The sequence below is a fragment of the Trichosurus vulpecula genome, chromosome 8 (genome assembly GCF_011100635.1).
Source record: "Trichosurus vulpecula isolate mTriVul1 chromosome 8, mTriVul1.pri, whole genome shotgun sequence".
NCBI classification, from domain to species: domain Eukaryota; kingdom Metazoa; phylum Chordata; class Mammalia; order Diprotodontia; family Phalangeridae; genus Trichosurus; species Trichosurus vulpecula.
Genome location: NC_050580.1, coordinates 104,840,338 through 105,092,386, shown reverse-complemented (window position 1 = coordinate 105,092,386; position 252,049 = coordinate 104,840,338). Strand labels below are relative to the sequence as shown.

Sequence of the window (252,049 nt, the reverse complement as noted above, 5' to 3'; positions counted from 1 at the left end):
TGACTCCTACAATATAAGAGCTGAAAGGACCTCTGGTCCAAACTGTATAGTCCAAGCTGTACCTGAGCAAGAATCTCTTCTTTAATATCTCCAACTGGTGATTGCAGTATGGTAAAGATAAAGGAGAGCTAGCTGATTTCAGTTCAAATCCCATCTGCTCTTTCCTAGTTGGTGAGACCTTGGGCAAGTCACTTAACTTCTGAGGGTCTCAGTTTCCTCATCTGTAAAAGGAAAGCATTGGACTAGATGGTCCCTGAAGTCCATTCCCACTCTAAGTCTATGTATATATGATCATTGAATCTCTATTTGAAAACCTCCAGGAAAAAGAAACACAATACCTTCCAAAAGCATTCCATTTCACTTTTGAAAAACTCTGTTAGGAGGTTTTGCTTTACATTAAGCATAAAACTGTTTCTCTGCACCTTCCATTCAGTGCTCCATTCTTCCCTCTGGGCCAAACAGACAGCCCTCCAGATATTCACAGACAACTATCATGCCCTTATCCCTGAAATCTCTTTTTTAAGCTAAACATTTCCGGTCTCTTCAACTGATAATTCTTATGGAATGTTCTCTAGTCCTCGCACCAGCCTGGCTGTCTTCTTCTGGACACACTCCAATTTTCTTTCCCAAATGTGCTGCCCAGAATTGAACATAGTATTCCAAATATTTCCCGACAGGCCAAAATAAAGCAGAGTTATTAACTCCTTCATTCTAGACATTATGTCGGTTATATAGCCTAGGATAACACCAGGTTCTTTTAGGCCACCATGTCATGCTATTGGCTCAAATAGAATTTGTAGTATATTAAAATCCTGAGGGCTTTTTTCCACAGTAACTATTGTTTATACATATCTCACCAACCCTTTATTTGTGAAGTTGATTTTTTGAACCTATGTAGAACTTTATACTTTTCCTTTTTACTTTTATCTCAGTCTATATCTTTTGGGTTCTAAATTCTGTCATCCAATTTATTCATTGGCTACCCCTCCCAGCTTTGTATCATCTGCAACTCTAATCAGTATGCCTATGTGTAATTGGTATTGTATTTCTTGTCTTCTCAATAGGTGGGAGAGGGAGATAATTTAGAACTGTAAACAAAATAAAACTGAATTTCTTTTTTAAAAAGGTTAAATATGCTATGGCTTCATACAAGTGACTGGTAAAAAAAATGTTGAACAGCACAGAGCCAAGTACAAATCCCTGGTATACTCCATTAAAGAAGTCACTTCAAGTTGATATTTGGGTCTGCTCATTCAACTAGGTCCAAATCCACCTGTACTGTCCTCTAACTCATATGGCTCCAGCTTGCCCAGAAAGATAACAAGAAACCTTGTCAATATTTTGCCGAAAAGTACAAGGCCCTTTCTTCAAACACTTAAAAAATATACAGAATAAAGTAGAAGCAAGTTCAGAAGACACATGGATGCTCGATAATTTTGTTATATAACATGGGAAGACCATTAAATATATACTTTTAAAAAACTGTACTAAACCAAAGTTCACAGTTTCATATGCATTCTGTTCTGTATACTAAAATGTTTATGTTTGTTGATCTTTGAGTTCATAATCAAAAAGAAAAAACAGTATGGAGCTTTTTCCACTGCACAATTCTGCCTCTCTGGGCATAGCAGGTATTTAGTAAGTGAATGAATGAATGGATACACGAATAAATATATAAATACTGTGTTGTGGTTATTAATTAAGCTTGCAAACACCACTGCTCCAAGCTATCTTTTCCACTGATCAGTACAATTTGCCAGAGGTGGACTGCATAGTAAAGGTGCCATATCCTTCACCCTAACTACAGTAACAGGGCTGGCTAGCCATAAACAGAATTGTGAAGAAAACATCAGTCATTAATACCCAACATCACTTCCCTGAAAGAAGTACCCTCCCAAATCATGCCATTTGCCTCAGGCCTCTTTCAGATCTCAAGACCTGGACTTCTGTGACAGCTATCTAGTCTGATCAGTTAATCCATGTGTGTCTCTGGAGGATGGCTAAGAACAGTCTGTGACCTTTCCAAGTGAACTTGGTGCACTTTCACAAGAGACAAGGTCCCTTTTATTGCTGTCTGACTTACTCATGATTCAAATAGTGAGACTTTCTGGCAAGGTAATCAGAAAGGGTAACACTGTAGCATATTTAAGTGAGTCAGACTGGGTAGTCCTTCTCAAATAACTGTGTGTGTGGCTGTCCACTCTGCTGGTTGCCAGGTTTGGTCCTGTGCTGAAAGTTCCTGTCCTGGTAGACTCTACAACCTATAATCTTATTGGCATCAGATAAAAACTAAGTTGAACACAAATGTAGTTATCAGGCTACTTCAATAGCCCAGGGAAGAGGTGATGAAGACCAGAGCGAAGTGGTATAAGTGGAGAGAAACCTAAGATGATCATATAATACCTTTAGAGATGTAAAAGAACTTGGAGATCGTCTAGTCTGCCTCATTTTACATCTGAGGAAGCTGAGGCACATAGAAAGATTAAGTGACTTGCCCAGTCACAAAGGACATAAGTTTTAGAGCTCAGATTTAAACTGTGGTCCTCCAGCTCTAAATCCACGTTCTTTCTCCTGGTAAAGATATTGAGGAGATAGACTTGGCATGATTTTATAATTTATTGGATATTGGAGTTAAAAGAAAGTGAAGACCCAAGAATGACTCCAAGGAGGGATTGCACTATATGATCTTGAAGTTCCTTTCCACCACAAATATTCTAAGAAATGTTAAGGCCAACAAAGGGTTGTGCATAGCAGGCACTCAGTAGTGGTTTGTTGAATTAGAAATGGAAAAAGAGTTAAGAATTTGGGTGAGAATGGGAAACAATCACTGCTCACCAGAAAGAATAGAATTATAAAGAAATACAAGGACATAGGCATATAGGAATTAAATTTGTTACACTGCAGTATATTCTGTAGCAGCTTCCTTACATGTTTAAAGATTTCAGACAACCCAGAAGTCGGTGAATATGTGATTATATTGCATAAAGCTCTGGGATTTCCATATCTTGGAGATAGTACAGGATAGCCCTTATGGTATCCTAAGAATGGCATTTTACTTTGTCATGATTCAGGCCAGAAATTAAAGAGATAAATTTTTCCACAGATGTTAGAGAGGACTTAGATGAGAAACTTAGGAGAATTTTTTCGTTTTTTTTTTAGTAGGGTAGAAGGACTATATCTTCCTGACAAACTTCATCCCCTAAAAACCTGTGAGGAGCGTAGCAAGCAACGATGCTGTGCCCACATGGAATCTGGTTGGATGGCTGTGTCTGCACGCAAAAGGCTGGACATTAACTGTGAGAGAAATACAGGAGAAGGGAAGAGATGAGCAGGGTATCGGAAGAGGAGGAGCCAGAAAGATACTCTGTAGCTGTATCTAACTTGCTGCTACTAACAGGACAATTTCCCTCTTCTGAGCTAAGAACCAATCACTCCAGACATTCTCCCAGATGGAGTTTCTTTCCTGTAAAGGTCTTTGTGCAAGATTTCAAGATTTCACAGATCCATTGCCAGGTTCTGATGCCTTTCAGATCCTAATGCTCTTGGGTTCAGTCACTGGGCAAACCACCAACACCCCTTTGTCCTCCCCTTGTTGTTCAGTCGTTTCAGTAGTGTCCAACTCTTTATAACTCCATTTGGGGTTTTCTTAGCAAAGATACCCAAGTGGTTTGCCGTTTCCTTCTCCAGCTCATTTTACAGATGAGGAAATGGAGGCAAATAAGGTTAAGTGACTTGGCCAGGGTTATAGCTAGTAAACATCTGAGGCCAGATTTGAACTCAGTGAGATGAGTCTTCCTGACTCCAGGCCTGGCACTCTATCTGCTGTGCCGCTTATCCTCTCCTAGGCTGATATTATTGCAGAAAGGAGAGTACAAAGAGAGAAGACTTAAAAAATTATTTCTTCTGTTCTGCTGCCTTACGATGTTAAAGAGACAAATCGGCAAGGAGAACAGAGATGTGAGTACTTACAACCTACACTTCTGGAAAGTTTTGGATATGGTAGTTAGGAAAATGGATGGTTAGTGTGTTCCCTGCTAGATGCATATTTCTTGCTATATACCTTGCATTCTATTTTAAGTAAATGTTGTTTGGCAATATTATGATATCATGTGATTTATCTAGAGTATTAGCTTTATCTAGGTTTAGAGGAAAATGGGGGCTTGTGAGCAGTGGCTGAATGAATTATGAACTTGAACAAGTTCCAGTAACCTAAACACATCAGTGGAATGCTACACTGTGGAGCCTCATCCAAGATCCCTATGAATTCCACATCCATGGGAAGGGTTTTTTTCCTTTCTTTTTAAAAATTAATTAATTTATTTTTAATTTTCAATATTCACTTCCACAAGATTTTGAATTCAAAATTTTCTTCCCATCTCTCCCCTCCTCCCACCCCCAAGACGGCATGCATTCTGATTACCCCTTCCCCTAATCTGTGGTCCCTTCTATCACCACCCCCCTTTCTTTTATCCCCTTCCCTTCTATTTTCCTGTAGGGCAAGATAGATTTCTACACCCCATTGCCTGTATATCTTATTTCCATGGGAAGGTTTTTCACTTGACTCCTTAGCAATGCCAATTGCTTCCCTCTTGAAAAAGGTGGTAATTTTGGTGTAAATTTTTTCCTTCATTTCTTATTTATATCTTTTGTTACTATTTTATTTTAGTTGTATTTTATTTTATATATTTTGTTATTCAGTCATGTCTGACTCTTTGTGACCCCATGGACCATAGCATGCCAGGCCCTTCTATCCTCCACTATCTCTTTAAGTCTGTCCAAGTTCATATTCTTTTTTTCTCATGATACAATTTATCCATCTCATCCTCTGCCATCCCCTTTTCCTTTTGCCTTCAGCCTTTCTTCTTTTTATTTTTTAAAAGTTTATTACAGACCCTTGCAAGCATCAAGGTAGCTATGAGACCAGTAGAACATTGTATTATGTTGTAATTATATATGTAACATGTGTTTTATATTGTATATGTAACATATATATTGTATATGTAATATATAACATTGTACTATTGTATATGCTGAAGATGAATGTAAGGCCAGGTTCTCCCAGTTAAGGCACATATGTATCCTCACAAAGGGTTCTTAATTTTGGAAGGATATAAGAATTATAACAAGAGCCTCATAGCTGTACATGCCTTGAGAGAAGGTAAGGCACCGATGATGTGTTCAGGAAAAAAGGGAAAGTTCTATATTTAGGGTGCTGCATGACCACAGGGCAAGGATTCCTTTTCATGTCATAGGCCCCCCCTTTTCTGTCTGGTGAAGCCTATGCACCACTCTTGGAATGATGTTTTTAAACAGATAAAATACATAGAATTACAAAGAAAACCAATATAGTTATCAAATATTCATTTAAAAACAAGTTGAGAGACCTCAGTTAAAAACCCCTGTCCTACCCTTCCCAGGTCTCCAGAGAGAAATTGAATTGGAGATGCAAGTAAATGTACCCAGGGATACCATTGTGTAATTTGCATGGATCGCAAAATGTTTAATTGGAGGGAAAAATATAGAGGATGTGACTAGGAGTAGTGTAAAGATATCTCTATAGGAGATGCAGATATCCTCATTGAAATGATGGATGGCATATTAATGTGTAGTCTTAGCTTAACAAGTTAAAGAATGAAATTTCTTTTTGTTGTGTCTTTTTGACAATATCTCATTATGGAAGATATAGATATCCTAAATAACATCCCTGCAACCTTGAACCCAGGCCAATAAAAGGGGGAGATAGATTCTCAAAACACCAGAGCACCAGGACAGAGATAGCTGAGAGAACTGACACACAAAAGCAGACTTGGTTCCCTTTGATGAACTTGTATGACCACATTGTCCCACTGGGAGCCATTAAAGCCCAGAATGGGCAGCTTTCTGGAGATAATGGTAGAACCTCTTGGTCCCAGAAATGACAAGCTTGGAGAGGTAGTAGCCTCAGAGGTCCTAGAAGAAGAAACAGATCAACCCAGGAGAAAAGGGAACCACGTGCCCCAAAAGATGAAGATCAAGAATGCCTAGGTTCAACTTTCTAGAAAGAAGAGCAAACACATGGCCTTGGAGCCTATGGAGCAGCGAAAGGACTGAGCAGACCTGTACCTACCTTCTCTTTAGGAAGGGGTCTTAACTCTCTAGCAACATGAAGAACAGAATTCCCTTGGGATAGGAGCTTGTAACCTTAGGATAACACTAGAAGTCTCATGGCTAGTGAGTCTTCAACTGTCAGATACAGGTGGTCATTCCTATTATATAAAATTGTTCCTACTTAAGCCAACAAGGCTGACATCAGTGTGTAACATAAAGGGCTTGCTTGGATCTTCAAAAGCCAGGATGGTGCATACATGAGGCAATTAACCAAATTCTTGTAGGCATACATGCTCATATTCCTCATTCCCTAAAATTCCAAATTTCCAGATGGACAGGGAATCTCTCTGGCCTGGCCATCAACCTTTCGCCCTCTCATGCATGTGGGTACTAAGGAGGTAGCAGGATCATACATAGGTCCATATCAGACCTCTTAGAGGAGTGGAGGAGGGGATTCAGAGAAGCTCAAAATGAGGCCAGAAGAGCTACCTAAATTGAATGATATTACTAAATGGGGTGATATCATTGAACCTCAGAAAGTTCACCGTTCTAATCTTGGTTCTACCACTGACTAGCCACAAGACCTTGGATAAATCACTTCCCCTCTCTCCTCTTCTGTCAAATGAGGGGATTGAATTAGATTAAATCTAAGGTCTCTTCAGCTCTGACTTTCTGTAGGTCTATGAATCATAAGCTTGATTCCACCTAAAGGATGATGCAATGCTATCAAAAGTCTGGGGCAGTTTTCTTGCTACTATTTATTGTCATGTTCCTGCCTGTCTAGGACTAGTGGTTTCAGTCTGTAGTTATATGGAAATAGCCTCTGATTACACTTTTGGCTATTCCAGGTAGGTTATAATTTCATGCAATTGTTTTAATATGAGTGTTTGGCAGGGTGCACTTATAAAAAAGATATCCTTACTTGCCTCTGTGAATTAGTATCCCATAAGAAATAAAAATATTTTTAAACTACTCTGGCACAATTTCAAGTATGCTCTCCTGATGTTGAAACAGGCCAAGGATTTATTCCATTCAAACAGCAACACATTTCTAACATCAGCAATAAGGGAAAGAGGTGAACACTTGGAGAACCTACTTTATCCCCTTTTTCTTTCTGTCATTACTGACATTTCTGAACTCCTAATGCACAGACCACAGTAGAGAACACTGTACAGTTTCTGCCTTTCAGGCCGTGACCTCCTAAGGCTGAGATGTCATGAAAAAGAGAGGTCAACAGGCCTAAAGTGGTCTAAGAGTGTTCCCCAGTACTATGTGCCATAGATAGCAACTGGTACAAGGATCAGTGATCTCTCTAGCCCTAACAACTAAGCAAGTGGAAGAGGGGAGGGAGAGGTAAAAGAAGAAAGGAAAGAAGGGAAAAACAGAGAAGGATAAAAGAAGGAAGGAGAAAATGAATAGAAGTTCAGGGTTAGGAGGGCCCTTACAGGTCCAACTCCTTCTTTTTAAAGATAAAGACTTTGTGCCCAAATGATTTTCCCAACACAGCTCATTGGTGACTGATCTGGGACTAGTCTAGCCAGTAAGAAGTGGGAGAAAAAAAAAAGAGAGAAAGGGAGAGAGAAAGAGTTGTGTGTGATGGGAAGTGGTGGGAAACCACCTGGGTAATGACTTTCTGGACTGCTACAAGGTTGTATTTCGAACAGTCCTCAACGCTGGCTTCATGTGGACTCTCGGTTAGATCGATAACAAAGCCAGGATAACAGAACTATGTGACACCCAGGTCACTGCATGACTACTAAAGCCCAGAGTTAGGTAATGTGGGGAATACAGAGATAAACTGAAAGTATTATAGGGTGAAATGACATGCACATAAATAGCTATAATACAAAGTATGAATGGTCATGAAAGGCACAAAGTATTCTGAGAGAACATAGCAGAATGGGATCTCTTCTAGCTGCGGGGTGGGAGTGGATCAGAAAAAAAAGAAGAAATTGATTATTTTGTCTCTTTGTTTTACTGCCTTCTAGATTGGTTTTGTTGAGTATTTGTTTAAAGATAGATTAGCTAGAAGAGAGCTAGTGGCTCCAGATGTACCCAAGAGCCCACTGTAGATCCTCTAGGCCAAACGAACCTCCATGGCCAAGATGAGCTGAATATATAGCTTGATAGGCAACTGTCCAAAAGGTATCATTGATTTATACTATAGCAATATGGAAACGAGCAACTCTTAAAGACTTGAGAATTCTAATCAGTGCAAGCACCAACAAATGATTCCAGAGAACTGATAATGAAGAAGGCTACCTATCTTTTGATAGAGAGGTGATGAACTAAAGACACAGAATAAAACACATATTTTTAGGATATGGCTTATGTCAGAATCTATTCTTATTGGATGATGCATATTTATTAAAACAATCTTGTTTTTCTTTTTTTTCCAGCAAAGGAGTGGTGGGAAGAAAAGAAAATAAATATCCATGAGTTGAAAAAAAATGAAAAAGGTATTCTCTGAGTACAATTTGGAAGCCCTTCTGCTCCCAAAACACACTTACCACTTGGGACTAAAATCCCACCATACAGGCTTAATTCCTTCCTTCGGCTTGGGGCTGTAACTCCTGCTGAAGTGCAGGTGACAAGAGAAAAGATAGAGTTCATAGATTTAGAGCTGAAAGGAACCATAGCGGTCTTCTAGTTCAGTACCCCCATTTTACAGATGAGGAGGCTGAAGCCTGGTATGAATGAAAAGGCACATTTTAAGCTCCAACTCTAGGCCAGGCACTGGGAATACAAATCCAAGGTTGTAGGTCACACAAATAACGGCTAAGCTGATACCTGAACTAAAGTCTTCAGACTATAAATTCAGCCATCTTTTCTACCACACCACAGGAAGCACAATACTTTAAGCTGTTATCAGTCTTTGACATCTGAGTAGGCATGAGCTTCTGGATCCTTTTCCAATAGTAGATTTTTGTGGGAAGAGGATGAGGGAAGGAGAGAATATGTGGGCAAAATGTATCTGAGAGAGTGGGAAGGGGATAGATATCATAGAAGAAGGTCAAATATGTCCGAATTTAGAGTCAAAAGGCCTGGATATAAATCCTGGCTCTAATTCTTACTATCTGTAAGACTTTGAACAAACCTTCTCTGAGTCTGCTTCCCTGGGCCTGTTTCCTTCCCTATAAAAGAAGGAGATGAGACTAGATGGGACTAGCAATTTAAAAAAATCACTCTTTGTAAAGCTATGTATAACTAAATTCCACGTATGGGACCCATATTTTTCCACATCTACAGAGCAATGAGTAAAGGCAGAAAGGCTAAAAGAGAGTACAGAGATCTAGAATGTTATATTGGGGGTGGAGGAGGAGGCCACTTTTCTCTCAACTATAGAGTGTGTTGATATGAACCTATCAATAATATTTAGTATTAAGGTTTTAGCACTGATGATTCAGGATTGCCTTTGCAACAAGTAGCAAGCATCCACTCAAGATACACTAGAGAATGAGATCCTTAGAATAGTCTAAGACTAAAACAAATTTGGATCAGTTTGAATGAGATATAGACAGGGGCAAAAGAAACCAGTGGAAGTTGCAAGAAATGCCCCTTGCCACTTAGGTATGGCTGTTTGTCTTGAATGCAATGTTAGCAGCAGTGAGTAGTACCCCAATAAGAAGGAGCAAGGAGGTGGAGCCAGTCTCATGGGCCCAGGCATATGAACATGCATACATGTCCACAAGTTGCCAAATGAGACAAATTGCTTTGGACTCTGCACTAACCTCTGAACTCTTCTCATTCTTCTGGTATTTCAGCCTTCTTCCTGATCCCAGCCTACAGCTGTATGTCTACACTTTAAACTATGTTGATCTTGGTGCTGAATTCTGATCAGCACCCTTCATCTAGCCTCTAGACCCTTTGCTCAGCACCCTGTGTTTCTAGTAATCAAATCTTGGCTCAGAACCATTGACCTCATTGACCATGTGCTTTAGGCCCCTCCCTGAGTGGTAGCCATCTGAGTATGGCTTTTTCCTGCTCTCTTCCTCAAGAAGATTTAGTTTGGATCATGGAGGACCCTCAGGCAGTCTCATCCCAACCCTATCCCTGGTGGGACCAGGGGACTTAGGGACATTTAGCCTGGAGAAGGAGACTCAGAGAAGGACATAATTGCTGGGAAAATGGTACTAAGTATACATATAAGTAAAGACAAAATATGTGCAAATATAATACAAAGCAGTTTTAGAAAGGGGGAATCAGTAAAAGGTCTCTTGAAAGAGCTGGCACTTGTGCTGAGCCCTATGGGGAGCTGCTTCCCTATAACTGCCACCCTTTGTCTTTGGTTCCTCTCTTCTAGAATTACATAGAAAAAGCTTAATGTCTGAAGGGGAATAAAGCCCTTAAGAACTAGAAATCAAGGGGAAGGGTATTGTAGGCATGGACAACAGCCTATGTAAAGGGAGAGAGATGGGAAATGGACTATTATGTACAAGAAACAGTAAGTAAACCAATTGGGCCAGAATGTAGAATACATGAGGGGGAACAAGGCATATTCAATCTGGAAAAATAAATTAGAGTCAGAATTTAAAGGGCTTTATCCAAACATAGTCTACATTCTAACCCAGAGACAAGAGAGCGCCAATGGAGTTTCTTGAAGAGAGAAGTTGCATGGTCAGATTCATGATTTTGGAATATCTATGTGGAAGACAGAATGAGGAAGAAAGAGGCTGATGCAGGGAAACCAATACAAAGGATATTGTAATAGTCCAATCAAGGAGAAGGGGATCTGAACTGGGATGTTAGTCAAGTTATCAAAGAGAAGGATATGTATGTAAGTCTTGTGAACAATCACAAATAACATCAGAGAGAAGGCAGCAATAGTCATTTATTATTCAGTTGCCAAAGAGAATGACCTTTGCACTAGAAGTGAAAGAACAAAAAATAACTGACAAGGAGTTGATATCCAAGATAAGTAAGGAGATAGAAAGAGAACATCTAATTGCCCTTGCTGAATTTAAGTCACCTGACCCAGGTGAACTACAACCTGTGGTACCAAAAGAAGGGGCAGATATGCTTGTTAAGCCACTCTAAGTAATATTTGAAAATCACTGAAGATGGGAGAAGTATCACAAGATTAAGGAAGGGGGTCTGCAAACTATAGGCCAGTTCAAATCCAGCCTCAGACACTATGTAACTCTGGGCACGTCACTTAACCTTTGTTTTCCTCTGTGTCCTCAACTGTAAATGGGAATAAGAATAGCATCTATCTTGAAAGGTTATCAACTGAGAAAATATTTGTAGAAGCATTTAGCACAGTGCCTGGCACATAGTAGACACTATATGAATGCTTATTCTCTTTCTCCATCCCCCTAAGCTAGTGAGCATCCAAAGGACAGCTCAGATAGTAAAATTCCTTAAGTCCATGAAATTTAGGGATCAGTTGATGTACCTAGGGATCTTTAGCCTGAAAAAGAGAAGACAAGAGAGGGCGGGGGACATTATAGCTGTCAATGTATTTGATAAGCTGTCCTGTGATATGGAAGGGGGATTAGATTTGTTCTCTTTGACTCCAGAGGGCAGAATTGGGGAAAAGTGGAAATGTCAAATTTAGGTCTCATATCAGGAAAAACTTGCCAATAATTAGAGTTCTCCCAAAAATGATGGAATGATGGGTCCTCTCTCCTTAGAGGTCACCATGTAGAGAAAATGACCATTCTTGTTAGGTATATTATAGTAAAGATTTCTCTCATGTATGGACTCAACTAGATAGTTGGTGAAATGTCTTCCAACTCTAAAATTTTGTGACATAGAGAAATAGAATCACCAAGACTTAGTAAATGGTTGCATATGGGGAGGGAGATAAGAGTGAAAAGTCTATCTAGGATGACCCCTAGATTATGAACCTGAGTGACTGAAAGGATGATGATACTCTCAACATAAATAGGGAAATTAGCAGGGCCAAGATTAGTGGGAAAGATAACTAACCCCACTTTAGAGAATTTGAGATGCCTTTGGAATATCAGGTAGGGAAGGTGAGAAGGCAGTTGATGATGTGAACCTAGGGAGATAAGAGCTGAATATGTAGATCTGAGAGTCAGCTGTGTTGATTTAATAGTTGATCCATTGGGAGCTCTCCCCAAATGAGAAAGTATAAAGAGAGAAGTCCCAAGATATAACCCTGAGATACATTGGGACAGGAGATGGGCAATATTCTTACAAAGTCAGCCAGGTAGTAGGAGAACCAGAAGTAGGCGGTGTCATAAAAACCCAGGGCAGAGAGGATATCCAGGAAGAGGGGTTGGTCAACGATGTCAAAGACTGCAGAGAGGTAAAGAAACTTGAAGACTTAGAAGAGAGAATATTATGTGTGTTTTGACTGACTGATTTATGCAATTAAAGAATAACCAAAGAACTAACCAAATTTTCATGTCAATTGACACACTTGGTCCTTCTTGTGTTTAACACAGCCTTCTCTATCCCCTCAAACATTCGATTCCTAATGGATGCCACAATCACTCCTTCCTTTAACAATACCTTTAATACTGTCATTTCCACTGAGATGGTCTTCATCATAGAGATTTCTTTGACTTGCAAAAATGGAACACGAGTGAATGTAGGCCATCTTTAGAAAAATGAGTAAGGAACTACTAACAGACTGGATTTGTCACTGAGTTTAACAATAACAAGGCCTTACATACAATCCTTTAACTTTACAAATTATTTCTGCATCCTTCATATCTTTTGATTCTCAAGAACAACCCTGTAATATTATTTCTTGCCCCCACACCCATGCCCCACTCACGCCAAGTTGGACATATTTTAATTCAATGAAATATTTGACTTGGCAGTTCTCTGATGGACACTTTCAATAACCAAGTAAAACAAGGGCCCCAGGTCACCTGACAAACAAGATGGTAAACTAGGCACTTTTCCTGATACCTACTCTCAACAACTCTCCCCACCCCCACCACAGAATTTATGTACCAGGTGTAGTGCAAATTACAGCTGAATTTCAGAGGAGGGGTGAAGGGGTGAGGAGACAACTCCAACAAAGTAAAATGCATATAAATTAACAGGAGAGAGATATATCTTTTTAAAAACCCTTTGCAATTCACTTAGTGTCCTTCCCCTACCAACTTCCATGATGCAGGCAGGGATGAAGAAACTGGCACAAACTAACCTTGTTCCTGGAGCCTATATTTGAATTCCTTCTACAGACTTTGCAAGCACACTTTGCCCCCTGCACATTTCCACCCCACAACAAACAGAAATTACTGACTTTTCCTAGTAATGTGAAGGGGACAGGAAAGGGAATTTGCTATATGGTGCCAGGAGTAGTCCCAAGATTAGGGACATTTTCAAAGTTTTAGCGTTTGTTTTAAAAATCCTCCCTTCCCTCCCCCTAACCCTACTAAAACAACAGCAGCAGCAACAACAACCAACAAATGTTAATTCAGCCTAACCAGAAAAGAAAAGAATGAGAGCCAAGGTAGGAAATGGAGAAGGGAGCCAGCATGAGTGACTACACCAGGCCTGATGAAAGGGAAACTGAAACCCACCTGAAGCCAATCTTAATCCCTCTGAAAGCTACTAAGGCCAAGGACCAAGGCCAGTAAAATAGAAATCCCTCAATGGAGAAAAGAGACTGAGGTAGTTTTACAGTTTAGGCACAGGAGTATGCCTACCAGCAAAAGTGGAGGAGTTAAATAGATGTAGTGCCACATGCCTCTAATACTAGCTACCAGGGAAGTTGGGGCTGGCAGATCTCTTGAGTCTGGGAGTTCTAAGCCGCAGTGGGCTATGGAAACCAAGTGTCTGCATTAAGTTCAGCAACAACATGGAGAACCCTTATGAACAGAAGTGGGGGGCACCAGGGTAACTAATGAAGGATGAACCAGTCCAAGGAAGAAAGGGAGCAGATCAAGGCACCTGTGTCAATCAGTAGTGGGATTGGGCCTATGATTAGCCCTTACACTTCTAGCCTAGATTCTATAGGGAGACCCAATCTTTAAAAAAAAATAAAACTGAAGTGGATGAATCTAAAAGTGAGTGACAGGAAAATATTAGATAAAAAGACCGAAGATTTCAAAAAGAATAAAGTTCAATAGAAACCCAGAGCAGAAGTAAATAAATTAACAGGAAAAAGTCCTAAAACTATAAGGATGTATGGGTACTAAACTCTCAAAAAGATTATAAAACTCTCTTAGCTATTACAAAGTGAATGGTTCAAAAGAGAAATGAAATATATGAGAGAAGAAATAAGAATGAATATGTGTGTGTCTCAAAAGTTATAGTTCTCAATGCAGTAATAAAAAACTGAAAATTATCAGAATAAAAAGATTGGCTCCATAGTAGAAAGTGTTTCCAAAGGAGTGAAAAAGAGATTAACAGATCTAGAATAGAATACTGAAGCAAAGGAAAATCTGACAAAAGATAACAACATTAAAAAAAAAAAGGAAGATGTCTATATAAGAGGAAGCCATTGACTTTGAAGACAGGATTCCCAGAGACAATTTAAGTACCATATGTATCCCAAAATAACATGATAAATCAAAAAACTTGAATAGTATAATGCAAGAAATAAAGAAAACTCAGAATTGCTGAATACAGAAAATAAAATACCAATCAATAGAATCAACACATTGCTCTTGGGGGCTATGGGGAACCAATTTTATATTTTAAACTCTAAAACACATAGTGGTTAAATTCAATAATTTCAATGACAAATTCTGCAAGCGGTCAAGAGAAATACCTTCAAATATAAAAGTAAGGAAATTCAATTAATACAAGATTATTCCATGGCCACTAGAAACCACAGAAAGAATTGGAATAGTATATTCTGAAAAGGAGCTCAAGCTGTAAGCCATAATGATATATGCTGCTAATGTAAGTCTTATCATCAACAAAAAAGATTGACATTCAACAAAAGAGATGTATTTGAAGCATTCCTGCAACCAAAAATTCAAGACAGGAGCAAAACACCCCTAAACAAAAGAAATACAAAAAAGGTAAATAAATACAATTACCAAGGAAGGATAAGTAATTCACAAAATTACCCTATATTTAAAGGTTATTTTCAAAAAAAAAGAAAAAGACAGCTATTGGCTAAAAAAGCAGGGAGGTTAACAATAGATTTTTCCCCCAGGAATGCATAAGATGATAAAGATGTAAGTAGAATTTAAAGAAATAGGAAAAGTGAAGGTAGAGGAACAACAAGTACTATGGCCTAAATATCACAACTCTTGAGGTGACCCAAGTTATTTTGTGGGAAAAGATTGCAGTATCAAAGGGTGTATAACTGGGGAAAGGGAAAACAGAGAACCGAGGGAAAGGGGTAATATAACTTTGTTAAGGCCATGAGTAAACAACGAAGGGGTAATGGCATAGTTTCTTAGAAGGAAGAGGAGCTAAAGGATAACGCAGTGATAACAGGAAAAGTAGCAGAAGGGAGGAACTGGAAGAAAGGAATGATGAGCCAAAATCCATAAAAGTAATAATAGAGAGATTAGTTCGAAAAAAGAACTTGTACCCAGTATTTCAGAACCTTTAACTCCATTTACAACACAAAGAAATAAAAGTATTATAGATTATAGATTATGAATCAGAGAATAAAATTGTGAAATACACAGAAAAGGAAGACAATGAAGAAAACAAAGCAAAGTTTTTTTTTTCTTTAAGAAAAAGGTATAGGGGGAGAGACCCAGCAAACAAAAGAAGTTAGCGGGGATGAAAGGAAAGAGGATTTTGAACTAACCGTGTAAATGATAGGAGAAAAAGAAGGGAATAAGTGAGATAAATAGATTATAAAAGAAAAAGAAACCATCAATTTAAGTAAAACCCCAAAACTAGAGAAAGAATCGATAAATGTGAGTAAGGAGTAGTGATGGAGACAAGAGAGCATGTAGAAATAAGGTTGTATTAAAATAGTTTAAGCAAAATTAACTGTAGCAACAAAGTATTGACTTAAAAATTAAAAGGATTTTTAAAAATATTTTTAAAAGCAATGGTAGAAACACAAATGGAGAAAATATAAAGCCAATGCTGATAACTTTAAATGTGAATGAAATAGGTAATCCATTAAAATGAAAAAGTGTGGTGGAATGGCTAAGAAAACAAAACCCCACAATCTGTTACTTTAAACAAATACATATCTAAAAAGCAAAGATATATAAGAACAAAATGAGAGACCAGAACAAAATTTACTATGCATTAGGTGAATCCAAAAATTCAGAATTTACAATCATGCTATCAGAAAAGATAAGACCAAAATTTCAAATATCAATGGAGATAAATAAGGAAATTGCCTATTATGGTTAAATGAATCACAGATAACAAACTATTATTGATATTAAACATACATGCACCAAATGGCATGGTATCTAAAATCATAAAGGAAAAAAATTATTTAACTGCCATAAAGACTCAGATAGTAACACTAGTAGGAGAATTTAATGTTCCTTTCTCAGAGATGGACAAATATAATGGAAAGATAAATAAAGGAAAATATAGACCTGAACAAATATTTGGTAAAGTAGATATTTATGGTACCTTCTGAATGAAACCCCTAAGCAATATACAAAGCATACACACACACACACACACTCATATATATATATATATATATATATATATATATATATATGTATGTATATATATATATATATATATATATATACACACACATACAGATAGGTAGAGAGATAGAGATGGATAGATAGATATTTCTCAGCTCTATATGGCATATAGTAGCACTTACGAAAATTTCCAAAAGCAGAAATACCAAACACATCCTTTATAGATCTTTACACAAATAAAAGAATAACCAGTTAAGAAAACTCAAGCAAAAAACATCTTACCTAAGTGGGGATTTAATAATTAAATCCTAAATAATGAATAAGTCAACAAACAGGTCATAAAACCAACATTACAACTGGTGTTAGTTTACAAATTCTATGCTATTCCAATCAAAGAAAGCTAGACATATAGTAAAATAACAAAATAACCTACTTCATTGGGGGAAACAAAATATCTAGAACATCAAGAAAAATAACCCAACAATAAGCATGTATTAAGTACTTACTATGTGCCAGCACTGTACCAAGATTGTTAATGCACTATTAGTAGGGTTATAAAATTGGTCCAATCATTCTAGAAAGCAATTTCGAACTATTCCTAAAAAGTTACTAAACCATGCTTACCCTTTGCTTCAGATACCTGGAAGAGCTCAAAGGAAAAGGAAAATGACCCATAGGTACAAAAGTATTTATAGCACCTCTTTTTGTAGTTACAAAGGACTGGAAAGTAAAGGGGTGCTAGAATAGCTGAACAAATTATGGTATGTGAACAAAGTAGAATATTACTGAGCAATTTTATTAAATGACAAAAGAAATAGTTTCAGGAAAACCTGGGATGTCTTGTATGAACAGATGAAGAGTTAAGTGAGCTGAGTGAAAGGAACATTTTATACACTAACAACAAAAATGTTAAAAACAACAACTTTGAAAAATTTTAGAATTCTGTTCAGTGTGATTCCAGAGTACTGGTGATGAAGCAAATACCCACCTCCTGGTAGAGAGGTGATGTACTAAAGATGCAAAATGACACATACGTTTTTGGATGTACCCACTGTGAATTTGTTTTGTTTGACTGTACATATTTGTTACAGAGGTTTTGCTTTTCCTTTCTTTTCTTTTTTTAATGGGAGAGGCAGAAGTATAGGGGAGAGGAAAGCCAGCAGTAGGAAGCCTCCCTTCCCCCCAAATGAAAAGAAAGAAGACCATACAGAATGACAGACAAGCCTGACAACTTTCAAAGTTACATTTTTTAATTTAGTATATGCTTAAAAAAATAAAAGAAAGCTCTGTATAACAAAGATTCACAGATTTGCGCACAATCCTCTCCTATCGCCCAAATGTTAACAGATAGAAATGTTTGCTTTATTTGTTGTTTGCTAAGTGTATAATTTAAAAAAAGAGAAAGAAAAAACAAAAAACTAGAAAGTAGATAGATGCCTATCAATTAAGGAATGACTAAGAAAAAATTGGTATAAGAATGTAAGAAAAAATGAATATGATGAATACAAAGAAGCATGGAAAGACTTAAATGAACTGATGAAAAGTGAAGTGAGTAGACCCAGGAAAACAACATAAACAATGAGTACAATAATTTAAATGGAAAGAACAATAAAGACAAAACAATTGAAACTAATTACTGTGAAATTATAATAATGAAGCTTGGCCCCAAACAACAGATATGAGAAGACATCTTCTTTGTAGAGGTGGAGGACCATAGGTATGGAACACTACGTCATAAAGTCATACTTTTCCAACATGTTAGCTAGTTATGTTGAACTTTTTTCTTTCTTTTTTTTCTTCTTTAATAGAGGGACTGGCAATTTAGGGCCCAGGGTTTTCCCAATGACAGCCTGCATGGAGCCTTGAAGGACCTGCTTTTGGAAAACCGTGATGACATTTAAAAGAGGGGCCTGACTCCTCCATTCAGAGCATGTCCTGAGTAGCTGTTTCCTATCTGCTCACTGAATGGTGAAAAAAAGCCTTTTAATCAGCCGCTGTGCCAGAACTAAGTATTCATACAAAAATCACTAATTTCCCAAATAAAGATCTTTTTTTTTTCTTCCTACTGGCCAAAAGGAAAATGCCTCTCTGACCTCTGGAGGACTAATAGAAGGGAGCCCTTCTTTCCTCCACCCCATTCCTGGGCCTGCATTTAAGCACATGGCCCCCTAGGTAAGCCTGCATCTAGGACAGGGCTATCTCCTATTTGTGTCTTCTTTCCGTTGGTACAGGGTCTTCTGCAATCCTAAGAGGTCAGAACAGACACCAAACATCTAGATGTAGAACTCGATACTAGAATTTCCTGGCAGCTGAGCCTAATCAGGAGCATAGCACCAAGGATCCAGTCCAGCCATGAATCAAAAGGTATGACTTTCAGCAAAGGAGTGACTTATCCATTGGCTCACCCAGAAGTGAACTTGATAATGGAAATGTTTGTAGCAACCACTTTAAGTTTGAGCTCACTCTCCCCAGAGATTGAGGTACAAGGAGGAATACATAATGTGGTTTAGGGGAATGATTTTATACTTTGGTTCTTGCTGTATTTTTTTTAGTAAATACCTTTTGTAAAAGTTAACTGATGTTAATTGACTAACTAATATTGTAGCAATAATCAATAATAATAGATATTGAGGGGAAATACCAGAATGGTAGCTTAAGTTGACGGTATTAGAAGAACCCCACTGCTTCTCAAGGGTATTCCTAAAATCCTGGAGGGAGGGAAGTAAACAACCATGCTCTGGGGATCTGACTTATCTATGTCAGTGGGATTTGGGACAAGGACCCCCAGAGTCTATAAATAGCCATAGAGTTTTAGGGAGCCTGCTTCCAGGACCAGGCCTTCATTGTCCAGTTCTCTAGTTATGATTGTAGAGGACGGCTCTCTGGAATGGGTTGAGGAGAGAGATACCATAGGAAATATAAGTAATGTAAAAATAAAAGGTTTGAAAAAATTTTATTTTTTAAAAAGCAAACACAAAAATACATATAAAGCTAATTGTACTGTTTTTAGGAGTTATATTTTTAAAATCTTTTAAAAAGGAAGACAGGTAAAATCATTGAAGGAATTGAGGATGTTTTTAGCCTAAGGAAGGAAAGACTTTGCGTGGGGTGGGGGGGGGGGGGAAGGTGATGGGTATCTTGTATGATTTGAAGGGCTCTATTATATGGAAGATGATTAGACTTATTTTGCACAGCCTCAGAGAGCAGAACTAGGAAGAATGGGTGGTACTTATAGAAAGGCATATTTCAACTAAGAATAAGGAAGGACTTCCTGACAATCAGAGAGGTCCAAAAGTAATGGGCTGCCTCAGTAGATAGTGAATTTTCCATCACTAAGCGAATTTAAGCAAAGATTGGATGATGACTCTGGGAAGGACCGGATTCCTGCTCAGATACAGATTGAAAGGAGTCACTGCTGAGCTCCCTTCCAAGTCTAGGATTAAACAGTTCACTGTCACTTGAAATGTTTAGGTTGAGGCTGGGCTACCACTTGTTTGCATATTGTAGAAGGTTCAAGTTAAGTCTCAGACTAGATGATCTCTGAGATCTCTTCTGACTCTGGAATTCTGGGATTCCAGGAATCAGGGTACTAGTAAACAGGAAACAAAAACGGAGTTCTTATGCTAATGCAGAGACTCTTTGTTCTCTGCTCTTTTAAATTCCCTAATGCTTTGGCCAGGGAAGGAATCTGAGCTGGAAAATGTATGGTTATAGCTATAGGAAGAACTGAAGCCCTATCGCTGTATCTTGTTCCTGAGTCAGACAGGGGCATTAGAAATCCTAGGAGGTTCTTTTAGTTCTTAAAGCTCCAACGTAGGACATACTTAGATATATTTTTCCCTTAAAGACAATGAAACCTGGAAGGAGAACCACAGGGAGATTCACAAATGCTCCCGATCCTAGAGCTCTGAGGCAATTTCTTGGCTCACTGAAAGGTTTCCTTCCAAAGCAAAAAGTGTCCAGAAGTTTGGTTTAGCAATGCTTTAATGAGACAGGGGAAACAACATTTTTTTTTCCTAACATTTGCCAAGCAACAGTGAAGAGTGCAGGGCAGAGTCCAGACTGCCCTGGATGGAAAGACACTGAGAGAGAGAGAGAGAGAGAGAGAGAGAGAGAAACTCTTGTGTGCAAGAATGGAAGAAAGGAGGGAAGAACTGAGCTTTGTTAGGGAGCCCAGGAAAGTTAAAAAGTATCCTGTCAGAGCTAAACAGGTGACTGTATCCCATCTGAATGCAAGAACGAGAGGTCTCAGTGAAAACTCTCCTATCTCCTTTTCAGTAATTAACCTGCCTCTGTGTACATAAAGGCATAATTACAGGCAAAACAACTCCTTTGATGTGTGAGTATAGAATTACTAGGGGGAAAAGAGGGGAGAAATAAAACAGCGAACAATCTTGCTTTAATATGCAAACAAGGTCGATGAAAAAATATTACCAAGAAAGCAAAGAAGGCAAACAAAGGGAAAAAAGGCTGGGGAAACAAACCAGGCTGAGCAAGCATCAGAAGCCGGCTCTGCTCCCTTGGGGAACATCTGCAACTAGGCACACGGTGCTTTTCCATCACGACTTTCCTTTCAAATAGTTCAAGTGTTTTCAAGTAGCTCTTCTTATCAGGTCACTTTCTCATCTTCTCCTTACTTTGTCCTATGCCCCTTCCTCCTTTTACAGAAATCCCTCCACCATTCCCCAAATGCTCCATTTAGTCTTAAATTCAGAGTCTATGAAACCAAGGTTCAGTGTGGTTCAAAGATCACATCCAAAAAAACAGAGCAAAAAGGGAACGGGATCAAAGACCCCAACCCAGCATCCTGTTATCTAACCAGTGAGTCATCCACTTAGCAACCTTCCCAATGTCCAAGCTGACTTCATTACTGAAAGCTTTTCGTTGAGGAAGGGGAGGAGACCTATGCAATTCTAATATCATTTAACATTTGATGGGCTTTGAGAAGAAAAAAGAAAGACAAAGAACAAGGCTGCAAGAGACCTTGGCATGTTAGTCACCCTGCATATGAATTTCAGAAGTGAATATATTCAATAGAACTATACTATACTAAACATATGGAAAATTTCAGGGCAGGACAGAGCTGGGCTTTGAAACACAAACAGATATTACTCTTGCCCCTATGGTGCCTCTTCTGCAGCCATGGTTCCAGGCTATGGACTTGCAGAATAACACAAAACAATACTCAGATGATGGGGTGAGACAGGAGACTTGATTTGGCACCAATAGTATCAGTTTTCCATGAGAATAATCTTGGGGACTAAGCTTTGGCTGACTGTGAGAGAGTGCAAATCAGCACTTTTTGTAGATTTTCTACAAGTCCTTGTTTCTCTTGGCCTTGGTCAGATCTGTGGCCTGGCTCACAGATTCCTACTAGGCCAGCTCTAACCCACAAACCTTTGAGAGATGGAAAGGGATAGTTTGAACACGACAAAGAAACTCGAGGATTCATTGTGGGAGTACACACTGACATGACTAGATTTTGCACATGTACAATCTGTATTTCCATGGATTGTGCATCCATAAGATCACTGAAGCAAAAGCAAATTTTTCCTCCAACCTCACCATTCTACCTTGTACTTGGGGCTGGAAAAAAAATAGTTTCATTTTTAACAAATCCCATTGACTCAGTATGATTTAGGAAGAGCTCTGTTTTAAACGGGCTATTCTACATGTTGACACAGCTTTGTCTATTTTTAAACTTTCAAACTGTAGTAGTCTGAGTGCAATGTTAGTAGAGTCCATAAACTCCAGAAATGAGTGGAGAACTTTTTTTTCCTCAATGCTGATAGAGCAGTCATTCTATTCACCGGGTTTTCATTTATCTTCTTATCTAGTAATTGACATTTTTTTAGAGGGGTAGAAGTAGTTGTCGTAGTAGTAACAACAGTAGCAGAACTAGTGGTAGTAGCAGTAGCAGTCGTAGCAGTAGCAGTAAAAGTAGTAATACCAGTAATAGTACTAGTAGTAGTAACAGTACTAGCAGTAGTAGTAATAGCAGCAGTGGTGATGGTGGTGGCAGCAATGATAATATAACTAGCATTTATATAGTACTTAAAAGTTTACTAAGTGAAAAATATGTTAAGTACAATTGCATCACAGAGTTGTTCTAATCATAAATAAGTTTTCTTTCAGATAGCTTTTAAATTTCTATTCAACCTACAACTTAAGTTTTTTCCAGTCTGAAACTGCATGAAGATTTCATGAGAACTTGATAAGTGTTTCCATATTCAATATATATAGTATAACTAGGTATATAACAAACTCATTTTCCTCTCATCTTTTTTCATAAAGTTTCCATTTCCAGTAAGAGCTTTCAGGGCAAATACTTATGAAAATGTCACTTGGGTGACAATTCTTAAATGAATTTATATGATGATTTTCCTAGCAGAAATACAGAGTTATTTTCTGTGCCTGTTTGGATTATTCTTCCTAGGGACATTGGTCACATGCTAAGAAGTACATAAGGGCCAGACCTCTAGTTTGGGCAAAGAAAATCAGCCCTCATTTGAGTTCAGTGGCAAAAATGACAGTGTAGTATTCACTGATGGGATACGTTCAGGCCTGCTGTGGAGCAAGTGTAGGAGAATACCTTGGCCAATGGTCCTGGACCCTTATTCATTTTTGCAGAAGAAGCAGTAAGGACTAGGGGAGGCAAGAGAAGTCCTCAGAAACAATATAATTCAATATACATTTATTATGTACCTACTATGTGCTAGGTGAGAAGAGAGATGATACAAAGACAAAATGAAAAAATAGTCTGTGCCCTCAGGATATTGTACTGGGGTTACAACATTTACGCGGATTAGTAAAAGCATGATAATTTGAGGACAGAAGAAGCACTAACAGGTAGGAGGATAGGGATAGGGGTAGAAGAGTAAGTTAAGTGCTTGTGATGGCTCCCAAATTTCTCTTTGAGTAGTATAATCTTTATGTTCTTATCCAACCCAAAGACCTTCAATTTTAAAGGAAAGACATATATTAAGAGAGATATTGAAAAGCAGTATGCCATAATGGTTAAAGACCTGACTTGGATTCAGAAAGACCTGGGTTCAAATCCTACCCCTGACTCATATTGATTGTATGACCCTAAGAAAGTTACCTTAATCTCCCACTCTCCCTTAATCTTGCCACCACCACCCTCACACACACAACTGTCATAAATTATATACATTTAGAGTGATTGATGATTTGCATCGGCAGAAAGTATTTTCCTTACCGGAAGTTTCCTATACTAAAGAAATCACAGATTCACACCAAAAAAAAAAAAAAAAAAAAGACAAGCTAGAAGAAGAAGCTAGACGGCCTACCTACCCTGGAGTGGAGAAGACCTGGCTTCAAGTCCCTACCAGACACGTCCTAGTTAAGAGATTAAGAGATAGGCACTAGTGCCCTTAAGCAATTTTCTTGGCTTCCAAGTTACATGCTAGCTTCCTCACACTGGATAAGACCTTGGCTTCAGATCCCCTCCCCACCTCTCACCCCCAAAATAACAAGCCAGATGAAGAGCATGTACTCCTACTAGGTCTATTAAGTCTTCTAGGAAGAGGAGGGCACCAAAAACTACACCATGAGGATTGGTTGGCAGAACTGTGTTTAACTTGGAAAAAAGGAAGACTTACCAAGGATAGAAGAGCTGTTTTCAAATATTTGACTGGCTGTCCAATGGAAAAAGAAGCAGATTTATTTGTCATTCCGGAGGACAGCACTAGGAACTTACCTGGAGATCAACACAAGGAAGAACTTTCTAACAATTAGAGCTACTGACAACTTTCACTGGGTACAAGTAGCAGTAAGGATTGGGAGAGTACTCCTCAGAAACAATAGGTCAATTCGATAAACTTAAGCACTTAAAATTAAGCGCTCGCTGTGTGCGAGGAACTGTATTAGGTGGGGGTGGGGGTGGGGGTGGGGGTGGGGGTGAGATGGGGTGAGGAGAGGGATACAAAGTCAAAATGAAAAACTTGGCCTCAGTATATTATACTGGGGGATACGACATTTACGAAGATTAGTTAAAAGTATGAAAATTTGAGAAAGTAGAAAGCACTAAGAGAATGGGAAAGGGAGGCATGGTTTGCTATTCCCATCAACGAGGGCAAAAACTGCCTCCCTAATTCATTCAAAAATCATTTTTAAGCGCCTGCTACGTTCCGGGCATTGTATTAGGTGCTGAGATGAAAAAGGAGAAAAAAAAACTCCCGGTCCTCAAAACTCTTATATGGGGGTGAGGGGATGGGGGTGGGGCGGGGAAGACTAGTTACGGTCGGAGGTGGAGAAACTTGTATAAAGTTAAGTAAAAACAAAATAACTACAATTTAGTTGGAAGGGGGCATGTATCCATAGAGTTTTCAGGCAGAGTCTAAATGATCACCAGGCATAGATGCGGGATAACAGGTTGAACTTGATGACCTCTAAAGTGTCTTTCAACTCGGAGATTCTATGATTATGTGATGGTAGGGAATCCCAGAGATGATCTTTGCACAACCTGGGCTAGAGATGACAGGTGTATGAGGAACAAGATAAATACCCTCCCCCACCCCTACCTCCCAAGATCAGAAGACAGCTCTGCATTTAAAGGAAAAAGAAAGCAAATCCAACTCCGAAACTAACCTTTGCTATTTCTCCTGGACCGAAATGGGGGAGGGGTGGGGATGAGACGAGGTGGAGATGTCTACTGAAGGGATTGTGACCTAGACTTAGCACTGGGATAGCATTCGGCGGTGAGAAAGGAAGGGGGTGGGTGGGGGTGGCGAGTAGTTCTCCATTACCTAGGTTGGTTTTAATTCTGCCCAGTTCCAGACTGCGGTGTGTTGTTTGTGCAGGTGTACACAAACAGTCGCCGTATGGATTTTTCCAGCTCATGTCAAATGCGGTGAATTTCCGTGAAGGACTGAGGAGGGGCAGGTAGGAAACTCGACTGTGGAAGGGATTCAGAAAAGGGGAATGGGGGGGCGATCCAGAGACTCTTTCCCCACCTTTTATCCTTACTGGTCAGATGGATGTACATGGCTCGCGCTAGGACCCAGGGGCCAGAGAGCCTCAGTCGTCCTGTAGGTTCATTCAATCTCTCATACACACACATACACTCACACACACGCACACCCGCGCGCGCACACACACGCACACATACACACACGCACGCAGACATACACAACTGCAACCAGGAGAGGTTCGGAAAGTCTGCGAGAGACTCTTTGCGGCCGCATTTTCTTCTCCTCAGATCCTGTCCTGCACTTGGCAGCAACAAGCCTCCTCCCAGAGCGTCCGAAGCAGGAGCCCGGAGATTCCCCCCCCACCCCCCCCCACCATGGGCAAACGCGGCAGGCCGAGGAAAGAGGCGAGATGCGGGGAGGAGGATGGGCCGGCCGCCTCCCCAGAGCCCCAGCCTCAGCCTCAACCCCAGCCCCAACCTGGGGCACCCGTGGCAGCCCAACTCAGGTGCCCCTTCAGTGACATCTTCAACACCAGCGAGAGCTCGGTGGAGAAACATATCAACACTTTCCTGCAGAATGTGCAGATCCTGCTCGAGGCCGCCAGCTACTTGGAGCAGATAGAGAAGGAGAACAAAAGTAAGTTTGCTGCTTTGGGGGGGGGGGTCGCTTCCAGTCCTCCTCAGTCTGCGCTTGGCCCCCCGAAGCAGCCGCTACCCGTTCCCAGCCCTCCCCCAGCTCCTAGCTGTGAGCGACTGACACCAGAGGAAGGGACAAGCACTCTGGGCTTAGAGAGATGTAACAAAGAGAAGGGGAGAGAGAGCGAGGGTGTGCGTCTCTGTGTGTCTGTCTGCTGGGGCTGTAGAGAAGGGCCGAGGAGAAAACTGCAAAGTGTTGTTTGGCTGACAACCCGGCACTAAGCAGGATGTCCTCGAGGTCGTTTTTAGTCTCTTTTTTTTCAGAGTCTCCTTGGCCGGACGGGTGTTTGTTTTTGCCATCGCTTGGATCTGGGTGGGGTGGGTATATTAGCAGGCTAAAGTTGGAAGCGGAGGGTAGAGAACGGGGATTCCAGAACAAAACCCTGTTCTTTCTTCCTTGCTTTCTTTCATTCTCGCGTTCTCTCGCTCGGTCTCTCTGGTTCTAGCACTCTGTCTCCACCGTCTCTTTTTTTTTTTCTTTCCTTGAGCGCTGTTCTCCAGAGACTCGCGTCCTGAGACACAATCGGGGGGCTGCTGCCGGCACAAGTGCACGGTGTTGTTACTCTCCCCTCTCCATACTCTCCTCTCCCCATCCCCGACCCCTAGCAAAAACAATAAACAAAAAGCCTTACGGTGTTTAGCCTCAAGAGTCTACCCCACACACACACACACACAAGAAAAAATAGGCCCTTGTGCAGTAAGGAAGTTGGCCAAGGGGACGATGCTAAAAAGGAAACTTTATGATCTTGCAGGGAACAATAGTGGACTAGGGTCTGGGCTGTTTTGATGGAGGTAGGTTTATTTATTTATTTTCCAGACGATGTCTCCAACTCAGCTGCCCGGGCAGGCAAGGAAGTAAATAGTCTTCCTGATAAATTCCGTGTACTGGCCTTGGTTTTGGGGGGTGCTAGCTTTTTCCCGTCTATAGCTCACGACTCCCCGCACCCCCCCCCCCCCGTCAGCAGAATAACCATTCCTAACGGGTGCATGCGTTTGCCACAGCTCGGCACCGAGCACAGTCATTGACAATAAAAGATGGGAGGGAGGGGGAAGGGGGAAAGGGAGACTGAGAGAAAACCCTGGCTATTTAATCTGTCCGAACAAGCAGGAAGATCAATGCAAAACGTACGTGTACACACACACACACACACACACACACACTCACACATACACACACAAAAGGTCAGATTGCAACGTGTCAGATCTTGCAACCCTCCCCTCACCATTCCTCCAACACACACTCTCGCTCCCACATGCCAAGAACATCACACACACACAACACACACATACATTCCCACCAGACAAACGCATAGACTTCCAGGGTTAAAGTAATCGTATGAAAGCACGAGAAATCTTGCTAATTCTTTATTTTATTTTAATCGCATTTCAGAGGTTAGCGGGGGGCTTTTTTTTTTTCCTACTCCAAAACGTTCTTAGTGTTTAGTTGCAAAAGAGAAAAGCTCTGATGTCCGAGTTACCATGTCTTTTTCGATTATTCATGGTGGGGAGGTAGGGAATGCATTGGCTTGGGTTGTAGTTTCTGAAAAGCTGGAGTGAGAGTATGCGGATGGGGGGTGACGAGAAGGAGGGGGTGAAGCGAAAATTTTTGTGTTCGTTTTACGAGTGCAGATTGAGGGATGGCATACGGGGTGGGGGGGGGGTCCTCTCCCTCCCTCCCAGCGTCTGCTTTCTCGAGAGTTGCGTCTTGCGTTGACGAAGCTAATTCTTTCAGTTCTTTGTAAGTGTTTATGGAAGAGACCTTGGAAATGGGTTGAAACCTGTATTTTTTCCTTGTGCCACCCCTAAACTTAACCTCCTTCTTTCTCTCTTTACCCCACCCCCCTTGCTTATCCCTGGGGACAAACGGAGGACCCGGGAGCTCAGAGTCTTCTCGTTTATCCGCTTTCCTCATCCTTGGCGTGGCCGCAAGTCACGTAGGCAAAAAGCCGAGCGAGCCGGGTTGCCCAGTGGGGAGTGCGGAGGAGGAGGGGAAAGGTCTCCTCCCTGCTGAGCTAGCCCGCGTGCTCTTGTTTGGGTGGGGAGGTCGTTGGAACAAAACTAAACAAAACCTGACTTGCTCCTTGGAGTAGGGCTTTAGCTCGGCAGTAGTCTCCTTTCCTCGGTCAAAGTCAACTTCATGTACGTATTCAGCCTTGTCTCTCAGCACCAGAAACCCACTCCGACCTCTCCTTCCCCCCCCCTACCCCCCACCGAAATATTTTTAGACCTCGCTCTCCCTTTTCGCTGCTGCTGTTTTGCTTTACAGGACGTGCTGCAAACAGCACCCTGATTTCCGCAGATGTGCTGAGCGCAGAGCGTGAAATAATGTGGCGAGGAGGAATAAAAGGGAGCGGGGCTGGATTGCTGAAAACGCTGAGGAGCTGGAGGCGCACATTCCCTCCCTCCCACTCTCTCAACCCCCCCCCCTCCCTCCGCCCCCAGCCTCCCACGCATTGTTGGTGCTGTGGGGGATGACATAATCCGAAGTCTCTCGGTCCTCCCTGCTCCCAGACCAGCGCCACCCGAGTGGCATGCCCTTCTTGTTACCCTGGGCTCCTTGCCATCATCCCTTGCAAATATCACCGAATTCTTTCCTACTTTCCCCCCACCCGTCCTCCACAGAAATGCAAGGCCCTTTGGAAGGGCCTTTCTTCTTCTTCTTCATCTTCTTCGCGGCCCTCGGCTGCTGTTTTTCTTCTTGCTCCACACAATGCCTAACGTCACGTCACCGGTGTGTGCCTAGAAGAAACACCGTGAGCGGCTGAAGAGGGTCGTCGTACCCCTCTCCAGCCTCCGTAGGCAGCGGTGCGACTTGTTTGTTTTGCTGATTGCATTAAAGAGAACATCTTAATTGGCAAAAAGTGAGAGGGGGGAAAGGAAATGAGTTTTAGAGTCTAGATAGGGTCCGACAGGGTCAGTGGGTTCAGGTCTGGGATATTTTTGGAAGGAAAACGCCGTAGTTTTTCTTTCTTTAAGCTTCCTCCCAGTTTCTTGCACGGTATTTTTTTTAGGTCACATTACTGCATAGAATGCTGCTGGCTCAGGTGCATAACCTCCCTGCCTGCATTACAGCCCGCTCCCCCGTAGTCACTTGATCTGAGTTTCTCCGCCTCTCTCCGCTTCTCCCCTCCCAGCTGGAGACACGTGGTTTCCACATGGAGACAAACTTCTCTCCTCTGACTGGACTTGACCTAGCTGCGTGTTTCGGCCAATTGGCAGCTTTGGCCTCTCCTGACGTCACGCGTTGCTAGGGCTTAGAGGTCGGTGGGTGGAATCAGGAGCCCAGACTGGGAGTCTCTGGGAACTGTAGTGCTTAATCTGCCAGTCCGCCCTCTTCTTAAAGGGTCTCTACACCTACTCCGAATTTTTTTTTTCAAGAGGACTGCCAGGCTCCGTTAAGAACGCCCAGTGAATAGGTGCCCTACAGTGCATGCCACTTCTGTATGGGCTGGGACTGGAGTGTCACAGGACGGGAATCTCCCAAACCTGTGGTGGTTCCGGGTTCATCTTTTACTCTTGTTTACAAACTGGGGAGGAGAGAGTTGTGTGTCTGCATAGTACCCTGAGCTGCCCTCGAAGTTCTTCCCGACTGTAACAGAAATAGAATCTAGCTCAAGAAATGTTGGTGCCTTAACCCAGATGCTATATTGTTTTCTGTAGATGGGGTGGGTTTTTGTTGTTGCTGTATGGTGAGCAAATCAAATAAACAAAGAGTTATCTAGCTCTTCTTATGCTCAAGGCCCTGTGTTTCTATGTAAAATAAGGGCTTTTTGAAGGGAAGCAGGTGTCAGGTTTGCCCTCCAGTGCCCACCAAAAAGAGAAGTATGCTTTTTGAAAATCAAAGTCTTCCTCAGTTTGTAATTGCCCTTACAGGCAAATTAATTACTAAGACTGAACTAAAATCAAGGCAGCTGTATAATGCACACTTGACTGAAAATTAAAGGAGTGTTATCTTCATAGCGTTTACATCAGCAGTGAAAGATGGGGGAGGGGTAGTGTAGGGCTTACACAAAATTCCAAGAGCGGGACTCATAGGGTGTTGAGGGTGGAAGGAGTCCCCTTGGGCAACCCCCTCATTTTGCACAGGATACTAACCTTAAGTTTAAAAGCCGGGGTGCACGAAAACAACAATAGGTAAATCAGTGTTGACAGAAGCAAAGAGGTTTTTTTCTAGTTTGGGGGGAGGGGTGGCCTGGGGGGTATTATAAGTACTGAGGAGGGAAAAATGATCCGAGGAGTACCAGAGAAAGATGATTTAGATGGAAACAGGAGAGACTGGAGACTGAGGAATGAGAGGAGATCCATCTGTGCCTTAGGTGAGGTTTAGGATCATAGATCCAGAGGAGGAAGGGTTCTTAAACTCACACAAGCAGTAAGTGGAAGAACCAAGATTTGAAACCCAATTTCAAGTCCCATATGGCTGGCTAATACTACATAGGAAGAGTGAAGGGACATAGACTTCCTTTAAAAAAAAAAACCCGAGAGATTTATATTATTCGATCTATCCTATCTTTCTAAATTTATCACCCCTATTCACCAGACTGGTCTATTTGCTGTCTCCCAATGTTGTACTTGCCTTTATTTCTGCTATCTACATCCCTAAAGACCCAACTCAAGACCAGCCCACCTCCTCCAAGAAGCCTTTTCTAACTACTTCAGCCCACACTAAACTCAGAACTCCAATCGCAGTTAAGAGTTTGTGTCATATCTTTTCTCTGTTTCCCTTCCCCTTGTGTTATTGTCTCTCCACCTATACTGGACCCCTTAAGGCAAAGATTATATACAGTATTATTCACATCTTAATCAATTTCTCCTAACATCTAGCACAGTGCTGGACCCACAGTAGGTGTTCAGGAAATATTCCTTCATCTGACTGGAAGTGAGGGTAAACTACAAGCAGGAATCGAATTTGGGCCCCAAGGTTCAGAACCAGGAGAGTACTTAGGTTAGATAGTAGGGTTGTCAAAAGCACTTGATCAAGTCTGGGGCTTGGGGCTGTACACTACATTTGACTTCAGCTGGCTCAGGGAAAATGAGGTAGAATTATCCCTTAAGCCGGAAGAGATATGAGCCTGGAGTGAGGTAGAAAGGTCAGGACTTGAGAGCTGTATCCACTACGTTTCTGAATACACCTGGCAGTTGGAACCATAAGAATGGATCAGGTACCTCAGAATGGGGTGGGGAGGGGAGGGTGTCAGGGTCCACTTATCCTAAAATTGAGGGTTTTCTTGGCAGCTGATATTCAGACAGATCACATTTCTGTCACCAAGCCCTCCGGACTAATTGCCTTTTTCTGAAAACCCCATGGATCATTTTTGTTTGTTTGTTTGGGGATAGGGATTCTTCAGCAGCAACCCTGCTTTCCCTGCTTCCTTGGTTAGGAAGCCCAACACTGCTGTAAGAGCCTTGTATTTAGGTATTTTTCTTAGTTCTAGATTTTGATCTCTGCAAGCCTGTCTGATAAATGCTGGTATCAAATAGAGTGGGTTGGCTCCTGGTCAAAGCTGGGTAGCTGTCTTTGAAGATGTAATCAGCAGTTAAGGCCTCAAAGTACCAGAGACAAGGTGCATTATGGAAGAGACACTGGTAAAGGTGCTTAGTCTCCAATGAACGTAAGAAGAGTCCCTTTTTCCTTAGTTTTGAAAGAAAAGGAGGTATTTATTAAGCTGCACCTGCAGACTTTTTCGTCAAAGGTCTCCCTGCATAACAGCTGCTAACCCTTAGAGAAACACACAGCTTGACAGTGACTAAATGTGAAACATGGGAGCCATTTAAAGTAATCTGGAGGAAAGTGTGGCATCGATGGATGACAACCAAACTACGGCCCAGTGTGCCTCAGGTCAGGGTGGAGTTACTCTAAAAGGAAACAAGTTTACTTTTTTAGCAGTGAATTCTGTTCTTGGTGATACATTTGGAAGCTGTGCCTCTGGTTGCTTGAGACCTCTAGGTCAGAATCTAAGGCCCCCAGGCAGGGAGGGCTCCTGAGTTGTGCCTGGGAGGAATGGGTCACTAGGTCAGAAGATTCTGTCGCCTTAGAGTTATAGAACTTAAGAGCTAGAAGTTGAATCCAATCCCTATGGTATTCCAAATGGAGAAATTGAGTGATTTATTAAGAATCAACAATGAATAAAATGTTTACTGAATTAATGAATCTGTCAAAAGTGGATGGTTGCCCTTTTTTTTTAAGCATCTGACCTTCAGAAATGAATTTGCCACAGTGATTTTCATGCCCATTGTGGTATCCTCTGCTGTAGATCCATTCCTCTCCTCTACTTCCCTCCTACCCCATCCCCTACCAACACTTTCTATAAATATAGTTAGATAAATATTGATTTAAACTGGGTTTCTAGAGCAGGATCACATGTTTGGCCTGGCCTGATCTTTACCAAGATACCACCTCTAAGTTGGAGCTGACACACCTAGGCCCCCTGACAACTTTGGCTTCCAAATGACCCTCTTTCTGAGAGGTGAACCATGGTTTTGTGGTTTTGGAGTTAAAAGAAATGAGAACTTTCTTTGAATAATGCAGAAAGCTATTTTCAGAAGGAAGAAGTGGAGTAAGGCTTGTCTTAGCCTGAACCTCTGAACCACTCCCCTCCTTTACCCATTTAAAAACAGAGGCACATAGGATCATAGAACTTCAGAACTGGAAAGGACTTTAATGATCACCTTTTCTAACCCCTTCATTTCATGGACCAGAAAACTGAGGCCCAGAGAAGTTAAGTGATTTGCCCACTGTCACAAAACTAGCCATTAGCAAAGTTGGTACTAAAACTCAGATGTCCTGACTCAGTTCAGAGTTCTTTCTACTGCTCTTTGGGGAATTTTTCCCTTGCAGTCAGAAGCTAAATTAAAGAGCAGTGACAGAGACAGAACTCTGGGAGCTGGATCCTGGAGGAAGGGCATGCATACTATATAGCACTTGGTACCTTGCTGTGAGAGCTGGCTAATACCCAAATCAGTGATTCTCGATCCTGAGTCAGTGACCTCAGCACACCTCTGCTTGTTTCAGAGGCCAGCATGAACTTCTCATTGAGTTTCCAAAACAAAATTAGTTTTAATTCTATGTAATTTTTAAAATGTGTTTTAAAATTTATGAGGGGCCCAGGATTGGGATAGAGTATAAATCACATGGCAGTATGGAAATCTGAATACTTTCATTTCCAAGAAGATGAATTAAAATCAGCATTAAGGAATGGGGTACCATGCTCATTGGTGCTATATTTCCTGGGAACTCATAGAGATATAGAATATTCGTACTTGGAGGGACATTAGAGATCTTATCCATCTCCCTCATTTTTGGGAGAAGGAAACTGAGTCTCAGAAAGAGGAAGTAACCCAACTCACAGAAAATAGTGTCCAAGGAAGAACTGGAATGTAGGTCTCCTAATTCTTGCTGCCATTATACCACCCGTTGACATTTTGGTGAAAGCACCTCACTAACATTTAGGTCAAGCTTCTAAGCAAGCTGAGATTTTACAGTCAGTCAGTCCCTGCGTACAGACAGACACCTGTTGCTTGGCTTCTTTGCTAAGACTTAATGGAAATGATTGTCTCTGAAATAATTGTCCCTGGTTCAGCCTAGGCTGGAGATGTTAAGGCCTAGGACAGCTGTCTTTATCCCTCTGGCTGAAAATACTGTCCACTTGCCACCAATTTGGACTTGAGATTACAACTTTGCTTCCTGCCCCTCTAGGCTGGTTGCTTAACTGAACTCATATTTCGTGAAAAGAAGGCTTTTAAATACTGGTAGACTTTGCCCTTCACAATACGTTTGTTCTTTGCTGGGGATAGGGGTAGGGAAGTGAGGGAGGTAATGTTTATATGAATCAGCTTAGACTTATAGCTTCATCAGAAGAGCTCTCAAAAGGAATGCTAAGGTAAATGTTTCATTCTTCTGTAAAATGGGAAATAATTTTGCAATGTTAGTGATTATGCCCTGATCTAAAGTAGTAGAAGAACATTAGACTAGAAGTTAGGAGACAAGTTTCTAGTTTGGGTCCTGCCCGCAGCTAGCTATATGTAACTTTGCACAAATTATTTCTTTCTCTGGACCTCCACATCGTCTTCTGTGAAAATAAAGGAATTGAGAGATAGTGAAAAGTGGCACACACCCCAACAGTTAAATCTTCTGGAGAAACTTTGGTGGAGGAAAGTGTCAGAGATTTTGCAATGGTCCTTCTCACCTCCGAAATGTGAGTTTGCTAGGGAGCTATTACTTTTCTCGCTTACATGTGAATCTGTGGGAGATTGTAAAGATTTGAGTATGGGTGGGCTAAGAATGATTCCATTGTGGGGTTTTTCCCCAATAGTATTGCTGTTTCAATTAAATACTTTGCCATTTGAAAAAAATGAAAACAAAAACAAAAACAAAAGTTAGTGGATTGAACGAGACAATCCCTAAAGGCCTTGTAAGCTCTAACATGTTATGATTTCTGAGGAGAGATCACTTCCAGACGGAACTATTTGGTTAGTTTTTAAAAGTAGCGCCCACTTTCGGGTGAGACACTACCTATAACTTCATCTTGACTTCTAACGATTACCAATTGCAAAAAAACCACACTTTCCTTTAACGAGGGTGTCACCCCTCTCCCTTTTTTAAATTATATAATTTGTGTACAATCCCTGGCCGTTTATCCAGCTCCACTTTTTATTCTTGCAAGGTGGGTAAAGTAGAAGCAAGCCATCTCCATTCTCTGTTACTCATTTTGTGGCTTCTTTATGGTACTCTTTTCATAGTGTGCCCACCTTACCGTGCCACTTTTAAACCCCTTGGTAGGCAAATCCTGATAGCTAACTCCAGCATGTGTTTAGGAAAAACAAGCATTTTTTAGTAGCATTCTGATGAGAATATAAATGGTAAGGCTAAAAAATGCTGTTATAAAAAAGATTATTATTTTCATGAAGTCATAATTTAATATTCATTTATTTATTCATTCAAAAGGTATTTCCTGAACACTTACTATGGGTAAGGGCCAACGCTAGGTGCTGTGGAGGTCACAAAGGACCGTAAGATTAGTTCTTGCCTACTGGGGATTTGAAATAAGAAGTACACCAATAACTGCTGTTCATAAAAGAGGTAGAAACAAAATGGAAGTGCAGAGGAGAGAGAGAGATCACTTCCTGCAGCAGGGATTAGGAAAGGATTTGTGCAGGAAATGACAGTTCATCTGGGCCAGTGAAGGTAGGTAGGAATTGGACAGGGAGAACTTGTATTATTTGACTCTCTGTTGTTTTGGCTCTTTTGCAATGACTTAAGACAGCATAAATACTTTACTGTCTTGATTTATGTCCTATGTAGGCAGATGTGTAAATAAGAGCTGACATTTAGCAGCTCTGTTTTCCTGGGTGTGAGGAGAGGGTATAGTCATAGTCCTGGGCTATATAAGGCCCCGTCATTACGCTGTGAGATCCCTAAGTCCTTTCCCTATCCCAGGCCAAGTCAACACTGCTTCCTTTATTTCCTTAGAACAATATTCTCTATGAGACAAAACCTCATGATACAGTAGAAAGAACCCTGCACTTAGATTCAGGAGACCTGGGCCCCAGGTCTGCTATTTGTTAGCTGTGTGAATGGGTAAGTTTTTCAACTTCTCTGGGCCCCATGGTTGGGCCCTGGATAGGGCACTTGACTTGGAGTCAGGAAGACTTAGGTTCCAATCCCACCTAAGGTACTTACTAGCTATATCACCTTGACATGTTTCTGAGCTTCATTTTCCCTATTTGTAAAATGGGAAGGTTGGGCCTCATAGCCTCTAAGGCCCCTTCCAGTTCTAAATCTATGGTCTTATAATCATCTGTAAGATGCTTGCATGACCCACTTCCAAGAGTTGTTGTGAGGATTTTCTCTAGACTAGAGGTGTAAAACTCATGCTCCTGGGCTGCAAGCCACTAGCAAAACCCCTGAGTGGGGCCTGAACCAGATTAAAATATAGTTGGGAAATTTTTAACAAAATAAATAAAAAATACCATAAAAGCTAGATAATGTTAATTTGTGTTTTTCTAAGCCAGTGTGCAGCATGCAGGGATCTGTTTCTATTTGAGTTTGACACTATTGCTTTAGACCATCTAATAATCAATATGTTAAATTTTGTTTTAAAACATTATACAAAGTATTAAAGTGCTCCTGTCCTGCTTAGCCTCTTTCTTTTCTCATTCCTCTTTTGTTCCTCCCACAAGATGAAATTGAGTTCTTGTATGCACAGTAGCCAGTCCCCAAAGAGGTCCCTAGCAAGTATTTCCTGCTCTCCATTTTCAGAGGGAGAAACCGGATCCCTGAGAGATAGCTGAGGAAGGAGAGAATCAGCAGGAAAGCCAGAAACTGAACCTGGAATTGTAAAGTCCCCATCGAGGCCCCAGTTAGGTAGGGTGTGTCCCCTCCTTGGCCAGGCTGTATTGGTCTTGGCATTTGTTCCAACCTGTTTTCTTACTAGTCATCCTCTGGCAGAGGACAGCCAAAACCTGTTGTGTGCTTCTTGAGGCATTGAAATTGAGGACAAAGTGGTCTCTTCCCTTTGAGGGAGAAGTCATCTCCATTCTACTTTGCATGGATGGTACCTCCCTGTCTAACATCCTCTGGTGAACTCATCCAACCAGTACAGCCTTTATGAGATACCCTATGGGATGGATTATGTCTGGCTTCCTGAAGGACAGCTTTGCCAGGCCTATGGCTTGAGCCAGTAGCTCATGCAGAAAAACCAGGGGTAGGGCATGTTAGCCAAGCATAGACAGCAAGGCAGCTACACTGTAGAGGTAGGGAGGAAGGGCACAAATGGGTTGGAAAGCTCCCTTGTGTTGCTTTTGCTTCTGCAGCCTGTCAGTGTATTTCCACTGCAGGGAGCAATCAACATTCCTGTTGTTCATTCTTTGTTCTTGACACCAGCTCCTGGAATTCTGTCACTGTGACAGGGCAAAGGAAGGGATGGCTTGGGAGCAACAGAAGGACCTGTGTGGGAGCCAGACTCAGTAAGCCCATGGCAGTCTTAGAATTCCTCAAGTGCTTTCCCTTGGTGGCCTCCTGTGACTTGCCCAGTCACTCCTCCTCTGGGGAAGGCTTTGGGAGGGCAGGTCTTACGTGTGCTCGCATCATCAAGTCTAGTGTGTCTGTATCCCAGTTGGTCAAACAGTTGGGGCCTTCAGAACATCTAAAAGATTAGGAAGAAGCAGCATCACAAGGGTCAACAAAAGCTTTGCTCCGGATACTGGGGGTCTGAAGCACTCCCTCCCTTTTCAGATGAGAGTAGGGGTTAGTTATCTTCTTGATAAGAGTCAGATCTGAGTTTAAGGGATCTAACTTTTGTGAGCCTTTTTACTGTGGCTTCTGGACATGTTGCTGTGGAGCTGTGACCATGTTACTGGGGGCCAGCTATACTCAGGAGGTCCAGGTAAACTGGACATGAATGATCTGGTTCTGTTGGGTCCTCCTACTGGGAGGAAAAGTGATGTCAAAAGAATGGGTGGAGGGGGAATAAAGAAGTAGAGATGGTCAGAGTTCCCAACCTTCTGCCTCTCTAAAGAGAAACCAGAATTTCACTTGTCCCTGTAATGATGATGATAGTAACTTACATTTATGTAGCATTTTAAGGCTTGCAAATTGCTTTATATACTTTATTTTTACATCTCATTTTAGGCTTGGCTTATAGTATAATCACATCAGCTATTAACTCTTGGAATTTTTTAATGTAATTTTATATACTCTGTCTATTCTTCTCTTTTACTTGATCAAATTCCTACAGATCTTTCCCTGTCAATTTATTACTTCTCACTTTCTTGCTTCTTGTCTCTCTCTCTCTCTCTCCTCGACTTCCTTCCACTCTCAGCTAAAGTCCCACCTTCTGAAAGAAACCTTGCTACCCCCAAGCCTCCACCCCACGAGGGGAGGGATTGTTTTTTTGCCTTCCTTTGTATTCCCTGAGCTTAGCATGGCACCTGACACTTAGGAAGTGCTTAATAAGTCTTTGTTGATTAATTGATCCTCGGCACAACTCTGAGAGATAAGTAAGCCAGTCAGTCAACGAGCATTTATTTAAAATTTGCTCTGTGTTAGAGCTGTGCTAAATCTTGGGGATGCACAGAAAGGGAAAAGGTCCCTTTGCTCCAGGAGCTTATGAAACAGCAGATAAATAACGAGGTACCTACAAGTTATATAGTATCCTTATATGGATTAGAAGGTCAGTGATTTCAGAAGGGAAGTAACTAACAGCTGGGTAGCCTGAGGAAGGCCTGTTGGAAGAGAGATTGGAGTTTAGACTTTTGGGAAGCCAGGTAAAGCAAGAGGTGGAGGTCAGGAGGAAGAGTCCAAGTACGTCACACAACCAGTGTAAAGGTAAGAGTTGGAGTGTCTGTGGGAAGAACTTAAAGTATGTCAGAGGAGTTGGGCCATAGAGTATAAGTGTGAGAAGACTTAAATGATAGGAAGGGGCCAGGTATGAGTGTTGTAAACGCCAAAGAAAGGGCTTTCTTTATATTTGATTCTAAATGTAACAGGGAGCCTCTGAAGTTTATTGAGTAGTAGGATATCATAATTAGACCTATACGTAAGGAAAATCACTTTGGTATCTAAATGGATGTTGGATTGGGAGGTGGAGAGACTTCAGGCAGGGAGACCACTTTGAAGGCTGTTGTAATAGTCCAGAGGGAAGGGGTGATGAGAGCCCTGAATTAGCTTGGTGGTTATGTGCTTAGAGGGAAAGGGACTAAGGTGGGATTATTCTCCCCATCATGCAGATGAGGAAACTGAGGCTCAGAGAGTTTATATGACTCATCTAAGGTAGCATTTGAACCCACATCTCTCTAGACTCCAAGGCTTGTGCATTTTGCAGAAACCATGCTGCTTATACAGAAAACAAAAACCCAAAAAACAACACAGGCTGATGAATAGTGTGTAGAAATCCAGGTAAATTATTTTGCATATCACAGTAGCCCCACCTAGACTCTCTAGAATTCAGCCATCATTTACTAAAAACCTACTACCTGCAAAGCATAATGCTAAGTGTTGAGTGAGATACGAAAGTTGTTGTGACCTGGCTCCTACCCTCCTGGATCTTAATAGAGGAGCTTAGAATCTAGTGAAATAGATAGAGCTTTCCAGCTGTGGAGATGATCTGGTCTAAAGGCAGCTGTTACATCATCTCTGCTTTACAGATAAGGCATACTAGAAAAAGAAGAGGGGATAGAATCATTCACTTTTAGAGCTGGAGTGGTGTTCAGGGGGCTATAGACTAAAGTCCTCATTTTACAGACAAGCAAAATAAGGCCCACGGTGATGGGGTGACTTTTCTCTCAGTGAGAGACATTCTCAGAGACACTCTCAGGGACACATTCTCTCAGTGGCGGAGTCTGGTCTCTTGACTCCTCAACCATCTTCTTTCCACTGTACCAGTCCATCAGTCAGTACTTGTTAAATGCCTACTGTGTATATACCAAGCACAAAAAGTGGCAAAAGATGGTCCCTGCCCTCAAGAAGTTTACAATCTAATGGAAGAGAAAACAGTGCAAATAAATATTTACCAGGTAAGCTATATACAGGATAAATAGGAAATAACTAAAAGTCGGAAAGTACTGGAATTAAGAGGGCTTAGGGCAGGCTCCCTGTAGAAGGTGGGATTTTAGTTGTTAAGACAGGATGTTCACATTCATTTGCTTGTCCAGTTGTGCAAAGGCCTGGTGCCTCTGAACAGCTTTGGTCAGTTTCTGTTGACCAGGAAGTTCATGGTAAGTAGGAGAAAAAACAACTTGGTTTTTGGCCCAAGCAGATGCATCAGAGTAAACAAGCACTCTTCCAGGAATGCAGGGGCTTCCTTCTCTGCACGGAAGGTTTCTGGTGGTCTTCTTCATTGGAAGAGGCATGGTTTGCTGGAGTGGCTTTACCAGCATCGACTGAATTGATTTAGAGATCCTTTTTCTAAGGAAGAATGAAATAACTACTTATTTGTGGGTTGATTCGACAATACAGCTTTCTCCACCTGAATATTTATAAACCAAGTTTTCCCCAACCCCAGTTGAAAAAGACTGTAAACAATTTTTTAAATTAAATGGCACAAGTGAATTCTGACAGCAGAATGATAAGAGGAAATCAGTCAGCAAACATTTATTTAAAACTTGCTCTGGGCTTAGTACTGTGCTAAACCTTGGGGATAAAAAGAAAGAAAAAACTCCCTGTGCTCAAGGAGCTTATATTCTGAGGGAAACAGCAGGTCAGTAACTAGGTATCTACAAAATATATACTGAGAAGGTGGAGGGCAGTGTAGGGGAAAGTGCCCTGGGTTCTAATCCCTGCTCTGCCATGACCTTGAACCAGTCCTTTCTCTGTGTAGGTCACCTATAAAATGAAGGGGCTAAGCTACATAACCTCTAACGCCTTATGAAATGCTATTAAACACTATTTGTGGAACATTGACCTTGGCGCAGAAGAGCAGAATTCTACCAGACACCTAAAACCAGATGAAAAATAATATCTCATGCGTATGTTATGAAGGCCTACCAAGTCTCTCAGATGTACATATTAATTGATTTCTGCAATGCAGATTCCTCTTGGATTCAACTTGTTCCGAATAAGAAGAGGACATCAGTGAGATTAACAAATCCATTATTATCACTGAAAATCGACTGCTGTGTAAGGGCCATTTAATAAAATGTGGGTTTTTTTTAAAGCCCTTTTCTAAAGAGGAAGAGAGAGACCAGAATAGGAGTCAAGTGCAGCTGTTCGAACCTCTGCCAAGCAGCCTGATCTCACCATCAGAAAGCTGAAGTAAAAAAACTCCCATTTCTGTGATCTCAGATGAACACCCTCCTTTCCTCTTCCTCTCCCCAGAATCCCATGGCGCTTCTTTCCCCTTTCCTCCCTCCCATGTTCTAGGCACCTGATCCGTTTAAGTGCATCCAGGTCCTGGATTGGAGCTGTCAGCCAGCATGGGTGAATGGGATCTGGCAGACTACTGCTCTGGCAGATCATTACGTCACTCTTTTTAGACCCAAATTTATCTCTATGCATACAGACCGGCTGCACTCTAACTGCAGGCTGGCTTTGAAAGAGCTCGAGCTTGCATGAGGAGTTAGGGATATCTGATTCATGGACTGGGTCCTGGTTTTTTTTTTCCCTGCTGCCCTGAGTGTTTCAGGCATGGGGAGGAGTGGAGGGTGGCAGGGGTGGTCTCTGTGTGTGTGTGTGTGTATTTGGATGAGAAGGTAGGGTTAGTACTAGGAGGTGAAATATAAGGCAGAAACGTTATTTTTGTTATGTTCCTTATTCCGGGACTTTGATCTTTCTTCCAAACCCCATACCATTTCTACCCTTGATTAAGTCTGTCATTGATTAATTCAATGCACCTGCAGAAAACTGTTTTATACACTAACCACTTTTTGGACAAGTCACTTGGGAAAGTCATCTGATCTTCCTGTAATGTCTCCACTCCTGGTTCCATCCATGAAATAGACATACTATTTATTGGCCCTGAATAGTTCATGACTATTATTGGCAATCTGCACTTTGGAAACTGAAAAAAACCCCAAATCCCTGAAACAGAGCTTTTCATATTTTAGTCCATATAAAACTGACATTTAGGGTCACTGGATCACTCACCTTGGTATAACATGGAACTTTCCATCTTCAAATGAGACACTTGTACAGAGACTCCTCCAAGAGACAATGTCACAACAGGATAGGACTGATAGCAAGGAAGCCTGGGAGCTTCCTATCTACAAGAGGACTCCCCTCTTGTCCTTAGTTTTCCCATCTGCTGTGTAGAGCTCAAAGTGTACCCTATTCCATCATAAGAATATGAGAAGTGCCACATGTGATCCTTCCCATGATCTCTTCCCACTGGGATTCTGTTCTGTCTGGGGCACATGGGATAGAGGACAGGTAATAGAGGTGGTTGCACCAGGCCCAGTACTCTAAGCGTGGGGTGGGGAGCACACTGCCCACAGCTGGGCAGTGACTCAAGTAGGGCAGCCACATGAGGAGAAGGTGGCTTCCCCAACTGGTGCTAATTACCAGAGGCTCAGTCAGGGACATATAATCAACCTACAAGCTTTCCGTGCCCCTGTCTTGCCATACAACTCCTTAGATTAAGAGCCTACTAAGTGTAGAGGCACACACTACTAAACAGCTGGGTATGAAATGATAGGTAAGCTGGGTCTCTGCCCAGGGGGAACTCAGGGTCTAGTGTGGGGAGATAAGACACACACACACACACACACACACACACACAGACACACAGACACACACACCACATAAATATGCTTGACACTTTGATACTCTATCATAAATGTAATACAAAGCTGCTCTTTAGAGACTTCTTTTCTCTTTCAAGGCTGTCCTCACTCATATAAAACTGCTTTCCTCAGTGAACGCACAGTGTAATTTGCCCCACCCATATTTCTGGAGGCTTGCTCCTAAATGGGATCAAGATTGTCTTTTTTGTCCACTCTCAAGGGCCAGGGACCTTGCCCCAACCATCCCAGCTTCTCCAATAACCCATCGAAACCCATCTTGAACTTATTTATATTTACAACCCAATACACTTTTCTGGGTATCATTACTCCCTACTGTGGAAAGTAGTATTTCCCTTCCTTTGTCCTCAAACTGCATATCATAAGTTCCTGGGGCTACTTCTTGGAGGAAGCAAAGCAATTTGGGATCTGTAGAGTAAAGGTGTTTTGTAAATAGATGAGATTAAATTGCATCCTAATAGTTTCTCACTCTTAAATAGCTGACCTCTGCAAACCAGCTTTTTTTTTCCCTTGGAAGTGAGCAGTAGAGCATTCCTTTTAGGTAATTCTGTCCCATACTGACCTCCCTCTGGCTTCCTTCTTGATGATGGTTGTTACTGACACATGATGGGAAAACCCAGATCAGAGAGTATGGAACGACCAGCTGAGAAAGCAAAACCGTTCAAGGTCTTTTTCTTTTTTAAAGAAAAAAAAATGTCTTCTGTGGTTTATGAACACATCTGTATTTTAGGGACCGTATTTTTAGTCTTAAATGTGGTGCCAAGTATAATATTTAAAAGCATTGGCAAAAGTTTGTAACCCTATGAACTCATTGGAGATCAGTTTCACTGTATACTCATGGTGGTATATAGTAGAAAAAGCATCAGTCCTGGAACTGAGAAGTATGGGTTCTGGACCCAGCTCTGCCCTGAGCTCATTGTTCTACTGAAGCCAAGTCACTACCCCTCTACTGAGCCTTAGTTTCCTTATTTATAAGGAGTTGATCTCTAAGGTTCCTTTTGGAGCTAATATTCAGGACATTTCAGAACACAGAGAAGGGGAAAAGTGACTCCCTCCAAAAGCAGATTGTCATTTCTGTTGTCTCCTAGAATCTGCAGCCACAACCCTTTCCCTCTTCCTCTCCCTTCCCCCCTCCCCACACATACACTTTAAACAGATGTTTATGCTATGACTAAAAGGTAGCTGGTGGTTGTGGAGGCTGGTGGATACGTTTTAATATCGACTCCATTGCTACCCAAGAGGTGATTGGTCTCAAATATGCTTGCATTTGAAAGGATGGGTGCCTTCTGGTCATAATCCTGGGCCTTTTGTTTACTGTTAGCCAATCTGGACAGTTTGGATCCTGGAAATCTTTAAAAATGGGATTAGAAACCACCAATCTGAGATAGATTGGGTGGAAGCCTACCCAAAGCTAAGAGTTCTTGAAGTCCCTCTCACTTTTGGATTCTTAGTTTTACAAGGTATTTTGGGCTTCCAGAGGCATTTTTATTTTTGTCTGTTTGCTCAGTTATACACAGCAATTTTGTGCAGATATCTCTCTTTTACGGATGAAGAAACTTGAGTCCTAGAGAAGTTAGGGAAATTGACCAATGTCACATCATTAGTTAGTGGCAAAGCAGAGAGACCTAGATCTTTTCTGATGTACCAAACCCCATTTTACCCCTTCTGTAGGGCAGGCTGCTCCCAGGAACCTTGAAGGGTAGGGAGAAATACCTTGGCCTCCTACCTTTGGGCACTGAACTCATTGCTTACTGAACCTACTCTTTCCTCTTAAATTTACCAAAGAAAAACAGGAAGTCTCCTCCGTAAACTGCAAAGTTGTTGTAGGATAAGTATTTTGTAAATAGTAATTTTGTTCTTTGGTGAATCAAGTCATCAGTGTGGGTACTCTTCCATTGATGTAGATTATGACTTATCCATGCACTCTTACCCTGTCCATGTAGCTTTGTAAATTTTCCATAATGGACACACACCTAATGAGTCAAGGGCATTCCATTAGTACTCCTAGCACTAAGTGGATAATTTAGAACATGAGTTCTTACCATATGGTCAGCCCATGTTCTTTTCTAGTTGTGTATCTGATGACTTCCTTCATGTGACTTCTCTTGTGTAGTTCTTCACTGGTAATATACTATATAAAATCTTCTATCTGCCGTTCAAAACTCTTCATAATCTGCCCTCTACCCACACCCACCCCCTACCTTTCTATTCATCTTACACTTTATACCCCCACCACATACATTACCATACTGGCTTCCTTGCTCTTCCTTGAACAAGACATTCTATCTCCAGAGCATTTTACCTGGCTGTTCCCCATGCCTGGAGTGTTCTTTCCTCATCTCTACCTCCTGGCTGCCTTTATGTCCCAGCTAAAATCCCAACTCCACAGAAAGCTTATCACAACCTCTCAATTCTAATGTCTTTCCTGTGTTGATTATTTCCAACTGAGCCTGTATATAGCTTGTTTGCCCATAGTTATTTGCATACTGTCTTCCCTATTAGATTGTGAGTTCTTGTAGAACAGGGACTGTCTTTTACCTTTTATTGTATCCTCAGTGCCTAGCACATAGTGGGTGCTCATTTACTGACTACTCACATCTATCACTATTCTTTGAGTGAGCCCTAATTTTAGTTCTTTCAGAAGCTGCAGTATTTCATGACTCCCAGGCATACAGCGTCATCAGAAGGATATTATTGTTAAAAAATATGAGCCTTTATTTTAGGAAAGATTTTCAAGTTACTAAAAATACTGAACAGTTTCTCAAGAGTAACGTAGCTCCTTCTGCCCAGTTTGGGCACAGCTCATTGGCCATGTAAAGTATGTTCAGTATACATGGGGCCAAATTTATTTTTTGTAATTCTGCCAGCCTTCAATTGTTTGTTTTTTCCCCATATACATTGTTGTAACCTTGTATATATTATTTTCTTGGCTTTGCTTACTTCGTTCTGCATTAGTTCATGGAAGTCTTCTTATGCTTCTCTGTATTCATCATACTTCTTGTTTCTTACAACATAGTATATTCAATTACATTTATGTACCACAGTTTCTACAGTTTATTTACCCATCCTCTAATCAATGGACATCTACTTTGTCATCCAATATATATGAACAGGTAGAATAGCTTCACTGGTTTTCTACTCAACTGTATATCATATTTTAGAAAATAAGCATTCTTTATCTGTTTGGTCATTCCAGTGTTACATTAGGTCAAAATCTTTTCGTTATAGATCTCATTTCAGAAGCTCTGCAGTGTTCTGGGGCCAGGTGGCAATTTCATCTAAAAACAATCTCTTTTTCTATTTGGACTCAACTTTGAGTATCCTCCTTAACATTGGCAAGTCCCCTTGGCAAGCATAAATCTCCATTTTGTTCCTGAATATAGTCATGCAATGAAACTTTCTCTGTTATTACATCTTTGAAAGAATCTTGTATGATTCTGGCAAATGTATGGTAAACATCTTGTTAAAAGAGTGACATTAAGGCATCATTTTACTCTACTAAATGACTTTTTGTACTCAATCGGTAGTGTCATGTATTCTCTATATTTTTCAATTTATGTGACTTGAAACTTGTAGTCCAAAATAGTGTTTGAAAAAGCCTGGTCTCTCCTCATTCTTACATCATGGATTCTGTTGATGCATGTGGAAATTATTTTCATAAAAATTTTGCAGAAATGGGATAGTACGTGATGCCACAAAAACTTTGAAAGCTTTAAAAATATGATCGTTATAATGTCCATTCATGATTCCAGAGGACCAACGATGAAACATGCTATCGCCTGACCAGAAGGAGATAGATTTGGGGCTCAGAATAACACATATTTTTGTAGACAGCCAATTAGGGAATTTTTCTTGACTATGCATTTGTTATAAGGACTTTGCTTTTTTCAATGGAATTGGAGAAAAGGGAGAAAAAATAGATTTCGATTAATTAAATTTTTTTTTTAAAATAGATGAGAGTGTTACAGATGTGAAATATTGCATGTTTCAGATGAGGATACTATCTTATTTTTGCTTAGTTGTCTTTGTTGCAAGACACCAGTCACAGAGTGGGGTAGTCTGAGAATGTTTGTAATATAAAAACAAAACACATCAATAAAACAAACAAAAAAAGGAAAACAGTATATAGTTCAGTAGTTAAGAAAAAAAGTTAGCTTTTTTCCTAACAGTAAGTGCCAAGATTTTTTCTCATTCTTTGGCATGTTTCCCTCTTTCATATTCTTTAATAATCAATCCTTCAACATCCTCAAAATTGTGTCTCATCTGGCACAGAATTCTTTTTTGTTTAATCTGCTTTTCCCATCTTGTTTTCTTTAAAGTCATTTGCATATTCCCGCCCCCACCCTCCTACTTTTTATGTCGTTTTCTGTAAATAGTAATGAAATCTATACTACCATTCTGGAAAGGGAATAACAATGGACTTTCTCGATGGTGCCACCATTCCTGTGATTCCCCAGACAAAAATAGCTAACATTTATATAGCATTTTAAAGTTTGCAAAGCACTTTACAAACTATCTCATTTGTCCTAACAACCCTGGGAGGTGGGTGCTGTTGTTATCCCCATTTTTTAATTGATGAAACTGAGGCAGAGGTTAAGTGATGTTTCCAAGGTCACATAGCTGGTGTCTGAAGTGGGATTTGAACTCAGATCTTCCAGGTTCTCAGTCCAGAGCTTTGTACTCCCATATATGTATTGTCTCCCCCATTAGAATGTAAGCTCCTTGACTTCAGGGACTGTCTTACTTTTGTCTTTGTATTCCCAGCTTTTGTTTTACAAATGCTATTTGATTCATTTATTCAGTTTCTTCTTTATGCAGTATATTGGGTCTCCACTGTTATTGATGGAAATATGTTTATAAAAATTGTTTCCACTTTTGTCACCTGAAACAGTTGAAACTTGCCTTCCTCATTTCAACCTTAAATTACCTTAGGATGATTGTTTAGTTGAGTCTTATACAAAGTTTTCTATAGACTTTTTTTTTCCAATTCTTACCTTTATAGGTGATACTTATCTTTCACTATCCTCATCTGTAAGATCTTATAATTTTGTACGCTAAATCAGCATTGCTTTTCGCTTCCATATCTCTCTGCTAAGCATGTGCTTGCTGGCTGACATGTTTTCTGGGTTCTTGTCTCTGCAACAATTTATCTACTTTGATTAAATTTCCTTAGGAAATGGTGAGACAATGTTGATATCTGTTCTTTTTATCCATTATCCATATTTTGCTAATAGCTAGTAAAGGTCAAGTTGTAGTTGTCTCAATTACACACTTATTCTCTTCTTTTAATTTTTTTAGTTTGGTATTGATTTTGTTCTCCAACAAGCTAATCGTCTAATTCAGCTGATTTAGAAGATGATTTCTACATCAGTTAGCAGTCCTTTCCCATTTGTTAAAATATAATCAGTTTCATATTTAGTGACTATATTTTGTGCTCACCATGTCCAACATCTCCTGCATCTTCTCAAAGTTTTCATATGTAGGCATGAGACTTCTGTATAGTCTTCAGACCTTTGATTTTTCTTATTCCTAAATCATTTTCCAAAAAAAAATATTTTTTTTCTGCCTTTCCATATGCCCCCTTTTCCTTTCTGAGCCAATCCATGTAGCATTCGTTAAATGCCTACTATTTGCAAAGCACTGTGCACAAAAATGATATGAAAAAAGGCCTTGCCCTTAATGATGTTATAGTCCACCTTTATAATGAGGTCACCAAATAATGTAGAGACTGATTCAATTTTAAGCATTTTATCAATTTTTATATAACCTCATCTTCTATAATTGATGTTGGTACATAAACTCCAATTATCTTCAGGGCTGTCTTCTTGAAAATGCTTATCATGAGCATTACAGTATGAAACAATTAAATGATATTTCTTGTTGCCCTGTGATGCACAATAAACCCAAATCTACTAACTCCTTTATTCTCCTCTTCAAGGAGAGCTTCAGTGCTTTCCTTCTATCTAAATGTACCTTCTTTTTGTCTTCTGGCTTTATCTATAGCAAGATTGTCAACATTGCCAAGACTCAGTTGTTAAAGTAGTACATCAACTTATTGGTCACTAGAGAAGGATTTCATATTTAGGTTACCAACAACTAAGTTAATTTTATAGATGTGATCTAAGAAGGGCATGGTTCTTAACCCCCTCTGCTCCCCTTTCTGCCTCTCTGCCACCATCACTCTAAAAGTAGAAGGGGGTCATTTTTTTACATGACTTAATGGACAGCCTACTGTTGCAAAGTTTCCCCTTACTTCCCTAGGCGAAAGGAGACATAGGTTGATGCTGTATCCATACTGGAAGCCTTTCCAGAATGGTAGAGTCAGCCAGGGTGTGCTGTGTGTTGGCATAATCTTTGAAAACCCAGAATCATCTCCTCCACAGGATGTGGCAAAGAGTAGGACTTTGTGGGAGGAAATATGCATTATTTAAACAACAAACACTATTATTATTACAAACCTTTCCCAAACGTGGGTAAAATATAAAAATAACCAGAAGAAAGCTTATAGGGTAGATACTCTGTGGAGGATTTATGGAAGAGTGGCTCAGAATTGCCTCAAGATGGGAACACCTGAAAGGGAGAGCGGTGTGCACAACATTGGTGAAATCACGGGTCCCAGGCTCGGGGTGGACTCCCAAGCAGAACTACGTTTCCAAGGGGCTGCTGCAGAACCTTTTCAGACACAGGCGCACCAAGGCAGAGTGGGCACTACGTTTCCCGGCGTGCACTTCGGGCGTGGGCGAGGGGGAAACTACATTACCCAGGGGGTAATGGAAGAGGCGGGGAGGGGGCGGGCCCGGGGGCCGATGCTCCCTCCCCCTTCCGCCCGTGCTCTCGCCCGGGAGGTAAACAAACTGTGCCGCGGACCTGACAGCCGCCGGGGTCGGCGCGGAGCGGAGCGGGGCTGGGGGGGCAGCCAGGCGGGGGAGGCGGCCTCGGCCGGAGCGGGGGGCTGTGCTGGGGCCGGGGGTGCTCGGGCTTCCCCGCCTCCCCTCGCATGCCCCGCGGCGGTGAGTAGCCACCCGTGGGCGCCGCCGCCGCTCCGGGAAGGGACGGGGGCGAGGAGAGAGGTCGCCCCCGGCTCTGGGTCCCCCCGGCCGAGCTCATGGAGCGGGTGCGGATGATCAACGTGCAGCGCTTGCTGGAGGCCGCCGAGTTCCTTGAGCGCAGGGAGAGAGGTAACGGTCACGGGGCGGGGGGGGGGGCAGGAGGAGGTCCTGGGGCTGGGGGAGGGGCCGGGGGGGTCACGGGGAGGGAGAGTGTGAAGAGGAAGGGGAGTCCGCGAGATGGGGAGGGGTGGGTGGAGGGGGAGAGGGGACCATGAGTTAAGAGATAATATTAAATGGGGGATATAGGATACCGGATGGGGAGGGAGAGGACCATGGACTGAAGGGTAGTGGAAGAATGGGGAAAGGGGACCATGAGATGGGGAGGGATGGATGGTTGGAGGGGGAGAGGGGACCACAAGCTGGAGAGGTAGAGGACCATGGGCTGAGGGATAGTGGAAGAAAGGGGATGTGGGACCATGGGAGAGGTCGATAGGGGGGTGCGAAGGGACCATGGTATGAGGGATAGTGGAAGAAGTAGAAGAGAGGACCATGGGATGGGGGGGGGGTGGAAGAAAGGGGATATTGAAGACCAAATGGATAGGGAGACAGGAGACCATGGGGAGGGTTGTAGGAAGGGGGAGAGGAGACTAGCATAGAGAGGGAGGGGACCACGGGATTGGGGGTGATGGAAGAAGGAACATATGGGGACCACAGCTGGGGAGGGATGGGACTTCTGGATGGGAGGGTGGAAGAAGGGGAAGACAAGACCTGGGGATGGAGAGGGAGGGGACAACCATGTGGGGAGAGTGGAAAAAAGGGAAAGAGAGAACCATAGAATTGGGGAGGGGGAGGAACCACTGAATGGAGAAGAGTAAGGGGAAAGAGAGCCTGTCTTGTTTTTCTGTTTCACTTAATACCTGATACAGTGCATTTCATGTAGTAACTGGTGGTTAATAGGTATTTGCTGGTGGATGAATGCATGTTCACAGCGCACAAAAGGAAAATGATCTGCTGGGGATGGGGTTTTTGAGGGGGAGGGAGAGGCAGAAAATGGAATTCCTAGGAGTTTGGGGACTTGAAGTTAAGGGTAGGGGAATTAAGGTTATGAGGGGACAAAAAGGGCCTTAGTGGTAAGGGATAAGGGGGTGGTAGGGGAAAGGTAAGGTAGGGTAGTACAGTGAATGTGTGTGGGTGAAGAGGGAGAACCTGTGCTAATGATAGGGAAAGAAATTATTCAATTGAACAGACGTGTTTTAAGTGCCCACTATTCTGGAGATCCATCTCATATAACAAGGGTGTGCAGTGTAATCACTTTATATACTGCTCTAGTGTTAAGTTGGAATGTCATTTTCATCTTTTTCTGTTTCAACAGCCTGTTGCCAGGAAGAAGGCTCTTGGCCCTTTGAATTCAGGTGCATTCCTCTTTACCCTTTTATCTTTTGTCTTGTGCAGAGTGTGAACATGGCTATGCCTCAGCCTTCCCTTCTGTGCCAAGTCCTCGAATGCAACATTCAAAGCCACCACGGAGACTGAGCCGGGCACAGAAACACAGCAGTGGGAGCAGCAACACCAGCACTGCCAACAGGTACCATTCTGAGGATCCCAGAAAAAGGAGCTGGAGAGGACAAGTTGAGGCAGCAATGCTACGTCCTCTGAATTCAGTTCTGTTCAAACACCAAACCTAGAGAAACATCAAGGGAAGCAAGAGTTGGGGGTTTGGTCCTCTAAGGAAAAAAACAGTTAAAAACGGAAAGCCCATAGTGTAGCTTGGTGAGGCTACAAGGTAACAGAAACACTGGAGGTGACCTTAGGAATTCTTGCTGGGATTATTAAAAGGAAGGTCACAGGCCTAAGAAAATAATGAGTCCAAGAGAGTTGGCATATTGTACATGCGTGTACACAACTGTAAGTAGTAATCTTATATATAACTCTCATTCATTCCAGTTTTCAGGAACAAGAGTCCAAAAAGCCAAAAATATCCCCAGCAAGACAGAAAACAGGAAAATGTTTTGTTGTCAACTATAAGGAAGAATTTAGGTAGAACAAGAAATAGGCCTATTGGGAACAGAGGCTTAAGGAATGGGAGAGGGGAGAGCATGTTGTGGAAGGGTAGTTTCTTATTTAATAATAATAAAGATTAGATTGTGTTGTAACCAAGACAGGAGACCCTTAAAGCAAAAAAAAAAAAAAACAACTTTGAAAGGAGCTGCTTGTCTTTCAAGCGGAACAAATCCCTCGAAAATGCCTGTCTGGGTATACTCAGACATACTTGGCTTCCATTTTTGAAAACTTTTTGGCAGAGTCTGGCTGCCTCTTCAGATTTTTGTTCTTGGGAACCAATGATTTTCAAGTATTCACCTTGGAGGTCTCTTTCTCTCTTTTTTATTTTTCCTTTTTCTAAGATTCTCTGTTCCCTTTCCCCTCTTATGTGCACACACACACACACACACACACACACACACATACACATACATGTACATATATATCTTGCTTTCCCAATTGATAAGAGAAAAACTGAGTAAGATTTCATCATTGGCTCCTAAAGTGTCACCTAGAGGATAATGTGAGGCATTCAGACTTGACAGTGCAGAACCATCCCTAAGTTCACACAGCTCAGCCCTATGTTTTGAAAGGTACTGTAATCCAGATGGTTGGTCGGTGACTGCAGTCAGCTTTTGAGGGAAAAAGAGGTGGTTCCTTTCTATTGATGCTTTAAAAATGAGACATACATGTATTTATACATATGTGTATATATGTCTTACTAAGGAAGAGAATGGATTGTAAGTTAACTATAGTTATTTAGGATAAGTATTATCAAAGCAAAATCTGTACTATTTTCTCCCACAGCACATTCTGCTCATGCTACATGTTTGCCTTTTTGTGATTCCTTTTCTCACTTATGGCTGCTGTATTTATTGTTCATTTTAACCTGCTTTTCCCTGAAAAGATGTTTGGGGTGGGAGAAACACAGTGTGTTTTGGCTCGGGTATTTAACCACCCTGGTGATGATCTTGGACCTTGCTTCTCTTTTGGATATATGGATTGGGGAAATTTTCCTTTGGTGCTTTTCATGTTCCCTTGAGCCTGAAGCTTTGAGTCACTGACTCCATGAGAGCCTTTGTGTAGTACTTCCATGAAAACTGAGGTCCTTCCTTTAATAATCTGATAGGATATACACATTTTAGTTGTGTAAAATTAATAATTGCTTTCAAGTAAAAAAGAAATAGGGGTAGGTAAGACCCGATGTCTTTGTGTTTTTAGTTGTCAGTGGCAAAAAGGTGTGCTTATCACATTATGTCAGGGCTGAAATGAGAATTTATTTGGAGTCTGGAAGACCTGAGTTCAGATGTGACCTCAGATACTTCTTGGCTGTATGACCTGGGCATGTCATCTCTGTCTCATTTTCCTCATCTGTGAAATAAGGATAATAAAAGTACCTGCCTCTCTGGGTTGTTGTGAAGTATCAAATGGGGTAATATTTGTAAAGTGCTTAGCAAGACTTAAAGTGCTACAAAATGGTAGCCATTATTATTATAGAGGCTACATTATTTTTATTATTTTCCTCTGGTCAAGATATTTAAATCCTCATACTAATTAGGAACTCATGTTGCTTTCAAAGATTTAACACCTTTTAAAAATTGTGTTATATGGTAGCTTAGGAGTTCTTTGTTTGTGTTATGGACTCCTTGGTGAAGTCTATAGACCTCTTTTAAAAAATAACATTTTATTTTTCCTCCAATTACATGTAAAAACATTTTTAACATTTGTTAGTTTTTTTTTAAGTTTTGAGTTCTAAATTACATCTCTCTTTTCTGTCCCCTTCCCCCTTCCTGAAACTATAAGAAATCTAATATAGGTCATACATGTGCAATCATGTAAAACATTTCTGTATTAGTCATTTTGTGCAAGAAGTCTGAAACAAAAAAAGTGAAAAATAGTATGCTTCAGTCTTTATTCAGACAACATCAGTATAGACCCCTTTTCAGGATCATGTTTTTGAAATGCACAAAATAAAATACAGGATTACAAGGGAAATCAGTTCCACTGAAATATAGTTATAAGAATATTTTAAAATAACAAAACAAATTCATTGACACAAGGTTAAGAACCCCTGGATGATGGAAAGAGTAATGGACTTGGAGTCAAAGACTTAGTTTCTTTTTAGTCCATTAATTATTTCTGTTAGTATATTTCATATTTATTAAGTGCCTACTGTGTGCCAGGCACTGGATGCAAAAACAAATGAAGCACAGTCCTTGTCTGCAAAGAGCTTACATTCTCTTAAAAGGGATACAACATTTATGCAGATGAGTAAGTAGAAGATAATTTGAAGAAAGGGAGAGAACTAACAACTAGGGGATCAAGGAAAGATTCTCATAGGAAGTGGTATATGAGTCCAGCGTAGTTGTTAAGTATCTGTCAGCATTGCCATTAATTGCATAGCCTTGGTGAATTTATTATTCACAATTTCATCTCTCTGAGCCTCAGTTTGCCCGTTTATAAGATAAGGGTTTTATAGTGATTTTTAGGGCCTTTCAGCTCTACAGATGTATGATTCAGAGGAGATACAAGTTAGAATGTCAGAGATCTAGAATTATAGCAGTAAGTTCATATTTGGCATTTCCACTAATATCTAAATGATATGTTCTACCCGATTGTAAGGGGATTGAATAAAATGTGCCATTATAATTTACTAATAGTACGGGAAGACTTGATCTGAAAAGTCCATTTTTGTTTACTTTGAACACTTTGCTCAGCCTGGATTTTTGACCGAGTAGTTTTTCTCTGTTCTGGGGATTCCTGATAATTATAATAATGATGATGATGATGATTCACATTTACGTAGCACTTTCAGATTTACAAAGCTGCTAGACCTCTTGATTTGTGTGTGGGATCAGTGTTTTTACTGTCTCTTTTGGCCCAAGCCTTTGGAATTTGATTGAAAACACAAGCATTATCCACATCCAGAGAAAGAACCGTGGAGTCTGAATGCAGATCGAAGCATACTATATACTCTCTCTCTTTTTTTTGTTTCTTCTTTCTCATGGTTTTTCCCTTTGGTTCTAATTCTTCTTTACAATGACTAATGTGGAAAATGTTTAATATCATTATACATCACAGCCTTTATCAGATTGCACGCCATCTTGGGGAGGGGCGGCAGAGGGAGAGAATTTAGAACTCAGAATCTTATAGAAGTGAATGTTGAAAACTAAACACGAATTAAATAATTTTTTTAAAAAAGAAGACACAAGCATTTTATTGTTGTTGTTGATATTATTAATACTTGAGGGAAATGGCTGCCCTTACCCAAACCAGACCACCCAAGCTAAGTATAATTTTTGTTTAGGAAGGAAGGAATAAAGAAAGATTTCATAATCTTGCCAATAGACTTTAAGGTTATTAAGGGCAAGGATGATTTCAATTTTAATCTTTGTATTCCAAGCATTTAACATAGTGCCTTGCACTTAACGAATGCTTGTTGAATTGAACAATCCATAATGCAGCAGAATCCTATAAAGTGAGTGGCCTCAAACTATTAAGAAAGTTGTACTGAGAAAACACATTGGTTAAAATGAAGTACTGAGAATAAGCTGTCTCTCTACCCATTCCTTCAAAATTGCTGGCTTTTGGAAGTAGAGTGTCTGTTACACAAATCTGGATGTTAAATTGCAGTGGTGAGAAACCCAAATTCAAATATGTAGATGACTCACAGAGTTATAAGAGACCTCAAAGGCCCTCTACTCCAATCTACTATCAAATAGAAAAATACCCTCTGCAAAATCTGTTCCAGCGACAGGGATCTCACTATTCTATTCCATTTTTGGATTGCTTTAATGATTAGAAAGCTTTTCTTATGCTGAACCAAAATCTGATGGTCACTTCTAATCTCCAGGAAGTTTAGTCTTTTTTTTCTACATATTAACCCTTCAGATATTTGAATGTAGCTTTTATGTACTCTATTAGTATTGTCTTCTCCAGATTAAATATTCCTGGTTCATTTAACAGTTGCTCATATGACACAGGTTTGAAAACCCCTTCACCATCCTGATTGTCTTTCTCTGGACAGACTCCATATTTTGCTAGTGTTCCTATTAAAAATGTAGTGCCTGGAACAGGGGTGGGGAGCCTTTGGCCTTGAGGCCACATGTGGCCTTCTAGGTCCTTAAGTGTGGCCTTTTGACTGAATCCAGATTTTATAGAACAAATCGTTTTGATAAAAAGATTCCCCACACTGGCCTAGAACATAATACAATAATCTAGGTATGAACTGACCAGCCAAGTATTGAGTGGAATTCTGATCTTTGTTATATATTTATATGTCTATTAATGTGACCTAAGATTGTATTAGCTTTCTTAGCAGTTGTTACACTGTTGATGCATATATTTGATAAAAACTTCCCAAGTGTTTTTTCTATGAACTAATATTAAACCCCACCTCCCCCATCAAATAGTTGTTCTTTTTTTTTTAATTAAGCAAGGATATTGCATTATCTCTAGTAAATTTAATCTTGTCAAACCTGACCCATAATATTTGTTAGGAAAAACTCCTATTTGTTAGGAGTTAATCAAGTCATGTTAGTTTGCTTTTAAGAGTTACTATAAGAATCCTCCTAGTTGTCAGCTAGTTGTTGGATTTAAAGGCAATTTTACTATTATTTTCATAGCAGATATGCTTTATTTTAATAGCCTCTGAGTTATGTTCATTTGCAACAGAATTAAGCTAGTGAAGAAAAGTGAGACCGAATAGAAATGTAACTGAGTAGTATAATACTGACTTTTTTGGAGTGAAATTTAAAGAAAACTTTTATGATTATAGGTTTGTGTTATATTTTACGTATGAAAACATAAATAAAGTCTTTCATTCCATAAAATAAATGCTTTGCAGACAACTCTTTTGATGATCATAACTACCCTGTGAGTTATACTGCTGTTATTATCACTAGTTTGTAGACAGGGAAGCTGAGTCTCAGAGAAGTGAAGAATGACTTGTTCAGGGCCTCCCAGCTACCAGGTGACTGAGGCAGGACTTGAACCCAGATCTTCCTGACTTCAAGTCTAGGCTTTATCCTGTATACCACAGTATTGCTCACTTAAAGCAGAAAGGAAGGAATATTTGTAAAGATTCCATTTTTAATCATTTAAAGTGAGATAAGCTGGGATATAGTAATATACACAAATATTCTTAATAATTCAAATTCGGTTGCTTCTTTCTATCCATTATTTTTCATAATCTCCATCATGGACATTGATATTCTATAGGTCATAAAGTATCAATTGATTCACCAAGGTTGGAGCAAACCTTTAGTGTTCTGTATAGATTGCTATGACCTGTACAGAGTTTTGGTACCTATATAATACCAAGAGGCATAAAGAAAATCCCCTACTGGGTTGGGTGAACCCCTTAGACAGTTTATTAGAGGACATGAACAAGAGTCACATTGGATGAGAAGGTGTGAATAGGTTGTGATCTACACTGTGAAGAGAGTGTCCACATCTAAGAGATTCAGTATAACAGGCACTTGTGTGCCTACCACTTAGGCTCTGAAATAGCTAGGTACCTCAGGGGATATATAATATTTGTAAAGTGCTTGCCTTCCACAGAGTGAGCACTACAGAAATTCTCTTCCCCCTTACCCCACCAAGTTCAAGGCACTCATTTAGGCACTTAGGGATACCAAACAAATGAAGCAAAACAAATGAACAAAGTAGTTCCTGCTCAAGGGGGACTTAGGTTATACCGGGGAGCTATACTACAGAAATAATTGTGTTTAGATAGCATTTTAAGGTTCACAGAGCCCTTTACGTATTTTATCTCCTTTTTTTCATCACAGCAACCCTGTGAAATAGGTATTGCTCTCATCCCCATTTTACATGTGAGGGATACATACATCTACCTCAGCAGACATCAGGTTAAGTGACTAGATGAGTATCACACACTTACGTCTAAGCGGGGATTGGAACCCAGGTCTTCCTGACTTCAAGTCTAACACACTATCCACTGGGCCAGCTAGCTGTACGTAAACAGAGAAGTAAATGTGCAAGATAATTTGACGGGAAGGAAAGCTCTAGCACCTAGGGAGCTCAGGAAGGGCTTTCTGTAGGACCTGGTGCATGAGCTGAGCCTTGAATGAACTTCAAGATTCCCCGATGTAAAGGTGAAGAAAGAACGCATTACAGGCATGAGGAGCAACCTCTGCAAAGGTTTGGCATGAAGATAGAACACAGAATTCAGGGAGCATCAAGTAGGTCTGTTTATCTGATGAAGCCTGAAAAGGTAGGCTGGAGCCAGATTGTAGAGGGCTTCGAATGCCAGACCAATGAGTTTATAGTTTATCTTGGGGGCAACAGAGAGATCGTGTCACTGTCTTGATTATGCTGACAATGGGCTTGTGCTCTTATTTGTTGTTGCTCCATCATTTTGGTTGTGTTCTTCATGACTCTTCATGGCCCCATTTGGGATTTTCTCGGTAAGGATACTGGAGTGGTTTTCCTTTTCCTTCTCTGGCTCATTTTACAGATGAGAAACTGAGACAAATAGGGCTAAGTGACTTGTCCAGGTTCCCACAGCTAGTAAGTGTCTGAGGCCAGATTTGATCTCATTTCTTCTTGACACCTAACCTAGCCACTGTGCCACCTAGCTGCCCTGTGCTGTTTTAATGGCAGGTTTTTTTTTCAACTTATTTTCAGAACACTTTTCAAAGATGTACAAAGGAGAGAAAACAAATGACATTAAAAGAATATTATAAACCAATAACATAACTATTTTGAGTCTTCGTAACAGCCAGGTGTGAGGTACAGCCTAATGCAGATTATTATTTCCTTAAAATATGTTCCACTTAGTTGTTCTAATCCTGGATAATGCAACGTGGAGTCTTCCCTAAATTAATACTCCACACTAAGATGTCACAGCTGTTAGGAAATCTGGCTGTAATGACCTTCTGGTAAGTACAGAGTCCTTCCCCAGACTTGTCTAATTGGGCATATCATTTCACCCTTTTTCTCTGATTTTACTAATAAAATCCTTAGGTCCTGGTAAATCGCACTTGCCACAAACCAGGTCGCATCATATGTCCCCTAGCCTGAGACTATGGATAATCTGTCCCAGACATTTCTTGACTGTTTCTTGTGTGCTGAATACCAAAGAAGCACTATGGGAAGATCCAGAGGAGTAAGACAGAACTTTTAGCCTAGAAGACATTTTCTACTAATTGTTTTCCTAAGGAATGTCAAAGGGGAGGAATTTGGGAAGGAATGAATATATACTAACTGAGTACCACTTAGTAGTTTGGTACAATGGAAATGAGCCAAATTGTATATTAGAGGACCTGGATTCAAAACCCTGGTTTTGGCCCCTGCTACCTATGTAAGGTTGGGCAGGTCACTTAACCTTTATAGTCCTCGGTTTCCCCATTTGTAAAATGAGGGGTTTAAACTAGATAACCTCCAAAGTCCCTTCCAGATCTAAATCTATGATGTCCAGGTGGTTCCTAGACAGGTTTGCTGGTAGTTAAAACAAAGGCCATCCTTCAAAGATTGTGGCCAAACCTGCCACAAGAATGAAGTAATACCCAAATTTATATTTGGCAAAGAAATAAAAGTCTATCTGGACTCAGGAGTAAAAATGAGCCTTTGTCACACATCAGTCAGGTTGTTATAAAGTGATCTGAAATGTTGAATTTATGCCTTAAAACCTTAAAGGAGTCAGTGTTTTGTGTGAATTTCAAGGTGGGGACAGTATTGAACCTAGCACATTATTTCTCCTTCTAAATATCCTTTGGATTCGATGTTTATTCTCAGGCCCAGGAACCTTAAAGACAATGGCACTGTTTCAATTCTAGCTGTTAAAATTGTGGCCTCCTTTTGGAAAATTTTCCCATTGCTTATAAAGCTGTAATTTAAGGTTTCTTGAGTTTGCAGTTGCTGAGTTGAGAGATGTTTCAATCCTTCATTTTGGGGAGGGTAATTATATTAATTGCTGTGTTGTTAGTTTTAGACCCTCATCTTCTCCCTTGTATATACTTTTGGGAAGGGTGAAGGTTAAGGTACCTTCCTTCCTGAGGACAGTTTGTTTGCTTTTTTGTTTTACTTAATGGGAAGTGATTGGAGATTTCCTTATTTTATACTTTATGCATATGATACTTTGCAAAAGCACATTATACTTTTTTATACTTCTTTGATGGCTTTATACTTCAAAAGGAGTTGCATTTTGAAACCTTATTTCTTTGTTGAAGAAATTTTGTTGCCATAGTCTTAAGTCAGTTCAGTAGAGAATTCTCTAATTTCTTGGAAAATATCAAAAATTAGTAACAGTTAAGCCCCTAATGATACCAGCATTGCTTTCGATTGCAATTTCTCACATTTTGGTGGTTCAGCCTTTCGGTGGAATACATTTATCTGGAGACCTCAGAATATTAAAGCACAAAGGAATGAGACACATATACAATGAAACTTGATCCAAGTGACAATCCCTTCAGAATTACATGGATTCCTTACAGTAAGCCTAGCTTGACTTTGTATCAAGTGTTTCAGATTGGAACTAAAAGTTCAGCAGCACTGTATTTAATGAGAAATTTCCCTGGTAGAAGCGTTGTCTGCAGGAAACATGTAAACGTGATGGCAAGGCAGTGGAACATGGTCACGAGAAATAGGTGGGGATAACTTACATAATGGATGTTATTACATAAACCACTGCAGAAAAAAAAGTGTCTTGGGTTTTTCTTTTCTTTCTTTTCCTTAAAGATTTTGTAAAAGAGAAAAAAAATTGTTATTATATCTTTCATCATGGGATTTGGGAAAACCTAGGTTCAAGTTCCATCTCTGATAAATGCTGCTATTTGACCCTAGACGGATCACCTAGTTTCTCAGGGCCCCATGCAACTATGGAAGACAAGACATTTGCAGAACTCTTGTTACTCTGCTCTGATAGAAAGTGTTTCTTCACCTGGAGTCCCTTACAGGAATGAAGTCACAGGTCAGGAAAAGCAATCATGAAAAATGATTGAATGGAGGGAGGGAGAGAGAGAGAGAGAGAGTGTGTGTGTGTGTGTGTAAAAGAACATGTCAAAAATAGTTCATTATTCTGAAGAGGAGGTAACAGCATGGCCAAAACTTTGAAAATGTTTAAATGAGTACTCTCTTGTTGAGAACTCAAATCTGAATATATTCCCAATAGCACTGTTGGTTGTTTTTTTTTGGGGGGGGTCGTTATGAAAGAGTTGGGGTTTTTTCATTTCCTCTTTCAATTAATACGAGGTTACTTCAGCATTCATTTTTGATTAGAAGAAACCTTAAAGAAGCTTGTCTTTTCACTGATAAGAGTATGCAGTAAAGTTATTGTAAGTGATACTTAGTATTGAAAGGAACATGTGATTGAAGAGGATTTCGGGTTTTTGTTTTTGATTTTTTTTTTGTTCAAAAACAGTGCTGCTTCATGGTGTACATCTAGGGAGTTTAGAAATAGTAGGGCCAAGTCAGAACATGTAAAATATATGCTTAAGAGAACAAAAGATGGAAGACATGAAATAAAATGGATGGATGATGCTGAATCTCAGTTGTTTCGTTTCCATGCAATGACTAGACAGATTTGTTTAATTGCTAACAAACATCTTTTAAACAAGGCAAGATGGTAATCAGTTATATAAATTGTTGCTCAGTGTGATACAGTATCATGTAATATAGTTCTTACCTCTGCTTAATGTAGTCTAGGGGTTCTTAACCTGGGGTCCATGAATGTTTGTTTGTTTGTTAATGTGATAACTGGATTTCAGTAGAATTAGTTTTCTTTGTAATTCTGTGATTTTATTTTATGCATTTAAAAAAGCACTATTCTAAGAAGTGGTCCATAGGCTTCACTAGACTGCCTAAGGGCTCATGACAATAGTAATGGTCAGTAATAGGAGGACTGAAGGTCGAAACAGAAGCTCTCCCGTGGTCCTAATGGGATATCGGCACATGATCCTGAGGAGTGGGTTTAAGTCTCTGTTCTGCCATTTTTTAGCTTTGAGCAAGTCACAACCTTTCAGAGGTTTGCTCAACTGTAAAATGGGAATGACACTTCTACTTCAAAGGGCTGTTGAAAGGAAAGCACTTTGTAAATATTAAAAGTGCTATATAAAAGTGAATTATTATGATGATGAATAATTCCTTGTTCCCCTATAAAAATTCAGAAAATGGAGAAATTCTTTTTTTAATTAGATTTTTTATTTTTAGTTTACAACACTCAGTTCTACATGTTCTTGAGTTTCAAATTTTCTTCCCTCCCCTCCCCTTCCCCCTGCCCCCCAAGATGGCATGCAGTCCTATATAGATTCTACATAGCCCTTTGCATTACACTTATTTACGCAGTAGTCAAATTGTAAAGAATTAACTCTAATCCCGCAACCCCTCAATTTCCTCCCAGCTCATCTCTCCTCCACTAGCCACTGTCTCCCCTTTTCCCCCCATCTTGACCCCTTGATGAACCAGTTCAATTCTATATTCTCCTCTTCTCTTGAGTCTCTAGCCCCTTAGCCCCCTTATCATATTGCTGATTGTGCCTTGCCAAGCCTCAGCCTTTGATCACTCCCACCATCCTTGTTCCTACCCATATGCTGCTGAACAAAGGAGGCAAAAATCACAAAACCATTTGGACTGGGTCCTCTATAAATTTATGTTCCATGGCCTCACCTGGGTCTTCACTGCTGCTACATAAGGTAATCCTTCTATATCTCCCTTATCCATTTACTGTTCTTCTCTTCACAGTAGCTCTTCTAAACCTTTTCATCCCTTTTCAAATCTTCCAAGGCTCCACCTCTCCCCATCCTCTCTTCTTCCTTACCTCATATCACTCATGCCTTCTGCCACTATCTCTTTCTTCGTTCCCATCTCACACAATGAGGTACCCTTACTCCTTACCAAGGCTAAGCCCTCTACCTGCATAAGCAATCCTATTCCATCCTGTCTCCTCTAACATACTGGCCCCTCTGTCATCCCCACTGTATTATTTATCCTCAATCTCTCAATGTCTACTGTCTCCTTCCCTACTGCCTACAGACATGCCCACATTTCCCTCATCCCCAAAAACCCCTCACATGATCCTTCTGTCCCCATTATTGTCCCATATTTCATTTACCTTTTGTGGCTCAGTTCCTTGAAAAGCCATCTATAATGAGGGCCTCTACTTTCCTCTCTCTTCTTAACTTCTTATAATCTGACTTCTGACATCACTCCACCAAAACTTCTCTTTCCAATGTTACCATTGACCTCTTAATTGACAAATCCAGCAGGCTTTTCTCAGTCTTCATTCTTGACCGCTCTGCAGCCTTTGACATTGTAAATCACCCTTTTCTCCTTAATACCCTCTTCCCTTTGGGCCTTCAGGACACCCCTCTCTCCTGCTTCTCCTGCCTATCAGACTGCTCCTTCTCAGTGCCCTTTGCTGGTTCCTCATCCAGATTGTGCCCTTTAACCAGAGATGTCCCCACAAGGGTCTGTCTTGGGTCCTCTTCTCTTCTCCATTTCTTCTACTTCACTCAGTGATCTCATCGGCTCCCATGGACTTAATTACCATCTCTGTGATAATGGTCCTCAAATCTGTCTATCTTACCCTAACCTTTCTGCTGACCTTTGATATCACATATCCAGTTGCCTTTCAGACATCTGCCAGAGGTCCAGTAGAGAGCTTAAACTCAACATGTCCAAAACTGAACTCATTATCTATCCTCCTTAATCTTCCCCCACCTCCTTACTTCCGTGTTGAGGACAGTGCCATCCTTCCAGTCCTGGATTTTATCTTCTTCTCCTCACTATCTCTCATCCCCCATATCTAGTCTGTTATCAAGGCCTGTCAGTTTCACCTCTGATACTGCCACCACCCTGGCCCTCACCACCTCATACGTTGCAGAAGTCTACTGATGGGTCTGCCTGCCTCAAGTCTCTTTTCACTCCAATTTGTCCTCCATTCAGCAGCCAAAGTGGTTTTCCTAATGTGCAGATCTGCCATGTCACCCCCTTATTCAGTAAACTATTGGCTCTCTATTGCTTCCACGATCAAATATAAAATCCTCTCTTTGGCTATCAAAGCCCTTCATAACCTAGCCCCCTCCTGCCTTTCTAGTCTTCTTACACCCTACTCCCTGCCATGTACTCTTCTATCCAGTGACACTGAGCTTTTTGCTATTCCACAAACAAGATACTCCATCTCTCAGCTCCAGGAATTTTCTCTTGTTGCCCCCCACCCTCACCCCATGCCCAGAATGCTCATCCTCCTTATCTTCACCTAATTGTCTTCCCTGGATTCTTTTAAGTCCCAACCAAAATCTTCTACAGGGAGCCTTTCCCAACCCCCTAAATTCTGGTGTCTTCCCTCTCTTGCTCATTTCCCATTTGTGCTTTGTATTACTTCTTTGTACGTGTTTGTTTGCTTGTTGCCTCCCCCTTTAGATTTAATCCCCTTGAGGGCAGGGACTGCCTTTTGTCTTTTTTTGCATCCCTAGCACTTAGCACAGTGGCACATAGTAGGCATGCAATAAATGTTTATTGACTTGTTGCCTTTCCTCATGAATGTAATCAGGATCATTTCAGGCAATAACATTAAGTTCATAAATTCTGTGCTGTTCCTGAATGAACACGTATGAATAAATTTTTTTTGGTAGTATTTTAAAGTGTACAATTGTCTCAAAAATGCTAACATTATTGGCCCTATTTTATGGGCGTGAAAACTGAGTTTTCAGGAGGTTAAATAACTTATTATTAGTCTGATAGATAATAAGTGTTGACCTCAGAATTTGAAGCCAGTCTCCTAAATTCAGATCCAGTTTTCTTTCTAACACATTGCATTATCTCCATACAATTTTACCATTTCACCTAGCTTGATTTATTATATTTTAAAGGTGATGGTTTCACCAAGAATGTTCTCTCCTTAGTTATTATAGGCCATTTCCTTCATTTCAGAGATTTTTAAGGAAAATGAGTTTAAATTTTTTTTTCAAACCACAATACTCTTAAGTAGTGCCTCTTAACCCCCTTAGTCATCCACAGTCTGACCTCTGATAGGTTGTTGTTTGATTTAAAAATTAAATTGACTCCTTGCTTTTGTTTCTTGCCCTCTTACAATTCTTTAGAGATGTGTAAGTATAATAGTGAGTGCTCTTGAACTTGTCAGTTATGCTTTTTTGATGGATGATTTGGGATTTTCTTTATCAAAGTGTTTTTTTGTGAAGTTCTACCCAGAGCTGGTCCTCCCCAAATCTTTAATCTTTAAATTACATATTTTGCTGTTGATAAGATTATCAGTGCAACATTTGAACTCTCAGGTGATTTTTAATTAAATTTTATTTCTTTTGTATAGTGTTTTAATAGATTACTGTATTCTTTGACTAACCTTGATTGATTTTAAAACATGATCTTAATGCCTTTTTTGCAATACTTTATTTATTTTGTCTGTTAATTCATTATTGGAGAGTGGTACCTCTTTCCTTTAGGTTAGGTTAGGTAAGATCACAGAGTGGCTACATTTCTTACTATCTTTGAAGATCTCAGTGGTGCTTTTTTAAAGACTCTAAACAAGTTGGAGGAAAATACTGATGAAAATATGATTTGGCCATGTGGAAATACAGCCATTTTATGTATAACCACGTCAATGTCAACTAAACAACCTGTTTGCTTCTTTTACAAAAATGTATAGCTTGCTTTAGGTAAACTCAATACATGAACATTTTTGTTTATGAAACATAAATTAAGAGCTCTTAGGATAATAGGATCTTAGAGCTTGTGAGGATATTAGAGACCATCTAATCCAACTACTTCATTTTACAGATGTGGAAACGAAGGCTCAAAAAGGTTAGTTGACTTATCCAAAATCAATTTACACTTAAATGACAGGGGAAGGATTTGAACTTAGATCCTTCAACTATCAAACTAGGAGTTTTAGTTAACCACAGTTTCTTCAACTAGGGCTTCTACTCCATATAAAATATGATTTAATTATAGTAGTTCAATTTATATATGGATTTTCAGTAGTATTTATTGCATAATGTAAATTTTGCCTATAGTCATAGTTAATATAAATTTGTTTGAATGCCTTCATTTTTGTCCTTTTTTTGGTATGGTTTGGCCTTTTCAGAAGAAGTAATGCAGTCTGTGTAAGAGAAGTACTTCTGATTTTCTTAGGACGTGCCACTTAGTGGGAATAACTATCTAGAGCTACCTTTTTAACAATTGCCTTTACTTAGCAGTAGGAATGGTTTCTAACTTGTTAATCTAGGTGATGTTTTTCTGTCTCTTGCCTTTGAAATATGTTTTGGAAGTACAGAATTTGGGATACCAGTTACATCTTTTGGTTGTGTGGAATGTGTAACTCAGTTCTACTAAAGTATAACTCAGGGGGGAACTTATGTGAGGAATCATGACTGATGAGAGACTAGGTGAAACAAACATTTTCACAAAATAAAGGAAGTGCTGATTAGTTTAACAAAGAAAGAGGTATTTTCTTATGCTTTGTAACAGTGTTCGTGTTGGAAGGGGATTCCCTTGGGCTTGTTTTTCCCGGTCTTGGCATGGCTCGTGAGTCAAAGTGGAGCATTTTATGCAATTTCAATTCTATGCTTCATTTCCTTGAATGCCACCAAACTGCACCCTGTAGAATTACAGGTTTATGTATTAGAACTGTGTTGTATTCAATGAAAAGTCACAGATCTGGTTGAGATAACAACTTTGATTCAAAGAGGAAGTACAGGAGGATGCCTCTCTCAAAGGAAGGTTATTTGTGAAAAAGGTTCCATGTGACTTAATAATAAAATAATAGAAATGTCTTTCCATGTCCTTGGAAGGTTTTAAACATTCAAAAGATTGGTGGCAAAAATGATAAGAGTTCATTAGTGTTTGTCTTCAGAGGTTTATTTCATTGCAATAATAAAATAGGACAAGCAGCTGTATTATTCTAAACATCTCAACCTTATGGGGAATTTAGTGTAATTGAATATTTTAGAGGCACGTTATTGGAAAGGGCCTGGTCTAATACTTAGGCTCTGAGAAGCAGAAGGACTATTTCTGAGCATGCTCAAGTATGATACTTAAATTAATGGTTTATTGTCATCACTGTTTTGATCTTCATTTTCTCTGTACACATAATGAGGTATCTTCTCTTCTCCCTCTCCTCTTCCCCCCCCCCCATACTGTTTTGAATAGCTAGATGATTAAACAAAGATGCTTAAATCACCTTTATGACTATTGAAGTTCTCTATTATTCACCCCAGTGGGTTTTAACTTCTTGCCTTTTTTTTCTTATGCTTAATTTTGTAAAGCTGATTCTAAGAGAATTCTTTGTCCATTCTTTAGGCAGGCCCTTATTCATATGCTTAGCAATGATTTTAGATAATGTATTGTTTAGCCCTGTATCAGAATGAAAATAAATATTATCTGGAACATGCCCTAGATTTTTACTGATGTACTTTCCTCCTTTTGGAATGCCGTCCCTGATCCCTGGCTGTCAAAATTTTACCTGTTCTTAAGACACAATGCATATGCAACTTCTTCCATGAAGCCTTCCTTATTCCCTATATTAAATCAACAAACTTTTATAAAGTGCCTACTATATGCTAGGCACTGTGCTAAACACTGGAGATACAAAGGAAGGCAAAACATAGTCCTTGCTCTTATGAAGTTTACAATCAAGTGGGGCAGACAACATATATAACTATACTAACAAGCTATCTATAGGATAAGTTGGATAGAATCACAGAGGGAAGGCACTCATATTAAAGAGGGATTCTTGCAGAAGGTGGAATTTTAGCTGGGATTAGAAAGAAGCCAGGGAAGTCAGGAGGCAGAGACAAGGACAGAAAGTATTCCGGGTAAAGGCAACAACCAGTGAAAAGGCAAGGTAAGGAAGGAGGCCAGTGAATCCCAGAGTATGTGGAGATCTTAAGGTGTAAGAAGACTGGAAAGGAAGGAAGGGGCCAGGTCATGAAGGGATATACAAGCTAAACAGAAGATTTTGTATTTGATCCGGGTGGCAACAGAAAGCCACTAGAATTTGTTGAATGGGAGAGGGGGGAAATGTAATATAGTCAGAATTGCACTTTAGGACTTGGATAGCTGAGTGGAAGACAGACTGGCTGAAGTCAGAGAGAGACTTAAGGCAAGGAGACCAACCAGAAAGCTATTGCAAAAGTAGTCAAAGCATAAGATGAGGAAGGCTTGCACCAGAGTGGTGGTAGTGTCAGGGGAGAAGGACAGTATAGGAGAGATGTTATGAAAGTAGAATTGACAGGACTTGGCAGTATTGGATATAGGGGGTGAGAGAGTGAGAAGTTGAGGGTGATTGGGTGACATGAAGATGGTTGTGCCCTTGATGGAGTTCGCTTCTGTACTCCTAGCGCTTTGTACTTCTCTTGTAGCACACATCCTGTGTTGCCCTTTCAAAATAGTTCATCTGTCTTACTAAAATGTAATATGCTAGAGAATAGGAGCCATGTGTTTTTCATCATTGTATCCCACACAGTGCATAGCGTTGCACATAGTAGGTATGTGAGAAATAGGTAACTAAATTTTGGGTGTAAAATTTCATTTAATGATATGTTCAATATGATTGTACATGTATAGCCTATATCAGACTGCATGCTGTCTTGGGGAGGGGGAAGGGAGAAGGGGGGGAAATTTTAGAACTCAAAATCTTATAAAAGTAAATGTTAAAAACTAAAAATAGATAAATAATTTTTAAAAAAATAACTTCACTTAAGGTAAGGTAGATAGTAGCTTTGCACCTATAATTTTCCCTCCACTTTTGATTTTTGCTTTTTAATTATAGAAAAGAACATTTTGGAAAGGAATTAGATTAGAGCATTTAGTGCCATTTTTGCCTGTTGGTATTTGGAAATGTTGTCAGTGATACAACTAAAAATGGCATAAATTTCCTGACTTGATTAAAAGGTTTACACCCTTAGCAATCATTTTGTTCTTTAGAAAGGAGATAAATAATAAAGAGTTGCCTGTTTGAAAGCAGTGGGGAGAACCTGCTGTTTTAATTTTGTTCACAGCAGTAGGTCAGACTCTGTTCTTTTGGTGCTGGCCTTGATAATCGGTTCAATATAATATTTGAATTCATCTATTACATATCTTATGCATTTGTGGTTATCTTAGAATTACCAAAATGTTGAGAGGCTATGGGAAATAAGTCTGCTCTTCTATAAATATAGCATTCTGTTTACCAAAGGTCCAACTGCTTTATATATGGATTATATCTCACAATCCTCTTTGGTTTTTTTAAAAAATCAAATCAATGTAGAAGAGCACTTAAATCATAAGTATTTGTTCACAAGGGGGTTTAATTTCTCAATTGATCCTTCATACTTGGTGAAGCCCTTAAAAAAACTTTAAATTTATGTCCTGCACCCCTCTCTTAGCTCACTAATTTGCCCAGAAGTTTCTTTAAACTTGAATATTATTAGGGTTAGTGTAAGGAAGACCCGGGGAATATTGTGAAAGTGTTTTTTTTTAACTTTTCATATATGTGTATATATCCATATTTAGTATTTAATTCTGTGTTATCTGATAAACTGGAAACTGTCACCCTTTTTTGTAACGTTTTCAGAGTTGGTGGCTATGTTCTTCATAACATCATCTGAATGCTTATTTCTTTTGAAGGAGAACCATCATCAATTCAAGGTGGGGGCTGGGTAGGGAGGAATGTACACTAGCCTTCCTTCAGTCCTGTCCTCCCACTCCAATGAAGACCTCATAAAACTTTTCAAAGGACAAACTGAAAATGGAAGTATTAGACTTAAGGAAATCTTTTTATTTCTTGGACTGCAAAAGGCACATAGGCATAGTTTTTTTTTTTTTACTTTTGTTGCTTAAGTCTGGGGATCCAATGGTAAAATGGATCCTTCTATACTCTTTCCTCTCTTCCTCTGTCACCTAGTAGGTGCTTAATAAATGCTTGAAGAGATACATGATAATAGCTTAAAGAGACATAAAGGTTAAATAAAGGTTTTCTGAAGGATGGGGAGACCTATGAAAGGGCAGCTAGGTGGCACAGTGGATTGAGTGCTGGGCCTGGAGTCAGGAAACCTATGTTTTCTCCCAAACCTATTATTTAACTTCTCAGATCTCCAGGCCCTCCACCTCTCATTGTTCTCCTTCTTAGTCCGTGACATTTACCATCCACACTATCTTCATTTTCCATCTGTAGCAGTGGAGATCTCCTTATCTATTCCAAGGCTCTTAAAACTTGTCCTAATTCTTCATCTCTTCTGATGGGGAACCAAATCCTCATCTAGTCTCCATTTTCCCCTTTCTGAATCTCTCTTCCACAACCAACCAGTATTAATCATATGACATCATATTGTAGTGATGAAAATGGACAGCTTAAATTGAAATGTAGGGTAAATATCAGGAAAATAATATTTAGCACCAAACATTTCTAACCCCTAATATTCCCAAAGCAATCTCAACCTACAGGTAGTTTTACTGCCTTCCAGATAACCTGTCTTCCCAACATGGTGTCAGGTAGGATAGCTCAGTCATTCATGATGAATAGCAGGAAACCATATTGAAGCTCTTGTGGCGCATTCATTGTCTGCACTGGAACTGTGAAGCATTGAAGTCTGCAAACATCATTTCTCTGGATGGGAACTAGAACTGAAAGGAAAGCCTCTTGCTTCTGCTTCTGCCAGAATCACCCTTAACAAGCAGAGTCTAGATGCAAATATGAGGGAAGCCCAAGTGTCTACAAACCTCTATGTGATGAGCTGTGACATGGTCTGGAATCTCCTAGCTCTGGGGCCATTATCCTTCTCCAATCCACTTCTCACTTTCCCAAAGGTTCTTTCAAAACTTCTCACCCAAGCAATTGCCCCATGCTTCCTTGCCTACACATAGAGGCAATTAAAGCCCTTCATACAATGAGTGGTCTCTTTGATCCCAAAGCATTATGGGAGAGTGGCAGTCCTCAGGGGAAAAGGCCCTTTTCACCTCTGTAGGTGACCAGTTCAGCTATGAACTATTCTGCACCATTGCATCCCCAGTCACCTCTTTCCAAACTCCAGCCCCACCTTTTGTCTTTATACCTGCTTGCATGCTACTCGAGAAAGTTATGAAGTTGTTTTAACTGATCCCTCTAGACATTTGTTTTTTATCTCATCTGGGCTCTCACTGCTACTCAAAAATTCTTTTATTCTTCCCTGATTGAGTCCAAACTCAATTCTAAACATTTTTTACTTTAAGCCCTGTGAACCACCTAGACCGGTAGGGGACTCAGAGGATAGAGTTCTGGGCTTGGAGTCAAGAACTGACTTCAAATACTGCTTCCACCACTTGTTAATTGTGTGACCCTGGAGACAGCCTCAGCCTCAGTTTCTTCATCAGTGAAATAAGTGGAGTTAGACTTAAGGTCTTCTAAGGTCCCTTCTGGTTCTAAATCTCTGTTCATAGGACCTTAGATAGTTGTGCAGTAGAAACAGTTCAGTGGTAAAGTGGGTATAGCATTGGACTTGGAATCAGAAAAGCCCAACATCAAATCTTGCACCAGGTACTTACTAGCAGTGTGACCTTGGGCAAGTCATTTATCCCTGGGCAAAGTTACTCTCTCGGCCTCAACTTTCCTCACGTGTAAAAGGAGAGGAGTAGAAATTGTTATGCTCTGAGATTCTAAATCTGTGATCTCTGAGCTTATAACCTCTCCCTGAGCCCTGTTAGGCCAGGACCTATTTTTACTGGGAAAACAGAAGTTATGCAATATAAGCTCCCTTTTATCTTTTAATCCAGGGTTTCATAACTTGGGGTCTGTGAACTTGTTTTTTTAAAAAATAAATATCTTGATGACTGTATTATAATAGAATTGGTCTTCTTTGTATATTCTTTTTATATACTCTTCTTTATATATTTTATTTTGTTCATTTAAAAACATTATTCTGAGAAGGGATCCATAGGCTTCACCATCCTGTCAAAGGGGTCCATGATACAACCTTTGCTCAGCTCTGTACCTCTCAAATCATCTATAGTAATCTCCATTCTTTTCTCCTTTGCTCCAGTCTCTGAGGAAGATGGGCCTACTCTTTGCCTTCTGCTCATACTTTTACTCTCCTGTCTCCTCTGAGAACTTGTCCCCTCAATCTCTCTCTTTCTCACTTCAGTTTTTCCTTAATTGGTTCATTCTCTGCTACCTATAAACATTCACAGATCTTTTTGTATTTATTCAGTTGTTTTTCATTTATATCCGACTATTTGTGACCCCACTTGGAGATTTTTGGCAAAGGTACTGGAATGATTTGCCATGTCCTTCTCCAGCTCGTTTTATAGATGAAGAAACTGAGGCAAACAAGGTTAAGTGACTTGCCCAGGGTCACACAGCTAGTGTCTGAGGCCAGATTTGAATTCATGAAGATGAGTTTTACTGACTCCAGGCCCAGTACTCTATCCACTGTGTGACCTAGCTGCCCTTTCATAGGCCTCCCCACCCTTCAGAAAACCTTTATTTAACCTTTATGCCCCTTAAGCTATTACCGTGTATCCCTTTCAAGCATTTATTAAGCATCTACTAGGTGTTAGGCACTGTGTTTAAAAAAAAAAGACAAAAAGTACCTGCTCTCAAGGAGTTCAGTCTAATGGGAGAGACACATGAAAACATATACACACATACACACAGTAAATTAGAGATAAATAATCAAAAGATAGAAGGCACTAGCATTAAGGGGGATCAGAAAAGACTTCTCATAGCGGGTAGAATTTTTATCTGGAACTTGAATGAAATCAGACAAGTCAAAAAGGTAGAGATGAGGAGGGAGAGCATTTCAGGCATGGGGGACAGCCCCTGAAATGCCTGGAGATGAAGATGAAGTGTCTGGTTTGAGGATCAGCAAGGAAGCCAGTGTCACTGCAATCTAGAGTACTTGGAAGAGAGGAAGGTTTAAGAGGAATGGAAAATTAGGATTTTATCATTGACTGTGGACGTGGTAGGGAATTACTGGAGTTTTTGAAATGAGGGAGGAGGTGACATGGTCAGACCTGCCTTTTAGGAGAATTTGTAAGCTCGGTGGAAAATGGACTGGAGTGGGGAGGGAGGCAGAGAGAACAAACAGCAAGGGGATTGCAGTAGTCCAAGTACTCTTAGAAAGGGTCATTTCAATCCATTGCCTCCACTTCCTTCGCTTTTTATTCACTCCTCAATCCATTGCAATTTAGTTTCCTACCCTGCCACTCTACAGAAATTTTTCTCTCCGGTTTCTAAGGATCTCTTAACTGCTCCATCAGTGTTCTTTTCTCTGTCTTGATTTAATTTGATGTCTAGTTTTTTACCCTGTCAGCATAACTTCCTCTTGGATGCTTTTTCCTTCTTTGGCTTCTTTGATGTTGTTCTGTTTGTATTTTCTGCCTGTCTGAACTTTCTGGATCATCATCCATTTCTTGTAGATGACATCTGAAGTTTTGTCTTGGACCCTTTTCTCTTCCCTCTCAGTGCTTGGTGATCTTATCAGCTCCTTTGGGTTCAGTTATTATCTTGATATAGGAAAGGATTAGGGCTGGAATGGACCTTAGTGGTTGAGTCTGACTCCCTTATTTTACAGATTAGGAAACTGAGACTCAGAAAGGTTGAGTGACTTTCACAAGGTCATATAGCTGGTGAGTGAGGCAGGATTAAGCCCAGGTTGTCCTGACTTCCAGTCTAGGGTCATATTCACTACTGCACTCCAGCCTCTCCTCTTCATGAAAATGACTTCATAGTCTCCATTCCTAGTCCTCGTCTCTCTCCTAACCCCTAACCTTGCATTGTCATCCATCGGACATCTCTGTCTCCATCACGTCCCCTCATCACCATCTCAAACTCAAAATACTCATGAAAAAACTCATATTTCCCCTCAAACCTATCATTTTCTCAAATTTCCTAGTCCTTTGACGGCACGCTCTCCTAGTCACTCAGGTTCGTAACCTTCCAGTTATCCTTGACTCCCTCACCTATGAAGTCAATTCAGTTGTCAAGATCCTACCTCCACAACATCTCTTGCTGCTATCCCATTTTCTGCACTCATGTAACTTCTACATTAATTCATTTACAACATTATTTCTTGCCTAGACTATTCCAATAGCTTCCTAATTGGCCTAATCCTGGTCTTTCCCCTTTCCAACCCATCCTCTCCTGCCAAACTAGTATTCCTATATTACAGGTCTGACTATAGCCCTGCCCATGCTCAACCTTTAGTGGCTCCCCATTGCCTTCTAAAACCTCTCAGGTTGGCATTTAATTCTCTCATAATCTAGCTCTTACTATTCTAGACATCCCATATTAATCGCTTTCATGAACTCTATACTCCAGTCAAACTGAATTAATAATAGCTGTCCCCTGAATTTGGCTTTTCCTTTTACATAAGCCATCTGCCATGTCAAGAATGCACTCTTCCTTAGCTTCTACCTCAAGACTCCCTAGTTTCCTTCAAGGCTCCACTTAGGTGCCATATCCTATGGGAAGACTTTCCTGATCTCTTTCTTCTCCACCCCACCCCCAGGTATTTGTCCATTCTCCTTTCTGTAGTTACTTTGTATTTATTTATTGGTGTGTATGTTGTATCCCTCCAGTGGAGTATATATAAGGTCTTAGGGACTGTTATTTTTGTCTTTGTATCCTCATTGCTTAACTTAGTAGTACCCAGAACATAGCAGGCACTTATTAAATGTTTGTTAAATGGAACTGAAATTATTGAAACTATCAGCAGTGTGATGAAAATGTCATAATATTAAAGTTGTATGGGGTAGACCTAAGGAGTTAGAATTGAACTAAAATGTTTCATAGTAATTAATGATTGCAATAATTCCAATAATTGGTGTAGGGATCTTGAAATTTTTAGGTATTTAGTTTTACCCCTTTTTTCAGCTATAACCCTAACCATTTTAAGCAACCATATTGATACCTTAGAGTTTTCAATAAAATGTTCATTTTGTACTTATTATACGGTTTCTTTCTCCATAGCAAGAAAGAGCTTGAGACAATTCAGTACTGCTTTTATTAATAGAATCACGTAACTTTACTTTAGTATTTCACTGGCATTTTTCCCACTGAAAACAGAAAACATTGAATCTGAAAATTTAGATGAATAGACATCTTAGCAAGTAGAATTAGAGAGGTACTATATGTTTTACTCTTAGGGATATTCACTGGAATGTGCTATAGTGATTGACTTGCTCCCCCAGCAATAGAACTTGGCTAATCTTTTTTTTTCCCCTTTCTTTTTCTCTTTCCTTTTCTTTCTTTTCTCCCTCTCCCTCTCTTCTTTCTTTCTTCCTCTCTCTCTTCTCTTACTCATCTTTCAGGTCTACACACAATGAGCTGGAAAAGAATCGGTGAGTCTATGATAAAGTGAAAATAATAAGTAAAAATAAACTAACAACTTTTATGTGAAGGGATTGTAATATGGTATATTCAATAATAGTATTATAAAGAAAGATATATATTATAATCCTAACCAATTATCTCTAAAAGACAACCCCCTAAATAAACTTTGCTATCTAAACCAAAAGAAGTGACCCATACAATTTATGGCATCTCCTTTTTTGCACTTTCCTAGTAAAAGCTAATTGTTACAAAAAAATGGTCTATATGTGGTGTTACTAAGGTATCAGATTTCTGAGGCACTAGTTAATTCTTGTTACCACAAACTAAAGAGCCTGTGAGTTTCTTTCTCTTTGATAGGACTATCATAATCCCTATAGTAAAAAAAGAAATTAATATTAAAATAAAGAGTGTTCACTTCACTGGCCATTATTAAACCAGTAGAGATGTTCAGGGTTTTTAGCCAGCACCCTTTACTTTTTTCCCCTGTTCTTTTCCCTCTGAATACTTATTATACTTTGTATTCCTTTTATGGTACTTATCACATTCTGCTTTATGTGTATATTTGTTTTATATACCCTGCTAGGTAATAAACTTATTGGGCAGTGGCCATATCTTACTTGTCATTTTATTCCCCAGAGTGCCTGACATGGTACCTGATAGACTCACTAAAGATTTATTGAATGAATATTTGAATGTAAAAGTGAAAGAGGCATAGTTTAGAATTTTCAGTTGGAAGGGATTTTCAAGATAATCTCAACCAAGCATTTTATTGTATTGATGAGGAAATTGAAGCCTAGAGAGGCCATAATCTAGAATTAGAGCACTGTGAGATCTTAGATGTGTTGTCATCTAACCTATGCCTGGGCAGGAAGCCCATCTAGGACATCCCTAACAAATGTTGTCTCACTTCCTACTTAAATTGAGGTGGACTGTGTAAATAGTATCACTCTATCTACTCTATTTTTAAAGGAAGCTAGGAAGTTAATCTTGTATGACTTTGTTCTTGATGAATTTAAACTGGCTTCTAGCGTGGTGAAGACTCTTAACTTCTCTAAGCCTCAGTATCCTTGTATATAAAATGGAGATAATCCTTGTCCTTTCTACCTCATGTGAGGAAAGCACTGAATGGCTCTATATATGTGAGAAGTGATTGTTGTAAAAGGAAGAAGCTTTCCTCTCTCAGCTGGGAGATCAGGAAAAGTTTCATGGAGTATGTAGTGGTATTTGGTCTGGGCTTCGAAGAATGGATATATTGTTGACAGGCAGATTGATGAAGGTCATTCTAGAAATAAGGAACAGCAGGAGGATATGGGGAAGAATAAAACGTAAGGTACATTTTGGAGTCAGTGAGTAGTCCAGTTTGGTTAAAGCATAATTCTTTCTTCTTTGTTAGGCCACCTTCTGTGCCGTAATCTGTGTGTGTGTGTGTGTGTGTGTCTGTCTGTCTGTCTGTCTGTCTGTCTGTCTGTGTCTGCCCTGGGCTCCCAATATGATCTGTATTCTCAGTGTTCTTATTAGTATCCATGGGTTCAGTGATCATGTCTTTGCATATAACTCCCAAATCTAAATATTCACCCCTTATCTCTTTCTTAGAATTCAGTCACACATCACCAGTTGCCTACTGGACATCTCCACTTTGATGTCCCAGATACATCTTAAACTTATGAAGTAACAACTCAACCTTAAATTATAAATTCCAAAATGGAACTTGTAATCTTTCCTCCTAAAGCCACCTGCTTTCCCAACTTGTTTCTGTCAAGAGTGCCACTAACCTTCTAGTCTTCCACGTTCATAACCTATGAGTCATCATCCTCAACTATCCCATTTTCTTTGCCCCTCATATCCAGTAGTTGTTAATTTTTGTCAATTCTACCTGTACATCTCTCACATCTTTCTTGTTCTCACCATTTACATGGTTACAAATCTAGCTCAGACCCTTATTACTTCTCTCATAGGTTATTGAAGTAACTTCTTAATTTGTCACTCTGCTTCCACTTTCTCCCTTTCCAATCCATCCTTCATAGCTGCAAAAATTTATGTTCCTAAAGTTTCCTTAATACCTCTAGGACAGGAATTCTTGAGCTGGGGTCCACAAGACCACTTAGGGGTCCCGTGGATAGGTTCTAGAGAATCTATGAACTTGGATGAGAAAAAATTTTCATTTCAATATAGTTAGAGCCCTTTGTAGTCCTGTGTATTTTACTTTATGCTTTTAAAAATAAATAGTCCATAGCCTTTACCAGAATATCAGAGAGGTCCATGGTACAAAAAAAAGGTTGACTACAGCTCTAGGATAAAATGTAAATCAGCTTGACATTTAAAACCTTTGACAACCCAGCAACAACCTGTATTTCCAAATTTATTTCATATCACCCTTTGTCATACACTGTGCATGCCAGACAAACCGGCCTACTTTTTCTTCCCTGTTCTAAAGATTCTGTCTTCTGACTTGATGCCTCCCATGCCTGGAATGTTCACACTCTTCACCTCTTTCTCTTGGAATCCCTAGTTTCCTTCAAGGCTCTGCAGGAGCCAGTCCCTCTCAGTTGTTAATGCTCCCCTCCCCAAATTACTTTGTATATATTTGCCTATCTTTGTACATAGTGCTTTTCCTCAGTAGATTCCTTAAGGACAAAGACTGTTTTGTTTTTGTCTTTGTACCCTCAGAGTCTAGTATGGTGTCTGCCATATAGTTATTACTTAATAAATGCTTGCTGAAGACTTGAATTGAGAAAACTATATAGGTTGGTGCCATGTTGGGGAGTAGTTCCCAGTTAGAGGTTTAAGAAGCCCTTGAGGGTTTGCAGTGATGGCACAAGGAGTTCTTTAATGGTGCCTTAAGCGGTAAAAAAAAATTCCACTTTACAAGTATATTTTTCTTCTGTAATAGTAAGCAAGCGCATGTTTGAAGAATTATAGATTTGCTTCAGCATGTCAAGATCATACACACAATGATTTTGTTGTTCATGTAGCAGTTATATGCAGCTGCTTCTAAGTACAACATGTTATTGCAGTTTCTCAACTTGTCATCAAATTGTTTCCAAAATGCCAGAAGCATCCAGCCTTTCAGTGCAAAGCGATTCCCAGTGGATGATCAGATGCATGCATGTACCCTCATTTATATTCTGTATTGTACCAGAATAGCTCCCTTATTCCCCTCTTACCCAGTAATTGTACCTCGTCAGCTATATAATCACATGATCAAAATGTTACCCTTTTTTTGCGTTCTTAGAGTACAAATACCAGTCTTTTTGAAAACTATAATCACTCAGTGTGCACATTACAAAAACCATCTTGAATCCATCATAGACCATCACAAGCGTTTTTTAGAAACAAACCTTATATTGCAATATTAAGACTGTTTTCTGATTTAAACTTATACTTCATTTATGTTACTATTCTCTCTGGCAGATTTTCAAATGAACTGGTTGACAACACTGGTCAGTCATTCAGTAAGGATTTTGTGGAAGTATAGCTGTATGCCACTGGTAGAAAAGAAGAAAGTCATGTCCGAAGAGTCTTTCATCTTAAAGATTAGTTTGTATATAAATGTTGTTTTTTAAAAAAAGGAAGCAATATATGCAATCAGACATTTATCATTTAATGCAGTACTTTTTTTTAGCCCATAGAGTACATATTTTATATCATAACTAGCTATTCATTTTTTAGTTGGTTAAAGCTAAAATTTTTTAAATGAATATACATTTTTCATGAAACAAACTTGTGAAATTCTCCAACTATTTTCTATTCCATATTTCTGTATTTTCACTTTATTCTTGGTTTTAAATAAAAATACAGACATAAACTCCATGCAGAACAACATTTGATGTTGATTTATTATTGCAAACCTTTATTCAAACAAAAAGCCCAATATCAAAATTAAGTTTATATGTTATTATATTATGTTAAACATCTTCCAAGTTATAACTTATTTCATTAAAAATATTATTCATGCTCAACAAAATAAATTTAATATGAAGTCTTGCCGATAATAATAAGTACATGAGGTCTTGCTGAATTATTTCATTTACCCAACAAAATATTTGTAATTATGGTATAACTAGTTTTATAATTTTATATATTTTTAATTTTTTTCATTTTAAAGATCACTCTATTTTTTATGACTTTTTTCAATTACCTGTAAAAAAAATTTTTAATTTAAAAAAAAATTTGAGTTCCAAATTGTCTCCCCCGCCCCCATTGAGAAGGCAAGCAGTTTTATATGGATTATACATTTGCAGCCATGCAAAACATATTTCCATATTAATCATCCTGTGAAAGAAAACACAGAACCCCCCAAAATCCAAGAAAAATAAAGTATAAAAAGTATGCTTTGATTTACATTCAGATGCCATAAGTTCTTTCTCTAGGGATAGATAGCATTTTGCATCATAAATCCTTTAGAATTGTCTTTTATCATTGTATTATTAAGAATAGCTAAGTCATTCACAGTTGATCATCATTACAATATTGTTGCTACAATATTGTTGCGTACAATGTTCTGCTCTCTTCATTTTGCATCACTTCGTGTAAATCTTACAAGGTTTTTCTGAAAGCATCTTGCTTGTCATTTCTTATAGCACAACAGTGTTCTATCACAATCATATACCACAAGTTGTTCAGCTGTTCCCTAATTGATGTATATCCCTTTGATTTTCAATTCTTTGCCACCGCAAAAAAGAGATGCTATAAATATTTTTGTACATGTAATTCCTTTTCCTTTTCTTTTGATTTCTTTGGGATACAGACCTAGTAGTGGTATTGTTGGGTCAAAGTGTACGTGCAGTGTTATAGCCCTTTGGGCATAGTTCTGAATTGCTCTCCTTAATGGTTGGATCTGTTCACAACTCTACCAACAATGCACTAGTATCCCAATTTTTCCACATCTCCCCCAGCGTTTATTATTTTTCTTTTCTGTCATATTAGCCAATCTGATAGGTGAGGTGGTACCTCAGAGTTGTAATTTGCATTTCTCTAATTGCTATTTAGATCATTTTTTCATATGACTATATATAGCTTTAGTTTCTTTATCTGAAAACTGCCTGTTCATATCGTTTGACCATTTATCAATTGGGGAATAACTTGTATTCTTACCAGTTTGACTCAGTCCTTTATATATTTGAGAAAGGAGGCCTTTCTCAGAGAAACTTGGAAGAAGTTTTTCCCAGTTTCCTGGTTTCTTTCTAATCTTTGTTGCATTGGTTTTGTTTGTGCAAAAACTTTTAAATTTTATATAATCAAAATTATCTATTTTATATATATTTTTAAATTTACTTATTTAACATATTTAGTTTTCAGCATTGATTTTCACAAGAGTTTGAATTACAAATTTTCTCCCCATTTCTACCCTCCCCCCCCCCCACTCCAAGATGACGTATATTTTGGTTGCCCTGTTCCCCATTCAGCCCTCCCTTCTGTTTCCCCACTCCCCTCCCATCCCCCTTTCCCTTCCTTTCTTGTAGGGCAAGATAAATTTCTATGCCCCATTGCCTGTGTATCTTATTTTCTAGTTGCATGCAAAAACTTTTTGTTTGTTTGTTTTTGAACATCTGTTTTTAAAACTTTGAGTTCCAAATTCTGTCCCCTCTTCCCTTCCCACCCACCCTCCCTAAGAAGCCAAGCAATTCAGCATAGGCCACATGTGTGTCATTATGTATAACCCTTCCACAATACTCATGTTGTGAAAGACTAACTATATTTTGCTCCTTCCCAACTCATCTCCCTTTATTGAATTTTCTCCCTTGACCCTGTCCCCTTTCCAAAGTGTTTGTTTTTGATTACCTCCACCCCCATCTGCCCTCCCCTCCATCATCCCCCCCTTTTTTTATCTTCTTCCCTCTTCTTTCCTGTGGGGTAAGATACCCAATTGAGTATGTATGGTATTCCCTCCTCAGGCCACATTTGATGAGAGCAAGATTCACTCATTCCCCCCTCACCTGCCCTCTCCCCTCCTCCCACAGAACTGCTTCCTCTTGCCACCTTTATGCAAGATAATCCACCCCATTCTATCTCTCCCTGTGTCCCTCTCTCAATATATTCCTGTCTCATCCCTTAATTTGATTTTATTTCTTTTAGATATCTTCCCTTCATCTTCAACTCACCCTGTGTCCGCTCTCTCTCTCTCTCTTTATATATATATATATATATATATATATATATATATATATATATATATATATATATATATATATATGTATATGTATATATTATATATATGTATATGTATATGTATATATTATATATATGTATATATGTATATGTATATATGTATATACACACACACATACATATATACATACATGCACATTCACTTATATATATATATACACACATAAACATATATATGCATATTTCTTTTAGCTACTATGATATTGAGGTCTCATGAATCATACACATCATCTTTCTATGTAGGAATGTAAACAAAACAATTCAACTTTAGTAAGTCCCTTATGATTTCTCTTTCTTGTTTACCTTTTCATGCTTCTCTTGATTCTTGTGTTTGAAAGTCAGATTTTCTGTTCAGCTCTGGTCTTTTCACTGAGAAAGCTTGAAAGTCCTCTATTTTATTGAAAGTCCATATTTTGCCTTGGAGCATGATACTCAGTTTTGCTGGGTAGGTGATTCTAGGTTTTAATCCTAGCTCCATTGACCTCTAGAATATTGTATTCCAAGCCCTTCGATCTCTTAACGTAGAAGCTGCCAGATCTTGGGTTATTCTGATTGGGTTTCCACAATACTCAAATTGTTTCTTTCTGGCTGCTTTCAGTATTTTCTCCTTGATCTGGGAGCTCTGGAATTTGGCGACAATATTCCTAGGAGATTTCTTTTTGGGATCTATTTGAGGAGGTGATCGGTGGATTCTTTCAATTTCTATTTTTCCCTGTGGCTCTAGAATATCAGGGCAGTTCTCCTTGATAACTTCTTGAAGGATGATATCTAGGCTCTTTTTTTGATCATGGCTTTCAGGTAGTCCAGTAATTTTTAAATTATTTCTCCTGGATCTATTTTCCAGGTCAGTGGTTTTTCCAATGAGATGTTTCACATTGTCTTCCATTTTTTCATTCCTTTGGTCCTGTTTTATAATATCTTGATTTCTCATCAAGTCACTAGCTTCCACTTGCTCCAATCTAATTTTTAAAGTAGTATTTTCTTCAGTGGTCTTTTGGACCTCCTTTTCCATTTGGCTAATTCTGCCTTTCAAGGCATTCTTCTCCTCATTGGCTTTTTGGAGCTCTTTTGCCATTTGAGTTAGTCTATTTTTTAAGGTGTTGTTTTCTTCAGTGTATTTTTCAGTATTTTTTTGGGTCTCCTTTAGCAAGTCATTGACTTGTTTTTCATGGTTTTCTCGCATCCTTCTCATTTCTCTTCCCATTTTTTCCTCTACTTCTCTAACTTGCTTTTCCAAATCCTTTTTGAGCTCCTCCATGGCCTGGGACCATTTAATGTTTTTCTTGGAGGCTTTTGGTGTAGGCTCTTGCACTTTGTTGACTTCTTTAGGCTGTATGTTTTGGTCTTCTTTGTCACCAAAGAATCCAAAGTCTAAGACTGAGTCTGGGTGTGTTTTCACTACCTGGCCATATTCCCAGCCAACTAACTTGACCCTTGAGTTTTTCAGTGGGGTATGACTGCTTGTAGACTAAAGAGTTCTATGTTCCACGTTTGGGGGGGATGTGCCAGCTCTGCCACACCAGCACTGCTCCTTCCCCAAGAACCCCCAACCCGGACTGGGCTTAGATCTTTAGCAGGCTGTGCACTCCTGCTCAGATCCGCCACTTAATTCCTCCCACCAGGTGGGCCTGGGGCCAGAAGCAACAGCAGCTGTAGCTGCCCAACCTCCGCTGCCCCGGGGGCGGTGGCCGAATGGGAACTCCTTCCACTCCCACAGCTTTTCCCACTAACCTTCTCTGCTGTCTTTGGTGTCTGTGGGTTGAGAAGTCTGGTAACTGCCGCAGCTCACTGATTCAGGGCTCTAGGGCCCGCTCCGCCTGGCTCCTGGTCTGGTTGGTCCGAGCAGCTCACACTGGGCTCTGCTCCGCTCCCAGCTCCCAGCTCCATATGGGATAGACCTCACCCAGAGACCATCCAGGCTGTCCTGGGCTGGAGCCCTGCTTCTCTCTGCTGTTTTGTGGGTTCTGCAGTTCTAGAATTGGTTCAGAGCCATTTTTTATAGGTTTTTGGAGGGACTCAGCGGGGAGCTCACTGCTTTCCAGCCGCCATCTTGGCTCCGCCCCCAGAAGTCTCTATTTTATATTTTTTTAATGCTCTCTATATCTTGTTTGTTCCTAAATTCTTCCCTTACCCCAGAGATCTGGCATGTAAATTATTCCGTGCCCTCCTGATTTGCTTATGGTATTACCCTTTATGTGTAAATCACTTACCCGTTTTGACCTTATTGTAGTATATGGTGTGAGATGTTGTTCTCTACCTAGTTTTTGCCAAACTGCTTTGCAGTTTTCCCAGCAATTTTTGTTAAATAGTGAGTTCTTGTCTCAAAAGTATAGATCTTTGGTTTTATCAAACACTACATTATTATGGCCATTTACTGCTGGGTATTTTGTACCTAATCTATCCCACTGATCTACCACTCTGTTTCTTAGCCAGTTTCAGATTATTCTGATTATTACTGCTTTGTAATGCAGTTTGAGATATGGTGCTGGTAGACTACCTTCCTTTGCATTTTTTCATTGATTGCCTTGATAGTCTTGACCTTTTGTTCTTCCAAATAAATGTTGTCCTTAGTTTGATTGGTATGGTAAATAAATTAATTTAGGTAGAATTGTCAGTTTCATTATATTGGCTTGGCCTGCCCATGAGCAATTAACATTGTCCAATTGTTTAAATTTGACTTTGTGTGAAAACTTGTTTTGTAATTATGTTCATATACTCCCTGGGTTTGTCTTGGCAGGAAGATTACCAGATATTTTATATCGTCTGCAGTTATTTTAAATGGAATTTCCTTCTTTCTCTTCTTGCTGGACTTTGTTGGTAATATATAGAAATACTGATTATATATGTAGGTTTATTTTATATCCTGCAACTTTGCTGAAGTTTGTTAATTATTTCAAGTAGTTTTTCAGTTGATTCTCTAGGACTCTCTAAGTATACCATCATATCATCTGCAAAGAGTAATAGTTTTATTTCCTCATTGCTGATTCTAATTCCTTCAATTTCCTTTTCTTCTCATTGCTATAGCTAGCATTTCTGGTACAGTAGTGAATAATAGTGGTGATAATGGGCATCCTTGCTTCATTCCTGATCTTATTGGAAAGGCTTCTAGCTTATCTTCCATGACAGATGATGCTTGCTGATGGTTTTAGATAGGTACCATTTGTCATTTTAAGGAAAGCTCCATATATACCTATACTTTCTAGTACTTTTTAAAATAGGAATGAGTATTGTATTTTGTCCAAAAGCTTTTTCTTCATTTATTGATGATTTTGGGATATGGTCAGTTATGCTGATGGTTTTCCTAATATTGAACCAACTGTGCATTCCTGATATAAATCCCACCTGGTCATATCGTATGATCTTTGTGATATATTGCTGTAATCTCCTTGCTAGTATTTTATTTTAAATTTTCACATCAATATTCATTAGGGATATTTGTCTGTAGCCTTCTTTCTCTGTTTTTGCTCTTCCTCATTTAGGTATCAGCACTATATTTGCGTCATAAAAGGAATTTGGTAGGACTACTTCTTTGCCTATTTTTCCAAATAGTTTATATGGTATTGGAACGAATTGTTCTTTAAATGCTTTGAAGAATTCATTTGTGAATCCATCTGGTCCTGGGGATTTTTTCTTAGGGAGTTCATTAATGGCTCGTTCAATTTCTTTTTCTAAGATGGAGCTATTTAAGTAGTCTATTTCCTCTTCCATTAATATGTGCAATTTATATTTTTGTAAATATTCATCCATTTCACTTAGATTGTTCGATTTATTGGCATACAATTGGGCAAAATAGCTCCCTAATAATTACTTTAATTTCCTCTTTGAAGCTGGTAATTTGGGGTTTTTTTAGATCAAATTAACAGACAGTATACCTATTTTGTTGTTTGTTTTTTCATAAAACCAGCTTCTAGTTTTGTTTATTAGTTCAATGATTTTTTTACTTTCAATGTTATTAATCTCTCCTTTGATTTTCAGGATTTCCAAATTGGTGTTTAATTGGGGATTTTTAATTTGTTCTTTTTCTAGTTTTTTTTAGTTGCATGCTTAGTTCATTGATCTGTTCTTTCTCTATTTTATTGATGTAAGCGTTTAGAGATATACATTTTCCCCTAAGTATTGCTTTGGCTTCATCCCATAAATTTTGGTATGTTGTCTCATTGTTGTCATTCTCTTTGATGAAATTATTTATTGTTTCTATGATTTGTTCTTTGACTCACTCATTCTTTGGGATTGGATTATTTAGTTTCTAATTAATTTTTAATCTGTGTTTCCATAGCCCTTTATTGAATGTAATTTTTATTGCATCATGGTCTAAAAAGGATGCATTTAATATTTCTGCTTTTCTGCATTTGGGTCTGAGGTTTTTATGCCTTACTACACAGTCAAGTTTTGTAAAGATGCCATTAAATGTTATATTTAGATTTTTCATAGTGATACATAGAATAAAATTTATATTTCATAATTATATAACATGTTTTAATTTGAAGCTTTTGGGGACAAAAGTTATCACTGTAGTTATTTTAAGTACTTAATGAATAAATCTAAAAGAACATTGTACAGTGGATGGAGCCCTGAGCCTGGAGTCATCTTCCTGAGTTCAAATCTGGTCTCAGACACTTACTAACTGTGTGATCCTGGGCAAGTCACTTAACCCTCTTTGCTTCAGTTTCCTTATCTGTAAAATGAGCTGGAGAAGGAAATGGTAAACCACTCCAGTATCTTTGCCAAGAAAACCTCAAATAGGGTCACAAAGAGTCAGACACAATTGAAAAACAGTTGAACGACAAAGAAGATTATGAGAAGTATATTAAATTATCCTAGGGGTTCACAGCACATTTTTTTTCTTTTTGTTGTTGAAAGGAGTTTGTGGAACAAAAATCCTTAAGAAACACTTACCTAGTCTAAATTACTCATTGGACAGATGAGGGAACAGAGAAGTTATTGTTTTAACTCTGTCAAGACCATAAGGTATTCGGTATTAGAAGCAGGATTCAAAACGAGACTGTCTGACTCCAAGTATAATTTTTTATACCATGTTGCCTCAATACTAGGGTAACATGTCCATAAAGTCAGTAAACAAGGATTTATTAAGCACTTGCTATTTGCCAGGTACTGTGCTGAGTGTTGGGAGATACAAAGAAAGGCCAAAAACTACCCTTAAGGAGTGAACATTCTATGGCTGGAGATAATATGTAAATAACCAGGTACATACAAGATATATAGTAATTAGATGGAAGGTAATCTAAGAGGGTAGACTATCATCTAGGGGGGTAAGGAGAGGCCTCCTAAAGAAGGAGGCTTTGAGCTGAGTCTTAAAAAAAGCCAGAGAAATCAAGGGGCAGAGGTGAGGGGACAGAGCCTTCCAGGCATCAGATACCTGGATTCCTTTGCCAGTGCACAGGTATGGAGAATTTTGTTCAAGGAACTGCAAGTAGGCCAGTGTACCTGGATCATAAAATGCAGTAGAGGCAAGGACATGCTGGAAACAGCTCTTTCCAGTGCATCCCGTTATTAAATTTTCAGTGTAAGTATTTATACATCAGAAATTGGCAAACACTACAAAACAGGGTTTGATTTATTGTTTTGCTAATTGCCCATACTTAAGGCAATGGAGGAAATGTTAATAATGTAGATTAAACTTAAAAATGTGTCCAGCATACTTTTTATTTTTCTAGAGAGCTGGTTTAGTGGGGAATTAAATGTCAGAAGACTGGAAAGATAGGAAGAGACTAGGTAATGAAGAGCTTTACATGCCAAACAAGGGCATTTATGTTTGATCTTGGAGATAATAGGGAGCCAGAGGAGCTCATTGAGTGGGTATACCATGTTTATACCTTCCAAAGAGAAACTAGAAAGTTTTGGAGCAGTGAAGTGATGGGATCATACTTTTGCACTTAGAAAATGTTGAGAGAGAGAGAGAGAGAGAGAGAGAGAGAGAGAGAGAGAGAGAGTGTGTGTGTGTGTGTGTGTGTGTGTGTGTGGAGTCTGTGTTTGAGTACACATGTGTGTACATAGGATGTATTGGAAGGAAGCAGGAAAACACTTTGGTGGCGTATCCTGTCAGGACATTGAAGTAATAACTGTAACAGGTAATAGTCATCTATGCTAGTTTCATAGATGTATTAATGATAAAGCGGGAATACTTCCTTGCTCTCCACAGGAATAATACCCTTTTAAAAAATTTTTGCCTCTTGTCATTTCTCACTTTTAGAATTTTCATGGATCTTTAGGTGTTTGGAGGAATCCAGCTTTGATTAGGCAATCAAAATAATTCATTCCAGGGTATGAGTGGCTGATAGGCTTAACCTTACCAAAAGGCAAATTTATTGAATCTTGAACTGGCAAAGTGTGGAAGGAGCATTTTTGAGGTGGAGTATCTTCTTGTCCACTTCCCCTCCCCCCCACCATTCTATCCTTTCAGCTGAGAAAATAATGGTGGTCAGTAGCCTATACCCAATTGCTGAGCCCTGATCTTAATGCAAAGAAATAACATGATAGACATAAATGGTAAAGGTATTTTGGCCAATGGCCAACAAGAAAGGGCAGAGTTTTTTTAAAAACCTAGCTTATTTTTACAATTACAACATTTTTGGGTTTAGTTGTTTTTTGTTTTTTGTTTTTTTTTTTTTTTTTTAAAGTTGAGTGTTTTGGTGCTTTCAACAATGGAGAAATTTGCTTAATGTGTTAGAAAGGAATATCCTTGTTTCTCTGACTTTCAAAAGAAGTACATTTTTAATATGACTAACTTCATCTGTCTTCAGTTTGACCAGTGTGAGAAAAGTAGCTCAATGTTAATGTAGCTAGCTTGATTTTTGTTTCTCTTTCAGAACAATCTTGATATAGATAGTTATTTTGAGGGGCATTAGCATTAGGAAAGCAATTCTAGTTCCAGAAGACTTGCTACTATGTTCGTCTCCGTGCCAGAAATTGGTTTGTTCCTTTTTATCTAAGTTTTAAAATCTTCCATATAAAGTTGTTAGTATTTTTCATCTGATTCAGAATTTAGTGAGCAGCAGAGTAGAGGTTTAAAGGCTTAAATTTAATAGTGAATAGCAGGGTTCACAAATTCCAGATGGTTATCTGAGACAGACCCTTAAGATTGTTAAAGCCCAAGGTCTGACCTTGAGGAAGTGGTATATAGGCTCACATCTGATAATGTATTTACAGGACTTTGCAATCATTAAAGTAAATGCCAGCTATTATTTTTAGAAAACATCTTCAGGGCCAGGTCTTGGGTGGAGCAGGGAAGCCCTGGCAGTCTACCCTGGTTCGCAAGCAGTGCCAAAAGATCCAGAGCACAATGTGAACAAAGCTTCAGGAGTTCGTTTAGAAGCTTAGGTAGACCTTGAGAGTTCTATTCCATATCCTTCTCAAAGACACCTGAGCTGTGCTTTAAAGTGGTTTCAAGCATCTGATCACCTGAGGAATTAGTCACCCAAGTTTTCTGAAGATCCTGCATGTTCTGACAAACCCTGAAATGGAAATCTAGAGAAAACAATCTCTGAATGCTGCTCTCCTTAGAATGTGTGCTGCTTAAGGGCCAGGATTGTTTTTTGCCTCTGTTCCTACAACCAGTGCTTAGCACATTGATTGGTAGATATTAAGTGCTTAATAATAAATACCTGTTGATGGACTGATTCATTGCTCTGAAACCTATGCAAAGCATAATGGTGAGCTCAGCTGGTCTTTCAGATTTTGAATTAAAAATTTGCCTTGGCTATTTGACTCAACTGTGCAGTTGATTCCTTTGCCAGAGAATAAACCATTCAGTGCAGATTTTAGATGCTTCATTGCTTTTTCATTTTCTTAATTCAAATTACTGATGATGTTTTGGAAGGAGTCAACAACTTTAGCAGGACTTTAATGGTCAGGAGTCTTAGTGCTGATTGCAGGAGGGGCCATTCAACCTTAATAGCTGTCATGCCAGTGAAACAAAAGGCTCACCCTGATTACAACTTTGGCAAGCTTGGGGAGGGGGGAGTAAAGGGCAAATAAGGACACGGGACAAGAAATGAATGCTTGGCTAGGCAGTACAAAAGTTCCTGAGGGCTTTTGTATATTATAAAGGAGGCGAGTGGCTAAGAGATGACAAGCATCATCATTCTGAGGACTTTTTCATGTCCTTTGAGGTTATGTCCAGTTTTAAAATTTTTTCTGTAGTAATCACTCATCAAGAAATTTTTTATTGAAATCTACCCATCTTTTAAAGCCTAAATTAAATACCACCTCCTCTAGAAAGCCTTCCTTTATCCTCTCCCCTTAGTTACTAATGATCTTCCCCTCTGACATAATATGCGCCTTTGCTTTTGCCTCTTAATGTGCTTATCGCATATTTATAGTTATTTTTGCATGTGTCATAGAACCTCAGAGTTGTAAGAAACTTCAGAGATACCTAGTTTACTTTATATAGAGAAAGAATTTCTTCTCAACAAATATTTTCACTTCCAATTTTGCATAGCTGTTACTGTGTTAGGAAGGTTTTCCTTACATCACATCAAAATCTGCCTCTGAAACTTCTGACCATTGCTTCTGGTTCTGCTATCAGAGGCCAGGCAGAACAGATCTAATCCTGGTGGCCTTCCTCTGGACACTCACCAGTTTATCACTGCCCTTAACCAATCATGGTACCTAGAATTGGACCTCATACTCCAAACACAGTCAGAGCAAGAAAGACTGTAACAGAACTCTGTTCCTTCATTCTGCTACTCAAAGCAGCTTGAGATCTCACTGGCTTTTTGGGCTGCCCAATCATACTGTTAACTCAGATTCAGCTTGCAAGCCCCTAAAATAGCCACATCTTTTTTTCAGATGAAATGCTTCTATCCTCATCTCTCTCATCCTGTATTTGGAAAGTTTACATTTTGTACACAAGTGTAACCCTCCTCATTTATTCTTACTAAATTTCATCTTATTAGAATCAGCCCACTGTTCTAGCCTGCCATGATGGTTTTGGATCCTGACTTGCTATCCCCTCCCAGCTTTATTGCAAAGTTGATAAATGTCATTTATGCTTTTACCCAAGATAGTAATAAAAAATGTGAAATAGCACAGGGCTAAGCACAGATTCCTGTGCCCTCTGTCAGAAACTTCTGTACAAGTTAACATCACACCATTAATGGCTACTATTTGGGTCAAACTATTCAACCAGCTCCATCACATATCCTTATTATGTATTATAAATTCCACAAGGGCAGGGACTGAGTTTTATTTAATCTTTGCATCTCCCCCAGCACCTAGCTCAGGGCTTCTTTTTTTTTTCTTTTTCTTTTTATTCAGACCCATAATTTTATCTGTGTAGGGAGCTACCAATGCAGAAATTTCTTCCACTGAAGTAGGAGGACAACTCATTGCAAATTATAGTCTTAAAGAGTTGCCTTAGGTTGGGAGGTTAACTGACCACACAGCTAGTATATAATCAGAGGAAAGATTTGAACCCAGGTCTTTTAACTCCAAGGTCAGGTCTCTACTACACTATGCTGTCTCTTATTTCTTGTATGGTGGGTACGTGTGTGTGTGTGTGTGTGTGTGTGTGTGTGTGTGAGAGAGAGAGAGAGAGAGAGAGAGAGAGAGAGAATGGATGAGTGGAGTGCCTGCTATATACAAAATGCAACAGCTGAAATGATAACTAATCATAAATGATGGCAGGCAATAAATGATAATCAAGCAGATGGACCACCCAGATAAATGCTATACGGTTTCAAAGAAAAGAAAATCCATTTCTTGATGGGGTCAGGAAAAGCTTCAGAGAGTTGTGGGATTAAAACTAAGCCTTGAAGGTTAGTTAAGATTTAGATGAGCAAAGAGCAGTAGATAGGGCATTCCTGACAAGGAGTATATAGTACTTTACATAGTAAAGTTGTGGAGACAGAGAAAGCACAGCAAGAGATAGTGAATAAACAGTTTTAGCTGGAGCAAAGAGAAGTGGGAGATAAGGATGGAAAGATTAGTTTGGGCTCAGTGAAGGGACTAGAATGCCAGGCCAGGATCAGATTGTATCCTGTAGGCAATGGGTGACCCACCAACCAAAGGTTTTTCAACATTGGAGTATATCACCAAGTGATATTTTAGGAATCTCAATCTGTCAGTAGTGTACAGCCAAGATGTCAAACACACAGTACTCCCACACATGGCAGCAGCATTCCTGAATGCAGTCTGAATCAGATAAAAATATAATTGGGAAATATTTAACAAAACAAAAATACAGGAGGACATAAATAATGTTAATACATGGTTTTCTAAGTAAATATGCAGCCTGTAGGTGTCCTTATATACCTTTTCTATTTGACATTACTGCATTACAGTCATATATTTCTTGTTGGACTTAGGATTATTTCACAGACTATGATCTGACATATAGCATATATGACAGATTGGAGAGGTAAGAGATTGGAAACAGGAAGATGAGTCAGGAAACTGTGGTCATAGTTTCACTATGAGATATAAAGTCTTGAACTAGGGTGGTGGCTCTGGAAATGGAAAGGGATGGGTTTGAGAAGCATTGCAAAGGATGGATCCTGTATATTGTTACTGATTCTGAAATCAGTGACATATACAGTTTTAGTATTTAGAGTGACTGACTTGATCACAAGAAATGAAAAAATATATAGTAAAAACTCTTGATATTTTTTCTTAAAAACCAACTAATTATTCTAAATGGGCAGTTCTCAGATGTGATCCAGGAATCCTTGGTGATCCGCAGATCCCTTTCAGGGCATCTATAAGGTCAAAGATATTTTAATAATAATGCTAAGATATTTTAATTTCTTCTAAAGTAAATATATCTAGATACAACCCACATAAATAAAAACTCTTTGAGTGTCCTCAATTTTTAAGAGTGTTAAGAGGTCCTGAGACCAAAAAGTTTGAGAACTACTGCTGCAAATATTAAAAGAATTTTCTCTAGAGGAGAGGGGGGTGGCAGGAGTAATGTGTCCATAAAATATGAATAAATTTTATAGGAAAATTTAATGAGTGGGCTTTGCTGTATTGGTTTGAATCTGTTGACAAAAAGAACCAATCATTTGCTTTTCTAGAGGTATATTGACTTTTTCAGACCATTAGAATTACATGCAACATATTGGGAAGGTGATTTTGCAAACTGCTTCTCTCTTGGAGTTTGTGCCCCTCGTATGAGCCATTTATTCCTTTACCATCTTCTCCCCATTTCCCTCACACAAACACTTGTGAAGAATGAGCATTGTTAGAAGGTGTAGGTTTGTAGAGAGAAATAAATATCCTTTTTAAAAAAATCACCCCACCATTTTGTATGTTTAAGATATGTGGTGATAAAGCAGTAGTTTGGCCATGAAGGTGAATATAGTGTGTTTTGAAGTGTGTCTTCTATAGCAGTGTGGTACAATGGAAAGAGCACTGAATTTAAAGTCAGAAGGTCAGGGTTCAAGTCCTAGCTTTGTTACTTGCCTGTGTGACATTGGGCAGGTCATTTAACCTCTCTGGGCCTCAGTATGTTCATCTGTAAAATGAGCTAACCTTTAAAGTCCTTTCCAGCTCTAAATCTATGACCCTATGACCTCAGAATTCCCTTCTAGCTCTATATCTCTTATTTTGTGATCCTTTGATGACACTTTGTTTTGAATAGATATTTTGATCGATTGTTTTGGTTTGCCCTACTGGTACTGGTTTGTATGTTACAAACATCACCAAGTCAATCAGAATGACTTGATAGGAGGGGCAGAATTTGTTTGGTTTGGCAGTACAATTTTTATATTAGTATGAGATGCATTAAAATAATATTCACTTATATATATAACAATGTGTTTTTTCTCAGCTGAGAATTTTATTCAGTTGTGCTAGCAGAACTTACTGGGTTTTTTTTTAAGTTTAACTACAGTTGAATCTAAAGACCGTCGAATGGGTATATTGTCAGAACTGTAGGACTGAGCCTCATGGTTTTAGGAAGTTTCAGTTCTCTACCACATTCCCATCTATCCTAGACTCAGAATGCACCATCTAGCTTTAAGAGTGAAAATACTGTATGGCATTCTGGATTTAGAAGAACTGATGTGTTTACCACTCTTTGTAGCTGAGTAGAAGCTAAGACGTTCTTATACTTTTGGTTGCAAAATTTAAAAACCTTTATTTCAAGATGTAGTTGTGAAATTTAGCTGATATAGGACATACAGAGCAAATGAGTAGGACTTTTATTAGGAGATTTTTTAAAACCCCACTGAACTATTTTAAGATATCACTGAAACCAATAAGTGATTACTATACTTGATTAGTTACTTTGTGTTGGAAGGACTGCAGAGATAGTTACAATAATTTCCCTAATCTTGGTCACTGTGGTGGTTAAGAAATATAAATGGCATTTAAATTACTTCCTTGTTTCTAATGAAAGCTTAGTTTTGGTATACCACCATGATATTGACTGTATCTATTAACACTGTTCTAGATGCATAAAGGAAAAAACAATTTTTTAAAATAAAAAGCAGAATTGCTACTTGAACTTACTATCCACAGTTGTAGATAACAACCTCCTTCCAGCTTGCTCCATTACCTGTTTCTATTGCTCAATATTTTAGTACAGAGGAAAATCTTATATAATTACACTTGTTAGTTTTTACGTCACTCACAAGCCTAAACTTATGCTCCTTACCAACTCAGGGGTGATCAGTGCTCTCTACTAGTCCCCGCTGGTGGTGAAGTGTCATACTCAGGAAAAGGAGAGAAAGAGCCTGGTAAAATCCACTGGCCTAGCATCATAGTACACTTGGAAGTGCTAATGCCCTTGTAAAGAGGGTACATTTCCTGTTTCACCTGAAGCAGTAGTCATCTGCAAGTTCTCAGTTTGTTGCTTAACTAATGTACAAGATAACCCTAGTTTAAACATTTGGAGTCACACCTTTCAGAACTATTAGAAATGAAGACTAATGAAACCTGGTCCCTTTCCTTTCTTGAAATGCTGCAATCTGCTTTTTGTTCCTGCCATTCCATAGAAATGTATCTTTAAGGTCACCACTTCCACCGTGCTTATATTCACATAACATCATATCATTTCCTAAGGGCTTTTCCAACATGTGAAGGAGGTAGCATATGCATTATTATTCCTACTTTATAAATAAGGACCATGGCACTCAATGAAGTTTGGTCTTCTCGTGGATACATGGGTAGTAAAAGTCATAAATGAGACCCAGAATGAAGCTTTAGCCCTCTTAACCTCCTTGTTTTTCCATCTATACTAGAGGTTCCTAACCTAAGGTCCTTTAACTTAATAAGAAAATTAATTTTGATAATTATTCCAATAAAATTGCTTTCCATATATGATCCTTTGTATCTAATGCTTATAAAAACATTATTCCAAGAAGAAGTCAGTAATATTCATCAGGCTACCAAAGGGGTCCATGACGCACAAAATATTAAGGACCCCTGCACTATTTCATGCTGCCTCTGTCCCCTCTGTCCTTTCAAATATGAGATTCTGTGATTGTCACACTTGCACTCTTTTCTGGTCAGACCATATCTACTGTATTTTGTACAGTTATATGTGCTCCATATTAGGAAGACATAGGCTAGCAGGAACATAACCAGAGCAGAACAACAAAGAAGATGAGAAACATGGAGGCCATGTTATGAGGACAATTTGAAGGAACTGGGATGTTTAGTCTGAAGAAGAGAAGACTTTACTGAGGACATGATGACAATCTTATGGTCAAGGGATTAGACCTATCTTGTTTGGTCCCATGAGGAAGAACTAGGGATAGTGAGTAAAAGTACTAGGCTTGATATAAAGAAAATCTTCCTAAAAGAGGTGACCAAAAGTAGATTAGGCTGGATTACCACTTGTGTTGGATGTTTTAGAAAAGATTGTTGGCCAGATAGAGTTTGGACTTATTTACCTCTTAGGTCCCTTTTAACTTTTACATTCTTTTTTTGTGATTCTCTGGTTTGGTTAGACAGGAGTTTATCTGTGATTTTTCTGCAACATTTTATTGTTAGCAGTTGAGTTCCAAATTAAAGAGGATGGAAAGGGATTGTCAAGACTAATTTTTGGACTCTCTAGTTGCAGATTTGAAGGATCCATAAAACAACAATCCATATTAACAAGCTTTTATACTGACAGGAGGTGAAATTGTTTTTATCAGTTTGAAGTAGGAGATAGTAAAATTTGTTATCTTGAATAGCAAAACAATATAGATCAGTTGTAGGGCAGGGAGAGGGCGAATTAGAATAGATTTTTAAAATATCTTTTAATGGCCAGTAAAATAACCAGTGAACCTAATTCTCTGACTTGGTCAATAAAGAATCCTAATTATATAACACTAAGAAACCTCTAGGACAAACTCTACCTAAGTGAGTCACCAGAACAGATAAGTACTTAGAGAGGTGCCTTTTTTTTTTAGGCCAATAATGTGGCAGTTAAATATGCTGAGTTACAGGGTCTTATGTCAAAAACACTGAATAGTGCCTTAGTGTGGTCCAGAACAATTCCTTAAAACACATTTTAAAGGAAGCAGTTAACTTGCTTGATAGAATCTAATTAGCTCACATTTAGAGAAGGAACCTTGAAATATATTGAGTCCAACCCTTTCATTTTATGCATGAGGAAACTGATGCCCAGAGAGTTAAAGTGATTAGCTAGAATCACACAGGTGATAAATAGGAGAACTAATGATGGAACCCTGGTTTTCTGGCTCCAAACATGGTGTCCTTTCACTGTACCACGTTATACTTCTAACAAACAATGTTGGATCATAATAATAGTAATAGCATCTTCCAAAGAATGTGAGCTCCTTTGAAGGCAGGTACTGTTTCCTTTTTGTCTTTGTAACACAGTGTCTGGCTTAATAAATCCTTAACAAAGTGACTGAAAATTAGGTCTTGTGACTCAGAAATCCATCATGTGGCCTCATATAAATTAATGGTGTATAATTTGTGACATTTCCTAATTTTAGGAAAGTGACTTAGCCTTTTGGAGCTTCCATTTCTCCATCTAGAAAAATGAGGGAGTTGAATTTCCTACTTTGAAATGCTACATATCTCTGAGAGGATAAATACCAGAAAATACTGCTTAGCATCCTCATTTTTTGTTAAAATCAGCCAACAAGCATTTATTGTGTACCAGCAGCATGTAACTGATTCATTTTGTTTATAAAAGGATTTAGCTGTGTTCCTAAAGGGACAGAAATGCTGCATACATGTAATCAACCTCAAAGTAGCCATTGGAGTGCAATTATAGGCACCTGATAATTAGAATTGAAGGTTACGCTAAAGATCACATAACAAGCAGGTTTTATACGTTAAAAATATTACGATTAATTGAGGCAGCATAATCAAGATAATGTAGTACTTCTAAAATGTAGTTTATTCCATCAAGTTGTCTGTAAGCATTTATGAAGCTTCAGCAACATTGACCTTTGTCAGAAATAGCACATCAGCACTAGCAGTCCCCAGCCCCAGCTCCGTGTGCTGCAAGATTATGGAGTCTGCCTCAAAGACAGTAGTGTCATATTCTGTAATCCAAAGCCCTCTCAGAATTGCCCTATTCTCACAGAAAAGGAAAATGACAAATGCTGGAGGGATGTGGAAAAAATAGGGACACTAATGCACAGTTGGTGGAGTTGTGAGCTAGTCTAACCATTCTGGAGAACAGTTTGGAACTATGTCCAAAGGGCTTTAAAACTGTGGATACCCTTTGATCCAGAAATACCACTGTTAGGTCTGTACACTAAAGAGATTTTTAAAAAGGAGAAGGACTTATTGTACGAAAATATTTATAGGAGCTCTTTTTGTGGTGGCAAAGAATTGGCAATTGAGGGGATGCCCATCAATTAAGGAAGTACTGAACAAGTTGTGGCATATGATTGTGATAGAATACTATTGTGCTATAAAAAAAAGCCAAGGGGCATGGTTTCAGAAAAACCTGGAGAGACTTGTATGAACTGATGCAGAGTGAAGTGAGCAGAACTAGGAGAACATTGTGTACAGTAACAGCAGAACTGTAATGATGATCAACTGTGAAAGACTTAGCTACTCTGGTCAATACAGTGATCCAAGGCAGTTCCAAAAGACTCATGATGAAAAATCCTGTTTGCCTCCAGAGAGAGAACCGATGAACTGAGTGTGTATTGAAGTATAATTTTTTAAATTTCTTTTTTTAAAAAAACCAACAACAAAGAATTCCTTTTACATGATTTTAATTTTAGAGAGTGCTTAAACTTATGCTTTGGAGGAGAGTCAGAGACCTGGATCTAAATGGACTATTAGGTACTAGGACAAAAAAGTTAGTTGCTAGAATTATCTCTGGAGCATATATAGTCACATCATACTTTAAATAACTGATGGAGGGGATTCTATACTGACGGTATATGCAAAGATCTATCAGCTTTATTGAAATGCCGCTCTATTGTCTGTAATTCTGCAAGTGTACTTTATTAAGAAAACATGATATGAAAATAGAGTTTACACCAAAGAAAAGCCAGGCAACATTATTTACTATTGTGAAAATTAGTAAGACAATTCTTTTTAATAGTAAATACTCCAGTACATTCAAAATATGAATCGATATTCAAAAGTTTAGTTTACATATATATTTTTAGGACTGTGTTTAACTCATAAAACTGTATATTCCTACTATTGCCCTGACGTTTTTAACTTTTATGTACGGAAATTTTGTAATTTCTTTAGAAACATGGTGGGTTGAGTTGATTTGTAAATAATAATCATAAACCTGATAAACAAATAATGGTCGATAACAATATGTATGTGGATTTTTTTGCCACAAATTTAGTAGCAGTTCTCAAACTTATATTCTCCATTTAAGGAAATCCCCACTTTTATCTAGGCCCTGGTTTCTAGCAGTCATAAGCTGCACTTAGAACATTGTGACAGGCAGAAAGGTGAGCGATGTAGAAGCAGTGGAAAGAGTCCTGATTTGGAGCCAGAGCCCCTTGGTTTGAATCCTGATTCTGCCATTTACTACCCTGTGTGACTTCAGGCAGAAACTCTCTGGGTCTCTGGTGACTTGCCTATAAAGTGAGGAGGTTGGACTGCATGACCTCAGAGATGCCTTCCAGCTCTAACTCTGTGTTCCTATGACTCCAACCCTTTTTTTAGCGAAGAAGGAACTTCCCAAGCATTTTTCAGTCATTTCTAGAGACATGCTTAGTAGAAGATAGGTGTCAATGCAAAAAGAAAAATACAGCTGGGCTGTGGGGAATGGGAAAGAAGCTGCTGCAGTCCGTAGGCTCACTCCCATTCTGAGGCTGCCTGCAGTTATCACACAAGAGGCAAAGAAGCAAGGCTTTCCTTACTGTTGTTTGTGAGTCTGTCCCCAATAATACATCCAGTGCAGAACATGATAATCATTAGGAGTACAGAGAGAGCTGCAGACAAGTGGGAACTTTGTTGTGACAGATCAGTATAGCTACAGAGGTCAGATGAGCTGCTTTTTCTTTCTTTTTAGGGCTCTGTGTATATTTCCCTGGGCTATTCAGTATTCCCCAAGGGGTCTTGTGGAGAGCTACTCTAAGTCTTGAACACAAAGGCACTTAGCTATGATGAATCTGTGTTACAAGGTCAGCAAAGGTTGGAACCTTAACCAAACCTTTCAAGAGACATTCTTTTTCCCTTGGGCATACAAAAATTAGAGATCAGGGAACCCTGACCATAAAACTACTTTGATATCTAGTAGCAAAAGATAGTTATCTCATGCTTATTTCAAATACGCCACTTACTCTGTTGAATAACAGCTACCCAAAAACCCATGGGTGTCACTAGTGAAAAACCACATGGGGAGGCTACTAGTGCTAAGAGAGGATGACTTAATGAGAACATAGTTTCTCAATCTGGGTACTTGCTAACCAATAATATATGAAAACAAACTTACTTAAAAATAATTAGCCCCAAACTGAACCACAAGTAGAGTTCATTGTTTTAATGCTGTGTAATTTTTTTTAAAAGTTGATATTCAGTGGACTTAAAACCTCTTAGTTGTAAGTTATATCATTTTTAAGGAAACTATGTTGAAGGACAATAGATTTTAATGATATGATGGCCCCTAGATCATATTGTCAAAAGGAATGTTTGGATTCCAATTCAGGGGCTATCAGAATTTCATGGGGATAAAATATTAGTCATTTCCTTGAAGAGAGGCAGAATGGTGAAACAGAACTGGATTTGGAATCGGGGGCCTGAGTTCTGTCTCTGAAAGCCACTTACTAGCTGTGTGACCAGAGCTAAGTCACTTTAACTCCCTGAGATAGTGCTTTTTCAGTGGGAGTGGGTGGGTAGGATTAGGTGATCCCCCAAAGTTCCTTTTAGTTCTAAATTTCTGTAGTTATGCAGTCCAGCTTCAATAATTGCAGGTATAACTTTTGGAAGAACCATTTTGGAAGCTTGAGCTATCATGAATTCTGCTTTTCCCCCCTCAGTTTTAAAAAGAAAACTCTATTTGGAAGTGGCCAAGTTGATAAGTAATTTGGGGGGGGAATTAACTTCAGAAGCAGAGACCCATTGATATTCAAGTTTCTATATTCTGGCTGATTGCTCTAGAAAAAATGTGCTATAAGATTGCTGTATTAACACATACTGCTAGCACTACAGTGCCTTGTGCCCATTTTATTAAAAAGTTGATTGACAATAAATATTTGAAAAACACCTAGAGTTTTATCTAAAATCCAAGTATTTGCTGTTAAACTAAAAATGCTTTGTTATATATTTGACGTGCACAAAATCATATATTTGACATGCACAAAAATTAATTCTGAGTGGCTTAATCATAAAATTGTTTTGAAATTCTTAACTCTTTCCTTTCTGGAACAAAACAAAACAAACCCTTCCCTGTAGTACACAGGGAAATATAATCTAAATTGATGTGTAAATTGTATTGTGCTCTAGCTACATGGTCATGTTTCCAAAGTATCTCTGTTTTCTGAGTAGTCTATGTTTGCTTGAGTCCCAGAAATCAACTTTCCTGACCATAACTCTGTCCTACTGCTGCATTGAATCATTCAGTTTAACAAGCCCCAGGGATTACTGGGTGATGTATTACTGTCCCAGGAGGGAACATCACACTGCTGTGACACACAACTTGGGGAAGGAAGGCCTGAGCTTATTTTAAATATTTGATCGTAAACAACTTGAAGAGGAAGTAACTGAAAGCAAGTTTGTTTTTTTCGCTCCCTATTCTTTTCTGCTCAGAGAACAAATGCCTTTCCTTCTAGAGGTCTTCACCTCCTTTGATCTTCTGCCAGTTCTCCACCTGGGCTAACCCCACCCTCCTCTCCCTCTGCTCCCAGGCTCCTGTGAACTTTTGGCTGAAGAAAGTCATGAAATTATTAGAGATTAATGTTAACTTCAGTTGGACTTTCATGGCTGCTTGGCATTCCTTTTTTTTTTTAAATGTTAACCTCTCTATTGCATTCCTCACAATGGCTGTGTGAAACCTTGTCTATGTTCCTCAGGCCTTCCCACCCCTACCTCTTCTCACTTCTAGCATTTGACCTCAAGATCTGCTTTACTGAAAAAAATCTCCTTTTCACTATTAAGATTTTTGCACTCCCACCCACCTTTCCTGCTTCCGAAGAGCTGCCTCTTCTCCTTCCCAAGATTAACCTTTCTACTGGTGACTTTGATTCCGTCTTCTCAAACTTCCCTCAGGATCTTATGCAAAGGATGAAAAATCCAACCCTGGGCCTTGGTAATGCTTCTATGACTAGCTGTCAGTTTCCAGGGACAGCTTCAGGTAGTTTATTTTTCCCTTCTGTCCTGAGGAGTTTCACCTTTCACTTTTTTCTAAACTTCCCTACTGTCTGAACCTCAATTAAAATCACTGAATCTTCTGGTTTTTAATGGCCACTGAGCTATCTTGGTTTGTATTCAGGGATCCGTTTCATCTAAGTCCTAATTCCCTATCCCCCTTCTCCTTAGTTGGCCACCACTGTCTAGATGCCTAATTCTTTCTAACCTCTGGTCCCTTTTACCTACGACAAGACCACAAGAGGGTTCACTTGCAAGGGGAAAAGAGATCAGACAACTTCAGAAACAATACAATAGATTAATATAATTAGAAGTGTATATTTAAAAAAAATCTATCCAGTCCCAGAATGACAGATGCAAGTAAGCTTTCTAATCTAAAGTTATCCAGGACTAGGCTTGCCCATCCTAACCTCCACCCCCCCACCCCCCCTGCATATCCTGAATGTGTCTTGTTATCTGGTGGCCCCAGATGAGAATGGCATCTTCTCTTCAGAACACACCCAAGTTGATGATGGGATTTCCCCACATTCTCTGGGCCAAGCTCATTGAGCTATTTTTCCAATCCCGGTCATGAAGTTTCATAGTGGCATGTTAGTATGTAATAGTCCATGCACAATTACTACATGATAATATGTTGCTAAGTAACTTCCTCCTTCCTCGACCCAAGGAAATACAAAACAGGTAGTGGTCCTATCATCTCAAAAAGATCAAAGTTCAGCTAATATAGCTCACCCCCAAAATTTATTAGCTGCCCCTTTACCCCCTGTTCCATCGATTGTCCCTTTTTTCCCTTCACATCTTATATCTCTCCTCCTCCACTGGCTCCTTTCTCTCTGCCTACATATATGTCTTAGTTACTCTTTAAAAACCAAACAAACAAAACTCCCTTACTCTGTAATCTGTTATCCCTTGTTCCTCTACCAACAAAATACCCTGAAGAATAATCTGTACCCATTTCCTCTATTTTTTCACCATTTACTCCACCCCCCCAACCCTAGTGAAATCACTTTCTCATCAACAAGAACTTTGAAATCACAAAAATGCAGTGGTCTTTTCTTAGAACCTCTCTTCATTGACCTCTGTAGCATTTAACGTTGTTAACCTCCTTTCATGAAACTCTTCATGAAGCAAAGAGAGCCATCTTTTCCTATCTAAGAAGGTGGTACATATCGATGGAGGAAAAGATACTTCATGATGTCCTTCAGTGATCTCATCCACTCTAATAGTTTTGGTTAACAGTTGTATATGGATAATTTCCAAATCTTTTACCTTCAGCTTTATCCCTTATCCTAAGTTATATAGGCCTGTATTTCCTTTTAACATTATTGCATTTTGCTTTTCCCAGATTGTCCACTGCTATATATTTGAATTCCTAATCAGTTCTCTCATTTGTCTCTTTGGTGAGATTTGCCACCATGGATTGGTGTGTGGGTCATAAAGTCTGCTTTTACAATTCCTATTTTTCTTTTAAATCATCCAGAAACATTTTGCTCTGGTTCCTTTATTTCTTGGAAATCCACATGGTCTTTTGTCTTGTCAGAGTTGATTCATTTTTTCATTTGAATAAATTTGAAAGAATATATGTTCTTTAATGTCTGGACTCATTTGGTACTGGATTAGCTCATTTAGATCTGGAGACCATATTTTCTCAGATTATTAATTTCCTCCCTATTGGTTCATCTGCTTATGCTTGAAGTCTTCAACGAAGTTTTTTTCTTCCTGGTTTCTTTGGTAATTTCAGTCATTTTCTCCTTATATTCCTCTATTGCTCACTTCCTGACTCCTTTTCTCTTTGATGGTGGTTACCCCAGGTCCTGGCCTTCAAAGTTGTCACAGTTTCATCCAATACTGGGGAACTGATGTTGCACCGGCCTTGGTCTCTGCCCCAAAGTGACTTCAGAAGGGTAAAGATAGCCCTAATTAGATGCCAATCCCCTTTCTCTCAGCCTAAGAGGAGTATCACACATTCTGATGTCCTGCTCCGGTGCCCTCTGTTCCCTTAGTTTTCTGGCTGAATACTGTTATAATAGAGTGCTGCTGTGTTGCAGTCCCACCCTGGGCATTTTGGTAATCCATGGTACAAGGAAAAAGGGGGCAGAGTTGAGTTCTGTTGCAAACCTCAGATCATGGTGGCTAGTGGGCAAGGGGTTGCTGAGAGAGTGTATTAGGGGTTATTAAAAACTGAACACATTTTGTTCCCCACCAAACCACCTCTTCTTCCTGACTTCCCTGTTTCTTTTAATAATGCTATCATTCTTATAGCCACCTAGTTCAAAATCTTAGAGTTGACTTTGACTTCTCATCCTTTCTTACTTCTCCTACCTCCAATTAGTCACCTACTCCTGCTGATTCTTCGTTTCGGGTAGTTATCACATTCATCTTACCCTTTCCATTTTTAAAGACGACATCATAGTTTATGGCCTTTTTTGTTAATTTCTGGACTATCAACCCAGCTCCATAGTTATTTTCATTGTTTTTATTGCTAGTTTCTCTCCCATTCAGTCTATTCCATACATACAACTACAATATTAATTTTCCTATAGCACCTCTGTGATTATTTCATTCTCCTGCTCAAAAACATCCAATGGATTTCCATTACCTAAATTCAGTAAAGTCTTCTAAACTTCTTAGTTTGACATTCATTCTCTAAGCAATTATTAGGCATGTGCTATATGCCAAACACTGTCCTAAGTGCTGGGGATACAAAGATAAATAAAACAGTCCTTGACCTCAAGGAACTTATATTCTATTGAGACAAATAACATAAACATAGATGAGTGACAACAAAGTAAATCTGTATTTACAAAGTAATTTTCTTTTTTTAAAATTACTGTTGAACTGACTTTATTTATGGAGGAGAAGATGCAGCAACAATGACTGACAAGTTGAAAAGGTGATCTTGTCTTGAGGATGGTTGAGGCAACCTAAATTTCAAAAGATCCAGGTTGAAGTCTAAGAAGGTGCAGGTGTTTTAGTTATGATATTGAAGGTTCTTGTAGGTAGAATTATCAAATGCCTCAGCATTTTCAGTCTTTTTTGGTGGCTGTTGCATTTTAGACTTCTTTTGTTTTTCCTTTTCATTGCCTTCTGATTTTGTAGAGGGAAAAGCTGTTGAAGCAAATTCTCGAAGCCCCCATGCTTTTAGTTGCATGGTCTTCAATACTGCACCTCGGCCCAGTCACAGGACAGAGGAAAAGGCCATGGCAGTAGAGTTGGGGAGACTCTGGGCGAGGTTGACGTGTCCAGAGGACATTGGCTGGCCTCCCCCTACAAAGTAATTTTCAAGGGGAAAGATTAGCAATAAAGGTGTCAGGGTAGAAGATGGCATTTGAGCTGAGCCTTAAGGAGTGCTAGAAACTCTTAAGAAATGGAGGTGAGAGAGGAGAGTGTTTTTCAGGCATGGGGAATAGTCTGTGCAAAAGCATGGAGTCAAGAGAGGTAATGTCATCAATGGGAAGCAGCAAGGACAGTTTGACTAGAATGTGGAGTTCATGAAAGAAAGGGTTCAGTAAGCCTGGATAGGGAGGCTGGCACTATATATGAAGGGCTTTAAATGTCAAACAGAAATTTTGTGTTTTATCCTGAAAGACAATGGGCAGCCACTGGAGCTTTTTGAGCAAGGGTTGCCGTCAGTCCTCCACCTTAGGAATATCAATGTGATATTCATATGAATGCCGTATTAGAAAAGGGGAAGACTAGAGGTACAATGAACAATTAAGAGGCTGTTGCAATAATCCAAACAAGATATGATTAGGGCTTTTGAATTGGGGTGATGGTCATGTGGGTGGAGAGAAGAGAACAAATTTGAGATATGTTGTGTGTGTATAATTAACAATACTCAATAACTAATTGGATATGGGCAGGGAAAAGTGAAGAAGAGGGAAGAGTTAAGGATAAACCTAAAGTTGTGACACTGTATATCTAGAAAGATGGCGGTACCCTCAATAGAAAAAGAGAAGTTGTGTGTGTGGGGAGGGGAGGTGTTTGAAAAAAGAGAAACTCTCCTTTTGACAATTTGTTGAATTGAAGATGTCTATGGGACATCCAGTTAGAAATGTTCGATAGGCTCTTGGTGATGAAGAACTGGAGCTTAGAAGATAAGGGCTGAACATGTATATTTGTGAGTTATCTGCATAGAGATGGTAGTTGAAGCCATGGGAGCTGAGATAAACAAGAGAGCAAGGTCCCAGGACAGAAGACTAGAGTATACTTATGTGTAGGAGATGGATCATGGTTGATGATCTAGCAAGGGAGTTTGAGAAGGAGCAGGCAGACAGGCAAGAAAAGAGCCAGAAGAGAACAGTGTCCTGAAAATCCAAGAAATGAAAGAATATCCAGGAAGATGAGGTGCAATCAATTCTGTCAGATGCTGCAGAGATGTCAAGAAGGATAGGTTCTGAGAAGAGCCCTCCTTCCCCTCATCCGTTGGTGGGTTCTTCCTGAAATCTCCATGGAGGGGCCAGGCCAACCTGCCTCTATTCCCCTCCTAGCCCAATTCTTGAGTTTTTGGGCTTCAAAGTCATGCCTCTACTGCTGTCTCATCTTGGACCTTCCCTCAGTGCCTACAGTCTCCTTGCCCTGGAACGTGTTGCCACACCCGTGTACTGCTCACTATGCAATATCTTTCTACAATAGCCCCACCACCACCTCTCTCTCTCTCTCTCTCTCTCTCTCTCTCTCTCTCTCTCGGTGAGTTTCTCCTGGAACCTCCATTTTATGAAGGGTCCCGGTCAACTTTCCTCCATCCTATCTATTTCTGACTTTCTGGACTTCAAAATCATGCCTCCATGCTGGGTACCACTTATCTCCCCACCCCACCCTCTTTTTAAATCCATCCTCTTTAGATCATTTTTATATATTGTTTTCCCTCATTAGGATCGAAACTTCTTGAAGGGAGACACTGTCTTTGTTTTTGTTTGTCCTCGTATCCCAGTGTTTATCACAGTGCCCGGCATATGTAGTAAGCACTTAATAAATATTTGTTTCCTTCCTTCAAGAGGCCATGGGATTTGGCAAGTAAGAGATCATTGTTAGTCTTGGAAAGAGAAGTTTTGGTTGAGTGATGAGATCAGAAGCTAGATTGCATGGGGTTGAAAAGTCAAAGGAGAGGAAATTGAACAGTGTATGGTCATCTTTTTCTAAGAATTTGGCTGTGAAAAAAGGAGAGCTGTAAGATAATAGCTTGAGGGATAGTAGAGTCAAGTGAAGGGTTTTTTTTAAATGATACAGGCATCTTTGTAAGGAGTGTGTGAGTCAGAAGAGAGAAGGTAGATGGTAGAAGTGATCCAAGGTTAAGATTTAGCAAAGTGTAAGCAGTAGTAAGTAGGACAGGGGAAAAGGGATTCAAGAGTAGAAGATATTATAAAACTTATTAACTGTAGAGTCAGGATTGAGAAAGGAAGAAAATGAAACTCAGATAGGGATGATGACCTGAAAGTTAGAAGAGGAGTGAGGCACAGGAAAAGATCAAATGATAAGTCATGGTCAGAAAAATTTAACTTCTTGATCATGAGATTTAAACACCTAGGGATGATGGTGAGATCAAGGGTAAGTCCATCTCTTGTGTGTGGAGATATGGTGTAGTAGGTCATGGAATCTAAGGAAGTTGATAAATTGGGAGGTCAGAGTGGTTGAAGGTGCACAAATATGTATATTGAGATTCCCAAGTATAAGGACAAGGGCTGGGGTAGAAAGAAAGACTGGGAGCCAGGTACCTTTGAAAAAGAGAGAATGATGGAGGGTAGAAGCAGGAGGTGGGGGAGGGAAAGCAGTAGGTAACTGCAGCCAGACTGTGGAGAGGATGATATATCTTAACAGTTCTGTGTGTGCTTTATGCTCCAGCCAAACTGAACTACCTTCTGTTCCTCGTACATTACTTGCATTTTTCTTCATTGTGACTGTTGTTTATGTTGCTCCCTCGATTTGGAATCTCTCTCTCAACCCTTTTCTTCTTCCCCGACCCAGTCTCCACTTTGAAATCTTGTGCATCCTTAGATGTCCAACTCAAATACTACCTTCTCCATGAATCCCTAAGACTGAAGTGATCTCTCATGCCTTTGAACTCTTATTTTGGGGGGCTTTTAAAATATTATTTTAAAATAATATTAGTATTAAAATATTATTTTGTATTGTAACCTTTGTGTATTTATTTTTCATAAATCATATGCTCATTAAAGGCAGAGACTGTCTAGCGCAACTTTGTAAACCCTTACTTCTGCCTATTACAGTGCTTAAATGCAGTAGTGCTTGATAAATGTTTGTCAATCTAATGGAATAATGTTTTCAAGATAGGCTATGTGCCACTTTTCTTAAGAGAAGATGACTGAATGCCAGGCCAAACAAATAGCAGTGATTTTGCTTTCTGTGAAGTTTGCCTCTTCAGAGTAGAAAATATTTCAAGGAGGCACACACTGAAGTGATGTGTTTTCCTGCAAATATCTTCCCCTTCCAAGGAAAAGAGTTCTGTTCTTTTGATTTGTTCTTTTGATCTCCACTCTTGCCTCAGAGAGCACGGTTTGTCCCAATAGGATATTCTAGGTAATATGACCCATTTAGGAAATATGTGGTGATTGTGCTTGCTTCCTGATATAACCTTTTCTGGTGTATGGTGGCATGGGAAAGGGCCTCTCAGCTTGGTGCTTTCATTTTCTCTATTTGAGTTGGTTAAGTAGACCCAGAATTGTGTCACTGAGAATTTGACCATAAATAGCATAAATATGGTGACAAATTTTTTTGTATAAAAATATTTTTCATAATATTTAGAATACATAAAATTTTCTTTCTCTTTAACCTCATTGGTGTGCTTTGTATATATGTGCCTGGAGAGTCCTATAAGTTGCATATTATCTAATGCCAAGTCTCTCTTGTTGAGGGTTCTAGGCTTTTCAATACTTTCCTCATCTGTAGTTGTATTCACAGTCCTACTTCAGATCTTTGAGCTTGGCTTATTGGAACAGACATATAATTTGAAATAATCCTACAGAATAAGCTAAACAAGTTAGATGTCCTTGTGGAAGTTTTCATGGTTGCTTAATTCAGCTGGGAGGAGCTTTGGGAAGATTTAAAACTGTTCTTTGGAAAGTTTTAAAATCTTTTAGATTAGGATGGGGAATTTTAGGAAAACATGGTATTAAGAGGAGTAAATTAGTGAATGTCCATAAATGTTTCTAGCTTAAGAATTTGCTATTAAAAGTGCACTACTAGGGGCAGCTAGGTGGCGCAGTAAATAGAGTACCAGCCCAGAAGTCAGGAGGACCTGAGTTCAAATTTGGCCTCAGACACTTGACACATGTACTAGCTGTGTGACCTTGGGCAAGTTACTTAACCTCAATAGCCCTGCCAAAAAGCAAAAAAAAAAAAAAAAAAAAAGAAAAGAAAAGAAAAAAGAAGAAGAAAAAGAAAAGTGTACTACTAGGTTCCTAATGTTGTATATATATATATTGGGTAATGCATATGTATTCATTTGGAGCCATTCTTCAGTTGCCAGAATAGAATTTCTGTTTCTTATTTATAAAAGCAGTTTTAAGTTTGGAACGCTTTTAAACTGTAAAATGGTTTTTTAAAAGATAATGAGAGGTTGTGAAATGTGAAGTGATCTGTAACTATTTTAGTGAATTTGGAATGTAAAGTGTTTAAGCTGGTTTGCTCTTGCTCTGTTGAATATTACTAGATATTTTTAAAATAATTATGTATTGTGCATTCTTATCTGCTATACTTGAAAGAAAAGATATTGGTTGGTAATTTTTCATTGTACCTGTGGTTTCATCGGAATTTTTCTTTTTCCACAGAATAAAGATTACTTATGTAGTTAAATTCCTAAATGACAAAATTAATGGGTATTACAAGTAATTCTATAAATGTAGGGTTTTTTAAAAGGAGGGATTAAAAATAACTGTAGCAAGATGCCTCTCACTTCCAAATCATGTGTAGCAGTAATTAATTTAACAATATTTTAATTTAATAAAATTATTTGGTGAATGTTAACTTGAGGACTGTTTGTTACCTGGCACATGGTTCACACATTTGAAATCATGTTCCATAATAACAGTGCTATGACAAAGCAGTGCTTCTGGAGGAATGATGTTACAGGCTGGATTCTGCTGCCACATAGATGTTGTCATTTGAGAGTGGGAAAAGTGCAGCTCAAATTAAGGGATAGTCAGGAAACTTGGGAGACACAACTTACAGAATGGCCCCATTCTCCCTCTTACTCAGTGGTTTCTCAGTCAGAGGTGCCTTTCCATTTTTGGACAAGTTGTCATTAGTTCTGTGCTGAAAGTATTGAATGTCTACAGCCTTCCTCAAAGCAGTAGTTAGAAAAAAAATCATCTTTTAATATTACTCTTTCCACCAAATTTTCACTTAGTCTTTAACTTTCCTCTTTATAGGGGGAGATAAGGGAGAGACTGCTGAAAGATAGAAATTTTTTTTATTTCATTGACCTCTTTCAATTCAAGCTGCCCTTCTCCAAGTAATAGACAGCAACCAGATGTCCATGGTAGTGTTTTTTAGGTTTTCTAAAAATTCAGTGCTATTGACAACCACAAATCATGTTTTCCCATTTGAGATCTTTGGTAGAAATGGCAGAGTTTGTTTGTAGCAACTCATGTCTGGCCTCTTGCAAAGGATTTCTAAAAATGATTATCAGTCAGTAAACACAGATTAAGGGCCTGCTGTGTGCTAAAAAGCATTATGGAGAATGCAGAAGTAGAAGACAGTCCATTGGGGGGGGGCAACCACGTGTATGTGAAACAACTTAGAGAACAGGACAAGGACAAGTGCTAAATTGTATGGTGTATGCTAAAAATACAATAGAAATTCAGGGGAGATGATCAATATCGGTTGGGACTAATCGGGAAAGACTTGGTTATGGGATAACTATTCATAGATGAGCGTGTTTCTCTTTTTAGGACTAATCCTAGCTCTATTTTACATTTCCCCATTATCACAGAATCACAGATTTTGAGAGTTGAAAGGGCCTTCAAGGCCGTCTAATTCAGTCCATACCTGAAAGCAATCCCTACTATATAACACCTAATGAGTGATCATCCACCTTCTTCTGGAAGACCTCCAAAGCAGGAGCTCCCACTCTCCAGGCAGCTGGTTCCACTTTCTGACAGTTCCAATTGTTAGGAAGTTTGTCCTTACATCAAATCTAAGCTACCTATTGCTTCTAGTTCTGCCTGCTGGGGAAAAACAAAAACAAAAATACAACAAATCTGCTATGCTGGTGTTCAGACAAATGGTAGGTAGTCATTTAAGGCAAAAGGAATATCTGTACATGGACCATTCCTCTACTTTTTCTATCTTCCAGCTGTTACAGTATTGTGTCGGAATGAAAGTGACCCGCCAAACCCACTCAGGTACAACTCTTTCCCATATAGGAAATGCTCCCTGAAGCTGGGAGCTGTCCACAGCTGAAGCTCATTAAGGAAAACAAGGAAGGTAGGCTTAGCAAGACACAGCTGGGTTCAAAAGGACCATGAGCCAGTGTTCCTATATTCAGATATTTTGTACAAACTTAAGCTATCATACTAGCCTATAAATAATCCTTTAGTGCCACTGACAGAAACTAAATCTTAGGCAAATTGATCAAGGGTCCCACCTCCTCTAGCATTTCGTGTTTGGGTCATTTTAAAATTCTTATGGCCTCCTTTCTTAGTTCATTTATTCCACCCGGATTCATAATGATCTCTCCTCTGAACAGCTTGTAGTTTACATAGCTGTAAAAATTCCAGTATTTACTAAATAAGGATCCTTCCATAGAGAATTTCATCTTTACAGTTAAAATATTTGTAAACACATCACAATTTAGATAAAGTTGAGCAGCATAGCAGGAATGCTATTTTGGTAATAGAGAAGGCATTTCCTAAAGAGCAGTCTGGTAATACTGGGTTTCTGGTAATACTGGGCTCCTGGCTCCCTTGAAAGCCAGTGGGAATTTTGTGCCCAGATAAAGGTGGAGAAATGGGCAGAATGGCTTGCTTTGTTGTGTAAATGTTGGGGCTCTTGGAAAGAAAATACTGAATTACCATTGGGCTTCATTTTTTTTTCATGTTTTCAAAGCACCACTTTGTTCTGTGAGATGAAAGAGGCTGGTGGTCCTGAAAGATGTTTTAGGACTTTCAGCCCTTAATATGTGAAAGGAAATTTAGCCAAGTTGGGCAAACTTCCCCCCTCTCCAGCTCTGCCACTTTCTATGGAAACAACGTCAATCTCCATCTGTTTGTGTTTGGACTATATTGGGGCAAGGGTAGCCACCATCTTCCCAGATTATTCTCTCTGGTGAATAGAGATAGAATTTTTACTCTTCCTTGCATTTGGTGAAGAATTGGGCACTCCATGGAGCATGAGACACAGAATTTGCAGATCCACCATGTTGAGCTGTTGGCAGAATTAAGAGGACAAAATATCCATTGAGTCTTTTCATTCTGGATCTCTTTTTGGCTTTACACCTTGAGGCTACATTTCCAGGGATCTTAAAATGTAAATAATAATATTGAGATCTGGCCTCATTTAAACTCTTCCTGTACTTATCCAGAGGACAAGATTTTAAAATTGGATTTAGAAGTATGAAATAAAAGATACCAATTACAGTGGTGGAACCTGGTCATAAATTTTAATCCAGCTTTTTATTAGTTGCAAGATTGCCTTGTGTGGTGACTAGTGTAATTATTGCTAGTCTATTGAAGGCTTTTCATTTTCAAGTGCGTTAAAAAAGATAAAGCTGGGGTTTTTTGTGTTTTTTTTTTTAATTTTTTGTTTTTACTCCTATCATCCTGCCTAAAAATGTAGGTCTGCCATTGTTTCACCATCCCAATCCATTGTTGAAAAAATGTCTGCCTTATCAAAGGAGAGCATGCCTTAGATGGGTGCCGGGTGTTTGTCCTAAGCCATCCCCAAATGTAACTCTCAAATAGGAACTGTTCAATTGAGTATTATTGCTAGGTCACCAAAAAAATATGATCTAGACGACTCAAAGTAAATCTTGGACTTGTGTGATTTAGAAGTAAGACTTAACACTTTAACTTTTCTGTCAGGATCAGCATTGTGGCAGATTTGAAATTCTGTTAATTACATTTTTTTAATAGTGCACAGTGAACAAAAGTGGGTTTGATTGGTAGATGACAATTCTTCATTACTTTTATATGGTTCAAATTTTGTAGGTACTAATACTACCATCTGGAAGAATACATGAAAAGCATTTGAATTTTGTAGCAGTTGTGCTAAAAAGGACTGCTTTAAAAAAAAGCCCAGTAGCATTAAGCTGTTTGCCTTCTGCCAGTGGTAAGCACAGTTGCCACTCACAATAACCTGTATTCAGTACAATTGTGAACGTTCAGTTTCTGGAGGGGTATGTGTGTAGTGTTTATGTGTATTTTTTCCCCAAACCAAGAAGCTCTGTTTAAACATTATATTTTCCTCAAAGAGTTAATGAATCTCTAAGTAAGTAATTAGACCACCCACATCTCACTAGTGGAGCTGACTTTGGGGGTTTATGCCTTTTTGATTTGATGCTTTTAAATGAACAATTGTATTACCAGACATTCCTTGAGTGTGTCATTTTTACTGAAACTTACCATTGTATCAGAGATCATTAACCGTATTCTCTCCTTTTTACCCAAAAAATCCACCTGAGATACAAGAAAGTCAACAGTGGAGGTCATTACAAAAGATTAAAATTGTGCTTGTTATGTTTTACACACACACACACACACACACACACACACACACACACAGAGGTGATATCTTGCAGCGGTTTATCATGGTGTCTTAAGCCTGACTTGCCAGCACGTAGGAAGTTTGTTTTGGTTTCAGAATGTACTTTACCCCATGGTAGCTGGCAGGGTGCAGTACTATTGACATCACTGTGTTTCAAACAGAAAATTAACAAGTAGCTACTGTTGTGATTACAGATTGCCTTCCCAGTCCCTGTGAGAGAATGCTTTCTCTTTTGGACTACAGCACTTCTCAGCCCCTTCATACCATTAAATCAGCAAAAGGCGGCTGCCAACATCAGGATGAACACCAACAAAAGGCCAAACAGTAGAAAAATGTTAATAAGGTGAAAATCTTTCATTGCTTTCCAAATTGATGGGAAAGATTTTTTTAAAATCCCAAAGTAACTTCTTTGCCCTACAGCCCCAGTAAAGTTTCATTAGGTTAGGTTCTGAAGATACCTGATCTGTCTAGGGCTGTTGTACATATAGGAAGAATAACCTTCCTTGCCCTCTTTGTAAAATCTCTGAAGAATTGCCAGAGGAAAATAAGGTTTTTTGTATTTAGAACAAATTAACCACTGTTTTCTCCCATGATTTGTCCCTATTTCCAGAATTTGAGGTATTGAGTGAATTTATAAGGGGATTTATACTGAGAAGCTCAACCTAATACAGAATAGCTGTCAAGTGAGCAATTTCTATTAAATCACTTTGGAGATTAAAAGGCAATCTGGGCTCCTTGTGGGAGTTCCAATGAAGAACAGATGCCTCTGGAATAAGATTTTATTTATTTATTTGTTTGTTTATTCATAAGGCTGTTGAATGTCAACTCCTCCTTAGAGATGAATGCAAGATAATACTAAAGAATATGTTTACGTGTTCCAAACTGCAGATTTTTTACTAACCTATAGCCTTTGAACCTTGTATGAAACTTCAAATAAAATGTTATGAAATCAGGTAGTGGCTTGTAGTGATTTCACTTAATTTTATGCATATGATTCCTAGATATATAGATCCAGCCCTAGTCTCTTTCCTGAGCTACAGACCCACATCACCAACTGCCTTTTAGACATCTCTTAACTAGATATGACATATATATCTCAAACTCAACATGTCTAAAACAGAACTCTTCCCCCAAATGCTCTGAAACGCTTCCTTTCCTGAACTTTCTTATGGTTGATGGTGCAAGTGTCCTCCAAGTCACCCAGGTGCAGAACCTCAGTGTCATCCTTGAGTCCTTGTTCTCACCCCATATTTTCAATCTGTTGATGAATCTTGTAATTTTTGCCTTCACAACATGTCTCATGTGTCTTCTCTCTACTCACACAACCATCATCAAGTTCAGGCCCTCCTCTCATCTGGACTATTGCAGTCATCTTCTCATTGCTAGTTCTGTCTCAAATCTCTCCCCACTCCAGTCTGGCTACCATTCAGTTTCCAAAGTCATTCTCTTAAAGCAAATTCTCAGTAAATTCCAGTAGCTCTATATTTACCTATAGGATCAAATTAAGTATTCCTTTGGGTATTTAAAGCCCTCTCAACTTCCTATCTTTATAGTCATATTATACTTTACAAGTGTACTATACTTCTTATGTTTTACCCCTCTTCAGACTCTGTGATCTAGCTGGCCTACTTGCAGTTCCTCACCCATATCAGTCCATCTCCTGTCTCTTTGACTTTGCCCACTGTCCCTAATGCCTGGAATGTTCTTCCTCCTCACCTCTGCCTCTTAGTTTGCCTGGGGTCCTTCAAAACTCAGCTTCAGTTTCATCTTCTACACCTTTCCACCTTCCATCCCAAGTCCCCTTGTGCTGCTAAGGTCTTCCTGCTGAGATTACCTTCCCTATTGTCTGATTATATTTCTTGTATGTACAAAGTTATCAACATTTGGTCACCTTGAGCTCCTTGAGGGCAAAGATAGTATTTTTGCTTTTCTTTATATCCCCAGAGCGGTCTCTGCCATATAATAAGCATTTAATAAATGCTTGTTGGCCAATTGATTAGTAAAATGTTTTCTGAAACATTGTGAGTTTATATAATATATATATGTACATATATATATATATATATATATATATATAACTGACTTCTATAAACTTTTCTGGATTAAGCAAGCTCCTTTCTTTCTCTATTCTCATATTCTTATCAAGGATATAGTAACAGATTAAACTTTGATCAAATTGCCACTTTTATAGGAACTCTATTGAGGATATAAAGTTGAAATTGATGATGAAAGAAGATTTATTTTTTTTAAGTTATCTTTGGATTTTACTTGTACATGTTATCCCTGTTCAGCATCACTTATAATTAAGTGGTTTATAGTTTGTTTGGCTTTAGTAGTTTAATTCTTAGATTTTTTTCATTAGACTTTTACCTGCCTCCTTGAAAGTTGGACAGCAGCACGTCTGATAACAAGATTCAAAGAACCTTGTTACCATCTTTAAGAAAGGAAATTGAGAAGTGAGTTGAGAACTCAGTCATTTGACCTCCCTTCTTATCTTGGGTCTGGAGTTGCATACATAACAAGATATTAGAAACCAAGCATTTCATTAGCAAAACATAAACTTTGCATGTTCCTGGAAGCTTTTGTATATGTTTGCATTTGGGTGACAGGTGGGCTGGTTTATCAGGTAACTTATTGAAGGGATAGTGAAAAAAAACATGGGGGCATATTAGTATTTATAGCTACCATTTAAACAGCATGTTCCATTTACAAAATGTCTTACTGCTCTTTCTCTCTGTCATCACTGAACTCCAACCTGATCATATGCTTTGTGTGTATAGTGACTGTCTGTGACCAGGTCTAGGAGGTAGAGAAAGGGTGATGGAGACTATTCTGTATAATTTCTTCATCTCCCCCATCACTACCACTACCATCTTCTCCTGGAAGGAGCCATACCTGGGATGGAAGTAAAATGCCAGATGTAGTAAATGCAGATTTCATAGCAGCAGAACTTCATTTTCCTTACCCTGATTGGATGGTTGTGGCCTCGTGGAGGATTTCTGCTGTCTTCACCTTCTCTGTCATTCATTGATTATTTTTAATCAGCAATGAAAATAATTGCTAGATTATAACTTCTTGAAGACAGGGAGACTGGCTGTCTTTTCCATATCCTTGGATCCTCTAGCATCTAATATAGTGGCACAGTAGGGGGGGTTCAATAAATGTTCGATGATGACAAACTGATTCTTATTGTCTCTTTAACCTGTTAATCCTTATTTCTGAGAAATAAAGACCCAATGAATATTTAGCCTGTTGTGAATTCTGGGTGTTCTGAGAAAGAATATGTCATTATTGTTGACATCATAAATGAAAAGTTATTCAGAACTGAATATTTACAAGATCTCATACATAAAATAGGAATGTCTCATTCCAGTCATCTTAGATGTTCTAGATACACACACCTGTATGTACACACACACACACACACACACACACACACACACACACACACGTTTTATGTCAAGTACAAACACACAAAGAGGTCATGCTTTTGTGTCTGATGCATCAATTATGATTATTAAATAGTTTGATTTAAAATGAATTAACCAACCAGATAATGTATCCTGAGCTTTATTGAGCCCCCCTGAGTATAGATTTAAGAAAAGTGGTAAGAGAAACCAAAAATTGCTAAGGGAATCCTAGTTGTCTTGCATGGAAAAACCTGCTTATTTCTGAACATTGGAAATTTAGGGAGGACATGGGCTTTGTGAAAGCCTCCAGTGCTCACAAGCCGTTTCTAGAGTTTCATTTCTAATTGTTCTGCTTGGTTTGCTTGTAGCACTGACAGTGTAACATGTCTGGTCACAACAGAATCACACATACACACACACACACACACACACCCCTCTGTGTGTATATATGTATGCACATACGAATGTACGTATATATATGTGAGCATGTGTATATATATACACATATGTGCATACATGCACATGTATGCGTGAACGCGCGCGCGCGCGCGCGCACACACACACTCACACACTGCAACTTTATCCCAGCTCCAGCAGGTGATCCTGTTTGGTTATTTTACCAAATCAGATTAAAGTGAAGAGTTCCAAAGAAAAATAACATCTTTTTGAGATGTGAACAGAAAAGGGCCTAGAGGAGTCTGTTAAGTTTGCCATTGAGCCCATGACAACTCAGCCAAATTGAGCACACCTCAATAAAGGCCAGTCCCCATTGCCAACAATTTATTAGCAAATTTGTACTTTGCATTTATCTTCTGTGCATTAGATCATACTTCACCCATAAGTAACAAATAAAGCTGCTATCTTGTGGTTAACTTTTTTCTTTTTCTATTCAGAAACAAAGTCAGCTGATCAGTAGGACAGTATCATGCTGCTCACTTGTGTGATGGGCAGGAATAATAGTGGTTCACATCAATGTTAGTTTCTTTACCATTTCCTTTATATAGCATGCCATTTTTCCAGAAGAGAATGGGAAGGGAAAATGTGTGTTCCATGTAATTTTGAAAAAGCAGAATATTTATAGGACAAGTGCAACAGCAGAGAAATTTCAGTGTTGAACGTATAGGATAAGAGCTGCACACTGATGTCATTTTCAAGTATGTGATCTCCGATGTAGAGAAAATTGACTCCAAGTCACAGCAGCTTTAAAGAGCATAGCTCAAGGACTTGTAGCCTATTACGTAACACTCTGCAGCGAGGAAAATACAGGCTCTGTCCCCAGCACTTGACTTGTTTTCAATTTCTGATTTAGTTACTTGGCAAATTCTTGGTATCCTGTAGTGGAGGAATGAAAGAAGAGGCTTCCAATAAAAGAGTGTGCCTCCAAGGGCACCAGCCAATGAGAGATTGTTAGGGCTGGACTGGGATTGGGTTTCTTATTGTTGTTGGGCAGGGGGATTAGAGTTCAGAAAGACAAGAGACTTGAAAAACATCATATGATGTTTATGGAGATTTCCTCAAAGGGAGTTCCTCTTTTGGTTGTTGATGCCGGTATCTTAAAAGGCTGATTTTATAGAGCAAACCTTTTCCCCTCCCTCCCAGCTCCATGTTAATCATTTCAGTTTGGCTAGCAGAGTTTGCAGGGTCTGAAATCAAAAGCTAGCATTGGTTTCTTCGGGGGGGAAAGTGATCCCAATCGGCCAAAGCAGAAGCCAAACAGACCATAATTGTTTCTTATCCCACAAGGGGATTTACCCTTTTTGAAGGTGTGGGTAATTTTGACAGGACTCTCCTCTGTAGCAGGATAAGTGGCTGGGAATCGCTTCTTCCCCTGGGTGAAAGCAAATACAAACCCATCTTTAGTCTCATTTTAGAACAGACCCCAGAGTGTCTTTGAAAATAAAAGCGCTTGGGTATTTCTTCATTCTCCAACCCCCTCCCTCCTAGTTAGGAGACTCCAGTTTTCCCACAGGGTACCCCCTGCTGTTTCTTCCATTCTTGAGTTTGGTTTATTGTCCCAGAAGCTAAATTAGGAGGATTTCAGCTTTTAGAGTTTCTACTGAAATAGGGGTGGAAATGGGGGGGTGGGGGTGGGAGAGAGTAGGGGGAGAGAGAGAGAGAGAGAGAGAGAGAGAGAGAGAGAGAGAGAGAGAGAGAGAGAGAGGGAGAGAGAGAAGGTAGGGGTCTAAGTGAAAAGTTAAGGGAATACCAGAGAACCACAAAGTTGCCTCTTTTAAACTCCATCTTTCTTTGTAAATGAAACCTCAGTTTCTAAACTTGAATGTTTTTCCTGCTGTTTAGTTCAAAGATGATCAGCCTATTCCGAGTAGCATCATCTTGCCTAATAAGAGGCATGCCCCCACTTTGAAAGAAAATGACAAGGCTCATGAATCTCTCTCTGTCCCCTAAATTTCTCCTGCCCATCTTGGCTGTTCCACTTACTTGTTTTGTGTATTCTTTCCCAACCACATCAGACCCCCAACCCACAGACCTCCTGCCCTCATATGCAGATGCCTTTCCTAGGCAATCAATCATTTCAGCATGAAGGTAAGAAAAAAGATGGCCAGATGGCATTGAAAAATATGCCTTTCTTGTCTAGTTACAAGCCATGAGATTGTAGGAAAGAGTGGAGAGCAGCACCACCTCAAGGGAAGGAAAAATGCTTTACTCAGTAATTCCAGTTTTAGAGATCTACCAGAGAGAGATTTTCTAAATTGAGAGAATGGATTTTCTGATTTGGCTTTTCCCAGCATATAGGCTCATGGACCACCATTACCTTGGAAGAACCTATTTACCAAAGTGTGGCATGCATATAAATAAGCACGTTTGGAGACCTGCAGGCAGGATTCAGATGGTAACTTTGGAAAATGTGGCTTCCCCCAATTGGCTGCTCTCTTGCATCTGCTACTAAGCCTTATGGTTGCTCAGCTTTCCAAATGCCTGACCCAATTAGGAACACAGAAGAGAGCAAAAATTACATTGGCACAAAGAGTATGACACCCCTCCAGACAAGGATAGAGAAACATCATCCTCAGCATGGTATAGTGGAAGGAATACTGGATTTAGAGCCAAATGACCTGGGTTAGAAATCTGGCTACTTCACAGTAACAGCAACACTGTGTGATGATCAACTATGATTGACTTAGCTGTTCTCAGCAATATAATGATCTAAGACAATTCCAAAAGGCTCATGATGGAAAATGCTATCCCCATCCAGAGAAAGAACTATGGAGTCTGAATGCAGATCGAAGCATACCGTTTTCACTTTTTCTGGTGGTATTTCCCTTTTGTTCTGTTTCTTCTTTCACAACATGACTATTGTGGAAATATATTTACATGATTGCGCATGTATAACTTATATCAGATTGCTTGTTGTCTTGGGGAGGGGGGATGAGAGAGAGGAAAGGAGAAATAATTTGAAAATCAAATTCATATAAAAATGCATGTTGAAAACTATCTTTACATGTAATTGGGAAACTATTTACCCAAAAAACCAAATAAATAAAAATTTTAAAAAATCTGGCTACTTACTGCCTCTGTGGCCATGGGCAAATCAGTTATATAGGGTCTAAGTTTCTTCATCTGTAAAATGAGGGATTTAGATATGAAGACCAGGTCTCTAAGCAGAGACTTGATGACACTGTTAGTGAAAATGTAGAGGGGATTGTTGGCCAGGTACATACTGTATTAGATGGGCTCTGAGGGAGGTCCCTGCAAGTTTTAGATTCCGGAATACTGACTAGATTATCTCTAAGTTTTCTTCCAGTTTAAATACTTATTATTTTTACACCCTAATACTCATTTTGAATTATGATAAAAGATACAGTGACACCACTGCCTTTTGACAGGATATGCACTTTTATGGTGTTTGTATGTTCTTAAGGCACAATCTACCTCCTGCAGAGAATATTCATTATACTCTCTATAGAAGAAACCAGATAGCTGCTCTGGCAACCCTTTTTGCCACTTTTAAGGCCCAAACATAAGTGTTGATGGTTTTTAAGATTATTCTCAGCATCCAGATCACTAACATTGGATGATTTTGATCATGCAAATGATATATAATAGAAATTAAGAGACTTTTCATTTCAGACTAATTTCCTCATAATCACAGGGCTGGAGACCCTGTCCTTCACTTCTGATCACCTGAATGCCATTCCTCTCTTTTTATACATCTTTAAGACCCAGTTAAAGCCTGTTCTAGGAAGCCTTCCCCAACTTGCCTCAGCCCTCAGTGTGCCTTCCACTTATGTGTATTTATTGATAATTTATTAGGTGGTCTCATTCTGTCCCCTCTCCTCCAGCAAATTGCCCTCTTTATCCTACTCTTTCTAATCTTCAGTCTCAACCTGGCTGTTTCCTTGTTGTCTAACAATAACACTCGTGTTTCCTTCATCCTCAAAAAACCCTTACTTGATCCATCTGTCAACTCTAGCAGTTATCCTATCTCTCTCCTCCTTTTTGTGACTGAGCTCCTTCAAAGGTCATCTACAGTCAGTGGCTCTACTTCCTTTTCCTGTCATTCCCTTCTTCAACTCTGCACTGGTACCAATTTCTTCATCCAATTGAAATTGCTCTCTCTAAAGTAACCAGTGACCTATCAATCACCAGATCTAATGGCCTTTTCTCAGTCCCATCTTTCATGACCTCTCTGTAGTCGTTGACACTGTTAAGCACCTCTTCTCCTTGATAATCTCTTCTTTCTTGGTTTTCCTAACACAGCTTTCTCCTAGTTCACCATTGCCTTTCTGATCATTGCCTTTCTCCTTTGCCAGGTCATGCCTCCCCCAAGACTCTGTGTTGGGCTGTCTTCTCTTCTTCCTCTAGACTATTTTACTTGGTGATCTCATCAGTTCCCAGTACTTCAACTATCATCTCCATGCTGATCTCCTGCTAATTCAGCTCTAACCTCTCCTGACTTCCAGTCTCTCTTCTCCCAACTCCTTATTGGTCATCTAGAACTGGATGTTTACATCTAAACTCAACATGTCCAAAGCTGAACTCCCCCCTTGTCTCAAAGCCTAACTTTCCTATTACTGGTGAGGGCGCCACATCTCAGCCCCTCAGTCTTGTAAACCTAGGTGTCATCCTAAACTCATCACTCTCATTTCCCCCATATTTAGTCTGTTGCCAGTCTTATCGATTCTACCTTTGTAACATCTGTACTACCACACTGGTGCAGGCCCTCATCACCTCACAGCTCAGCCATTGCAGTACATTTCTGGTTGGGTTCTAGGCCTCAAGTCTCTCCCTTCTTCTGTCTATCCTTCATGCAATTGTCAAGTTGATATTTCTCTCTGTCGCTGTCTCTCTCTGTCTCTGTCTCTTTCACACACACACACACCCTCACCACCCTCTCCACTCATATTGAAGTAAATGCCATTGGCTCCTTATTGCTTCCAGAACCAAATACAAAATCCTCTGCTTGGTATTCAAAGCATTTTCTAAACTGACCCTTGTCTTTCCAGTCTTCTTATACCTTATTCATCCTCCAGTACTCTGTGATCCAGTGACAGTGGCCTTTTTGTTGTTCCTCCCACAAGATATTCCATCTCTGTATTTTCACTGGGTGTCCCTGATGCCTAGAATTCTCTTCTTCCTCATCTCTCTTCTCACAAGAAGCTTTTCTCAGTCATCCTTAATTCTAGTGCCTTCCCTCTGATCATTATTCCTAGTTTATCTATATCTTGTTTGTACATAGTTATTTGCATGTTGTCTCCTCCATTAGATTGTGAACACCTTGAGAACAAGGATTATTTTTTGCCTTTGCATCCCCAGTACTTGACACAGTGACTGGCATATAGTAAGTGCTTAATAAATGCTTATTGTCTCGATTGATTGGCTGTACTAGTAGGTAGACACTTACACATGACAGACAATGAAAAGCAACATCATTACTCAATCAGCGCACATTTTTAAGTGCCTACTAAACACCAGACTCTATACGAAAGTATATTTTGAATCTCTAACTGGATTTATGAAATGCTTGTTAAACTAACAAATGATTAATAACAAATCACTGATACATCTTGGTTTTTTTACTAGTGAATTTATCGTGGGTGTTAATATAATGTTGTGGTGGCCAAACCAAACAGAATCCTCAATTGAACTTTTTTTTCTTTACCTGAAACTATAACCAGAATGAAAAACCATTTTTTGAGCCTTTATTGAAACCAGAGGTAAAAAATATTACCCATGGGTACTGCAGGTAGATCAGTTGAAACAACTTCAGTCTTCTCCAGAACAAGTTTTTCTTACATTACACTAGTCATTAATTTATCTGGCAGCCCCAATGTTTTGGCTTTTTGTAAAGGTGATTGTTTATTCTTGGTGAGCTCTTTAGGAGCTCCCACAACTGTACTAATTATTAGCAAGAGAGATGTGGGCCTCTTTGTTCCTCCCTCCGATCAGATCATGAGCCCTTTGTTTGTCAAATGTTATAATCCTAATGGTGACTTTAAAGAAATTTCCTTGTAGTGTTTTTCTTCCAGTAAAAATAAAGGTCTTCTGTGGCTGTGTGAGCTGTCTTACCTGGGAGATTTCTATTTAGGAAATGAGTGGAAGGCTTCATGAAGTTGGGCGGGGGGCAGCAGGTAAAAGATTATAAATTTAAACCTCATTTAGGGAAATTTGCTGATGAGTTGGGCGGGGGGAGGGGGGTTGGTTGTTTTTTTGTTTTGTATTTTTGTAACCTGGGTCAGATAAAAAGCATACCTTTATTAAAACTGAGTTTGCCAGATTTTTGCCTGGAATTGAGTTATTCAGTTAGCAGAGTTTGTAATAGAATTCCTGACAGACCCTTAAAGATAGTTGGACTAGTGGGTGCTTCAAAATATTGACAGTTTTATCAGCCAAATCCCTGAACTCCCTAGCTTTAATCATCCTTTCTTGTCAGTGACAGAATTGCCTACGTGTGATGCTTCTTCAGCCTGCTACCAATGGGAATTTCACTTACCACTCTTTCTATACATTTAGATGGAGAAGGCATAGGGTTAATGATCTGGTAAAGTCATTTCTGCCCTCTGTAAGGCGAAAATAGATGACGCTTTTGTCTTGTTCATGGTGGATATTGCAGGTTCACTTTGCCTGAGGATGTATGATATGAAAAACATATTCTTTGACTTTCTCTTAATACATGATGCTAACTGATAGACTACTTCTCATTGGACTTTTGCTGTTGTTGAATGGGATCATATCTTTGGAGGTTGGCCTGGCCATAGCTTGTTAGTCCCAGAAAAGGCAGGAGTTTTATCTGTCAGGATTTACAGGAGAATCTGCCTCAGAATTTCCGGAAGAATGTGTTTGTGAAACTTGGTGACTTTTTTTGAACAATTTTATCAATCAGTTTTTTCCTTTTACAAATATAAAGGGAGGAAGATAAAGGAAAGTGGAATTAAAACCTGCAGTGGTTTCAGGAATTGGGCCTAAAGGAGATACGATGGCCATATTTTCTATCTTTTCCTATACCTCCTTGCCAGGTACAGGTTTTCAGTATTCCACTATAATTAGTTTTGACTCCACTGGAGAAAGGCTGAAATTTTAAAGACCTTTTGCCACTTATTTAGCTTTTGATGGAAAGTGGGGGCTAGTGCACAAAAGAGGTAAAGAGTGTAGCCACTACTACACCGTAGTGGACACAGCACTGGCCTTGCAGTCAGAAGAACTTGCCTCAGACATTAGCTGTGATACCTTGGGCAACTTACTTAAACTCTCTGTGCTTCCGTTTCCTTTCTGTAAAATGATGAGGAGTACACTTGATGACTTCTACTAAGGTCTAAATCTATAATTCTGTGAAACTTTTAGTGAGAGAAAATTGTACATCTCTACTGGATACCTTAGCTAGCTGTATCCCTTCCCCTCCCCCCCCCCCACCACATACATTTACTCACCTTAGGCTTTGGGTAGCCGAGACCATATTTAATTGTCCTAGTGTACTTTCCATACTCTAGGTATTATCAGGTTGAAATAGCTTCTTGGGTCTGAGGACCAATAAATGACCCATCTATGCTAGGGCTTGCCAGTAGGAATAATAGCCTAGAATAGCTGGAGTTTGTAACATAAAATAGTTAGGAAAGGCAAGGCCCAAAAGCATGGCAAGCCTATACTTGCTACTTAGTACTTTGGAACTAGAAAAAGTAAAGGGCAAAGTGGATATGAAAAGGAAAAAGCACAGGCTGCTTATCTTTTGGGAGAGCATCAGTTTCATGCCTCACTAAATGTAAGGTGGCAGCAGTGCCGGCTTTTCTTTGAGACCCATCACGTTAGCTGACTTTCTTCCATCTCCCTCAGACGAGCTCATCTGCGCCTGTGTTTGGAACGCTTGAAAGTGCTCATCCCACTTGGACCAGATTGCACCAGGCACACGACGCTTGGGCTGCTAAACAAAGCCAAAGCACACATCAAGGTAAGAATGGTGACCAAAGGCAGCTTCCCCCGTGTGCACCCGGTTCTTTAACTCTAAGGTATGATAGCAGCAACCCAAACAATTAAGCTGCACTTAGTTAACATCATATACAAAATTGGTGCGTCAGCAGCTCACTCTGCCCTGTTACTGGCCTTAAGAAGTGAGCCTTTAAAAGTGTTACAGAGCTGAGCAAAATAGAATAGTACTGCTTCTTATTATAAGTTGTTTAGACAATGTGGCCATTTGGAGTGCTGCAAACAGTGAAAAAATACAAATATTTTGCTGATCCCTAGGAAGGAAAGAAATGAGGCCCCCTAGTGGAGAAAGCTCAGGTTGTTGCTGCCCCTCAGTATTTTTCCATCACTGTTCGTTCAGCAAGGGATGTCTCTCGTTCAAGGAGATTACTTACTGACTTCCCTACTTTGTACAAACAATACATTCATTGCACACTCAAAATTAGTGAAAGATAAAGGGATAGTTTTATGGTGAAAAAGGAGGGGGGAAAGCCCTATTTTTCTTTTTTCTTCCTTAGAAGAATTCCTTTTAGATGCTGTGTAGGAGATCAGAAAGTATTATTATCTGTCAATGTTCTGTGCACGAACATAAATAAACAATGTGTTATCATTTTAGAAACTTGAAGAAGCTGAGAGAAAGAGCCAGCACCAGCTTGAAAACCTGGAACGAGAACAGAGGTTTTTAAAGCGACGACTGGAACAGCTGCAAGGTCCTCAGGAGATGGAACGAATACGAATGGACAGCATTGGCTCTACCATTTCTTCAGATCGTTCTGATTCAGAGCGAGGTAGGCAGACTGTGTCTCCCCCAATGATGATATCACCTTCTTTACTCTCAAGTAAAATCTAGGAGAGTCTAGAGCCGTTTCTCAAGTAAAGCTTAGTGATTTCCTCAAAAACAACCAAGAAAAAGTACTGTATCTAGTTTCCTTTTGTCATAGCTTTACAAGGACACTTTTCCGGAGTTGGGATTGAGGGGCAGAAGAAGAACTAGCAGTTGGCTACGTTCTCCTGATCTCCCAGTCAGCTGTGTCTCCTCTCTTCCCAGGATCCTTCTATGCTCTGTTTAAAAAAAGGGGCTTACCCCTGAGCTGAGCACTGTTAGGTCCTAGAGATTCTGGGGTTCTTGAGAGTCCCAAAGCATTGGCTCATTGACACCCAGGCAGTGCAAAGAAAGGAAAATCTTTTAGGTATAATGGTAGCCGAAGAAAGATCACCACTGCCTTCTGGAGAAGACATTAGAGTGAGTGAAAAGGTTCCATACTTGAGCAATTTTATCTGTAAAAACATGACCTAAGGTAAAAGGCTAGGCCAGATGACTTCTTAAGACCCCTTCCAGTCCTAAGCTCTGTCTGTGATTATGTAATTCCTTAAGGGGAAGGAACCTCATAGCCCAGAGGCAAACCATATTCTTCATCCTTATTTTCATCATTAAAAATTTTGCTGAGTGCATACTGTGTGTGTAGCACCTTGTTCTTATTCAGTAATCTTCTTTCCTCCTAAGAGGAACTTTTATTGATTTTATAGGGAAAGGAGAAAGGGGAAATCACTTATTAAGTCTTATTATGTGCCAAGCATTAGGCTAAGCACCTAAAAATTATCTCATTTGAGCCTCACAACAGCCCTATCTGGTAGGTCCCAGTTAGCTGCTGTTTGAATTTTTATTTCGTTTTCCAACAAAGGGAAGAATTAATTTCTAACTTGATTCTAGAAGTTCAACATAACCTCCTGGATAGTCTCCTTAGATTCAGTCCTTTTTACAAAGCATAAGCTAAGCATGTATACTGTTTTTTGGAATTTTATAGCTAATAGGGTGTAAGTTCCTTGAGGGAAAGGACTCCTACTGTGGTTTCTTCCTCTGTCTTTGTCTCCCCAGCACCCAGTACAGTGACGTGTACTCATGGTGAGTGCTTATTGGATTGGGGTGGATCAGAAAATGCTAAATAAGCAGCATCAGAAGTGCTATGGATGTGGCAAAGAGTTATGTTGTATAGCTTGTTTAGACAGCTGGCTGCATTTTAGAGCAACAAATCCTTGTGAAACTCATTGCATCGTAACCCCTTGGGACTCAGCAGTCGGAATTCTATTTTTCCTTCAGTGGTTGTGACTCTTGTAATCTATGAAATTTGTGCCAAATACAAGACTTCAGGGCTTGGGTTTATTTGTTGGAGGAGAAATATCAAATCCTAAATTTACTTTGGCCTGGTGTAGCCTTTTTAAAAAATTTAAAGTAGCTTTTTTTCAAAATACATTTTTTCTGTGTATGTTTATTTATGCAAGCACATGAATATTCACCAATTTAGCTTTTGGACTGAATCTAAGGACACTATCCAGAAGGTTATGTTGAACAGAACCAATTTAGAAATTAATTCTTCCATTTGTTGGAAAAAGAAATAAAAATTCAAACAGCAGCTAACTGGGACCTACTAGATAGGGCTGTTGTGAGGCTCAAATGTACATGGGCTTTCTTGCCATGAGTATTTGTTTGGGTTGAAATTTCCATGCCACTACAAGAAATATCATTAAAATGAAGATTTCACTATAATACAATGATCTCTAAATCCTTAGTCACTTAATTTCAAGTAATAGTAGATACAATTTAATTTTAGTGATCACATCTCAAAGCGCCTTATGTATATTATCTCATTTGATCCTCAAAGCATCTCTCAGGTCATGAGGGCATGAATAATTCTGTCAATTTAATACAAGCACTAACTCAGGCTCACAGAGGTTAATTGAATTACCTATCATTACAAAGCTAGGAAGCAGCATAGCTGTAATTTGAACCCAAGTCTTTTCAAAGTCTAGTGGGTTGGGGGGGGGGTGTTTCTATATCATATTTTGGACATCTATTCCCCAGAGTTTATTATATGATTAATGTGAGCCATACTAATTATATGATAGATTTAGCCCATGCTTCGTTGAATTGAATATGGGTTCTTGCCTAGATGCAAACATCATTATGTTAAATATTGGTAGTTAGTGGTACCCCTTAGGACTGCTGCCACCGGTAGTCTGGTTGCATATATTTTCCCATTAGCCTATGTTTACTTAAGTTTATGCTTTTTTTCCCCTGAAGGCAACACTGATTAATAAACAACATTGAGAATTAGTTTCTAGTGTGATGCAAAACAGATGTCGTTTAACCAGTTGGGTTGAGATTTTTTAATATCAAGCACTAATTCCCAAATAGACTAAGTACTTTTGGTGGGAGGTCCAGACGTTCTGGCGTCAAAGGATTTAGTAACTTGCTCCCTAAATTGAGACCACCACTTATTCTGGACATTGTCCTTTGCAAAAATATCCCCATATTCACTGCACTCTCACCCCCTCCTGCTTTTCAGAGAGATCACTGATAATAAGCTTATTATGTAACATTGTTTAGTGCCCAAAACAACAATTGCTTTTCCTCTCAGCCCCATTCCTTCTTAAAGTTACATACACACGCGGACAAATACTAACAGCGTTCTTCCCTTTTCCCCTTTGCCAGAGGAGATTGAAGTGGATGTTGAAAGCACAGAGTTCTCCCATGGAGAAGTGGACAATATCAGCACCACCAGCATCAGTGACATTGACGATCACAGCAGCCTGCAGAGTATTGGGAGTGATGAAGGTTATTCCAGTGCCAGTGTCAAACTCTCATTTACCTCCTAGAATCCAGCATGACAAAACAGTGCAGGGCAAATTATTCATTGGGCCAAGCCAACCCAGTTTCTTAAATTGGGTTCATCATGCAGTCTCCTCTTTCAAAAATCATACTTGAACAAAAGGGTCCAACAGGCCTCTCTAGAAGTAGCCCTCCCCCAGAAGAACCAACATATTAGTTGTTATTCCTATTGCAAAAATCATAATTTCTAATGGCAGCAGAGAACTCATGTGACACGTTCTTGATTTGATTTGATTGATTTGAAAGAGGACATTGGAGATTCAGCCCTCTCTCTTCCTTTCCAGTTTGCTCACACTGCATTGAATGGACACATTTAAGGACTGGGCTTTGGGCCCTTCTTGAGCTTTATGATCCTACAAAAAAAAATCAAACCAACCCTTAGTAATGAAACAGTACAACAATCAGGCATTAATTTTGTGTAACTGAGGGCTGTTGTAGCTCAGCCCGGGACAGCTTATCACGAAGCCCGTGGACGATCAATTCTTTTTGTAAAGCTCATTTCATGCCCTGCAAAAGGAGAGACTCCCGTGAAGCCTATTGAAAGGGATCATCATGCAGCTCAGCTTTCTGTTGGACTCCATGCTAAAGCAAGCTCTCCTCTTCCCGCATTGTTAGCACTAGGGCACCGAAGGGGCCAGCTCGCTAACCCTGGGTGACCGAAGGGGGCCCGTTTGGGGCTGGATTGGGGATAGGAAGGCTCGAGCTCCACATGCCTCCATGTCTGCATGGGCCTGAAGAGTTGTGCCCACAGCGTAAGCAGGCCCAGGTCTGAGCCACGGCAGCGTTTTTATTTCCAATTTTGATAAATGTTTGTATGTGTTGAAAAACCAAACTGACATCTTTTTAAAGCTTGTCCATAAGAAACATAGATGTCTTTTATAGTGGAAAAACACATGGGAAAAAAATCATCTATTTTGATGCAGCATTTGATAATGATCAAACACCTCACACCTCACTCTTTATAGTGCACAAAATGAATGAGGTCGGGGCTAGGTAGAAAAAAGGTCAGCGCTAATGTTTTTAGTTTCTTTTTAGAATCATTCCCTTTGACCAGCTTTTAACCATCGGTACCTACACTATCATAGTTAACATAGTTAAGTTCAGCACTTGTCTCATGTAAAACTTCCCTGCGGGCAGTCTCTCTCCCTCCCCGTCCTCACAGTCCCGTTGTGCAGGTGCTATTGCTCGTATCAAATATTATCAGCAATGTTATTTTCTTCAAGGAGAAATTTTTAGCCTGCACTTTGATGTCTCGTGTTCCCCTTGTCTTGCAGACTACAAAAGTTATTCCCCTGTCATCCTCCTCTCTCCCCTACTTCTTCTCTGCCCCTCCCTCCATCTCCCCTTGAAGCCTTTGTGGCACCCTCAACCCTGACATTGTTTGAACTTTGTATACCTTAAGTAATTTAACTACCCTTAATTACTAAAAGAATTACTTTATGATTTTCATAACTTATTGCTGATTTTAATGGGTTGTTAATTTCAGTCCTGTAGATTTATTTTATGTTTTAGGTAGGGCTGGGCAAGAAAAAAAAAGAAATAAAGACAACCTTATTTAGCAGTGCAGTTGAGTTGTGTGTTAATGTTAGATTATCCTGTATAAGTAGCACTTTAACAACATTCGCCACTCCTGTGTATGAAATGTATTGTGTTTTGCCATCTTGGTCATACATAAGGCCTTAGGATACACTTGTTCTTCTTGTACTCTTCTGTGCCTCCAAAAATATCTTACCTTGATTATGTGATATATCTGAGTGGAAGAAATTCTTGGAAAATTCTTAAAGTAGATTTTTTTTTTGTTCGAATACTAAAAAAAAACTGCATGTTTTGAAAACTAGAATTCCATTATTATAATATGCTACTTCAGGCACTAGGGACTTCAAGGAAAATGTGACAAAACAAATATGTTGCTGTGGCCCAGATGAAGTATTTCTGGTTTTATTATTAATCTCATTTCATGCCTGGGCCAAATTACTGCTCTATATTTGCTTATTTCTGTCTTTTCTGAGAGGCACAATTTGATGGCTGTGTTTACTAGCATAGAAATCCAATTGTGCCATTGACTAAATTTCCATAGCTATTTCTGTGGTCCTGAGATGAGTCACTTAGCCCAGGTTTGACATTTGTGACATCATTCAGGTGAACTTGAGATGCCACCGTCTTGTTGCGTCTTCTTCAGTTGCAGTCACAAAATGGTGAGCCTGGAAGACTTTTGTTGGGAACGCACACTATGGATTTCAACTGCCCCTATAGACAACTCCCCTCCTGGGTTATTTATTTCCCTTCTGGGGGGAAAATTGTATGATGAGAAAAAAGTATTAATTTTTTAAAAAGACAAATCAACTTTGAAGATTCAAAAGTGAAATTAATTGTAAGAAATAAAATTGTTAATGAAGAATATCTGAGTGCTTTTTGTACCATGTTTCTCTATGAAGATAAATCTCTGGAAAGCACTCCTTTCTTTGATAGACATTGACAGATTGCTTCTTTCTCTTGTTCACTCACCTCCTAAATGTGCATGTGCTGTTGTTATATATGGAAGCTGGGGATTAATGGCAATTTGAATTATCTTTGTTGTTTCCAGACCTGGAGTTTAAATAGGTACCCAGACCGACTGACTGATAATAGAACACCACACAACCAGACATGAAATGGTTTAATGTATCCGATAACCTTAACTGCTGCAGGTCAGGCACAAACCCATCTGTCATGCTCATTATCTGTTTTCCAACTTGCTTTCTAGGGAGCCCTTTAGTCATGACCATTATCTATAGCATTTTCAAATCTACTAGTTCCTACTGAAGTCACTGGTTAACCTGACTAAGGACGTCCCAAATCCCTACACAAGGACATATCCCTGTAGTATGGGTAATGTCCCATTACGATAACATGAAAGAAAGGTAACAAATTTTGTAACAAATTTCCACAGATAGAAACAAGGTGGTGTTAATTCTTTTACACCAGTTCTAGGCAAGGGCTCTTTCTGTGGAAGTGCTTTCCCTAGTTCCAGTCCCTGTCCATGAAACTAATAGCTACTATGATCATTTGCATTTTTCATCACTGAAATTTAATAAAAAGGAGAAAACAGTTCTGGGTTATTTCTTCCTGAATGCAAAGCGATTATCCCTTAATCAATTAAGGCTTTTCTCTTACAAGTAAGTAGCAGTTGCTTATCTGTTATAGCCCTTACATTACCTTAGGCATCTAGAGTGCCTAAAGTAAAATTACCTAAATTCCAAAAGTACCCACCAAAACAAAGCCTAAGTAGATCCAGGAGCTTGCAAGAACAGAAAGGTGGAAGGTAAAAGATGCAAAACACCTGAGTTCCAAATATTTCTCTCTTCCCATCTCCTTCATGCTATTAAACAACAGAAGATAGGCTTTAGCTCTGTTTCAATTCCAGGTTTTGGACACAATAAATTATTGTTCCCATCTATGAATTCCTCTTCAAAAAACAAAACTGTGATTTTATCAGCATACTTCCATTACTGATAGTGTCCATCACCTTCCCAAATACTTTAAGCACGTGAGTCTTGGCCAATACCTCCTTCCCCCCAACCCACATCTCACCTGGTGGCCAACCTTCCATAATAAGCCTCTCTGAGCTTAGCTAGGCTGGTCTTAAATAATAGATACATTCTGTTACTGGCCTCCATCTCAATATTTTACCAGTCTGCTGAGTTGCCAAACAAAACGTGCTTAGGTGCCGTAGTATCTAATAATGTAGGGTCATTTTCACATCACAATGAGGTATCAGACTAGAGTTCATTTTAACAAAATCCTATGACAAATTGATTCCTAAAAAAAAATACAAGGCAGATGAGTCACAGTGGTGATTTCATTGCTAATTTTCTGTGAAAGGCCTAAGCTGAGGCCACAAGAAGTGGCACTTCATTAACTAACTGCACTTGTTAAATATTTCTGGCATTGGCCTACAAATTCAATGGCACATCTCAATCTGTTGTTTCATAATGGGAGTATTAATATTCTGAATAGTTGGACCATCCAGTAGAGGTACATTGGCGACCAAATGAATGGAATTTGAGGCAAAGAATATATATGAAGTACCATGGAGTCTTTAGATTTTATCGGGGCTTTTGAGGATTCTTGAGATTTTATCAAAATAAATTTAAATTGCCAAGAAAAAAGCTAGCTTCCTTAGAGTTGTCGGCCTAGCACCTGTACAGCATAAAGATGGTCTACTAAGGAATGGCTATTCTTATGAAACTGGGTATTGAGTCCTTTTAAATATGAGGTATGGGACTGGGTGTCTGACTCCTATTAAATGTGAGGTATGACACATGGATATGAGTCCTTAATGAAATAATGTTACTGTTCCAGCTCTAGTCTACAATAATGAGATTCTGATTACTAATTCTTGTGGCAGTGATTTTAAAATTGTTTTTTTTTTAATTTTCTATGTATTGTGCTGTTTGCGTACTTTAGACTTGGAAGCAATGGTATAATTGCATCGTCACTCTTGGCTTTCTTGGGCAAAATAATCTTGGAAATACTTATTTAAAGTATTGACAGCTAGCTTTCTGTTATTTCTTCTTTTCAGGCTATTAGTCTCTGTGGGGAAGCCTAAACAAAGCTTCATTTCCAGGACAACTTCTGGCTGTTGGATTTATTTTCCTACATGTTTTCAATTACACCTTTAGTGAATATATTATTTCAGCCTATTTATTTTAAAATTCCTTAAAATACAGTAGTGATTATTAAAACTGCATCTGAAGATAGCTGTCTTGAGGGTTGGCTTGTTTCTAAGTCAGCAGCTTCACTGAGGCTCCTTTGTGACATCTGTGGTAGCTTCATCCATCCTGCCAACTGAAAGGTAGGTCAAATAAATCTGACAGCCCTTCTGGAAAAAAACACCCCAGGCAAGGAGACTGAAGAAGTACCTGCTGCTGCCTTCTGCTTCTGAACAATGGACAATGCAATAATTACTGTCTCAGACTAGCCTGGCTGTAGATCTTATAGTAGGTGGAAACTGTCCCTTCCAAGCCTGGCTTCTTTCTCTGCTCAGAAATGCATTGCATCTTGAAGAGGTCAGTTCCAGGTCTCAGGGCTGGAGGGGAAGAGGAAGATGGAGTTATTGGCGAGAGAGAAGGAAGAAGAGGAATATATCACCTTTACCAAGCTGAGGAAAAGGGGATGGAAGACCATTAGGTCAAGGAGCTTAGATAGGCAGCCTTTGAAATAAAGAACCTGCCTCCACCCTAATGAATCAAGCAGTGGCTTCTTCTCCCCGGTCTTTTCCTGTGACTGATAGGGAAAGTGACAAGGTATGGATTTCCAGGGATTTGCCTTTCTGAGTCTGTTATGGTCTTATTTAAAAAAAGAAGCATCCAGTTGATGTGGTGGTTAGAGTAGATAGGTTGCCAAGAAATTAAAAAGTGAAAAATGAAGGGAGAGATGTTCTAGCTGCTCTAACACTGACATTTACCTTGATCATGACATGAGATAGATACTTTTGTGGGAATCCCTGCTGGCACCTGTAAGCCTAGTACCTGTGCTAAGAACTACTTTATTAGTGATAACTACAAACATCAACTTTCTTATGCAGAACAGAAGATACAGCACAAAAGGTGAATATAAGAACTCCAAATTGCTCAGCCTTCATTAAATCTATACTTCCTTTTATTACTTGAATCTCAGCAATCAATAAACCATTATTAACACCTACTGTGTGCTAGGCACCAAGTTATGTGCTGGTGATTCAAAGACAAATGAAACAGCTCTTGCCTCAAGAACAAGAAAGTCCATAAAATGTCCTTACTAAAAGTATAGGCTGCTGAGCCTCTCAGAACAGAATTTGGAGGTCTCTTAAAAAGATATTTATATATGAACTGTAAAAATATCAGATTAGGGGATTAAATGACTGGATTTAGTCTCTTAAACCATAGTATTTCATACCCTGCATGCCGTTCTCAATCTTTTGTAATAAAAATTCAGCTTAACTTAGAACAGAAAACTACTAAATGGCAACCAACAATGTTTACCTTTAGTATTGAACTTGAAAATTTATTTACATTAATTGGTTGCTTCATAGTGTGATATACATACATAATACAACTTGACCAGTTATTGACTCCCTTAAAGAATTAATCAGAGTTTACAAGACAGTCATAAAAAATGGTAAAAGTCAGGTCATTTTGAGAAGTTGGAGTGTTGTCTTTTTTCCTTCTGGGAAAATACTAGTACAGATTGCCAAACTAGGAGAAAAGATCTCCTATTAGTTTTATCTCCAAGGCATTTTTCTTCCATTTGCTTGCATACATATAGAGCTTCTAAGAAGTTTTTCTCAATATCCGTTATTTTTAAGACTATATGTCTTTAAAAAATAATTTTAAAATAAATTTTAAATTTTAAAATAAATTTTAAAAATAATCCTAGGTATATAGTAAGTGTTCAATATTTCAAGGTTTTGGAGCTTTAGTGGAATGCAGAACACACAAATCTAGTGATCCATCACTTCAAGTTTGGTTGGTCTGATGGCATACTAGAGTGCATCACTGGGCCTATATTCAAAAGGTTTTCCAGTTTTCACTGATTAGAGCCTGTGCTTTGCTGGCATAACCTTTAATAATCGCAGGTCAACTCCTCAACAAAATGACCCATTGGAGTATAATGGTAATAGAAGAGGTGTACAATAAGTGTTTAAGAAATTGGGCAAGCATTTTTGATAAGGAGAAAATGCTACAATAGTCAATCCATGGACTCTGTTTATGGTACTTAGCTGTGAGAATTGCTGCTAATAAATGGTTGGATTTTTTTTCTCCAAATAAAAATGGGCTGTTATCCAGAAACATAGAATTATATTTGAAACACTATTTTGATTTGAATAAATTAACTGGCTCACAAATCCATGTAAATTTTTCATAGCTAAGAGTTGGCTATTTGTGTCCCATTGTAAAATGCCACACTTCAAATATCTCTAAAAATCTCAGTACAGTAACTTAATGTTAACCTAGGATGGGGTACTCTAATCCCTTGACAACAAGGTTATTAAAGAATTTCATGAAACTGAAATTATACTATATACATGACAGTTTAGCATTCCTGTAACTTGGAACTATAAAAACTAGACAGGTTAATGGCAGAATTGTCACTATAATAGATGCGAATATTCTGACACGTAGAATGACAGAGCTAGAAAAGACCCTAGAGAACAAGGCCGCCTCTGTATTTTTCTTCCTTGATCTTTCTGCAGCATTTGACCTTGTCACCTTGGTTTCATTCTCCCCTCTTTGGTTTTAGTGATACTCCCCTGTCTGTTCTCCTTTTACCTATCTACCTGCTCATTTTCCATTGCAAGTTCCTCTTTCATCTGCCCTGTAGTATCTTCCAAGGCTGTGTTATTTCTCTCGCTACATTCTCTATTGAATTTGCTTAAGTTCAGCACGCATTTAATTAAGCACCTACTGTGTTAAAAGCAGTATACTGGTTATTGGGAAAGAAAATTTTGTAGACACAAATCCCATTCTCATAGAGCTTCTAGCCTAGTAGTAAGTCAGGGTTAGAAGGAATGTTGCTCTTCTGTGGTTTTTTCGTACACTGAAGGTCTGTTATTCAATAAAGCCTATTCTGATAGCTGAAATACACAATAATAGTGTATTATTTAAATTAAAAAAATATTAAATGCCTACAACATACAATACATGATAACAAAAGTGCTGTATGTCCTAGAGGGATGGCTGTTATCAAATAGAGGACTAAGGGAAGGCTTTGTAGAGAGAACATTTCAACTGAGATTTAAAGGTAAGCAAAAAATTTAACAAAATGGGGATCAATTACTTTGTCAATCAATCAACATTTATTAAGCACCTACTGTGCCAGGCATGGTGCTAAACACAGTGGATAGAAAAAGGGGCAAAAGACAATCCCTGCCCTCAAGGAGTTTACAATCTATGCAGACTCCTAAATCTATGTATCCAGCCCTGATCTCTCCACCCCAATTTTACATTTCCAACTGCCTCCTGGACATCTCCACCTGACAGTCTACTCAGCATCTCAATTTCACATGTACTAAATTGAACTTATCCTTCCTACCCCATGAAACCTTCATATTCAGCTTCCCTATTTTTGTTGAAGAAACCATTATCTTCCCAGTCACCCAAACTCAAAACCTGAGTTGTCTTGGATTTTCTTCTTCCTCATCCAAATGGTTGTGAAATCCTGTCTATCTTCACAACATCTCTCCTGTCCATTCTCTTCCCACATCCATTCTCCCTCCACTTATACTGTCATGGCCTTAATTCAAACCCTTATCATTTCTCACCTGGTAACCCTAATAGCCTCTTAATGGGTCTCTCTCCAGGTTCCTTCCCACAACTGCCAAAATAATCTAACACACAGTTTTGTTACTATTTCCCTACCTGAAAACTTTAGCTTGCTACTACCTGGAGGATAAAACTCAAAATTTGTCCAAAATTTAATGTCCTCCTAGTCTGACACTAATGTATCTTTCAGACTGATTTTATACAATCCTGGCAACTAGGCGGTATAGTGGATAGAGAATGGGACCCTCCAGTCCCATGGACTTCTCTAAAAAGGTTCCAGAGTTGGCTGCCTTTGCTTTGCCCTCTGCTTTTGATTCTCAATCTGTCTTGGATCTCTGAAAGACTCTGAAGATTCCTGAGTTGGATGCGGGGAGTCTAGACATGATTTTTTTTCTCTCCTCAGATTTTCTTAAAGTACTTTGTACCTCTCCTTTGTCCTCATTACCTTCACAGGACATTAATCATACAATTTAAGAGTTGGAAGGGATATTTAGTGCCATCTAGTCCAAACAATCCCCTGTTTTGCAGATAGGAGAACTGAGGCAAAGGAAAGGTTGTGACCTGCCAATGGTCAGACAATGAGGTAGCAGATCTAGGATTCCAGCAGAAGGTTTCTGACTCTTAAATCATGTACATTTAAAACTATACCACACTGACATTCTACTTTATGCTTGTGAATCTCAAATGAGGGAAGGACTACGATTTGCCATTTTTGTAGGCTCATTGCTCACACTTTGAACATGCTTTCATGTTGCTGTCACTGAATAACTATTGAAATGAATCTAGTCTTAGGATCATAGAGTTAGAGCTGAAGAGGATCTTCTCATTTTAGAGGTGAAAGAGGCCCAGAGGAAATTGATTGCCTATGATCACATTAAAACCTCATTCCTTACTGCTCATATTAAGAAAAATTTGATTTTTTTCTTCTGGAATGAATTTCAGCTGACCTAATTTGTAATATACTTTTAGCCTTACAATTTTTTGATTCCCTTTAGGAGATGGTTCTTCTCACATTGCTTTTTCCATCAGTCATTTTCAGATAGCCCCCAATTACCACCAGCCAATGAACCTTCCCTTTTTAACAAAGAAAAAATTTAGCAAAATGACACAGCAACTGTGTCTGATGGCACATGGGATATCCTATATTCATTACCCTCTTCCTAGAAAGTAGGGAAGTGCATCTCTTCTCTTTGCCATTGCCAAGTCACTAAAATTATACAGCTTTCAACTTGTCTTATTATTACAATCATGTATAGTTCTTAGTTCTTTCTTCCTTCTGCCTCAGTTCATAGAAGTCTTCCCATGTTTCTCTGAAAATTTTATTGAGTAGACCTCCTAGTTAACAAAAGAATTTCAGAAGACCAAAACTTTCATTCCTTTTAAACCCTGACTTCATTTTAAACTTATTGAGAACATGAAAAGGGGGCTAAGCATCATAGGAGCTTTCCTTCCCAGTTATAGAGGATGGATATGAACAACTAGATATGGAAATTCACCCAAAGCTGGTACAGAATTTAAGGGGAGGAAGGAAGAATGATCTTGTTTAACAATAGCTGAAAACACAGAAATACGCTTCAAGAGATTCCCTCCCTTCTGGATTCATGGTTTTGTTCCCTCCTCAACTTCCTTAAAGGGCATGGTAAGCATCCTTTCTGAACTAGGAATCAGGACACATAATAAATTGCATGTTTTATGATTTTCAAATGGGACCAAGTATTGAAATTATTATCTATGGTCCTTGTACCCATGGGACACCTATTAAGGATGTAGGCAGAAGAGAATGTAAAAAAAGTAAATAGAGAAAGTGATGAAGATGGGGAGGGTCTAGGAAAAGGGTACAAAAGTCAGTCAATAAATTATTAAGTCAATAAAAATTTGTGTGTCAGGCACTGTTTTAAGTGCTGGGGATACAAAGAAAGGCAAAAGATAATCTCTGCCTTCTAGGAGTTCACAACCAAAATGGAAGAGACAATATGCAAATGATTACATATAAACAAGCTATATACAGAATAAATATGAAATAATCGGCAGAGAGGAGGCACTAGAATTAAGAGGAATTGGGGCAGCTAGGTGGTGCAGTGAGTAGAGCACCAGCCCTGAAGTCAGGAGGACCTGAGTTCAAATCCGGCCTCAGACACTTTGCACATTCACTAGCCGTGAGACTTTGGGCAAGTCACTTAACCCCAATTGCCCTGTGTTCCCCCCCTGCAAAAATTAAAAAAAAAAAGAATTAAGGGGGATTGGGAAAGGCCTCCCAAGGAGGATAGGCTTTTAGTTCGAACATGAAGGGAGCCAGGAAATAGAGAGGAAGAGGGGGAGCATTCCAGTCCAGGATATAGTCATGGAAACTTAGAGAAGAAAGTATCAAGAAGAGCATGGTTGACAGGATCAAAGGCTGCAGAGGTCAAGGATGAGGATTGAGGAAAAGGCCATTAGATCTGGCAATTAAGATAAGGTCAGTTGACTTTGGAGAATGGTTTTCACTGAATGATGAGGTTGGAAATTAGACTGTAGTGTTACAAGTGAGAGGAGAGAAAGTGGAGGCATCTAATTATATATGGCCTTTTCAAGTTTGGCCATGAAAAGTGAAAGAAGTGGGATAATAGCAGGGATAGATGGATCAAGTGAGTTTTTTGAGGATGGAGGAAGGCATGTTTGCAAGCAGGGATGCTGCTAGTTGGCAGAGATTGAAGATTAGTGGAAGTGAAAGTGATAAGAGGTGGCAATCTTTTAGAGAAGACAAATGAAATAGGATCACTTCTATATGTAGAGGGGTTAGCCCTAGAAAGGAAGTCCATCTCATCCTGAGAGGGGTAAAGAAAGAGTGGGAGAAGGCATCTGGGTAATGTGAGATGAGAAGGAAGAGAATGCTCTCAGTAAATGGCCTCAATTTTTTCAGAAATATGAAACAAGGTACTCAGCTGAAAGGGTGGAGGAAAGTAGGAGCCACAGGAGAATTAAGAATAGATGAAAAGATTGGAAGAACCACTGTGTTGACTAGGATACTCAATTAAGGATTGCCCAGAAGTGAAGGGCCAATTCAGATTATGTAACATGCATTTTAGTGGATCCATTCAGCATAGTTTTGTGATTTTTCTCAAAACTTCATTCAATAACACATGTACATGAAGGAAACCAGTGGATGGTGGGAGTGATCCAAGGCTGAGGCTTGGCAGGGTAGTATTGCTGATAGGAGGCAAGAGACTCAAGAGGACAGCATAGAGTAGAATTCACCAAGGGGTCAAGATGGGGAAAGGAGAATGCAGCTAGCGTAGGGGCAATGGCTCGGAAGAGAAACTGAGAGGTTCTCTCACTGAGGTCATGTCAGTGCAGATGAAGAACAAGGTTTGGTTTCAGAAGGAAAAGGGAGAAATGGAATACCCAATATACTATACAATATATACAATATGCTATAATGCCCCAATACTGTAACTCATTATACTATAATGAGTTCATGAATGTTAAGCTGGAGCATCTGTGGGTGATGGCAAGAACAAGGGTATAACCATCTTGCTGTGTGACTGAGGTGGGATGTTAACAGGTTATGGGAAATGAGTAAGGTGAAGAACTGAGTGTTTGAGTAAGTATCAATACATATGTTGAAGTCTCCTAGTATACGGACAGGGGTTAGGAAGCAGAGAAGACTGTGAACCAAGCACTAAACTAATTGAGGAAAGGGAGTATCCTGGAGTAGATGACAGCTACCAGGATTTTGATTGGTTGGCAGAAATATCTTGTTCATTTGTTTTTCACTCATGTCCAACTCTTTAATGGCCCCATTTTGGGGTCTTTTGGGCAAAGATACTGGGGTGGTTTTCCTTTTCCTTCTCTGACTCATTTTACAGAAGAGGAAAGGATGCAAATGGGATTAAGCGACTTCCCCAAGGTTGCGTAGCTAGTAAGCATCTTGAAGCCAGATTTGAACCCAGAAGATGTCTTTCTGACTCCGCATCTGGCATTCTATCCACTATGCTACCTAGCTGCCCCAAATACAGATTGAATTAACCTCAAAGAGAGGTTATTGAATGATGGTGATAGGAGAGCTCAGAGGTGGCAATGAAGAGCAAGGAATATTTCAACTCCCCCTAGACCTATGAGCTGGGGGAAATGGGTAAAAGTGGTCAGTGCCAAAAAGGGTGGCCAAGGAATAAACCAGGTCTGAGTGAGAGCTAGATAGAAAGGAATGGAAAAGATTCATGATGAAAGCGTATTTTTTACCCATGGAACACCCATTCTGGAGGGGGGCAGGACATTGTGGGGGATGGATTGATGCGAATGGGAATAAGGGATGAGGGAGTGAGGATGAGGAATGGGATTTGAATGACCTAAACGGGTCAAAATCACTGAAATGGGGAGGAAGCTGATGAGTATGGACCCTTGGTCATAAGGCCTAAGCATGATCAAAAGCAGAATTCAGAGAAACAAGATTTGTGAGAAGTTCCTGTCTCCAACTTTTCCTTACTATTTTGGTCCCCGTGGTTCAAAAAGGGAAGAGCAGCTCCCTACTCAAGGTTTGCACTGGCAAGTCTGGTACAGATTAAGAAGTGAGATCACACTGGCGCTGGCACTGTTGCTTCTACTGATGTCTTCGTCTCACACAGTTCATCCGGTGTGGTGGTGAAGTCAGGACTTGGGTTCAAATCCCACCCCCGAAGATGGTTATGATCTTGGACAAACCACTTCTACTTCTCAGGGCTTGCTTCATTATCTGTAAAGTGAGGAGTTTGCAGTAGATATCCTCTGAGGTTGCCTCCAGTTCTACACATACAATCCTATGATCCTCTTGCCTCCAACCAGGTCCCTAGATCTGACAGTAACACTGACAAAAACGGGTCCCATACATCAGATGACATAGAATACATATACCCCAGAATACAGCTACAGCAGGGGAAGGGGAAGGACTAAGCATTTATTAAGGACCTGCTTTACAAATATCACCTCCTTTGATCTTCACAACAATCCTGAGATAGGTACGATGATTATCCCCCCATGAGATGAGAAAACTGAGGCAAACAGTGGTTAAGTGACTTCCCAGGGCCACGCAGCCAGTGAGTATCTGAGGCTGGATTTGAGCTTAGGACCTCCTGATGTTTACAAGCCCTTTATAAGTCCAGTGCCCTCTCCACTGTGCTATATAGCTGCCTCGTAGCACACAGCAGTCTTCAAAGGATTGACACAGACAATAAAGCAAATGAACTGGCTTTGTTCTCTCTTGTTACAATTTTTTTTAGCTCAGAACCTGACCTGTTTTGAGAAAGTAACTACAAGGATATGTATAACAGTTGGCTCCTTGATACAGAACTTAGAAAAATTCACTCAAAACACAGCACCAAATGAGGGAAGAAACACTGAATCCCCTTTTGGAGCTGGGGCTGTTGCCCAAGGTTTAACCCCTCACTCTTTGACAAGATCAATCTCCTTAGATATCCCGGGTTTTCTGCATTCGCTGCTGTTGTAATAAAGACAAAAGGCTACAAATAATCTGATAACAAAATTTCCCATCTCCAAGGGTGGCTTTTGTTTCTATTTCTCTTTCCTCTCTGCCTTTTTCAGGTCTGGCTTTACAATGTAAGGATCCTGAGCTTTGCATGGTCTAGGAATAGATACACAGATATAGCACTGACTATGGAATGATATTATTAGTTCAGCTCTAATTAAAAAAATCATCTCCCAAATGCTAACAAGGCCGGCAATTCAGATATTTAAGGGAACACTACTATCATAACATACCACCAAATCACTCCGAAAACTCACATACATGTCTATATAGGAAGGTAGAATCAACATGGTTACATCTCCTTTTGAGATTTAAGATTTCATTGTTATTTCTTTAAATTTTCATCCTTCCTTATATATTCATATAATCAAAACTTCTTCCATAAGGCATACAGAGTGAGAAAGGAGGATCTAGATTGTGAGAAGAATCATGGGAAGAACCCTAGGAGTCTTTAGAGGTTTCAATTGAAATGATACAACAGAAACACATGGTGTAAGCTACTTCCAAAGCAAACATACAGAAGCCATTCTGATTAGGCAAAAATACACAAGTTTCTCTTAAGCCCTATGGTTTAAAAAGAGATTTAGTCAAAATCATACACAACATCTGTAAGGTTTACTCCCACCACTTACAGGGGAAAAAGGAATGATAATAAGAAATAGTAGTTACTGCACTTTGTTTGGAATACAGAGGCTTTCTTGCCAATTTATCCTTTCTCTATTTAAGCATATTTGGAATTTTCCATCTCAATTTTCTTTCTAGTCCATCTGTCTTGTATGACTTTCCCATGGTAACATAAAAAGGTCTCTCTCCTACGGTTGGTAGTAAGAGAGGAAGTTCTTCCTTTTAACTCATTGGGACAGGGGGGTGTGCAGTTGTCATCTGCCAAAAGTAAATAAAGTTTACAAAATTGAAACAAACTTTTGCCATTTTCCCTCCTATTCTGCTGTGTCATGAATTCTCAACAAAAGTTCATTAATTACCTATGTCCTTTCCTCCCAAAAGGCACAGTCTTCTCCCTAAAACCCCACTGTTTCTAAGAAACAGAATTTATAAGGAAGATTCCCACTTTTATTAAAAAACAGTTACTGTCCTCACCAGGCATCAAAATCTCTCTTCTGTAGCTAAAATATATTTGTCATATTCAGTCTTAACTATTAGAATGAGTCTGAGAGACCATGACTTTTCTTCTTTCTACACACATGCTAGAGATTTTAAAAACACTTTATTTAATAAAAGTTAAACATACAAAACTGAAATTAACACATTTGTCATAAAAATCACCATCTTCCATTAATAGGAAGTACCTTTTTCTATGCATGTCATTCTAAACTATCAGTTGCATATATTAGCTTGAACTGAATGCAACTCAGGTAATTGTGATGGTCACTTGCATCAATGAATGCTGACAACCTGATCTAGTTAACAAAAATTACAAACTCAGCTACATGAACATAATATACAAGGAAATTATGGTCAGATTAATGCACAAGAAATACAGTAGAATTTAATGGTGAAAACATTCAGAGTACTCTTGTTCATTAATTCAGCCTTAGTCTTTACAAAAATAATATCTACATTGTATACAGGGCTATACATTAGCTTTTTTGTTTTTTCTCATATAAACATTACACATCCAAAGGTGGCACCACTACCAGAAGTGAAAGTCAAAGGAGGAGAAAAGCAAACAGGTACAAAACTTATAAAAGGTAGCTGGTCTTCAACATGGTTTCTCACACAAAATAAAACCTCAATGAAAAGTGTAAGAGGATTGAAGTCATTCCAGAAAAGGCTAGAGACTCAAGAAGTTATTGGGGGGGCTTGGGGGGGGTGGAGAAGGAGGATAACTTCACAACAAATTTAGCTATCCACAAATGGACCTGTACCTAGGCATAATTTGATGACAATAATTAGGGTGTAAACCGAAATTAGAATGAGTTGGAAAAAACAAATCTAGTCGGCAGGATGGTGATTTACCATGAAGCTCCAAAGGCTGCTGGAATACGTGGCAAATTCAAAGCATCTGAAAGTTGCAAGTTATGACTTGGAAAGGGTACAACTCCTAGGTATGTGGCAAAGTCTAATATCTGGAAGGTAAACAACGTCATCTAGGTGCTGAATTTAGGCAGCATTTGTCTACAAAAGTTGCATTACAGGATAAATTTTGGGGGAAATGGTAGTACTGAAGAAAGTCAACTGAAAAGCAGTTATCAAATGCAATTTCTTCAAGTCTCATTCTATTGTTTGAAGTCAGATAATGATGACAATGGTCTCTTCCTTACTATCTAACAAATAATTTACCTTTAGAAAAATATAAGGATAAAAAGGTAAATGTAAAGCCCTGCAGAGATGAAATCCACCAGTTTCTCTGATTACTGAGGCATCAAATGCCTGACATTGTATTTAGAGGTATCTTGATATTGTGTCATGGGTTTATCAGCAATTCCACAAGTTCCTACTCCAACTTTGCCAGTTACGCTCTCAGGTGAGGCAAAAATACTTCTTTTTACCTAAGAAAATAATAAAAAAAAATTATTTTGTTTAGCCTTGGATAAAATGTAATTCTTAAACCTGAAATACTATATACACTTAGGCTATGAAATATAATTTTAAAAATCTTACCAATTACGATAACCAAGCACTAATGTCAAAGCTACGGAAAGAAAAGTTTCCAGGCAAAAGGCACTTCAGTTTGGGTGAGACATGAAGAATCATGTGTTAAATGTGCCATAGGCATATTTCTTTCTTCAAAAAATATCAGCTAAGTCCTCATACGTTATTATTCAATTTTATTTTGGCAATTTCAAATTCCAAATTCAGCTAAGACAGCGTACTCATTTTACACATGACACTGAGACTCAGTGGTAAAGCATGTCAACATCACAGAGCTAAAGCTGAAGGGACCCTCAGAGGCCACCAAGCCCAAATCCCTCATGTTACAGTTGAGGAAGCTGAGGCCCAGGTAGGTTTAGTGATTTCTTCAGGTCAAACAGGCAGTAAGCATCAGTGGCAACATATGAACCCTGATCTTCTAACTACCAGTTCACAGGACACACTGATTTATGTTCACGTAGCAAGAATGTAAACCAACATCTCTTGACTCCAAATCTAGTATTCCACTGCCTTCTACTCCACCACAGCTGTTTCTCCATCTATTAATGCAGGGCTGTCCCTGATTTATGAGGCCCGCCTACAAGCATAGAAATTTACATAATTGCTTTAGTAAACGAAGGAGAGCTCTTCCGTACCTCACCAAAATAGCAAATCAAAATATATTGTCTACTGTTTCAATAAAAACCTAAGGTTGGACAGCCGTGCATTAATATATGCTTTCTAGTATGAGTAAAAGATACTAAACATTAGAGTGAAACTAAACGAAGACATAATTATAATCTGGGAGAGAACAGATTCTTACAACAGGTAAATCACAGCATTGCTTAATCACACGTTGTATAGTACAGCAAATCTCCCTTGTGCAAAACATATTTTTCAAGTTTCACACTTTAGAGAAGGAAAATGTCTTGGACTCATATATAATACCCACAGAAAATTCAATATTCACCCAAAGTAGTCCTGTAAGAGATCAGAGATTTTCAAGGGGGATTTATCCTCCAGTTCAATAAATAGGGAAAAAAATTATCATCATATTTCTTACATAATCTTTCCTCATTTTCTACAAAGATTCTTTTTAAAACAGCTGTTTCATCTTTGGAAAACAAAGCACAACGAAAGTACCTACTAACCTGGCCTTTTTTGTTTTTAGAATAGGCTCTATTGTTGAACTGCTGCCATTTCACCTTCTGGTCCTCTCTTTCCTGTTCAAGTTCTTTTATTCTCTGAGCTTTTTTCAATGCTTTCTTCTTTTTATATTCTCGTTGTTGGGCAATCATTTCTTTTCTGTGTGAAAAGGAATAAGACAGATAAGATGCCAACTCTGAAGTCAGTGACTATGAAAAAAAAAGTCCACTTGTGTATATAAATAAAAGCTATTAATTCACTAAAACCAATGCCAATCAAAAGCAAGAATTTAAAACCTTTCCTTAGCTAAATGGTGTCCATGGAAACCCTCAAGCACAAATATAATCTCAGTTACCTGATAATAACTGAGTCTAATTATGAATGTTTCACTTGATCACACAACTCTTAGTACAATGTATTTGAATAAAGTATTAATTTTCTATTGGCAGCCAAGACTTCTCTATATTCCAAAGAGAAGTAGTTAGCAGAAATGTTACCCACATCACTCCAAAATATATGGAGGACAAGAAAAAGCAAACGATAAAAATTTTCCACCTACATGACAAGATATTACTATCACAAAGAAAAACCAACCTCTTCACCAATTTAAATTTGAAATAACAAATATGTCACCAAGGTGACTATTATGTAGGTTCTTTACTTTGAATAGGGTCAGAAATACCAACTAATTGTTACTTAGATATTAGATTTTTCACTAATTGAAGAATGCAAGTCAGTGAAGAACTAGAGGAACAACTACAGCTTGAACCTTACAGCCTGAGAACAGGAACACAGTCATGATAAAGCACAGCTATTACAATGAGATGAATGACGAATCAGGTGTGTGGTAATAAACGCTTCCTTCACCAAGATTTACTTAAAATGGCTCCAAGACAGTATAATGCCCCAAATTTGCTGATGAAGCAACTTGTTCTCAGTTAAATTTTGAAATGTTCATTTCCTAGTTCTGCTCTCTGCCTGGCCCCTGAGAAGGGGAAAAAACTAGGACTAATGGGCAGAAGCTATATGGAAGAATTTGTTTTGATATGTGGAATAACTTCCTAAAAATTAGAGCCAACCAAAAGAAACAGGATCCCTAATCCTTTGGCACTAGAGGTCTTTAAGCAAAAGCTACATTACAATCACTTGTCAAGGATTAAATTCAAACGTTAATTAAATGCCCACCATATGTTAGGCACTAACGAAGAACTGTTTCTCCCCCTCCACAAATAACAACTGTGGAGCTGTGCAAATTCATGCTTCAGATAGAGGTGGAAATAGATGACCTCTGAGTAGCATTCCCACTTGAGAAATTTTTAATTCTATGAAATCCAACATTGGCACTGGTAAAATCAGAACAAAAAGTTTTCATTTATAGTTAAGTTAACGTTCAAGTTAACACACTTTTTGCTTTATATTAGACTCTTGTGACTTAAAATTAAAAACTCTGTAGAAACACTCTTTGAAAAGATTTTCTACCCAATCACCAGGACAATGGGAAATGAGTTAAGAGATAAAAATCTTTCTGCCTCAACCACAGGTATTCTCACTGCAGACTGCATAAAAGAACTCAAACGGAGAAAATGCAACCTAAGTTCATATGTCACAAATCATCAGTCACTCACTTTGACATGGGCTTATTTCCACTGTCTTCTTTTGCCTTCCTTCCTTCTTCCACCGGCTTCAGATTGAGTAGAGGTGTGACTTCAGCATTACCATAACCAGCAAATGTGATGGCAGCAGTCCCATTTTCTTCATCTATCTCCTCAATCTCTGCTTCATAACACCTGTAAAGATATCATGGCTGTAAGCAGGTGAGTAAAGATTTGATACTCAACCTTATAAGATCTATATTGTAGTCTCTCAGCTATTATATAGGAAACTAAAATCAATCTTCTATAATCAACTGGTACATACAAATAGCACATATTTCATAGTCTGGGATAGTCTACTACTCCTCTAAATAACATCATACATTAGGTTTAAAACTACAATCTAAGGGAAAAAGTGGCTTGGGCTATCTTATTAAACAGTCACGTTAACATGAACCATTCCTCTCCTTATAAGAAAATATAAAGTTGAAAATTTTCACTTATTGTTATCTACCAAGAGTAAAATTATCTAGCGAGAGGGATTCAAGTAGGATAGCTCAAACTGAATGAAAATCTCTTACCATTGTATTGTAATAATTCATGTTACAGTTAGAGAAGTTTGTTTCTACACTTACTGTCCATCTTCACTCCAGACTGCCATACATTTGTCCCCTACTTTCCAGGAGTGAGTAGGCTGAGCAGAAGCAAAACTGTCCGAACTTGCAAGGGTTTCCGAAGGTTGGGTTGAAAGAAGATCTTTGGTTAGTTCTATAACTTCCTAAAAGGAAAAGCAAAAGTGATATAACACATCATTACTTTTTTGATTAGTTCTATCAACAATTCTCAATCAGAAGAAACATAAGAGACATCAAATTTTAAAAACCCCATTAACTACAAATATTAATGAAAATGGGCTATGCTTAAGCTTATACCTACGTAAAATAGCATATTTTATATAGCATATTAGAAGTGGCTATTTTAGCAAATCACTGATTCCTAAAGAACAGAAATAGGGTCAAATCATTCAAAAGGGAAACATAATTGGCCTGTCTTTAAGTGTGACTGTCCTATTTAAAAGAGGTTATGAGGTAGTAGTACCGGCTAAATTGGAATTGGAGCTTGAAATCCACCTCTCCCTCCTTCCTCCCCCTCTGCAAAAAAAAAAAAAAAAAGGCCAAAGAGCACTTGAAACAGCCTTATTAATACCAAAATATGCCAACAAGCTAAATTTTTAACAGGATATCCATGACGTTACATCAACAGCAGATAAAACCAGCAATCCCCCCTACTCGCCCAGCAAAGGTAAGCAAATGACGTTTTTCAAAACAACTTAAGGCATTTTAGTACCATAATAGCCATGCAATTTAGCACAGATCCATAAAAAGTTATTAGGTGGGGTTTAAAAGCAATCAGGTAATAGATGAGCAATCATCTGTTAATAGTTGCTCTACTTCAGGCTAACACTTGATTAGATATTGATATTAAAAAACTTTCAGTATATTAAAAAAATACTGTGGACAGATGCACTTTTATAACTATCTGCTAGATTTCTCAGATGAACAAAACCTACTCTGCATCAACTTACCTAATTTCTAATTTTAAAAACATTGCTTAACTATAAAGCATTAGAACACAAATAGTTCTAGCAAATGTGCATATTAATAATCTGTTCCAATGCCATGTATAAATACTATTTTAAATGTTATGCTGGGGGCCTGGGGTAAGAAATCAAGGAAGTTACATCAGTACTGAGTTTCTTCTGGCTCCTAGTATAGTTGATTACAGTGGTTTTTACAGAATGGCTAAAAATCCTAAATATTACTTCATCCCGCAAGTTTCCAAATCTTCCTGGCTATTTCTGACAGACTCGTATTTAAGTCTACACAAAAGTAACATCAAGTCTTTGGAGAAAGGTAAAAATCTTGAACATAAAAACAAAGAACCAGATGCCTTCACTAAAAGAAAAACAAAAGCTAAAAGTCCAGTGTAGTTGTACTAATGAAATTCTCTCTGTTGCCAAGTAGCCATACAAATAGCTTTTAATAATAATATAGCTTTCTGTGGATAGAGTAATGTTTACAAATTTGTTATGTACCTGATTTAGAGGAGTTAAGTGAACTAGACTATTCTTCAAAGCCAGCCACTTAAGTACTAGGAATAGAACCCAGGAAACCTATTTTGTATTGCCTTTTAATTACCTAATCAATGAACTACACTATTTTCTGGCTCTTTTGGGTTGTCTCAGAGCAAAAAAATAAATTCTCACTCTAAATGCCCCACATTTAATAAAGTATATGTATAGTGACCTCATATTAGAATAATAATCTTTTGGTTATTTCATGATAAAGACAGATATTTTCAATAAAGAGAGGCCCTGAAAATCTGTAACTGTTAAAGAGAAATCAAAATTAACAGAGCACAGCTCTGAAATGATCCAAACTCTACATGAAGATTGTTTTCCCCCAAAAAAAAGGTTTACCTAGTGCCTTTCAAAGTTTGCCAAATACTTGAATCCTTACTTCACACACACTTCTAAATGATTTCCCCAATTGTGCATGTGGACCAAGGTATTAGAAATAAAGTATTTTACATATGAGGGAGTTCTTGAAGGTACATACCATTAATTAACTTTTCCTCCCCCAAGTCTGAGTTCTGAAACTGCTCCTTCATTGACAGATGGGCAGCAGTTACAGTAATCGGCAATTCCAGGAAGCATCAGGAGTTGTGATATACATATCAGCAGGTCAAAGGGGGTGCACCCAAGCACTGTGCTTACTGAAGGAAGGCGTTTCGGGGATGCAGAGAGCCACTGTAATATATGAGACAGGTGACTTGACCCCTGCCTCCTTTAGAACCAGTTTATTTAGCAAAACAGCTTAATATATAGACTATCTCTGTGAATACCCATAGACTTACTGGGCAGCAAACTTAGAAGTTACTATACCCACTTTATTTGAAGGGAAAAGAGAATGCAAAGTATGACTTACAAAAGATTAAGATCTGCTGTCTGCTGAGTAATTTTACTGGCCATAAAAGACAGCACTTAAAGGACAAATAGAGAAAATTCAATGGGAAGAAGAAAGCCAAGACATTAAAAGAAATGTAGAAAAGGGCATCTCATGTGACAAAGTGTCAAATGGATGGATGGCAGAAAATTAAAAACCAGGTCGAGTTCAGTAAAGGAAAAACAAGTGGAAGCTGTGAAATGGTTTGAATACATAAATGCGAAAAATGAGAAGGCCAAAAACTCAATGAAGAGGAACTGAATTTAAACAGATTTCTTTAGACCAACTGTTAAGGGCATAATGAAATATTAAAGGCTGCAATATAAACTCTAATTGTGTAGTTTCAAAGAGAAGAACAAATCCATTATTTCTTGGAACCTTTTATCTTAAAAGATAAAAACTCATCTTTGAACAATTGTTTCATTTATAATGGGCCTGTACTTTGCAGTAATGTGACATTTTTTACGTTACAAAGCAGTGGAAAAAAGGGAAAAAAAAATCACACTGCTCAAATTTTGAAAAGAATAGTATATAAGATGGCTGTATGAGGACCAAGAACTTACTTAGGTCTCTTACATGAAAGCATTTAATATTAAAGGTGGTAGTGTTCATTTTACAATAAAAAGATTACAAGGCTGGGTTGCTGGGTATCTAAAATTAGTACAAATGATACTGGCATAAGGCAGCTTTGCCTTGGATTCTGTTAGAGAGCATTTTTTCATGGCAGTACAGGAAGGATCTCATTAAAAAGAACGTTCTCACCTATAACACTATTGCACAGCATGAACTTCTAAGGACAGCATTATACTCAAGACAACCTTACAACGTTTTATCTTCTTCAAAGTTTCTAAAAGGGAGCTTCTAAAATGGTTATTCGTTACTCAATGGTAGGCACTAATTTTAGGCATACTGATTTTAATGCCATACCTATCGATTTCCTTATTTTCAAAAATGAAAAAGGAATGTCTCTGACAAAATGATATATTGGGGAGGCAGGAGAAACTATGAATTACTGATAAAATTTTAAATAAATAGACTTCACAAGATAAACAGCTGGTTAGTCAGGATAGCATTTTCATCTTTAATACCCATACATGCCCATGTTATATGGTGCATCACAGATAGGGATTGGTATGACAACGGAGGGGAGGTAGAAGGATTTGCTTTTTTATCTTCTCTAGTCTTTGCATTTTACCTCTTCCCAAAAATGTGCACATCTGACTTGAGAATAAATTAAGTCAAATTACTTAGACGACTTCAGCAAATGCATACTACTTTTAACTTTAAAAGTTCATTTATATGTCTATATTTAGAAATTACTAAAAGGAAACATGGCATCCCAAACAAATTCTTTCAGAACTCACACTCTGTAACATATTTAGAATAAAAAGTTTAATTTTTATATCAATGTTGAGGATAATACCAGGAATAGTCTGTAGTCTGATGAATTGGTTTTGTTAAAGAGTTGAAGTTGATGGTGAGTGATAGCTGGAAGCATACAGACAACTATTTAAAATCTGTGTGTGATTCAGGGAGGAAGTAACTTCAGTCTAAATATATTTCTAAAGTCCAGAGCTTCTTAAACTGTGAGTTGAGACCCCATGGGTTGCGACTCACAGTTTAAGAAAAGCTGAAAGGGTCATGAATAGAAAAAGTTTAAGAAGCCCTGTTCTAAACAAACTGTAAATCTCAAAGATGACAGCCACTTGAAACGTGAAAACTTACCCTTTAAAATGAATGCCAAAATTTCATAACTGCAATTTAAATTGCAGGTATACTTCTACCTAAGCAGTAAACTATTTTCTTAGCTTTCTTAAAATTCAATTTATAAAAAAAGTTACGGGTAATAACTTGATAGGCAGACTAAGGAGTAGAGATTTACAAAAATCTAAACTGTAATTTGCAATACACCATGACTTCGATTCAGTTACTATTAAAAAAATTTATTTTAGACTGCCAACAACACAGCATTTGTAATCTGTATATGGCAAATGTGCACACTGGAAACTTGTAAATTCAAAAGTGTAACATTTCCTCTTCAGAAAAAAAACCCTGAAAAGATACACTACTACAAATTTACTTTCAATGAAGTAACAAAAGAGACAGAAGCTTTGAGGGGGAAAATGCTATTCCATATGGCTTAAAAGTAAAATTTACCTTAAAATTTTTTTCCCTTTAGTCATTAAAAGAAATTTTAGTTTTAAGTTTCCAACATGAGACTGGTTCAGTCTTTCTGACAATCCCTTTGGATTTCATTCCTAGGTACATACTGATTAACTCAATATTAATTTATTTCCTAAAGAACAAACCCAAATGTTGCCATTTTAAAAAAATGTGCACTTTTTCTGAAGTTCTTAAAAAATTTTAAACCCACTGTTTTTCTGTCAGATCTTATGATTCCTTTTAAAAAAATAACTAATATGAATGAAATCATTTAAAAGCTTTGGAAGAGTTCCTCATTTTGACTTTATGCAATTCCATCAAACTGTATAGAAACCTTAATTTATGCAAACATTCTTTAAGAACTAGTTGTTTTGTGTTGGTGTTTTCTGAAGTGTTTGCGCCTCCAGTAAAAAGTAGAAATTAGAATCAGGAGTACAGTATTTCGAGCAATATTTTCTGGTATCCCCCATACTCACTTGCAAATCTTTTTTCAATTTTAGCAAGTCTTCATTTTCTCCATTCCCAGATAATGCTGCCTCAACTTGTTGAAGCTGAGCCTTGTAGCTAGCCAGCTGCTTTGCTAGATCTTCAGACATCTTCAAGAAAGAGGAAAAGAATATTAAAATAGATGTACTGAAACAAGAGTACGACAAAATGTCACGATCAGCTTTAAAAAATTATTTCCCTGCAAGTGCAGGAATGATTTCCTTCAAGTTTCACAGTACCTCAAAATAATTACTATCCATCCCTTATTCTTAATTTCTTAATATATTTTTGACATTATCTCCATTTTGTTTTTTAAGGCAAGGGAAGAAAAAAAGATAGGCAACTTGCTTCTAGTACTGCCAATTTATCACTACAAAATACTGGGCAAATAGAGTCCCTGTGAGTCTCAGTTTCCTCATCTGTAAAATTAAGATTGGACTCAATCTCTATGTTCTCTTTCAAATCTGAAGGACTATGGTTTGTATTATGGCTGTACTAACACCTCTACTCCAAAGCAGACATCATTCACCTACAACACTTAACCAGCTTTTGATCATATTACTCCCCTGCTGAAAAAAAATCTTTAAAGGCCTCTAGGATACAATACAAACTCCACCACCTAGCTAGCTCTAAACTACCATTCTGGTCTTATTTCATATTGCTCCCTGTTACACAAACTGGTCTACTAATTGTTCCCTGATCTTGGAAGGCAGACATTGATCTCTCACTTTACTGCATTTATGTAGGCCATTCCTCATACCCAAAGGCATTAACTTCCTCATTTCTGCAAGTTAGAATCCCCACATTTCAAGGTTTTAGCAAATGCGCTATTTGCTCTAAGGTCTTCCATGATGATCCTCCCCCAAACAGAAGTGTTCTCTCCCCCCTCAAATTGTAGTAACTTACATTTATGCCATGCTCTAAATACATTATGCGTGTATTTACATGTATGTGTGTATATTTTCATATAACAATCTCATGAATTGAGATATTTAACTTCACTTTATAGATGGGAAAACTGAGGCTCAGAAAGGTAAAAATGACTTGTGCTCATAATCATGTGGCACATGTGTTAGGGCGATATTTGAACAGAGATCTTTTCTGACCCAAGGTAAAGAATAAGAGCGCCTTGTCTGAATTTCTCTTTTGCCCCATTATAGTTGGACATGTATTAAGCTTAGCTGTATTGGTAGATAGATATATCCTTTGTGTGTTTGTATCACTACAATCTAGAACCATACCTTGAATACAGTAAGTTTCTAATAAAAGTTTGAATTGCCTTATATCCCTGAGCTTATATTAAGAATTAGGTACACAAAGCAGCATGAAAATGAAAATATCCAAAGGGATGATGGAGCTTAAAACCAAATAAATCTAACCAACATTTATTTATATTTGCCTAACAGCAGATCTGTTTGGGACTTTGAAATGAATGCTGGCTCCTCTCAAAATCCTTTAAGATTAGATTCAAAATGCCACCCTCTTCCACAAAGCCTTTCCTGATTCAATCCCCTCTCAAAAGAGGATGGGCTCTCTATGCCCCATTAGGCCAGTGCCCGAATCATTATTTATCACATCTTTCTTTGTTCTATCGTAACCTATGCTCAAAAGTCTTTCCCTAGGGGGGGGAAAAACAAATAAACCGAGTAACTCGAGGGCTGGACCAATGTATTCTATCTCCTCCCGCAGCCAACTCAGGGCTTTACGAGTAGAAAAGTATGGTGCTCGAAAAGTATGGGTTATGGTAGGCTCACACTATGTACAAAACAAAAGGCCAAATGCTGGTAAAGATACAGTAAGAAATAACGAATGGTCTCTACAGCCTAAAGAAGCGTACATCTAAGTGGAGGTACGCATAAATAACTTGAATACAGAATGCAACGAATTCCTAGCAAGAGACGGTGTGATCCAGAGGCGGGGCCTCCTCCTAATACTAAATTCACCGACGTCAGGCACGCCAGGTTCACTTATAATCACCCGGTACCTACGGAGAACAGGGGCGGGGAGACTCAAATACTTTTTGGAGAGAATCCACAGGACACCAGACAACAGGCCTCCCGAACTAGAGGCGGATCCTCCTACCCCAGGGCGGCAGGGACTCGGGACGCTGCCCCTACCTCCTTCTGAGTCGTAGTCTGCCCCTTCCATTTCCCATGCTCTCCTCCGCTGGGAACCCTGTCGCCCGCCCCCCCCTCCCCGCCCCAGGCCCCGGCTTCCTCAGCCCCCAGGGCCGGCCCCACGGACCCTGGTTTCCCTGGACAACCAGCAGCACCATAGTAATGCCGGGCTTCCCCGAGCCCCGGCTCCAGGCCTGGACGGCTGAGAGGGCCTAAGTTTCCCCGACTTGGAAAAGTGGCCGACTTTCGGGCTGCGCTCGCACCACCTCGGGCCAGGCCTCCAAAATCTCCTGCCCAGGCCTCAGTTTCTGCCCGGCCCACCGTTGGCCCGACTAGGCCTCTTCCCGGTCGCCCGCCGCCTACCCGGAGGTTTACCTTTTATAGGGCCGGGGCCGGAGCCGGGGCCGGAGCCGAGGCGGCGGCAGCAGCAAAAGGTGGGGCGCCGAGGCCAGACAATGATGGCGGCGGCAGCACCGGCTCTCTTGCTCGGCGGCGGAAACGTCGACGACTCGACCCGGGGGCTGAGAGGAGGAGGGTGTCGGTCGGTGGGGAGGGGGAGGGGAAAGGCAGAGCGGGCTAGGGGAAGAGAGGAAGAAGGGGACGGAGACGCGAAAGAAATCTCGCGATAACCCTAACGCCTCGCGAGGCTACAGACACCTCGCGTGATTTCCCGGAGAAGATGCTGCCCCCGTCTTGGGCCTTTGGAGACAGCAAGAAGAGGAAGTGACGTAAGAGGAAAGTTACGGTTGGGCGGGGAGTAGGATGTATCTGCGTCACGTCCGGTATTGAGTTGGCTGCGGTTGGAAGCTTTGATGTTTTGTGGTTCGGGGGTAGATAGGGTGAGGGTCATACCTACTTTGCTCTCTTCTCTGTTTCCCTGATTCCGTTTTGTCCTCTAGGGCTGCCCTGTGACGTAGGGTCTGGAGTGCCTCCATTGTATGGATTAGGGAATTGAGGCCCAGAGGGAGAGGAAGTAGTTTAAACCTGTGGGAAAAATAAATGCCGTAATCCCCGAGCCAGGAGTTCCCTATCCAGGGGAGCAGACCTGGAGAGAAAGGGGTGGGGTTTAAAAGAACAAAAAGTTAGGCTAGTGGGAGACTACGTGAGTGCAGAAGGCCAAGGGTACGGGACCGAGAGCCTCTGTAATGGGGAGAAGTCTCCGGCTTGGGAATCCAAAGCCCCGGGTTCTCGTCCCTTTTCTGTCATTTACCAGTTTGGGGTCAAGACCCTTCCCCAGTGGTAATGAGCTGGGATTGTGACCCTCCTGATGGAGCATTGTTAGTCTGTGTTCAGCTAGCCCTGCCCGTTGTGGATGTTAAGTACTTAGTTACGCTTTTTAAGTAACTTAGAAACGGTTGGAGGCAGTTGGAGAAACCTTTAGAGCAAAGAGCCTCAACCTGGCGGTCATTGCTGGCTAGAAGCTCGGGAACATTTTGTGACTTGTCCTTGTGGTTTGGGGAAATGGATAGTGTCCCTTTGGTACCCTCACTGTCCTTCCCATTGTCGTCCCTGCCTCGATTACATACCTTCTGTTATGTGGCGGTTTGGGGGATTCTTATTTCTGCTCCACTTAGTATGGCCCTAGTGTTTGTTAAAGAAATAGGTGCCAATGGGTTAAGTTTAGTATGTGTTTTGAGGATGATGGGAGGGGGCGGAGAATTTGAGTTCAGGGACTGTGTCTTACAGTATTGTATCTTCTTTGACTCCAAAAACAAGACTTCTCTAAATGTTGTATTAGTAAGTTATTGGCTGAAGGTGGTGAAGCTAATTATTTCAGTCACCCAACAGCAGGGGGCAGCAATTTGTAAATACGAAAGTGATTGGCTGGCATGTAGAAGCTGAAAAGATGGACGGAATGTTTTTGAGAGACAGTAGCCTTTGCTATTTTTATTTTAGCTAGCAAAAAAAAAAAAAGTTGAATCTCCTGAGTCCATAGTCGGTGGCATGAGAAGCCTGTCCACGATTACCCGATAAAAACTTTATATTTTTGTTAGAAGAATTTCAAATTGGGGAGGGGCTGTATTCAGTAGTTATTTCTGATCCTCAGTGGCAGAGCAGTCATCATTAAAGTTTTGAAAGTCTTCTCTAGACCCCAGAACAATTCTGATTTTATTAGGATGATCAGTTAACCCTTCCATCATTGCACCATAGATATTTAAAAGGCTGCACTATATAGTGCAATGTGTTCTTATTTAGGCGCCATGGACAAGTTAGCTATAGACAAAACTGAAGCACTTTTCAGCGTTCTTAATCATGCCTCAAGTATGTTCACCGATTCAAACTTCCTTTGAAGTGGCAAAAGCCCTTAATATCTGATGTCAGTATTAAGTTTGTACTCTGACATTTATAGTCCAACTTGTTAAGCTATTTCTAAAAATAGTAAGGATCACAACCCTCAGAGTTTCTTTAAAGTCTGTGTTTGCTGTATTAAAACATGTAAAATGAGGAAAATGAAAGAATCCTGATTTTTTTGTTGGCAGTATTTTCTTCTAAAAGTAAAGAATGTGGTGTAGTTGAAAAAGAGCTGGGCTTGGAGAGGCAGAGGTCTGACTTCGATCCCAAATCTGACAATTATGTTGTATACTGTATAACTTTGGAAAAGCCATTTAACCTCTGTGCCTCAATTTCTGTATCTCTTTAAAAAAAAAAAGATAATACTAGAGTATTTGCCTCACAGCATACAAAGGGAATTGTAAAGAGGTATATAAAGTACTTTGTAAATCTTAAGGTGCTATATAAAGGTCAGTTATATATATATGCATTAGTGCTGTCATTTTCACTTGCACAGCTAGAGCCTATTATAGAGTTGGATACTCACTAGACACTCAAATGCTTTTGGCTGATTGGGTGATTTATTAAAATTGCATGAGTTCAGCCTAGAGTTGGGCCAGCATTTTTCCTGTCCCATACGTTATATTGTGTACATTAGAACGTTTTATGCCTTTTTGTTCATGGGATTTTTTTTTTGGTGGGATGAGGGTTAATAACCATGTAGCACTGTAAGATTAGCAAAGCACTTTATGTAGTTATTTCATTTGATCCCCCCCCCAGCTGTATGAGGTCAGTGCTATTATTAACCCCATTTTATAGATGAGGAAGCTGAGCCCTAGGTTTAGTTATTTGCCCAGGGTCATATAACTATATACACATATGCCACCAGCGGCTGTGGCGTGGAAATGGCCGGAGATGGCCGAATGCCAAGGAGAGTGAAAAGAAAACATGGGCCAGGTAGAAGAGTAAAAAACAGCTCCGTTTATTTAACTGAAGGACAGGGCTTATATACCTTTTAGGCAAGCAGAATCAACAAATCCACAGTGGAGGTATTTGCATAATGCTTGACTTCCTCAAGCTCTTGTTCCCCTTTTGCAGGGAAACAATATTGTGTTAATAGCCCACAGGTGGTGTATAGCATGTGTGTCCTGTGGGGGTATTGGAGAGAGCAAGTGCGAACCGAGGAGGCTTGAAGAGGAGCAGCTCGTGTATGCCGAGGTGGGGTTGGAGAGCCCACATGCCAAGTTATCAGCCCAAGGGCAAGAACAGGCCTCTGACCTGTATCTTATCCCAGAATGGACTTTCTCAGAGCTGGCCCACTACACAACATCTTAATGACTCCAAGACAACACTAGCCTCTGTGCCACGTAGCTGTTCCTAGAGTTAGTGTTTAAAATAGAAATCTACAGCAGTGCAAAATACTTTCATAATAATAGCTAGCATTTGTATAGCACTTTTAAGTTTTGCAAAATATCTCCTTTGTTCTTACAATTCTGGAAGATAGGTGCTATCTCCATTTTACAAGTGAGGAAACTGAGGTAGGCAGGTAAGTGATTTGCCCAAGGTTACACAGCTAATAATATTTGAGACCAGTTTGAACTCAGGTCTTACTCCAGTTCTAGAACTCTATGTGCAAGGAATTGGCCAATCAGAAACAACCTCATAAAAAAGTAGCAAATTGGAAAAGTAGGTGGATGAAGAAAGGTCAGAATTTTTTCACACAAAAGGCTAATCTATCCACATACGAGGCTATCTACCCACTTATATTTAAGTTGTATGTAATGAACTATATATTTTTTAAAAGTCAGGTAGGGGTAGGTATGTGCTATTGGTTTACATATCTCTGTGCAATAAAGAATGGGAAAAAAAGAACCTTAGAGGTTTGTGATTGTAATCTAAGCCCATCAGCTGCAACAGAAAAGTTCACACATAGTACTAAAGATTAATTCAAGCATCTCATACACAGGCTAGAATATGCAATTTAGTTGTAAACACTGAGGATACAAAGAATGGTAAAAAAGTATCTCCTCAAGGAGCTTGCATTCTAATGGGGAAGATAATGTGCAAACAACTATGTAAAAACAAGATATATAAAGGGCAAATTGGAAGTAATCTCAGAGGGAAGACAGTAACATCAAGGGGAAAGCAGTGAAAGCAGAAAAAGCTGCTTTCAAAAGATAGGATTATAGCTGAGACTTGAAGGAAGCCTGGAGGAAGAGATTAGGAGCTTGTGAGAGGAACAAGGAGGCCAGTGTCACTAGATTATAAAGCAGATGGAGGCAAGTCAAGTTATAAGAAGACTGGAAGCATAGGAAGGGGCTGGCTTTTGAAGGGCTTTAGGATTTTATTTTTGATCCTAAAGGCAATAAGAAGCCACTGGTGTTTATTGAATAAGGAGGATAACACAATCAGACCTGTGCTTCAAGAAAATCAGTTTGGGAGCTAGGTGGAAGATGGACTGGAGTGAAGAGACTCTTGAGGCTGGGAAACCAGAAGGCTATTTGTAGTAGTGCTTGAACTGTGGATCATAACCCCATATGGGGGTCTCGAAAAATTTGGCAACAGTAAAAGGTTTCTGAACTGGTAATAACCAAAAATTCAAAATCAATTGGGTAATGAATCCAACTTCTTTGCACCCTTGGTTCTAAACCAAAGCATGCTCCCTTAGCACTTTGTATGTCCTCAGGCCACACAATAGCCAACCAAAGGAGGTTGGAAGTGGAAAAAGCCCTGGGCAGTTGCACTAGTTGAGGTGTAAAGTGATTGAAGGTCTGCATGTAAGTGGCTGTGTCAGAAGTGAGAAGAATATGTGGAGTAGAGATGACAGTAAACATTAAATGCCTACACTGTTGTTGTGTATAGTGTTCTCCTGGTTCTGCTCCTCTTAGCATCATATGTAGGTCTTTCCAGGTTATTACAAAGTCTGTATCTTCCCCATTTCTTATAACACAATAGTGTTCCGTTACCTTCATATACCACAACTTGTTCAGCCATTCCCCAATTGATGGGCATCCCCTTGATTTCCAATTCTTTGCTACCACAAAAAGAGCAGCTATAAATATATTTGTACATACAGGTCCTTTTGCCACTTGTGTGATCTCTTTGGTATATAGCCCTAGGAGTGGTATTGTTGGGTCAAAAGATATGCACATTTTTATAGCCCTTTGGGCATAGTTCCAAATTGCTCTCCAGAATAGCTGGATCTGTCCACAACTCCACCAACAATGTATTAATGTTCCAACTTTCCCACATCCTCTCCAGCATTTATCATTTTCCTGTTTTGTCATGTTAGCCAATCTGACAGGAGATATGTGGTACCTAAGAGTTGTTTTGACTTGCATTTCTCTAATTAATAGTGATTTAGAGCATTTTTTTATATGACTATAGATATCTTTAATTTCTTCCTCTGAACACTGCCTGTTCATATCCTTTGACCATTTCTCAATTGGGGAATGGCTTTTATTCCTATAAATTTGGCTCAGTTCCCTGTATGTTTTGGATATGCGGCCTTTATCAGAGACATTGGTTATAAAGATTTTCTCCCAATTTTCTGCTTCCCTCCTAATCTTTGTTGCATTGGCTTTGTTTATACAAAAACTTTTCAGTTTAGCATAATCAAAATTAACCATTTTGCACTCCATAATGCTCTCCATCTCTTGTTGGGTCATGATTTCTTCCCTTTCCCATAAATCTGACAGGTAAACTATTCCATTGATTCTGTGATGACCAACTTTGATAAACTTGCCTCTCAGCAATACAAGGCTCAAAGACAGCTCCAAAGGACTCATAATGAAAAAAGCTAACTACATCTAGAGAAAAAACTGTGGAATCTGAATGCAGATTGAGGCAAACTATCTGCTCTCTCTTTTTTTTCCTCTTTTTTTTTTTTGGTTTTGTTTCTTATCTCTCATGATTCATTCTATTGGTCATAAATCTTTGCAACTTGACTACTGTGTAAATAAGTTTAATGCGAAGGTTTATGTAGAATCTATATTGGATTGTATGCCATCTTGGGGGGTGGGGGGAGGGAAGGGAAGAAAATTTGAAACTCAAGAACATGTAAAACTAAGTGTTGTAAACTAAAAATAAAAAAATCTAATTTAATAAAAAATAAAAAGTCCATGGACCCAAGAAAAAAAATACCTACAATGTGTCAGGCACTGTGCCAGGCCCTAAGGATACAAAAAGAGGCAAAAGACTACCTGCCCTCAAGGTGGAAGGTAGAATTAAAAGGATAGATGCTGCAACAGATTGGATATGTGAGGGTTGAGAAAAGTGTGAGAAGTCAAGATTGATATCTAGGTTGGAACCTGGGTGACTGGTGGGATGGTGATGTCCTTAATAATAATAAGGATATTGAAGAAGAGAGTGTTTGGGATGAGAGATGAATTTGGTTTTGGATATGATGAATTGAAGGTGTTTATGGGACATCCATTTCAAGGTGCAACCCTGAAGGTCTGGAGGTTAGGGCTGGGCAAATCGGTTTGAGAATCATCTACATTGAGATGATAATTGAAATGCATAGGAAGTAATTGAGATCACCAAGTGAAATATTCTAGAAGGAAAAGATAAGAGGGACCAGGACAGAGCCCTGTGGGGTAGCCATAGTTATTGGGAGTGACCTGGATCAACATTCAGCAAAGGACTGAGAATGAATAGAGAGCAGTATCATGAAAACCTAGACAGAAAAGAGTATCAAGGGAAAAGAGGGTGATTGACAATCTCAAAAGCTGCAAGGAGGTCAAGAAAGATGAAGGTCAAAAAGATTAGATTTGAAAAAATAAGACTATTGGTAACTTTGAAAAGAACAGTTTCAGTTCAATGATGAGATCTGAAGCCAGATTGTAGACAATTTAGAAGAGAGTGAGAGGAAAGGAAATGGAGACACCAACTGTAAATGGCTTTCTGAAGGAGTATAGTTACAAGAAAGACAAGTAAAGTTGAAAGCTAGTTGAAAGGATGAATCAAGTGAGGATTTTTAAAGGAGTAGGGAGACATGGGCACATTTGTAGGCAGCAGGGAAACAGCCAAAAGACAGGGAGAGACTGAAAATTCCTAAGGGACTGAAATAATGGAGGGGCAGTCTCCTGGAGAAGATGGAATTGGATCAAGCGTGTGTGTAAAGAGGTTTGCCTTGTTGATGAAAAGGATTGCCTTTATTTGAGAGAGGTGGAGGAATAGCTAGCTAATGTGGGAGTTATCTGAGTGGTATGAGATAAAAGAGGACTATAGCTGAATGGCCTCAATTTTTTCAGTGAAGTTTGAGACAAAGTCCTCAGGTGAGAGGGAGTGGGGAACTATGAGAGGTCTGAAGAGAGACAAAAAGACAGTAAATCAGTTATGGAGGCATAAAAGAATTGCTCTGCTACAGTGAGCTTAGGTTATGTACCTAAATTTTTAGTAGATTCAATCAGTGTGGTTTTGTGATTTTTCTCCAGCTCCCTTCAGTTTTATATGAATATGCGCAAAGGCAGACAGATGTAATTATAAGGCTGGAGCATTGCAAGGTATGTTCAGTGATGTGCTGGCTCAAGTGCAGAGAAGAGTGTAGAGTTAAACTGTAACTAAGGGGTTCATTTAGGGAAAGGAGAAAAGTGTATACACTGCAGGAATGATGGCTTGGGTAAGAACTGGTGGAGTATTGGTTTTAAGGGTTGTTAATGTTATAGAGATGGCTTAGCAAGTTTAGGAAATGATATGGGAAAATATAAAATCACAAGTCTAAAAAAGGAAACAAAGCACCCTGGAAAAATGCTGGGACAAACCAAGAATGACAGGAAAGATGTAGGCAGAGCTGCAGGCTGATGCAATGGCAGGCAGTTCTTTGAAGATCAGGAAGGATGGCTTGGATTATGTGCAGAAAAATGAATGGCTTTGCCACATGCATGAGAGAATGGTCAGATTGAGTCTACTGTGCCTTTTTCTCAGCTGTGGGAGTAAGTACTTTGCCATTTTTTTTTTCATATAACCATTTGTCATGCATGTTCAGTATAGCTACCAGGGTGGGGGATGGAGGGTAGGGGGGCATGGAAGAGGAATTGAGAGTTTATATAGTGTCTACTTTGTGTGAGTGCTTAGCTTTACAAATGTCTCATTTGATCCTGAGATAAATTTGATCTTTGAGATAAATGAGCATAGCTACCAGATTTTATTTTAGAAAGGTGGCCTCCTAAATAGAGTTGATTACACACAGATTACATGAATTCAGGAAACTCTATATTCTTTGAAAGTAGTTTCCCTCTTCCCTTCATCAAAGCTTGTCTTAGAGCATACTGAAAGCATAGAGTCTGAAAGGGTGCACACAATCTTTCATATACAAGTGTGTACATAGCAGTCTGACTTTGCAAGACTATGTAACAGAAAAACAACCATAGCCTGTTGGACTTCCCCACATGTGGAGAGGAGAAAAGGAGACATGTTTGCCATTTCTGGATTTCTTGGAGTTGTATTGAGCTGAATAGGTAAAAAGCAAGAAAAGGGAAATTTTTACCTGTTGGCACATATGGAATCTCAGTGCTCCAAGTTTCCATTAGATGGCAGTGAAAATGCATAAAACTTTCTTGGTGCCATGTGGTGCTACAGAAAAGGATCCTGGTAAGGTTTCTGTATTACAAATCTCCCCTTAATGACATCAGCAGATAACTTGGTTTTAAATCATATTGTTTACAAATAAAAACCTTAAATGCATTGTACACAACTCCTACTATACTTATCGAAGATTCCATTTATGGTAGTTTTTTTGAATATAATCTAGTCTTTGTTGTATACTTTGTATTTGTTGTTTCTCAAAGTCTGTACTATTTCTTCCAAATTGTTATGTTGCCAGAAGGCTGGGACTATCTGACTCAACCTTACATAGGACTCAACACAAGACTATGTGGAAAATGTTTTTATTTCATCACCATGACCATAAAACTATTAGGGTTAAGCAAGTGACCTTTTGTGATTTGTAGGAAGATGCTTTTTACCAATGACACACCCATTACTGGTAACTCTTCTGCCTGCTTCTCCTTTAGTAAGAGAATTTTAACAGAGGTATATTAAACAAAAGAGCCACTGTACTGTCCCAATCCGATATATGAAGTTGTACCTCCTTTAGTGTTTTTCTTAGATCTGAAAAAAAAATCTCTGCATTTAGAGGAAAACATCTCTAACTCTGAGATTAACGACATCAGAGGTGTTTAAAGTTATAAGAGAACTTACTTATGCCTAACAATCTCAGTTACAGTAACAGTCTCAAAGTATATGTCCAGTGTTGTAGAATGTTCCAAACTCTTGCTTGCACTACTAGGAATTGTACACATACGTAAAAAGCATGAGGCATTGGGATGAATTGTAAAAAGATCAGCAATAGAAAGTGAAGTTTTATAAAAACAGCCTTCTTGCAAGTTGTAAGTGGTATATCCTATAAAGAAATTTTCTTTAAATTCATTTTTCCATTTTGGGGTTTTTGCTTCTTCTGTTGATATTGTTGCAGTATCATCAATGTTCTGCCACAAAGAGTAGACAAACTTTAGTGACAATGAGAATTTTCTTTGTCTAGGAAGAATACCTAATGTCTCAGAAGCTTTTTGGTACTTTTACCAAGTGATGAATCATCTATAGCACCTGTGTAAATGGTTCCAGCTTCCTTACTGCAGAGTTAACAGCAATTGAGAGTTCAGTGTTTTGTAGCACTTTCATATCAGGTATTCTTTGAACACCACCAAATTTGTACACTGCGTCCAGTGTGTGGTGAAATACCTTTCTGGTCTCAAGAAGAGATAGACATCTTCCACTAATGAATGAGAAGTGTTTGTTAAGTACTTGTTTTGTGCCAAACACTGTGCCAAGCATTGGGGATTCAAATATAAAAACAAAGACAGATTGCCCTGTAGTTTACATTCATTGGTCCTGGGAAAGGTGCTTGGATTTTTGCCTTATGGTTTCATTGACCAACCCTGCAAATTTCCAAATCAAAATATCCCTTCCTGGCCACTATTCCCCTAGATTTATTTCTGTCTGTTAGAATGTAAACTACAGAAACAAATCTAGAAGAATACTGTCCAGGGAGGAATATTTTGATTTGGAAATTTGCAGTGATGGTGAATGGAACCATAGGGCAAAAATTCAAACACCCTTTCCAAGTCCAATTACAGTCGATTTATTTGTGGTTCCAGAACTGCAAATCAGGAAGGGGAGGGTGATCAGAAGGTATATGTAGCGAACAGTGAAAAGATGATCTGGAGCCCAGCCCTGATGTAGTGGGCAACGAGGCCAGCATTCAGGACAGTGGAACCCGTAGGGGGCAGTTTCCAGGTATGAAACTGTTAAGCTATGTGGAGTTGGTTTTGGAACCCATCAACATGGAGTCTATTAATGAGATGGCAAAGGAGGAAAGTGAATCAGGGCTAGAGCTGAACCTTAGCTACAATGGGTAACTGAAGACAACATCATTACTCCAGGGGAGCTCCAAGGTACGAGCAAAGTAGAGCAAAAATCTACTAGTGCCCTTGATACCATCTCTTTCCACTGCTTCTGTGAGGTTCTCCCTTCAGTCATCCCCTACTTCTTTGTAATTTTCAATTATCTACTGACTACTGCCTATAAATTTTGCTATATCTCCACCATACTTAAAAACCTTTCGTTTGACCCTATTATCTCCTCACACTATAGACCTTTCTCTCCTTTTATAGTCAAACTCCAAAAAAAGCTGTGTACAAGATAAATAGGAAATAATTAACCAAGGTAAGGAGTTAGAATTAAGAGAGGTTGGGAAAGGCTTTCTGTAAAATATAGGATGTCAGTTGGGACTTAAAGGAAGCCAGGAAGTCAGTAGGCAGAGTTGAGGATGGGGAATGTTTTAGGCATGGGAGACAGCCAGAGAAAATGCTCAGATCCTAGATGGAGTGGTTTGTTGTTTTTTTTTTTTTTGATGGAACAGCCAGGAGGCCATCAACATTGAATCAAAGAGTATGTGGTGGGGAGTAAGGTTTAACTACGGGAAAATAGTAGAGGGCTAGGTTACAAAGAACTTTGAATGTCAGAGAGGATTTTGCATTTGATCCTGGAGGCAAAAGGGAGTTTATTAAAACTGGAGTTTATTGAGTGGTGGGAGTGGAGTGGGGTTTGTGATTGGATCTTTGCTTTAGGAAAATAAAAAAATTATTTTGTATTAAGTACTTTGCATTCATTCTGTATACATTTTGATTATACTTATTTGTATACGTGTTGTTTTTTCTTGGTAGAATGTAAACACCTTAAAGATAGGGGTTGTTTTGTTTCTGTCTTTGTATCCCTAGCACAGTGCCTGACATATCGTCATCACTCAAATGTTTGTTGAATTGAGAAAAAAATTGTGAATACAAGATCTACATTGTGTATGAAAACTAACCTTAGGCTGAAAGTCAAGAGAGTTGATTCTAGTCTAGTCTTCGAGTTAACTATGAGCTCTTGATCAGTTCTTTGGACTTTAGTTTTCCTCTCTATACAATTGAGCCTGGAATGGTGAAGGGTCTCAAGTTCTTGTCATAATCTAGGAAAGGCTACATAACTGCTTGTTGATTTTTCTTAACTTAAGTTTAGTACTTTAGTTTCTCCCTTTACAACTTTAAAGTCCCAGCTCAAGTATCATTTCCTCTACATAGCCTGACCTGATTCCTTTGTCTTAGCCTTCATCAGAAGTAACTATTCCTTCCTTTGAATTCTCATAGAACCTCACATTTCTCTTGAACTTTTCATATTCAATTTTATTGTTATTTGCCCCTCTCACATTTCCTGAGTAAAGTAAGTTCCTTAATGAATCAAAAATTCTTTGTATTTCCCACAGTGCCTTTCTCCATATTAGCTGTTCAATAAACACTTGTTGAATGAATGAGCTCTTTACATCTCGCTGCCATCTACAAAGTTATCTTTTATATATTCAAAAGATTGTTAAGTTCTCTCATCAACCTTTTTGTTCTTTAGGTGAAATAATCCTAGTTCTGTTTCTTATTTCAAAGGATGACAACATGGTATAGTGGAAAGTGTTTGCAGTCAAAAGAGGCCTGAGTGCAAATCCTATTTCTGATACTAGCTGTGTATCTGTGAGCAAATCACTTAGTCCCTTGGAATTTTATTTTCCTCATCTATAAAATAGAATAATAACTTAGTACCCACCTCACTGTGTTGTTGTGAGGCTCAAATGAGAATGTGTGTACAACTCTGACAACTTTAAAGGGTGTAGCCAACTATCCTTGAGTGTGAGTGAGTCAGAATGAAGGAAAAGGCTATGGAAGTTGAGAAGACTAAAGAACTGTGAAGGCATGGAGTTTGAAAGAACTTAAGTGCGCACGAAGTTCCTCAATATAAGGTTAGGGTAGCGAGAACTATGAGCCAAGTACTGATCTCCTTAGAAATGAGGGAGAATGTCCTGGCAGCCATTAGATTACTTGGATGGTGGACCATGTGATGATATATCTGGGTAGAGTGACAAAAGGAAGTTGCTGAGAGAGCAAGAACACCAGCTTTCGCTCTACAACCAGTTTGTTGGGTGTACATGAAGGAAGATACCACCAGTGCTGGAAAGGATGAACAGAAATGCATTGACTTCTGGGGGCGGGGTGGGGGGTAGGGAACCAGGACTCCATGAGTTCCAGAAGATTGAAGGAACACATCTATGGGAAATTTTTCAGAGAATTAAAGAGAATTTTAATGGTCAAAATGGAATATGCAGGCAGAGCTAGATTGGAACATAAGAGATGGACTGAGATAGATGGAGATGAGAGAGTAGGAAGTGTTGACAGTGAACACTCCAGCCTGAGGTGAGCTTTCCCTCCTATGAAATATCACAGTACTTGTTGCCCATACTGCTCATCAGGGACACCACACATACTACCTTACGTTTATATTTAACTACTTCATGTATGATTGCTTTGACTGCCTAACTAAATTACAAGCTTCTTTAGAACAGGTACTACTGTATTTTCCCATGTATAAGATGCACCCTTTTTCGAAAAATTTGGGGGTCTAAAAACTGGGTGCGTCTTATACAGTGGTTGTAGTTTTTTTACTTGCATTTCCCACTTTTTCCTGCTTGTTGTCTTTGTGCTCATTGTTTCGAATTTGTTACCAGTATATTAGGTTACATTTTGCAACGTTCTGCCCAGAAATGGCTCAGAAAAGATTTTCGTACAGTGCTGAATTCAAGTTAAAAGTGATCCAGTTTGCAAAAGTGAATGGAAAACGTGCTGCTGAACGTAAGTTTGGTCCTTCTCCAACTGAGAAAACAATCTGAGACTGGCTACAGGAAGAAGAAACCCTACTGAAAACACCACAGCAGAAGAAGGCCATGAGAGGCAAGAGTGAAGAAACCAACTATAGGAGAAGTTTTAAGATTGAGATCGTTGTCAAGTCATTTAAGAAGTATGGCATTTCAAATGCCGTAGATGGAACTGAGGACGAGGCAATATATGAAGACAAGTGATTCGTCAATCAAACACAGATGAGGACAAGCTAATGGATGGGAGTTTTAACAGTGATGAGGAGTTGTATGAATTTTATGATGAATAAAACTTGAGTTCAATAACTTTATGTAATACATTTTTTTTTCAAATTTTGGGCCCCAAAATTAAGGTGCATTGTATACATGGGAGCGTCTTATACATGGGAAATATGGTATGCCTTTTATCTCTTTGTATTCCTAAATAGGTCATTCACTGTTAAGTTCCCTCTTCCCCTTTGTGCTTCTTCTCAAAATCTCTTACTATCATTTCTTCCCTTCCCTCCCCCCTCCCTTTTTTCCTCCTTTTCTTCTGGTCTCTGCTTGATAGTCTTTCTCCTAAACAAAGCTAATGCCTCTGTTTGTACCCTTGATCCCATCTCCTATGTCTTCTGGCAGATTATAACCATAATCATCCTCTGTCTCTCTTTAAACTTTGGTCTCACCTATCTGTTAGCTTATTCTCTGCCATCTACAAACATGCTTAAGTCTACCCATCCTTAAAAAAAAAATTAACCCTACTACAGCCCCAAACTATAATCCTAGATCTCTTCCCTCTTAAAACCAAACTCCATTCATTGCCTCTGCTTTTCCCCCTCTGACCAACTTCTCAGTCTCTCTCATTCTGGCTTTTAACATTATTAGCTGAAATTGCTCTTTCAAAAACTACCAATAATACTGAGACCAATAATTTTTTCTCCCAATTTTCATCCTTTTTGACCTCCCTATAGTATTTGTCCCACCAGTCACTCTGTCTTCCAGAATACTCTTCTCTGTTTTCATGACACAGAACTTTCTTGGTTCTGCCTATCTCCTGTATTCCTATATGTTTTTGTACCATGATCCTCCATATCCAACTCCCCTAATTGTGAACGTACCCTAAGGTTTTATCCTCATCCCTCTTATTTTCCCTTTACCCTCTCTCAGGGCTTTAATCAGCTCTTCTAGGCTTAATTATCATCTTTATGTGTAGAATTTCTAAAACCAAATATCTCCTGAGTTATAGTCCCACATCACCAGCTACTCAATGGACATCTCCAGGTAGATGTCCAATAGCCATCTCAAATTCAACATTGACAAAAGAAAACTATCTTTCTCCCCCAAGTCCACTTATATTAACTTCCCTTTCTCTGTCAGGGGCATACTTTCTTTCTAGTTACCCTGGTTCACAATGTTGAACTCATCATCATCTACTCTCACGCATCCCATATATCCAATCAGGGGCCAAAACTTATCATTTCTTTCTACCCAAGAGCCAAAACTTTATTGGCCTCGGGGTGGGTCAAGGCTCAAGCTGTGCCTCCCTCGATGTGGCCTTCTGGTCACCAAGGGGCATGAAAAGTCCCCACCTATGTGGAATTGGTGCCCGTCAGACTTGGTAGATTCCAGAACACCACAAAGGTCACTACACCCTGCTCTACTGAACAGGCACATTTCCATTTGGAGACAGGGGAGACGGTGTATAGAGCGGCCACGTGTTACTGTATCCTTATTGCATATCCCCTGCTGTGTTAGGGCTATGTAAACCTTTTTTTAACTGTTTTGTGACCTATAAGTGCCTCATTTCTTCCCAGCATCAAGCCTGAACTAACAGAGTACCAGGGTTAGGCCAATCCCTGTCAGTCCATTTCTCTGCACTCACACAACTACCACCTTAGTTTAAGTCCTCATCACCTATTAGCTGAACTATTGCAATGAACTTTTCATTGGACTTACTGACTCATCTCTCCACATTTCAGTCTTGACTTTCCCCCATTCCTATAATAGACTCCCTTTTTAAGTTCCCTAGTTTCCTTCAACTCAATTGCTGCTTTCTACATGCAACCTTTCTAAATTTCCAACTGCCTTCCCTTCAAAATTAGCTTGTATATGTGAGGACTGGTTGAGATATGTCTAATGATCTCTATAGCGCTTCACATCTCTTACATGGGCATGTGTATACCTCCTTAATTTCTGAGGTGACTTGCTTACTCCAGCCTTTTCTCATACTGGCAGGTCTAGGTTTCTGGAGAAGGACCACTATTATTTTCAGATTCTCTCAGGGTCCTATGGGTAACCCTGTTGGGGGGAATACAGAGTACTCCTATTCACCACCTTAGCTCTTGAGCCCCCACTGATTCATTTTTATGGTTCTGCAAACCACCCTCTCAAAATAATATTTTGAAATCTTAAATATAGTCATTTACTTAGCAATCAAGCAAAAGAAATATTAACATCATAGGTACATATATTAAAGCAAATGCATGAACAGTACAATACATCACAATCTGCACAGTAAACCTGGGTCATACTTTCCCACCAAGGCACCCTCTAACCATGGGGAAGAGTGGGCACATATTTATATGAGTCTGGCAGGCAGGCATATGAAGGAAAACCCATGTGATCAGTGTAACTTACAGCTCTGAACTTTAGGCTTTGTTGTGATTGGTGCATTCAGGAACTTTTACACCACATAAAGCATGCTGAATCCTCACTGTTGTGCAGTTGGGCAGAGTCTCTTCTCTTTTATATAAAAAGTGACATCAAATTTACAAGCTCTTTCAACTTATATTTACCCTTTTAGAAAGTATTGCCCCTTAATTTTAATAGCACTTTCCTTTAAGCCAGACAAATATAAAACTCATCAAGCTGGCTGTCTCTGAACAGTACACACCAGCCCATCCAGTTCTTCCTCATCAGGATGCTTCATTGTCCATTTGGAACAGAGCTCACAGTAAATAGCTCAGTTTGATTGTTCAAGACAAACAAGCTTGACTGGCTTTTCATTCACCAGGGTTCGATGTCATCTAGTTAAATCTCAACACCGACAAAGTGGTTACAAAACCTTTCTTCATTCTACTTTTCCTTCAAACTAGAGGAGGCAGAAACAAGCAACAGCAGCTGTGAGAGGTTTTACTGTTCTTGAGGTGTTTTAAATCTGATTACTTACTGTTCTGTGTACACTCACTAACTTAGCTTTGATGCTCTGTGTATGTACACTCAGTAACTTACCTTTGACTTAAAAGGTAACAACCAAATTTCCCCCTATGAAATCGATACCCTTTTAAAATATCTCAGACTCCAGAGTTACGTGATTTTTGTTTTTTCCTCCCTCTTTTCCTTCCTCCCTCCCTTCTTTTTCCCTACCTTCTTTCCTTCTTTCCTGGTCTTTCTTTCCTTTTTTCTTTCTTCCTTTCTTTTTCCATGGGCTTAAAACAGCTATATGCTGATGAGGTAATAGATCATAATGCTTTGCAATTCTAAATTTTCTACATGGTCCTCCATTTCATTTTATATCCTTTAAATTGTTTCTTTATGCTCACATTTATTCAGCTTTTAATAGGGTTCTTTCTCTGTTTCTTTAAATCATCTGCTCAAATAAGTGAGACATCATCCTAACTCTTTTATAAGGTGATTTAATTATTTATATTTATACCACCATGTACAAAACTGTTCAAATCACATCTAAACATTATTTCTTCTTATGAATATTTTAGAAGTTGTATTAAGCCAAAGTTCTTTTTATACTCCTTTCAATCACCAAAATGTTTATCCACAATAGCAGCAATAGCTTACATCCCTTGCCACTTGATTTAAATATCTTTCTTTAAACAAAAGAACTTTTCCAGAGCTAAACTATATTATATGAAAAGGGATAATACATATTCATTTTGTATTTATTTTGCATATCTTTCAATATGTACATGCTATACATGTTTTCTCCCTCCAATAGAATATAAGCTTTCTGAAAGCAGGAATTATTTCATCTTTGTATTCCCAGCATTCTGACATATAATAGGTATCCATTTTAATGCTTATTGATTGATTGATTCATAGAGGAGTAAAACTTGAGCAAAGACTTTGAAAGATAGACAGGATTTGGTAGGGATGGAAGAAAAAGACATTCCCAAGGGAAGGGGAGCAGCATGATCAAAAGTACAAAGGTTGAAAAATACAGAACACCACAGATTTACCTGTCACCTTTGTGCAAGAGTTATACTGATTTCTGTATGGTTCCAAGAAGTTTCCTATCTTTTTAAGGTTATAGAAACTCCAGCTAGAAAAACTGAGGTATAAAGAGTATGAGTGACTTTTCTCTTAGAGCCACAGTGACTTAAGTCCAAATAATAAAACCAGTACTTTGCCAACTGTTGAAACCATGAGACCACACTTCCTCTTTAGGCACAAAGGGGGCTTGATTTGGGACTTGATTTTTAAAATCAGATAGACCAGGTGGAAAAACCCTATTAGATCACTAGGGCCCTGCCAAGCCTGTAAGCATTGAATACAGTCTAATGATTTAAAAAAACATTTTTTTCAAATTCTGCTAAAAATGAGCAATTACAAACACTATCAGATCCAGTCTAGCTACAGAAATGATTAAGAGGACAGTAAAAACAAACTGTGGAATATGGAGGAAACTCTGATCTAAGTTTGTAAATTGGCTGACAATCAAATTACATTAGAGGATTCAATTAGTGGAAGATGTATTATAAAGTTTTCTTTAGTTTAACTAAGAAGCATAAGGCTTGGGGGGTTTGCTGATAACACTAGGTGAGTCATCAAATGCTGGATTACTCATCCGGGCTAAGATAAATGTCACCCAGTTTACTTTGATGGATTTACCCCTATATAAATATGCAGACATATATTGATTTTTTTTACATGCTGCTGTTAGTCAGTGTTCTTGACATCTAATTTTCTGGCCTCAGTATTTTTTGCTGTTGCTTCTGCCTGAGTTTTCCAGTGAATTCCAAAAGAGTCTCCCCTGTGTTGAGAGTTGGCAGGAGGAAGAAAGAAGGATGGCAGGCTCTAAATGAGTTTTCAGTTTGTGATGCATGACCTGGGATATGTGTTCTGAAGTTATTGCTTCTTCCAGGCTTTGAGAGCCCTGCCTGTGTTAACAATGAAATGAGTTCTCACTCTGTAAAAACAGAGTTCAGGGTTTTAACCCTGAGATCAGAGTTCATTTATGAATACCTTACTGTACTAATTTAATTTACTTGCTCACAGTCATGAATACATAATACTCTCTTCCCCATTTTTGCCTTTCATATAGGAATCATAATGAGCAATTCTATAAGAGAGTGATTATTCATCTATAAGAAAGTGATTATCCATTGTGAACTCTGGAAAGAAATATTGGGCAAAACATGATGGGACCATGGTTCTCTTGGATACTGAGACACAAAGCAGTTGTGCTAGATGGTCAAGCCAAGAGTAGAATATGTTCTCCCAGTACCTAGCTCTTTACCTTGGTTAGATAGAACCTAGGTACAACAAAAGGACAAGTAGGAATTATTCATGGAGAGTTAGGCCCTTTGAGAAAAAGGATAGAGACATTTTGAAGTAGGGAGGAAAGAATTTGAGTTGATTATAGGGCAACAGAATGAAGTGAACTGAGGTCACATGATCATAAATTTAAAGCTAAAGAGAACCTCAGAGGTCATCTGATAGAGAGACGTCATACATAGAGGCAACATTCTCAAATGGGACCTAAACCAGTTTAAAATATAATTGGGAAATATTTAACAGCATGAAATACAATAGAGCATAGATAATATTAATATGTTGTTTTCTAAGTCAATATGCAACTTGTAGGGATTCTTCTGTTCAGGTTTAGTGGCCCCTGTTTCTATTTGAATTTACACCATGATGTAATGCAACCCCTTTATTTTGCAGATGAGAAAATTAAGATCCAGAGAAGTTAACTGATTTTCCCAAGATCATAGAAGTAGCAAGCAGTTAAGGTAGTATTTGAACTCAGATCCTCTAAATCCAGATTCATCACGCTTCAACACTGGTGATAAAAACCTATTAGGTCAGACCTCTTCACCTAGAGGACAAAGGATATATAGATAAAAGCAGCTGATTAATATTTAGGAATATAGCCCCTGACTATTCATAAAAGGCTCCGTTTTTTTACTACCTTTGATATAAAAATCCTTCAGCCCCCTAATATTCTTAGGTTAAGCAGAATCCATTGACTAACCAGACAGAGTTTGTTTCTTGGGATTCAGATTTTTGAAAGGGAGAGAAAAGAAGTTGGGTTAATTATCCATGAATAGAAGAAAGAGGACTGAGGCAATTGACCTTTATAAAGATACCAAACAGTGGATTGGAGAACTTGAAGGATAACCTTTCATGGAAATCGTAGGATCACAGATTTGGAGCTGAGGTGATATCAGAGGCCATCAAGTTCAACCTCCTTATTTTACCAACTCAAAGGAAGCTGAGACCCTAAAAGGATGAGAGCTCACAGTCATACAGGTAGTAAGCACCATCAGGAAGATTTGAACCCAGTTCTCTGATGCCGATGCCATTGCTTTTTCCATTATGTCAATACCAAATCTTTAAGACTGGAACAGACACATATTTTCCAAGACTATTTTAGGTATAGGGTTAGGTACAGATACAGGAATATTTGTTAGACAAATTTTTAAAGTATCTTATTCTATATGCCTGTGCTCAGGAAGTAGAAGGCTGCTAGCCAGTTTTGTACCACTTGAATAAATAAATCACGGCAAATTAAAGTAGGCTAAATTTTGCAAAGGCAGTTATGGGTGTCACCTAAACAATAGGTAGCACATCAGACTGTAGAAGCAGGCCAAGGGGGACAGGACTGGGAAATTGGAAAGGCCGGAAGGAGACTGGCAGCTACCTTAAATCTATTAGGAGAGAGCTTAAGTCTGGAAAAAGAAGAAAATACAGCTAATATATTCAGGCAAAGAGTAAAGCCCAGCAGTTTAAGCAGCGGGGTTCAGGAACTTAGGCATGGGAACTGGAAAACAAGGATGCTATGTCTTGCCGCATAGCATCCAGATAGGTGCTTGATAATATAACTTATACTGAGGTAACCACTTTTTGAGGAAAGGGTCCTTATACAGTCCTCAAAATGGTTTAGTGCAGTTTTCAGTTATTAAAACTTTAATGTGAAATGTTACATATGTTACATAATGATAAAGCTTTAATAACTTAAAACTGAACAGAGATTTTCAGAGCACCCTGTATAGTCCATCCCCACAGACAAAACTGATCTTAGAATGTGGGCAGATCTGAATCTAAAGGTTTGTTGTTCTGTCATGTCTGACTCTTCATGACCCCATTTGGGTATTTTCATGGCGAGGATACTAGAGTAGTTTGCCATTTCCTTCTTCAGAAGAAGAAATTGAGGTAAACAGAGTTAGATGACTTGCCCAGGGTCACATAGCTAGTAAGTGTCCGAGACCAGATTCCAACTCAGGAAGATGAGTCGTCCTGACTCTAGATTCAGCACTTTATCCACTATGCCACCTAGCTGCCCTGAATCTAAAGGCAGACAAGTAATTAAAATTGATCGAAGCAAGAAAGTGAGAGTAGAGGGAGTCAGGCAATTCCTAAAAATAGATTCTGAAAACTGTAGGCTCTTCTACAAACCACAAATGTGCCCTGGTCTCCTGAAACAAGGAAGCAAGCAGGATCACATTATAAGCAATGTTCTCTTACTTCATTCTGGGCCATTCTTGAAATGTTCCAGAGAAAGGCAGCAAGAATCATGGAAAGAAGAAAAGGAGTCTTGCCAACAAAGCACAGCAGTATAATTTAAGTGTGAAGAGTGGAATATTTCTTGATGATACACATGACAGAGGAGAACATGATTCATTGTAATAAGTCATGTTAGTTGACTACCAAGTAAGAACAGTATTATATAGTGGAAAATGCATAGGACTAGAAATCAAGAGACCTGGGTTCTAGTCCCAGCTCTGCCACCAACTAGCTATCTAACCTTAGACAAATCTCTTCATATCCCTAGGTCTCAGTTTCCTTCACTATAAAATGAGGAGATCAGGGTAGATGAACTCTTAAGGTGTCTTTCAGTTCTAAAAGTCTCAATACAGTTCCTTGCACTCAGAAGAAGAGCCATTCTGAAGCCCGAGTTGGGTTTTTGGCTTTGAGAATTGGCCCATTTTTGGTGCTACCCTTTTTGAAAAAGTTAACGGTTTTAGCTGACATTTCCATGGCACTACTTGCAAAGCAGCTGTGAAGTTAATGATAGTACAAATAAAAAGCTGCTGGTAATTAGGCTGTTGGATAGTCAAGCATTATTGTAGGTTTTGTTTTTTTTTAATTCAATTAGCTGAATAAGAAAATGCCATTGAGACAGACATCCTCCCCTCCTCCAGGATGATTCCAACTGGGTGATAGGATATTAAGATCCTATCCTATTAGGCGTAAATGCAGTTGATATATAGAAAGTTGCTCCTAAATGTTTTGATGGACTCGAAAGTCTCCCAGATGTTGCTGGAAGAGGGAAAAGAAACTATAAGCTATAATAAGTGCTTTCTGTACCTTTGCTGAAATTGTTTTACCTTTCAATTAAAAGGTTTCTTCTGTGTGCTTTGAGAACTGTTGTATACAGTGATCATTGACTACCCATCCTATTGCCTCTGCTAACAAGAACCTGCAGGCACTGGAGGTAGCTTTGAAACTTCTGTTTATTATCATTTTTCAATCCTAGTTGTTGCATTTTCAGAATGCACAAATAGATTCAGAGAGGTGAAGCGAAATGTTCTTTGACTTTCACTAAGAAGTGATGGCCACAACAGCTGGAAATGCAGGACTTTAACATAATGGAAAGGGATCTATTTTTCTATGACTGCAGGGCATTACTCACCCAACTCCCCCATATTCACAAGGAAAAGGGAAAAAACCAGCATAAACTGCCCAGGATGAGTCAGGTTTCAATGGAGCATCTTTGCTCAAAAAGCAGAAACTGCTTTTCATTTTATATGCTTGAGCCTGGAAATACAATGCAGGACCTATAATGTAATTCCCTGAGCTTCTGCCTCTTTCATGGTGGGTGGAAAAGGCATTTTTATTTTCTTCCACTCTAAAGAGTGAATGAAAGTAATACTCTTATAAATGGTTTTTGTCAGACAAAGGGTAGGCAGAACAGCCTACATAGACCATCTTTCCCCTCAGCTACTATCCTTTCACTTGAACACAATTAAACTGCTCTGTACCCATTTTCCCCCCATCATCCCTTTCGTCTCCTTGCAGTTTCAACCCACATTTGAATGTTCTTCCCATGGAGGAGTGTGCTGGTAAATGTTTAACAGCTGGCTCTCCAGGGGGAAAAAATGTATGCATGACACACTTGAAAGTTTAATTTACATTAACATTTTCTCTATCACTTTCTTAAGTCTAGACAGTTAACAAAAGAATAAATCATAGTCTGATTTGTAATGTTTGCTGATTTCCAAGATATAGATGCTCACACTGAAAAATGGTACTCAGGAGCCTGCTCAAGCTGGCTGTAGCACATGCCTGTACCCATCCATTCCATGTAGCTTCCATGTTTGTGGCAGTTTCCTGATGGACTCTCCATTAATGAGATCATATACCCTTTTTGTTATATCATAAGCATGACAAGATATTATATCTTGATATATTGTATTTTGTGGCCTCTATGGAGAATGATTCAATTTGGTTTAACTTTGTGTCCAGATATAGATACACAGATGGGGCAGGCTATCTTGTCAAACTCCTATTTAAAACACAAAGCCTTAAGGGTCAAGTGAGTGGTAGAGATTAATCTGTAGGAGTTCAGGGATCTTCTCAGGCTGGAGTAACAGGGATTTTTTTTTCATTTTCTGGAATCTGTGTCCTAAATGTGCTTCTCTCTGGCTAATTAAACTTGGTATTATATGTTTTTTGATTAGGGTTTTTTTTTTTTAACCTGCGAAGAGAGTGGGCAGTGAGCACCAGTGAAGAGATGACTAACAAGGTAATCGCTATGTGATTACAGTGTGGGCTGCCAGGCCTGGCTCAGTCCTTGTGTTGTCTCTGCTTTTATCCAGACTCTACACCGAAATAAGTCAGTTAATGATAGCTAGGTTGCCTGCTTCATATGTCACATTGCTACAAACCAGACAAAAGATACCCTCTGTATTCAAAAGCGTGAACCCGTTTGAGTCCTTGCACAATTAGTACAGTTTATGGCTGCTTTCTTTCTACCTCCTTCCCTGTCCTTTTGTCCTTTGTCAAACATTTCCTCTATAACTCACATTAGTATTTCTGTAATGTAAAAGAGCAGCAAAATAGTGTCTCTTTCTTTGCATTTCTCATCCTAATGATTGAGGGCTGGGCAATATAGGAATTTGGGGTGAGTCAGAAAAGATTTATCTTTTTCAATACTATATATGGCTTCTATACGCTAGTCTGTGAGTACATTGGAAGACAAATCAGGAAAAGGAGGATGATTTTGCTTCAGAGCAAGACATATTTTAGTCAAGTCAACAAATATGTAAGTCAATAACCATTTATTAAGCACCTACTGTGGTAAGTGGTAGTGATACAAAGAAAGGCAAAAGAAAGTCTCTGCCCTCAGGGAGTTACAGAGTAATAGAGGAGACAGCATTCAAATGATCATGTACAAACAAAATATATACAAAATAAATGGGAGACAATCTCAGAGGGAAGGCACTAGCATTGAGAGGGACCAAGAAAGGTATATTGTAGAAGATGGTATTTTAACTGAAATATGAAGAAAGCCAGGGAAGCCAGGATGTGGAGATGAGGAAGAAAATTCCAGGACTGGTAGATAGCTACTGGAAATGCATAGAACTGGGGAATGGAGTTTCTTGTATGAGGAAAAGGAAAATAACTCACTTATATGGCGCTTTACTATTCCTAACTTCTTTACATATTTTATTTGTTCCTACAATAACTTTGTGGAGGTAGGTAAGAGAAATATTATCCCTATTTTGCAGATGAGAAAGGGATATAAAGAGGTTAAGTGTCCTGTCCAAGATAATATATTTATTAAGTGGCAGAATCAGTACTCCAAGTCCCGAAAACTTATACCAAGATGATAATTTACATTTAAATGGGTTGCATTTAAAAGTTACATCATTTTTTAAAGGTATAGAGTATATCATAGCTATTAAAGGAAGTGATTCTGAAATCATCCAATCACTTCATCCTGAAAATCAGGTAATATATGAACTGGTCAATTGACATTGGACTAATGTGGAGCTAAATCTTTGGCAAAGATTAATATGAACAAGTTGACTATTCATTCTTAAAATTCATTTTCATTTGAGTTATCTGAGGCCAGTAGAGCTATTCCCCATAGATAGTCATGACCTAGAAGACCATTCTGAGTACTGATATGCAAATGAACACATTCTTACTTACCATTCTTCATTATTTCAAAAGTTAGTATTTTGTAGAAAATATTTTATAGAAATAATGCTATTCTAAACAGATGATGCGTCATTTCCTATGCAAGACCTTTCCTAATCTCACTTAGTTGGTAACATTTCCTCCCTCTTGAAATTACTCTTTTTTGTATGTGTTCACTTTTGTATATATTTGTCATGTCTCCTGCCAGTGGAATCTAAACTCCTTGAGGGCAGGGACTATTCCTTTTGTGTTTTTGTATGTATGTCTAGCACTAAGCACAGTGCGTTGTATGTAAGTGTTGAATAAATGTTAGTTGAATTGAATTGAGCATATATACAGGCATAGAATTTATCACATTTCATTTAATCAAGTTCTTATAATACTGTACAAGGTCTTACTTTGTATCTAACTAAGCTACATAATATTGTTCCTCTTAATTTTTGCCAGCTAAGTTGTCCACTCCTTTTCTTTGTGCAGTATTTCCAACAGCAACATCTAAATCATTAATATGCCCAAATATATGTGGGTCTATATTTGTATTCCTCATTTGAAGAAAATTAAACATAAGGAAACAATATGATGCAGTAGAAAAGGCAATAGCATTAGAGTTAGAAGACAAGGGTCAAGTCCTGCTTCTGATCCTTGATGATACTGGGCAGGGCACCTCATTTTCCTCATCTGTGAAATGAGAGAGTTGAGCTTAGATGGCTTCTGAGATTCATTCCAACTCTGGATCTATGAATGTATAACGTGCACACACATCTAAATTTATAAGACAGATGAATTTAAAGTAATTATTCACACTGTGAAAGGATTTGCTAGTTTTTCTTTAGACAGCCAACTAGCTGGTTTGTATTCTTTCTTATCTACAACTTTTCAAGAACTTGCATGTTGTACAAAGTACAGCTGCTACGTGAATGATTAGGCAGAAATGGTTCTGACCTTCCGAAGACTTCTGGTATATAAGACTGTCGAGACTGACCACATAGAACATATGCTTTAATACTTCAAAAGAGCAGTTATTTTGTCCATGTGGTAATGCTTTCACCACATCATTTTCTCCACAAAACAACTCTGTGAAGTACATACTACAGATATTATTATGCCCATCTTACAGAGAAGAAGATTGATTCTCAGAGAGTTTATGCCATTTGTCACATAGCTGGTAAGTATTGGAGGTGGGATTTCCACCCAAGTCCATCCCACTTTTCACTACAAAATGGCTCCATTCCTCAGTGGATGTTCTTATAAATTTATGTAGAGGATATAGAGACAACTAAATAGCACATACTTTATAGAAAGAGGATACATTTTAATTATTATTTCTGTTGTTTTTAGTCAAATGTATCCATGTCCACCCTGATTTGGGCATTCCCTCCAATTATTCAGATTGCAGCCCATCAATGACTGCCCATTTTTGCAGTGCTTGCCTGCCTATATCCTTCCATAATTTAACCACAAAGGGCCCGGCCAATGTGCTGGAGACCTCTTTTGTTTTCTCCTGGTAGTAAACTATTACCAGTGGAGCACTATGGCTGACCACCTGTCACCTTTCATTCTTGCCCCATGAGCAGGCTATCTTTTTTTCCTATTAGACATTTCCTTGAAGACATCTTTTACTTTGGTTTTTTAAAGTTTCGGATTGTGTGTTGTAGCCTAGTCATACCCATCACACTTCTCCATTTCTTTTTTGTGGTATTAATTTTAATTCTTTAGAGACTATTGTATTCCACATCTCTCTACCAAAAAATGGCAGTGATAGGATGCTGTAAAGAGAGTAAATCTTTGTTTCCATGAGAAGCTTAGTATAATAGGAGCAATATCTGAACCTCTCTGTCTATGTAGGTTAGACTAGTTTTTCCCTAAAAAATATTGAGACATTTCCCAATACTTGGTTTGTCCAATATCAAACTACCAGGGTGCTGGCCTGAGTCAGGCCCAGCCTAGAACATTTGGGTCATTAAAGGAGCTTTGTAATTTCCCAAAGACAATTCAGCTCACCTTTCTGTTCAACTCCAGGCCTAACATATCTATGCTGTCTATACAACATCTATACTTTCTGACCTGAATATACTTGCTGATAGACAACCTCTAGGTTAGAAAATAGGTTTTCTATCTAAAAACGTCTTAAGTGATTATAGAGCTGTTCCAAAACTTGTGATGTTCCAAGGCTTGATGATGCCAGCACAATGTCATCAGTAGAAAGAGCATCTGAAGAGCCTCACTGACTGCAAAGGATCCTTCTTCAACTTGGTTGCTACTGGATCTCCTATGTCATAGAGATAAAGACCTTCGGTAAATCTATAACCCTTGTTTTTTACTTTGACTGCTGTTTACAATCAAGGGGTCATTCTTTTAGGGAATTTTGAGTGATTTTTGAGGTGTAGATAGCAGGTACCTCATTACAAAAGAACCTTTAAAATGATGTTTTCTCTACTGAATAAAATACTTTTTCATAATCTACAAACAGTAAGTACATTATTCAGTCAGTTATGAAATTGTAAATATTTGACCCATCAGTTAAGAAAGTATTTTTTCTCTACTAATAGCATCATTAAGGATGCCCTAAATTCACATATAGATGGCTCACATAAATACTTTGTAAAAATTGGAGAGTAGGGCAGCTAGGTGACATAGTTAATAGAGCACTAGCCCTGGAGTCAGAAGGACCTAAGTTCAAATCCAGCCTCAGACACTTGACACTTACTAGCTGTGTGACCCTGGGCAAGTCACTTAACTCCAATTGCCTCACAAAAAATAAAAATAAAAAAATTGGCGAGTAGACATAGAGGTTGCTTGTTGGTGATGTATCCTTTGGCCCATTTTTTTTTTATATTAATAAGGCCTATTTTTCCCCTTTTTCATTTCTTTTACTTTCCTTTTAAAAAAATATATCTTTCATATCAATCCTTCAACATTCTCAGGTTTCTCCTTCAGCATGGATCTCTTTTTATATACGCCTGGTCCATTCTGGCTACTTTCCCCATCTTTGTCCTCTTCAGTGCCATTTTGGCCAGTTCTATAAGTTTACCTAAGACTATGACAACAGAGGGCACATCGTGTTCAAAACAGTTTATTTTAATATTCTTTACCAATCTTTTCTGTTTTTCTTCTCCTTGTTGTTCTCCCTTTTTTTCCTTAAATACCCTTGGGATGCATTTTGCAGAAATGTGCTGAGAAAAATGCTGCATCCCTGCCATGAGGGACTTAATTGAGTTGGTCCCAGATACTCTTTGGGAGAGACATGTGGAGAAAGCTCTAGGGAGTGGTATAAAGAGAAGGACTTTGGAATGACAGACATGTATCCTATGGCTATATCATATCTATGGACTCCCTTGAAATTTTAGAGACGACTAGGAATAATGCTCCTCCAAGTGATATTGTTCCCTTTCTTCTTGGTTGGGCTGAGATCTTTGTGTACTTCCAGATAAAAAACACATTTACTCTTGCTAGGTAGCCTAGACTTAAAATCAAGAAGACCTACAGTTTATCATATACACACATACACATATATACATATATATAAATAAATATGTATGTATACACACATGTTTGTACATAGTTTTTTTTGCGTGATGTCTCCCCGTATTATACTGTGAGTTCCTTGAAAATGGTGACTGTTTTTTTCCTTTTTTTTTTTTTTGCATCCCCAGTGCAACACTAACTGGCACATAACAGGCACTTAAATGCTTATTGACTCTTCACAGACGCTGGTTGGAACATATAAATCATATCTATCAGGGCAGCTAGGTGGCGCAGTCAGTAGAGCACCGGCCCTGGAGTCAGGAGGACCTGAGTTCAAATTCGGCCTCAGACACTTGACACATGTACTAGCTGTGTGACCTTGGGCAAGTCACTTAACCCCAACTGCCCTGCCAAAAAGCAAAAAAAAAAAAAATCATATCTATCCATATTTCAAATTGGATGTCAGGGAGACATCTTAAGCTCAACATGTCTGAAACTGAACTCATCACCTCTCCCCCTAAACCTTTCCCTCTTCTAAACTTACCTACCTTGATTGAAGGCACCACCAATCCTTCTAATATCTCAAGTTCATAATTAAAGGATTATTCTGCGTTCTACTTTTCCTCATCCCACACATACAATTAGGTGCCATATCTTATCATTTCTACTTCACAGTGCCTCTGCCACCTGACCCTTTTCTGTTCACATAACTACCACCTGAGTTCAGGCCTTCATTAACTCTTGCCTAGATCATTGCTACAGCCTCCTAATTGTTTTGTCTCAAGTCCCTTCCTACTCCAGTCATTCCTACACACTTCTGTCAAAGTAATTTTCCTTAAGCGTATTTGTGACCACGTGTCTATCCTATTCAACCAACTCTAATACCCTCCTCTTGCCTCTAAGATAAAATATAAAGCCCTCTTCTCAGCCTTTGAAGCCCTTCTTAACCTTGCCCCAACCTATCTTTCCAAACTCACTAAATGTTACTGAACCTCCTGCACTCAGTGATCCAGCCAAACTAACTTTCCTTTTTTTCCCTCATACACAGCATTCCCTCTCCCATCTTCATACAGTTTTACTGACTGGCCCGCTGTATCAGTAAGGCAGTAATAACAATGTAGATGATAATTGTCAAAATGCTTATGTGGTTCTGTATCACAAAGCATACTAGACTCTCCACATAGAAGGCAGAAGAGGTAAACCATTTATTCAGACACCAGAGGACCATATCCCACAAGCCATTTATCCAATGTATCAGAGCAGTAAAATATTCAATACACAATATCACAACATGGAACCTCGCCATCCCAAAATCTCTCTGACCCCCTGCTGGGGTCTTCCCAAAACAAACTCACAGTACAGGTAAGGCAGCCTGTTCAGTTCTAACCATTACTCTCTCTCTCTCTCTCTCTCTGAGCATTTCCTGTGGCATAACTTCCTTTACTGTCAGGAAGCTCCTCCTACCACATGTGACTTAGGCTTCCTGTGACATAAGCAGGTCGCATGGCCTATTAATGGATAAGAAAGATCTTCAAATCTAAATTGCTAGTACATTCGGCCCCAAGATCTTTCTTATCCATTATATAAGGCAATGGGAATCCTGGGATAACTGGTTTCAACAGAACTTTACACAACAATATAACAGAGATGACACAAGATAAACATATAAAACAATGTCATCATTCCCCCCTCAGATGAATGGGGCTCAAAATCTTGGGGTAAATGGCAAAAGTCTCATTGTCCAAAGCTTCTTCTTACTGAAATTGAATGTAGAGCTGTCCCTTCCCCAAAAGATTAAGAATCCTATTCAAGAGGTCAGTTCCGTAGCAAGCTGGCATCTGGAACTCAGTTGACACCAGGTCCACGGATGACACATCACAGTCGTGGACAGGTCCAGAGATGACACATCATAGTTGTGGACAGGTCCAGAGGTGACATCCATACACTTCAGAAGTTGACATCTGGCTTAAGCCATAAGGCATCTGCAGGTAGATGGTACTAAGTCTTCAGGAAACAAATCTCACAAACAAATTTAGTAGACAAAAGCCAAAAAGAAACAGAGAGGCTGTCATAGCCTCATTCACGATAGAATACATGAGTCAAGGGTACAATTTCATAATTAATTTCTCCTGGGTAAACCACTGTTACATTATTATCTTTCCCATGTGCTGTAATTTCTGCAGCCTTTGGAACATCATCTGGCTTCCATTTTACCCATACTTTAGCTCCCAATTTTATTCTATCAGTAGAACCAAATCCTTCCTTTCCTCTGATAGTTACTTTGGAAGGAGGGTCAGTTTTCACAAGGGGTATTGTTTCACAAAGAATAATAATCAATTGAACTATTCTATCATTTTTACACAACTGTATAGGTTCTTCACCCAAATTCTGGAGTGTCACAATAATTTCTCCTTGATAACTAGAATCTATCACTCCAACCAATACATGTATTTCTTGAGCTGCTAATCCTGGTTTAGGTAATATCCATCCAAAATGATTCTTAGGGATTCTCATACATAGCCCAGCAGAGATTTTTCTTATCTCTTTTCTATCCAACCAAAAGTTTTCTAAACAATGTAAATCATATCCTGCCAAACCAGGTATTCCTGGATATGGTGGTGGGACATCTTCCCTCACAGTCTAATACTCAATATTTTGGATCTTATGTGTCTTCTGTTTTCTAATTTGTAGATTAGGGGTCATCATTCTGGCTAGAGGTGTACTTCCTCCTAATGGTTTATTATTCAAATTACATAAAGCAGTGAACAAATCACCCTTCCAATGTTGATATGAATTATTAGAACTTAACTTTCTTAACTGTTCTTTCAACAATCCATTCATTCTTTCTATCAACCCAGATGTTTGTGGATATTATGGAATATGATATATCCACTCTATATTGTTCAATGAATAATATCTCTTCATCTCATTATCTTTGAAATGTGACCCATTGTCACTTTGAATCTGCATTGGGGTTCCATAATGTAAACTTATAACATCTGGAGTTTTACAGGTGTTTTTCTGGGTTGCATTTTTATAAGGACAAGCCACTAGTACACCTGAATAGGTGTCAACACAAGTACGTATAAATTTGCATCCTTTTTTGGGGGGCAGTGGTTCAATATAATCTATATGCCAAATCAGGGCTGGAACTTCTCCCCTTGCTATTTCCTCAGTTACTACCAGAGGAACAGTATGTTCCTTTTCCAATTGACATACATGACATTCCTCTGCTACCTGCTTTAACAACGAATAAGAGGCGCAGCTAGGTGCTGCAGTGAGTAGAGCACCGGCCCTGGAATCAGGAGGACCTGAGTTCAAATCCGGCCTCAAACACTTGACACATGTACTAGCTGTGTGACCTTGGGCAAGTCACTTAACCCCAACTGCCCTGCCAAAAAACCCTAAAACAAACAAACAAAAAAACCCCAATGAATAAGAGATACTGATACCTCGATCTTGTGCCCACTGGTGTATGGCCTGGACTCCTAAATGGCCGGTCATTTGCTGGACCCATTTTGCTAGCACCGGATCATCAGCCGGTGTCAGAGTAGGGACAATATGTTCAGTAGCAATCTTTGCTAGTCGATCAGCATGTGAGTTGTATTTACATTCTAGCATAGTGAGGAGCGTCTACATGAAAAACTGACAAATTAGTAACCAAAGACATGTCCCATATATCTTCCCATAATTCTTTGCCCCAAACTTGTTTACCATGAATTTCCCAATTTTGATTTTTCCACATTGGCATCCATATAGCTATCCCATTAGCTACTGCCCACAAGTCAGTAAATATATGACACTGCCCTCCGTCCTCTGTTTTAATAGCTTGATGTACTGCCGTAAGTTCAGTATATTGGCTACTTCCATCTATCCCAGTATTTTCCAAAGTTCTCTTAGTACATGGGTTATAGACTACTGCTTTCCAATGTCTTTTATGGCCCAAATATTTTGCTGTCCCATCAATAAACTATGCATGTTTCTTCTGTTCTGCAGTCAGTCCATCATATCAGTCATTCCATTTTACCAAGGATTGTACCAACTGTTGCCTTGGTTCAGAGCATTTGTCATTTCCATCAATGTCGATGCTTGTGGTAGATTCATGTAGAGCAGAAACTCTACTTTTGCCTGTTTTCGATCTATTCTGAATATACCATTGCCATTTAATTATGCTGGCCTTTTGCACATGTCCAATTCTGTGAGATGCTGGGGTACTCATTACCTAAGTCATAATTGGGATTCCAGGCCTTAATATCACTTCATGGCCCAGAGTCAGTTGTTCAGGCTCTACCAAAGCCCAATGTGCAGCTAACAACTGCTTTTCAAAAGGTATATATTGTAATCCAGATGAAGGTAGTTTCCTTGACCAAAATCCTAAGGGTACATTTCTGCTTTGTTGTTTCTGCCATAAACTCCAATTCAAATAGCCATCGTACAGTCACTTGTAATTCCACTGGTCCACTTTGCATAGGTCATAAATCCAGAGCCAATTGTATAGCAGCTTTAGCTTCTTCAAAAGCTTTACTCTGTTCAAGTCCCCAATCAAATTCATGTTTTTCCTGGTAACTTTATATAAGAGTTTCAGAATCTGTCCAAGATGTGGAATGTGGTGCTTCCAATATCCAAACAGTCCTATGAACTTCTGTGCCTCCTTCTTATTGGTGGGGATAGGAAAATCTTCAGTCTTTTGTCAAGCTTTTGGGAGAATTTCTCGCAGTCCTTTATTCCACTGTATACCCAAAAACTTTACAGTTTGAGCTGGCCCTTGAATCTTTGCAGGGTTAATTTCCCATCCTTTGCTTTTCATATGCTCATTTAAAAGTATCAAACTCTTCTCCACTTCTTTTACATTTTCTCCCTGTATCATAATATCATCTATGTAGTGGATAAGCTGTACACCAGGTAACTTCAATTTATCCAAATGTTCGGCCACAATCCTATGACAAATAGTTGGACTGTGCAGATATCCTTGTGGCAATTGAGTAAAAGTATATTGTCAGCCCTGCCACGTGAAAGCAAACTGGTCCCATTGTTTGGAGTCTATTGGGATCGTAAAGAAAGCATTGGCTAAATCAATAACTGTGTACCAAGTCCCATCATATTTCTGGATCCTTTCTATTAAAGTAACAGTATCTGGAACAGCAGCTTACAAGGCAGGAGGTCACTTTATTCAGTTGTCTATAATCCACTGTCATTCTCCACATTCTATCTGACTTTTGTACTGCATACAGAATTATTCCATTGAGTGGTTGTAGGAACTAACACTCCTGCTTCAACATATTCCTTTATAGTATTGGCAATTTCATCTTGCCCACCTGGCACACAATACTGCTTCAAAGTAATTACTTTAGAAGGTTCAGGTAAAGTAATTGGGTCCATTTTTACTTTACCCACTAAAACTGTATTAATTCCCATCTTTCTTACTGCAAATTGATATCTCCCCTCAGGCAAATTCAGTCATGCCTTTCAATACATCTATTCCAATGATGTATTCAGGAATGGGTATAATGACCACGGTATATTCTTTCTTAGGCAGTTGTCCAGTTTTCATCATCAGTTTAACTTGTCTGGCTGATATTTCAGCCCCAACTAGCCCTGTGATGGTAATAGGAGGTCCATGCTTAAACTTGTCAGGGTTTCCATAAATCAAGCTGGCCTCTGCCCTATCAATGCCCTAGTTATAGTATTTGATCCATTCTTCCAATATATAGTCAGAATAATATGGGAATCTCTAATCCCATCTATGTGTTTCTTTAATCTGAACTGGGGCTTGGCCTATTCCCTATTCTCCTTAAAGGTGTGACTCACTTGGATACAAGGGTTGAAGATCTGTAGGATTTGTAGGGGCAGTTCTTACTTCTCTATTACATTTGCTATTAAGCCCCTTATCTCTGTACATTTTGTATAGGTCATCAGTTGGAATGCCCTTTAGTCTTTTAAAATCTACCCATGCTTTCATTAGAGCAGTAAACATTTCTTTCCTTGTCATTCTATTCCGACATTGAATCTGCTGGATTTTTACCATTCTCTCCCAAGGCAATTTATCATTTCCCCAGTCTCCTAAGTCACTTAACTGTGAAATCTTATCCAGCACCTCTGAAAGAGAGTTCCCTACTTCTGCAATCGGCAGAGTCAAAATTACATGTTTATAAGTAGGGGGTGCCATTTTAGCTATCAAATTCCTATGAGAGACTCCCAAGGGAGTTTTATAATAAACTTCAGCGTTCCCTAACATAATAGCAGTCTTCATTACCTCCTCCTTTAACTTTCTCATGCAGTCCCTAATTGAATAGGGTCTATTTGCGGTAGGCCACATAGTATCAGCAGGATATTTTCTTTTATAGCCTGCCACAGTCAAAACTATCTTTCCATTTAGTTAGAATTTCCTTCTTTCTTTTAGTTTCATTTACAGTAAAAATGCCAATATTTGATTTAGTTTTTATATCACCTTTATTTCCAAATATATCCCTTTCTCCTTCTTGCCCCAGAGAATCAAACCTCATGATAAATAATTTTTTAAAAGAGAAGAAAAAAAAAAGAAAAGCAGGTCACCAAAACTAAACAGTACATCAACCAAATTATACAGTATGTACTATGTTCCATATCCATATTCCCCCCACCACTTCAAAGAAGGGCGCTAAATTTTCTCTTCTCTTTTTTTTTGGTGGAGGGGAAGGGGAGACAGCCAAGCTTGATTATTATAATTACACAACTTCAGTTTTATTTGTTCTTGTTTCCATTTGTATTATTGTAGTCATTGTGTATATTGTTTTCCATGTCCTTTATTTTTGATTCAGTTCATATAAGTCTTCATGTGCTTCTCAGCATTCCTTGTCATCTTTGTTTCTTACAGTACAGTAATGAAATGTAAAATTGAAAATTGATTTTAATTATATTTTTAAATCTTAGTCAAACTGGCATAGTTTTTACTACTCTTCCATGCCATGTAAGTCCAAAATCCTTACCTTTATGGCTTCACCTTTCCACTACTAGCCAGAGAAACTTACTTAAAAGCCAAGCTTCTGTCTTGTAATTACCTCCACCCAGGACTCTCTTCTGTTGTGAATTTAATCTCTACCCTAGTAACCTCACTCACTACTGATTTACTCCGAATTCAAGTTCCTTTGTAACCTTACCCATAACCAACTTTACTCAAATTCAAATTGATTCAATTAAAGCCATTCAATCAAAGCAGACTTCTCCTGTTGCCCCGTGGGAACTTTGGTCTTGTCACTCAAATCATATATCTTGACTGTAGCTAAGGGATTTCACAAGGTGAGATCCAAATGATATAACCCCAATTCTGAGTGTGTCATAGCCAATCATAAGAAGACACACCTATGTTGCTCAAGATTTTCTCTGTCATCTTGCTAATTGTTGGGGCAGTTAGTTGGTACAGTGGATAGAGCACTTCCTGGAGTCAGGAAGACTTTCTTCCTGAGTTCAAATCTGGCCTTGGACTATGTGACCTTGGGCAAGTCACTTAACCCTCTTTGCCTTAGTTTCCTAATATGTAAAATGAGCTAGAGAAGGAAATGGCAAACCACTCCAGTATCTTTGCCAACAAAGCTCCAAATTGGGTCACAAAGCATCAGATACAACTGAAATGACTCAATAACAACTTGCTAACTGTTATAAAACACCCTGTCAGCCCTCACATGGGGTCTTTGGACACTGAGAGAGACCATTGACCCAATTTATTGGTTACTGCTAACCTAACTAATAAATTGATCATGCTTAGAGCCTTGTCTCTCAGTTTACTTTAATTTGCAAAGATTACAGTTGGTGACCAAGAGGGGATGGGAAGAAGGGAAACCAGTCCTTGAAATAACCCCCCAGGGAAAAACCCCAGAGCACTCATTGGTGGAATCTGACTTCTGGGGTTTTTCCATGAGGGACTACAATCAGGGTCCTGACTCTCCCAGCCCTAGTTCTTCTGAGCTAAAGGTAAGCCCTACTCTACTCTGTGGAGGAAGCTCTATTACAGGTGTATGTTTGCTTTCTTAGTTTCAGATGTTTCTGGAGACATCTAGTAACCAAATTGGGAATAACAACATGCTTACTATAAAGTTTTTTGGCATTCTGGGGTTTTTTGGAGCTAAATTACTGGTATCTAGTGTTTGTAACAGTCTCTTCTTTTCAGTCACTATTAAAAGAGAGGGAGGTGTTCTCCAGATTTTACTCCAATAATGTCCTCTGTTAGCTCATAAACTGGGTCCCTGAACAGAAGGACTAAACCTATTGGCAGCTGAACCTATGCTAGGGGAGTATGGCACTGTGAACTCAGTTGTAGAAAGCAAAGATCAACAGGGGAACCCTTCGTCCTCCTATCAGGAATTCACTTGTACCAAAAGCAACAGCATTTCTGGGTAACTCAGGGGTTTTTCCTTAACTGGTAGCTCACTGACTGTTCTAACACTACCACTGGCCACCAGTTTGAATTCCATGAACCATCAAAGGGACTCCTACTGGGGATTCCTGAATCCTTATTAAGACCTATGAACCAAGCACCCAGGCCTGTGACTAGGCTATTCAGCTACACTACATGGCTCCTCAGGGAGGCACTCTGGAAAAATGAATAAAACCTTAGAAGGACATTCTCGGAGACCATATCTCTATTATCCAACCAAATATCTTCATTGGAAATTGGACCAGAAAATCGTTTTTAACTTCTCCAAACTGAAAAGGTACCTTACCTTACAAGGAGAGGTAAAATTCATAAAGGAAAAGCAGAGACTTCTGCTGAAGCTTCAAATGAACACCAGTGAAGAATCCTTGCATTCTTTGTCTTGATTAGGACTTGTGGGCGATGCCCCACAAAAGTCTATTGGTCTTATGCCTGTTTATTTCTGTTTCTGCACCTCTGTATCTGTATCTTTTTTTGTGTTTCTGTGTTAGGATAAAATAAACTAATTTTTTTTGTGACCATGAAAATTAAGCATTGGCATAAGTATAGAACACAATCAGCCTTAAACATAAATTGGCCATGAATTGAGTGTGTTTGTGGATGTTATTTATGCTTTTGTGGTACCTCAAAACTGTAGAGTTTATTTTAGGAGAAGAAAAGATTACATGTTTTTATTGTTTTAGGAGGGGAGTTTTTTTCTTTCGCTCTAGTTTTAAAGGTGTCAGACCACTGGAAGTCAGCTTCAGTAAGATTTCAAAGACAGTTTACAATTTAAACTTTTTTCTAGACCCCAAAAGGAGAAAGTCTTATTCCAATCAAGGATCAACTTGAGGGTGAGTGAAACTTAATCCTTGCTTTTAAATAGCTCAAATGAAGTTGATTTTAAATATTAGAAATTGTAAATCCATATTTAAACTTCTTTTTTTAAAGAATTGCTCAGAGTGTCATGAGAAAGGAATTGAGGTATTAAAAGAGAGAGCTCAGTGTGTTTTTGAAGGAAAAGATAGTCTAAGCCTAAGGCCCAGGCTAGATATTTCTACTGCCTGAAAGAAGGTCATGTTGTTAAGAATTGCAAAAGAGGTTGGTATATTTGTGGAATAGGCATTGCCCAAAGTAGAAGGATTTGAAGAGTAAATATAGCCCTTAAGATAAAAGTAGCCCTGGGCAATATTAGATATAGGTTGTTGCTGTTGAGCTTAATTTTCATATTGCCACCCGATATTTGACATCAGGGCAATGTATTTAAAAGCTGCAAAAATAAGTTTTTGTCCTTAAAGTATACTTTGATCAAGATTTCTCTATATTGGCCTTGAATGCAATCAATTTAGAATGTCAAAAATTAATATTGAAAAATACATGCTACCATTATAAAACCATTGTATAAGAAATGCTGTTAAGAATTGAGAAATGCAACTCTCTTGATTTGGAAATTAAAGAATGTTCTCTGGGTATTTTAAAGAGAGGAGGGAATATTGAATCTGCAGAGAGAACTCCTATCTAGATTCAGAAAAGCAAAAAATGGAATCAGAGAGATTCCAAAGTAAAGAGTAAGTAAAAGAGAGACAGAGAGAGAGAGACAGAGACAGACAAAGTAAAATTTAACTTGGAAAAATGCTTTGTGTTACTTCTGTGACTGATATAACAGATCTCAATTGTTATTTGAATAGAGCAGGCATTTGTAAGCTGTTAACTAGGGCCAGGATAACTTAGACCCCCTCTTCTATACCTCAACAGAAGGGATAAACCAGTGCAGGCTCCCTGACTTGTGTTCTGTGTTTCAGAACTATTAGACCTCTGGGAGCAACCACCTCTGCCACCTTCTTCTGACTGTACCCAACTTAAGAAAAAAAATTGTGAGGTGATATTATGAATATATTAAAAATTGAGATTTATAACTAAAATGTAATATCTTTACAGTAAATTTCATGTTATGGCGTAGAAGTTTTTATAACTGCTGAAAACATCTTAATGGATTTTTGGAGGTTTGTAGCTATGATTAAGATTAAGAGACACAAACCTCTATCCCCTTATTGGAGGTGATAGATATTATTCTAGTATTATTCTAGTTAAGGAGGTTATTTTACCTACTAGAGAATAAACAAAATTGAAGCTTAGTCTGAAATAATTGTTTGACTAAATTAGTAGCTAAGTCACCTGAGTTGTATGTAACATACTATGCAACTCAAAAAGTAAAAGTTTAAGCAATTGGAATTTGAAAGTTAAAGGGGTTTGGAGTTTTGAAAGAGAGGTTTGAATGAGGCTTTTGATCTCTTGAAATAAGAAGGTTGTGAAAAACCTTATGTGTTTATTCTTTATAATATGGAAATTGTGGTAATAAAATTGCAGCATGAAATTTGTAGACTCTAAAGCAGGGGGATGGGAATGTGCAGCTGCCACGTGGAGCCTCTTCTTATCTCTCACGCGGGGTTAAAACCGAAAAGCCTGGGGGACGAGTGAAAGAGTGGGGACTAGGTTATAAACACAAAAGAAATTGATCTGACTCTTTGGGTGACTTAAAAGGAAATAGAGAAAAAAGTTACAGAGAGCCAGGAGTACCACTACATGTCTTTGAAAATGGACTAATTGATAACAATGGGCTCTCAATTCTGAAGTGCTGCCAAAAATTTTTGAGGTTTTAAATAGTGGTTATAAAATCCAGATTTGATTTTCAGGTCTAAATCTACCCTGAAACTAAATCATAATGTGGTCTAAATGTGTTCTCCTATTAGGGTAATTGTGGTAGGTTAAATACAATTTGTAATTGTTATTTGGCATCAAGAAATTTATTGGTTGATGTGAGCTTAGACACATTATTTCTCCTATATTTATCTCAGTTTACTAATCTGTAAAGTAGATAAATATAGTACCTACCCCTAGGGTTGTTAAGAAGACCAAATAATATGGTGATTGTGAAGTGCTTAACATAATGCCTAACATTAATTTGTTAATTCGTTGTATTAGAAATAGTTAGAAAAAAGTTATGTTTTAATCTGTATTCTCTTGAGTTATAGATTCAACTGCTAAAAGGATTATGTAAAAATGTTTGAAAACTAGTTATTTAGAAATATAATAGATAATGGTAATAATTTTCTGTAAATTTGATATCTTAAGATATCCTCATGGGGGTACTTGAGAGTCTACTGGCCAAGACAAAATGAGGAAAAATATGAACACAATAACAAAACACTTTTCTCAGAAATAAAGTTAGATCTAAACAACTGGAAAAATATTAATTACTCATGGGTGAGCCAATATAATAAAAATGACAATTCTACCAAAAATTAATTTATTTGTTCATGCCAATACCATACCAATCAAACTACCAAAAATTATTTTACAGAGCCAGAAAACATAATAACAAAATTTATCTGGAAGAATAAAAGGTCAAGAATATCAAGGTAATCAATAAAAAAAAATGTGAAGGTAATCCAGCAGTAGCAGATCTCAAACTGTATTACAAAGTGGCACTCATCAAAACAATCTGGTACTGGCAATGGGGTATAGAAATCTATCTGGCCATACAAGAAAGTAAGGGGAAAAGGTATAAGGGTCAGGGAGTGGGTGATAGAAGGGAGGGCCAACTGGGGAAAGGGGCAATCAGAATATATGTCATCATGGGGTGGGGGGGGGAGGGTAGAGATGGGGAGAAAATTTGTAACTCAAAATCTTATGGAAATGAATGTTGAAAACTAAAAATAAATTAATAAAAAAAATCTGGTACTGTATAACTAAGAGTGGTAGATCAGCGGAACAGATAAGATACAAATATACAATAGTAAATGACCATAGTAATCTAGTATTTGACAAACAAAGATCTAAGCTTTGGGGTTAACAACTCACCATTTGACAAAAATGGCTGGGAAAACTGGGAAGCTGTTTGGCAGAAATTAGGTATAGACCAACATTTTATCCTGTATACCAAGATAAGGTCAAATGGGTACATGATTTATGCATAAAGGATGATATCATAAGCAAATTAGAGGAGCGTAGAATATCTTACCTGTCAGATCTATGGATAAGGGAAGAATATACGACCAAACAAGAGACAGAAAGCATTATAGGGGAAGTAAAATGGATAATTTTGATTGCATTAAGTTAAAAAGCTTTTGCACAAACAAAAACCAATGCAGCCAAGATCAGAAGGAAAGCAGAAAACTGGGGAAAAATTTTTACAGCAAGTTTCTCTGATAAAGGCCTCATTTCTCAAGTATATAAAGAACTGAGTCAAATCTATAAGAATATGAGTCATTTACCAGTTAATAAATGGTCAAAGGATAGGAACAGGCAGTTTTCAGAAGAAGAAACCGAAGCTATCTATAGTCATATAAAAATGCTCTACATCACTATTGATTAGAGAAATTCAAATCAAAACAACTCTGAGGTAACCATCTCACACTGGCTAATATGACAGAAAAGGAAAATGACAAATGTTGGAAGGGATGTGGGAAAATTGGGACACAATGGTTGGCGTAATTGTGAATTGATCCACCCATTCTGGAGAGCAATTTGGAGCTATGCCTCAAGGGCTATAAAACTGTGCATAGCCTTTGATCCAGCAATACCACTACTAGGTCTGTACCCCAAAGAGATTTAAAAAATAAAAGGAAAAGGACCCATATGTACTAAAATATAGCAACTCTTTTTGTGATGGCAAAGAATTGGAAATTGAGGGGATGCCCATCAATTGGGGAATGGCTGAACAAATTGTGGTATGTGATTATAATGGAATACTGTTATACTCTAAGAAATGATGAACGGGATGTTCTCAGAAAAACCTGGAAAAACTTCATGGGCTGATGCAAAATGAAATGTACTGTGTACAGAGTTTCAGCAATATTGTGCAATGATCAACTGTGAATGACTTAGCTATTCTCAGCAATACAATGTTCCAAGACAACTCTGAAGGACTTATGATGAAAAATGCTATCCATCCCCAGAGAAAGAACTGATGGTGTGTGAATACAGATTGAAGCGTACTTTATTCTTCTTGAGGGTTTTTTTCCTTGCCTATGTTTTCTTTCGCAACATGACTATTATGGATATGTTTTGCATGACTACACATGTATAGCCTATGTCAAATTGCTTGCCTTCTCAATGGGGGCGGGAGTTAGGAAGAGAATTTGGAACTCAAAGTTTTAAAAAGGAATGTTAAAATTTGTTTTTATATATAACTGGAGAAAAATAAAATAGTAAATAAAAAAAATTTTAAACCTTTAAAAAAAACCTAGGAAGACTTATATGAACTGATGCAAAGTAAAGTGAGCGGAACCAGGAAAACATTGTAAAGTAACAGCAATATTGTGTAATGATCAACTGTGAGTGACTTAGCTATTCTCAGCAATACAATGACCCAAGACAGTTTCAAAGGACTTAGGATGAAAAGTGCTATCCACCTGCAGAGGAAGAACTGATGGAGTTTGAATACAGATCAAAGCATGGTTTTTTTTCTTTATTTTTCCTGGGGCTTTTTGGGGGGCAGGGATGTTTTTATCTGTATTTTCCTTTGCATCATGGCTAACATGGAAATATGTTTTGCATGACTACACATGTATAATCTATATCCAATTGCCTTCTCAAGGAGGGGGAATGGAAAGGAGGGAGGGAAAGAATTTGAAACCCAAAGTTTTTAAAAAATCAATGTTAAAAGTTGTTTTTACATGTAATTTGAAAATAAAATAATAATATAAAATAATTTTTTTAAAGTTGTCTTCATCTGTGAAATGCAGAGTTCTAGAATCTTACAAGCTTTGCTAACAGTTTAAAGTAATTAAGTTTGAGAAATAGTGCTGGAGTCTTACAACATCCTGGCAAGTTGGCAAAATTTCAATTACTAGCCCCACATCTAAGCTAGAGTATGCTCATTTAATTTTAGTTGGGAATAATAACAATATATTTTAAAGTTCCACATGCCGGTAAAATCATAGATCTATATAGAAATTACACTTCATATCTCTGCCTATTATACCACACTGCCCTAAAAGTCATGAAATCTTAACTTCTTAGTATACCAGATAACTATTCTAAGATTAAAAACTACAGGGTAAGCCTTGCTAATATGTGGAAGAAGAAGCTGTTCAGACTGAGTTAAGATAATGAGATAATAGGTTCCTAAACTTGCCATCCACTTGCTAGTAAATATACTCATGTATATTACCATAAGGCATCCTTCAAATATCCCAGAATAATATGGGAATACTTAGACAATGATAAAAAAAAACTTATAAGACAAACAAATTAGGCTAAAAATCAGAAAAAAACATTTTTCTGTTTTGTTTTAAAGAAAAATATTTCATGCAATCAGTTATCTTAGAGGAGAGTAACTGAACATATTTTAGTCTTTTGTTGTCGGTTACAATTGAAGTTAAATAACCACCTTTTAGTCAAATCCATCCACTTCTCAGGGTTGTTTGTGGGGAACAGTTGCTTATATAGTGCTTACTACAGGCCTTGCCCATTCCATATATCAAGCATTATATAACTGTTGGCTATTGTGATTACTTCATTGTCAGTGTTCCATTCTGGATAATTATATACTAGGGTTTAAATGTGACTACTATATAATACCTTAAGTATTTTCTTATATCATGCAAATTGGGAGTCACTGTATTAAATCTCTTTACATTCCCTGGGCACTATGCCTCAGCATAGTCATAATCCCTGTTAAAATTCCCAAGGAGTGCAGTTTGAAGAAGTGGGATCAAACCCTGTCAGAGTAAGACCAGACTTCTTAGAGCCTTTTCCCACCCAAAGAAAATCATAAAATCCTACCAGCCCTCTGCCTAGAATAATAGAGTAGGAAACTTTAACAACAATGGTTTATAATATTTAGCCCAGCATACTTTGAGCTGACCTAACAATAACAGTTATAAATTTAAATCAGTAGAGCCTTAGATGTATTTCCCAGTAATTTTAATGTGAAATTCATTTGTCTTATTTGATTTCATTTACAATGAGATATATATTCCTATTAGGATAACTGATAAATTGATCATGCTTGGAACCTTGTCTCTTTGTTTACCTTAATTTTCAAACATAAATACACTGTTGGTGGAGCTGTGAATTGGTTCAACTATTCTGGAGAGCAACTTGGAATTATAAAAAGAAAGAAATTACAATATCTATATACCTTTTGATCTAAAGATTCCATTACTATGCTTTCCTGCCACCCTGCCCCCGGTAGAAACACCATATATACACCAAAATTTTTGTAATAGCATTTCTCATATCCATAAAGAAGTGGAAACAAAACAGATGTCCACAGACTGCGAAATAGTTAAATGTTACATGTTATATATAATAAATATATTATAAAATTATAAAATAGATATATAAAAGTAAATGTAAATGAATTAATATTTTACATGTTCATTTTTCTCCCCTCAAAATAACCACCAACCACTTTTCTTCAGAACATCCCTCCGATGTTCTATACTCAAATTCCTCTCACACCTCTTGGATTTGAATGAGTACCAATAAATTCAGTGCTGGGAAATCCTGGCTTACTCTCTCCATCAATCCTTGTGTTTCCTTTCTATTTGGGATTTCTTTCCCCTTCTGTCTCTCTGTAACTCTTCGCTGATTTTGATCCAACCATAAAAATAGTTAGCATCTGAAAAGGGACTCATTACCTGCTTTCCTTATCCTCCCATTCCTGTTTTCCTCACTCCTCCCATGAGCTTCCAGATTGAGATGTGGCTTTGGAGCAATAATCTAAAACTTGAGAGTTCCAAGGAACTCTTTTATTCTTTAATGAGAATATAGAGGCCACCCCATAGGAACTTCCCTCATGTCCCCTTCTCTTCATCTCCTACCAGCTATACTCTTTTGGACTTCATCATATCCCCAGGAACCTCATCACCCTGCACTATCACGTCAGCCCTGGAACTCACACCTCGTTGGTGCCCACTACTCCTAGAACTCCAGCCTTTCTGGGCTCTACCCTCTCTCTGATTGGAGAGGCTGGAGAGTAGAGAACTCTTCCCAGATCATTTGTTTAAGGAGGGCATCCATGCTATCCATCTCTTTGTTTCCCACCTGGCTGCACTGGCCTTCCCCTACTCTTCTCCACCTCTCTTTTCAGCCTCCCAATTAGATTGCAAGTCCCTTGAGGGCAGGAATTATTTATTTCCTTTTTTCATATCCCTAGTGCCTGGTATGTGGTTGGTGCTTAATAAATGTTTATTGACTGACTGATAGTGCTCACCTCTATAAGGTTCTCTTCTGTTTCTCTTGTCTCAGAACAACAGATATCTGAATTTCTATTCTAAAACCAATTACTCTACCTCTGTGTAGGCTCTTGGTCCTATCTCCTGCCTTCTCTGTGATTTTGCTTCAGCAATCATCCTCTCTAATGCAAGTTAAATCTCTTTTCTTTTCCATTCACTCGTTTACATCAATCAAAAAATATTCTCAGGTGTCCCCAAACCCTCCACCAAAACAAAACAAAACCAAAAAACCCTTTCACTTGACTCTTCTATCTCATCATGCAAACATTATAGCCCTCTTCACCTCATCACAGGAAACATTTCTTGAAAAGGTAGTCTACAACTGATGTTGTAATATTAATTAAAGTGGGACTTTTTTACTGTTTTCTCTTTTAGCACTTATTTAATCAAATGCCCTTGGTGAGTCTGGACTTTGTTTCTTTGATTAAATTGGGAGTCTTTGATGACCTCCTTGCCTCAAGGGAAAGCCTGGTTTGCATGGGTTTGAGTGACATATTTGTGATACCAGAGGCTTTTAGGCCACATGGGTTTGAGTCCCAGGTTTGTGATGCTTTTGGGTCACGTGGGTTTGAGTCGTACGTTGTAACGCCCTTTGACCCTGAACAAGATATATAGACCTAGAGGTTGGCGTTCTCCCTTGGGGCTCTCAGTCACTGGAAGAGTGGGATGGTACTCTGGGCATCCATTTTAAGAGCCCCCGGCTTGTAAACCCAGATATTGATGCTATCCTGGTAATTATGAATTGTGATTTGGTCTGTTTTTATTGTGTATGTTTGTATTTACTCTGAAGTTCAGGTTGCTGGCTTTTCCTCCTGAACTAAGTGAGTTATATTTGTATGTTGGGTTAAAGTAAGATTGTTAACCCCTTAAGGTTACTTTCCTTAGTAAAGCAGATCAAAAGAACCTGTGTTAGCGGCCTTCTGTGTGCTGATTGTTGTTGGTTTTACACAGCCACAGTAGATGCTAGCCAAATTATTGCTACAGATGTCTATATTTCCTTACCACTCACTCTCCTCAGGCTGTTGCAATCTGGCCTCAATTCCCACTTTGCTATAGGAAGGACAGTCAGAGTTTGCCAGTGACCTCCGAATCACTAATTCCAGTGGCTGTATTCAGTTTTCTGCTTTGACCTCTCTACAATTGATATGGTTGACCATTCCTTTCTTCTAAATTACTCTCCTCCTTTGGCTTCAAATGCACTGCTTCTTTAAGCATTCCTTCCCTGACTTTTCTTTCTTATGCCTGAAAATAGATGTCCCCTCTAAGCTCTGTTTTTGGCCCTCTCCCTTTCTCTCTTTTTACATTTTTTGGGTGAGGTTTTATTTTTTATTTTTTGCTTGTATAGCTTCAACTATTACGTCTATGTATATATCATTTTATTTATCAATTCTTGTATTGTTTTTTTTTCCCTGCTAAAGAGAATGACCTCTCCTCTGGAAACAATGGGACATAAATGATGGGAATAAAAGGGAGTTGATAGCCAGGACGAGTAAGGATATGGTAAGAGAGCACCTTTCTGCACTTGATGAATTCATGTTCCCTGACCCTGATGAACCACATCCTTAGATCCTGAGAGAATTGGCAGATGTGAATGCTGTCAATGATATGTGAAAGATCACAGGAAATGGGAGAGGTACCACAATACTAGAGAAGGTCAAAAGTCTCAATTTTCAAGAAAGGGATGAAAACTGAGGCTTACAAATGATAAGCCAGTGAACTGAATTTATTTCTTGGGGAAATCCTAGAACAGATTTTAAAGAGATGATTGGAAAGCATCTAGAAAGAGAAACAGTGATTACAAGGAACCAGCACCATTTTATCATGAACAGGCTGTGCCAGATTAACTTCATTCCTTTTTTGACAGTATTACTAGTTTAGCAGGTGAGGGTAATGCTGTGGATATATTATACCTATACTTTAGCAAAGCTTTTGATAACATGACTCTTACTATTCATGAAGGAAAATAGGGTGATATGGATTAGACAGTAATGCATTCAGATGGATTCAGAGCTAATTGGATGACTGGGCTTGAAGAGTAATTGTAAATGGTTCCATAGGAGAGTGGCAGAAGGTTTCCAGTCGAGTATTCAGGGATCTGTCTTTGGCTTTCTGTTATTTAACATTTTTATCCTTGATTTGATGGTATGCTTATATATGCTTATAAATGGTATGCTTATCAAATTTGCCAGTGACACAAAGGTGGAAGGGATAGCTAACACACTGAATGATAGGTCAGACTGAATCTAATTAGATAAAATTCATGTAATCTTGTACTTGGGTACAAAAAAGTCAGTCTCATAGGTATAAGATGTTGGAGGCAAGGTTAGATAGCAACTGTTATGAAAAAAGATGTGGGGGTGGGGCAGCTAGGTGGCACAGTGAGTAGAGCACCGGCCCTGGAGTCAGGAGGACCTGAGTTAAAATCCGGCCTCAGACACTTGACACACTTACTACCCATGTGACCTTGGGCAGGTCACTTAACCCCAATTACCCTGCCTTCTCTCCTCCAAAAAAAGAAAAGAAAAGAAAAGAAAAGAAAAGAAAAGAAAAGAAAAGAAAAGAAAAGAAAAGAAAAGAAAAGAAAAGATGTGGGGGTGGTAGTGAGCTACAAGCTCACTATGAGGTCACAGTAGGACAGCAGGCAAAAAAAGCTAATTGGGTTGCGGTAAGAGGGGCCCAGCTCCTAGGTAGAGGAAGTGATTGTCTCAATGTACCCTGCCCTCCTCAGACTTCTGGGCAAAATTGTTTAAGAAATAAATTGATAAACTAGGTGTCCAGAGGAGGGCAATAAGAACGGTGAAGGGTTTTGAGTTCATTTCATGTTAGCATTGGTGGAAGGAACTGGGGACATTTAGCCTAGAGAAGAGAGACTCAATGGAGACATAATAGACTGTCTTCAAGTATTTGAGAGTCTGACATGTAGATATTGACGTCAGAGGGCTAAACCAGTTGCAAAAAGGCATATTTAGGCTTGATGTCAGGAAAAACTTCCTAGCAATTAAAGGTGTTTAGAGGTAGAATGGGCTACTTCCAGAGGTGATGGGTTCGCTTTTGTCCCCCAACCCTCCCACTCCAAGAAGTCTTCAAGCAGAGGCTGGACATCCACATGTCAGGTATCGATCTAGTGGTGATTCCCTTCACATATGTGTAAGATTAAATGGCTGCTGAGTTTCCTTCCAAATTTTCCAAATCTAACTTATGATTGTGTAAATTCACAAATCTCTGTCTCCAGCCCTGACCTCTCTCCTGAGCTTTATAGCTATACTTCCAACTCCTTATGGAACATCTCTGTATAGATGACCCTTCCAGTACTTCAAACTCAACCAGGCTTTTTATATTTGCCCTTAAACCTGCCCTTCCTTCTATCTTCTCTGTTTCTGTCAGGGGTACTGCCATTCACCTAGTATTCTAATATTTAAGACTTTGTTATCTTTGACTCTCCTCTCTTCCTCAATTTTCATATCCAATTAGTTACCATTTATAATATGAATCAATTCATCCTTTGAAATGTATCTCACAGCTATTTACTCTTTTCCTAATGCTACTTCCCTAGTAGCAAGTCAAGACATCACTCCATGATGTCATTGGTCCTCTTTGAAAACAAAGGATGAACCACTCTAGTACAGGCCTTCATTACCATTTGTCTGGACTGTCACAATAGCTTTCTAACAGGTCTTTTCCTCTCTGATTCCATCCTTCACTGTGGCTAGATGCTTTGCTTATGTATAGATCTGGTCACAAAACTCTTCAGTTCAAAACTCTTCTTACCTTTTAAGTTAGGTTCAGAAGATCATAGATTTTGAGCTGAAAGAGATCTTGGAAGATATGTAGCCCCAGCCTCTTTCATTACAGCTGAGAAAACTTCGAATTCCTTAGCTTGGCATTGAAATCCCTCCATAGTCTGGGTGCCATCCAACTACATGCTTAATGCTGCAGCAAAGTGGACTCTTCACCACCCCTTTGTAGCCTCTCATGTTTTTTTCTCCTCTATGTCTTTGCTTACGACTATTTTATATGCCTGAAATGCCTCCTTGGAATGACATCTAGACCTGTGAGTTCCAGCCCATCTTTGAAAGTCCAAGTCAAATGCCACTGTCTCCAGAAAGCCCTCACTCATTCCCCTCCATAATACATCTTTCCCCACCCCCTCATCCCCACCCTGTATGCTCTGATCCTAATTATTTTTTGCAGCATGCTTCTTTGCATAAGTGGCATAGTCTCATACTAAACTGTCGGCTTTATGAGGGCAAGGACTATGACTTATTTTGAAATATCTCTACCTGTGCCCAGGCTAAGCACAATGTTCTGCACACCTAGGTGCTTAATAAATATTTATTTAATTCAGCTGAATTGAAGCTAGGCAGGCACATTTAAGTCTCCCAGTAGTGATCTTCCCTCTTCAGACTGAGTTTCACTAAATTATTCTGAAAAAGCATCTAAAATTTCTTGGAAAAGTAACTATGATAGGCAGCATTGAACTATATGGCCTGGCATGAGCTTTCACTGGGCGGGAGGGAGAAGAAGAGAGGATTCTAGTACAACTTCTGCCACAATCTTGCTGCCTGACCACCAACAAATCACTTCAATTCTCCAGGCCTCAGTTTCCTTATCTGTAAAATAAGAAAAGAATGCTCTACAGCATTGCTACAGTAAAATGAGATAATATATGGGAATGCACCTTGTGTAGTTAGTTAATAGCTATGTAAAATAGAAGGCTTTATATAAGATGGGACTATAAAGTAATTAGACGAGAAGACAGGAGCCACAGAATTAAATTCAATCTTATGTCACATGAGAAGATTTGGAACATGCCATTTTTAAAACGCCGTTTCAAAATTCTACCTAAGAGGTCTGGTAATATGGCCTGGGAAGTATACTATGTAACAGAAAAGAGATTGGTTGCATGATACCTAAGTACAACCCAAATTTAAATCTATATGCCAATTTTCTAAAAAGTTCCATGCTGTTTTTGTTGTCAAAAGGAGAAAGTGTTGGTGGAAGTACAGATACAACCACGTCTTCTACACCATCTCCCCCTCTCCCTAGGAAAAAGCTTCGAAAGAGTTGATAATGAAATTCCAAAAACCCAAGATCACATTAGGAAATTAATGATGAAGTACCTGGTGAGCAGGTGGTCTCCCTAAGCCATTTACAAGTCTTCTCAGGTGCTTCAACTAAATCTACGGGCCTCATTCCTCCCTCTTTGCCCTTCATCATCTCTCCCCTGATTTACTCCTTTCAAATCATAGAAATTTGCCAGAATGCCCAAGACTAATGGACAACCAGCTCTGTTTGATGCCAGGCAATCTGTTGCCACCTTTGTTTCCCTCCACTCTCAGGAAGTGCCAGAGGCTTTTCCAGAGAAGCTGGCACCAGAGGGAAGTAGAGAAGGCCAAGACCAGGACAGAAGGGGGTGACGAACAGAGGAAAGTGGGCAGGTGGGCAGACAGGCCTGTTGAGATCTACCCAGATGTCCAGAGGGAGGAAGCCAAAGCATTGTCTTGGCCCTTTCCCCACTCCTGCAGAGATACAGCCCACCCCACAAGGGCCTTGTTTTCCTGTTTGCTCATTCTAATTTCTTCCTGCCCGTAAGACAGGGGTTCCGTGTTTCATCTCCTCAGCTTTGTAACCTTGTTTCAATGACTCTCAGACGTCGTTTTTTGATATCCCAATGTGTCTCCTATGATCTCAAGCAGAACTAGTCTTCGAAGGCCTTTGCTCACTCTTGCCTTGGAATTCCTTTACTAAGCCATATAGAGTTGAAGTATAAAATGGATTTAATACGATGCCATTAGTACAACTTAACTCAGCAACTTGTTTGCTATTTTAAAACAAAATAATTCACCAAAATAAAACTATTCTATCTCTTAGATGGAATTGGGGGTGGGGGTGGGGAAGATAATGAAATAGCCCCTGGAGACAGGGTGATATAATGGGAAAAGCCCAGACCAAGAAACCTGAGTGCTAGTCCTGCCTCTTTCATTAACTTGCAATGTAACTATAAACAATGGCAATTTTTCTGGGCTTCGCTTTCTTTATCTGGAAAATGAGGGGTTTATACCGATGATCTCAGGTGCCCTGGAGCTCTTACATTCTGCAGTTTATGAGCCTTCTCTGAAATGTGACATAATCACTGGCACAAGAAAAGGCAGCTACTCACCCAACCTCTCCCCAAAAACCTCCAAACACCTTTAAATAATGCCATAAAATAATTCCTAGGGCAGCAGAACCCGCAAAACAACAAGGTGAAATAATTTTCCTGACAACAACTTGGAAGGTCAGCAGGAAAGGTATGTTGCTCAGGGGTGAGAGTAGAACACGGTTCAGTGCAGGTTGTACCAGCACAGACCGTGCCCCAGCAAACCAGAAGCAGGCCTTTGGAGTGGCTGAATTGGCAATGGCAGCAGCTGCTTCCTGAGCTCTCAGCCCACAGACAGTAAGGGGGTTGAACAACTGGTCAGAAGGAGATTCCAGGGGTCTCTTTGCTAACGCTGAGGCAGGACTCTGTGCCTTTGCTCATACTCAGATCTGAGCTGCAGTCCTGAGTGGCAGTCCCAGAGCAAGGAGGAGCACTAGCACACCGAAGCATGGTGGCTGAAGTAGAGCAGGGGCCCTTATCAACGTTCTAGAGCAGAAAAGACGGATTGTCGTTGCTCACAAACCAGAGCACTGGCCAGGAGAGCAGTTAACGCCTCTCCTTAGATCATACCACCTTGGAAGAGTTGAAAACTTACAGGTCCCTAGAATCATCTCTGAAAACAGCTGCACAAAACCCCTGAAGCTTGAGGCAGTGCACCTTCCACTCTGGAAACACAGCCCCACTTTAACAAAGAGTTAAAAGTCAATAAATAGACTGAAAAAATGATCAAACAAAAAAAATCTGACCATAGAAAGTTGGTGACAAGTATGGTGAAAGTATGGTGACAAGGAAGATCAAAACACATACTCAGAAGATAACAAAGTCAAAGCTCATACATCCAAAGCCTCCAAGAAAAATATGAATTGGTCTCAGGCTATGGAAGGGCTCAAAAATGATTTTAAAAATCAAGTAAGAGAGGTAGAGGAAAAATTGAGAAGAGAAATGAGATTGATGCAAGAAAATCATGGAAAAAAGAGTCAACAGCTTGGTGAAGGAGATACAAAAAATATTTAAGAAAATAATACCTTAAAAAATAAAGTAGGCCAAATGGTAAAAGAGGTATTAAAAAACCAATGAAGAAAAGAATTCATTGAAAGGCAGAATTGGCCAAGTGGAAAAAGAGGCACAAAAATTCACAATGGAAAAGGAAGTACAGAAGGTTACTGAAAAAAAAAAATGATTCCTTAAAAATTAGAATTGAGCAAATGAAAGCTAATAACTTTATGAGAAATCAAGAAACAATAAAATAAAACCAAAAGAATGAAAAAATAGAAGACAGTATGAAATATCTCATTGGAAAAACAATTGACCTAGAAAATAGGTCCAGGAGAAATAATTTGAAAATTACTGGACTACCTGAAAGCCATGATCAAAAAAAGAGCCTAGATATCATATTTTAAGAAATTATCAAGGAAAACTGTTCTGATATTCTAGAACCAGAGGGTAAATTGAAGAAAATTGAAAGAAATTGAAAGCATCTGTTGATCACTTCCTGAAAGAGATCCCAAAATGAAAACTCCCAGGAATATTATGGTCAAATTCTAGAGGTCCCAAGTCAAGGAAAAAATATAGCAAGCAGCTAGAAAGAAACAAGTCAAGTTTCATGGAGCCACAGTCAGGATAACACAAGATTTAGCAGCTTTTACATTAAAGAATTGGAAGACTTGGAATATGATATTCTGAAGGTCAAAGGAGCTAGGATTACAACTGAGAATCACCTACTCAGCAAAACTAAGTATAATCCTTCAGGGGGAATAAATAGACGTTTAACAAAATAGAGGGGAGCCAAGATGGCGGCTGGAAAGCAGGGACTAGCGTAAGCTCCCCACCACGTCCCTCCAAAAACCTATAAAAAGTGGCTCTGAATAAATTCTAGAACTGCAGAACCCACGAGATAGCAGAGGGAAGCAGAGATCCAGCCCAGGACAGCCTGGATGGTCGCTGAATGACGTCTATTGTGCACGAAGTGGAGGGGAGCAGAGCTCAGCATGGGAGGCAGCAGGACCAGCCAGACCATAAGCCAGGCAGAACAGGCCCTAGCACCCTGAATCAGTGAGCTGTGGCAGTTACCAGACTTCTCAACCCACAAACACCAAAGACAACAGAGAAGGTTAGTGGGAAAATCTGCCGGGGACAGAATTCATGGTTTGGCCACCACCCCAGGGGCAGTGGAGGAGGTGCAGCTACAGAACTACAGCACTACAGCTGCAGTTACTTCCGGCCCCAGTGCCACGTGGTGGGAGGAATTAAGTGGCGGATCAGAGCAGGAGTGCAGAGCCTGCTGAAGATTTGTATCAGGTCCGGGTTGGTGGTACTTGAGGAAGGAGGAGTGCTGGGGTGGCAGAGCTGGCTATATAGAAATAGCTCTGAAATCAACAGTGCATCCCCTCAAGTTTGGAACACAGTACTCTTTGCTCTACAAGCAGTCATACTCCGACGAAAAACTCAAGGGTCAAGTAAGTTGGCTGGGAACATGGCCAGGCAGCGAAAATGCACCCAGATTCAGTCTCAGACTTTGGAATCTTTCTTTGGTGACAAAGAAGACCAAAACATATGTCCTGAAGAACTCAACAAAGTCCAAGAGCCTACACCAAAAGCCACCAAGAAAAACATGAACTGGCCTCAGGCCATGGAAGGGCTCAAAAAGGAGTTGGAAAAGCAAGTTAGAGAAGTAGAGGAAAAATTGGGATGAGAAATGAGAATGATGCAAGAAAACCATGAAAAATAAGTCAGTGACTTGCTAAAGGAGACCCCAAAAAATACTGAAAAAAATATTGAAGAAAACAACACTAAAAAATAGACTAACTCAAATGGCAAAAAAGCTCCAAAAAGCCAAGGAGGAGAAGAATGCCTTGAAAGGCAGAATTAGCCAAATGGAAAAGGAGGTCCAAAAGACCACTGAAGAAAATACTACCTTAAAAATGAGATTGGAGCAAGTGGAAGCTAGTGACTTGATGAGAAATCAAGATATTATAAAACAGAACCAAAGGAATGAAAAAATGGAAGACAATGTCAAATATCTCATTGGAAAAACCACTGACCTGGAAAATAGATCCAGGAGAGATAATTTTAAAATTATTGGACTACCTGAAAGCCATGATCAAAAAAAGAGCCTAGATATCATCTTTCAAGAAATTATCAAGGAGAATTGCCCTGTTATTCTAGAGCCAGAGGGTAAAATAGAAATTGAAAGAATCCACTGATCACCTCCTCAAATAGATCCCAAAAAGAAAACTCCTAGGAACATTGTCACCAAATTCCAGAGCTCCCAAGTCAAGGAAAAAATACTGCAAGTGGCCAGAAAGAAACAATTTGAATATTGTGGAAAAACAATCAGGATAACACAGGATCTGGCAGCTTCTACATTAAGGGACCGAAGGGCTTGGAATATGATATTCCGGAGGTCAGTGGAGCTAGGATTAAAACCAAGAATCACCTACCCAGCAAAACTGAGTATCATGCTCCAAGGCAAAATATGGATTTTCAATAAAATAGAGGGCTTTCAAGCTTTCTCAGTGAAAAGACCAGAGCTGAATAGAAAATTTGGCTTTCAAACACAACAATCAAGGGAAGCATGAAAAGGTAAACAAGAAAGAGAAATCATAAGGGACTTACTAAAGTTGAACTGTTTTGTTTACATTCCTATATGGAAAGATGATGTGTATGATTCATGAGACCTCAATATCATAGTAGCTGAAAGGAATATGCATATATGTATATGTGTGTATACATATATATACAGATGTGTGTATCTATGTATGTATATATGTAGGTATATATATGTATACGTATGTATATGTATGTATATATATACACACACACACAAAAGGCACAGGGTGAGTCGAATATGAAGGGATGATATCTAAAAAAATAAAATCAATTTAAGGGATAAGAGAGGAATATATTGAGAGAGAGAGGAAGGGAGAGATAAAATGGGGTAAATTATCTTGCATAAAAGTGGCAAGAAAAAGTGGTTCTGTAGGAAGGGAAGAGGGGGCAGGTGAGGGGGAATGAGTCAATCTTGTTCTCATGGATTTGACCTGAGGAGGGAATACCATACACACTCAACTGGGTATCTTACCCCACAGGAAAGAAGGAGGAAGAAGATAAAAAAGGGGGGATGATAGAAGGGAGGGCAGACGGGGGGAGGAGGTAATCAAAAACAAACACTTTCGGAAAGGGATAGGGTCAAGGGAGAAAATTCAGTAAAGGGGAATAGGTTAGGAAGGAGCAAAACATAGTTAATCTTTCACAACATGAGTATTGTGGAAGGGTTTTACATAGTGATACACATGTGGCCTATGTTGAATTGCTTGCCTTCTTAGGGAGGGTGGGTAGGGAGGGAAGAGGGGAGAGAATTTGGAACTCAAAGTTTTGAAAACAGACGTTCAAAGACAATAACAACAAAAAAAGTTTTTGCATGCAACTAGGAAATAAGATACACAGGCAATGGGGCATAGAAATTTATCTTGCCCTACAAGAGAAGAAGGGAAAGGGGGATGGGAGGGGAGTGGGGTGACAGATGGGAGGGCTGACTGGGGAACGGGGAAACCAGAATATACGCCATCTTGGAGTGGGGGGAGGGTAGAAACGGGGAAAAAATTTGTAATTCAAACTTTTGTGAAAATGCTGAAAACTAAATATATTAAATAAATTTAAAAAAAAAACAAAATAGAGGACTTTCAAGCATTCTTTGTGGAAAGGCCAGAGCTGAATAGAAAATTTGACTTTCAAATACAAGACTCAAGAGAAGTATAAAAAGGTAAACAGAAAAGTGAAATCATAAGGTATTTGATAAGATTAAATTGTTTACATTCCTATGTAGGAAGATGATATTTGCAACTCATAAGAACTTTCTCATTATTAGGGCAGTTAAGAAGGAGTATATATAGAAAGAGGGCACAGGTGTGAGTTGAATATGAAGGGATGATATCTAAAAAAAGAAAATTAAAGGGTGAGAGAGGAATGCACTAGGGGAAAGGAAAAGGTAGAATGGAGCAAATTATCTCACATAAAAGAGGCAAGAAAAAGCTTTTACACTGGAGGGGAAGGTGGGGGAGGTAAAAGGGAGTGAGAGAACCTTATTCTTATCAGAATGGGCTCAAAGAGGAAATAACATACACACTCAACTGGGTATAGAAATCTATCTTACCCTACAGAAAAGTAGATCAGGAGAGGCAGGGATATAGAGTTCTGGGAGGGCAGATTGGGGGAGGCATAGTCAGAAGCAAAACACTTTTGAGGAGGGACGGGGGAAAGGAGAGAGAATAGAATAAAAAGAGAGGGAAATAGGATGGAGGGAAATACAGTTAGCAATCATATGAAATCATATTCAATATCATAGCAATTATGAAAAAAAATTTAGAAGCCAGTTTCTCTGATAAAGACCTCATTTCTCAAATGAAAACTGAGTCAAATTTATAAAAATAAGAGCCATTCCCCAACTGATAAATGATCAAAAGACATGAACAGTTTTCAGATGATGTAATCAAAGCTCTCTATATCCATATGAAGAAATGTTCTAAATCCTGTTGATTAGAGAAATGCAAATTAAAACAATTCTGAGGTACTACCTCATACCTATTAGATCGACTGATGGAACAGAAAAGGAAAACTACAAATGTGGGAAGGGATATGGGAAAAATGAGACGCCACTGTTGGTGGAGTTGTGACCTGATTCGTCCATTCTGTAGAGCAATTTGGAACTATGCCCAAAGGGCTATAAAGCTATCTATACCCTTTGGACTAGCAATACCACTACTAGCTCTGTATACAAAAAGAGATTAAAAAAAAGAAGAAGGACCTATATGTATAAAAATATTTATAGCAGCTCTTTTCTGGTGGCAAAGAATTGGAAATTGAGGGGGTGACCATCAATTGGGGAATGGTTGAACAAATTGTGGTATGCGATTATGATGGAATATTACTGTGCTATAAGAAATGATGAGCAGGATGCTCTCAGAAAAACCTGGAAAGACTTCCAGAAGCCAGTGCAAAGTGACACGTGCTGTGTACAAAGTAACAGCAATATTGTGAGATGATCAGCTGTGAATGACTTAGATCAGGGCTGTCCAAAATGTCCCATGCGATTTTTGCGGCCCACCTACAGGCATAGAAATTTACATAAAAGCTTTAGTAAAGGAAGCTGAGCTACCGCAGAGCTCTCACTAAAATGGCAAATCAAAACGTATTGTCTATCGTTTCAATAAAAACCTAAGGTTGGAAAGCCCTGACTTACATATTCTCAGCAGTACAACGATCCGAGACAATTCCAAAGGACTTATGAGGAAAAATGCTATCCATCCCCAGAGAAAGAACTGATGATGTCTGAATACAGATTGAAGCATACTTTTTTTTACTTTATTTTTGTTGAGTTTTTTTTGTCTATGTTTTCTTTCACAGCATGACTAATATGGAAATATGTTTTGGATGACTACACATGTATAATCTATTTCGAATTGCTCACCTTCTCAATGGGGGAGGAGGAGAGGAAGGAAGGGAGAGAATTTGGAGCTCAAAGTTTTTAAAACGAATGTTAAACACTGTTTTTACATGTAACTGGGAAAAAATAAAATACTAAACAAAAAATTTTTTAAAAAGAGACAAAAAAGTGGAACAAAGTCCTCTGATGTAAAGCAGTGAGGCTGACAGCAGGATTGGGAAATAGTAGTGAGCTCTAAGAAGAACTACATTTTACACATCTGGGGATATTCATTTTGAGCCTCCAGTTTTCAAGATCTCACATGCATAAGAAACTAACTTTTTTCTGTGTCTTAAGGAAAAATTAAATGACTTAACCTCTCACTCCTACCTCCAATGCCTGTGATATGTGTGTGAGCATTTGCGGTTTCACTGGAAGAGGTCTCTTTGTGCTTTTTTGAATTATGAATCATAAATCCATGAAGTGTGAAAGAAAGCCTTCTTCCCCAGGATCATCTCTCTTACTCATTCACACTCCCTTGGGACTTTTCATCATATTTTCTTCAAGACAAAGATAGCTTCTCTCTCATCCTCTTTAGAGCCTTTATCATCACTTGCTACCCATAAATGTCTTGGTGGGTTTAGGGTTGGTGAGACAAAGAGTCTTCTTCTTCCCCAGAAAGGACAAAGCACTGGTTGTGCTGTACTAATAAGCACAGAAGGAGAAACAGTGCTAGTTAATCAGCAAGTGTTTTCTTTTTCTTTCCCTTTGGGAACCTATCATAGAGTGACAGATGAAATCCTCAGATTGTTACCATCTGGGAAATGTGAAGCATTTTGTACTTAAATGAAGCCCTTGCCATTCATTAATAAAACACAAGTTAATTGATACCTTTGTAGCCAAAGCTATGTTCTTCTTTGAAGGGGTGGAGTGGATTGGGATGAGGGTAAGAATGGCATAAATAAGATAGTCATTTGATGGTCTACTGGTTCTTGGTCAGTTTTTATATTACTTGGTATTTTGAGGATAGCATATTACTTATAGATTGATATGTATTTGTATATGTGTTTAAGATATACCTATATGTTGGGATAGAGGCCTGAAGCTTAGGACTTTCTGAATATTGAGAGCGAAATCCAAGAAAATCCATCATTTTGCCTGATTCCTTCTTTAGAAAATGGGACAGTAGGGGCTTAAATGTTTATTGACTGACTGTCGTGGCATTATAGGATGGTCTCCCTATAGCATTGCCTACGTATAATCACGTCTGCATAGCACTGTCATATTCATCTTCCTAAAACACACTTTTCAATACATTTTGGCCCCAGTCAGTTATATTCTGTGTCATATTGTTTTGTTTTTAGATGATGATGTCTGAATTCCCTTCCCATCCTTAATTTCATGTGACTTCTGTGTTTCATGGTATTAATACAGTTTGCTGTCACAACTAGACTGTAAGCCCCTTGAGAGAATATTTCTTTTCCTTTGATTTTCCCCCAAAGTACCTAGCAGAGTGGCAAGTTAGATAACAGGCATCCACTAAATGGTTGTCAGTCAGTTTTTTCCTCTAAAACTAAGGAGTTGAATATGAACTCTAAGGGCCCCTCAAGTACACATTCTATGAGTCTATGATTGCGATTGAGTCGGTCATAAGAACCCAGCGATACTATATAGTATGTAGAATTCAGTAAAAGCTAGGGCTTGCTTTATCCAAATTTTCGTCCTTTTGCTAAGAGTGTTTCATCTCAACCAAGTCCAATCAATAAGTCAACAAGCATTTATTAAATATCTGCTTTGTGTCTGTCACTGTGCTAGGTACTAGGGATACAAATACATCAGAATTAAGCAAACTCCCTCACAAGGACTTTTTATTCTATCAGAGGAGACAACATGAACATATACAAGAAGGTATAGAATGAATTATGCAGGATAAATATAAGGTGTTCCTAAAGTCTGGACACATAGGCAAAAATGCATATTTTCAAGAAATGAAATGATTGAAATTTTCAACATTTTATTTAATTGGAATATTAACAAATAACATCTTCAATATGATTTCCATCATTTGTGATGCAAAGATTGAGGCGCTTTGCAAGATTCATGTGAACTCGATGCAATAACTCAATAACTTCATATTGTGGTCAATTTTAGCACATTCCCTCTTGGAACATGAATATGAAATCATATGATGTTATTTGAAGTTGAAGATGTTATTTGTTAATATTCCAATTAAAATGTTATTGAAAATTTCAATCATTTCATTTCTTGAAAATATGCATTTTTGCCTATGTGTCCAGACTTTAGGAACACCCTCTACAATACAAATAGAAAGTAGTTAAGGAGGGAGGGTATTAGCATTTGGAGAGACCATGAAAAACTTCACATAGAGAGGGATTTCATGACATAGAGGAGAGGAAGTAGTACACTATAGGTATGGGAAATGGCTGGTGCAAAGGCACAGAGAGGAGAGATAGAGGGCTGTGTGTGTGTGTGTGTGAAACAAACTGAAGACTAGTTTATCTGGATGATAGCAGGAAAAGAATTAATGTAGGAAAGATTGGTTGTGACCAGGTTGTAAAGGGCATTGAAAGCCAAACAGATGAGTTTTCATTTTATTTTCTCAGACACTCAGTAGCTCTATATCTCTGGGCAGGTCCCTTGAGCCCTCTCAGCCAGTTTCCTTATCTGTAAAATGAGTATAATAATAGCACCTACCTCACAGGATTGCTGTGAGGACCAAATAAAGCAATATTTTTAAGGCATTTTGCGAACTTTGAAGTGCGCTATAAATGCCATTACTATTTTTCCTGGCTATTATTATTTCTCTTAGGGGCAATAGGAAACCACTGGAATTTATTGAGTAGGGGAGTGACATTGGCTTCTAAATTTAGAACCACAAGGGATGTTAGATGCCATTGAACCTAGCCCCCTCATTTTATAGATGAAGACACTGAAGCACAAAGAGGTTAAATGATTTGCCCAAGATCATACAGTGAGTGTCTGGGGTGGGATTTGGTCCTAGAGCTTCCCAGGTTCCATGACCTTGCCACTTGGTAACGTTGCCTCTAAGTGGCCAGGACAGTGCTTAAAGAAAATCACTTTGACAGCAGTGTGGAAGATGAATTAGAGAAGGGAGATACTAGATGCAGAGAGACCTATTGAAAGGTTATAGCAATCTTCCAAGTAAGTGAAGAGGTTCCAAACTGGGGTAGTAGCCATATAAGTGGAGAGAAAGGGACAGATGGAGAGGTAGAGCCAAGAAGGTGAAATAAGAGGAAATATTAGATTCTAGCTCATCTCAAAGATCTAGAAAATGCACCAGACTGAATTCTGATCAAGAAACCCACATTGTTTTTCCCAGCTCAGAGTAGCTTAGCGGAATGGACAGAGAAGTCTTCAAATACTGGTGGCAAAGTCTGGCTAGGAGTACATGGTGTTGTAGAGCATTCCAGCACCCCAGGTACTGAAAGAGAGATGAGACAGGGTACTAGGGCAGGAAGCACAGGACAAAAAGAGATTCCAGAGGATCCGTTAACAAGTACTGAGTGCAGGAACGGTTCTGGGTTACAGATCTAATACAGAAGGGAGTGGTTACAAGTATGGGCCCTACATTTGTATTGAGCAAGGAACAAGTTCCAGTATGCAGATGGTAGCTATGGAGTGTTGATCCCAAGAGCAGAGCACAACCTAGACCACAGTTAAGTCCCTCTGAACCTACAGAGCCTACTAGTGGTCCAATGGTGGTTGAGTTAAGCAGCAGTCTAATGAAACTTCCAACCAGAAATAAACTGATAGACCCAAGCTTGAGTCAGGAATTTGCTGCTCTCAGACCAAAAAGGCAATGAACATACTCTCCTCTGGATCATACCACTTTGGGGGCAATAAAAGTTTTCAGGCCGCTAAATGGAGCTCTGAAAGTAGCAGAAGGATATAAGAGGAAAGCAGGTTAGGTCCATCCAGACATCCTCCCCACAAAAAGTGTGCAGAGGCCAGAACTAACATAGAGTCCAAAGTCAAGAAGAAGGATCAAACAAAAGAATATGACCATGAAGAATCTTGGTGACCAGGAAGCACAAGACACAAACACAGAAAAAAAGAATGACTCAGAAAAAATCTACAAGCAAAGCCTCAAAGAAAAATGTAGCATGGAAACAAATCCAACAAGAAAGAATTCCTAGAAGAGTTAAAGAAGGTGCCAAAAAATTATTTTAAAAACCAAATGAGAATAATAGAGAAAAGGGCGGGGGGGGGAACAAGTGCTAGGGAAGGAAAATAGAGTTAACAGCTTAGAAAAAGAGGTATAAAAACATTACTGAAGAAAACTCCTTGAAAATTAGAATTGGCTAAAGGGCAGCTAGCGATTCCATCAAGGAATAATAAAACAAAGTAAAAAGAAAAATCTATACAAGACAATGTGAAATATCTCCTAGGAAAAAATTACTGACCTGGAAAACAGATTGAGAAGAGATAATTTAAGAATCATTGGACTACCTGAAAGCCATGAACAAAAGAAAAGACAGATCCAAAATGCAAGACACATGGAAGATATGCAAGAGAGGGCAGCTGATTGCTAGAATAAGGCCCTGGAGGAAGCAGGAATAAGTGGGATCAAAGATGCAGGTAGAAGGATTAGCTTTAGTGAGGAATAGGAAGACCTTTTCTTCTATGCCAGAAGAAAGCAAGAGAAAGTAGATGCTGCTGCTTCTGTAGAAAGCCTACCACTGCTGCTGCTGCTGCTGTTGCTACTGCTATTATTATCATTACTACTACCACTACCACTACTACTAGCGATGCTGCTGCTGCTGCTGCTGCTAGAATGGGCTCTGGACTTGAATTCAGATCTGGATTGGAGCCCCGCCTCTCTACCTTACTAGGTTTTTTCCCCCACTTCTCAGTGTTACATTGTTACATCAGCTCTCTAGGTCTCCGTTTGCCCAGTCATAAAATGGAGTTGGACTAAATGGAATGTGAAGTCCCTTCCCAGAGACAGTAATTCTTTGGGTAGAGTTGGCATCCTGAGAAAAGAAGGCTTGGAATAGTACCAGAGGGACTTGAAATAAGGAGTTAGTAAGAGCAGGGTAGAACTATATCAAGCAGAAATGAGGACTGAGCTAAGGGCTCAGTACCATATGTTTGTAGTGAGTGTTCAGTTTGGTATCAGAACTTTCTTCAGCAACATTTAACAGCCCGACAGCAGGAAGAGGAAAAAAATGGATAATGAGAATTATCCAGGGATGAGAATTTTCATGTCAGGAACATTAAAAAGTCAGGCTGGAGAAGTTGGTGGAGTAGCAGGAAGTACAGCTGAGCTCTATCTCGCAGTTCCTCCACACAGATCTAGAAAACACACCAGACTGCAATCTGATTGGGAAATCCAAGAGGAAAACATAGTAAGTCATTTTCTAGCCCAGGTCAGCAAAGGGGAACAGAGAGTTCTGTAATCGTTAGGGACAGAGTCTAATCATAATGCTCAGAGTATTCAGGGAGAGAACCCGGGTACCAGAGCAAGAAGTAGTCCCAGATCCAGAATGGTAGGACCTGATTTTGTGCAGGTGCAGGAAAAGTTACCAACTAGCAGCTCTGTCACTCATTATATAGATTCAGGTAACGGATCCAAAGCAGATTATGAATCAGGGGACTTGCACTTAGGAGTGGCATTCCGGGGAAAAGACTGATAGTCGGCCCTAGGCAAAGAATCAAATTCAAAAGCAATGAAGAGTTATGCGGCTCTGCCCCTAAAAGTGAAACGGAGTCTTAGTTCTAGCTTCTAACCCTGTGTGAAGACTACAAGACAATAACTAGAGCAGGAGTCCCACACCAAAGGGGGAGCCTAAATTTCTTTCGATCTGAACCACAGAATTTTCCAACTAGCTTATACTGACTGAGTTTCAGCAGCAATCTTTTGCAACTCTGACCAGGGCAAGCCGGCTGGTGTGCTTCTCAGACCCCACTTTTAGGAACTTTCAAAGCTCAGATGAAAAGGATAGTTTTTAAACTTTGTCATCAATCAGGAAACATTTATTAAGTATTTAATGCCAAGCAATGGGCTAAGCCCTGGGAATACAAAGAAAGCCAAAAACCAGCCTCTCCTTTCAAGCAGCTCACAGTTTAATGGAGAAGACAACGTGTAAACAACTATGTACAATCAAGCTACATAAAGGATAAATTTGTAATAATCATTAAACACCAGGCATTAGAATTAAGGGGGATTGGGAAAGGCTTTCTATTGAAGATGGGATTTTTTTATATGGAACTTAAAGGATGCCAGGGAAGTCAATATATGGAAATGAGGAGAGAGAGTATTCCAGGCATGGCAGACAGGTGGTAAAAATGCCAGAAGTCAGAGGATGGAGTATTTTGCCTATAACCAGGCTACTTTAAGAGCACTGTAAGCTTGGTTTTCAGGTTGCTGGCCTGAATTATCCCTGAGACCATGGAATAACACAATATTCAATACTCCAAGAAAGCAGCAGTAGAGCCAAAGAAGACACATACACTCAGCCTAGACAATCCTTTCAGAAGTGTGCAGAACATAGCATAAGCTCCAAGGTCAGCAAGTAAGCTAAAACAATTGACAAACATAAAAAGAATACCACCATAAAAAAGTAGTGATAAGGCCACTCAAGACACAACCCCTCCCCCCCAAAAGGGAATCACTCCAAAACATCTACAAGCTAAACCTCAAAGAAAAACACAGCTTGGGCATGAGTTCAACTAGAAATCTTAGATGAAACAAGTTGGTTTTTTTTAAATAAAAATCCATTTTTTTATAAATGAAGTGAGAGTACCAGAGGAAAATATTGTGAAAGAAATGAGAGCTATAGAAGAAATACTTGGAAATAGAATTATCAGTTTAAAACAAAAAATGCAAAACTTTACCCAAGTACCAAATTCCGTGAAAATTAAAATGGATAAAATTGGAGAGTTGTCTCCATGAGACAACAAGAAATAATAAAATTAAATCAAAAGACTGAAAAAATAGAAGAAAATATAAGGTGTTTACATCATAGGAAAATCAACTGACCTGGAAAATAGATCAAAGAGAGAGAATTTAAGAATCATTAGACCACCTGAAAGCCATGACCAGAAAAAAAGCCTCAGCATATTTCAAAAAATAATAAAAGAAAACTGCCCAGACATCTTAGAACAAGAGCGCAAAGTAGAAATAAAAAGAATCTACCCATTGCTTCCTGAAAGAAATGCCAAAATAAAACTCCCAGTAACATTATAGCAAAATTCCAAATCTTCCAAGGCAAAGACAAAATACTGCAATCAGCCAGAAAGAAAGAATTCAAGTACCAAGAAGCTGCAGTCTGAATCACACAAATTTTATCAGCCACCACTCTAAAGGATCAGAAAACTTGTAATATGATATTCTAGAAGTCAAAGGAAGAATAACTTATCCAGAAAAAAACTGAGTATAATCCTGGAAGGAGAGGGAGATGTACCTGTAGTGAAATAGAGAACTTCCAAGCATTCCTGATTGAAAAACAAAAGCAAGCAAAAAAGAGAGTTCTGTAGAATTACAGAAGAGCAAACATGGGAGTCAAGAGAAACATCAAAAGGTAAGCATGAATGAGGAGTCATAAGGAACTAAATAAAGATAAATTTTGATATTCTAGTATGAGCAGATGTATCAGTACCCTCAGAGCCCTAAAATCATCAGGGGTTGTAGAGATAATCTAATTAGGCAGGTGGGCCAGAGGTGGTTTGTTATGTTTTGATGATCTTGACAGAAATGGAAGAGGAATACACTATGGAGGAGGCAGAGGAAGGATGGAGAAAATCATCTCACATAATCAGAGTGCACATGTACAAACAAAGAGAAGGTGTGGGGAGAATGGCTGACATTTGAACCTCACTTTCATCTGAACTAGTCAAAGGAGAGGAGAGAGAGGGGGTGGGGAGAAATGGGTACAGAATATATTTCACTCAACAGAGAAATAGATGACAAAGTGAAAAAAGAGAGAGTTAAGTAAGAGAGAGGACAGAATAAGGAAAGGACTAGTCCTAAACAAAACTAACTCTAAGGATGTATAAAAATATTTATAGCAGTTTTTTGTGGTGGCACAAAATTGGAAATTGAAATGTCTCCATCATTTGGAAGATAGCTGAACATGTTGTGGTACGTGAATGTGATAGAATTATTGTGTTGTAAGAAAAGATGAAGGGAATGATTTTGGAGAAACCTGTGAATACTTGTATGAATTGATAGAGAGTGAAGTGAACAGACCCAGGAAAACAATTTATACAATAACAACAACATTTTGGAGACAAATAATTTTGCAAGATTTAAAAACTCTGATCAATGCACCAACCACAACTCCAGAGGGGGGACTCATGATGAAACATGCTATCCACCTCTAATAGAGAAGTAGTGGACTCAAAGTACAGCCTGAGACATTTTTTTTAACATGGCCTGCCAGTTGGGAGAATTTGTTTTGCTAGACTATTCAGGCATGTAACAGGAGTTTTGTTTTTCTTTGTTTCTCAGTGAGAGTGAGGTGTTAGAGAAAGTCAATTTTTGATTTAAAAATATATAATTTAATTTTTAAAAGTCAGATTGGGGGCATGAAATTCTAGGGCAAACAATGAAACGTAAGCAGAAGAAAATGGAATCAAGGTTGTTCATGAAGCCAGCATTAGGGAAAATGTATTGGGAGAACAGTGGTGTGGCTGAGACTGGAGGTCATATCCAGAATGGATTTAGCATGAACAGGAGAAGTGGAAAGACAGGAACTTATGGTCAGAGAATTAAAATTTCAAAGTCCACGATCTTGGATTTTGGTGTAATTGGTATAGTTGGTGGACTTGGTATAGTTCCCTGCGATAGAGAGATCATACAAGTATGTGACCAGGGTAGGGTGAGAAGGAGGTTAGTGGAGTTGAGGAAATTGAATACATAGGAGGGTTTTTTTCAACAGGAGTGTTGTAGTCTTCAAGAATGATGGCAGGGTATCAGGTAGACATTTTGAGCCAGTCGCAAATGTCACAAAATCACAGTCTCAGAATTGGAATAATATGAGACCCTCTAGTTCAACTTGTCCTTAAATAGGATTCCCCTCTATACCATCCCTGACAGACCTATGATCACTGAAAATAAGCAATTCCACTTCTGGAAATCTCTAAGTATTAGGAAGATTTTCCTTACATTGAGCTAAAATCTGCCACTCTGCAACTTCCCCTCATAGCTGATAAGGCCATATAGAGCAAATATTCTTCCTACGCATAATATACTTGAAGACAGCAATCATGGCCTGAGTCTTCTTTAAACATTCCCCAGGCCCTTCAATTAGTGCTTGAATACAGACAGAATACAGGGGGATTATCACTTCCCTTATTCTTTTTTTGTGAACAATTAATTTTTATTATTTAATATTTTGACTTCTCAACATCCATTTCCACAAGATTTTGAGTTACAAATTTTCTCCTCATTTCTACCCTCCCCCCCACCCCAAGATGGCATATATTCTGAATGCCTCTTTCCCCAGTCTGCCCTCCCTTCTGTCACCCCACTCCCCTCCCCCTTATCCCTTTTCCCCTTACTTTCTTGTAGGGCAAGATAGATTTCTATACCCCATTGCCTGTATATCTTATTTCCCAGTTGCATGTAAAAACAACTTTTTTTTTGAACATTTGTTTTTAGAACTTTGAGTTCCAAATTCTCTCCCTTCTTCCCTCCCCACCCACCCTCCTTGAGAAGGCAAGCAATTCAACACAGAGCACACATGTATCATTATGCAAAACACTTCCATAATAGTCATGTTGTGAAAGATTAACTATATTTCCCTCCATCCTATCCTGTCCCCCTTTATTCAATTTTCTCCCTTAACCCTGTCCCTTTTCAAAAGTGTTTGCTTTTGACTACCTCCTCCCCCAATCTGCCCTCCCTTCCATCATCCCCCCTCTCTTATCCCCTTCCCGCTACTTTCCTGTGGGGTAAGATAGCCAATTGATTAGGTATGTTATTCCCTCCTTAAGTCAAATCCAATGAGAGCAAGATTCACTCATTCCCCCTCCCCTGCCCCCTCTTCACTTCCAACAGAACTGCTTTTTCTTGCCACTTTTATGTGAGATAATTTACCCCATTCTATCTCTCCCTTTCTCCTCCCAAAATACTCCTCTCTCACCCATTAATTTTTTTTTTAGATATCATCCCTTCATATTCAACTCACCCTGTGCCCTCTGTCTATATATATGTATATTCCCTTCCACTACCCTAATACTGAGAAATGTCTCATGAGTTACAAATATCATTTTTCCATGTAGGAATGTAAACAAAATGGTTCAACTTTAGTAAGTCTCTTATGATTTCTCTTTCCTATTTACCTTTCCATGCTTCTTTTGATTCTTGTATTTGAAAGTCAGCTCTGGTCTTTTCATTGAGAATGCTTGAAAGTCCTCTATTTGATTGAAAATCCATATTTTGCCCTGGAGTATTATACTTAGTTTTTCTGGTGATTCTTAGTTTTAGCTCCTTTGACCCCCAGAATATCATATTCCAAGCCCTTTGATCCCTTAATGTAGAAGCTTCTAGATCTTGTATTATACTGATTATGTTTCTACACTACTTGAATTGTTTCTTTCTGGCTGCTTGCAGTATTTTCTCCTTGACCTGGGAACTCTGGAATTTGGTTACAATATTCCTAGGAGTTTTCTTTTTGGGATCTTTTTCAGGAGGCAATCGGTGAATTCTTTCAATTTCTATTTTAATCTCTGGTTCTAGAATATCAGGGCAGTTTTCCTTGATAATTTCTTGAAAGATGATGTCTAGGCTCTTTTTTTGATCATGGCTTTCAGGTAGTCCAATAATTTTAAAATTATCTCTCCTGGATCTATTTTCCAGGTCAGTGGTTTTTCCAATGAGATATTTGACATTGTCTTCCACTTTTTCATTCCTTTGGTTCTGTTTTATAATATCTTGATTTCTCATAAAGTCACTAGCTTCCACTTGCTCCATTCTAATTTTTAGGCGGTATTTTCTTCAGTGGTCTTATGGACCTCCTTTTTCATTTGGCTAATTCTGCCTTTTAAGGCATTCTTCTCCTCATTGGCTTTTTGGAGCTCTTTTGCCATTTGGGTTAGTTTATTTTTAAGGTGTTATTTTCTTCAGTATTTTGGGGGATCTCCTTTAGCATGTCATTGACTTGTTTTTCATTATTTTCTTGCATCACTCTCATTTCTCTTCCTAATTTTTCCTCTACTTCTCTTACTTGATTTTCCAAATCCTTTTTGGGCTCTTCCATGGCCTGAGACCAATTCATATTTTTCTTGGAGGCTGTTGATATAGGTTCTTTGATTTTGTTGACTTCTTCTGGCTGTATGTTTTGATCTCCTTTGTCACCAAAAACCATATTCTATAGTCTGAGTCTTTTTATGCTGCTTACTCATTTTCCCAGCCAATTACTTGACTTTTGAGCTTTTTGTCAGGGTATGACTGCTTTCAGAGTGAAGAGTGCTTTGTCCCAAGCTTCAGGGCTTTTGTGCTGCTGTTTTCAGAGCTACTTCTATTCTGAGAAAGTATGATGCCCCTCTCCTGGTCTGTGCTCTGGTCTGTGAGTGCAAGCGCTCCTTTCTGCCATGTAACTACCAGGAGGACTCCTTCTTCACATTCACCACAAGCTCTCCCACACCAGTATTCTACCTCCCCCAAGAATCGCCAACCAGGACCAAGACCCAGATCCAGGCAGGGCAAAGCAAAAGAACCCTGCTTCTGTGACAGCAACATGCTCCCTGAACTCCTGCTCTGATCTGCCGCTTGATTCCTCCCACCATGTGGGCCAAGGGTTCTGGAAGTAGCCACTGGAGCTTCCTGGCGGTGACACCTCTGCCGCCCCCAGGGCTGGGGCCGGACCATGCACTTCTCTCACCCAGATGCAGCAGTTTTCCCACTGACCTGCTCCATTATCTTTGGCGTTTGTGGGTTGAGAAGTCTGGTAACTGCCACAGCTCAGTGATTCAGGGTCCTAAGGCCTGCTCTACCAGGTCTACTCTGGCCTGGTCTGTCCTAGCATGGCCCATGCTAGGCTGTGCTCCGCTCCCAGCACAGTGCGATAGACCTTTCCCAGTGACCATCCAGGCCATCTTGGGCTAGAGACTTGTTTCCCTCTGTTCTTTCATGGGTTCTGTAGCTCTAGAATTTGTTTAGTCATTTTTTACAGGTGTTTGGAGGGATTTGGGGGAGAACTTATGCAAGTCCCTGTTTTCAAGCTGCCATCTTGGCTCCGCCCCTCTCACTTCCCTTATTCTGTACTTCTCCTTTCTTGTTGTAGCCTACATAACCTTGGGGGGTTTGGATGCTATGTCATATTTGACTCATACAGCTTGTAGTCATCTCTATTGCACAAAACTACGTATTTTTTTTTTTCACACAAACTGCTGTCTGGTTATCCACCCTTTATTCTTTACTTGTGAACTTGATTTTTTAAATGTGTGGCTGAGCAATTACATCAACCAGTTCTTTCTCTAAAATGGAATGTAGTTCATCAGAGCCTAGTGGCTTGAACTCATTAAAGACAGCTAGGTACTCCTTTCTACCTCTTCAATTAGCTTTCATCTCACCTCCCAGCTAATCAGTCATTTTTGTTTTATCCTTAATCCAAAAATCATTCTCTGGACTCTGTCTGCCCCTCCCAAAACCAGAAGAAAGGTAAAATGTTTTTTTTTTTCCCTCTCCTTTGTGAGTTATCATCCCATTTTTCTTGAGCAGTAGTTCTGCCACTTTTTAAAATTTTACCTCTTGGCCTCAAATAGGCTCTTTTTTGAAGCACCTATTATTATCCTAGGCCTCCATTAACAGTTATCAGCTTTTAGATTTCCTGACAATATACTTATAGGTCCACACCAATCTGTTTTATTCCTCCATTGTTTTCCCTTGTATATCTCTTTTACAAGTCTTTTAAACGTCTTAGTTATTCAGTAATCTCCCTGTACATTGGTCTGTAGGCACTTTTTCCTTACTGGTATTGTTTCTGCTTACGTCTTCAGAAATTTAATTCTTGAGGGCTTCACAATCTTCTTGACCCACCTTGTGGGATTTTTGGACCTTTTCTGAACTCTCTGAAATCCAGTCTTTCAAAAATCTTAGGTATGTACAGGTTATATTATATCAGGCTTCCCCTTGACAAATTCTAAGATTAGTAGTCACTTTCCCCTAAAGTTCCCGTAATTCTTACTTTGGCAACCAGTCCCTTTTGGTCGGAATTAGCACTAGAGTAGTGCTATTTCCTCTACCTTTTTGAAAAATGAAGTTATCATTGGGGCAATGAGTCAGTAGGGTCAGGAGTCAATAGTTGTTCTCCTTTTAACAAAGAGAAGTCCAGATGTCCAGATAATTGACCTTCAGAGTCACTATATTATCGTGTCTCCATGCCAAGTTTGTGATGTTTCCCAAATTCCTTATCTGTTTACCCCATCTGTCCGGGTGATCTCTAGCATATGCCCATGACTCCCAGTTTTTCCCTTCTCTTAGATCCTTGCCCAAATGTTCTCGATCTTGCTTTGTCTTTCACATATTGCTTGTGGTTTCAGCTGAAGTCACTGTATTTATGAGTTTTACTTAACTGTTTTTGCTTGGTTACAAAAGACCCTTCAGGAAATGGGAGTAATCTGTAAATGGATGTAATATAAGAACAAAAATATCAATAAAACTGAAAGTGAAAAAAATATTATATTTTGTTAATCTGTACTCTACAGCCCTTTTTAGTCTATTCTATTACTTTTGAATCGTTCCAGGCCATATTCCAGTGATGAATCTGGTACTACCAAGTTTCAATTATACCTGGAGTCAAACTGGCTTCCTTACATTAGGATCTCTATTTTGCTTTGTTTATTACCCAATGCTTTATGTATTTGTGTATATTAGGCCATAGGTTTTATTGCTGGTTCTTTTCTTGGACATAGCCTATGGATTACTCGTCTTTTCTGACATTTTTCTTTCTGTTCTGTACCTATTAATAATTCTCTATAGCATCTGACTTGGCAAATATATGTCAATAGTTCTCTCCTCTCTCTGTCTTTCTCTCCTCACCCACACTCTCACTTTTTCATTTTAAAGCCCTCTTGATCAAATTTTCAAGACTTCAGGCAAATACAGGGTATCACCAAAGTCTTAAGCTTAAACTGCACTAAGACTTTTGGGACACAATATATATGTATTTTTAACAGCATCCATTAGGTGTACTTCTTACTCCTTTCCTGGCTAAGAACCTATCATTATTATATTTTTAGCCCTGGTCTAGAAATTAAAAGCCTTTTCTTTTTTTAAAAAAAATTCCAATTATGTGTAAAATTTTTTAACATTTGTTTTTTAAAATTTTGAGTTCCAAATTTTCTCCCTCCCTCCCTCCCCTACCTCCTTATGGAGAAAGCAAACAATTTCATATAGATTGTACATATGCAGCCATACAAAACATATTTCCATATTAATCATGCCATTAAAGAACACAGACAAAAAAAACCCCCAAGAATAATAAAGTAAAAAAAATATGCTTAGATTGGTATTGCTGAGAATAGCTAAGTCATTCACAGTTGATCATCATACCATATTGCTGCTACTGTGTACAATGTTCTCCAGGTTCTGCTCACTTCGCTTTGCATCAGTTCATGTAAGTCTTCCCAGGGTTTTCTGAAAGCATCCTGTTTGTCATTTCTTATAGTACAATAGTATTCCATCATAATCATATCCCACAACTTGTTCAGCCATTCTCCAATTGATGGGCATCCCTTCAATTTCCAATTCTTTGCCACCATAAAAAGAGCTGTGATAAATATTTTTGCACATGTGAGTTCTTTACCTTTTTTTTCTCTTCAAAGCCTTTTCTTGACCAGCTTTTGCCAGCTTTTCATTTTCCCAAATTTGTCTTTTTCTCCTGAAGCCTTAATCTGAAATAGTGGAGTGGGGACGTGGGACAGGGGAACCCCATTCAGGACTTGTAGCTTCACAGGAACTTCAGATTTAGAGTTAGAGCCAGAAAGTACCTTCGAGGTCATTTAGCATAATCCCTTACTTTAAAGATGAAGAAATTGAGGCCAGAGTAGACAAGTGATTTGCCCAATGTCACATAAGTAATGAGTGGCAGAGTTGGAATTAGATCCTAAAACCTTGACTCCAAATCTAGTTCTCTTTCTAGCCCACTATGCTAGATACTAGGTCCATGCTCTTAACAAGCTTACACACTAGTTGAGGAGATAAGACATAGAAAAAGAGAATCATAAATCATCAGAACTTATAGGCTCAGGGCATCATAGTGTTTAGAGCTTGAAGGAATCTTAGAGATCCTCAAATCCAACCCCCTCCTTTTTAAAGATGAGGAAATTGAATCCCACAGACCAGAAAGGGCTTTCCCAAGTTCACGTAGATAATAACAGAGTCAGAATTTGAATCATCGTCATCTCTAGCAATTATTTTTAGGTTCCTTCTGGCAGTACCAGTTGTCCCCACATGAATTACCAGGTGTGGGTAGTTGTCAGTTCTGATAAGTCTCAGGAGATTGTCACTTCCTAGATGCACACCCTTCTATGATGGCAGATTTCTACTGCTTGTCAGGACAACAAATAGAAGCTTTAGTAATCCTTCTGTATCCTCTGACCATTACTGGTTGACCTCTTTCCTGGTGAGACCTCTTATTCTATAAAATTATTTCTTGGAATCCAAGAAGCTTCTTTATATTGAGAAAATCCAGCTCTCTTCACTACAGGAAATGCCTCATACCTGTAACTTAACTCCAGGTATTTAGTGGTTCATCTTCCCCTTCTTCTCTGTGCTACCCTTCAAGCTCCTGACACAATTTAAGATTCAGTTTGGTAGAGTACCTTGGAGTTTGGTAGAGAATAGCAATAAGGAAGAAGAGAGAGTGACATAAACAAATTGTTGTTTAGTCAAATTTTTTCCTGTTGTGTCAGCCTTTTGTGGCCCTTTTTGGGGTTTTCTTGGCAAAGATACTGGAGTGGTTTGCTGTTTCCTTCTCCAGATCAGTTTACAGATGAGGAAACTGAGCCAAACAGGATTAAGTGACTTGCTCAGGGTCATAAAGTTAATAAGTATCTGAGGTCAAATTTGAACTCAGGTCTTCCTGGCTCCAGGCCCAGCACTCTATCCATTGAGCCATCTAGCTGCCCAATAAATAGATTGTTAGGGGCTTGAAAAAAGGAAAGGTTATTGAGAGATGGAGATTGAGGAGCGGTCTGGAAATGACATTGAGGAACACAGAATATGCCTCACCCTCTTCTTGACGCTGTGAGACAAGGGCAATGGGGGAAAGACTCTCCAGTAGAGAGGGTAGCAAAAAATGTACAATCCTCAGAGGAAAGCCAGGTTTTAATTTCAGTGAAGAAGTTAGAGGGCTGTTGGTTAAAAAATGTGGGGATTGAGAATAGAGAAGTTGTTGTTCCCAAATGCAAAATGGAATGGATTAGGAAGGCAGAGCATGTTAGAGTGGGCCTAAGCCTAAGATAGTAAGATCCTTGAAGTCGAGAACAGTTTTCTGTTTGTCTTTGTATCCTCAGGGCCTATCTCAAACTAAACCCTTAGTAATTGCTTATTATTCCCTCCCCTTTCTCCCTTATTGATTAATGGATTGATCAGAATAGGGATGAAGAGGTAGGAAAGGAGGTAGTATGCATTTGTATCTAAAGTAGCGAAGCTGAATGACAGAGACTGGAAAACTAGCATGGTGGCAGATAAATCAAAATGGCATGACCAATCTCAAAACTCAATAGCAAAAGATTTGAGGACCTAATATGTTCCCAAATTTAAAGTGAAATCTAGATGGCTGGCGTTTGGACCTGTTTTCATTAGGTCTCAATATCAAGTGTGCTGCTGCCCCTGTCTATGGGGCTTCTAAGCAGGGAGAGTAGCTAACACAAGTCCTCATTCATACTTCTGTCCCCATTAAAGGTAGTTGTGAGTCTTCCAGGCAGGGATGATAGAGGGGAATACATATTTAAGAGAGAAGAAGTACAGCCTTTCTTATCCTCCCCAATAACCCCTCTTCACTACTAATCATGCCCCTTTCGGAGGACAAAGACTTTGGTTTCTCTGCTTTCACCCCCACAGCAGCTAGTACAGTGCTACCCATGCAAGAGGCATTTAATCAATGTTGTTGACTGCATGCCTGATGATTTTTTTTAAGTTGTATTTATTTAGTTTTCAGGATGAGGTTGAGGGTCATTTTCCCATGGTTTGGTTCAGTCAATGTGGGTGATGGGGTCAAGATGCAAAGGCAAGCTTCAGAACTCTGACATGGTACAAAAATTCTTTGTTAGGCCTCTGTTGCCATTTGTGGTGGGAAGCAGCATTCCATTCCTTAGGATGGACTCCATCCTAGTCCTCTACCCCCTTTAGGAATCCCTTGGGATAAAAGCCAATTTGTTTTTTTCCATTTAAGCTCCTATTACCATTTAACAAAAGCACATCACTGTGAAAGACTCCTGTTGCTCACTGGGGACCAGAAATTATATTCCCCGGAAGGTGACTGTATTTTGACGCACGAACCTTCTAAAGTCAGAAAGCTGTCACATGGAGGGAGCGGGGGTGATTTTCTGGAAAAGAGACATATTTCAAAGTGCTGTAGCCTTGGTACTGTGATCAAAGGCAGAGTCACTGGTTGATTGAGTCAGGAAAGATGCAGTGCCCTGCCACAATGCTGAAAGGCAAGCTACTTACTAGCCCTTGTGCATTGCTACGGTCTGAAGGATTGGTGCTAAAAGCCAAACCATGATTAAGTAATAATAATAATGGTACAGTTGGAGATATCTAGGATGACTCCTCAGCCACCAATCAGCTATATTCAGCTGTTTAAAAGATCTATTACGGTTCATTTCTCAGACCTCTGTAATGCTGATGGGTACAAGTAGGTCAAGTATTTGATGTCACGACACGGTCTGTGGTAGTCAATCCTCGTTAATTCCTCATGCCAATGCTGTTCAAATTATTGAGAGGAGGAAGGAAAACTGAGCAGGCATCTCCTTTCAGAGCTCAGGGAACAGCAAGGGACTCACATTCTCCTTTGCTTCCTCTTCTCTCCTCCTGTGGTTCTCCACAGTCTGGTTCTCCACCCACAGTTGCTAAGGGGAGCTGGGTACAGAGGAGCTGGGGAGGTGTCCTGGGAAGACAAATGCTGAATTCTATGGAGTGATTGCTTCAGGCTGCTATCCCTCCTCCCCTCCCACTACCCCTTGCCCACTTGTTTCTTTGGAGCAGAAAAATGAGTTGCTTCGCTTTCAAACACTCATTCCCCCTTCCTCCAAATTCAAAACCAAGGGGAAAAGTGTATAATTAATTGGGACTCTCTAGTTACCTGGAAATAACCATACATAGCCTCAGTCATAAAGGAGTGGGGGTAAGGTTGAAAAAAAAAACTTAACCACAATACCAAAAAGTAAGTGGAAAGGAAGAAAAAATACTGGAGTATGAATAACAGGTTCTCCCTGAGCAAAAGAATTTCATTATCTGGAGGCGTACCAAAGAAGAGGGGATGGGGAGGGGTGCCAAGCCAGACTCCTGAGGTACTTAATCACACTGTATTTTCTATTTCTCTTAAAGGAACCTGATCTAGAAAAATTGCAATAAACCTCATGCGACAGCACCCAAAGTACAATCTATCCTGAGCTGGCTGACTGAGTAGATGGTGAGCACTTCACATTAAAGACAGTGTAGACTCCCTTTCTCACTCCTCCCAGTCAAAAGCATCTGAAAGTCAAGGTAAAGACAAAATCAGCACAGGCCAGAGACTGGTTAATACAATACTGATTTGGCTCCACTACCCTCGTTGGCTTTTACCAGCCTCCTCCAAGTCCCGATTTTTCTCCTCTTAATTTGGCTTAAGAATGTCCCTCTAGTTTTGTATGTCACAAACTTCTTTCAGGGAGGGGACAGCCAAAGGAGCAACAGATTTGTAATTTATTCAAGGCACCTACTCATCAGAATACCAGGTGGGAGATATGGATTTCCTCATTCCTATTGAAGATCAATGAGCCCCTGATGGATGGCATTTCCAAAATGGCTCCTTATTTGAGTGTGAAAAAAAAGCCACAAAAAGTATCTGCATGTTTGTATCTATTCATAATCATAATTTAGTGGCAATGTGGAATAATGGATAGATAGCAAGACTTGGTATTAAAACTTGGGTTTGGATCCTACCTTAAACATACTAATTGTGTGACTGTGGACAGGTCCCTTAATCTCTCTTAGTCTCAGTTTCCTCATCTCTAAATGGGGTTAATCATAGTACTTACCTCACAGGACTATGAGCACAGAATGAAATAATGTATATAGTGAACTATGTAAATTCTAAAGCCAATATAAATGTCAGCTATTGTAATTATTAGTCTTGTGCAGACTCTCCCCAAGCAGTAGTCAAGTTTAAATGCCACCTGTCATTGCTACCCTATAGATTGTAATAACCTCTTTTTAAAATTTAATATTTTACTTTTCCCCAATGTAATAACCTCTTGACTAGTCTGCCTGCCTCCAGTTTCTTCCCTCTCTAGATCATTGTTCATACAGCAGCTAAAATAATCAGCAGCAATTCCTTGTTGCCTTGGGATAAAACACAAAATCACATTTGTATGGAATGTCTGGCTCCAAACTACTTTTCTAGACTTGTGTCATGCTGTTTACCTCCATTCATTCTATGTTCCAGCCATACTGGACTGTTTTCCATTCTCATCTTGCATTCTCCTAGAATAGTGTATTTGTATAGATGCATCATGCCTGGAATGCATTTTCGCCACATCTCCACCCAGTGAGAAATTTTCTTCCTTCAAGGCTTTGCCCAGATACTACCTTCCCTAGGAAACTTTCCCTTATCTCCTTCCTCCTGCTTCCTTTTTGTCAGATCCCTCTATGCTAAAAGCGTTCTCCTCCTCCTCAAATTTTCCTAGATCACTTTGTCCTGATATCTCCTTGGCCCCTATCTCATTATGTTGGTATTTTATTTATTTGTGTGCATAGGACTTCTAAGGTTCCTTAAGTCTATGATCCTATGATCTTTAAGGTACCTTTGCTTCCCCAGTGCTAAGCACAATACCTTACACATCTGTGCTCTCTCTTTCTTGATTTCTTTTTACCCTCTGCCTACCACATAATTAGAATGTACTAAGTGAAAATGGAGGACTCAGGATGGAGAGATGCCTCCAGGAACATTTTCTGGGCTCTAATTGGAGAGTACTTTCCTAGATGAACCTGCCTCCCTGTCTAGTGTCTTTTGCAATTAAGAATATGACCAACCAGGAGAAAATCATACACAAGACTAGGAGGAGCCTGTCCTAGGACTCAACAAGCTCCTGTTCTGGCTCTGGTGTTGCCAGTTCAACACACATACAGCCAATTGTATCATTCTGGATTTCTTTGTATCTTATAGTTTTGTTTGGTTTTCTCCCTGAAATGCGGTTTCTAAAGATCTGAAAGGAAATGTCCCGTGCAAAGTGTGAAGGCTTCCTAGCGCAATGGAATGATGAGTTGGACATAGGAGAAGTGTCTGCTGTGACTCAATCTGGCACCAACATTGGTGGGAAGCACTCTTCTCACAGTATCCATTCCATTGGGTGTCATATCGGCTCAGCTGCATTCTATATGAACGAATAGGACACCTCTCACTTCCTCTGTGAAAGGAACTTGGCATTCAGATGACGTACAAAGTCAATCTGCTTTGCATTTCAGCATAGCCCCCCCCTTTGGGGTCTTTCACCTCCTTACCCTTGATGCCTAAAAAAGAAATAAAGAAGGCAGAATCTGAAAGAAAATCGGTTTTCAGTAGGTAATTTTTTTTTCAGATTTTGAAAATTCAGTCCATTGTATTGATGGGTCCTTCCTGGTAAATGTTTCCAGTAGAGGCCTTTCTTTGCCTCTTCCATGTAGGGCTGAACTAAATAATAATAATAGTAATTAATGATATAGCGCAAATAATACTTCCCCTGGAGTCAGGAGACTTGGTTCTAATACAAGGCTCTGTTACCAATTTGTTATATGACATTGGTCAAGTCACTTTACCTCTTTAGGCCTCAGTTTCTTCATCAATAAAACAGAGGATTGAATTAAATTATCTCTAAATTCCTTTCCAGTTCTGATTTTTTTAAAGTTTCTAAAAAACCCTGCTCCTATTTTAAAGTAAACCTTCCATTGGCCAACCTCAGTGGCTTAAGTACTCAGTCTTCCTAGTGACAACTTCAAGGGCTGAAACCCAAATAAACAGTGGTTTATGTAAGCTTTAACCAATCCCCTGAGAGTATCTACCCTGAGAGACAGAGTGGTTCAAGCTTTTGGGTGTTACAGACTGTGGTGATGGAAGATCAATCATCTCAGTCCAGTCAGGAATGTAAAGCATTGGTGTCTAAGTCACAGGAAATGCTTGTTTCACTTCCTTCTGTGATGTCTCACCACCCCCACAGGTGCTCAGTAAGTAATGTGTTGTACAGCAATGTTCCTTTTAACAAATCCTTTGGAAACGAAGCTTCTGTGTAATAAACTTAGGTCTTTTTAAAATCCTAAGTCATGGGCTACAATGCTGCTTTGTCATACAGCAGTATTCTTTCTAAGTTACATATATGCAAAGGCAATAATATTTCTTCACACAACTTCAGTATATCTGAGAACAGTTAAAGGTAAGAAGGAAAAACCATTGGCAAACTTACGAAGTTGGCAAAGTTTGTCATTAATACCCTCAGTTTCCTCCCCCTTTTTCTATGTTTTGACTTGCTCTTTGGCGGTCCTGTACTCCTGGTACCCAATGTCCTACTCTATAAAGCCAGTCACTCTTTCAGAACAGGAGGTCTAGAATGGGTCATTTAAACTTTTTATCATGTAACTCCAGGAGTATAATCCAAGGCCTCTCTCCCAGACACAGGCCCCTGTGGAACATGAGGAAAATAACCTGGCTGTAGTTATAGCTAATGAAGGCCTATTTCAGAATTAGCTTGATGGAGAAAAGTATCTTTCCTATCATCAGTTTCTAACCTTTTAACCTTACCTGATAGGTATCCACCTATCAGGACCCCTCTATCACATCTCCATGTACCTTTCCTGCCTGAGCATACCCTCTCACCTTCTAGCTTCATACCTTCTCTACCATCTATAAGACTTCCAAATGTTTTATATTTTTCAAACATTTGACATAGTTTTTAATGCTATTTTTGTATAGTAACCTAACTTTTTCTGCTACTGCCACGGTCATCCTAGAATTCTTCCATCCCTATGGATCCTATATCATGTGTATCTCTGCTAATGAAGTTTTTGACAAGGAAGTATGTTATATTGCTTCTTCTTGCTAATACATGTGCAAACATATGCCCAATTAACATCATTAGTTCATTCTGCAAAAACAGTGTTAGGCAAAACATCCTTACAGGAAACACTTGCTTCCATAGGATCAATGGTACAAATGTATGACCAGCCAAACATTCCATCAAGGTTTTGTAATGTGACAGCGATGTCTGGTTCTAATGTATTCGCCAGGGTATCGGTCAGGGCAATGTTATGCCAAATATGTTTGTATCACTACTTCCTGTGTGCAGTTGACACTACTGACCCACATCAGTGAGGCCTGGGCTTTGTGTTTTCTTTCCAGGAATGGAATTGGATTTGATCTAGAAATGCTCTCTTGACCTGTCTTCTCTCTGGCCATTTTTGAGATGCCTGGCTTAGGTTATAGGTGTAGTCTTTAGCTGGAGAACAGAAGGAAACTAATTTTAGGCCTATAGAGACATCAAATGCATATCCTTGACCTCCTAAGAACTCTGCTCAATAAATAGTTGAAGTACTGTCAGGTGGAAGAGGGACAATGAATTTGTTCTGCTTGGCCCCAGAGGCGTAACTAGGAACAGTAGATGGAACTTGCAGAGAGGTAAATTTAGGCTTGATGGAAGACCGAAAAAAAAAAAAAAAAAGCAAACCACTTATCAAGGAGAGCTATATTAAAATGAGATGGGCTGCCTCAGCAGTTAATGGGCTCATTCTTATTAGAAATCTTTTAAGTAAAGCTGAATGACTATTATCGGACAATTGTTGGTGGAATTGCTGTAAAAGTATGGATCAGACTTGATGGCTTTTGAGATGTCTTCCAATTCTGTTATTCTTTGAAGTACCATTGACAGATTGAATGCATTTAAGCAGGAAAGTCTGTGGCAAGAGGAATAAGGGTAGGAGAAAACAAAAGAATGAGAATAATTTCACTCTTCCGCTCCCCAGCTCCCCCCACCCCTAATTCCTCAACTCATTGAGAAAGAAGCAAAGTATGTAACCTCTGTCAGATTGCTTGCCATCTTGGGAGGGGGGGGCGGGATGGGAGGAAGGAAGAAAAATTTTGGAACTCAGAAATCTTACTTAAATAAAAATGAATGTTGAAAACTATCTTTACATGTAATTGGAAAAAATAAAATACTGTTTACAAAAAAGGATAAAAGTTAAAAGAAAAAAAATAGAAAGAAGCCAAGTAAAAAGAGATGGTTCTATGAGATTTACTAAGATCCCCCAAAGAAGAAATGGATTACCCCTGCCTTTGCCAGAAGGCCCTTCATGATGGAATGGTAGAGTGGAAATATCACTGGATTAAGAGCCAGGAGACCTGGGTTCTAATAACTCTGTACCTACCACACTTTAATTTAGACAAGCCACCTTCTTTAGGCCTCAGTTTCCTTAGCTATAAATTTAAGGGGGGTGGAGTACACGTTCTGTCTGGGCCCTTTCAGCTCTAAAACTCCATGAAATGCTACCTGTTGCTTCAATGTTGTAGTCTAGAAAAATCTCTTTTTGGCTTGGTAGATCTTAGAATTCCCTGTCCCTTTCCATCTGTTGGATCTACATTCCCAACAAGAAAGAGGATACCCTGGCAAATAGACAGCATGTTAAAGAACAATTCATCAGCCTCACCTTCTGTTTAATATGCTTTAAAACTCAAAGAGGCAGCTGTGAAACACATCAAGCTAAGAGGAGACACTTCCTGGGTAACTCCCACAGGCTGCTAATCTGCCTGTAAAACTGTTTGCCTCCTGTGACCTATTGCTCAGACATTTTTGACGAACTTTCCTTCCAGCTCACTGGGAACCTGGACTGCAAGACCCATTCTTCCAGCCAAAGAACCAGACCTAGAGGGGAAGTCAAACAGAAAAGAGAGAGATGCCTCTCCTGAGGCTACCATGGCCTGCTTTTTCTCTCAGTCAGAAGAAAAACAGCTGGCCCAGATCACAGAACAGCCTTAGAAACAAGATGGAGGACAAAACAAAGGTGTACATCAAACTGCCAAATGTTCGTGTGTAGAAATTTGCTCTCTCTTAAGTGCTGCCAAGTATTATGTGAAAGTGAGAACTTCTGAATGGTCCCAAATACCAAAGCAAAGAAAACCACTGGGAAAAAAATGTGTTGTTGGTTGTTTTTTTTTTATTTAGTAGTCCCAGATAGGGTATAACTAAAGGACAGAACAGTCATCCTGGAAGAAAGAGAGCAGGGACACTGGAGGCCTGGCTGCCTCCAGAGAAAGAAAGGTGGTACATATTGGAGGAATGGATCATACATCTTCACTAAGGACCCTCTGAAAGGAAGGCCTTTGGGTAGATGTAAAGAAAACTTAGACTGAAAATCTTGTGAAACTCTGGGCTGAGCATAGTTGAGGAGTCTACAATGCAATCTGCCAATACAGTGTTAGTGGCAGAAAAGTGCTACAGTAGATCGAGTTCTGGATGTGGAGTGAGAAAGACCTGGGTTTGAATGCTGTCTCAGGCTCTTATGAGCTGTGTGACCCTGGGTGAGTCACTTAACTTCTCTGGGCCTCAATTTTTCTCATCCATAAAATGGGAATAAAATAGCACCGACCCTCCCAGGGTTGTTGTGAGGATAAAGTGAGACAATATTTGTAACGCGCTTCATAAACCTTAAAGCACTATATAAATGCTACCTATTATTATCGTGCATAGGGGCAAGAAGATGGCACAGAAACATGATGGACGCAGTACATCTTAGGCTTAACTATAGCCCTTAAAAAGGGAAAAGTTTTAAGTTAGCTTCACGTGGAAGTCTTATAGCATGTAGGATTTGCTTTTTTAAAAAAAGGAAACAGAAAATAGTTCTTGATGAATTCAGATCCCTGGGTAATCTGAGTTAAGGTTACCGAATGGAAGAGCGGGTGGTCAGCTGTTGTTTTGAGCCAACTGTTGTCTAGGAATCAACCTTAGGATGTAATCTCTTTGTGAGTAGGGCTTGTTTCATTCTTGGTAGAGAATTCTATTGTATTTCCCAACCCCTGGCACAGTGCCTGGCACACAGTAGGCACTTAATAAATACTTGTTACTTGAATATTGATGTACCAGGCCCACTCTGCCCAAGGCTAGAAAATTCAACCCCCATCATCTTTCCCACCACCAAGAAAATTGGCGTGTCAGCCACATTGGTCAATCCTTAAGTTATAGAAAGCTTAGAGTTTCTTTTGAATTCTTTACTCCTGTATAGAACTGTATTAAAAGAACCAGAAAAAAAGGCATCTAGCACATTGAGCTGACCCCTGCTGTAGAGGATTTACCAAAAGACTTGGATAAGAATTTTATCAGATAAGATGTGAATGGGTTGGTTTCAGCACCATTAGAAGGGTGAACCCTCACCTAAGGGATCTTTAGTCAAAGTACAGAAATACTTCATGAGAATATAGCAGAATCCTATGCAGCATGGCAAAGGGAAAGAATCAATAATAGTAAATTACAGCATTAATATTAAAATACGAAATAAAGAAAACATTTAATGAACAATTCGAAAGACTCTAACTGGCTGACAGTGACAAATGGAAGCACCATATATTGGCCAGAGTAATTTTTCTATCACCCATGTAGTTAGGCTTCACACAAAGGAAGAAAAGAAGAGGACCAAGAATAGAACCTCAGAGAATGCCCATACTTAGGGGAGCAAAAAAAGAAAAAGGAATCATCAGAGCTAGGGAAGGAGTGGAGACAGAGGTAGGAGGAGATAGGATATGCGGAGTCACAGGAGCTGAGGGGGTGTTTAGCAATGAAGTCACTGTCAAATTCTTAAGAGAGGCTGAAGAGGATAAGGCACTAGAAAAGTTTTAAGTGCTCTAAAGTCCAACTGTGTTACCCTACAGCTCGAAAAGCTTAGGCCCTTCACAGTATGGCTCCAGCCTACCTTTCTAGGCTTATTACAAATTATTCCCCTTCATGTACTTTGTTGTTTTTATTTTATCTCAGCCTTAACAAGAATCAATTATAATGAGCACTTCTGTATGCACCATAGAACAGAGAGGGCTGTCCAGGAAACTGCAGATTTCTTTTGTGTACAGCTTACTTTTCTTTTAAAGTATATAATAATACATTCAGCATGTTACTTTCAAAGCTGTCCTGCTTATCTGTGACTCCTTCTGGCCTTCTCTTCTGTACATTCCAAAAGCATGTTTCAACGACCTTTTCTTTCTTTTCTTCTTTTTTGAGGGGTGGAGTAGGGCAACTCGATGGAGCTTTCCTCTCCCTTCCCATTTTGGACCCCCAAATTGAGAAAAATAAACAGATAAAATAAATAAAACAAATAATTTCCCAAGGTTACCCCAGGAGTTAGAGACAGAACTGACACTAGAATCCACGTCTTCTGACTCTAAATGCCAGGATCTTTCTATTCTATTCTACAACACAAACAAAAAAAAACCAAATAAAATAAACAAATGTAACAAATTCGTATAATCAACAGCCAAGTGGAAGAGATCGAAGATGCCTGAGAGACAATGGATCAAAAAAACAGCATCTCAGACGGTATACAACAAGAACAGTTAGAGTGGAGGTGGACTTCACCAGCATTGAAAATAATAGGGAAGGAGAAGAAAATAGATGCACAGACCAATTTTGATTTTTGGAGGAGGGGAATGGAGGTAGTTCATATTCAGTAGCCTAGATCTTTGTTAAAGAAGGAAATAGGTTCATCAGCTAAGAGCAAGGGGAACAGGGCTATGGTTTGTGACTTGAAAAGAGTGGAATGGGAGACCACCATGTTTCCCCTTGTACTACAGGGAAAAAGGTAGGAGGGAGCTTTGACATCCCACACTTTCCCTCTTTGGGCCCTGCGCTAATAATCAAGGTTCCTTTTGCAAATTTCAGCAACTCTCTGCAGCATTTCCTTTCCCGGGGTCTGTAGACCAGCACTGGGAAAGAAAGGAATGATATTTGGATCCTCCATGAGGATTTCCCATTTGACCACCATCAAATGCATGTACTGACTCTAGACTCCTTTCACCAGAGCATTACTAAGCCTCTTCTTTTAAAACAATAAATAAAACATGCTCCTCTCACTTCTTTTCTTCCTGCCCACTCAGCTAATTAAACCAAAGAGGCTTAGGCTTGTTTACCATCTCCTGAGTCATCTGCTGATGGCCACTTTCAGAGACAGAATAGGAGGGCAGGGCTTTCCCTATATCAGCTGTTCTCTTCTGCCACCTGCTTCCTCCTTCCTCTCCCTCCCCCCAAACTACCCCAGCACCCCCGACAAATTTAGATTTTTTTTAGGAGTTGGCCCTGAGACATCATGGTATAGTTAAGAGGCAGGCATGGCATAGTGAGGGGAAAAAAGAGCTTTTCTTAGAGTAAGAAGATGGGCGTTCCACCAAACTGAAGCTTTCTAACTGACCTTGGGACAGGTCACTTGATCTTTTTCTACAAAATGGGTTATTTATGAGGAAAGTACTTTTTCAAACCTTCAAGGGCCATATATATAAATATCAGCTGCTGTTATCGTTTTCACCTGGAAAGCAGAAGCTGGCCATACACAGCATAGCTCTCAAAGGTTTTCGGGGCTTCAATTTGGCCAAGTGCGCTGACTCCTGTGTCTGATGCTCCAGAGCTACCATGGCCTGGATATGTGATGTGTGATAGCAAAGGTTAGTACGCTTAAAAAAAAAAAAGAAAGATCAAAAGATGAAAAGTAACAAGGCTAAATGGACCTAAATACACACGTAAAGAGAAATAGAAGTTAGGATTCTCATCCTAGAGTTGCTAAAAAAAATTTTAGCTGATTAATGTCTCTGGTGCATGGAGGGAAGCCTGAAGGAAACCGTTAGTGAGCTGGTACCTCTCACGTTTTTAAATGTTCTGGGTCCCCAGCAGGAAATGAGAGAAGTATTGTAGAATAGAAAGATCCTGGCACTTAAGAGTCAGAAGACCTGGATTCTAGTGTCAGTTCTGTCTCTTAACTCCTGGGGTAACCTTGGGAAAATGTCTTCTCCCCTCTGAGCCTCCCTTTCCTCATTTGTAAAATGAAGGAGTCAGACTAAAAGGAAGCTTAATGTGAGGAATTACAGTGTTCAGTCTTGGCCTCCAGAAAAGAGATAGATGTGGAAGTACCTTTCTGCTTTTGGTAGAGAGGTGAGGGACTATGGGTACTGAATGCTACATACAGTATCAGACTTGGTTGGTTTCATTTGTTTTTCTTTGTTATAAGAGAGGGTTCATTTGACAATATAGGGGAGTATAATATTTAGAACTGAGTGTGATATAAAAAGACATCTAAGTGCTTGCTTTAGTAACTCGTCGTGTGTTCGTCCTTCGTTTTCGAAGAGGACCATGACATCAGGAAAATGATGACATGACTTGCAGCTGACTTTGATTTGAGTGAGGGAGGGCTGTTCAAGGTCACCAACCTCACTTTCTCCTCTAGAGCCATCTGGGACCAGTGACCAGATATTCATCGGGATGACTGGAGATGGCCCAGGATGCAGTAAGAGACCCTAGCCCTTTCAGGCTAAGGCCTTTTCAGCTTCTCACTTTGAGTTGAGGTAATGGCCATTCAGTGAATAGGCCCCTTTAAGAAGTGAGTAAATTTAATTAGAATAGGCCTCTTTAAGAAGTGAGTAAATTTAATTAGAAAAAAGAGAAAAAAAATCAAAGTGGGAGGGCAAGACCCTCATGGTTGCTAATCAAAAGAGAAATAGTTCCTATTGGCATTCGCTCTGAGCCAGGAGGGCCCAAAATATAGCCATTAAGTGAACCTTGGGCAGGGACCTATTGTGGTCCAATCTATGAGCTTCACAGTGAAATGTGAAAGAAAGAGAAAAAGAAAGAGACAGAGAGAGAGAGAGAGAGAGAGAGAGAGAGAGAGAGAGAGAGAGAGAGAGAGAGGAGGGAGAGGGGAAGGAAGGAAGGGAGGAAGGAAGGAAGGAAGGAAAGAAGGAATGAAGGAAGGAAGGAAGGAAGGAGGGAATCTGGCCAGTAAACTGGGGAACTTGCAGCCATCAAAATTTACCTCCCTTTGGAAAAGAGAAGGAGAGGGAGAGGGAGAGGTCAAGCTGAGTTACCCAACTGTCTGGATCCCCATTCAGGAAGAGAAGATTAGCATGGCCCCTGCACAAAGATGACACACATACTCATGAAACATTCCATTTTTTTAAAGGCATCCATAAAAAAAAATTTTAACACAAAATTAAGAGGAGGGAGGTCCATATCAGATGATGTTCTAAAGATCATTCAAGTTCTAGTAGTCTATAATTCTATATCACTCTAGGATTTCTGAAGCACTTGGAAAAATTTTCTCTCTAGGGTTCCTCTCTCATCCCCATACATAGTATACTTTCCTACCTCCAGGCCCCTGCTTACATTGTTCCCTATGTTAGAATCCCACTATTCCCCTCTACCTATCCAAAGCCTAGCGTTCTTCAAGGTCCAGTACATGTTCCACCCCCTCCTTGAAGTCTTCCCTAAACCTTTCTAACTCACAAGGATCTCTTCCTCTTTTGAGCTTTCATAGCACTCATCTCTACCACTCATTCAGCAATTATTCACATTTATTGTAATGTCTTAAGGTTTGGGTTTTTGGATTTTGGGGCGCTTATTTTGGCTTTGTCTTATTTAACTCTTGTTAAATTTTTCATGTGTTTAGTTTTGTATGTTTTTCTCACAGCCACCCTGCTACTTCAGACCCTGGTTACCTCTCACCTGGTGTACTGCAATAACCTTCTCAGTGGTATCTGTGCCTCTGGTCTCTCCCTTGGTCCATCCTCTATACAGCTGCCAAAGTGATTTCCCTGAGGCACATGCCTGACCACATCGCTAGTATACTCAGTAAACTACAAAGGCTCCCTATTGCCCCTAGGGGAAAAATGCCTATATTTGGCTTTTAAAGCCCTTCACAACCTATCCTCAAACTGTCTTTCTAGTCTCTTAGGAAATGTACATATTTCTCCTGCCCACACCGTAGGATCGCACCAAGCTGGCTTTTCCTCTGTTTTCACACATATAATACTCCATTTCCCATCTCCCTGCCTTTCTATTAACTGTTTACTATGCCTGAAATGCAATCTCTTCTTATCTCCACCTTATAGAACCTTTCTCTTCCTTCAAGACGCAGCTCTAGCATCCTTCTGCAGGAAACCTTTTCTGATCCCCCTACTTGCTAATGCCCTCCCCAACTACCTTGTGTTTATCTTGTATTCTTTTCATCAGGAAGCATTTATTAAGCTCCTGCTGTATTCTAGGCACTGTGCTAAGTGCTAGGGATACAAAGAAAGGCAAAAGAAAACCCTTGCTCTCAAAGTCAAAGACACTAAGATCAGGGAGGATTGGAAAAGGACTCTTGTTAAAAGGGAGACTTTAACTGAAATATAAAAGAAGCTAGGGAAGCTAGAAGGTGGAGATGAAGAGAGTTCCAGGCATGAAGGACAGCCAGAATTGGGAGATGGAGTATGATATCAGAGGAGCAATAAGGAGGCCAGCATCATTGTCATTCTGTATATGCTGAAAGAGACAGAGACAGAAGGGATGGAGTGGAGGCAGGAGGAGAGAAGGAAGTAGGGGGAAAGGCAGCATGACCCTGCAGATAGAGCTGGCTCAGAAGACCTAGGTTCAAATCCTGACACTAGCATATACTGCCTCTGGGATCTTAGGAAAGCCAATGTTACAGGCTTATAAGACTTTAAGTTGCAGAAAAGGTGCCAACCTGCATTGGTAGAGAGAGTTTACTCACCCCAGATTCCCCTATACCAATGAAATCATAGGTCTAGTCCTCATTCCTATCCCTATCTTTATATATGTTCATGTTGTCTCCCCTGAGAGAATATAAAGTCCTTGAGATTAAGGAATATTTCATTCTTTGTCTTTATATCTCCTTTGCCTAGCACAGTGACTGGAACATAGGAGGTGCTTATTAAATACTTGTTAATTGGCTGATTGTTCAATTGAGTCTGACAGCATATGCAGCCTCCACTGTGATAGTCTCCCTCAACCTTGGAAAGAAGGAAGGAGATGCACTTTCTCTCTTTTGAAGGGTCAAGCTTGATTATTTTCATTTTACAGATTCAGTTTTTATTATTTTGTAGTCATTATTTCCATTTATACTGTTGTAGTCACTGTATATATGGCTTTCCTGGTTCTGCTTACTTCATTATGCATCAGTTCATATAAGTCTTCCCATACTTCTCTTTATTCTTCCTATTCATTGTTTCCTGTGGTGTGGTAATAATATGTTGCTAGACCATTCTGGAAAGCAATTTGTAATTATTCAAAGAAAGTCAATACAATTTCCATAACCTTTGACTCAGAGATTCTTCTGCTAGGCATATATTGTAAGGTGAGTGACAAAAAGAAAGGTCCCATATCCCCCTAAATATTTATAGCATCTCATTTTTATAGTAACAAAGACTGGAAATAAAATATTTCCCCATTGTTTGAGGAATGTCTAAATAAGTTGTGGAAAATGAATGTAATGAAATATTGTTGCCCTGTAAGAAATGAATATGATGAATACAGAGAAGTTTAGGAAGACTTATATGAACTGATGCAAATTGAAGTAAGCAGAACCAGAAAAACAATATATGCAGTGACTACAACTCATTATAAATGGAAATAATGACAACAAAATAATCAAAACTGAATACTGTGAAGTGATAATAATCAAGCTTGGCCCTTCAAAAGAGAGAAAGTACATGTCCCTCCTTTCTAAGGTTGGGAACCATAGTAGTGTAAATGGAAATAATAACTACAACCAAACAATCAAAACTGAATACTGTGAAATTATAAATACTAAGCTTGAATCCAAAGAGATATGAGAAGACATGTACCTCCCATCACCATTTCTTTTCAGAGGCAAGGTACAATGGGTGTGGAACATCCCATCCGTATCCACATATGGGTGTGGAATATCTGACATTTAATGTCAGACTTTTTCGCATATGTTGGCTAGTTTTGCTAAACCATTTTTTCCTCATTTAAATTTGTTTTTGTTATAACAAAGATGACCCTTAACAAGTAGACTAAGGGGATGTAGGTTTTGTAAAGAAAAAAGTGATCAGTGAAAAAATTATTTTAAAAAACAAACTCCAGTAGCTGCTATTACTTGGGTAGCTCTTACTGGCCTGCCAAACCATGCTTTAACCTAGCTTTCCAGGCCGGTTATCCATTACTCCCTCTCACATATTCTCAGTCTAGTTATCATTTGTCATAGAGGACACTACATATATGTTGGGGTTCCATGCTTTTCCACAAGCTATGACTTATGCTCAGAAGGAGCTCCTTCCTCACCACAGCCACTTAGAATCCCTAATTTCCCAAAAGAAAAACACCTCTGTCCTGTGTCTTTTCCATATCACCTCAGCTGCTTGTGCATCCCTTCCCTCCCTACTCCCTACCACACACACACACACACCACCACCCCCCCCAGGAAAAAAAAACTTTTTCCACTAATTTTTCTCTACACTTTATATGTCCATGTTGTCCATTTCTGTAAAATATAAGTTCCATGAGGACAAAACTGCTTTCATTTTTTTTCTCTGTCTCTAGGGGCTGGCACATAAAAGATGCTTAATTGGGGCAGCTAGGTGGCGCAGTGAGTAGAGTACCAGCCCTGAAGTCAGGAGGACCTGAGTTCAAATCTGACCTCAGACACTTGACACACTTACTAGCTGTGTGACCTTGGGCAAGCCACTTCACCCCAATTGCTCTGCTTTCCTTCCCCTCCAAAAAAAAGAAGGAAAGTAACATAAAAGATGCTTAATAGATTATTGATTAATTAATTCTTTGTAATCTCCAACCACCACAGCTAGCACAAAGTTCTACATAATAGGTGGAAGATAATATCACAATTTTTTAAAGCAATGAAGACTCAGTAGGGAATGTAGACTTTGCCACAGGCCGGTTCTTCAGGGATTTAATTTGTTTCTGAGTCTGGCAAAATGACAAGAGATAGCTAAATATTCAGTCTTACCACACTCTCTAGAAGAATTTGGTTTCTTCATAATGATAACTAAGCTCTACAGTTTCAGTTTCTATGAATACAACAAGTTTACTATATGCCTAGCCCTGTGCTAAATGCTCTAAGGGTTATAAAAAGGATTCCATAAATCCTCCTCTGTCTCTTCATAAACATTGCAGAGAATAAGGAAGTTTAAAAAAATGAGGTAATCAAGTCAATCAACAACCATTTATTAAGGACATATAAGTTGCTGCGCACTAGTTTGCGCAGCACTTTGTATCCCAGTGTAGGTAGTAAGAAAAAAAACCACCAACAACAAAACAATCCTTGCCCTCAAGGATACTGAATTCTAATGGGAGAGAAAAACCTATAAATAGGTCCATACAAGATACTTAAAGAACAGATAGAAGGTACTTTTTGAAGGGATGGCATTAGCAGCTGAGGATATAAGAAAGGCGGCATTTGACCTGAGTCTTAAAAGGAAGCCAGGTAAGCTGAGGCAGAAGTGAGAGGCAATCTAGGGTGTAAGGACATACATTATCTACACATCTCAGTAGGCCCTTAGGACATCACAGTTTATGCCAGTATAATAATTTATACCCATTTTGAGGATCCCTCAGTCATCAGAACAAGATTCCATTATATATGTTTAAGAAGGTGCATAAAGGCCCAATATATCTTAAAATACATTTCCCATTTGGAGAGCAATTTTTAATTATACCCAAAGAGTTATAAAACTGTGTGTACCCTTTGACCCAGCAATTCCACTACTAAGTCTGTTTCCCAAGGTGATCAGGGAAAAAGGAAAAGAATCTGTATGTTCTGCAGTATATATAGCTCTCTTTGTGGTGTCAAAGAATTGGAAATCGAGGGAATGCCCGTTAATTGGGGAATGACTGAACAAGTGGTGGTATATGATTGTGATAGAATACTACTGTGCTGTAAGAGCTGATGAGCAGGATGCTTTCAGAAAAACATGGAAAGACTTGCATGAAATAATTCAGAGTGAAATAAGCAGAACCAAGAGAATGTTGTATACAGTAACAGCAATATTGTTTGAAGAGTAACTGTGAATGACTAAGCTGTTCTGAGTAACATGATCATGTAAATCAATGGTGAAGGATTTATGAGGAAAATGCTATCTGCTTCCAGAGAAGGAACTGAAATATGAAAGTATGTATTGAATGGTTCCATATATAGAGATATACATGTACATATATACATATTTATATTTACATCAAATGTTGGCCTTCTCTAGTGTGGGATTGCAAGGGAATGAGGGAGACAACTTGGAATTCAAAAGGTAACAAAAATGTGCGTGCATTATATATGTATATATACATTAAAAAATGTATTTCCCAATGGGGCAACTAAGTGACACAGTGGATAGAACACCAGCCCAGGAGTCAAGAGGACTTGAGTTCAAATCTAGCCTCAAACACTTGACACTGACTGGCTGTGTGACCCTGGGGAAGCTACTTAACCCCAACTGCCTTGCAAAAAACAAAAACATTTTCCATCTTTAACTACCTACCAGACATTTTGAATTAGATATCTTATATCTTAGTGTAGACATATCTAAAACTGAACTCATCTTTTCCTCTAAACCCTTCCTGTTTCCTAACTTATCTATTAGTGTTGGTGACACCACCATACATCCAGGCTCACAATCTAAGTGTCATTGTTGAAGACTTACTTTCTAGAATCCCTACTACCCCCCATCATATCCAATTGGTCAAATCCTGTAGATTTTACCTTTGCGATACCTCTCATATACGTCCTTTTTTCTCCTCTGACACTGTCACCACCCTGGTGCAAACCCTGATCACCTCACACCTCAACTATTACAATAGTCTGCTGGTTTGGCTCCCTGCCTCAAAGCTTTCCCATTCATCCTCTATACAGCTGTCAGATTGATCTTCCTAAAGTGTAGGTCTAAACATGTCATACAAACATACACACCATTCAATTAAATCCAGTGTTTTCCTATTGCCTTCAGGGTCAAATATAAAATCCTCTGTTTGGTTTTTGAAGCCTTTTACAACTTTTCCCTTTCCTACCTTTCCAAACTTCTTATACCTTATTACTCTCCAAGTTCTCTGTGATCCAGCTACACCGGACTCCCTGCTGCTTCTCCCACACAGTACTCCATCCTTTGACTCCAAGCATCTTCGCTGGCTCTTCTCCCATACCCAGAACGCTCTCCCTCCTCATCTCCACTTCCTGGTTTCCTTGGCTTCCTTCAAGTCTTGGCTAAAGTCTTACCTTCTGCAAGAAGTCTTTTCTGGTCCTCCTTCACCTTAGTTTCTTCCCTCTGTGGAAATGGAATGGCTAATGACTTTACTAACCACCTTGATTTGCTTGAGCTCCCTTACTATCCAGAGGAGGCCAGACTAACCTGGGAATCAGAATCAGCCAATCAGGAGGCAGACTGAGCATCCCTTGAGCTTGACATACCAGAGATCCTTTGCAATGTTTGCTTGCTGAACCCAGAACTACCTCTGCTATTCCAACAACCATAAAACTGACTTAAGCAGGTTCATACCACTTCTAACAGATAGAACTAGCACAAGCATCCTAGTTCCAGGACCTTGAGGACTTTTCAGCTTGACCCTCTTCCTTGTTCCATGTACCCTGGGGCACCTACTGACTTCTGTGAAACAAACCCTTCACGAGGAAAATCAAACCGATTGACAGGCACACAGCCATTCCCACCCAGCTTTGCAGTTTCTTTTTTTCTTTATAATCTGTGCAGGCTGAAAAGTTCTCAAGGTCTTGGAACTAGGATGCTTGTGCTAGTTCTGTCCATTAGAGCTGCTATGAATGGGCTTAAGTCAGTTCTGTGGTCCCATGCACAGAAGAGAGAGTTGTGGGTTCGGCAAGTGAACACTGCAAAGGCTCTCAGTTCCGACTGCAGCTCCGCATGCATGCTGTCAGTTTAAGAAAAATAAAATACCCATGCAACCTAATATACAACTTAATTCTGTTCGTCTTTCTTAGACTGAACTCTGGGCTTGACAACTCTGAGATTATCTCCAGCTTATCTTTTGTCTTATTTGTACATAATTGTTTGCAGACCGTTTCCCCCCTTACACTGTCATCTCCTTGAGAGCACAAACTTTTTTTTTTGCCTTTCTTTGTATCCCCAGTTCTTAACACAGTGCCTGGCACATAGTAGGCATCTAAGAAATACTAGTTGACTTGATTTGTTGGAAAAATTTCCCTCTCAAATGGTTAAAACAAATTTTGATGCTAAAAGTGGTAAATGCTCAGCTATCCAGAACATGTGGTTATTTGAGGGAATTCATTCCCTGAGGGTTCCAGACACCTAAGATTTTGCTGCAAAGGATATAGTTCCTACCCACAAGAACTGAATTACAAAGAGAAGATATAAACCCATGAAACAATTAGAAAAAACAATAATACTTGTCACCAGTGGTGATGAAGGGGGAAAGATCATTGTGAACTCAAGTTGTCAGGGCATTTATCAGGAAGGAAGGAAGGCTTAGACCTTGAAATCATTAGAGCTGAAAGCTAGTCCTTAGAGGTCATTGATTCCAACGCCCTCATTTTAGAAATGAAGAAACAAACAGAAGAAAGAAGTTATTTGCCCAACATCACACAGCAAGTTGATTGTAAAGCCAGGACTAGAACCAAAGACCCTTAGCAGCTGGCGGAGTACAGCTGAAAGAACACTAGCTCTGGAGTCAGAAGATTTGTTGTTATTGTTCAGTCACATCAGACCCTTTGTGGCCCCATTTGGAGTTGTCTTGGTAAAGATACTGGAGTGGTTTGCCGTTTCCTTCTCCAGCTCACTTGATAGATGAGCAAACTAAGGCAAACAGGGTTAAAGTGACTTGCCCAGCGTCACACAACTAGTAAGTGTCTGAGGCCAGATTTGAACTCAGGCAGCTGAGTCTTCCTGATTGCAGGCCCAGTACTCTATCCACTGAACCACCTAGCTGCCCAGATAGGAGGTCCAAATCCCATTTCCAAAGCTTACTACCCCTGTACACTTGGGGTACTCACTGGGCCTCACTTTCTTCAAATGCCAAATAAGAAGTTGGGCTTGATACCCTGAGGTTCCTCAAGCTCTAAATCTATGATCCTATGGTATAGAGACCAAAACAGAGAAGCAGAATGCTCTAAGAAAGTATTAGGAAGAAAATCACCCTTTTGACTAGGAAAACTCTAGAGCTGTAATCCATGATCTCACCATAGCCCATCCCATATTAAGAGCTGACTCTTCAATGGAGATCAAACTCTAGAAATAGAGATGCAGTTGTCCAAGCTTCCTACAGGCTTCATCAGGGAGCAAGCTGCTTTAGACGCCTCTTCCCTGTAAGTACCAAAAACCGCAGCAACCGTGACAAGCTTTATGAACCAAGAGGGAAGGATCACCCAGCACAGCCAGCAGAAACGGGGGAGATAATTGGCTCTTTCAAGACAGCAGAAGATCTGGGGGTGATGAATTGAGTGTGATTCAACGGCACAGTGCTGTGACAGAGGGCTGCAAATGCCATGTTGGGGATGTGTTAATGAAGGCACCACATGCAAAACACTCGAAGTAATTATTCTGCTCTCACTGGCACTGGTTCTGCCTCACAGAAAAGCTGCTGCCTGCGTTGGAAGGGGTTCAGTGGAAAACAACTACAACTGAGCTTCCGAAAGCCAGATGGAGAAGGAACAAGACTTCCTATTTGAGCTAACTGTCCCCAAACATCTCTCTTATCCTTGAGCACATGAGGAAAAGATAGTAGAGGATGGTAGAAGGAAATTAAATACAAGCCAAAGATTAAGGGAGGCACTGGGGCTATGCCTGCCCTGTAGAGAACCTATGATCCCTGGGAGCTCCTTGGACCTGATGAGGTGTGGGTATTTTCATTGAAGACCTAGAGCAGCTTTGCTATAAGGAGTGTAGATTCCTGGATTATCTTAAAGAGAACAAAAGTGATCTGTTATCTTCTTCCAAAATGGCATTCAAACTGTTGACTCAAAAATGTGATGCTGAATTTAATTGCTTTTTTTATGATTAAGGGGCATGATTTCCACCCCCTTCCCCAGTTCCAATTTCTCCCCCTAGCAAGATATAGGGAAAAGCAGACTCCTCAAGGTCTCAAGCAAAAATGATTTCTCACATGGGCCTGTAAAGGGAGCTTATGCAATCTCTCTGTGGCTCCCCTCTGCCCAGAATCATTCCTAGGTGGCTGGTACTGTTCCTCTGCCCCAGCATTTATATCTAGGTGAGATCATGTTACAGGAAATAACAAGGACATCTTTAAAAGGGGGGAAAAGTCGCAGGAGCAAGATGGGGAGTAAGGGGAATTATGGGAGGGGTGGTACAAGGCATCAAATAATCCCAGTCCTTTTGCCTTGGCAATTCAGGAAGGGGAGGAAAGTGAATATAGCTACTGTATGCATAAGAACCTCAGGTCTTTTTCAGCACCAGCTTCTCCCCTCCCTGTGACCTTCTTGAGTCCAGCAGCTTGTAGCTGGCAGCCCAGAATAATCATTCTGTTTTCCTCTACCTTAAGGATGGCTATGACTCAGCCTCCACCTCAGCAAGGCACCCTCTCATGTGTAATCCTGACAAACATCCAACCTCCACTCATCTTCATTCCCCCATTTTAACTGTGCATTTAGAAATAGGTTTGTGAATCGAAACGTATCTGCAAGAGGCCCCCTGAAGAAATTATTATAATTTACTCCCACAAATGGATCATCTGAGGAACTGAAATTAGCTTATTGGGTTATCAGCTCGGCAAAAATCTAAGTAACCATTCCTAGAATAGAACAGAAATGGAGTCCCTGTACCTGGAGGGGAAAGAGCTAGCTGGGGAGGGAACCAACTCACTTTGCCTTGGATTGGGAAGCCAAAAGATTCTAGAAAACAGGTCTCTCATACTGTGATCCAGGCCAATCATAGGAAGAATTAATTTAAATAAAATAAAAAATCCACCTGGATAACTTCTCGTGAGGGGTGTAGGGTAGGTAAGTGAATTTAAAGTGGGTGCTAACAAAGGTGACATTTGCAGACTCAGTCCCCTACAGGACAAAGTTTCCCTTTATTCATGAATTTCCAGTCTCAAACAGCTATCTAACAGAATCATAGAATTCAACTCTGGAAAAGACCTTAAGATCATCTATTCTCTGCCATTCAGTTATGCTTCCCCATCCTACATTTGAGCAGTTTAATTTTTGGACTTCATTGTGGAACTTTACATTTAGCCCTGTTAAATTTCATCTTTATGCCCACTGTTCTAGCCTGAGGAGATTTTTGTATCACTAATCCAAATAGTATTCATAGAGTCAAAACACTCAGTTTTGGGCTTAATACTCCTAATAGTTTTATTATGTTAGTCTCCCAAGATAGATTGTAAGCTTCTTGAGGAAAGAAACTAGGTCTTATTCCTCTTTTCTGTCTCCCACAATGCCTAATGCAGGACTAGGAACATCTCAAGTGCATGACATAGAAATGTTGGTTGTTTGAAGACAGCCTCTCTGTTCTTTAAAGTAGATGATTTCGGGGGACTTGGGTATCATCCAGTCTGTCCAGGTGTTTCC

The 252,049-nt window shown here is 39.2% G+C and overlaps 2 protein-coding genes and 1 pseudogene across 5 annotated transcripts; 2 read left to right on the top strand and 1 right to left on the bottom strand.

Annotated features, from left to right (window-relative positions):
• Positions 1–25,654: 25,654 nt before the first annotated feature.
• Positions 25,655–130,315, top strand: MXI1 (MAX interactor 1, dimerization protein). 3 transcript variants are annotated; one of them, XM_036736173.1, is made up of 6 exons: positions 25,655–26,176; positions 50,970–51,102; positions 74,799–74,828; positions 124,122–124,236; positions 124,867–125,038; positions 127,741–130,315. In XM_036736173.1, exons 1-6 carry the CDS (start codon positions 25,915–25,917, stop codon positions 127,902–127,904), a joined length of 876 nt encoding a protein of 291 aa, XP_036592068.1. In that variant the 5' UTR covers positions 25,655–25,914; the 3' UTR covers positions 127,905–130,315. The 3 variants fall into 3 exon arrangements, with proteins under 3 accessions (XP_036592068.1, XP_036592069.1, XP_036592070.1); XM_036736174.1 differs by lacking the exon at positions 25,655–26,176 and adding an exon at positions 49,427–49,646; XM_036736175.1 differs by lacking the exons at positions 25,655–26,176; positions 74,799–74,828 and adding an exon at positions 49,427–49,646.
• Positions 130,316–142,902: 12,587 nt separating this feature from the next.
• On the bottom strand, positions 142,903–155,399 carry SMNDC1 (survival motor neuron domain containing 1). Of its 2 annotated transcripts, XM_036737137.1 has the most exons (6): positions 155,173–155,399; positions 152,671–152,790; positions 147,662–147,804; positions 147,060–147,221; positions 145,440–145,593; positions 142,903–144,206 (listed from the first exon to the last, which is right to left on the bottom strand). In XM_036737137.1, exons 2-6 carry the CDS (start codon positions 152,788–152,790, stop codon positions 144,069–144,071), a joined length of 717 nt encoding a protein of 238 aa, XP_036593032.1. In that variant the 5' UTR covers positions 155,173–155,399; the 3' UTR covers positions 142,903–144,068. The 2 variants fall into 2 exon arrangements, with proteins under 2 accessions (XP_036593032.1, XP_036593034.1); XM_036737139.1 differs by lacking the exons at positions 152,671–152,790; positions 155,173–155,399 and adding an exon at positions 149,645–149,836.
• Positions 155,400–241,623: 86,224 nt separating this feature from the next.
• Positions 241,624–241,689, top strand: LOC118830360 (annotated as a pseudogene).
• Positions 241,690–252,049: the final 10,360 nt, after the last annotated feature.

Coding starts and splice junctions, on each gene's coding strand:
- MXI1 (XM_036736173.1), top strand. CDS start 25,915: ATGGGCAAACGCGGCAGGCCGAGGAAAGAGGCGAGATGCGGGGAGGAG. Junction 74,829..124,121: donor AATGAGCTGGAAAAGAATCG/GTGAGTCTATGA, acceptor CATCTCCCTCAG/ACGAGCTCATCTGCGCCTGT. Junction 124,237..124,866: donor AAGCCAAAGCACACATCAAG/GTAAGAATGGTG, acceptor TTATCATTTTAG/AAACTTGAAGAAGCTGAGAG.
- SMNDC1 (XM_036737137.1), bottom strand. CDS start 152,790: ATGTCTGAAGATCTAGCAAAGCAGCTGGCTAGCTACAAGGCTCAGCTT. Junction 147,805..152,670: donor AATTGAAAAAAGATTTGCAA/GTGAGTATGGGG, acceptor TTTTCCTTTTAG/GAAGTTATAGAACTAACCAA. Junction 145,594..147,059: donor GGAAATAAGCCCATGTCAAA/GTGAGTGACTGA, acceptor CTTTTCACACAG/AAAAGAAATGATTGCCCAAC.